Source organism: Dipodomys merriami, unplaced genomic scaffold, assembly GCF_024711535.1.
Source record: "Dipodomys merriami isolate MVZ:Mamm:240054 unplaced genomic scaffold, mDipMer1.0.p SCAF_154, whole genome shotgun sequence".
NCBI lineage: Eukaryota > Metazoa > Chordata > Mammalia > Rodentia > Heteromyidae > Dipodomys > Dipodomys merriami.
In genome coordinates, this window is record NW_027202871.1 from 272,615 (window position 1) to 560,972 (window position 288,358).

Here is a 288,358-nt window from a genome sequence, read left to right on the forward strand (position 1 = left end):
ATCTGATGGTGTCATTCTGTCTGAGGCCAAAGGCCTGAGAAGCCAGAGCAGGGATATGTCCCAATCCACCAGCAGAAGAAAAATCTGCATTGCAGCTTGACAAAGCAGGCAAAGAAGGCAGACTCTCCCTTCCTTCCTCTACTTATTTGATCCTTTTCAGGCCCTCCAGGTCCTGGGCAATGTCCAGGAGTAATGGAGAGTATTCTGTGCTAATACTAATTGCAAAAGGAAAGGCCCTCAGAGATCATCCAGAGACAGTGCTTCATCAAATATCTGGGCATCCTGTGGCCTAGTCAAGTTGATATACATAACTAATCATCACAGGTTTTTCTTCTCTAACTTTCAAATTTCCTATAATAAACATGTGTTGACCTTAGTTCTCACAGTGGTTTGGCTCTCTGGAAAGCTGAGATCTTTATTCAATTCATCTCACATGCTTTCCCTTATTTTTCTTAATGTATCCATCATTTTAAAAAATGAATTAAAAAATACTCCTTGAATTTTTGTGAGCCTGATTGTGTTCTTGGGGATAGTCTACATAAATTAGAAAATAAAATGGATCTGGTATTTATGGTATATAATTTCGAGAAGGAGATTAAAATACACACATGTGCACGTGCATGTGCGCGCGTGCGCACACACACATATATCAATTGCTATTACAAGCTCTTCCACAATGCAAACAGAATAGTTTGACTGCAGTATGCACTGAACATCTGCTAACCTAAATTAAAATGAATGAGAAACTAAATTAGAATTGCTTTTTCCATCTAACATATTATGAGCTAGAAATTCTCAGTGTTTTCAAGGCATTGTCTATTAGTGAGCTCAGTCAATTGGCGCAACAAATAAATCGTATCCTGGGGATCTAAGGAGTTAATGACTAAGGCTTCCTTGGCATTTAATTAACAGCTGGGTAAAGACACCAGGTAACACCAATTCAGAAATAACAACAAAGGTACAGATTTGTGTCGGGAGCCAAAAGTTGAGTCTCTCAACATAATAGGCTTGGCTATCTCACTGGAACATCTTGAGGCTGTTTACAGTATCCACCTTTTCACCATGCCCTAAGTAAACACCCTGCAGCTACTAACAACCACCTTTTCACCTTGCCCTAAGCAAGCGCCCTGCAGCTGCTTCGGCCAATGAAAAAGCTTCCTTATTCCAAGCATATAAATACCCCTGTGTGAAAAATAAAAATTGGCAGCTTGATCAGAATCCTTGTCTTGCTGTCATTCTTCGTGTCTCTTGTCCCTTCATTCCTTCTCGCTTAGGTTCATTGCCCTCGTTGAAGTCCTGCAGGTCGGGACAGATTTGTTCTCAATACTCAGCCAAATATTGGTCACACTCTTTCTCCGCCTCCCTCCCCCAAATTGGATCATTTTCTATCTTTGGCTTTAATTACCTTGCTATCAAATATATTATCTCAAATACAGAACTCTATGAAGACAGTGTGACTCTCATGTTTGCATTCTGGAGTCTAGCCTCTATATGAAGCAATTTTTAAAAACTGAACAAAAAGTGCATCATCAAAAATTTGAAATCCTGGCACAGAAAGAATAATTCAATGCCCATTTCTGGCACTTACGAGCTCTGAAAGTTGTGTCATCTAAGAGTCCCCTGGCCTGGAGGCCTTGGCATTGCTTTGGTGTTCCACAGCCATTCGAAGGCAAGCATCTCGAAGGCCAGAGCTTTTAGAAGCGTGGATGATGGGATTTCATGTCCTGGGGCGCCCTATTTGTCAAGCAAAATCTCCAGCCAGGGTAGGAAAGGTTTTCTGAACAGGGAGTGCTGAGGGTTAATGTTGCAAAAGTAGATGTCCCAGAGCACACAGGTACGGAGTGGACAGGTCATCATAATTGCTCTTCCTACTACTTATTGCAAAGATGAGGAATTTAGCCACTGCCGGCCCCAAGCACTAAGAAGGACTTGGTGAACATTCCAAGTGAAGAAGAGACAAAGCATTGGAAAGCTCCATCAACGTTGGTCCAGCTTCTGCTCTGAGGAGGTCTGGCAGCAAGTTCTTTGCTAGCCATGTATATCACAAGTTGCTGTAACTATTTTATTCAAGGACTTGGGGCTCATAGGTGGTGTTTGTCTTAGCTACTCTGCTTTCCAGGATGTTAGTGATGGATTACCTGTGTCCTTCAAAAAAGCACAAACCACAGCCATCCTCAGAGATGGAGCAAAAGCTAACGAACATGTATGAGAAGAGAAAGCAGAAAATTGAAAAAGGATCAAACACTTAGCACAGAATTTCTTGAGGCAACAGTCATACACATACATTGACTTAATTTTTATATATCTCTTAAATTCATGATGTTGAGAAGTAACCACTTATTTTGATCTGAAACAAACTGTGTCTTGCTTGTAGATTTCCACTCAGTCTAGGTTGTCTTTAGGATGAAGTTTTCATTCAGAAAATAAAGGCACTTCTCTATAAAAAGCTGAAGATGCAATTTAAGAATCCTACCATGGTATCAATTATTATTTAATTTTTGACCATCTGATGTAGAGCAGTAAGATTTGAGTACATTTACTTGATTATAAACTGTTTCCAAGTCTGAGATGAAAAATTATATTTCCCAAGATGTGCATTCCTGAGGTATTTAAAGTTACTTTAGGAAAAGGAGTTCTTGATATAATTTTTCTCAGTTTCACCGTGTGAAAAAAATGACCAGATTTCCTAAAGATGGGAATATTTCCCACACTCTGAAGAAATACATGTTTTAAGTATCTGTGACCTTTGAGAGGTACAGTCCAAAGTTTCCTCATAGTTTTTAGATTATATAGCTAATGAAAAGTACCATGTTTTAATGACAGTTTCTTTTCAGCACAAGATACATAGCATATACTACTAATTGAAGGTGTTCCCAGGCATCCACGATGCTTTTTTTTTTTTTCCCCTGAAGCTAGGACTTAAGTCGGTATCTGACTCTTTCACTAAGTGGCTTGTGTTCTGCCACCTGAGCATGCCTCCAACCCTATGTTTTCTATTTGTCCCTTGTTCAGAGATGCCTTGTGTTTCTTTTAAAGTTGATGTAGGTTGCATTTTACAAATTTGAATGATATATGAACTGTTGCATTTTCTGTTAGGAAATAGTTTTTTGTTGTCTAATGAAGGAAGCATCCTTGGGTGGAGATGCAGGGATGGCCTTTTGCACATCAGGAAGGAAATCCCTGGTAGATGGTACCTGGGTCATGACTCTGGCCTCTAGAACTATACATTTCTGTTGGAAACCACCCAGGTTATGATAGGTGTGTATATTCCATACTATAATATACACGTAATATAGGAAGTATGTAGATATAACATATGAAAGCTATTTCAAACAACTGAAAACACCTAAGAACACTTTATAAAATCTACTTGAACAAGCTAGGTGCTGTTGGCTCATGCCTGTGATCCTATATTCAGAAGGCTGAGTTCTGAGGATCTTGGTTTGAAGCCAGCTTGGGCAAGAAAGTCTGTGAGACTCTTATCTCCAATTAATCACCCAAAGCTGGAAGTGGTAGAGCACTAACTTTGAGCAAAAACATTCAGGGACAGTGTCCAGGTCCTGAGTTCAAGCCCCAGGATAACACACACACACACACACACACACACACACACACACACACACACACACACATCACACACATCTGCTGGATCATGAAATCTAGCCAACACAGAAATTAAGATTTTTTAACATGCAAAATTGGGGAAAAATAAGTGGTAAATAAATATTGATTCTATTTAAATATAAAAGTACGGATCCAATTTTATATTTTATGAAATAGAAAAGAAATATACATCTAAATATAAAATATGTGGTAAAATGCAATTAATAAACAATAAAGAATTACTGCAAACCTTTCCTTCTCATACTGTTTTGTTTAACTTTATTGGCTCTAAAGCACAATATGTTCTTACTGTGAAGATGATTTCCCCAAAGGCAACAATTGTTTTTAAGTTTAACTTTGTTGGAGTCTTCTTTCCTCCCTCTCTCCCTTCTCCCCTCCCTCCAGCTTTCCCTTCCTTCCTTCTTTCCTTTCTTTCTTTCTTCCTTCCTTCCTTCCTCTTTCTTTTTCTCTTTCTTCTCCCCTTCCCTTCCCTTTCATTCATTCCTTTCCTTCTTTCTCTTCCTTCCCTTTCTTTCTTTCCTTCTTTTTTCCTTCCTTCCTTCTCCCCTCCCTCCCCTCATCTCTCCTTTTTATCCCTTTCTCCTTCTCTTTTTACTTTCTTTTTTCTTTCTCTTTCTCTTTCCTTCCTTCTCTTTCTTTCCTTTCTTTCCTTCCTTCTTCCTTCTTTCCTTCCCTTTCCTTCCTTTTCCTTTCTTCTTCCCCCTCCCTCTTTCCATCTTTCCCTCCATGCCTCCTTCTCCTCTCTCCCTCCCTCCTTCCTTCCTTCCTTCTTTCCTTCCTTCCTTCCTCCCTTTTCCTTCTCTCTTTCTTTCCTTCTTTCTCTCTTTTCCCATTTATGAGTTTCTCTATAGCCACAGGAAAATTATTTGGCAGTCATTTGATTTTAAAAACTAATAATCAATTTAATTTATTCACTTAAAGCCATAAGGATTTAAGTTCAACTTGCAAATCTCATTATTCCGTGCTTAAGCTTAGTACATTTGAGCTGTCATTTTTTAATAGCCTTTAATTAATAGTTGGTTCCATTTTCAAAGTTAGTTAATTAAATCTTTTAAAGTGTTTTAAACTGGGTTTATAAATTTCATACATTTTCTTTTGTTAAAGTCTGTTAATTTTCTGAATGACAAATCTTTCCAAGTAATCAAATAATTTATATGTTGGATGAATTAATCTTAAAAATATGGTGAACTTTAAAGTCTATTAAACATTCTGGTACTATATATAAATTTAGTGACATTCTTACATAAATTCACCAGTATCAACCCATTACTCCATTTTCACATTTTAAGTTGGAAACAATCTAATAAGCCAAATTCTTATTAATGTTACAAAAATAAAATACTAAATATGCACAAGTTCTTATGCAAAATAAAATGTTAGTACGATACATTTGTTTCTCTTAAATACCTGTCATTAATTCTATCCATCTTCCGGGTATTAACTAAGACCTAGTATGAGTTCCACTCACTCACCTCCAATTATATGGTGCCGGAGACCTCTGTAAAACTTTTCCTAAAGCTGTCATTTGCTAGAGTTATTGCTTAACCACAAAGCCAATTGTCAGCTCATAACATATCGATTAAGGAATTTTGTAACAGACCTCCCTGTGGCTCAGATTTATCGTGAAGATAGATACTGATCTTTTACTTACCCCACCCAACTGCATTCCATTTTTTTTTTTTTTGTAAAATATTGTGTTACCAATATGTTGCAACCACTTCCTCGTTCATTTATAGTATATAAGCCTGCTTGTAAGTTCAATAAACAGACCTTGATCAGAGCCCTGTCTTGGTCTCCTTCCTTGTGTCTGGTTTGTCTCTCATTCAGGTCAGTTCCTCTTCGAGCCCTTGTTGACCGACCCCGCGGGCCGGGGCAATATGGGTAACTAACACAAGAGAAACCACACAGTTTAGGTGAAAAACAACCCAGATCTGGACTTTATTCTCAAATTACTTAAAAACACAAACAAATAAAAAAAAAACCTTATTTGTTTAAAATTCAGGCTAGTAACATTAGAACAAATCTTTTTTTTTTTTTTTTCTTTTTTGCCAGTCCTGGTTTTGAACTCAGGCCCTGAACTGCTTTTGTTCAAGACTAGCACTCTACTACTTGAGCCATAGGGCCATTTGCAGCTTTTTCTGAATAGCCTGGACTGGCTATGAACTGTGATCTTTAGATCTCAGCCTCCAAAGCAGCAAGGATTACAGGTGTAAGCCACCAGCACCTGGCTTAGAACTAGAAAACCTTGTGTTCAATTGTCCCACAACTATTTATTTTTATGTGTGCAAGTTCTGGGGCTTCATACCCTTGCTTAGCTTTTTCACTCAAAGATGGTGTTCTACCACTTGAGCCACACCTTTACTTCTGGCATTTTGCTAGTTAGTTGGAGATAAAGAGTTTCTCAGAGAGTTGTCTGCCTGGGGCTGGCCTTAAACTTCAGTGCTCAGAACCGAACCTCCTAAGTAGCTAGGATACATGTTGGAGCCACCAGCACACATCCTCAGCTTTTTTTTTTTTTTTTTGGTGGTGGGGCATGAACTCTAGGCCTGGGTGCTGTCCCTCAACACTTCAACTCTACCATTTGAGCCACAGAGCCACTTCCAGTTTTCCGGATGGTTTACTGGAGATAAGAGTCTCACAGTCTTTCCTGCTCAGGCTGGCTTTGAACTGTGATCCTCAGATCTCAGCCTCCTGAGTAGCTAGGATTATAGGTGTGAGCCAGTGCGCCCAGCCCTCAGCTATTTTTAATTTGAAAGTATTCTAGTCTTTTCAGCTCCAGCCTTCTACTTTTACTTATTTGCAATGTTAAATGACGTCCTACTTTGTAAATAGTTTCCAGAAGGTCACTGAGGAACCTAAGCAACTCCATTTCACTTAAGACCCCCATCTCAGTTCTGCAACTTAACCCTTGACCCACTTCAGCCGCAATGCCTGGAATTACCATATCTGAAACTCCAGAACAGCCCTTCCTAGGGTCTGGTGACCATTATCTAAACCAGACACCCGGCAGTTTGAGACTCCTCGGTGGTGCAAGCCAACCAGTTTAAAGTACATCAGCCTCCTTGATCTAACCAACAACTTGTTTCTGGTCCTTTCCCACTTTGTAGTGCGCCAATCATACTATAGAGTTGTTTTATGATTTTCCCTCGGTTTGTAGTCATTTGTTACAAAAAGTTATGATGTATGCAAAGCCCCTGCCTTCCCTAAAAAATGTATAAAAAGTGCTGTAACCCTGGGCTAGGGGCCTCTCAGCGTCATGGGCTGCTGCCATGTACTGGGGGGGTGGGGAGGTGGGGGAGTTGGGGCAAGCTTGAGCTTGCAATAAAGACTCCTTTGCTTTTACATTAGTGACGGTCTCTGGTGGTCTTTTGGGTAAGGATTTCCAAATTCGGCTTTATAGTCACTAATGCAGATCTTTTTCATATTTTCAAAAACAAAGAGATGAGATCCAGAGCAGTCAGGTGTGAAAGAATCAACAAGCAATGTGTTTTCTCCATGTTTTCATTTTTTTTTCCCCCTAAATTCTGTGTTTCAGAGAAAGGAAGGAGGGATACTGTGTTTGGTTTTGGATAAAAAGTGCTTCCGTGCATAACAATGGACAAATGTTTGGAAAGCATCCACCAAATAGCTTGTGGCTTGGTTATAAAGAAGTAGCTTATAGAGAAGGACAGCTCAAGGTGACACAGGCAGCTGGGGCAGGCCCAGCCCAGAGCAGACAGGGTGAGCAGACGGGCTGACAGGCTGAGGCTTTAGAGTTCCCCTCCCACAGAGGGAGGAAGAAATCAGTCCTGTGAATGGATAGAAAAAAAAAAGTCCTACTGATTTCACTAAACTGAATGTGTGTGTGTGTGTGTGTGTGTGTGTGTGTGTGTGTGTGTGTATTTAAGCCACTAACCTGAGTAATATGTACACAGTAGATCCTTAAAAAAAAAGTTAGCCCCTCCAACTTCATTGGTTTGATGGTCCCTGGGGATGTGTACCAGGGCTTTCAAATTAGCTAAGTGTCCTCTGAGAACACTCTCGGTGGCTGAGGACAGCCAATGACCACAGCCTATTGTTGTGGGAAAGGCCATCTATACGGCACACAAACCTCCCATTCTCTGTATATTGCTCTTTCTGGCATCCTCTTGAGTTCAATTCCCCCATCTTCCCCATCTCCTAGAAAATTGACACCCTGTTTTTTTATGGAAATCTCCAAATGCTGGTCCTTGGGACCTGTTTTCTTGTCAGCCTTTTACTATAGGACTCAGATGTATTCCTCCCATGATGCTCATGGCATGACATCTTGCTCCTCACACCGAGTCCACCACTCACAGGGCCCTTCCAGGCCCTTCCTTCCCCCCACCCCACCCCCACCTCATTCCTCCCCCACCCCAGACAGCAGGATCTTCTCTGACCTCCCACTTCCTGTCCACCATGAGGTGGGCAGCATTGACTTACCACATGCTCTCACCCCCGCGGTGTCCCACCTCACCACAGCTCCATAGCGATAGAACCAACCAACCAACTGGAAATGGAAAACTTGGGACACATAAGCCCAAATAAATCTCTCCTCTTTGTAAGTTGTTGATCTCAGATATTTGTCATGATGACAAGAAAGTTAACTAACCCCGCTCTGATGGATCACATACAAACAGCTAAGAGAACAGAGAAAGCAGAAGAAAGCAGACCATGGCAGAGGTATGACTCTATGGACTCATGGATTCTCTTAATCAGAGAGTAAAGGGAAACAGAAGGGGGCATGTGGATCAGAGAGAGGCAGAGAACAAAATGTCCTGCAGTTTTCCTGCTCCAATGAGACCTGTCTTCCTGCCAGAGCTTCTAGAAGATCTCTATGTATGACAGAAGCAAACAGGGCCATCATTCCCTGCACCTAAGGGATCCTTAATTAGCACAACCTAGCATTGTGCTTTGCTCCTGCAGTGCTTACTCAAGGACACTTTAAGCAATAAGAGACAGGAGTGAACTTGAATTGAATGTGGACGGAGCCAGTGCAAGGCAAGATGTTACCATCACATGTCTGATAGAAACCAGTCACTCCCACTCAGCCGATCCTCCAATACCCAGGAAAGAAGACAGTTCTGAAATATCTCACAAACTTTACATTTAAAAAAAAAGCCAGGCACAGGTGGCTCATGCCTAGAACCCTAGCTACGAAGTAGGCTGAGATTTGAGGATCATGGTTCAAAGCCAGCCCAGGCAAGAAAGTCCATGAGATTCATATCTCCAATTAACCACCAGAAAACTGAAAGTGACGCTGTGGCTCCAGCGGTAGAGCGCTTGCCTTGAGCTGAAGAGCTGAGGGACAGCAGCCAGGCCCAGAGTTCAAGTCCCAAAAAAAGAAAAAAAATCAAGAGTAATTTCCCCAGCAAAATACACGTTGATAACCTATGCTATTCAAAAATGAATGATTCCATGTTATATTTTTCTAGACTTTCAATAATCTTGGAGTTAACTTGCTATTGATCCTGGTAAGTTCCACATGGAATACTTACAAGCATAAACCTTTGGACTGAATTAGTCACAGGGGATTTGATTAAGATGTATGGAATTCTGTCTCTGCTGATCTTTATTAATAAGGCCAAAGTGCAGTTCCTATTATAACTGGATCTTGCATATAAGATCAGAATTGGCTTGCAAGACAATCTGACCATTATGTAAACATTTCCACTTTGAAACCTTTCCTGAGTTAAAATAAATAAATTGTAAACCAATCAGTGTTAACACAAGAAACATTTAAATAAGAAATCTAGTTTGTATATACTATAGAGGCTCTATTACTAGAAACAATTATTTTTTAATATGTTCAATAAAATGTTCATATGAACAGAAACACTTAGACATAATGCTATACCTGTGCTAGTCTTCTTACCACAATAAGAAATTGTTAGGGAATAGCTTAATTACGTATTGGATACAAGAGAAACATGGAAAATGTCCACTGTTTTCTCTACTTCATTTTGCCTCTGCTGGGAAAATGATTCAACTAAGAAAGTGCATATTGCTTCAGATTAAAAGAATGGTTAAATAGGAAATGAAGAAGGAATATTTGTCTCCCACAAGATTATATATTTCTAAATACATATACAGAAATATATGTATATATAGACATAGCCACATAAATAGAGAAATCATCTCCAAAAAGCAACCTGGGTAAGGTTGCATGGGCTCTCAAATGAGAAAGAAAACAACAATCAAAGAAGGAAAGGGCCCTGAGAAGGTGGCTCAGTGGTAGAGTGCTTGCCTCGCATGCATGAGGCTTTGGGTTGGATTCCTGAGCACCACATAAACGGAAAAAGCCAGAAGTGGCGCTGTGGCTCGAGTGGTAGAGCACTAGCCTTGAGATGAAGAGCTGAGAGACAGTGTCCAGGCCCAGAGTTCAAGCCCCAAACCGACAAAAAAAAAAGATAAGGCAGGAGTGATCATAAATCAATACACTGGTCTGGAGCTGGGATTAAGACAGCTGGCTATTCAGATATAACAGGATTAAAGGACAGGAATTAATAAAGGACAACATAAACTAAAGCTATATAAGCGGGTTTTACCCATGAGAACTGGGTCTCCCTGATGTTTTCTCTGTTGGGCTCCTGACCATCAGACTGAAGTTCATACTTCCAGCCTCAACCTTACAAGACCTGTGGCTCTGAGCTGCCGTGGGTGGAGAGGAGACAGAGGATGTGATAGACATGACTTCTGTGTTTGCTCGGCCACTTACTTGTAGCACCAAGCTGGAGACCAAGCCTTTAACATGTAGCCTTTGAAGTGCGTTTCAGATCCAAACCATAACACCATTCAAGCTACAATTGTAAATAAAAATGGTTTAAGGGTCTGGAAGAGGCTGAAAAGGTGGCTCAGCAGTACAGTGCTTGCCTTGTATGCATGAAGCCCTGGGTTCTATTCCTCAGTACCACATAAGTAGAAACAGCTGGAAGTGTTGCTATGGCTCAAGTGGTAGAGCATTAGCCTTACGCTGAAATGTTGAGGAGAAACAGTGCCCAGGCCCAGAGTTCAGGCACGATTGACCAAAAAAAAAAAAAAAAATCCAAAAAACAAGGAAAAACAGCTTAAGGGAACCCTACTGCATTGTTGGTGGGAGTGTAAACTTGTTCAACTACTTTGGAAAGTAGTATGGAGGTTCCTCAAAAGACTCCACACAGAGCTCCCCTATGACCCAGCAATCCCACTTTGGGGCATTTACCCAAATGATCACAAACAAGACCATACTAAAGCTACCAGCACGACTATGTTTATTGCAGCATTATTCACCATAGCTAAGATATGGAACCAACCCAGATGCCCAGATGAATAGATCAAGAAAATGTGATATATATATATATATATATATATATATGTATATATATATATAATTGAATTCTATGCCTCCATCAGAATGACATCGCCCCATTTACTAGGAAATGGGAAGACGGAAAAAATGATATTAAGTGAAGTAAGCCAGGCCCAAAGAAACATAGGTCCCATGATTTCCCTTATTTGCAATAACCAGTATATGTCTGGGACAAGTAGAAAAGGTCAAAAGCTATGTACATATGACCAATAAGATGATGTTAAGCGAAATGAATCTCAAGATAAGGACACAAGAAGTTTTATCTCTGTTGCAGTTGTTTTTAATGTACTTATGATGTACTATGTGATTTTTTGTCTTTTGTATGTTCTGCCCCCACAATATAACCCCTGTTTTCACTGTATTTGATGTCAGTGCCCTGCATCTTGTATGTACATTTTTCTAATTTGGGGAAGGGAAGGGAAATAACAAAATGCTGAAATAAGGATACAGGTTGACCCATTGTAACAATGAGATGTACAAGACATTATGTTAAAAAAGAACTTTACAACTTCAGCAGATGGTGGGGTAGGTGGGGGAATTGGGGAGGTGAGGAGGGAAGGGATGGTAGGGGAAAAACAAAGGAGGAGGTAACAATGCTCAATAGGAAATGTACTCATTATCTTTCTCATGTAAACGTAACCCCTCTGTGCAATATTTTTACAATAAAAACATATAAAAACAGCTTAAAAACAATCTCAAAAAGTTAGAAAATTCATATTATGATATTTTATCATTGACTACAGAAATAGTCATACCAAATTTCAAGTTTTTCAGAGGGACAAATGTAGAGAGCTGCGAGAGGCCGCACCTGGAAGATGGCGCCGGCTTCCACCCTCCGCCTTCCCGATGGCGAGTGCTCTCGTGGTAAACAACTCCTTATATGGCTAAGGCAAAGAATCTGGCTTACTTCCGCGCACCTGAACCTATTGGTGGTTCCCACATGGCGTATCAGGGTTGGCTACCCAGCGGGTACTTAAGGCTGTGGGGAATTCTCCCCGGGGTTGGGGTCAGAAGATTACTCAAAGGTCCTGAATAAACTGCAGAGAGAAGAGTCTGGTGTCACGTCTTCCTTGCTGGTCGAGGCGGGTAGCGACACGTGGTGGCCCGTACGGGGAACTCAGCCATAACCCCAACGAGGACTCAGAACTCTCTGCGGTCAGGGTGGTGCACCGGTAAGTTCCCAGGTAAAAGGGGAATCCGCGACAAAAGCGGGGGTAAGTCCCCAGGTAAAAGGGGAATCCGTGACAAGAGCGGGGGGGGGGGGGGGGGATTTTTGCTCTTCTCGGTAGATAAAGAGAGAGCGAGAACCCGGGGCTAGTCAATAGAGTAGCCAAAAGTGAAAGTAAAAGTTTGTTTACCAGCTTTAAATGTTTAAAACATGGGCGCTTCTTCTTCGCACCCAATGTTTTTGGCTCTCAATGAGCTACTGCACTCAAAAAAGTTAAAAATAAAAAAGAGTACTTTAGAGAGATTTTTGAATGAATGTGACATCGTTGCCCTGTGGTTCGCTGTCTCCGGAAGCCTCACGGTGGCCTCTTGGGAGAAACTAGGGAGGGACCTAGATTTTGCCTCTGAACAAGGAACGCTTAAGAGCGGAGTGAGACCAATATGGAAACTGATAAGAGGCTGTCTCGAGGACCAGCGTTGCAGTGAGGCGGTAGAGAATGGTCAGGCCGCCCTAGAAATGCTGCAGGAAGAAAGATCGGAAAGGGCAGACAGCGAAAAGGAGGAGAGCGGGGGGGGGGGGGGGGGGGGTTATACTCCGATTTTGCCGAACTAGAGACCTCTGAGTCTACACACTCAGAGGAACTACAATCACTCATAGAACAAATCGAAAAAACAAAGATAAGAAAGAGGAGGAAAGGGAAGGAGAGAGAGGACCCAGATAAAGACGAATGCACGCCCTCCGTGCACCGCCCCACACCTTCGGCCCCTCCGCTCTATGCGGAGGACCCCGGAAGTGGCAGCCCCGGCTGTTCTTTCAGCCCAGGCGTGTGGAAAGCGGTCAGAACCGAGTTACATCTAGCCTGTCCAATATTTCAGGATCCACAGGGACAGCGGTATCATGAACCCTTAGATTTTAAGGTTATAAAATCTTTAGCTGAGTCTGTGTGGACATACGGAATCACAGCCTCCTTTACTGTAGCCCAGGTGGAGGCCCTAAACAGACATTGCATGACACCCGGTGATTGGAGTGGGCTCGCACGAGCTTGTTTGAGCCCAGGTCAGTATTTAGATTGGAAGGCCTTTTTGATTGAATTTGCTAGTGAAGAGGCTGCAGCCAATCAGGCTGCGGGGAACCCAGCTTGGGACAGAGATATGCTGCTTGGACAGGGGAGATTCGCCAATCAGCAGATAGGCTACCCGGTTCAAGTTTATGAACAAATCAATAAAATTGGCATAAAGGCATGGAAGGCCTTACCAAATAAAGGCGAGGTGAGTGGCAATCTCACCAAAATCCTGCAGGGCTCTACGGAGCCGTTTTCGGACTTTGTTGCTCATATGGTTGAGGCTGCTGGCAGAATTTTTGGTGACCCAGACGCAGCCATGCCATTAATTAAACAGCTTGTTTACGAGCAGTGCACTAAGGAATGCAGAGCCGCCATAACCCCATATAAGAATAGGGGACTAGAAGCATGGATGAAAGTTTGCAGAGAGCTGGGCGGACCACTAACTAATGCTGGATTAGCTGCTGCTGTGGTACAATTAACCCAGAAGAATGGGGCTGGGAAGGTGGCTCAGTGGTAGAGTGCTTGCCTTGCATGCCTGAGGCCCTGGGTTCGATTCCCCAGCACCACATAAGCAAAAGAAAAAAGCCGAAAGTGGTGCTGTGGCTTAAGTGGTGGAGCGCTGGCCTTGAGCTGAAGAGCTGGGGGACAGTGCCCAGGCCCAGAGTTCAGGCCCAGGAAAAAAACCTATTCAAAAAACGCTGCAAATTTGTCTAAACAGTTGTCTAGTTATCTTTTAGGTAATTGAACTGGGGAGTTCGACAGCCTGATGGAACAGCTCAGGGTTGCCATCGTCATGGTGAACTCGACCCGAGTGGATGCCGGATTGGCGGAGGGGTTATCTTCTTGGATCTCCGCTGCTATGAATCATCTTAAGGAATGGGCAGGTTTAGGAGCCCTGACAGGCCTCCTGGTGTTAGCCTCCTTGGTATGTCTGTGGTGCATTTGCCAAATTAGAGGTTCTCAGCGTCGCAGTGCAGCCATGATTATCCAAGCCTTTACAGTCATTGGAGCAGGTCAGTCCCCCAAGCGTGGCTTGCCACCCTAAAACAATGAACACAGATTGCAAAGCCAAAGTACTGCAGTCGAGAGGCATGAGTTTTGCCCTCGAGGAGAGCATGTTTGATTGCACACGGGTTCGATTCGCCTTTTCCCGTCCTTGTGAAAAACGAATCAATGGACAGGCTGAGTCATCCCTAGAGAAGGTACCCTCTGGGAGAAGGCTTGTATGCAGTCCTTGCATTGCACAACAGGGATCAGACCTCTGTTCTCATCTGTGTTCTTTAAACAAAAAAGGGGGAACTGTAGAGAGCTGCGAGAGGCCGCACCTGGAAGATGGCGCCGGCTTCCGCCCTCCGCCTTCCCGATGGCGAGTGCTCTCGTGGTAAACAACTCCTTATATGGCTAAGGCAAAGAATCTGGCTTACTTCCGCGCGCCTGAACCTAGTGGTGGTTCCCACGTGGCGTATCAGGGTTGGCTACCCAGCGGGTACTTAAGGCTGTGGGGAATTCTCCCCGGGGTTGGGGTCAGAAGATTACTAAAAGGTCCTGAATAAACTGCAGAGAGAAGAGTCCGGTGTCGCGTCTTCCTTGCTGGTCGAGGCGGGTAGCGACAGACAAAGAAATGAACACTGAAAAATATCTACATGTTACATACAGACATAGATAGGTAGGTAGGTAGATAGATGATAAATAGATATAGGTGATAGGTATGTATTTATCTATACGCAATTTAATCTGATGACTGAAAACAATTATGTTTGTCATTGATTATGAATCACAGACAGAGAATTAATGCACCGTCTATAAAAAGAGCTAATTAAGGACAATATTTAATTTGAAACATTTGGCCTCAAATGCATTTGAATGGCATTTGTCATAACTGTTCCTTCTAGGAGTAATTTGTGCAAATTAATAACAAAATTGGGTCACCAATAATGCAAACATAAAAACAAAGTGTTTCAGTGATTATTCAGTGCACTACTTCTGTAAAATCCAAACCATATGCTGCAGCCTAGAACAGCATGACATGACACAAAGAGATACTGGAATTGAAGAAATTAGAAAAGACAGAGAAAGTGTGAAGCAAGCGGGGACTAGGAGGACAAGGTTCACTGGTTCTTGGGCCCCGAGCTCCCATACGCAAGCCTATGTATTCAGTTCAGTACAGGGGAGGCTAGCACAGGTATATGCAGAAAAAAAGCTATCAATCTATTTTGTGGTTACAACCATTCACATGAGACATAGTTTGTGTACACATTAATAACTGACTCCCTTATTTTAAGGCAGCAAAAGGAAGCAATGAACACTTATTAACTGTAACACAGTCATCTTAGTCCCAATGTGTCAAGCTTTATAGGGTCCAAACAACTCTAACTCAAGCATCACAGGGTCCAGTTCATAGTAACTTACACATTTGCTTTGCCTTGTCTGTTCCACCTTTTCCAGCATCTAGCTCTCAACCTTCTGACTACTGATTAGGCAGCATTCCAACCTCTTCACCCTGTCCTGGCCTCAAGCTCAACCTCAGAGTTCCCTATATTTCTATCAAGTAATATCTATCTAATAAATAGATATTAGGAACAAATAAGTGAGCAGATAATTGGCTAATCAGTAGATGTAATACTAAAGTAAGTGTAGCTTGGAAAGCAATAATGTTGTGTTAAAAGTTAGTGCAAGCTGGGTGCTGGTGGCTCACACCTGTAATCCTAGCTACTCAGGAGGCTGAGATCTGAGGATCGAGGTTCAAAGCCAGCATGGGCAGGAAAGCTGTGAGACTCATCACCAATAAACCACTCAGAAAACCGAAAGTGGTGCTGTGACTCAAGTGGTAGAGCGCTAGCCTTGAGCTAAAGAGCTGAGGGATAGCGCCCAAGCCGAGTTCAACTGACAAAAAACAAAAAGTGTAAATGAATCTTTCTGTGTAAATGATTAGGAAATAACATGAACTCACCGTTGGTATATGTTCCTTCATAGATCTCTCAGAGGTAAAGATGAAACATAGCTTTATCTAAGAAACAAGTGTATGAAAATAGCCATGAAGCTGACCCAAGGTGGTGCGTATATAAAGAGAACATTCTTCTTAGCCAGTGGGTGTTTCCTAACTTGATCTCTTCTAATCCTCTAATATTCTATTAGCATATAACTCCATCATGAGTTTGTCACCTGGGTGATGGATGTTTCCAAAGCCTCCATATTATCACAGCAATGGTTGTGCTGCTGTCACAGGATTTTCCCATAGTAGGAAGATTTCTGGACAAGAGGCAGGGAATGGAGGACTAAGTTGCTGAAGGAAAACTGTTATTTTGCAGCTGGGCACTAGTGGTTCACACCTGTAATCTTAACAATTCAGGAGGCTAAGACCCAGAGGATTGTGGTTCAAAGACAGCCTTAGCAGAAAAGTCTGTGTGACTCTATCTGCAACAAGCCAAGCAAAATGCTGGCCTAGAGGTACGGAAGTCCTTAGTTTTGTGAGTATAGTTCCTAAAACAGTGCTTCGAGGTCAACATAAGGGGGCAGGTTAGACCCTCTTTTGCTGGACAGCAGGGACTGCAATAGTCTAGGAGATTGGCAGCACAGTTCTGGAAGCTTCCAATAGAGGAGAAAGGCAGGTAGACTCAGTGAAGCAGATGGCTGTTGTAACACTCCAGCTCACAACTCTTTGTTTTCTTGGGAAACTTCTCTAGATACACAGCACTGGACATCTGGCAGTCATGGTCCTGCTGTATGACACCCTCCCCACCCCCCCACCCCCACCCCCTGGCCAGAACACACAACTGATCAAGTGATTGATACCTAGGTGCACTCTGCCAAACCAGAGGAATTGGAAATTTTTGGACTGAAGGTTGCCCCAAGTATGAGGTGCTGGAGTTGAGTGGCCTTCATGACAGTTCTAGAACGAGTCTCCTACTGTTTAAAGAACTTCTGTTCTTTAGAGAACTTAGGACCAGGAAAGCAGCAGGAAGCAGCCAGGCAGGGCAATCTTCCTGCCCCAGCTTCTACTTTGCTTGGCTCACTGAACCACCATTTCCCTCCTTTACCACACACTGGCTTCCTGATTTCTGTTGCACAAGATGGAAGGGAGTTACTGGCTTCTTCTTTCAGCCTCCTCTGTTCCCCACACCAGACAAATAAATTAAGGATTTCTTGATATAGACACTGAATGCTTGTGGAGGGATTCTGATTGGCCACTTGTTGACTGGCTACCATCTTTGTTGATTGGTCACCATCTTTGTTGATTGGCCACCATCTCTGTTGATTGGCTACCATCTTTGCCAGCAGTGACGTTGTCCTTGTACCCAAGTGCCGCATGGCCATACCCATGGTGCAGCATGTTGCGTTTGGACTGTTACGAGGAAGTACCACATACTAGGTGGATTGTACACAGAAACAATTTATTCCTGGGCTTTCTGGAAGCCCAGATCCCTCAGTACAGGTTCAGGCCTCCTTCTAGATTGCAAACCAACCACTTCCAATCATCTCTTCACTTGACAGAAAGAAGACTAAATGCTCTGTTGGACTCCTCTTATAAGGACATAATCCCATTCTTTTTTTTTTGTCAGTTATGGGGTCTGAACTCTGGGCCTGGGCACTGTCCCTCAGCTCTTCAGCTCAAGGCTAAAACCCTACCACTTGAGCCACAGTGCCATTTCCAGCTTTTTTATCTGCTTATATGGTGCTGAGGAATCAAACCCAGGGCCTCATGCATGTGAGGCAAGCACTCTACCACTGAGCCACCTTCCCAGCCCAACATAATCCCATTTCAAAGAGTGCCACTGTCATAACTGTAGCACTTCTCAAAGGAGTCATCAACAAATACCAGCGTAATAGGAATTAAGATTTCAAAATTGAAATGGCAGGGGAAAACAAACTTCACTTGAAGATGAAACGTGAGAGATGGGAAAAGTGGACAGAAGGGTCAGTTTCCTAGAATGAAAGGGAAGCAAACAGACAATGCAGGTATGGAAACCAGATTGCTGATTTTTATGACTGTGTCATAATACATAGGAAATCTGCCTGTAGCCCCTGGAGTAAGAAAGGCTGGTTCAAAGACCAGGAGAATGCATACACTTAACATCCTTTCACTCCATCTCCAGCCTTATTTTCTGCAATGAAACCAAGATTTTGAGACATAAAATTACTGCCTGGAGGACAAAGAGCTGCAAAAAGAAAATAAAACAAAAGCCAGAGCTGAGCGTTGCATTAAGAAGGATAGGTTTTCTGGGAGCCATTTCACTACTTTTTCCCCCCCAAGAAATTTTAGATTGTCTGGTAAACTGACATCGTGATAGTTATTCATCATAAGGGCTTCTGCAATATTGGGTGTAAATGAAGACTGAAGGTCAGCTACTGAATTTCCTATAAGTGAAATAAGTCAGGCAAAAAAGCCCTCTTTGGAAACAAGTACGTTTCCAAATAAGTTAGTGGCGCCACGTGGGAAAACTTGCTTCTTGGAAATAACTTTGGTTGGTGACAATGTAATTGGAATCAGTGTTGGGGAAGCTTGAATCCCAAAAGCTGTCCTTTCAGATCTTACGATCAGTATTCTGCCGACTATCCCTGAGATTTTTCTTATTTATTGTTTTACAACTTTTTCATTTTTAAAACAGAGCAATAAATCAGTGGTAGGCTTTGAAAACCAAATTATTTGACAATAAAAAAATCTCATATTTTTCATAAAATCTTCCTGGAAAATATCTACACAATTCATACATATAAATATCTACCAAAGGTAAAATTTCTAAACAGATATGAAGTTTAAAATAAAGGCACACATGGATTTATCTGGTTGGGAAAATACAGGTTTCCAGAGGTAGCTGGCATGGTGTTTGGATCACAGAACTGTACCACCTGGAGAATTAATTGTGTCTTCTTGTTTTTGATGACATTGGCATTTGCTTTACCTCAGGGACAAAGAATCCAGACTGGAAGAAAAGAAGTCCAGATTCTTCTTTCTTAGACATGCAAGCTCCAAACTCGGAGGTGCTTGATTTGCTGCGTGCACTCTGAGGGCCAGCTGGTAGATGGCAGATCCAGGAGGAATGGTCACAATTGTGAACCACAGTGACTCTTGGAGGCATCAAAAACATTAAAAAGTTAAAAATAAAAGTACAGCTTAGAAGCAACCTAACTTCAGAAATGTCTTCAAAGATAGGGATCATGTGAGGTGACACTTGAACATCAGAAAGCACTGGTCCATATGATCATCTGTGAGCAGATTGTAGGCAGATGAAATAGAATGGTTTTCATGTGTGTAATAGCCGGAAGGCCGGTGTGCTTGAGGTAAACAAACACCAAGGAGAGGAGAGGCCAGGGGAAGCAAAGTGCTGAGTCTGTTTCTGAGCCAGCCAACCGTGAAATCCTAGCTACTCAAGAGGCTGAGATCTGAGGATTGTGGTCCAAAGCCAGCCTGAGCAGGATAGTCTGTGAGACTCTTATCTCCATTAACCAGCAAAAGTCAGTAGAGCTATGGCTCAAGTGGAAGAACACCATCCTTGAGTGAAAAAGGTTGGGCACAGCACCCAAGCCCTAAGATCAAGCCCTAGTACTGGCAAAAAGAAAAACAAAGTCAAAATGAGATGATGTTCAAGAGTGTGTATGTATACATGTGCCTATTATCTACACATTTATAGTATGTGCATACATGGGTCTAGTATATATACACAAATATATAGAGTGTATATGCCTGAACAGGTCTATTATATACACATATAGTGTGCATACATGTCTATTATACATGTATAATGTGTATATGCATACATGTGCTTATTATATACACACACACATATAGTGTGTGCATACATGTGTCTATTTGTGTGTCATTCATTTTTTTGTCCATCTAAAAACTGCCAAAGGAACTACTTAACCACTACATTTCACAGATGCTGAGTATTATCATACACCTGCGAGTTAATTAAGGAAACGAGCACCTTTAGAACGCACAGCAACTCACCCCTGCACCTAGACTCATCCTGATGCCTCTCGCACACACTTCTACTGAACGGGAGTCAGAATTGGAGACTGTCTTGACCCTGATGCCCTTGACCTCTGCATCTGCCACTCGCTCAGCTCTAGAGACAACCCGCTGCCCCTGGGCACACAAAAGTCCAGTGCAGAACGCAGCCTCTGTTCTACTTACGCAGCTGAGCTTTGGTGCAGGTTGGAGTCTGTTAGGGGGAAAATCTTTTCCTTACTGCACAAAGTTATCACATGACTGGACTCTGGCCCATCCTCCAGCCCACCCTCTCATCTCTTCATTTTATACATGTTAGTTTTTTGGGGGGAAGGGTGGGAGTCATGGGGCTTGAACTCTGGACCTGGGCACTGTCCCTCACCTCTTCAGCTCAAGGCGAGCGCACTATCACTTGAGTCACAGCACCATGTCTGGTTTTCTGGTGGTTTATTGGAGAGAAGAGTCTCATGAATTTTCCTTCCTGGGCTGGCTTTGAACTGCCATCCTCAGATCTCAGCCTTTCTGAGCAGCTAGGATTATAGGTGTGAGCCACGGGTGCCTGGCATATGTTATTTTTTTTTTTTTTTTGATCAGTCCTGGGGCTTGAACTCTGGGACTGAGCACTGTCCCTCAGCTCTTCAGCTCAAGGCTAATGCTCTACCACTTGAGCTACAGCGCCACTTCCAGTTTTCTCGGTAGTTTATTGGAGATAATAGTTTCATGGACTTTCCTGCCCCGGCTGGCTTTGATCTCAACCTCCTGAATAGCTAGGATTACAGGCATGAGTCACCGTCGTCTGGCCACATATTAAATTTTTTAAAAATAATTTTTATAGATTTCAGAGGGCTTCTTGCCTTATTTTTTTGTTGCAGAAGGCAATCTTAGCACCTCCATTTTACACAGTGAATCAGGCCTCATGAAGCCCAGTGCGAGGGTGGAAGCTTTCCCACGGGCAGTAACAGAATCTCCAGCCACTGGGTTTAGTGTCTCATTTCCACCCATGGCTGAGAGTGACATTGGAGCCAGGAGAACGGCAGCATGGCTCGGCTGAGCCTCCAGGCCTGGTTCAACCAATACATGTAACTATTTTATTTAAAAAAAAAAATCCCAACTTGGGTGACGTCAGACCAACGGTTGTTTCTGCCGCGGACACGTGAAGGAGGCAGCAAGTTCATTTCCAAAGCATCTCTGAGCCTGCCGATTAGAAACCATGAGCAAAGCTCACCCTCCTGAGCTAAAAAAATTTATGGACAAGAAGCTATCATTGAAATTAAATGGTGGCAGACATGTCCAAGGAATATTGCAGGGATTTGATCCATTTATGAATCTGGTGATAGGTGAATGTGTGGAGATGGCTACTAGTGGGCAACAGAACAATATTGGAATGGTGGTTATACGAGGAAATAGTATCATCATGTTAGAAGCCTTGGAACGAGTTTAATAATGACGGCTCATCAGAGAAATCTGCATCTCTTCTCCAAAGGGACTTCTTTATTGTATAAATTTTGGTCATATACATTTTTATAGTTAACTTTTTTTTTCAATAAACTTTTACAATAATCAAAAAAAAATCCCAACTTGTTTCATTAGCACCTAGATTTATTTTATTTTTCACAGTTTTTATGCTAGAATGAAACTGTGTAAAAGCCATATAAAGATGACTTAGTAGGTCGTGATTTTATTCTCAGAAACAAATAGTCCTGATTCATATACTTGTTAAATTACTAGTATTTTTTTTGGAGCGGGGGAAATTGGTCATGGGGTTTGAACTCGGCCTGAGTGTTGTTCCTCAGCTCTTCAGCTCAAGGCTAGCGCTCTACCACTTGAGCCACAGCACCACTTTCGGTTTTCTGAGCGTGTTATTGGAAATAAGTGTCTCATGGACTTTCCTGCCCAGGCTGGCTTTGAACCTCGATCCTCAGATCTCAGCCTCTTAAGTAGCTAGGATTACAGGCGTGAGCCACCAGCACCCAGCTTAAGAGTACATAAAGTGATTCATTTCATTATATATAACATACACACAGAGGCATGTGATATAATCTGATAATTTATTCTTTTTGTCTCCCTCTTCCTTCCCCATCCACATCCCCGAGACCCATTTTTATTTTTACCTTCTTTTTTGCTTCTGATATTCCACATGTGAGAGAAAGCATGTGATTCTTGTCTTTTTAAAATTAATTTAAACTATAGAGGTGATGTACAGAGGCACTACAATTATAGACCACCAGCCATGAAGGAGAAAGTCCAGCAAGAGCACAAGTGTTCAAGCCCTGGTACATACACATACACACACACACACACACACACACACACACACACACACACACACAGAGAAAAATCCTCACCAGATTCAGTAACATAGCTTTATTTGTTCCACTGAAAAAATCATGGGAATATCATGATCACTGAAATTTCCTGTTATTACAAGAAGACACTTAAGAAAAACTGTATCTTGCAATGGAGATCACATACAGTGATGGAATAAGGCACTAGAACTTCTTATTAATGTAGTGTCTTCTTGATATAGGTAATTACTTTTATTTAGATGTAGCTGGAAATACTTACTTGGTTGGCATTGTTAACTAGGAGAGCAAAAGGTGAGAATTACATGGAGAATTTTCTTCATAAACTTTTTTAATGTGGAGATGACAGGGTCTTGATCTGTAGCCTAGGCTTACCTCAAATTCATTATTCTATTTTTTTAGCTTACCAAGTGCTTGGATTACAGATGTGTGCCACCATGCTCAGCTTTATAAACTAATTTTTTGTGTGTGTGTTTTTATTTTTTTATTGTAAAGATACTATACAGAGGGTTACAGTTATATGAGTGAGGTAATGAGTACACTTCCTCTTGAACATTGTTACCCCCTCCATTGTATAAATTAATTTTTGAGAAATCGTTTTTTTCCATATTCCTGAGACATAAAAATATGATTTTTTTCATTCATAGGTCCAAAGGCTCTTGGGGAGGAAAAATAGGAGCTATATTTTACACATAAGATAAAATGACAAAGCAATATCACATCTTTTGCATACTTAATATGTGCAGGATCTGTATGAAGCACTTTAATCCTGACACCTCTAGGCAAACGGCACGCTAATTGCCCATCTTCTGATGAAGATACTGTGATTAGGAGAGGTGGCTCAGTGGCTGCTGGTCAGGAAATAGGAGGTGGGTGATCTGAGACAGATGAGCAGTGGTACGAGTTCTTGATTCTTCCTCCTGCCCATGAGAAATGAGGCCTGTCTTGGGGAAGGTGAATGTTTGGCCTCAAGAACTGGAGCAGATTTTCCTGCCTGTGGACAGAAAGATAATATGAAATACATTAAATATACTCCAACTCCTGTTCTTTGGAGCGTTTGTCTTCTAAGACCTTGAATTGAGAATTGAGGTGTAGCGCCCCAGAGATGCCAGTAGAGAGCAGAGGCCAGCCCTGGTGTGCATGTAGCACCAGTTACAACGAAAGAGCCCTTGCGCATCAAAGAAGAAGTTGAATGTTAACTGGGTGCCAGTGGCTCATGCCTATAATCCTAGCTACTCAGGAGGCTGAGATCAGAGGATCATGGTTCAAAGCGAGCCTGGGCAGGAAAGTACATGGACCATATTAATCTAGTTATCCATATCTTGTTTTATAATTGAGAATCTAAGGGCCAGGGAAGAAATTGACTCATTCATAGATTTTCCACAATAAGGGCCCAGCAACTACCAAGTCTTCTGGCTGAGATGGATGTCAGGGTTAACAAGAGTACCAGTCCCACTCATGGCAAATAACCTATGGGTGAACAAAGGGGGTTGGAAACACAAAGAATATGCAACTGCTGGGTGGGGCTGAGGGTCAAAGCATATTTCATAGCAACACAAGAGGGAATCATTCATTCCTCAGCACACCCTGCCTGTGAACTTGTCACCCCTGAAAAGCCATGTGCAGTTAGAAAGGTCTGCACTTACAGCAAAAGGCTTACTTAAGATTGCCAATTCTGGCTAGACACATGTAGAAAGCTGAAATTAGATCCTTATGTATCACCCTGCGCCAGAACCAACTCCAAATGATACAAGGACCTCAGTGGAAGACCAGATACTGTGAAAATATTACAGGAAGGAATAAGGAAAACACTAGGGCTCCTTGGCACAGGTCAAAACTTGCTAAGTGAAGATCTAGAATCACAACAAATCAAAGAAAGATTGGACATGCAAATCATCCTGATCTGACCTTTCCACATGGCTTTCATGGGTTGAAATGACACTCTGGGCCCTATGAATATGTACATAGCCCCAATGACACTATATCAATTAAAAATTAAAATATATTGCTGGACACCAGTGGCTCCCGTCAGTAATTCTAGCTACTCAGGAGACTGAGATTTGAGAAGCCAGCAGGAAAGGCTCTTCTCTCCAATTAGCTACCAAAACACCAGAAGTAGAGTTATGGCTCATGTACTAGAACATCAGCTTTGAGCACAAAAGCTCAGGGACAAAATATATTTAGAAAGGGACAAATAAAAAATAAGAAAATTAGAGAACTTCTGAATTAGAGGGAATCCTACCAAGTCTTGAGGAAATTGGGCCTGTGGTGAGCCTGCTCGGGAAGGGGTGGTCTGTGGACACCTCCCTCAAAGGAGGAGGGAGAGGCTGCAGACCTGTGTGTCTGCCATTTCCTCAGATCTTGCCATGTGCACACTAAGATACACAATCTGTGTGTGTTGCCATCAGTTAAAATGGGAATCTGGAGAAGTAGTTTGTTGGTAGAGTACTTGCCTGGCAGAGGTAAAACCCTAAACTCAATCCTCAGCAACACACACACACACACACACACACACACACACACACACACACACAGAGTCAAGAACAAAGTTACATAGGAAAGCAACAAGCCTCCAGCACCCTGCTGATTGGGAAAGTCTAGAGCACCTGTCCTGAACCCTTGGGGGAAACATTGGACTCACATGTCTCTTTCACAGCACAGGGAGTTTCACTTCTGATTATCCACTTCCAGTACAAAGACCTGAACAATCTGAGGGCTGGGAAGGTGGCTCAGTGGTAGAGCGCTTGCCTTGCATGCCTGAGGCCCTGGGTTCGATTCCTGAGCACCACATAAGCAAAAAGAAAAAAGCCGGAAGTGGTGCTGTGGCGCAAGTGGTAGAGCGATAGCGTTGAGTTGAAGAGCTGAGGGACAGAGCCCAGGCCCAGAGTTCAGGCCCCATGACCGGACCCCCCCCCAAAAAAAAGACCTGAACAATCTGAACCCAATACACAAAAGACTCCTCCACCCTGTGACAGACACAGGCCAGGGGATTTGGCTTTGCCAAAATAATACCCCTTCTGGTACCAGAAACTGGATTGACATTGCAAATGGAAGCACTTGGCCTAGCTCCTCATTGGGATCAACCCTACACTAGCCTCTTGGGTTTCTTTCTTGGACAATTATTTTGTGTTCCTAAAGAAACGAGGGTCCCTAAACATCCTTACCAAAGACAAGAGGAGGGGGGTGTTTGTCCTTCACGGAAGGAAATCAATTTCTCTCGTTTGGCTATTTAGGCATGGGTGGATATCACCATACAATACACCCTGTGTGTGAGCATGCTACCTGGACTCTATTCTAATTACTGAGCTGGGTGTAGGGAGCTATGACACTATGAAGATCCTATTGCCTAACTGTCCCTCTGGGAAGTCTGTGAGACTCTTATCTCCAATGAACCACTAAAAAGCTAGAGACGGAGTTGTAGCTCAAATGGTAGAGCAACATTCTTGAGTTGAAAAAGCTAAGGGACAACCACCAACATAATACACGAATAGCAATTAGGTCATCTTATTTTTAAAAAATGTTTTGGGGTCCAGGCATGGGGCCTGAACTCTGGGCCTGGAGCTGTCCCTCAGCTCTTCAGCTCAGTGCTCTACGACTTGAGCCACAGCACCACTTGCGGCTTTTTTTTTTTTTTTTTGCTTATGTGGTGCTGAGGAATCGAACCCAGGGCCTCATGCATGCAAGGCAAGCACTCTACCACCTTCCCAGCCCTAGATCATCTTTTTGCAAACCTAATTACCTAAGACTCTATTGATTGGGGACATTTTGAATATGGTCTGGTCTATTAGGTAATATAATCAAGTGATTGTTTGTTAGATGGGAACATGTTATTGTGGTTGTGTAGGCTTTTGTGTATAAGTTTTTAGTGTTAGGAAATGCTGACTAGTGTGTTGACATAAGAAGGAAAGCAATTATGGCACATCATTCACAAGCTTGTTGAAACTTGGACATATGTGTATGGGTCAGCGACACTGAGGCTAAACTGTACACCGTCCCCAAAGCAAATGACATAAAATTATGTCATCTCCAGGGAAATGGATGGACCTGGGTGGGGGGAGGGGGATGTATTAAGAGAAGCTAGTCAGGCTCAGAGAGATGAGCGGCACATTTTCCTCTCATATGTGGACATTAGATTTAAAATACAAACATACATCACATTCAAGGTTGTATTCATGTTCTCACAAGCTTACTAAAAGAAGATGAAGGGTAGGACTCCTCTGACAACTACAAAACGAATACCAGGGAGACATGTTGGGGGGCAAAAGAGGGATACAGGAGAGGAGGGAGGGAGGGTTTATCAACACAGTTGAGAAAGATAGAAGGGGTGCCAGGGATCAGGAGGCACTGAACACTGTACAACCACCACCACCACGACTGACAGTGATGCAAGTGATGAGAAGCGATGCCACTCTTGCGCACAAGGGCAAGTGGGGTTTGTTGTTGGTGGTGGTGCTGGTCCTGGGGCTTGAACCCTGTGCACGCTGCCGCCCTGAGCTTGTGTGCAACTGCGGCTCCAGGGCCTGAAATCCGCCGCTTCCCCAGCAGCCAGGCGAGATGACGCCAATCCATGGGTGCCCGTGTCCAGGATGGACACCCTAGGCCCGGCCTCGCCCCGCGCATCTCCAGGCCCTGCAGGCCCGGGCGGTACCCCGCACCTGTCCACCCCGCGCGGAAAACCCGCTTCCGCGGGAGGAATGAGCCACCCCATCTCCCTTTTCCTCTCTCGAGTCGCCGGGGGGCGGAGGAAAGCCCCGTGGGCGCCCGAGTTCTGCATGTGCACAGCCGGGGGACCGCGCAGGGATCCTCTGGGGAGACCCAGGCCGCCTTGGATGCTGCGCCCGCGAGGCCCAGGCCGGGGCCGGGGCCGGGGCCGGGGCCGTCGGGGTCGCCTGCAACCAGATGCTGGCAAGGACCGAGCGCACGCGCCCGGGTGAGCGCGCCTGCGTCGGGGGTGAGCGCGCGTGCAGCCGGGCGGCTTGGCCGCGTGCGCCCGGGGGGAGCGCGCGTGGAGCTGGGGTGGCCGCGTGCGCGCGGGGCGGCGTGCGGCGGGGGTGAGCGCGCGTGCGGCGGGGCGGCTTGGCCGCGTGCGCCCGGGGTGAGAACGCGTGGGGTGGGGGGTGGCCGCGTGCGCGCGGGGCGGCGTGCGGCGGGGGTGAGCGCGCTCGCGCGCGTGCGCCCGGGGTGAGCGCGTGCGCGCGGGGCGGCGTGCGGCGGGGGTGAGCGCGTGTGGGGCGGGGGTGGCCGCGTGCGGCGGGGCGGCTTGGCCGCGTGCGCGCGGGCCGGACGATGCGCTCGGCGCGCGGAGGTGAGTGCGGTGGGCGGCGGCCCGAGGCGGCGGGGGCCGGGATCGGGTGGCGGGCGCGGGGCCCGGGTCGAGCCGCTCCCAGCAGCGATGGCGGCTCCCTGTGGGCCTCCGGAGCTCGGCGGTGGGGTCCGGGCCTGGCTGCCTGGCAACGGCCTGGGCCCCGCGTGCGCAGGACGGGACCACGGGCCGGGCGACGTGGGGGCGCAGCCCGACCCCCGCGCGGCCCCCGGCCCGCCGTCCGCATCTGGGGCTCGGGGCGGCAGAGCGATCGAAGCCAGGCTGGGGCGGACGTGGGCCTGGGGAGGCGGCGGGGGTGGGGGGGGAGCGGGGGACGCATTTATGCAGAAATCAGGGTGCCCGGAGCGGCCCTTGTGCCTCGAGGAAGACGTGGGGCCAGGGCTGGGGCCGCACCCGCCTCCCCTCTCCATCACTCTCTCCCTCCCTTCCTTCCTCCGCCTCCCCCCCCCCCCCCCGTGGGTTCGTGCAGGCCTGCATTGGGAGATCCATTGTTTCTCCTGTATTGCAAAGTGCCAGCTTCTCCCTCAGCTACTCCCAGGAAGAAATTGCCCAAGCATGTTGGCCATCCATCGATCCGACCATCCACCTGTCTGTCTATCTATCTCTATGTATGTATCTATGTATGTATGTATGTATCTATCTATCTATCTCTGTCTATCGATCTATCCTTCCATCTATCTTTCTGTTCTCAGAGGGGAGGATACTTTGAGTGTGTAGTGTTCCTCAGTGAGCTAGGGTGTGATTTAACCCTTCCCACTGCACACAAGGCGGGTGGAGATGGTGTACTGAGAAGGGTTGGCTCTTGGAGGAAAGACCACAGAAATAAACCTTAGGCCCGACTAAAAAAGGAAAATATTTAATACTAAAGGAGAAGACTATGATTATTATTATTTTTTTCCTTCTTAGACTGAAGGGTTTATTCCAAATGAATGGCTGCTGGGTAACTGTAGCCCTAAAGACAGTCCATTAGCAAATGCAGATATAATTTCAGAAGTGTTTTGAAGACAGGGAGGCAGAAGAAAGGATTGCGGCCTTTCCAAAAAGGAAGAAGGTCTTGGTTCATAACTTTCTCCTAGAGCAATTTGCCAGACATAGGGCACTAACAGTGTACTGATGTTCTTGTGCTAAGCTAATCTTTTTCTCTTGCATCCTGTAGTTCACAGAAAACCTGTCTGTTTCCATTAAGGCATGGGATACAGAAAACTCAGCTAGTGATTTAATCGCATCGGAAACTCTACAGGCAAGTTTACCTGGGTTTTCATTTTAAATTATCTATATTGTTTAAAAATACCCTTTAGATTTTAGCTTGTTATAGTATTTTTAGTCTGTTTTCCTCAGAGGGTTGGAGGCAGTGCAGGATTGAAACTCCCCTAAACCATCTTGAATGATACCTGTTTTTCTTAAAAATGAACTTATTAAGCCAGGTACCTGTGGCTCACACCTGTCATCCTAGCTACTTAGGAGGTTGAGATCGGAGGATCACAGTTCAAAGCCAGCCCGGGCAGGAAAGTCCGAGAGACTCTTATCTCCAATAAACCACCAGAAAACCAGATGTGGCGCTGTGGCTCAAGTGGTAGAGTGCTTGCCTTGAGCTGAAGAGGTGAGGGACGGCATCCAGGCCCAGAGTTCAAACCCCATGACGACCACCACCACCAACAAAAACTTACTATTGAAATACTATCCATAAAACGTAACCACACAAACTTTATGAGGAAGGTCATAGCCAACTTCCAATTCAGAGTCAACCCTCATCCCCTGAGAAAGTGCTCTGTTGGGTAAGAAAGTGCTCTGTTGGGTGCTCTCATGTGCTTCCTCTGGTGGAAGGTTTTTCTCTGCCCTGTGCCAGCCTCCAGCCTCTTTCTGCCCATCATCAGCTGAGACAGGCAGAATCTCACATTAGGAAATGCCTTCATCCCTCTCACAACTATGTTTTGTCCAGGTGCAGTGCACTCTCTGTTCCAGCTTTAGTAGCTGTAGGTAGGTCACGGTTGGCACAAAGCCACACCGCACAGCCTCCTGGGTGAGCTCAGCCCATGAGGTCAATCAGAATGCCCTTCAATGACCTTGATGGACAGGTGCATCCTAAAGTTGCCATTCTGCGGGCTTCCTAAGCAGCACCCCAAGAGTTGTAGGATGAAAGGCGTGTGTGCTCCAACCTCTGACAGAAAGGGATAAAACCCAGAAAACTAGAGCAGATCTGTTTCCCATACCATGTCTTTCTGACTGTGAACAAAGATAGTTAACGAGGAAGCCGAGGCCTTTTGCTCTTCCATTCCATCCACGGTACACGCAGCCCTGCCTGCCCTTCAGCTGCCATTTTATAGAAGGACTGTGAACCCAGTTGGGTGAGGCTTCTGGTTGAGTAGCACAGCCTTGTGGGTCAGGAGGTAACAAAGAAGAGAGATCTTTGGAGAGGTTATACATGTCCCAAGATAATGGCGTTTCAAGCGATCGGAAGAAGCATTTCCAGACTGGAACAGGTTTTTGGCATACGGTCTTCTCTTTGTGTCTATAGGTTCTCTATGCACAGATTCAACCAATCATAGCCTCAGAGTAGTCAAAAAACATTACATCTGTAGTAAAAATGAATGGGCTTTTTCTTGCGGATCTTCCCTAGACTCCATAGGATAACAACAATTTCCATGGCGCTCCCGTTGTCGTAGGTATTGGAAGTAGTGTAAAGATGACGAAGAGTATAGAGGAAAGTGTTTGTTGATTCCAAACCTGTGAGGTACAGGGGATCTGTACCTTTCGAAGAACACAAAGGCCCCACGTGTTCCCTACTGTTAGGAAAACAGAGGCAAGCAGGAAAAGAATAGAGCAAAGAATAGAACGGACTCCATTCTCCATAGGCTAGGATTGTTTATTGCCAGTGAGGGGCACAGACCTTCTCAGGGGTACCGGGGTTGTGCAAGGGGCTGGATTTGGGTCCCAATTCTATGGGTATTAACAGGGAAACAAAGGAGTGGGGGGTGGGGGTTAGGGATGGGCACTTAGGGTTAGGTCCAGAGTGGAATGTGGGGGGGGGGGCCTTTGGCTGAGCCCTCCCAGGTCACCCGTGGCCTGCCTGCGGGCAGGTAGGTGAGCATACCTGTTTTGCTTGACCTAGGGGAATAAGGCGTGTTCCGTCTTTAGATACATAAAAAGATCCAGCCCCGAGGGGAGAGGGAAATCCTTCCACTACTGACTGCAGCCCTGTTTTCTACAGAGGTAGAAATGGGATGCTGAGATAGAGTCCGCATAGTCTCCAAAGAAAATATTTGCCCCTTGGCCTTCTATGCAAAAGAAAAATTTTGCCCATACCTGGGCTAAAATACAGATTTCTGCCAAACACCCAAACATCCTGAACAGGATTCTTGAATAAAATGCACCATCCCTATGAAAATATTTCTTCCCAGCATGGTAGTGACGATTCAAGGGATGGCTTGGGTCTGCTTCAATTAAAGACTTTGATTTGGAATTTTAAAAAAATGTATATGTACATATATATCAGCCCAGCATTGGTGGCTCACACTTGTATTTTAGGTTTTTAAAAAGGTAGCCGAGTAAAGACTGCACCATGCACGTGGTATTCAGGTAAGGGGTAGGTTTATTCATCGTTCAGGCTGGCACCAGGCCATCTTGGTCCTCCACGCGGTGGGGAAAGGCCTGGGAGAGAGCTGGGAAAGAGAGAGAGCTGGGGAAAAGAGCTAAGAGAGAGCTAGAAAAAAGAGAAAATAGCTAGAAAAGAGTAGAGCTAGAAAAGAGCAGAGAGAGCGTCTGGGCCTGGGCTAGGCCTTATTTAGGGTATGGGCGGAGAAAGGTGTGGCCACAGCAAATTCAGATGTGACCTCAGCGGATGCAGATGTGACTTCTTCCAGGTGTCCCAGTTGCCTAGGTAACACAGGTACTGGGTGGAGACTTTGCTGTGAGGAGGGTGGAGTCTGCTAGCCATCCAGGAGCAGACCTTACACTGTAATCCTAGCTACTCAGGAGGCTGAGATATGAGGATTGTGGTTCAAAGCCAGCCTGGGCAGGAAAGTCTGTGAGACTCTTTTCTCCAATTAACCACCAGAAAACCAGAAATGTGGCTGTGGCTCAAGTGGTAGAGCGCTAGCCTTGAGCTGAAGAGCTGAGGGACAGCACCCAGGCCCAGAGTTCAAGCCCACGACTGGCAAATATATATATCTAAAGTGCTCTTTCATAGTATTAAAGAATTGCTTCACACTGACACAAACCCTCAACTCTATAGTCTTCACCATCCCTGAGTACCTACTCATTCAGAGAGAGTTGAGAAGTGCTGGATGTGCAGTTCTCCCCTTCATGTTCTCCATGAGGGCTTCACTGTTGGGGTCAATGAACATTTGCCTGGTGGACAAGAGTGGACAAGGTCTGGAATGTTCCTCATTTAAAACAGTGATGGATTGAAGTGTTACTAGAGCAGTTTCCCCAGCCCTTCTCAGGGTGGACAAAACTGTCACAAGCCTGGGGTTTGTACTTGGCTCTGGTTCCCTCTCTCTTCCCCCTTCCCCTCCCCCTCCACCTCTCTGGTTCTCCCCCCCCCCCCCCCACACCCAACCAGGCCCTCCTGCTGGGGTGTCTCTTGAGGCTTTCCTTCCTTTCTAACCTGCCGAGGTGTGTCCCCATTCCTCTGGCCTTCTCTTCCTGCCCCGCCCCAGAAGGTCCGGAGGCTGTGGTTGAGGTTTGAGGTACTGCCCCTGGCCGGCCCAAGAGGAGGAGACGCAGCTGGAAGTGGAGTTCCTTTCAGAGTGCTAGCTCCTGTGGGTTGCACAGGGCTCTGAAAAACAGCATTGGGAGAAACATCTGTTTTGTGGTGCTGCTAGGGAAGTGTGCTTTGTGAGCTGCCACGGAAGGGCCTGGACACTCGGGGACCCCAGAACCCACTTTGACTAAAAAAAAAAAAAAAGAGAGAAAGGGCAAGAGTTCATGCCCTGGCCGGCTGGCAAGGTAAGAGCGGGCTCTTGGGTGGTGGTGGAGGTTGGGTACAGGTGAGGACAGCACATTTCATCTAGATTTTCCTTCTTGGGTTTTCTTGCTTGTCATTGCTCTTCCCCCCCCCCCCCCCCTTCAACTCAAATAACTCTGCCTCGGCCCAACGCCCGAGTGTGTAAACTTTTAACAGTCCTTCCACAGGGAGTGTTCCCTATAAAGAAGCGTTTGGAGAACAACAGGTAATGGAATACCTTGAGACCTGCTGGGGCAAGCGTGGCAGTGGGAGGCTAGGTGCCTGCCGGAACAGTAGTGTGAGAAGGTGCTTGTAGGCACAGACTGCTGAAAATGAGCAGTGTGTTCTCTCTGGAGAACGAATACTTCAGATCCCTCTGGGGCTTGAACTCAGGGCTTGCACCCTCTTGCTTGGCTTTTTTTTTTTTTCCCTCAAGGGAAAGTGGAGCCAAGCTCCACCTTCAGTTTTTTGCGGGTTAATTGGTGGTAAGTGTCTCACAGACTTTCCTGTCTGGACTGGTTTTGAACTGCAATCATCAGGTCTCAGCCACCTGAGTAGCTAGGATTACAGGTATGACCCACAGTTAGCTTTCAGATTCATTCTTAAAAGGTGAATACTTTTTTAACCCGGGCGCCAGTGGCTCACGCCTGTAATCCTAGCTACTTAGGAGGCTGAGATCTGAGGATCACAGTTTGAAGCTAGCCAGGCAGAATAGTCAGTGAGACTCTTATCTCCAGTAAACTACTGTGAAAAAGCCGGAAGTGGTACCTGTGGCTCAAGTGGTAGAGCACTAGCCTTGAGGAAAAGAAGCTCAGGGATAGAGCCCAGGCCCTGAGTTCAATTTCCAGGACTGATCAAAAAAACAAAAAACTAAAAAGATGAATTTTTATTTATTTATTTATTTATTTATTGTCGGTAGTGGGGCTTGGATGCTGTCCCTGTGCTCTTCAGCTCAAGGGGAGCGCTCTACCGCTTGAGCCACAGCGCCACTTCCGGTTTTCTAGTGGTTTATTGGAGATAAGAGTCTCAAGGGGGACTGGGAAGGTGGCTCAATGGTAGAGTGCTTGCCTTGCATGCATGAGGCCCTGGGTTCAATTCCTCAGCACCACATAAGCAAAGAAAAAAGCCGGAAGTGTCACTGTGGCTCAAGTGGTAGAGTGCTGGCCTTGAGCTGAAGAGCTGAGGGACAGCGCCCAGGCCCAGAGTTAATGCCCCACGACCAGACCTCCCCCCACCCCCCCCCCCCAAAAAAAAAGTCTCACAGACTTTCCTGCCCGGGCTGGCTTTGAACTGCTATCCTCAGATCTGAGCCTCCTGAGTAGCTAGGATTACAGGCGTGAGCCACCGCGCCCGGCCAAGATGAATATTTTTAAAAAATCTTTTACCCAGAGGAAACCTGGCTGTGATTCATCAGCTAGTTGTGAAACCAGATAGCAGGTATTGCCTTCCATCATTCTGAAGCACCATTCTGTGCCCAGTTCTCCTCTGCGGCCCATCCTATTGTCTAAGGCTTCCTTTGGCTGGGAGGAACCCCACTGAAAACAGGGTAAGGCAGAGGCCTCCCACACCCACTGCTTTTGTATCCAAGAGTTGACTTGCATTTACAGGACCTTAGTGGCTTACTCGGGATTATTTAGGATATACATTCATGAACATTAACTCCATTGGGGTGGAGGTGGGGGGGGTGATTGAGGATTCCTAGGGGGCTGCAGGCTGCTCTGCACCTCTAAGGCCCGGGGTGCCACATTCGGGGCTCCGTGGCCAGAGCCACTTGGTAAGATTGAGTCATCGCACAAATGGAAATAGGAGGAAAGTACCTTCTGGGCAGGGACCACGCCAGGGCTGCCACTGAAATCGCTGAGGAAGCTCTTCAAGTCAAGCCTTCGTTTGCATTCATAGGTCAAGCACTTTGCATTCTTTTTTTTGGGGTCCGGTCGTGGGGCCTGAACTCTGGGCCTGGGCGCTGTCCCTCAGCTCTTCAGCTCAAGGCTAGCAGTCTACCACTTGAGCCACGGCACCACTTCCGGCTTTTTTCTTTTTGCTTATGTGGTGCTGAGGAATCGAACCCAGGGCTTCAGGCATGCAAGGCAAGCGGTCTACCACTGAGCCACCTTCCCAGCCCGCACTTTGCATTCTTAAGCAATGTTAAGTTTAAACAGAGCCGTTCATGTAGTCAGTAATGTCTCAGTCTCTGTGTATGTTCAGCTGCGCTCAGCAAAGGAAAGACACATGGTTCTTAAATAAAGTAGTAGCCAGGTGCCACACATATCCACTCATGTATTGGAAAAAGTTTATGCATTTTTAAAAAACTCTGCTGTAGTTGCTAGAAATGCCTAATGTGTGACTTTTCACAGTTCAAGTCGTGCCCCTGAGGGAAAAAAAGTTCAGCCTGGAGCTAGTAGTTTAGACCTGTAATCCTAGAGACTCAGGAGCCAGCCTGGGTCGGAAAGTCCGTGAGCCTCTTTATTTCCAGTTAACTAGTAGAAAGCTGATAGTGGAAGTGTGGCTTAAGTGGTAATCTTGAGTGAAAAAACCAAGTGAGAGTATGAGGCCGAGTTCAAACCCCAGCACTGGCATACACAGTCATGCTGGTCTCAGTGGAGCACACTTGTGACCCCTGCTCGGGAGGCTGTGATCCAAAGGATGTTTCAAAGCCAGCTGGGGCAGAAAGGTTTATGAGACTGCATCTCCACATACAGCCAGGAAAAAGCTGGGCTGAAGGCATGACTTACATGGTAAAGCATCAGCTTAGCAAGCACACTGCATGAGCAGGTGGCCCTGAGTTCAACAACACAGTACCTCTTGAAACAAGTGTTCTAAAAGGTTCTCTCCCATAATTCTGATCTGGTAAATGACTTCTGAGTTGGCCAGAATGAGAAATATGGGAAAGCTCATTCATTACCACCAAAAAAAAAAGGGTTTACAAAAATTAACCTTGTCGGTGCTGGGAAGGTGGCTCAGTGGTAGAGCGCTTGCCTTGCATGCATGAGGCCCTGGGTTTCGATTCCTCAGCACCACATAAGCAAAAAGAAAAAAGCTGGAAGTGGTGCTGTGGCTCAAGTGGTAGAGCACTAGCCTTGAGCTGAAGAGCTGAGGGACAACGCCCAGGCCCAGAGTTTAGGCTCCACGACTAGACCCCCCCCAAAAAAAATAAATAAAAAATAAATAAAATTAACCTTGTCATCTTGAAGCTTTTACTGTTTGGGGGGCTTTTTGTGCTTACTAATTTTTCTCTAGTGAATATATGTAAAAATTTGCAATTAGAAAAGGTTTCATATATTTTAAAAGAGTTAAATTAGCTTTCCTTCTGCAGAAACTATTCAACCTTGGTTCAGCCCAGGAAGGAATTACTTTGGTTTAAAAAAACTGTACCGTAGCTGGGCGCTGGTGGCTCACACCTGTCATCCTAGCTACTTTAGGAGGCAGAGCTCTGAGGATTGAGGTTCAAAGCCAGCCGGAGCAGGAAAGCCCATGAGACTCCTATCTCCAATAAACCACTCAGAAAACTGAAAGTGGTGCTGAATTGCTGAGGGACAGTGTTCAGGCCCAAAGTTCAAGCCCCATGACCGACAAAAAAAAAAAAAAATTGTGCCATTACAGTTTGGGCTTTTTGTTTGTGTTTATTTTGCTGGATCCTTTCCATGTGAACCACTGTCTCCTCATTTCATTTATTTTCTAGTGTCTTAGCATGCATGATTAGTTGTTATTGTGGGTAACTCAGGCTCTGAGCATGTGCGTGGTTAGGATTTGGTCCTGCTTTACTGCTTGTGTCAGGGTTTACTGGTCATAGAAATTGAAATCCAAATCTCAAGGTCCTGGATAAAAAGCCACAGCACCACTTACAGCTTTTTCTGAGTAGTTTATTGGAGATAGGAATCTCATAGACTTTACTGCCTGGGTTGACATCTCACTATGATCTTCAGATCTCAGCCTCCTGATTACAGGGTTTTACAGGCATGAGTCACCAACACCCTGTCGGATTCTTCTTTTAGTGAGTACTCCTTTGTCCCTTTTAAATGTCATTCATTTAAAACATCTGACATTAAAATTAATAATAGCAGCCTTCTTTCTGTCATTTTTTGATGTTTCTCAGTTTTAAACACTGAGTCCTGTTGTTTCAGAAATCACAAGCATTGTGTTCAACTGTCACACACTGCCTCTTGTTCACTGCGTGAAACCGAAGGTCTCACTGAGAACAACTCAAGAAGGTAAGAAAAGAGACAGGTTTATGACTTCAGTGTGTACTTTTCTTCAGGTAACAATAATTCATCAAACTTACTGTCAGGGCACTGGTGGCTCACACCTGTAAACCTAGCTACATAGGAGTCTGAGAGTTGAGAATCACAGTTCAAAGCATCCTGAACAGGAGAGTCTATAAGACTCTTAACAGCAAAAAGTCAGAAGTGGATGTCTGGCTCAAGTGGGAGAGCACCAGCCTTGGGGGTAAAAAGCTAAGGGATAGTGCCTAGGCCCTGAGTTCAAGCCCCGATACTGAGTAGCCAGAGAAATATGGAAGCTCAGTACCAAGGATGACCTTTAACTAAAGCACTGGTCACCCAGACTAGGAGTTGCGTTCACCCAGTGGGTTCCAAAAAAGGAGGACACTAAAATATGTGTCTACTGTGGACATCTAACTCTCAAGAGAAAGCCATTGAGCCAGGTGCTGGTGGCTCACACCTGTAATCCTAGCTATTCAAGAGGCTGAGATCTGAGGATCACAGTTCAAAGCCAGCCCGGGCAGGAAAGTCCATGAGATTCTTATCTCCAGTAAACCACTAGAAAACTGGAAGTGGTACTGTGGCTCAAGCGGTAGAGCGCTCACCTTGAGCTGAAGAGCGCAGGGACAGCACCCAAGCCCAAGTTTAAGCCCTACGACCAACCCCCCAAAAAAGAGACAGCCATTGGATTTATGTTTCAAAGATGTGCCCTGCAGTTGAACTGTCCACTTTTGTCTCCCACCAATGTTGTCAACATAAATGATTATTTCTCTTACTCTAGACCTGCTAGTCAGATCACACAGCCCAGAAAGATGCTGATTTCTTTGCACCCATTGCATTAAATCCTTCACTTCTTTTTTTCCCCCCATAGTCGCAGACAAGAATATCACAAATGGGCTTGATTGACTTTTTAAGCCCACCATTATCCCTTTCTGTCCTTCAAGGCATCTAGGAGAAAACATTCTGTAATGAACAATTACTTGTACAGCATAAATGAAAGGTAATGCTCTAGTCCTGACCTCCGTATTAAAAGCTACAAGGGATCTTTGGCATTGGTGTCCTTTGGCTGTGGTTCGGGGAGGGTACGTAGGATCCTATCAGGAGGTTTGGTTTGGGTTTAGCATTCTTGTTCTCCTAGGGTTCGTTCTCCTTGATAACCAGATGTCCACTGGACACGTATTTGAGGATGCAAGGCAGAATCCTAACCCTGTCTTTGACAAACCTCCCAGAACCCGGGCTTCCTGGCTGCTGTACATGGCCCCAGCTCTCCTTCCTGCCCTCCCCAGCAGGATGTCTCTGAGATCGCTCAAATGGAGCCTCCTGCTGCTGTCGCTGCTGAGCTTCCTGGTGATGTGGTACCTCAGCCTGCCCCACTACAATGTGATCGAGCGTGTGAACTGGATGTACTTCTACGAGTATGAGCCGCTCTACCGGCAGGACTTCCGCTTCACCCTTCGTGAGCACTCCAACTGCTCTCATCAGAGCCCGTTCCTGGTCATCCTGGTGACCTCTCACCCCGCAGACGTGAAGGCCAGACAGGCCATCCGGGTCACGTGGGGTGAGAAGAAGTCCTGGTGGGGTCATGAGGTGCTTACGTTCTTCCTGTTAGGTCAGCAGGCCGAAAAGGAAGACAAAATGTTCACGCTGTCCCTAGAGGATGAACACCTGCTCTACGGCGACATAATCCGGCAGGACTTCGTAGATACCTATAATAACCTGACGTTGAAAACCATCATGGCGTTCAGGTGGGTCACCGAGTTCTGCCCCACCGCCAGGTACGTCATGAAGACCGACACCGATGTGTTCATCAACACTGGCAATTTGGTGAAGTATCTCTTGAACTTGAACCAATCAGAGAAGTTCTTCACTGGCTATCCTCTGATCGACAATTACTCCTACAGGGGGTTTTACCAGAAGGCCCACATTTCATACCAGGAGTATCCGTTCAAGGTGTTCCCACCCTACTGCAGCGGGCTGGGTTACATAATGTCTAGGGATCTGGTGCCCCGGATCTACGAAATGATGAGCCACGTCAAACCCATCAAGTTTGAAGACGTGTACGTCGGCATCTGTTTGAATCTGCTGAAGGTGGACATTCACATTCCAGAAGACACAAATCTCTTCTTTCTGTACAGAATCCACTTGGATGTCTGTCAGCTCAGACGCGTGATCGCCGCCCACGGCTTCTCTTCCAAAGAAATCATCACGTTCTGGCAGGTGATGCTAAGGAACACCACGTGCCATTACTAATGGCCCTCGCCCCCAAGCCTAGAGGGCAGGATGTTTTGTCCTGGGAAGGGGTCAGGTTGGCGCCCCGTCCAGCTCAAGGGCAGGTCCAAGGCTGGCCTGGGCTGAGCTGAAACTCCTGATGAGGCAGTGGACCAGATGCTGGATGGCTCCCCTATATTGTGATGTGTTTGGACGCAGACCCGAGTTAGTCCTTTGCAGATAACAGTCGGAGGACTTCAGCACCTTCTAAAGCAATCAGAGGTTTTTGACGACCAAAGTAATAGGACCAAACAATCTGACCACATTTTTCCAGAGACTGTAATTTCTTAAAACTCTTCCTGAGCAGCAGGTTCACTAGTCCGTAACAACAAAGCTGTGTGGGGCTGTGTTTATTAAACATTAATGTGTATCTTACATGAATTATTATATAATGTGGATATTATATATAGTTCTGTGTGAAAAACTTGATTGGCGTTAGACTGAACACAACATTTGTCAATTTTGGGTCATTCAGGAAGTACTTGAAGATGTTGCAGTATTTCTACGTTACCTATTATTATTTAGTGTTACTTCGAACATTCGGGGTATTTTAAGTGTTACGGTGATTTCAGTGCTGTACAAACAGAATAGTGCATTATGTGTTCCCATCTGAACTCTGTTCTAGTTGCTTTGCCAGTCTATTGATTTCCAGCCATCCTGTGGATGTGCAATCCGGTCCCATTAGCTTTGTTTCACATTGAACTGTGGTAGTAATAGAGAAGGATTAAAGTGAGACAATATGAGTTATTGTCCTCTTTCTATAACCGCCGTTCCTAGTGTTGTTAGATGTTACTGCACCTGTCTCATTTTCCCACCTAGAACTTGGAATAATGTAGAATTCCACGCAGTATATTTCCTTTGGGAAAGGACTCTGAAGGTACAAAAGGCCAGGATGTTTGGAAAAGAGTGTCATGATCCAGTGTTTGAAGATCCAAGCTGCGCTGTAGATTTACCTTGTGCAATCTGTGTGTGTAAAGAGAGGGAAGGAGGGGGAAAAAATGGGGAGGGAGAGTGTGAAAAGGGGAGGGAGGGAGGGTAAAGGGGGAGGGAGGGAAAAAGGAGGAAGGGAAAGCCGCTGTCATTACCAGTTTTGTTATCAAGATGAAAAGCCTGAGGGGTAGTCTAAAGGCCAAATGAAGTCTCACATGCTTTACAGAAGGGTTTCACCTATCTGTCCTTTGTTGGTCTCCTGCTGGTAAGCAGGTATCCTTGTCTTACTCCCGGAATTCTGCTACTTGTTGTTGATGTGGGGCAAATAATTCCCTTTCTCATAATGGGGTGAGAGCAAGTGACCAAATTCTTGGCAAGAAGTCTTGAGAGTATATAGGCAGCTCATAGGTTTATATCTCTGTGGAACCGCACCGTAAATTCAATTCAAATGATCACAGTATCTCTGTAACAAGGCTGTTTCTATTTCCCCAAGATCAATGGAATGAAATACTCCGTCCCCTGCTGCTGTCCCTGTCCACACAGAAGTCAAGTTCCTCATGATTCACAGCGGTGGCAATGAGGATTAGGTTTGGTTAGTTTTGCAGAAGATGATGTTGATATTCCTGAAGTTGACTCCAGAGGTTTGTTTCGTTTTTTTTTTTTTTTTTTTTTTTTAGCACTGGGGATTGGATCCAGAACCTCATGCGTGCCAGACCAGCACTGCACTACTTGAATCACAGTGCCGGCTCACAGAGGGCTTGTCTGGTTTGGGCTGTAGTGGCCTTATGCTTGCAAGCGGCCCCCTACTACTTGGGCCGTGCCTCCAGCTCTGGATTTCCAAGGAGAACTTTCCCTCAGGGAACAGCCAGGAAAGCCATATCCAGAGTTGAAAAGATTCCTCCTTCCAAACCAATGAAGCCTTCTTAAGAGTCCTGAGAAGCAGTTCTGAAGAACATTTCAGTCCCATGTTTTTGCTTCTAGCTACATTTCCCTTTGGCTTCCAGGAGGTGTAAGTTGATGTTGTTAATGTGACCACCTCTGGCAGTTAGCCAAATGAAGAGTTTAATTCTGGAACCTATTCTCAGGCTAGGCCATCCCGCAGCCCAGCTGTTACACGGACTGACACACTCCCTGCCTCCCTCTTCATGCAGATTTGCACACTCCCTGCCTCCCTCTTCATGTAGATTTGCACACTCCCTGCCTCCCTCTTCATGTAGATTTGCACACTCCCTGCCTCCCTGGCCATGCAGATTTACACACTCGCTGCCTGCCTTGCCGTGCTTGTCTGTAGTCACCGCATTTATGGCCCCCAGCAGGTCACATTGCAGGAGCTCTCAGGTCCTAGAAGCTGGGGGACAGCCACGTGTCTTGCCACTGGCTGTCTGTTCCCTGCTCCTGTGTCTTCTCATTCCAGAGCACTGGCCGACAGGCAGCCCATCTGGAACAGATGGAAAGGGTAAAAAACAGCTAGTGGAAATACTATGCCATGTCATATACCTCCCCTGGTCCAAACAAACCCCACACCAAGCAGGGTGTCGTGGGAGTGGAGAACCAGAATCCTCACAGGAAGTACCTGCACCACATCCCGCAGCGTCGGGAAGGTCCCGTTTTCCTACAGAAATGAATAGATCGGTAGGTACAGGGCTCTCTCCGCTGCACCTGCTCTGTGGAAGGGAGATGGGACTTGGGCCTGTGCTTCTGGTATGGTTGGAAAGGTAAATGTTCTTCCCAAAGGTCTGTGTGCCAAAAAGTCACCAGCTTGTGGCACTACTGGGAGGTGATGGAACCTTCTGGAAGTGGGGCCTCGAGGAGGATAGTGGAACCTGAGCCCCTCCCTCGCTGCTTCCTGGCTGCCATGAGGTGGACAGTTTCCTCCACCATACTTTTCCATCATGAAGGGCAGGGCACCCAGAAACAGACAAACCACATACTGAACCCTCTGAAATTGTGAGCCAATGGCTCCTTTCCTCCTTTTAAGTTCCTTATCTCAAAGACTTTCTCACAGAGATGGGAAACAGTGACACAGGTTCTAGGACTGGCTTACGTAGAACAGAGTTTTGGTTTGGGGGCCTCCTCAGAACAGCTCTTCATGCTTTTCCTGCCTTCACCTAAATGGCGGCTGTCCTGGCTGTGTCCTAACGATTCCCAGTTGTGCAGCAGCCAGGCCTGAGCTGTGTGACAGAACCACTTGTGGATATGAAGACCTTTGTCCTGGAGTCCAGCAGGCATTTACTGCAGGGTGGAGGGAAGACCAGGAAGAGGCCAGCTCTGAGGAGAGAACAGGTAAACATGGAGAATGCAGCAAGTCCAGGCTGCCATCTTTGGGATTCTGACACCCTTTAAGGCCCTCGGACTTGGTCTTTCTTATGTGAAACCAACTCCTCTGGATTTTTTTATGAGCCAAAGACCAGCCCATTGAGATTCAAGTTCTCCCATCAGCTCCTGATTATCTCACGCTTGGTTAACACAGGACTAGACCTTGAAGGACTCCATCCAAATAAATAGCATATGATATTTGTTAAAAAAAAGTTTCTTTCTCACATGAGCCTAAATTCATTTTCAAAAATTGAGCAATAAATAAGACAACCTGGGTGGTGGTGGGCAGATGCTTCCAAATCCTTCATCCTCTCATCAAAATCCAAATTGTATTGTGGTTTGTAGCCTTACGCTCTGTCCTGCAGGAAGTCTACCTCACTGTGCTCAGGGGATTCAGGGATAGAGAAGTAGCCGTGATGCTGCGGTAGCCATGCCCTGTCTCCTCGTGACCTCTTGTGGCTGTGTCACTTCGCTTTTCACAAATAATGTCCTTGTTGTCTTTCTATAACTGCTTCACAGGGGGAAAATCATGTATTCTGAGCCAACCATGAATAACTATTAGATTCTAGCTCCTCTGACCTGTGTGTTACGCCACCGAAAAGCTCATGTGGCCTTTTATAGCCACTGAACCAAGGCCCTAAATCACTACATGAGCCAGAAATATGTGTGGACATTTGGCTGGAGGGCGTCAGCAGCAGGGAAATCTTTTGTATAGCCTTTACAGGTGCTCACATTCTTAGCCTAGCAATATGGCTGGAGAGCTTTACATAGTAGTCACAAAAGACATAGTCGGATACCGAAGTTGAGAGCAAACTGCTGTTAAAAGGAATGAGATTGCCCAAGGTCATGGCAAGGTCACAGACTGTGCCACAGTCTCCACAGCCACAGTGTTCTACTCTGCTGAGGTGGATCTGTCTTCATTGTAAACGTGGCCTCTTAAGAGCCCCTCAGCTTGCTTCCTTCCAGGGCCCTGCTAATGCAGTAGTTGGGGAACACAACTGGTGGTCTGAGAACTTCCCAGGGCAGCCCCCATGCCAGATCTGACCTTGCCACTCCTAGGTGCTTGCTGGCGCGGTTGTGCCTTGTGGTGGGCTCCAGAGGGCCTCAGGACCGTGAGCAGTCTCCCTCCAACCACCCAGGACCAGGACCACTGGCACCTCCCTTCCACCTCCACCCAGGACCAGGACTACAAGCACCTCCCCTCCACCCCACCCAGGACCAGAACCAGAAGCACCTCCCCTGCACCCTACCCAGGACCACGGGCACCTCCCTTCCACCCCACCCAGGACCAGGACCACAAGCACCTCCCCTCCACCTCCACCCAGGCCCAGGACACAAGCACCTCCCCTCCACCCTACCCAGGACCAGGTCCACAGGCACCTCCCCTCCACCCCACCCAGGACCACAGGGACCTCCCCTCCACCCCACCCAGGAACACGGGGACCTCCCCTCCGCCCCACCCAGGAACATGGGGACCTCCCCTCCAGAGCAGCTGAGCTGCCCGGCACCTCCTGGCCACCAGGGTCAAGAAGAGCCCCAGATGGGCACAGGCGTTGCCCGTTATCTCTTCTCAACCAGAACCGAGTTATTCCTGTTCCCGATGCAGCATGGAGGGCTCCATCTGATGTGTGGTTTCTCACCTGGTTAACGTCCTGTCCCCTGCCTATGAACTGTCTGCTTTCCAGATGACAGCTCAAGCTGACCCTCTCCTCCACCCCACAAAACCCCAACTGCAGAGCTGACCCTCTCCTCCACTACACAGCATCCAACTGCAAAGCAGACACCAGTATGGAAGTCATCTAGCTGAAGGAAAATACAGTCCAGGCGTCAAGTTTAACAACCTTAATGCTTTATTTTTTGCTTTAATCTTGTCATCAAGGGTGATGCTTTTAGCTGTTCATCATGTACACAGGGACGCAGAGTGAGTGCGTGTGTGAAGCCGCTCATCTCTACAGCACTGACTGGCTCAGGACACATACAGGGACCCAGCGACACTCTGGATGGCTGTGCAGGCCGCACATGGGAGCTGCACGCACTGCTCCTTAGCCAGCAACACCACAGACTTGTTTCAGATGCCTCTTAGGGACAAGCATGGAAGAGTAGGAACAGAAACGTTTGAAGAGGTCCCAGAATGAGCTTCTGGAGTTGTATAGATCGCAGATGCTTTTTAAGAACTTACCAGGTTGAGCCAACATTGTGACCTGCTATTTAAACCTGTTTTAATTAGTATGTACCACGTGAATATCCCTAAAATGCCAACAAAATACAGATCCCACTGCCTTTGGATAAACTATCTCTGTGGTCTTTCAAGTAGCAAGAAAATGCTGATTGGAAAAAAAAAGTCTTGTGAAAGTAAGTGTAAATAAAAGCTTATATAGCCAATGTTTCCAAGTTCCATCTATCTTATTAAATATATACTCAATGATGGTATTTTTTTTCTTCGTCTTTACCCTTTTTCTCCCTACCCCATCCTGTCCTACATTCCTTTTTTAATAAGGGGGTTCTTCCTATGGTCATCTCATAAATCACAAATTGATGTTACCTCAATCTGAAGCTCCTTTTATAAGTTCCTATGATTAAAAACACAACAAAAGCTGACTTCAAAACACACCCGAGTTTCACTTCTTACCATTCACTCCTGATTATATGTACAGAGAGAATTGTGAATCAGTAGGATTCTAATGGCTGTGGAAATGACCAGGTAGGCAAATGATTCATAAAAATAAAGTGATCTTTTTTTTTGTTTTGTTTTCTTTTTTTTTTTTTTTTTTTGGTCCGGTCGTGGGGCCTGAACTCTGGGCCTGGGCACTGTCCCTCAGCTCTTCAGCTCAAGGCTAGTGCTCTACCACTTGAGCCACAGCGCCACTTCCGGCTTTTTTCTTTTTGCTTATGTGGTGCTGAGGAATCGAACCCAGGGCCTCAGGCATGCAAGGCAAGCGCTCTACCACTGAGCCACCTTCCCAGCCCCCAAAATGATGTCTTTTGTGGTTAAAAAGTCTGAAAAAAAAGGTCTGATATTTTAGAGGTTCTCTCCAACCCTCCCCCCCCCCCCCCCCGCTACAGAAAACAGAGACTATTCTAATTGAAAATGAAAATTCCATGTGCAGATCTTTGGGGTATGTAATTAATGTATCCCCAATGCATGATTTTGAACGATCTGGCAGTTCCAATACACAGAACCAGATGATCGTTCTTTGTTCTTTTCTGGAAGGTCCGCCTCTTGTCAGACGCCTGCTGTCCTCTTGGCAGGTGGATTCTGTGCACTGTGTCAGCCCCACATTCTCTCCCCATGGGGCAAATCAGAAGTTCAATGTGTTATCATGCATTATCTGAAAATACTTCTATTTGAATTAGAAAATCCAGCTTCTAACATGTTCATGCAGAAACAAGTGGCGATAAGAGGCAGGAAGTTGTAGGTGGGGAACCCTTAGGATGGATGCACACTAAACAGGTAAAAAGGAGGTTGTCAGAAATTTAGATGGTCATACGTTACCACAGAGATCCTTCTGTTTCTTCACCGGGGCCCCTATCCCACCCAGGGTCCCCCAAATCTTCATCTCAGCTTGGAAAAGCTGACGAGGAACACTGAGCAACTGATGTGGTGTGCTTATGTGTGAAGGATGTTCTCAACTGCTGACCAATCTATCATATGTAGGAAAAAATGATCCTAATTGTCATATCCTTATAAATCTAAGCCCCAGGGAAGAAACTGAATTATGTCAATGGCAGAGTTCACCCTGAGCTCATTTAGAATTAACTCTCCAGTTCTGACTCAGAATAATCATTCCTCTCAACACCCTAAAATTTCTTATTTTTGTGCCCCCTTCCCCCCCACCCCCCGTGGCTTCCCAAGGGAATGCTGAGGTATAGATTTCCTATGATATCAAGTACTGTATGTTCTATAAATTAAGATTTACTTCAGTAATTGAATAAATTTGAAAGGCCATGTTACTGTTCCAACATTAATATATATTTCAGATATATTAAAAAGGGCAAACCATATTTTCTAGAGTACAGGCAATAGTTAAGCTTTTGCTACTGTTGTATCTATTATCCCACTTCTGAATATGTGTTGGAGATAAAAAAAAAATGACCGAGATGTTAAATACAGTTCCCACTGCCTGGTGTCTGTAATCCTATTTGAAAGGCTATTTACTTCTAGGATCTTTAAAGTTTCTAAAAAGGGCTATCTCCTCTTTGAAAATGTACAAATTCTACAGATTCATAATTAAACCATGTACAGGAATTGGAAAGTCAATAGAGCCCAGGGCGGCAGCAAGCTGAGACACGTGTTTGCACAGGGATATGGAACCGGAACTGTAATTTCACCAGTCTCATTAGTAAAAAAGCAAGCTTCCTTTCTAGTGTGTTGGTGAGCAGTAACAACTGTTCTCTGCTGATCTGTGGGTAGGAGTTAGAAATTGTATGTGGTAAACTCACATTTCAGAGAACCTCCATTCCCATGTTAATTCCTGGGTATCTTTGGAGGGGTGTGTTGGTGGGGTACATCTGGCCTGAAAAAGTCACTTGGTACATGGTAGCCTGGACAGATGTACTGCTGTGTGTCGTTTGCCACCCTCAGCCTTCCGCCGGTATTGATAGTTTCTGTACGGCTCATCATGTTATAAATATCCTGTATTGATCATTCTGCATGCTGCCATGTGATGTTATAAATATCCAGTGGCCCTTGGCAGGAAAAAGTTCCTTAACCCCTTGCCCACCGAATTCCTTGATTACATTACTTTGCTTTGGTATGAATACATTTTAAATGACTAATTAAAATACAAATATTTGGAATAATGCAAGCTAGTCCGTTTAGCTTCTGGATTGCACCAGGCAATGGGAGAATGTGCGGCGAATACAGTCTCTCAGCTGCCGAGGCCAGGGGCTCGGGCAGACCTCCTCAAGACCACCCAAACCGCACCCAGAGCTGCCCACAGCCTCCATCGTAATCCACTGTGCTGAGCTGGGGGTGTGGGTCCTTTGTTTTTGTTTTTCAAAATGACTAAATGGGCTGTGGTAAATGCTAGATAGGCTTTTGTGGTTAAAGTGGGCCAGGTGATAGGAGTTCTAGGATAAATAAAAACATGTCCCTAAATAGAATCTGTCCCTTGGCTTCCTGCTGCATGCTGGACAGAGAACATGGCTGTGATCATCTGTCACAATGAGCAGTTATGTGTTCTCCTCAAAGACCTGAACTGTGGTCAACTGAACAATGGGAAAGCATTAACACTACTAAGTCTGGGGGAAAATATACACGTTAAAACATAACACACGCCAATCGAAACTTCACAGTGCTGACAGCCCACTGACCCTTGTAACCCGCCAACTGGCCACAGGATTGTCCTTGTAGATGGCCGCCCTACTGTAGGTAACAGCCAGAGGATGGGTATATTCCTGTAGACATGTAATTTTAAACAAGTGCCCTTACCCCAAGTCATGCTGTAGCACACTGGATTATTTATAGGGCTATCTGCTATAATTTCCAAACACACTGGACCAGGCCTAGAGTGACTACCATCAAGCTTTACATTTTAGGCAAGAAATGACTTGCCAAACTGAATCAGAGAAGGTAGGCTGACAAGGGACAGGAATTTGAGGACGTATGAACTATACCTTCCAAATTATTTCATTGAATGTGGACAGAACAACAGGAAAGAGACTAAACAGATGTTAATAATCGTTTACATTTCTATTATTTTATAAGTTAATTAAAAATCTCAGTAAAGATTCAAAGGTGAATTAAAACCAAGTATTTTCCCCCCTGCTCTATTATTTTCTCTATGTACTTTACTATTACACTGTGATGAAATGCAGAAATATTTTGATTCAATCTGAAAAGCAGAAAAGCAATGGAAAACTCTTGGAACCGATCTGAGAACTGCTTAGCTGCAGGACAGCTCTTGCTTGTTATTTCCATAAAAGGAGAAAGATGATATTTATAGTCAAGGAAGACGGCTGAACGTCTGCTACCAACGTGAGCTACCAGCAGTCATAGTCTGAGTCTCTCTGCCAACCTCTCACGTGAGAGGACTAATAATTGTCAACTGTACTATTACTGCTTAAGGTCAACATGAATGAGGAAACTGGCTCTATTTTGATATACCAGGATTTCCCCAAAGCGATCCCACTGAATTGTACTTCCTGGGACTTTTCTTAGATATTACTCAACAAATTGTTCTGTGGTCCAAACAATCTGGAAAACACTGAACAGAAATAATATAGGTAGATGCTGTTTTTCCTTCACTTCCAGGACATTTAAATCCCTATGTGCCCTTTCTAAGAAAGTATGTGTTTTCCAGACTTCTCTGATTTGGAACTCCTATGCTGAGAAAAGCATCTTTGGAACTTGTGCTCTCGGAGCCACACAGGGAAACATGATTTCCACTACTCCTGCAGTGACTAGCTGAAGAGGCTACAGAACAGTGAGTTAACTGAGTGCATTTATTTTAATGCAGGTAAAGTCCACCGATCCAGTATGGCATCTAACAGTGATGTCATTTCTCCCGGGATTGGATCAGGAATGCTGGTGTGAAAATCCAAGGCAATTTTGGGGAAAACTATTCAGAAAAGATTAGTCTAATGGTAGGTCAAAGGGAGGAAAAAAATCATTGGAAAATAACAATTTTCAACAGAGGATGCATTCCTATACGATGTACAATGTAAGGTTGCCTTTTAGAGTACAAACCAGAACGTTAGATGTGCCAGGAATTCAGTGAGAAAAAAAAATAAGGTCTTCCTGGCAAAGGAAATGAGCTCACTCCCTTTATGAGCCCCTCATACAATTCCAGACTCCCCCTCCTGCCCCCCACCCCCCCAAGTGAGCCTTGCCATTGTGGAATGTAATTCCTAGAATCACTCAGATTAAGACTGGATGAAGCTACCACAGTGGTTGGGACCGAGCTCGCCATTGTGCAAAATGTCACAACCATCACACTTGGGTGGAATGGGGTGTTTTCAGTGACCTCGCCTGAAAATGTGCTTTACTGTAACACTTACTTGTAAAATACTCCCGACACACACACGGTCCAAGAGGCCAACACTGAATTCACAGCAAGGGTCAGCTGGCTACCGGTAGTGATTACATATGCAAACAGTCATGCTGTGTTTGAACAGACTCCAAGTTGATAGTCTTGAGCAAGTTCTTCATGGATTTTAAAAAAAAAATACAGGTGTCGGGAACTGAGAACTAGCTTGAAGATTTTCCTATTTAAGTATAGTTTTTATGATTACAGAACTACATATGTAGTTATTTCAAAAGACCCCATCCCCCCTCCCCATCTCTACTTGGGGGGGATTACAGTGCCAGTGAGCAGGCTCAGAGCGGTGACATACAAAGACCTGGACGTGGTGTCTTTCTTGCTGGGGGCTCCTAGGATGCACTCATTCTCAGCTTCAGTTCTGGAAGACAGTTTTTCTAAACCCATTCCGACATTTGGCACCAGGGGGACTATTGGCAATTGGAACTCAGGCTCTCTAAGGAGTGCAGCGAGCGGCCTCGGGCGGTCATTCCAAAGCTCTGGCAGTGCTGGTCTGGGAAACTCCGCAGGCAAATCTGTCACTTTCCCTCAGCTAGTCAACCTTCCTGAGCTTTTCCAAAGGGTGAGTAGCCAGAGCACCCCTGGGCAGCCCAGGGTGCTGCTGTAGATCCCTGCTGCTGGACGAGGCCGCAGGGGGACAGAGGACTCCAGGAGGACCCTCGGGAAGGGAATAAAGCATCTGATTTTATAACTTAACTATGCATCATGCTGCTACTATTTTTCTTAGAATTTCTAAAATTTGCTTAGAATTTCTTAAAAGTCTCCAAGTCATAGTGGGGGGGGGGAATGCAGAAAAGGAGGAGTATGAGACATACACTCGTTTGGTTAAAAATCCAAAACAAGCTAATTTCCCACATAAAAATGTGAAGATGTGGTGTGAACCTCAATTAGAAGGTTATAACCACTGCACCAGCATGATCTGATAAGAAATTTTCCTTGGTGAATAAACACCAATTTACTAGTTTAGTAGCATTTCTTTCGTCTTCAGCAAAATATTACTATTTCTATTCTAGACCTAAAAAAGGATGTAGAATTTTAAAATGTGTTTTCCTCGTTATTATGCATTATTGTTAGGCAAAAAATAAGGGTGAAACTGGGTGCTGGTGGTTCACACCTGTAATCCTAACAACTCAGGAGGCAGAGATCTGAGGATGCAGTGTGGAGACAGCCCAGCTGGAAAGTTTATGACTCTTATCTTCAATTAACCAGCAAAAAGTGGGGTTGTGGCTCAAGTGATAGAGTACTAGGCTTGAGCCCAAAAGCTAAGGAATAGTGTAGTGTCCACACCCTGAGTTCAAGTCCCAGTACCAACACACAGAAAACAATGAAGATAAATAAGGAAGGCGAGGTGGGTATGGATGATAAAATGCTAGTGCTTCAGTTAGAGAATGGACTATGTTAACGAACCCTCAGCAAACAGCCTGATTGCCCAACATCCTTGACTCGGTGGACTTGTCACACCGTCTCCCAGCCCACCCCCACCTGAACACGCACCCATGCATTCAGTGGCTTTCTACAGGATCTAAAAGGGGTGGTAGATATTTTGTACTAAAACCTTCTACAGTTAAGAAGCAATAACCAATATTCTAATTCTAAGGTTGGGAAATACAGTGTGTGTGTGTGTGTGTGTGTGTGTGTGTGTGTGTGTGTGTGTGTGTGTGTAAAAGTAAGCAAATCTCTTGGGAAATCATTAATAATCCTCAGTGCAGTCAAAGGAAGGTTAAGCTGTGGGAAGAGTCAAGGCAAAGGGCAGACCTCAGCAGCCCAAGTTCATCTTTCTTCTTCACAGGTCTTGACACAGAAGGGCTTCTTGGGGAGGCTCTGCAGCTGAAGGACGGAGGCAGGATACTGGGGAAGGAAGGCGCCGGTGAAGCGGGGCTGGATGGCTTCAGAAAGAACCAGACCCAGGTTCAGCCCGTACAGGTAGAAAGGCAACAAGACTCTTGTTTGGCTGCTTGAGTTGCCTCTATTTCTTTAGACAAAGAGGATAACCGAGATTTTCTCTAAGTTAACATAAAAAATACTAAGGCTAGGGGAAAAAAACAGGACTTTGGTGACAGGAAATGGAGAGCAGCAAACCAGGTCTCCAAATCCTTCTCCATACAGAGCCTTCCTTGAGGTGCAAACCAGCTTTGCAGGCCCTGGGCTGTCTTCCTCCAGGTGATGGGAGGCAGTTCACATTTGTCTAGGGAAGCCTCTTTGCATGGCTGATAAGAGAAGCATGTCCAAGAAGTTCCTCCAATTCTCAAGTGTGCAAATGGTGGTTGGAAACTGAGCTTCAAGGGACCCACACACATTTCTCGGCCGCTGCTTCTCTAATCTCTGCTTGACAGATACTCGAAAGTCAGTGTGCTGGGGGAGGAAAGCCAGCTTCATGGGAAGCAAAGCTTGCTGCACAGAAAGCAAAGCTAGCTGCAAGGGAAGCAAAGCTAGCTGCACAGGAAGCAGCACTTGGGCAGTGGTCTCTCCAGCTCTCTCCTTTCTCTCCCAGTTCAGACAGACTTCCAGGGGCACTGGGAGTTTCTCTCTCCTAACTCACTCTTAAAGATGGAAGGAATCAGACACTGTAGTTTGCTTTGTTGCTTCCCCTCATGTTGTATTGGTAAGAGGACAAATTGTGGGGTTTGGCAGCCAAACATCTGTCTGTCACAGATGCGAGCCAGAGACATAGTCATGCGCAATGGAGAGAATCGTACCAGGGTGGGCCAGGAGTCATCAACTAAGCGGGGAGTGAGGGCAGGGCCCATTCCTGCTGTGGAGGCCATGCCAGGATGCCAGGATGCCCTGCTATCTGGTGCTTGCCACTCCCTTCAGTCTCCATGAGCAAGCCACCAAGAACCCATTACAGATCTGCCTCAGGGCAGCTGCAGTCTCGGGAGGACAAAGCATTTTTGGACCACTGTCCTTAGGGAGAGGGTACTGGCATTCTGGCTCCCAACTGGCCAGGCAGCACAGTGCCCATCCCATGTGGCAGGGAAGGCATGTCCCTGCCCCTGGATGCAGAGCGGCCATGAAGGCTGAACCCTGGATGACTGTGATGGAGATCCTGAAAAGAACTGCTCCGAGCACACGGGCCATCCCCGGGTTTGTGCATCTACAGCTACCTACTTATATATTTTGACACTGATGAGAGAGTTGGGAAAGCATGAAGAAACCATTTTCCAGCCTTTCCACCACTTTGGCCAGGGCATCTCTGTTCATCTCTCCATTATCAATCTAAGACCACCAAGGGAGGGAGGGGGACGCTCAGAGTCTGGGGCGGATGATCCTAATTACAATTCCCACACCTTTTACTACATGAAAGAGACCAGTGTGTGAAAAGTCCTTGTCTAAGGCAGCGAAGACCCCTAGAGGGTTCACTGCTCTTCTGTTTTGCTGCTATTCCTGAACTTCACCACCATGACTGTAATATTGTCAGGGCAGCCTCTATAAAATGACTGTAAAACTATGCTCTTTGCCCCAAAGTGAGGTTCATCCAAGCGCTCCTTGATGAATCGAACGGCTTCTTCATTGCTGAAAGCATCCCACAGGCCATCAGAAGCCAAGATCATGAACTCCGGCTGGAGCTTGTCCAGGTCAAAGGTCAGGATGTCGGGGTCCGGGATGACCACATTGAGATTTTTCAGTGGATAATCTCCCAGGGATCGAGACATGGCCAGGATTCCCTGGACCCTCCACGAGCCATTGAAACTGATGAAACCACCTGGAAAGACAAGAGTGAGGGAGAGAGTGAGTTTGCCCAGTGGGTATCTCCCACAGTTGATACAGTCTGGGTAAGTGAGTGACAAGGCAGTCTACTCCATGTGAGCTGGGCCAAGTATGTCCCCTCTTCCTCATCACATCAGGATCCTGCTGCCTGGTTTGGGGATTGAAAACCTCGCTTGGGCCCCCATTCTTGGCATCTCTATGGATTTCAAGAATATTAAAGGGAAGAGATGATGAAGAAGGTGAATATATTTGCAGCTCTTTCTATGCATTTCTGAAAGCAGAATAAGGTAATCTATTGAAATCACTTCTTAAGAAGTGGGGAGTAAGCTGGGTACCACTGACTCACGCATTGTGATCCTAGCTACCCATAAGGCTGAGATCTGAGGATTGGGGTTCAAAACCAGCCAGGTAGAAATGTTCATGAGACTCTTACCTCTAACTAACCAGCCAAAAGTCAGAAGTGGAGGTGTAGATCAAAAGGTAGAGCATTAGCCTTAAGAAAAAAGCTGAGCAAGAGTTCAAGGCCCTGAGTTCAAGCCCCAGTACTGGTGCCAAAAAAAAAAAAAAGACAAAAATGAAGTGAGGAGCAGAAGGGAGGTACATTTATATGCATGCATGGAAGTATCACAATGAAACCCTACTGTACAATTAATATATGCTTATAAAAATGGAAAAAGAGCCAGGCAGAAGTGGCTCATGCCTGTAATCCTAGCCACTCAGCCAGCAGGCTGAGATCTGAGGATCATGGTTTGAAGCCAGCCTGAGCAGGAAAGTTCATGAGACTCTTATCTCCAATAAACTACTAAGAAAAAGCCAAAAGCAGCACTGTTGCTCAAATGGTAGAGTGCTAGTCTTGAGCACAAAGAGGCTCAGGGACAGCACCCAGGCCCTGAGTTCAAGTCCCACGATGCACCAAAAAAAAAAAAAAAAAAAAAAAAGGAAAAAGAAACCAAATAACCCAACATGTACAGTATTTTACTCAGATTGATTGGCTCTCATATTATAGTTTTGAGCAGGAAGGGAAGAGCTGTCCCGAAAGGAAGGCTGGTGTCAGAGGAAACATAAAGACAGTAAAACTAATCACTGTTCCTCAGGCCTTCCCATAAAATACACCACTGATGCAACTATGTAGAAGAACAGAATAAGATGGATTCACCTCCTTGGAGATGATGTCTGTATTTGCTTCTAGAAGGATCATTGCAGAGGAGGGGTGGATTGGTGGGTACAAGCAGGAAGAGGATGGGGGATAAATGGCAGTGATGTTTCAAAAAAGGGTGCTGGATGCCAGCATTCCAGGTGTAGTGTGTACACCTTGGCTTGTGCCGATACAAGCCCGGGCTAACTGCGTCTCAAGCACAGGCTCACAGCAGTCCCCGGGGGAGAGGCAGTCAGGTGGATGCTCCCAACTGCCTGCAGCTCAGCGAAGCTTGGCAGATGCTCTGAGATCATTGTTTGTTCCAGCTCATCGGCAGCGATTGTGACCGAAGCCTTCATTCTAAATGATTCGGGGTTATAATACAATTTCAATAACTTTTTGGCTCAACACGACAGCTTCCTACTGTGAAAATTCAAACATTCATTAGGTTCACTTCATTTACTCATTGGGCAGAAGCTGACCTGCAGAGACGGAGAGTCTCTCTGCAGATTAACAAGACAGCTGGGGCCCATGTGGGCCAGAGCTGTGTGTGTGTGTGTGTGCGCGCGCGTGTGCGCCTGTATGCATGCATCCCACTTCTCTACTCTGGCAGCCGGTCTGCGGCCTGGCATATCATGAGGATGCAGCTGTCAGGGAAGGGAAGGAATTCTTCCCTCAAGTGCTTTGTGTTCTCCTTATGACATACTACTATGTAACTTGTTTTCTTTTTTTTGTTAGTATTGGTGTATACTATCATCTTCCCCTATGTAACTTTTCAGGGGGAGGAGGTATGGTGGATAAATGAGTGAATACAAGACCTCTTTATTTTAAAATATTTACTTTTACCAGTTAGGTCCTGAGGCATGGAAATAAACAAGACCAAGTTCTTGCTTTCAAAAAGGTTAAGGTCAGGAAGGGATGGGCATGGGAGAGGGCCAGCTCTGCCAACGCTCAATGAGAGGAGACCTAAGGACATTCTTAGAGGATCCAGGCAAAGACAGAACTCAAGAGTGGGAGCGCTTGTGGCACACACCCTGGTTCTATCTGGTAGAGAACAAGCTATTTCCATCCACTCAGCAGTAATGGCATTTGCAAAGCCCAGATGAACCAGAAACAAGGATCACGTGAGAAATGATCAAATGTTTGGGGGGACTGGAAGGAAGCAGGATGTGGCAAGAGTCCTAGAAAGATACAAGAAGAAAGTACTCAAAGACATCATCAGCCCTTTTAAGCTGGAATAGGAAATCCTTGGTCCTACAGAGGCACAGCCAGTAGCTATTTATTTGATAGGAAACATTACAGAGCCACATTCCGGTACCCTCAGGAGCAGACTCTGCACTGACCAATGAACTGCAGGACAACAGGGCAGTTTATCTCACAAGCACTCCCCAAACAATTGCCTTAGCCACCAGACAACCTGGCAGACATTCCTTGGAGTTGGTCAAAACTCACCGGCTCTCTTGATCCTCTTTCTTTCCTTCAATTGGTAAGGTTTGTGGTCATGAGACAAAGGAATGGCGTTCCCATCTTTGTCACACAGAACTCCTCTTGAGTCACCTACATTGGCCACGGTGAGGTCTTTATCTGACAGTAGAGCAATCAAACACGTCGTGCCTACAAAACAGAAGAGAGAGGCAGTGATAGAGGTCAGCAGTGCATGGAAGTACAGTTGTTCTTGGTTACCAGATTCTTCTGTCATTAAAGCGGCTCCTGCTGGGTAACAGTTTTACTCCAGCTACTCTGGGAATGATCACTGCCACTTCAACAATACTGATCATGGCTGACAGTCCATTTTCTTAACCCTGTTAGTGTCACTGAAATAGGCTGGGCTAGCATTATCATTTCCCTCCATCACTTTGTTTCAGCTACCCTTAATTTAAAAACATTGTGTTCCACAGGATTAGGAGAGAATCCAAATCATTTTCAAGTCCCAGGTGACTGGTATGTGTTTTCAAGCTTCTCATTGGTGTGGAGGTTGTGAGAAGACTCAGTAAAAATGGGGAGGCTGTAAGGGGACTGGTATCCTTGGATCAGTGTGCTGAAGGGCAGCTGCTTAGCAGGTATATCCTACAGCCCCATGGTGGAATGGTTGGTGCCAGGAATCAGGGCAGCTCCAGGAGGGACGGAGAGGATGCACAGGCCAAGCAGGGGACCTGTGGTGACGTCAGAAAGGAGGTCGAGGTGGGCGTTGGGAGGGGACACAGTCAGAAGGGAAGCAAGGCATGCTTTATGGTTTGGAGCCCACACCAAGTCAACAAAAGGACAAGCGCTCCTCAGCCCTTTTAGAAATGAGAATGAATCAAAGCAAAGAGGTGAATCAGCTTTCTAGCTGGCACAGCCAGGGTCTGGCCTTCTCCTGTTTCCCATCCTTCTGAAGGTGTCACTAAGCAAATATCCACTGAAATGCACCCCCATTCATCCCACCTCTTGAACTAATAGATTCTTTATTTCTTAGTATTTATTAATTACTCTTCATGAACGGTTTCCCCTTATTAAGAACATCAGTTTCCATAGCAAGGACGTAAACTGCATCCAACGTAAACTGCATCCAAATAGTTTTTTAGTCTTTATAGAAGAAAAAAAATTTAACAAGTAAAGACACATGGATATCAAAAGCAGGGAGAACTAGAATTAGCATATTCAGTGACTACAGTTCAGTTTGAAGTGTTTATCTATTTTTGGTACAGGTCCTGGAGCTTGAACTCAGGGCCTAGGTGTTGTCTCTAAGCATTTTTTTTTTGCTCAAAGCTAGTGCTCTACTATTTGAGTCAGAGCTCCATTTCTGGCTTTTGGTGGTTCATTGGAGATAAGAGTCTCACAGACTTTCCTGCCCAGGCTAGCTTTGAAATGCAATTCTCTGGTCTCAGGCATGAGCTATAGGCACCCAGCTTTGGAAGCTCTATTCTTGTCTATTTGACTGCTTTGAGTAGAACAAGGTAGGGGTGACACTGATAAAGAAGCACTGTCTCACATTCTGACTTGTTGATTTGAAACTCCTCGTACAACTACTTAAATAGAAAAAAAAAATTAAAACTGCCTTGATTAGAAATGGAAGCACATGAAATGGTTAACTTAAGATTTCTTATAACACACACATAGACACACACACACGCACACACGCACACACACACACACACACACACGAGAGGACAGACAACCACAGAGGACTATCAAAGCAAATGTTTTACTTGTTTTTTAAAGCAGCCATAAAAAATAGAAATATAAATAGAAGGGCTGGGAAGGTGGCTCAGTGGGAGAGCGCTTGCCTTGCATGCTCAAGGCCCTGGGTTCGATTCCTCAGCACCACATAAGCAAAAAGAAAAAAGCCGGAAGTGGCGCTGTGGCTCAAGTGGTAGAGCGCTAGCCTTGAGCTGAAGAGTTGAGGGACAGCGCCCAGGCCCAGAGTTCAGGCCCCACGACTGGACCCCCCCCCAAAAAAAAAGAAATATAAATAGAAGCACAATTAAAAATAACTAGGAATCATTATTCCTAGGTGCTGTGTGTGTATGTATGTATGTGTGTGTGTGTGTGTGTGTGTGCACATACATGTGCATGTGCGTGTCATATTGGTCCTGGGGCTTGAATTCAGGGCCTGGGCAGTATGCCCAAGCTTTCAAGTTCAAGGCTAGCACGGGAGCCACAGTTCCCTTCTTGGCTTTGTGATGGTTAATTGGAGATAGGATTCTTACAGACCTTCCTGCCTGGGCTGCCTTGGAACCATGCTCCTCAGATCTCAGCCTCCTGAGTAGCTATGATTACAGGCCTGAACAACCAGTGCCTGGCTTACTCCCAGATTTTTACGTTGGCTACCTGTGATTCTATAACCATGTTTGCTTTGTCCTAGAGCATCTTTGTGGGGAAACCCATGAGATACCATCAGAGCATAAAATCTCCTACAAGGCACGTTCTTGGAGTCAGAGACATTGCTTTACGGGATGTCCAGGCTGTGGGCATTATACCAATGTGGCTCTTGAAGCCAAATATCACTGGCAGGCTGTCTGTGCTCTGGGTGAACATGTGTCTCATTTGGATTTCTACACCACTGAAGTCACTGCCATTAACTTGGTTGACACTCCTAAGATGCATGTTCTTGTCTAGCAGGCTTTTCTTTCTGGTACTATAGGGTCCAGGAAAGTACAGGGATCCACCTGGCTGAGATGTAGTCTCCCAACCCCATTTCAACCAGGGCATTTTCACACCCACTGGGCTGCGTAGTGAGTTTCTATGTCAGACCCTTTTACAGTCATTACTGCTCCTCTAAGAAAGAACTCTGAAATGGAATCGCATCTGTGAGTAACAATCACTCAAGGTATGTGTGTGTGTTGGGGGAGAACACTACTGGGAGGGAGCTGAGCTAATAAGGAGAATGAAGGAGGCTGACTGCTTTTAAACAGATTACTTGCAGCTATGAAACTAGAAAAAAAAATCACTCAAGGGCTTTTAAGTAGATAGCAACGTAACAGAATTTGTGTTTCCATCTTTCCAGTGGCAATAAGGAAGATAGCTAACCTTGAAGGAGTGAGAAGAAGTAGTTAGAGAGGATATAAATTGATGTGGCTGACATAAGGGTAGAATTATTATTATTATTATTATTATTATTATTATTATTATTATTATTATTATTATTATTATTATTATATTTTGTCAGTCATGGGGCTTGAACTCTGGGCCTGGGCGCTGTCCCTCAGCTCTTCAGCTCAAGGTTAGCACTCTACCACTTGAGCTACAGCACCACTTCTGGTTTCCTGGTGATTCATTGGAGATGAGTCTCACAGACTTTTCTGCCCAGGCTGGCTTTGAACTGTGATCCTCAGATCTCAGCCTCCTGAGTAGCTAGGATCACAGGCATGAGCCACCAGTGCTCCGCTATAGGCACAGAATTTTAAAACCAAAATGGGTAGGTCATGGAGAAGGAGGAGATTGAGGGAGAAAGGGAAGGCTCAGGACAATCTCTGTGTCTAAGTGACGGAACTCGGTGCTCCGTGGATAAGAACTCAAGTGGAAGTCAGCCAGGGGCTTCTGGAGAAGGCTTTGTCCTTTACTAAAAGACAGAACATAAAATGACTCATTATTCTGACTCAGTATTGACCCACACGTTTCCCAGATCCCTGTAGCCCGGAGGGGCTGTTCGGTGTCAGGGCAAGGAGTTGGGGTGGTAGGGCAGAGTGGTAAAGAGCCTGTGCCCTGGCAGGAAACTGCTGAGCCAGCTACTGCTGCCCTCCCTTGTTCTGTGAGACGATAAATGTCTTCTTTTTGAGGCTTTTGGAGTTGAATGTGCCTCTTGTTCCTTGTACTAGCCTGGCTGAGTGAGGGGGGCCATGATCTCTGCCTCAGGGGCTTGCTGATGGGAGGTTCAGAGTCCTGGACTCCCTCCCTCAGCTGTGGGCTACACTCAGGATTTATGAGCTGCTTTTGTCAACAACTCAATCCCATGGTTTGCACACAAAAATGGAGATCTACCTCATGATGCAGATTTCAGGAATGTACTACCTAGAAGAATCTGAGGTCTGGCTAAACTCACAACAAACAACAGACAGGTAGGCAGTGTTGGAGATAACAGACAGGTCTTTCTTCTCTCTGCAGAAAACCCTGTCTACACCTGGGTGGGCCCAGGATGTTCTGGAGAAATGATCAGGACGAAGCAGTGCAGCGTGCAAAGGTGGGAGGGAGAACCAGAAAAACTCAGAAACAAAGCAGATGCTTTACCATAGGGCCTCTTATTGTTTGCACTCTGCAGTCTTGGCCTAGGATTGTTAAGACATCTTATAATCTAATTTTATGTGACAAAACAAACTGCTCTGTTGTTGAGAAACTACACGAAAAAAAAACCACTGTGCCCAAGAGAAAATGGACAAATTACTTTTTATGCTTGAGGAAAATATTCTAGGTTCTAGTTTTGAAATGAATGCTTTATCCTTCATGATACTCGTGCTGAAAGAATCCCAGGACCCAAATATCATCCTTAGTTCTGAACCGTGTGGTGATGACATAATTTAATCTAGCTGAGAATTCAGTTCCGAATCTGGAAGAGATCCTGGAAGTGAATGCCATAGCACCATTTCACAGTTAAAAAAAAAATTCTGAAGGGGCTGGGAAGGTGGCTCAGTGGTAGAGCGCTTGCCTTGCATGCATGAGGCCCTGGGTTCAATTCCTCAGCACCACATAAGCAAAAAGAAAAAAGCTGGAAGTGGCGCTGTGGCTCAAGTGGTAGAGCGCTAGCCTTGAGCTGAAGAACTGAGGGACAGCGCCCAGTCCCAGAGTTCAGTCTCCATGACCGGACCCCCCCCCCCCCCCAAAAAAAAAATTCTGAAGAAGTGAATTGGTGTAGACTAGGTTTCAAGGTCCTCACTGACTGTGGTGTGGCTGGCTGACCTTTGACCTTCAGAAATGGCACCGTCATCCACTCAGTTGCTCAGCCAGACACGAGGAGTCACCCTTGGTCTCTCCTTCCCTCCTTTCTGACAGTCAGTACACCACGGAGTACTGTTACTTCTAAAACACATCTTCAACTCTTCCTGACCTCAGTCATATCAGTTGACACGTACACGTGTACATTATTAACCCAGGCAGACACACACACACACACACACACACACACACACACACACACACACACACACACACACACACACACACACACACACACAAAAAGATTCAAAGTGAATGGGTCACAACAGCCAAAGGACCATTTATCTTACACAACATAGGAGAATCCAACACACTTTTAGGATGAGGAGAAATAAAATAGGTTTATCTAGTGCAAGTCTGACAAGGAATGTTAGTTTAATAACACAATTTCAGGGCCTAGGATCCATTAAGGCCTGATAACAGAAGGAAATTACCTCGGCATGCAACAGTATTGGGTGAAGCCTGTCACTAATGAACACATCAGCCAGCAGTGATAAGATCACTGTCCACACGAGTTTCCAGCCTGACTCCTTTCTCCAGCCCATGCTGTGATCAGCTGTCTCAGAAAAGCAGATAAAGCACCATACGTCTCTCAGATAAGACTCCTGCCCCCTGGCCCGGCTGCATAATTCTCAAAGTCTGCTCAAGTCTGGCCTGCTTGGAGCTACTCACTGATTTTTCTGCTAATAATGATTTCCTTGACATGGGCACACTTTGCCAAGGATGAGATCTGAAGGAGAAGGAGACAGCCCAGTCTCTCTGTCTCTCATTGAATTTTTTTTTTTTCCATTTAACAAAGCAGTTTAAGAGACGTGAGGGCAGGGGAGGGGTGAAAGGGGACGGGTGAGAACGCTGAAAGGGGTAACATCCATCAGGAGGTACTGTATTCATAAACTCCTTTATACAGCTACCTAAAAGATAGGAAAAGATGACCATCAACATGTGAGTCTAACTTTGGGTTAGGGGACTATTAGATTTGTACTGATTAAACCAAACAATAGTTCCTCCAATGGATCTTGGTTGATGAGAAATTCTATTATTTTAAGCCGTAGCATTATAGAGTTTAACTCTACATGTGCTAGTTTTGTTCTCTCAACAGAGTCATCATTAAGTGGACTGCAAGAAGTGAAAACCAGTAGATGGATGAGTGCCAGCCAGAGCTTCCCCATAAAAGTGCACCCCTCTAAATGGGAAGTGGGGAGAGGGAGTCCGAGTTCATGATTCCAGTATTAAATATTCACACCTAATCACAATTAAAGAACAGATGTGCCAGTCTCATTCTCAACGACACTACTTTGAATCTGAAACGTTCTCTGATTACACGTTTCAATTGCATTGAGAGTAATGTTTATTTTCTCCTTGCCTGCAGGTCCTTCTGGTTCTTCCTTTTCAGTTTTATGAGCTTGTTAAAGAGGGACACTTCCTGTTCAAACTGATTCTCCAGTGAGAATCTTAGAAAATGATGGGAAGCCCTAGGGCTTTGGGGGCCTTCTGGACCCTCTAGACTCCACTATTTGGGGGTACATGTGTCGTGACATTCATTAACCTCCTTCTCATTACTATTGTTGGCATTTTGTTCAGATTATAGCATGCTATTGAAATTAATTTTTAATTGCACAAACACAACCTGAACTCTAAGTCCAGTGTCTTTTAATGGCAAATAAAACTAATTTCATGGTTGCTTTGATTTTCCTACACAAGCCAGAGTGGTGGCTGCAAGTTTTTTTTTTTTTAATCTTCATTTTATTTGAAAATTTCTCTATTGAAATGTTCTACTTCTCCTCAGGCTTTTCAGCTTCGAATCTCATCTCTGCTTCTTCAAGAATGCTATGGGAGTCAGGGTGTAAGAGGAACTTTTAAACATTGAGTTTAATTAAAAGGGGCCTTTGGCTTTTGATAACAAGCAGAGAGGACAAATGCTGAGAGGAAAGGGGAGGAAAAGGCTGGAATCAAGAGACATTGATTCATCTGGTGCTTAACAGAAAATTACATATACTTTCACTGACCTTTTTTTCTCTTAATGTGGAGCCAGTCCTCTTTCCTATCATTTCCATTAAAAACAAACATGGTCTCTGAGGTTATTATATTATCCTTCTTTAAGTGAACATATATTGATCATCACATACATGTGCATGTGTTGGTGGGATGGTGTGTGGAGATGACTCGAGGCCCCTATTCCTGACCATGTACCCAGCCCTTTTCTACTCAATTCGGGACATTCTTTATCCCAGGAAGACTCTGTTACTTCCGGAAAAAAAAAAGTTGTGCTTAGTTTCTCTTAAGGAGACTGTGGAAATACACAGACAGACCTCAAGAGAGAAATCCCAGTATCCATCAGCTAAAATTCCCAACTGTTAGGTAATTGAGGATGGAGTGAGCATTAAGTTTCCCTGCTCATGAGTCAACTCCTGGGACCTTTCAGACAGAGGTCGTGGAGACCCCGGGTCAAGCCAGAAGATTCCAGAATACTAACAGCATCCTGGCATCCTGACACTTACATGACCCTAGAGAAAAGGGCAACAAAACACAAACTTGGTATGTCTCATTTACATACAAAGTTCTGAAAAAAAAAATCAAAGGATTATGGAATATGGCTTGGAGAATTATGGAATATGGCTTGGAACAGATAAAACAAAACTTTCAATAGTCTGAAAAGTGAAGTTATGTGCACTCTGAAACTACGTTTTGGCAATGTGTGCATTATTTCATTATGTGTATTTGGTTTCCCTGGCCTAGACATTATGAAATTAATTTCTACAATTCTATAACAAGCACGTACAGTGTCAGACAAACAAACATACTTCTCAGACCACTGGGTAACTCAGCACAGACCGTAACTGAGAACCCATATGAAGGCAAATAGTTTCCAAATCTGCATCTGCCCTGGTGAACGTGCCACTGCAGGTTCTTGGGTTACACAGAAATCATTTCCAGATGATTTTTTTCTCCCCTAACGGAACACAGACTCTTAAACCCCATGTAAAGGAACATAATCAAGTCTGTGCAATTACATGCATTTAAGATAAATCAACCATAATCAGATTTGGAGGCAATTTAGTCTGGTAACTAAGAACCATCCATCTTGGTTTGGGCTTAGTGAATTATTAAAGTACCTGAAAGCTCTGTCTCCAGAAAGGTGCTGTCTATATGACTTGATGGAAATCCTGAATTTGACTCCATTACAGACCGAAAGTGATATATCCCATCTATATGGGAAAAAACACAACCTTGCTGTATCTTAATAATGGTCCTCTCTTACACCTATTTCTTTTTTTTCTTTTTGTCAGTCTTGGGGCCTGAACTCTGGGCCTGGGCGCTGTCCCTAAGCTCTTCAGCTCAAGGCTAGTGCTCTACCACGTGAGCCACAGAGCCACTTCTGGCTTTTTCTGCTTATGTGGTGCTGAGGAATCAAACTCAGGGCCTCATGCATGCAAGGCAAGAGCTCTACCACAGAGCCACCTTCCCGGCCCTCTTATACCCATTTCTAACAATAATACAGGACCCTGTATGGGTGAGCATGCACATGAACTGTCTAAATAGTTTTATGTCTTGTCCCTCCATACAATGCAAAGGCTTATAATAGAACAATGAAGACAAGTGAGATATGGTTCTTATTCTAATGGTGCTTGCCATCTAAGGTCAAAAAGAAAAAAAAGCAGACACTTAGATCGCACCATGGTAAATTGCTATAACACTGCTCAAAGCCTGTGGTATTGGCAGAGAGGGATACTTGCTCAGCTCCATCTAAAGGAAGGAGGTAGGTAAAGGGAGAACCATAAAAAGGACAGTTGGGAGGAAGTAAAAGCATAATTTACTCTTGTGAGGGTCACACAGGAAGGAATTCACATATCTAATCTGACTCATGGGACAGAGAGTAAGGTAAAGAAAGAGTATCTAGAATAAAAATATATCAAAGAGCAACCTTTAAAGGGGATTTCTTTGTATTTCATTTTCAAAACAAAGAATAGAATATGTACTTGTTTATCCTCAGGAAATTGAATTTGAGATATGAATCAGGTTTTGTATACAATGATGAACCCACTGAATTATTGAAAAGAGAAAAACAATGAAAAAAGGATGAGAGCATATAGGATGATTTAAAAAATCATTCTGAAATAAATATGAAACCTTACAGAGTAAATACAGTATTTCTGGAGAAAATACACTGTCACAGGAAAGTGCTCATGATATAGTAAGTGAAAAAGGAAACAAACACTATACCCATGTTTAGATATGAAATGCCTTCCAAAAAAGCGGGTATGCTGAAGGTGTGCCACCCTGCTGGTGATGTTGTTTACTAAGAGCTGATTGTACCAGAAGATGCCAATATGACCCTTGATGAGTTCACAGCTGAATTGGGTGGTTAGGAGGTGAGGTATGGTTAAAGGAAGAAGGTCAGCAGTGGGGGCGTGTCTTTGAAGGGTGAATCTTGTCCTGGCCTGGCTCTGCTGGTCTCTGAGATGCTACTTCCTGGCTGCCATGAGATGAGCAGCTCTATGCCACCATACCCTTTCCACCATGGTGTTTCTGCCTTGCCTCGGGCCTGAAAGCAAGGGATCCGACCTTGGACTCAAACCACTGGTATCATGAGCCAAAACAAACATTTCCTCCAGTAAAGCTGATTTTCTCATGTGTTTTGTCACTGTGATATTAAGCTGACAAACATGATAATATACAAACTAGATATTCTGAGAAGTGGTTTGAACTCCTTGTTCTTAACTGAACTTATTTGCTGATGTAGTACAGAGATACTACATAATTTTTTGTTGATTTTTTGGTGGTACTGTAGTAGTATGAGAGGAAGTTAATTTGTGGTGACTTCTGACTCATAAATAAGAGTCAAACAAGGCTGGAAGAGAGGAGGGCTTGCATGCAGTGGACGTATGAGTGGATAAACAAACGTCAGGGAACTGTTTCTGTCTTACAGACTTGAGATTTTTGTAGCTTATTTCAGCAATGATGATGTTTGGGACATCCAAGTTGACACCAGTCTAAATGCATGTCAAATCTCAATGTGGAAATTACTGACATGTTCTTGATTTGTAAATATTAATGGAGAGCAACATAATATGTAAGAAAATTGTGCTTAGAAAGATGGAAACTATTAAGCAATTTGTCTTGAAACTGCTCACATACAGGGGCTTTTCCTGCGATTACTTCATTAATAGTGAAGGTTCTGACCATACATTAGAGTGCTCAGTTAGGACACTGTAGAAAATAAATGACCATACTTGATTTTCCTTAACTCCATTTTTTAGCTCAAGTGTTTCATCTTATGGAGAAGTCAGGAACTATGTTGCTCTTACTTGCAAATTTAAGCTAATGTGCACTGGAAAATTCCCAGCTGTAAGGATCTTAAATTAAGAACACATGTCCTATCTGTCCCTTGATACAATGGCTGGAAAACATTCAGCTGAGGAGCTTTAAAAAAATGTGAGGGAGAATCTTGGTGCTACTTAAGAATTAAATCTCTAAGGCCCTAACTTAGAAATAATTATCAAACTATGTATTATACTTAATTTTTTAATTAAAATGCTTAAGTATCACTTCTTAATGCAAAGAAGCAAGCAAAGAGTTATCTAGAGATAAATGTGTTCTGTGAAGCACCAGAAATTGGCCAATGAATTACTTTTCAAACTATGATCATAAACTGTGATGAACTATGATCATAACCAAACTCAGCCAGATGTGGTGGCTCAACGCCTGCAATCCTAGCTACTCAGAAGGCAGAGATCTGAAGATCAAGGTTCAAAGCCAGTACGAGCAGAAAAGTCCATGAACCTCTTATCTCCAGCTAATCACCAAAGGCTGGAAGTAGAGCTGTGGCTCAAGTAGCAGAATGCTAGCCGTGAATGAAAAAGCCAAGCAAGAACTTGAAGCCCTAAGTTTAAGCCCAGTATTGATGCATGCAAACAAAGCATGACCCAATTCAGATCCAAACCTGGTAGATTTATACTCAGTCTCCAAAGGAGTAAATATTGTCTGAGTTCTAGGACCATTTTTAGAAGCCCACTGTTAAAGACTCAAAGGCTTGCAGAAATCAGATCTTAGGGTTGATACTGGAGAAGTTTATTTGATTCAGGCTCAAGTTCTATCAGCAAATAGCAAATTCATTCAATGCTTTCTACCTAAATTTTACAGATGACAGAAGTTATTTATTATATGATGAGGCATGAACTTCACAAAATTTTAAGAGAAATGACACCTTGGAGGTGCTAGTACAAGGTTCAGATTTAAAAAACAAAACTCTGCCTTCTTCTTTACTGTTCCTGCGAACACCAAGAGCCTTTATCATTGCTCTATAAGCAAAGCCTTTCTTTTTGTGCCAGTCCTGGGACTTGAATTTAGGGCCTGTACACTGTCCCTGAGCTTCTTTTGCTCAAGGCTAATGCTCTACCACTTGAGCTACCAAGCCACTTCCAGCTTTTTCTGAGTAGTTTATTAGAGATAAGTCTCATTTCTTTTCTTTTTTCTTTCTTTCTTTTTTTTTTTGGGTCCGGTTGTGAGGCCTGAACTCTGGGCCTGGACACTGTCCCTCAGCTCTTCAGCTCAAGGCTAGCGCTCTACCTCTTGAGCCACAGTGTCACTTCCGGCTTTTTTCTTTTTGCTTATGTGGTGCTGAGGAATCGAACCCAGGGCCTCAGGCATGCAAGGCAAGCGCTCTACCACTGAGCCATCCCCCCCAGCCCCGAGATAAGTCTAATTTCTGCCCCACCTGGCTTTGAACCATGATCCTTAGATCTCAGCCTCTTCAGGAACTAGGCTTACAGGTGTGAGCCACCATTGCCCAGCCCTTCAACTTCTTAATTTTTTCAGACTCAGAACCATTAAAGAAACTAGAAGAATTTTCATGCTAATTTCTAGACTGGTAGAGCTAGAGCACACTATATACAATGGAGTAGTGCTGACAATGAAGCATAGAAAAAAAACAGGATGCAGTTACTTTTGCTTTTTAGAGGAAAAAGTAAACTCTTCACTAACTCTCTACTTGCAAATGTGTGTGAGGCAATGGTATTTTGTCTTGCTAGAGAAATGGTCACAAGATAGGTTCATTCATGCTCACCTTGGTTTCAAACAACAGACATTTTTATTAGCTCCTACAGTTTCCGAGAGTCAAGACTGGTGAGCAGCTGAGCTGGGGGTCAGCTGTACCTCAGGGTCTCTCTTGTGGTCGCAGATAAGCTGGAGGTTATCTCAGAGCTACTGTGGCAGGCTCCCTTCCAAGCTCATTCATGTGGCCTTTGTAGGCCTCAGTTTCTCACGGGATGACATCATCACTGAATTCTCTCAGAACAAGCGATTCCATAGCTACAGACAAGCAAGAGAGCTCATGGAAGTTGGAAGCCAGTCACTACATCACTCAGTATCAGAGAGAACTTCCCACCCCTTCTGCCATATTGAAATTTCTTCTCATGGTGGTACTGGGGTTTGAACTCCAGGCTTTGTACTTGCTCAGTGGCTGCTCTACTAATGCCCTCAGCCTTTGAAATCTTAGTTTAAAAAAGAAACACATTATTTTTTGATCATGCTTAGTCCAAACTATATGTAATAAGTCCACAGATAAAGTGGGCTTATTGTATACTTTGTTTTTTCCTGGTGACAGCAATTGAACCCAAGGCCCTACGAAGTGCTCTACCATTTAGCAACATCCCAAGCTCAATAATAATACACTTTCAGACAGTATTTTGATGTCTCTTAATGTTTTCCGATACTCACTTCTGATTTTTATAGTAGAAATAAAAAATATCCTGCCTACCTGTAACTTTCTTTTTCTCCAAGTTTAAAGTGCTGTCACTTAGCACATTATTTATTTGGCTTTTTTTTTTGTTTAAGTTTTTTATTGTAAAAATACTGTATAGAGGAGGTAATGAGCAAGGTCATGATTTATTTGGCTTTTATGGCACATTTATAAAAGACGAGTTAATACTGCTTCCATGCAGGCATTTGGTGGAAACGGTGAGCTCATGAGTGAAAGGCTACTTACCTCCATACTTGAGCTTACCACTACATGTCCTAGCCCTACCCTTGAGGTCCATGACCTTCTAAGTTCTTAGCCTGTGAAACTCAGCTTCACATCTTCATTTGGTCACTACTTCAAAGGTCTCAAAAGGATAAAATACAATGTAGGCCACAACTCTTATCCAATGAATAATACTTCCTTATGAGCCAGCCACACTTTGGATCTATATCTACCCTTGCATGCATGAACAACCATCAGACCATAGACTTTGCTGTTTCTTACTGTTTGTGCATGAGCTGGTGCTGATACCAGGATTGGGCTAGGAAGCCAGTAAGCAAGATGATCACTATAAATGTTTAAGAATGCCAGGGGTGTAGTAAAACACTACCAGTCCATTACCGATGATGAATTAGTGTAGATGACCTTCCTTAATCCACACTGGCCACAAGTTCATCAAGATTAACGCTATTACGTTGAGCTGCATGTTAAGGAATATAATCTCACTAATTAAAATTTTATAGGGCATGCACACTAGCATTCTGTCAGCATCCTGATTAGCTTTTATTAATGGCTGTATCAGACTCAGGGCATCCTCTCCTAACATTCTGCCACCTGGGAAAGCCTTCAGGGTCAAGTTCACTGTTTATTCACATGGAAAGGATGTTAGGAGAAGGGATGGCAAGGGCATGGCTGATTCTTAGCTTTTGAGTCCCTGTTGAAGCTGACTTCAGCTGGTTTTGCATGGATTCCTAGCCTCCTTCTTTCTCTTTGGTCCTTTATCTGCCTCTACTCTATACCTGTTCTACAGCACACTCCTTGGTCTCCTTTCTTGTCTGTGTTGACATATATTAGCCTAGGATAGTCTCTCCACATCTACAGCCACACCCACCTGCACAGTCATGCCTACCAAGTCTACCAAACTTTACCTTAGTGTCAAACCTACAGGGCCTCTGCATTCCATTTTCTATAAGGTCCTCAAACTGAGTATGTAAAAAAAAAGTTCTTTGTTTCTTCATTTGGAACCAGAGAATGGCACGAACATTATCTAATTCAGAGATCTAGACATCAATATTAACACTTGTCTCCATGCTCATAGCTAATCACCCAGTGAGTCTCGCTGACTCTACCAATGCCTCTGCAGCTGTCCTTCCTGTTAGTCACTTTTCAATTATGAGATGAGCATAATGCTTAAAAATACAGGTTTTAGGCCCCATTCTTAGTTTGGCTACTTGCTCCATGTACAGCTGAGCTAGAACTCACCTCACTTCTTAGTGCAATCTCATTGCCGATGTTTGACTTTTGGAGCAGACAAACTCAAGCCAGAGCATTCATTTGAAGAGGACTTCCAGAACACTGGAGTAAGATCCTCCAGAACTTTGTTCCCCCATAAAGCAATGAAGAATACTGTCAACAATGGTCAAAATCAATGTTTTCAGAATTCTGGAAATTAGCCTAAGGCTCCCAACAATCCATAAGGGGGAAAATAAAAAAAGCTAAATCTTAGGAAACAGTGATCTTTGTGGTGTTTTAATCTCAGCCCATCATCCATTACTCTAGTCAGCTCTGTGGCAGCCTTAAAAACCAGCAGCCATACAGTGGTTTTGAGAATCCATATCCGAACAGCCAACTAGACAGAGCAGAGCAGTGTAGAAACTCCTGGAAAAGTGTGTAATTCTCTGATCTGATTGGGAGTGCTTGGGAAATGAGTGTAATTCTCTGATCTAATTAGGAGCTCTTTGGAAAATGTCTACTTTACAGGGCTTATTTGATTTGATTCCCTTTTTTCAAAAGTAAATAAACCCCCTCTTCTCAAGGCACTGGCTAAAAGGAATCCGTTTTGGGCAATTATGTTTACAGTGAAGATATGTGAAAGCCAAATAAAGAAGTAGTAATAATTTAGAATATCTAGGGAAGGAGATGTCCACAGTGGCTCACATCTATATAATCCTAGCTATTCAGGAGGCTGAGAAATGAGGATCATGGTTCCAAAGCAAACCAGGTAAGAAAGTCTATGAGACTCTTATCTTTAATTAACCAGCAAAATACCAGAACTGGAGGTGTGGTTCAAGTGGTAGAGTGCTACCTTAAACAAAAAAGCTCAGAAGCACAGCCCAAGTTCTGAGTTCAAGTTCCAGTACTGACACAAAAATAAATAAAGCTCCTACTAGTCTAGCAGATCTGGGGTACCACATACACATTTAGACTGTGCAGGCCCACCTGAAAAGGCTCTACTCTGTTTTCTCTAGTCTAACTTAATTGCTCCAGGACCCCTGGCTCCTCATAAGCAAGAAGTAAAATAATCATGAAATATACAAAGAAACAGGAGAGAAAGGTCCACAGACAGGTTCACTTGTCAATGGAAAGCAATAAATGGCAATGGTCCGTAATGAAGCCCAGATGTTGGGATTTCTAGGAAAAGATTTTAAATCCACTACGTTTAAAAAACTAAAAATATTTTATCTAAAGAATTACAGAATAGTAGGAGAAAAACGGACACTATCAATAAAAGTTGTAAAATTAGAAAAATTATCAAGTAGCAATTCTGGTTTCTCTTTACCTGATCAATGAAATTAAGAAAAATCAATAGAAGGATTTAATACCAGATTAAAAGAAGCATAAGAAAGAATCAGCAAACTTGAGGATAGTTCATTTGAGATGATCTAGTTTGAGGAACAGACAAACAAAAGTAAATCTATATATCCCAGCAGCTCAATGAACTCCTAGTAGGGTAAATTCAAAACAGCTATGCATACCAAGATATTTAATAATTTAAACAAAACAAAAGAACTTGCCACAAAGAAAAGTCAGGCTCAAGACTGATTCACTACATGGGAAGAATTTATAACAAATCTTTACTAATTGTCTCCCCAAAGAAAGAAAACTCCCAATTGATCCTATGCAACTAGCATTATCCAAAGACATCATAGAAAAGAAAAGAAAACCACAGACCAGAATCCCTTGTGAAACAGACATAAAATTCTTTCAAACCAAATATAGCCAGTATAAAACAGATTACAATTATCAAAATTGACAATTATCAAGGAATTCAAAGTCGTTACAACATATGAAAATAAAGCAATACTATAAAAAGAAAATAAAAGACACACACAGACACAAAAAACTACATGATCATCTAAATAGACTCAGAAAAAACAGTGACAGAACTCAACAGTCTTTCATAATAATGGCATTCAACAAACCCTGGAACAAAAGAACTTCTCTAGTTAGATAAGCAATCTACAACATCTGCGTACCAATGATGGCTCATGCCTATTATCCTAGCTACTCAGGGAGAATCAAGGTTTAGAGCCAGCCCAGGCAGACAGATCCTCAAGACTCTATTTCCAATTAACAAGCAAAAAGGCAAAATTGGAGGTCTGGTTCAAGTGGTAGATAGATAGAGCCCAGCTGTGAGTGAAAACACTGAGTGACAGCATGAGGCACTAAGTTTTGAGTTTAAGCCTCAGTACTAGAAAAAAACAAAGATTACTGTAAACACAATGGTAACATATTTAATGATGGTAGACAGAATGCTTCCTTTCTAATATGTGGAACAAGACAAGGTTGTCTGCTCTTGTCAGTTCCAGTCAACATTGTCTGGGTAATCAGCAATATAATGAAAAGGCAATGAAGATAGAAAGGCATCAGAGATGACACAACAGTACATACAGAATACCAAAAGAAATACAGACACTAGTAGAATGAATACAGATGCACTGAGTATGGCTATAGGAATGAAGATCAATACACTTCTACAGAAGTGGAGATGTGATTCAAGTGGTAAGAGTACACCCTTGAGTGAAAAGCCAGGCACGAGCACAGGCTCTAAGTTCAAGCCCCAGTACCAGAACACACACACACACACACACACACACACACACACACACACACACACACACACACACACACACACCAAGATGAAATAAAATTAATTATATATAATAGCATCAAAATCATTAGCAATAGATGTAACACAAAGTGCAAGGCTATACAGAGAAATCAAAGGATGCCAAAAGAAACTGAAACAAGTTCTAAATAAATGACAGTCTATACTCACAAAGAATATTCATCACCACCAAAATGGCCTTAGTCCCCAAACTGACTAAAAATTCAACTGAATCTGTCAAAGCCAGAGGTGTTTTTATGCAGAAATTGACGAACTGCTCCTACAATTCAGTTAATAATACTACAAGGGGACCCAGAGTAGTCAAGACTGTCTTAAACAATATACAAGATTGACCTTTCTATTTTCAAAAGTTATTACAATTAGTAAGTTTTGAAATTTTGATTACAGCAATAAAATTAATGTGATACTGGCATAAAGATGGACATAAAATCAATGGAATTGAATTGAGAGTTCAAAAATAAATGCTTACATTTTTGGTTTGGAACAAAGCATTTGAGCTAATTCACTGGGAAAAGAATAGACTTTTCAGCAAATGCAGAATATGATCATATGCAAAAGATGCATCTTTACCTCAGTCTATTTTCACTTGAAAATCTGAACACTGTAAAGAAATTCCTTTTGATGCCTGTAACTTCCTTTCATCAAACCTGTCTAATTTTGTCCCTGGCTAAAATGGTACAGGTATGCCATGCTATCTAGAGAACCTGTTATAAAATCATATTGTCAACCTTCTGTTGAGCAAGGCCATTTCTAGACAAGAGCTGAGATAAAGTATAAAATGCTCTAATTGGAAAATTCTGGAAGCATCAGCTACAGAAACAGCTGCAGACATTAGTGACGAATGATTGCTTTGTACTCCTGCCACTTTTGATGTTCCAAGATGATGTGTATGAAATCATATTCAACTATTAGGACAAATAAATGAACACTGCACTTAGGAAATAAAACACAGAAGGTGTTATCAATAGCCTGGCTTCAACTTGTAGGGACAGACAAACCTAAAAACCAAATCAGCTTTCCCTACTACTTGTTTTTTTTTCTTCTATATTATGCCTCATAAATTAGTAAAAAGAAACTTATCATTTCTGAATGGGAATTTAATGATTTAAACAGAGAATCCACTTCTACTGAAAAGATTTTATTTATACATGCATGCTGATGAGAGGATGGAGAGAGTGGGTGTGTGGTAACAGGCAGAGAAGATTCTCCGACATAATTACCTTCTCCCTCCCACCTTTTAGCTGCTTGTCCAAGAGCAGAGCAATTACCATATGGTAATGTGTTGCTACCATTAAATAGTGAGCTCCTAGGAGGAAAAGACTGCATTTTTCTCTCTGTCGATGTGTTCCACAGTACAGTGGCAGCTCAGTAAATGTAAGAGACTCTCACAAACTTGCTTCCTTTTCATTATGAAAGATGCTGTCATTAACAGCCAAGTCACAGGAACTGATAACTCTGGAGAAAAAACAAGGAAAAATAAGAAAGAAGAGGCCCAGTCCAGGCTGGCAGCCAGGGTGTTATACAGTGTTAGGGAGTGTACTCTTCCTACTGCTGTCTGACGGCTTACTACACAGTCAGTGGCTTCTCACCATCAACATGGCTTCCCTGGCTCTGAGCAGAACTTTCCTGGATCCTTTGCTCAATCTCCTAACGGTTTAATAGAAGTGTCAGCAAAGCTGGGGTTCTTATCTGGAGTTTGGGGTTGTCTTCTAAGCACATACAAGCTGTTGATTGACTTCGGTTCATGTTTTTGTGCTGGCTTTTGCTAGAAGGTCTCTTCCCTTGCCTAGAGGGCAAACTCTACCACTGTAGTCATACTGTCTGTCTTACAACGTGGTAGCTTCAAAGCCAACAGGAGCAAGACTTCTTGGCACAGGCAGGAGCAAAGTTCCAGGGGCTCAACAAAGCAAAGGAAGAATTGATGAATGGGACTGCATCAATCTAAGATATTTCTGCACAGCAAAGGACACAATTAGCAAGCTAAACATCCTATAGACTAGGAAAAGATCTTTGCTAGCTACACATCAGACAATGGCCTAATATCCAGAATATCCAAAGAACTTTTTTTTTCCCCCAGGACTGAGGACCAAACCAAGGGCCTGGCATGCGCCGGGCGGATGCCCTTCAGCTGGGCTAAACCCCCAGCCCCTATCCAAAGAACTTTTAAGGAACTAAATTCTCGAAGAATTATGTTTCCCTCAAACTGGGGATTCTGGGTGCTTCTCACTTTTTGAGGTTAAAGTATACCTTCACAAGAACACACAATTAAAAAAGGGAGAGTCTGATTGGCTAGAGGTAATTCACAATGCCCATCTGTTCTGATAACTAAGTATTTGGCATGAAGACTGCCTATCCACACACTGGGCAGGTTTTAATTAGCCAGCCCAAACAATTAGCTAGCTTGATGTATGATTAAGAGTTAAAGGAAACTCACAAGAGAACTACTGTGTCAAGTTGGACAAAAAACAATAACAACATCAACAACAAAAACCCTCAGAGTTAAAATATTTGTTCTGCCATGAAACAGAAGAGCCTAGACCTGGCTCAGCTGTGTTCCAGGAGAAAAGCCTTTGTCTGGAGGCGGGTCCCAGGTGGTAGGTGTCTGAGATAACTCAGGAGATTTAATTAGAGAATGCAGTTGAAGCGTATAAGTAATGACCAGTTGACAGATGAGGCTTCCACCTTCTGATCAACTCGGTTAGCACTAGCATTAACAGAAAACATCTGCTGGGAAATCCCCCTTAGGAGTTCAGATCACATTGGACAAATTGTTTTTAGCCTCAACTGGATTATCTCAAGGCCTGGGTAATGAGGTTTGATGTAGGACTTTGCACACATCAGTTGTACAATCATGCTTCAGTTTTCGGCTAACTTCACCGAGGTGCCCTATAAAAAAGGACTTAGCTTTTCAGTTGGTATGAAGGCTCTGAAGAAAGGATCACCAGCATTGTCTTATACACAAGAAGGGGTATGCAATAAGGTACCAGGTCAAACTTCCCAAACCAAGGAGAGGGAGCCTAACACAGTCCATACTTACTAGTTAAAAAGCAGAATATGTACAAATAAAATTTTATTTATGCTGCTAATATATGTGGGCAAGGCATTAGAGGATTCACTTAAAAAGGTTCCCATTCACTCTCCTTGCTATGTCTTCCCACCAACTTTTCTACACATATACTAGAGTACATACTATTTCCTGGGACTATACTGGGACCTTTCCCCGGGTAGCAGCTCCCATGTACTGAGGTGCTTGAGCGTAGTCCCAGAGACACTCGTTAGGCTGATTTTGCTACAGGAGTTGGTGGGATTTAATTGCTTGGAAGTGGCACGACATCACCCCAAACCTCAGGAATGGAAAGGTGAAGGTATGATCAGAGATACGGGGAGAGTTGGTGCTTATATTTGTTTTCACTACTATTAAAAACCTTGAGTTGAGGGCATGGAAGGTGGCTCAGTGGTAGAGCACTTGCATTGCATGCAGGAGGCCCTGGGTTTGATTCCTCAGCACCACATAGGCAAAAAGAAAAAATCCGGAAGTGGCGCTGTGGCTCAAGTGGTAGAGCGCTAGCCTTGAGCTGAAGAGCTGAGGGACAGCGCCCAGGCCCAGAGTTCAGGCCCCACGACTGGACCAAAAAAACAAAAAAAAATCCTTGAGTTGAGAAAGAAAGTGGTATTGGCTGTCTGACAGTGTCAATGTGGTTCTTGACTTGCAGAATAAAGGCATAAGAGCAACTAACCTGAAGAACACACTGGGGTGCCTGTCAGAGGCTCACATCTGGAGGCTGAGCCAGCACAGACAAATTAGAGACACTTTTCTCCAATTAACTTGCAAAAAGTTGGAAGTGTAAGTGTAGGTTAAGTGGTAGAGCACCAGCCCTGAGCCAAAGAAGCTAAAAGAGAGCCCCAGGCCCTGAGTTCAGCACACACACACACACACACACACACACACACACACACACACACACACACACACACACACACACACACACACACACCCCTCACCCACCCTCTGCACTGAATTTGAACATCTGCATTATAATTTTAGGAACAGATGAATCATGGTAAACATTGCCCCTAGCAGGGTACAGAGCCAGCCAAAATGTTCAGTTTTCAAGAACAAAGGATTTCAACAGTAGAACATCTATCTTGTAGTTGGTTCTGGGCTTTGCTTTTATCACCCTTCCCATGCACTTTCCAAAGCTTTTTGGAAGGAATAGAAAAGGACAGTCTATATATAGCCTTATTATCTCGGTACCTTTTCTAACTCAGACTAATTTGTGGTCAGAGGCAAGAAAGAGCTGTGTGGTAACAAGTGAAATCGATAGGTTTGCCTGAATTTTAAGAAGAGGCTGTAGAAAGGTTGCTATTGACTACTGACTGTGAATGATGAATGGAAGAGGAGTTAGGTCACAAATCCAGTAGGACTGAGATTCACAAACCAAGTAGGATTGAGACTTCAAAGCATTATTTTCACTGAGATAATATAGAATGTTGATCAGCATATTAAAAAGGAAATACTACCTCTCAAAAGAGTATGGGTAATAGGTGGCCATATATTTTTAGGTACATTATCTTAACTTTGCATATGTAAATATTTATAAGATCACCAGATCCATTCCAAAAAGGGGAAAAATACTGAAAACATCTATGGAGAAAAGAACTACATTTAGGCTTTTGTTCCTATCCTATTAATTTGTATATACTTTTCATTATTTAGCAAGTACATACTCTAGAAGCAATAATAAAAACATTAACAAGGCACAGATGTTAACTAATGAAGACCGATACTGGCTGAAAACAACTAAAATGTAGAGTCCCAGGTGAAAAATCAATTGTGTTATGCTTAAGTATGGCATTTATTTAATTTCAGTACAACTCTGGACATGTTCACTGTTGTTTTTAATGTGGATATTGGAATATGGAAATGTTTTCCAACAGAGAATTTTCCAAAATATGTTATTTGTTTTGAATGTAAAACTATGTTCAAAGAAATTTATATACTAGGGGCATTTAGATACATATTGCTTTCCTTCTATTACGCTTTCCAAATAGGTTCTGTGAAACTTTCTTCTGAGATTTTCCATCAAACCTATTTTCATGTGTACAGGACAGAATTGGATCCTGTAGGCATTATTCTTGGCTGTTCTAAGTCCTGATGATCCTTCAGGGCATACAAAATATTATCTTGAAATTTAGCAATAGGCTAATCTGGGGGGGGGGGAAGGAAACAATATATAACACTAGAGAAAACATATGCTTCGCTGAAACTTGCTTATCCAATGAGGACAAAATGAGACCCGGCTGCCAAGTCCTGGAGTTCTCAATCTTATTCAGGTCTATCTTAAGGTTGTCCTTAAGTTGACAACAACTTGGTCATTGGACCAGTACATTGGGTATCTGACAGTGTGACTTCCTGGAGTGGCCACAATCTCTTACAACATATTTTAATAGCCGTAAATGACTCCGGTTTCTCACATCACCATTCACTCTGCTGCCAACAGCATTACCGTTCACTTTTTACACTATTTATAGTCACAAGTTCCAAAGTCATCACCAGTGTATCTGTAACACCATCAGGAACTGTATCATCTTTTTAATAACTGGGAAGAGTCAGAAGCCACCTCCTGCTGCAGAAACTGAGAAGTCTCAAAGCTTGCTTTCCTAGCCTCCTTTGCCAGCAGGATGTGGTCTACAATTAGCTTAATCTGGTCAGCAGGGCCTAAATGCTGAGGCCAAAGAAAGAGTCTGAAAATTAAAAGGTTGAGAAAGAATTCTTTAAGGCAATGGCTATCTCAGTCAGTTTATAGAAGTGACAATGTCAGCAAGCAACTAACAACTAGTGTTGATAATCCAAGCAGAAGAAGCAATATTCTTGTTGGACTACTTTAGGGGTGAGCTTCTGCTGTGGCCTGTTTGTGGCCTCCTCTATCCACGTTTTTCAAACCTAGTTCTCACAGTCTCCCTCCCTCCCTCTCTCTCTCTCTCCTCTCCCTCCCTCCCTCCCCCCTCTCTCTATATAATACACACACATATATACATGTACATATATGAGAGGAGATTTTGAAAATACACATACCACAGTGGAAACAGCAGTCACCTTTACAGGATTATGGATTTAACCATTTTGTTGAGGGCTGTAGGCATTGCTCAAGTGGCAGAGTACTTGCTGATCAAGCATAAGGTTAAGGTGAAGCCCCATGATTACCAAGGGAAAAGAAAAATGAGCACAAATATTCTTTCAGTTGTCAAGAATTTTTTTTTTTTTTTGTCAGTTGTGGGGTCTGAACTCTGGGCCTGGGCACTGTCCCTCAGCTCTTCAGCTCAAGGCTAGCGCTCTACCACTTGAGCCACAGTGCCACTTCTGGCTTTTTTTTCTTTTTGCTTATGTGGTACTGAGGAATCAAGCCCAGGGCCTCATGCATGTAAGGCAAACGCTCTACCACTGAGCCACCTTCCCAGCCCCAAGAATTTTTTTGTTTTCTACAATAAGCATGTTATTTTGAAAACATTAAAAATTTGAACATTAAACAATAGCCCTCCAAATCTAAGATTATAGGAAAGTTATTGCACACTTTCTCTTTAATATTTAAAAATTCATTACAAATTTTGTTTACCTACTCTGCTTCCATTTCAACTTTGTATAAAGTTGAAATTCATTTAGGTCACCCTTATTAGAGCATTAGATTTTCCTGTTTCCCAGGTAATTTCTCTTTGAAACACTGACATTGTTCTATCTCATCCTAAATGGGTAGAGTTTTAGGTTATTATCAAGGTTTAGTGTGCTCCAATTATTCCTTCCTTATTCTTCAGTGTGTAGATTGTTTAATTTTTATGCTTTTGCAGTCGCTCACATGCTCTCTCACAGTTTCTGTTGGTAATCTCCTTTATGACATGATGAATGGAGCTCCCTTGACTAGTACAGCCACCCATCACTTCCTTGTTAAATATATTTGGAACAACTTGTCCTTAGAGGTTTAGTCATCCTGTAGACCCCACGGAGTACTCTTACCCAACAAAGATGGCTGTGATGTCACAGGGCATGCTTACGTAAACGAAGCTGCTGGCATACTCTCAGGAGACCCCTGTTATACAGTCTGTCAATGACCAAAATGTCCTTTGCCAGGGCATGAGCATGCTCCTGCACGGACAACTAAGGTGTTTTCCCTTGATCAATTTGTCAACCCACAGAATTCAAATCACTTTTGTTTTCATTTCTTTCTGTTCCCATCTCCATTTATTTATGAGTTTTGAGCTTGAAATTCTATAAACTATAGCTTTCTCAGGCATCAACATTCTCTCTCTTTTTTGGGGGGGGGAGGGTCCAGTCGTGGGGCCTTCATCTGGGCCTGGGCGTGTCCCTCAGCTCTTCAGCTCAAGGCTAGCACTCTACCACTTGAGCCACAGTGCCACTTCCGGCTTTTTTTCTTTTTTTTTGCCTATCTTGTGCTGAGGAATCAAACCCAGGGCCTCATGCATGCAAGGCAAGTGCTCTACCACTGAGCCACCTTCCCAGCCCTTCTCTCTTTCTTAACAATGGAAACTCACAACTATCCCTCATCACCTCTCTAACTGATATCCTCCTTTGTTTCTCTTGAAATGAGAAGTCAGGAGCCACAGACACAGAGAGTCCCTTGAGATTCTCAGGCTACCTATGAAGAATCTATAGATATTGGTGGTTAACTGCAATACTCTAAATTCTATCTGAGCAGAGGACGCAAGTTAGTAAAGAATAAATGGCAGCTTCCAGAAAAGCTATGGTTTTGAAAGACAGGCCATGCTATTCTATTCCAGGCCCAGAGAAGGTCACTTGACTTCCCCATAAATTAGTTTCCCCAAGCAGAAAGGAAGATGAGAAACCACGATTTCTTTTTTAGTGCTTGCTTTAGTAGTATACACACCAAAAGCAGAGTCACATTTTCCTTTGCTTGCTACCCCAGGATGCTCAGCTAAGCAAAGCAGATCAGTTAAGCAGCTTCAGTCACAGAGAAAAATATTTAATTCAGTGTAGTTAGTTAATGATTGAGACTAGCAGTTAAAAGCCGAGCAAATCCGATAGATCGCATCTGCTTCAAAAATAGGAATCTGGAAGCAGTTTGAAGTGGTTCTAGGATTCTTTAATTTTGCTCAAGGTCAGCCTGTGCCCATTTGAAGACCAAATTTGACTTTTTGACATCATTCCCTGCCTCCTTAACTTCAAGGTCTGCACATGCCACCTTCAGATGCACATAAACACCAATAACTCAGACATCATGACCTTGTGTTTCCACAGGTGGGCTTGTCACTCCATGCCATCTGCCTCCTCCTCCTCCTCCTCTCTCTCCCAAGTTTCCATCGCTCACAGAATACTCACTGCCCTCCACATTGTTATGGGACACAGTGACATGGTGCCATGCTGCGGTGCCAACACTCAAGATCCGTTTCTTTTCCAGATAAATTATTCTTTTCTATAAGGCCAGCCCTGCTCTGGAGTCTGGGACTTTTATGGCTGGAGCCCTGGTACACTAGCACACACAGGCATAGGAGTCTGACTGATGACCTTCTCTGACCTTAGCACTGAAGGTCAGGATGGCTGCCGGGTCAGTGAGTCAACGAACTTGACGTATGCCAGAGATAGTAAGGTTAAAAACCCTCACTGAAGACAAAGAAAATGGCCTTCTCCAAACTGAAGCTACAAGAGACGGAACAGAAAGGGTTTGTCTAGTTTGAATTTTCTTTTACTTAAAAAAAATGAAGACCAGAAAATACTTGACAAAGTTAAAAATGTAAGCAGCACAGTTGGCAAAAAAAGTATCTTTCCCTAGTTTCTCTTCCCAGAGTAACCACCACTAGGAATTTGCCTGTTGTAGATTATGCTTTGTTTCTATTTTTTTTAAATAACTGTGGAAATCCACTCCAAAGTGAAAGCTGTTTGTCATTGTGCTCTCAGATTAAAGATACTTGAATTAATGTTTCAAAAAAAAATGACCACACATCAGCTATTTTGACTTGTTGGGCTGCTAAATACGACAAAAATCTTTCTTTTTTCTCATCTTCTGTTTTATGTAAGATTTTCTATAAATTAGAGTATTCTCTATACTGGATATATCCACATGATATATGGTACACACAGACTGTGAAAAGGACAAATAATGGATCTACAACTTTGATAGTTACGAAAGCAAACAATGTCCATACAATGAACTTGTACAATTTGCTATGTGATGTTTTAGCATTTCATTTGGTGTGATGGTCCAGTGTACCATTATCCCCATTTTCCACCACATACTTTAGCCATTGGTGGAGGGAACAGGTAAAGTCTGACATGGCCTTGGTCCAAGTGATTTATCACGTGTTATACACACACACACACACACACACACACACACACACACACACACACACACACACACACACATCAGATGTACAGGGAAGCTGGTGGCAGTGGAGCTCCCTTGACCAGTGTGGGGATGGGACCAGGGCCAAATGGGTGTAGGATGTGATCCACAAACTTCAGAAGGCAGCCAGCTTATGCAGGAGCTGTCCTGAGGGGAGCTGGGCTCCAGGAGGTCCTCCCCCGGCTCTCACCACAGCTCCCTGGATCTCATTCCCAAATCAACCATCTGCTCTCAAGCCTTTAGTTTCAGGCTCTGCTTTTGGAGAACCCAGGCTAAGACATGCTCAGTGCCCTGTATATAAATAAGGGACTTCGTGATTAAGGTCTTCACAAGCCAAAAGAAAAGTCATCTCCATTTGAAAACAGGTCAGTTTTGCCTGCTGGATCACTGACAACTTCGGAACTTAAAAGGTTCCTCTTTTGGCTCTGGCTGTCATCAAGCTTAGGGGAAATGAGACGTGTATCACTTATACTCTACACTAAGCTGCAGTGTGGACAGCATATTGGCCTCTTTTTAATGGCTTTTATTTTGTATTTTATTGTAATATTATTTTTTAAAGTGTGGCAAGTCAAATTTTTAGAGGATGAGTAGATAATAAATAATAAAAATGCAATGTGTTACTTCTCTCTTTGAGTAAAACAGAGATCAGAGAATGAAGTGCTTACTTAGGTAGGGAAAAAGTGATCTTAGAAAATAGATTAACAAGCCAGGAACCCCTGGCTCACGCCTGTAATCCTAGCTATCAGGATGCTGAGATCTGAGGATCATGGTTCAAAGCCAGCCTAGCCAAGATTGTCCAGGAGACTCTCATCTCCAGTGAACAACCAGAAAACACAGCCTTGAGACTAGGACATTAACCAAGAATAAAATACAAAGGGAAGTCCTCTGAGCCATGGTAGAGGGCTTGAAAACAGTGCCTTTTGTGAGGCAACTTACCAAATGAAGTTCGAGTATCTAGCAGATCGCAAACACTGAACCTAACATCTTGCTAGATGCCATGAAACATCAGCCAGCTATCAAGGAGAGGACACATCTGGCTTACCCTTACCACTACAGGTGGACAGTCAATACAGTATAATGCTAGCACTTGAGGAATGATCTTATTTTTCTCTACGAATTCCAAGTCTATTACCTTGGATCTCATGAAAATTTACGATAAGCCTTCCAATCGGGCCTTGGTTACCGAAATCCCAATAGTACAGAGAAGAAAAGAAGCAGATAGCATTGGCGCCTTGTCTTTGCACAGCCAACATACTCTTAAATTGTGACCACCTGGAACAATTATTTTCTGGGAAGTGAACATATTTTCTTCAGTCCTTGTAATCAAATACTACTTCGGAGACAGGTAATATTACCTACCTCCATTGTGGCAAACAATGGCAACTTGATTAGAAAGCTAAACACAATTCTAGTTGAAGGTTTTTAATCATTAAAGGTGGCACTTCCTGATTCTAAATCTCAATGCTAGCTTCTAGTTTCCAGTACACTCAGCAAAGTCCTTTAAAATTTAAATTTTTATTTTGTTCACCAGAAAACTTAGATCAGTATATATTTACATATTTTTTCCCTCTTTCCCTCTTCCTCCTCCTCCTCTTCCTCCTCCTCCTCCTCTTCTTCTCCTTCCTCTTCCTCTTCTTTTTTTTTTTTTGGTTGGTTGTAGGGCCTAGGCACTGTCCCCCAGCTCTTCAGCTCAAGGCTAGTACTCTACCTTTTGAGCCACAGTGCACTTCTGGTTTTCTGGTGGTTTATTAGAAGAAAGAGTCTCAGGAACTTTCCTGTCTGGGCTGGCTTTGAATCATGATCCTGAGACCTCAGTCTCTTGAGTAGCTAGGATTACAGGCATGAACCACTGGTGCCTGGCTAGACTTTTTCTTTTTAATGTATGGTAAAGCCAGGCACCAGTGGCTCACACCTATAATCCCAGATATATGGAAGGCTAAAACCACGGAGATCACAGTACAAGGCCAGCCCAGGCACTAAAGCCTGTGACACTCTATCTCCATATAAACATCTGGGTGAGGCAGTAAATGTCTCTCATCCTTGCTACAACAGTAAGTCTACAGATAGGCTGAGGCTTATCAAAAATGGTGACTGTCCCCTATTTAACCAACAAAATACTGCTACCTTTAGGAATCACATTTGTGAGTAGTACATTTGTGCTGTACATTGTGCTGGTACATTTCAGTATTCTTTTTTTTTTTAAAGACATAAATTTGGACATAAATAACTAAAACTCAGCAAAGAAAAATTACTAGTTAAAAACACACCAAAGATGGTAACTATGTTCAGGTAGTAAAATTAGATATTATTCTTTCCTTTTTTCTACATTTTAAAAACATGCCAAATAGATTTATATTAATCTTCTAATAGCAAAATAAACAAAACAGAGTTTAATTGTTTAAAGAAAATTGGAAACTGGCACCCCAAGTTTCTTTTGGGACCCAGTTTTTCTTCTTCCTTCCAAATCCTCCAATTCTGGTCAGCAGGTCCATGGAGAGGGAAATCTTCCGAGCCTAGAATGGAGTCCTGACTGAGCTACAAAGCAACTTTAGTGTCATTTTGTCCCTCAGGACCCATCTGAGAAACAAACTGAGAAATTCACTATTTGTGAGAATGAAGACATTTCTTGAAAATACCTTTTGACTACATTTCTGGAATGTTCTTTGAAAACCTAGAAGGGCCCTAAAAAATTCACAGTGGTGTGGGTTTCTGGGTGTGTGGTGGATCTCCTGATAACAGGAAATGGTGGCCCTCCTGAGAGCACTGATTGCTATGACACTAATGGCTCAATTAAAACACAGTGGAACTTGCAGGTATCATCCATTTTGAAGAAGATAAAAGCAGCTCCACAGGGGGTAACCCTCAGCCACGTCCTAAAGTGCTAACACCATATCTCCCCATCCTTTTAAAAGCTCTTCTCCAAAGAGTGCAATACAGCACGTGTGTGTCGTCAAGGCGCCAAGGCCGAGCGCTACGCTTTGATTCAGCTTCCAGGAAATTTCTACTATTGAGCTGCATCAGATGATCACAAAGACTAAGAAATGAATGCTGCTCCTTCGTTCTCACTTGCTCTGGGGAAGCTGTATATGGCTTCTGGATGCTCTTCTATAGATGTGCAGGTCTCAGGGAGCATTAACGAACCCAAGAAACGGTCAGATGGGGGCCCCCCTTTCTTCATCTGCATTGTCTGGTTCCCTTTCAGCTTGTGAGCACTGTTTTTATATGCCTGCATGATGTGCTCCCTGGGAAGCTATAGGTGTGTTTAGTGAACAGAGAAGGCCAGAAATCAAACCCTTGCTGGTCTGAGAAGAGATCTGAGACGCAGAAGACCTAGACAGCAAGGTCAGAAAGTATCTCAGGTACTTACCGTGAGTGTTCAGCACACTTCAGGTACACTCGACCTCTCCCAAAGGGAAGAGTACACAGCTCTTTTGCTCATTTCTAGACTCTACTCTTCCTGTGGCTTAGAGCTCTGGAGTCTGACAGTGTCACTACCCTCAAATACATGGGTCTACCCTCAAATATATGGGTCTACTCGGTGCACAATTCTCTCCCATGCCAGGCATTACAGGCCAAATTACTTTGTCCTTTACAAGGGACAATGGAGGTTATTTATTTAATCCAAGCATTAAAAAAAATCAAAAACAGAGTTTGAGATTAGTTACAGAAACAGAAATAAGAACAGTAGAAAAAAGTGAACACCCTGCAGAAGGACTCTCCCCTGCACCCCAACAGTTCTACTTTGGCACACTATGGCAACAATGAATACTTTCATTAATGATGCCCTCTGAGACTGTTGAGAATTACTATGATTTCCTGTCAAATCACGCCACTACTTTTCTTAGAAAATTTTCCCAATTCAAATAAAAACACTCATAGAGAAAATATAAATAACCCTTTGAATTCCAGAAAACAAATCTTGCCTCTTTTTAAGTAGTTTTTTCCCAAGGTATTTTTCCCAGTGAGGATAGTCTTACTAAAACAAAAGCAAATCATCACTGTGTGGATATTAGGATATTGGCATTTGAAAGCAGGCAGTGCCCTCTGAATAGAATTAATGCCCTCATAATAAAGGCCCTGAGAGGTCCTTTGCCCCTTCTGCCATGTACGAGCCCAAGAAGAAGGCATCTGTCCACAGAAAGCAGACCCAAGAGAGACACTGAATCTTTTGGACCTTTGGTCTCTGGCTTTCCAGTCTTGAGTGCTGAGTGAAATAGTTCTATCGCTTGTAAACCACCCAGACTATGCTAGCTTGCTATAGCAGCCTGAATAAGACATTGGATTATACAATTCCCGTTTTTATAGAGTATAACAATGCCATTGAAACTTCTCACTGCGAATCACGAATCACTACTGTAAAGATGAATGATGTCAACTCTGTCAATATTGAGATGACTTCATGTATAGTGCACTGTTGGAGATCTGAGGAACTGCTTCTTCTGGATTTGCTCATTATTCCTGTGGCTTGCTTTTCTTAGTGTCATAACACCAAGTCTCATCCCCTTTTCCTGCCTTCTAATTCTAATCCTATAGAATTATACTCTTTATACTTCCTGAACTCTTTACTTCCTGAAGACAATTCTCTCTTGAACAATATGAAATGCACTCAAATGCATTTTTTGTATTATTCATAAAAGAAAAAATAAATGTTTGACATAGAATATTTAATGAATGGCAATTTCAAAAGGAAACCTTATGTTGACATGAAAAATATTTTCACACAAAGAAATTTCAGTAAAGTGAAATAATGATTTTTTTTTAAATAAAGGATTCAAAATAACAAGATCCTGTCACATTAAAAAAAATTTAGTTTTATGGGTGCTGGTGGTTTTGCTTTTAATCCCAGCTACTCAGGAGGCTGAGATCTAAGGATTGCGGTTCAAAGCCAGTCCAGGCAAGAAAGTCCATAAGAGATTCTTTTTTTTTTTTGGGGGGGGTCCGGTCATGGGGCCTGAACTCTGGGCCTGGGCACTGTCCCTCAGCTCTTCAGCTCAAGGCTAGCGCTCTACCACTTGAGCCACAGCGCCACTTCCGGCTTTTTTCTTTTTGCTTATATGGTGCTGAGGAATCGAACCCAGGGCCTCAGGCATGCAAGGCAAGCACTCTACCACTGAGCCAACTTCCCAGCCCATCCATAAGAGATTCTTATCTCTAATAAACTACTCAGAAAAAGCTGGAAGTGGCGAGCATAAAGAGGCTCAAGGACAGTGCTCAGGCCCTGAGTTTAAACCCCAGGACCAGCAAAAAATAAAAAAATAAAATAAAAAGTTTAATTTGACTGTAGAGGTCCTTCATCTCTTATAAGGTTTATATCTAAGCATTTTTTTTTCTTTCTTTTCATTTTCTTTGAAGCTATTGTGAATGGAATTGTTCTCCTAATTTCCCTTTTATCCTGCTATACAGGAAAACTACGACAATCCTGTTATATCAGAGAACTTATTCAAGGAGTCTGGAATAGATTTCTTTAGGTTTTTTTTTTTTGGGGGGGGGAGGGGCATGTATAGAATCATGTCATCTGCAAATAGGAACAATTCTACTTCTTTCCCTATTTGAATCCTTTTTTGTTTCATTGTCTTGTCTTATTGCTCTGGCTAGAAATTCTAGTACTATACTGAGTATGAGCAGAGAAAGTGGACATCTTTATCTTTTTTTGTTTTTTTTTTTGTGGGTCCCGGGGCTTGAATTCTGGGCCTGGGCGCTGTCCCTCAGCTCTACAGTTCAAGGCGAGCACTCTACCGCTTGAGCAGCAGCACCACTTCCCGTTTTCTAGTGGTTTATTGGAGATAAGAGTTTCATGGACTTTCCTGCCCGGGCTGGCTTTGAATTGTGATCCTCAGATCTCAGCCTCCTCAGTAGCTAGGAGTACAGGCGTGAGCCACTGGCGCCCAGCTTTATCTTGTTTCTGATGTTAGAGAAAATAGGTTTTTTTCTCTCATATAGTGTGAGGTTGGCTTTGTCATTTGTAGCTTTTTTTTTTTTTGAGGGGTCCGGTCGTGGGGCCTGAACTCTGGGCCTGGGTGCTGTCCCTCAGCTCTTCAGCTCAAGGCCAACGCTCTACCATTTGAGCCACAGTGCTACTTCCGGCTTTTTTCTTTATGTGGTGCTGAGGAATCGAACCCAGGGCCTCAGGCATGCAAGGCAAACACTCTACCACTGAGCCACCTTCCCAGCCCCTGTCATTTGTAGCTTTAATTATATTAAGGTTGCCACTGCTATTCTTAGTTTCTTCAGTTTTACTCATAAAAGGATGACACCAACAGGCTAGGATAGGAAAAACACTAGAATTTATGGGTGGAGGCAATATCTTCCTGAATAGAACTCCAGAAGCTGAGCAAATAGAAGCAAGGATTGACAAATGGGATTGCATCAAGCTGAAAAGCTTTTGCATGTAACCACCAGACTGAAAAGACAGCCAACAGAATGAGAAAAAATTTTGCCAGCTGACAAATAACTGGAATATGCAGGGAGCTCAAAAAATTAAACTCCCAAAGAATCAATAACCCAACTAGTAAATGGGCAAAATAGCTGAACAGACACTTAATGAAACTAGTACAATAGCCAATAAATACATCCCTGGCCACAAGGGAAATGCAAATCAAAATGACACTGAGACTGCTTTCATCTTACTCCAGTCACAATGGTTCATCATCAAGAACACATTCAACAACAAATGCTTGGGAGGACATGGGGAAAAGGAATCCTAATTCACTGATGGTGAGAATGTAAACTAGTGTGAACACCATGGAAGCCAATTTGGAGGTTCCTGAAAAATCCAAAGACAGAACCACTCTATGATCTAGTGATAACATGTGAGCACTTATCCACAGAAATATTGTTAGGATTCAATAGTAGCATCTGCACACTCATGTTCATTACAGCACTATTCACCATAGCCTAGGTATGGAAATAGTCCAGATGCCCTTCCCTACAACAAATAAATGGATCAAGAAAATCACACACACACATATGCAATGTTATTCAGAAGAATAAAAACATCATATTAAGCAAAGAAAACTAGGCTCAGAAAAAGAAGGTCACATGTTCTCTCTCATATGTGAATATGAGACCTAAAACAAACATATGCATGTATAACTACAGAAAGGATTGCACATGTGCAGCTTGTGTGTGTGTGTGTGTGTGTGTGTGTGTGTGTGTGTATAGAAATCATTCTAGTACGTGGAGCTGTGAGATACACCACGGTAAATAAAACCTCTTTGAACAATTAACATGCAGTTCAACAAAAAGATTATAAAATTTAAACACTTGGACAGAATAGACGAATGGAGAGGGGGAAGGATGGCAAATATAGCCATAATAATCTATGTTTATATGTGTGAAAATAAGCTACAGAAACTAGTTTGGGACGGAAGACGGGGAAGAGGGAGAATGATGGAAGATGTGAGTGATCAGGTGTACACTATATACACAAATGGACATGTTAAAATGAAACCCCCTTGTACAACTAACTGATGTTAATAAAAATGTACAAATGAATGCATGAATAAAACAAAATATCATATTGGAAAATACAATTGAACTAGTGAGAACTACATAAGGTAAAAATGTACAGAATCTAGATGAGAATGTTTCAGGGACTTGTCCACAAATTCTGTGATATGGTCTGAATGCACACATGACTCTGACTGCCCATGTTCTTTTGCTGGATTTTTAGGTTACTGGATGGTTGAACTATAGATGAGTAAAGTATTAAAGGTTGTATATATTTAAAGGAGAAGAAGGAACAGAGAGAGGGCAAACAGGGAGGTTTTAGACAACTGTCTAAGGACTTTTTCATTAATTAGGGTTTAGGAGTTTAGAAGCCACAGATGGTGATAACTTTCATTAAGTCACACAGGCTGATTTATCAATGGATGAACACAAAATACAAATTAACCTCTCTAGAGACCAAGATATTTTCTAACAATTAATTCCTTCCTAAAACTGAGAAAGTAAAGACCAGGATAGCTTAGAAAGAGCCTGAACACTGTAGGCAAATAAAGCTCTTACTATAGGATGTTAAATCTCACGGTACTGGATATTCTGCCCTGGTTCCTTAGTACCATGATAAAATAGTCTCTATTAAATAGCCACATTTTTCTTTTCTCCTCTCATTGTAATTTCATCATTAATAATTAGGTATAGAGGAGACAGTGACCACAGTGCCACTCACTCATCCATATGTACACACAGCCTCCATCAAATCTGTCATCCTGTATTAGCTCACACACAATGACCAAAGGCGAATGTAGCTCAGAGTGGGCGACTTAACAAATGGATGATGCTTCATATCCCAAGGCTTCTGAGGAACACCTTAAAAAATGTCTCTCTGTTTCTCAAACACAACATGCAAGGAAAGGACCCTAAGAAGCCTTAAAGTGATTGAGGGAGAAATGAGATCCAAGTCTGTTCTTACCCAGCTTTGGTGGCATTAACTAGCATTTGCAATATGATTTCTAAGGACCAAACATGATCTATTCTGTTATTATAACAGCTCTGTGAAGCATATCAAAATTAATATGAAGAAGAAGATTCTGAGAGATTGATGAGCTAAAGATCACATCACTATTAAGCTAGAGGGGAGGCCTGGAACTTAAGTCTTTCCCAGATTTATTGAGAGATTAATTCTGTGCCAAAGTATTTCCACAAGTACAAGTGTAATTCTGAAGATTAGTAGTTACTCAACAACAACATAGGAAGGCAGAGAATTAATCCTGTAGAAGAATTTTCATGATGGGAAATTATGGCTGCTGTTCATCTCCATTTTGGTGTCTATTTGTGCTACTCCACCAACTAGAACACTAACCTCGTCTCTTTGCAAATCCACTTTAGTGTTCATCCATCAGTTAAATTAATGTCCTCAACCTAAAAAAGTCCGCGCAAACCTTGAGCCACTTTTTCTAATTCTGGACCCCCCCCACCTTCATTTAACTCTAATACCTTGTGACTAATGCAGGGTACACATGCCTCCAATTCCTAGGGAGTTTTAAGAGAAGTCATATGGTTCAGCTCTCCAACTAGAGGTTAAGCATGATCCATGTTTTCTACATATCAAGTTGCATCCCATCTTTCTGTTTCCTTCCTTCCTTCCTTCCTTGCTTCCTTCCTTCCTCCTCTTCCATCCCTCTATCTTCCCTCCCTCACTCCCTCCCTTCCTTCTTTCCTTCCTTCCTTCCTTCCTTTTTTCTTCCTTGCTTCCTTCCTTTGAACCACCTAGTATATGGCTGATGCACTTAACTAAATGCACTATACTTGATTAATGCACACTAAGCAAACATGAAACTGCCTCATTGTGATGAATACAGAGCTTGATCAATAATTAGAGACTAGTTTCAACCCTCCAACAAAGTAACTGTTATTTCAGGCAAGTCTATGGATCTCGGAAAATTTTCCCCAGGAAGTGGGTATGGGGGCAAAGAGTGGGTGGAACATAAACTCCACAATAATAAAGGACTATGAGTATTTAAATATTATCATGACTGAGGCTAAACACCATTCTGTTTTCCATTAAGGGTAAGAGATGTAATGCTTGGTTTAATACTACCTGGGCTAAGGGGAAAGATGAGAGATAGACAGGGAGAAAGAGAGAGAAGGAGACAGAGACAGAGACAGACAGGGAGAGAACATTTAAAAGGCAGAAGAAAACTAGTACATCTAGAAAACTAACAAAATGGAAAGAGAGAAGAGATGTCTTGGGTAAGTTGAGAAGTGAGGCTCCTTGAGAGAGATATGAAGGAGTCACAGGGTAGAATATAGTGGGGACTCATAGCATTGAAATATTGAATTCATGGTTAGGCAAATGGAGCATAATGTTAGTATAGGGTTTTAAAAAATGTGCACTCAGGCTGGGAAGGTGGCTCAATGGTAGAACGCTTGCCTTGCATGCATGAGGCCCTGGGTTCAATTCCTCAGCACCACATAAGCAGAAAAACCCAGAAGTGGTGCTGTGGCTTACGTGATAGAGTGCTAGCCTTAAGCTGAAGAGCTGAGGGACAGTGCACAGGTGCAGAGTTCAGGCCCCATGACCAAAAAAAAAAAAAGAAAAAAAAGTGCACTCTGTGTGCTATTAAAGTTTCAAATCAGATGTTAAGAATCTCAGCACTGAGACTGCTTTACATTATGTTGAAAAAAGTAAGAGGCACTGTAAAAATATCCTTGTGAGGCTGGATGCCCATAGCTCATGCCTGTAATCCTAGCTACTTAGGAGGCTGAGATCTGAGGATCACATTTGAAGCCAGATCAGGCAAAAAAGAAGAAAATTTAAAAAAGCCTGTGTTAACCATCAAAAAGCTGGAAGAGGAACTATCGCTCAAGTGTCAGATCACTTGCCTTGAGAAAAAAACTCAGGGACAGTGCCCAGACCCTGAGTTCAAGTGGCAAAACTAACACGCACACACACATACAAAAAAATTCTTGTGAAAATAAAAGTGTAAGTTCCTGATGTTTAAAATATTGGCCTTCTGGTGGGAATGTAAATTAGTGTAACCACTATGGAAATCAGTATGGAGATTCCTCAAAAAAACTGAACATAGAGCTACTGGTGATCCAGTGATAGCACTTTTGAGCATTTATCTGAAATACTCCATGACAGGATCCAGCAAAAGAACCTGTATATCTATGCTCATTGCAGCAAATTTACAACAGCCAACGTATGGAAGCAGCCCACATGTTCTATAACAGAAGAAAGAAACACACACACACACACACACACACACACACACACACACACACACGGAACTTTACACAGCCATCAGGAAGAATGAAATTATGTCATTTGTAGAGTAATGGAAAGATCTGGAAAGCATCATACTGATGGGAGCCAGACCCAGAAAGCCGGGGGGGGGGGGCACGTTTTCTCTCATATGTAGATATGAGACCCAAAACATAACCTCCCATGTAAACACATGTACAGGTAGATGCTTGTATACATAAGCAAGCTAACTAAAATATTGTATATGCAGAAGTTAAACTCCATGGAGTAAACCTTTCGAACAACTGACAGTTTAATAAAATGATTATCAGGAAGCTGAAACAAGTTTGCCTGGGGGGGGGGGGGAGATAGTGGGAGAGGTGAATGAAAAAAAAAAAGGAACCAATACAGTCAGAATACTCAATGTACACATGTGATAAAGGAAGTAGGAAATGTAAAGTGAGGTTGTGGAAAGGGGCAGGGAGCATGAGGGACAATGATGGAAGGCATGATCATCAAGAAGCACTGGACAATTTAAGTGGGCATGTTCGATTGTAAACCCTTTGTAAAACCTGTGAAGTTGGAAAAAAAATTTAATGTTAACAATGGAAAAATAATCAACATTTGACCATCAGAAATTCATTTTCCTATATATTTTACTTTGTTGTTTCTTTGGTGAGGGAAAGTAGAGAAAATTTACTTGGGATATTCTGCTTTGTAAATTCAATTTAATATTTTAATAATTCTAATAGTACAATAGTTTCATTAAAATTGGACCTTAGCCCACAACCTAATATAAAAATGACATCCATGAAGGTATGTCTACAACTTCATGAATAAGAAGCCAGAATCTTAGATGTACTATTTAGGGAGTAGGTTTCATTTGGTGTGTAAAGAAAAAGAAAGCCAAATTCGTTTTCAAACTACAAGGGAAAAAATAGTCTCTCCTTAGAACAGAAAATGTGTAATACATTTAAAAAATATATTTGATTCAATTAATAGTACTTGGGTTTTCAGACATAAAAGTTTTCAGTGGATATCCAAAACCAAAGTGATACCTTAAAAGAGCAGATCAAGGGCTGGGAAGGTGGCGCAGTGGTAGAGCGCTTGCCTTGCACGCATGAGGCCCTGGGTTCGATTCCTCAGCACCACATAAGCAAAAAGAAAAAAGGCGGAAGTGGTGCTGTGGCTCAAGTGGTAAAGCGCTAGCCTTGAGCTGAAGAGCTGAGGGACAGTGCCCAGGCCCAGAGTTCAGGCCCCACGACCGGACTCCCCCCGCCCCCCCCCCCAAAAAAGCAGATCAATAGAAGGACACAGTTGATAAATGACCAGGACCATTCCATTTAAGAAAGAGCAAAAATTTAAAGGGATTTGATATTGAAGAGCCATTTGTAGAATCTCCTGAAAAAAACTTATGGCAGTCAAACTACAGAGAAGAAAGTTATTATTTGAATCTAGTTTGCCCTTAACCATCTACCTCAGAAAAAAGTCTACATTTAACCAAGGTCTACACAGAAATTCTGCGGAGGAGAAAAAAATTACACGTGTCTGTGTAGATTAAAAAAACAAACATACCTGCTTCGTCATAGGAAACAGTCAGTTTTTCTAGCATTTCCCGGTCAATTGATAGAATCTGCTGTTCAAGAATGGTCTGATAAGACAACACACTGTTTTCCTTGTCCTTCTCATAGTCCTGAAGATGCTGTTTGAGGGCTTCTGGGAGTCGAGATTTCACATATTCAGCTGCTGTCTGTAAAGAAAACAGAGAATCCCATAAGTACTTTGCATTTTAAGCATCACACGCTGTATGAAGAACTCAAAGCACATTGAACCAAGACACGCACATCCTTGTCACTTTGATCCTGACTCACTGCACCTAGGGAAGGTGTCCCAACAGACAGATTCACACAGACCTCTACAAGTTCTCTACCAGGCTTAAAGGTATAAAAGATGGTGAACTGGGTTTGATGGTCTCAGAGGTAGTACTCCGCCCTTTTAACTATTTCAGTAAAGTCCACAGGCCCCAGGATAATTTTGCTGGTACAAATCTGACTCACAGAAGACTATCTACCTCAGCAGCCACCTCCCTACTGTACCTGGCCGTTCCCCATTCACTAATGCTCATTCCAGCAACTCCTGCAAACTGGAAGGAAAACCATCTGCTGGGACTCACAGTGCAACAGTGGGATGAAGAAAAAAACAAAGAGATCTAAGGTACAGATAGCTGTAATCTGAAAAACTCAACAGTTACCACAGAATGCCTTAACCTTTATATTGATGTGTGTATTTTCTTAATTTGTTTTTGGTACCTTTTTTGGTTCACTTGTTTGTTTGTTGCTACTTGCACAATATACTCTCAACTCAACTAGCCATTTCTAGGTGATTGACAAGTAGGTACAATGCTCCCCTTGGACACTGGAAGACATTTATCCACACACATACATATACACACATTTGATATTGTTCAAGATAAAAAAAATTCAATGTTATTTATCAGTGGTATTTGTCTAAAAATAAAAATGAAAAGTATATGAGCTAAAATATACACTACCTGACTGATGTAACTGTAAGCCCTCTGCACATCACCTTTACAAACACAATTAAAAATATATACATACATAACCAGGTGCTGCTGATTCACACTTGTAGTCCTAGTTACTTAGGAAGCTGAGAGCTAAGGCTCAAGGTTCAAAACCAGCCCAAGATTCTCTTATCTCCAATTAATCAGAAAAAAAAAAAGCTGGAACTGGAGGTGTATCTCAAGAGATAGAGTATTGGCCTTTAGCAAAAAAGCCAAGCAAGAATAAAAGGCTATGAATTCAAGTCCTGTACTGGCACAGAAAGAGACGGAGAGACAGAGAAAGAGACATAGACAAAGAGACAGCGACTCATTCAGACAAATGTAACATACATATATATCTACATATTTCGTGCACATGAAAAAAGGTTGTGTTTTTTCACTGATAGAACAGTATGTTCTATAACCTTTGGAAATTATGGGATAGGAGTATATGTGTTAATCAGGGCATCATGATAAACTATTAATTATAAAACAAAGTACAAAGTACCAGGGATGGCATATCGTTTTAGCTAACGTACACACATGATAGGATGTGTTGTGTATCATCACATATGGAAGAGATATGGGAAGATATACTTCAGTTGCTGAAGAAAGGTTTTACTTTCTATACTTCAATATTGTTTTCCTGTTCTGATTACTGTAATTTTAAAAAATTACTTCTAAAATATATTTCCTTAACCTTCATAGCTTTCCTTGTAAATGTTAGCTCGATTTAAGATGCAAGAAACTTGCCAGAACAAATGACAAGTGACTTCTTAGAAAAGTACATGGAAAAGTGGTAGGAAAAAGTTGGTATCTCAGTCCTTGGAGTAGCTAAAGATAGCACTCAACATTTTCTATTCCCAGATTTATAATATTCAGATTCAATAAGTCAGATGCTGATGAAATTACAACATTAAAATATCACCAAATATTGCTCAATTTCTTTGCCAGCCAGCTAGTGCAGAACAAATAAAATTATTCCATAAAATGTAAATGGACTCAGTACATTAGCATAACATATTTAATTCTAGAGTTTAATAACAATTTTCTCCTCACACTGGAAAGCAATCTTCTGACACTGCTGAAGAACTGTTCTTAAACCTACACTACTTTGCAATTCAGTGTTACGTCTGTCTTTAACAATTTTCTTCCTTGAGATACCTGTGTGGTACAGGAAAGCAGTTCCATCTTTCATCACATTTTATAAATACTGATGTATTTTATATTATTGAAAGCTCATGACCTATTTCCTTCCAGTTGAGTCTACTGATGGTATTATTTGAGATATAATCATGACACTGATCTTGAGACAATTTCTCTATATTTGACTCCTGTGGACCTATATTTTGGCATTTCGTTTCCAGAGCAGTGTAACTTCCCCATATAGAGTTCTTGCTGCTGGGAAGAATCTTAAGGGAGACAAAAGAGAACAACTTGAGGTAAAGTATTAGTCTGTTAAGGTATTTATAAATACCGCTGTACTGACTAAGGGAATGCTCTAAATACGCTCAAATAGCAGTGCTACCTGAAATTCAAGCATGAGCTTTCATTCAAAAACATAACTGGAATACTCAAGACAATGCCTAGGAGCTGAGTTCAAGCCCCAGGACCAGTACAAAAAGAAAGAAGAAAGGGGCGGGGGGAAGGAGGAGAAAGGGAGGGAGGGAGAGAGGGAGGGAAGGAGGGAGGGAGAGAGGGAGGGAAGATTGATAAAGATACAGGGCATGTAAAAGTGTGTTTAAGAGATGCTAAATGTTTAACAATTCATCTTAAACAGAAATCCTGCCAGCCAGCCCAGCTCTAATTTATGAACTGTCTACCAAGTGAAGCATATTAAACTTGACACTGTTGGGAGAACAAGTTTCTACCATAAAGGAACCTGTGATCTTGATGTGCAAACAAAACACCCATGAAACACTGGGGAAAAGATACATTTTATAAAGCAATAAAAATAGGCAAGAATCTTGAGATATCTTAATATGCTTTTTCAATACAGGAGCCATGTTATATGTTGAGCAGCCTCTAGGGAAAGGAATGAAGATAGGAGAAAGGACATAGAGAAATACTCAGGAAATCAGCCTGGTGGAGTTTAAAGACCGATTCTGAGAGAAGAGGCATCTACTATTACAACTTATCCATACAATAGAATACAACACAGCTATTACACATCATGTTACGGAAGAACGCTAAATTGCTACATTTTAGGTGTGGATCAAGAGTAGGGCTTCAAAACCAGTAATGCCCCCCTCACCACCAAAAAAAAAAAAAATCAAAACAACAATAGAACAGATCACAAAGTAGTTTATGTATACTACATAACAAAGAAAAATTGGTTATTTTATATTAATGTGCATCAGTACTAATCTCAGTGATTTCTACATTTTCCTCTATGTGGTTTTCAAGGTTTGCTAGATTTTTATAGACCAAAAATAGTATTTCTCTGTGCTGACACTGTGTGTTAATGTTTTCCATGTGTTAGCTGATTTAATTCCTCTAACAACCCTAATAAGTCTTATACAGATGAGACTTCAAACCCCCGCTTTCACTTTATTTGATGTCAGTATAACATGTAGAGAAGATGGGGACAAACAAGTCGTTTAAGGATTCAGGTGGACCTGTTGCAACAAGGAGAATTACAAAATGTCATGTCAAAGCAAGCTTTACAATGTCGGTGTGGGGGGGGGAGGGGGGTATGATTGGGTGGGGGGGAGGGGGGAGGCTGGGAAGGGAGGTGAAGGGTAAACAAAGGAGGAGGCTGCAATGCTTGGTAAGAAATGTATGCATTATCCTGCCAATGTAATTGTAACCCCTCTGTACAGTATGTTCTCAAATAAAATAAAATAAAATTTTTTAAAAAAAGAGAGGTTCAAACTTACTCTTGGTTATGTAATGAGTAATGCACTAGGGGAAGAGGACATCAGTTTTTGAAAAGAAAAAGAAAATGCTTAGTGTACTCATTGTATTACAAGGTAAAGCAGCCCCAGGCTGGGATAAAGCCAGTGAGGAGAAAACAAGTGAACTCAAGAGCAAAGCCTGGTGACAGATGGGAAAGGAAAATATGTAAGCTGGATTCAATTTTCCTAAAGATGATGGTAGAGCCATTTAAAGTAATAGAAAAGCCAAGTAAAGTGAAAAAGTAAATTAGATTTGCTTTAGAACATTTAACTGTCAGCCTAAAACCTAATCAGCTCTCCATATTTCAAGAAATACTCACCTTTACCCAGCAAAAAGAAGCCTAGAGGAAAAGGTATTACACCTGTTACAGAATTCTGCAGAAACCTGTCAGGCCAATGATTAGATAACAGATTTCTAGGAAAGCAGACACTGTTTTCAAGAAAAGATGAAGGGATATGGAATTCAATTCTTAATAGAGCCTCCTTTAGGAAAAGATCACAGGCAAATGAGATGTATGTTCAAATTGCTTTTCTCCTGGAAAGCAAAGGTCAAGTTACTATTTATTTTGACCTTTTGTGGACTCAAAACAAAAAATAGATTTCTTCTGTCCTTAACTGAACCAAGAAACTATGTCTCTTTACTATCATTTTTATTTAATATTATATACAACATAGTTGTAGGATTAAGAAAATTTTACAACCTCTTTTTAAATGTATTATTTTATTAGCAATTCAAAGACATATATATATATATATATATAGACAGACAGATAGATAGATAGATATAGATAGATAGACAACAATTTTATAAAGTTTTAGGTACAGTATTCAAAAAAAGAATGTTCCCTATACTCAGTACACTCTTACTATTTTTAAAGCCAACAAATGGATTTTATCATTAGGTTTATCATGAGTTGTGTTGTAAATGTCAGTTCAACTTCAAGGTAACCTTGGAAAACTAATAGAGGAAGTTTTTAGATCTCAATGCCTAGCAAAAGCATGTGAAGAAGAAATACCTACTTTGGTCTTAAGGAAATTCTAGAAATTGCTTTGCAATATAAAAATGCCTAGAATTTTAATACTTTTCAAACACGATGACTTTGTAAATTACCCTTCTCCCTCCATTTCTGTTTCATCTTACACACTCTCTTTCTTTTTTTTTTTAGTAAGTTTTTTATTGTAAGAGGGGTTACAATTACATGAGCAAGGTAATGAGTACATTTTTTATCAAGCATTGCTGCCCCTTCCTTTGTTTTTACACACTCTTTCTCTCTTTCTCATTCTCTCATTCTCTCCTCTCTCTCTCTCCTCTCTCTCTCTCTCTCTCTCTCTCTCTCTCTCTCTCTCTCTCTTCTGAGAACTGGACCTAAAAGCAATCTCAGTGCCTGCCTATCTATCTACTATCTATCTATCTATCTATCTATCTATCTATCTATCTATCTATCTATCTATCCTCCCTCCTCTCTATATATACACATTGTGTGGGTGTGGGTGTGGGTGTGTGTGTGGGTGTGCACACCAGTCCTGGGGCTTGAACTTAGGGTCTGGGCACTGTCCTGGAGCATCTTTTGCTCAAGGCTAGCGTTCTACCACTTGGCCACAGCACCACTTTTGGCTTTTTCTGAGTAGTTTATTGAGTGTCATGGGCTCTTCTGCATAGGTTGACTTCAATCTGCAATCTTCAGATCTCAGTCTCAAGTAGCTAGTATTACAGGTGTAAGCCACCAGCACCCAGCTCCATTTATAGTTATACTCTATGTAATCCTAACTTGGAACCCACAGCTTCTGAATTGTGTGTTGACAGTGAGTGGGACACAAGCGTTTTGATCTGCCTACATCTGAAGAGACTAAAGCTGATCTCTGCACTGAGGTTAAGGTAAGTTTAACACTGCTCTCTCACAAATCTGGCTCTAAGAGCATTTGAGAAGATTTTGTCACGATGAAAACACCCGGGGAGATAAGACAGAAAATTAAATCTGAAAATACTGAATAGGAAAAGGGCTAGACTTGGAGAGGGTAACTTAAGGATGAGGGCTAAGTATTCATTCGCAGGAGCAACGTGGAGACCCTTGCCGAAGCAAGATGGAAGAGGCGTGGTTTCCTTGCACGCCAGGTTCCCCTGCCCTTGGGTGGGGGGAGCAAGTGGGAGTGCACAGGGACCACAATTCCATTAGATCCACCCTGATCCACCTCTGCTATGGTAACATATCATTAACTTTTTGCAGCTGTGCTTTGACTCCAAACACTTTGAAACAAATCCGAGTGAATGTCCTTGCCCACCAGGACAAGGACAGAAAGTTCCCGAGCTATTCCTCCCCTGTCATTTCTTGCCATTTCTACTCTTGGCCTCTTCTAACCTGGAAAGGTCATTTAAATAAGAAAAGCATCTTTGAGAAACCATCTTGTCCTCCTGAATCCATAATTCTACCTCAAGAAGACAAATCTGATTCATCTGAGAAGATGGCACAATGAGGGAAAAGTCCCAGTCATAAACTAGAAGCATATAAATGAAAGCTCCTGACTCTTAAGAGATCCAAGATTATTACCATGGAGAACCGAAGTGTTACAGATGTGTAAATGCTCACCAGTTAGTGTAGCCAATAGCAAGAGGCTGCAGCACTCCAGATGTGAAGGCTGAAATCACAGGCCCTAATTAATCCAGAGGCTGATTCAGTTACAGCTGATTCAAGAGAGGGCCCCGGGGATTCCACAGAGGATGGACCTTTAATAACCTTATGGGTCATGGAGCCATTTTTATTCTGAGTTTATAGTCACGTGGTAGTGCCAAGCATGTCTGAATGCGAAAATATAACTCAAATACCACTTGCTGTAGTCTAGCTTCCTCACCCCAGATGGCTGCTTTTAAATATAAAAACAATTACTTCCCTCTTCCAGATCCCTGCTTCCTAACTGAAGATATACTTAGCCAAGGTGTCAGATATGGTTGAGCCATGTGATCCACTCTTAATTTGATCAAAATCTACATTCAAACTCTTAAGACCTTAAAAAAATATCTGAGGGAAAGATAAGGTTTTCACACTACCCAATGATGATGAATAAATCCTTATATTTTAGGAAGAACTGAGGTTTTAGTAGAAAAGACTGAGTTAGTTTTCTATTCTTTCCTTCCTCCCTCCCTCCCTTCCTTCTGTGATACTAGCATTTGAACTCAGGGCCTCACACTTGCTAGGTAGGCTATCTACCACCTGAAGCCATGACCTCAGCCCTTTTGCTTTAGCTTTTTTGGGGGATAGGTTCTCACATTTTTCCTAGGCTGGCCTGGACTGCAATCCTCCTACTTATGCCTCTGGTGTAGATGAGATCACAAGTGTGCACTGCTATTTATTGGTCGAAGCTGGGGAGTTCCTCATTAATCTTGCTCTGGTCTGAAATCAATGTCTTAATCTCTGCCTCCCAAGTAGCTAGTATTACAAGAATGAGCCACCACACCCAGCCCATAATTCTTTCAATTTTGTTTATAATTCACATATACACATCTAAATTCTCCTAAGAAACATCAGCATAAAAATGGCCTACCAAGACTTTCTCATCAATCTGCTGTACTCCGCCCAACCAGTCTGGCTAAAGTTTTGTGCTGTGTGAGTTCCTATCTTTCCTGAAGTTATAGAAAGAATAAGCTGTATTATATTTGAAACACCTGAAATCTACAGAAGAAAAATGCAAAGTAGTACATATTCTTGGGGGAGGTAAGCTTCATATTTCAAAGAAAAATTTAGTTAATTACTTGGGCTAGAAAGCTCAGTGAAATACTGATTGCCTTAAGTGCTTTATTCAAATGTAGACTAGGAATTTCCATATGTAATTCTTAGTCATATGCCTTTGGAGATTCAAGAAGCCAAAGGGAAGGATACAAATGAATTATAAGATGGTAAGTTATTAATTAAAAAGACAGGAATTCTTTACTTTGACAGTAAAGCAGCCCACCTGGGAGATGGCCAAAAACACAGGTAAAAAATAGCTGACAACAGCTATTTATTCAGGAGCAATGCCAGATGTCTCCTATGGGGTCTTGCCTGGCATTTACCCCACAACCACCTGTCAAATTCTGTGCACCACCAGAAAACAGGGGTGGCCAGCATGGCAGGAAAGCTACAGACCAATGCCAATTGGTTCATGGCCCCTTCTGAAATGGCTGGAAGTAGTGCCTTCAAAAGCAGAGTTAGATACAGGCTATGTGCACTGGGGGTGTGAGGAAGAGTCAATGTTCTGCCCAGCAAGCTGGTAACTGACTTAAACTAACTTGACACAATCAAGTCTGAAAATCCTCAGCACCAAATCATATTCCCTTTCAGTTTTCTTTGAAGCTTGAATTTCTATATTGCAACTTCAATAGTTGATTCATAATAGCTATTCCCCTATCAAAAAGAAACTATTCTAGGGAAAAGTAATGAAGTAAGAATCTCCACCTGGACACATTGTGAGATTATTCATGAGAGGGAGGTAGAGTGAGAACTGTGGACCCCCAAGGAAACACCTAGGGAAAGGGTGTACAGGGCAGGAATGAAGATCAGGAAAGAAACACTTTCTACTTTGAAATTCAACTTTGTATAAAAGTGAACCCAAAGACCTGCATAGCTTACCAGTTTCAGTACCTCTTCTCCACCTGTGGTTCCCTCAGCCTCCCACAATGCATGTTTAAAGCGGACCTAGCAAAGCAAACTTGACTTGCTGCATCTCACGTGTGTCAAGGCAACTGTACTTTAAGGCTTCTTGGGTACTACTAAAGCCATCTCCTGGGTTGCAAAAGGAGTCTCTGAATGGTAGCCATGGTGTCCTCCCCTCTAGGACAGAACTGGCTCTTGGCTCTGGCCTCTTGTTCAAGTCTCACTCCCACATGTGTGGGTTTCCATATCACTCAATCCAGTGTTAACTCAACGGTGCTCTGAAATCAGGCTCAACATTCAACAAGTGGTTAACTCTCCAGGACCACAAAGAAAGGTAAGAGAAAAAGACCAGGCCAACTCTGTTTCTTCCCAGTCTCTTACACTATTTTCTACCTTGTCAGCACACATCTTATTTTTTTTTTAAGTAAAGCTATATATTATTCTATGAACAGCAAATACTTGAATGTTTTAACATGATTGAATTTTTTAATAGTATTAGTTTTGAAATCCTATTAAGTTATAGTTTTATACTTTTCTTCATGCTTTTCCCCTTTACTCTATTTTACCTCTTTCACTTTTATTCAGTTAATAAGATACAAACAGCACACATCTTAGTTAATACCACTGGAAAGCAATGGTAGGAACAGCCTGTGTAAATGGGACTTCTCATTCAGAGAATGCTTCTTTGTATTTTAAGATTAATTCTGTACGATAATGAACCTTAACCAAAGTTTTGTGAATAATATATCCTCTTTCCAGGAAAACACACACACACACACACACACACACACACACACATACACACACACAGACACACACACAACTATCACAAGCCCCAGTCCTGGAACCTGGGTAGCAAATTTATGAAAACACCCCATTTTTGCTCCATCCAGTTGTTTCTGGGTCAGCAGGGGGAAAGGGAGAGGATGATCTCTTTTAAAATGGACATGCAGGGCTTTGTGTTTAGTAAATATCTATCTGTTTTTGCAGTAAGACTCTGATCTGCTTCTTAAATTTTTATTATATATTTAAATATGCACTCTATTTTAACTAAAAGATGAAACACCAGTTACTACCCTCTATGGATTTTGATTTGATTCTGCTAGTCAACCCATTCACAATAACAGTCCTGTACATCTCCTAGGTCTTGAGTTTGGCCAATAAAGATCACCATCATCATCACTGGTAGTACTAGGTTTGAATTCAGAGCCTCACGCTTGTTCATATTGCTGCCTCACTTGGTTTCCCGCCACTTAAGCATTACCTCCAGCCCATCTTTTTGCTGGTTATTTTTGGATATGGAGGCTGGTGGATTGAGTAGCTAGCATTACAGATGTGAGTCCCCAGTCCCCAGACAGTAAATATATATATATATATATATATTTTTTTTTTTTTGGGGGGGTCTGGTCTTGGGGCCTGAACTCTGGGCCTGTGAGCTGTCCCTCAGCACTTCAACTCAAGGCTAGCGCTCTACCACTTGAGCCACAGCACCACTTCCGGCTTTTTTCTTTGCTTATGTGGTGCTGAGGAATCAAACCCATGGCCTCATGCATGCAAGGCAAGCGCTCTACCATTGAGCCATCTTCCCAGCCCCAGTAAATATTTTTTTAAGTCTTGTAATAACCTTGATTGTATGCAGCTTTACTACCATGGGCTTTTTTTTTTTTTTTTTTTAAATCTCTTAAAACTGTTAATGTGCTCAGCATCAGAAAGGCTGAGGCCTTTTCCTTGATACAGCTTTACTACCATGGGCTTTTTTTTTTTTTTTATCTCTTAAAACTGTTAATGTGCTTAGCATCAGAAAGGCTGAGGCCTTTTCCTAAAGCAAGAAGCCATACAAGCATTTCTGATGCCAGCAAGCACCTGGAGCCCATTCTCAGCAGCAGGTGGGGAATGAAGCCAGTCTCAACAAGCCGGGCAAGGGCCACAAAATGACCTCAGGAAAAGCAGCTTAGCCATGGCCAGGCCTGAAGAAAACACTGTTCAGATCTCTGCCAGAGGAAATGTGGATCCTGGAGAGCTGCAGCAAGACATAGCAGAAGAGAAAGCAACCTTGCCAGCAATATTGCATAACTTTGCATACAGAGTTAGAAAGGGTATCTTATTTTAGCAAGAGAAAAATAGGATACCTAATTGTTTGGGAAAGCTACAATTTCAGCAGTGAATGCACCTGCTTGCAGAAACACAAAGTGGCACATTTTAAAATGTGAATGGGCAAACAGTCCACAGATCTTACAAAGAAAGAAAAAAAAAGACTTTCCCCCAACAGCTACTTCAATCCCAAAACCTAACAGCTAGATGAGTAGGCACACAATCCTGTGCTGTAACTACATTCTTTTGCCTCATATTTACTGTTTTTTTATGTGCAAGGCAGTGTGCTAGCTGTTAGGGATAAATGGCGAGGAAAATCAGACATGTGCCTAGTCTCATGGTAAAAAGAAAGAAAACTAAATGATGATGGAAGGCACTAGCTTGTTTGAGGGGATATAACAATACAAGAATCTAAACAGCTTTGCTGTATGGGTGTGGGGTAGGGAGATGAGACTTCCTTGAAAGAATGACACCTGAGTGAAGGTCTAAGGAAAACAAAGAGGAAATAATGAATGAATGGGAAGAGTAAGACACATTCACACAGTCAGGACAGGCAGCATATTGTAATGAAGTAAAATTTCCAAAATGTGAATAAATCAGAGATATGGGTGAATAAAATTAATTATTTTATTTAATTTTTTTTGGGGGGGGGTCCGGTCATGGGGCCTGAACTCTGGGCCAGGGCACTACCCCTCAGCTCTTCAGCTCAAGGCTAGCGCTCTACCACTTGAGCCACAGCGCCACTTCTGGCTTTTTTCTTTTTGCTTATGTGGTGCTGTAGAATCAAACCCAGGGCCTCAGGCATGCAAGGCAAGCGCTCTACCACTGAGCCACCTTCCCAGCCCCATAAAATTAATAATTTTACAATCAAAAAGACCTTAAAATAGATTTATGCTCTGAGGTGTTGGGTATCAGCCATTGGGTCTGCTGAAGAACCTAAGGGTGGGAAGGATACAAGCTACACCTTCCCAAGTAAAACCAAGAATAACTATCTGTTATTGGGAAACAAAACAGTTCTGATTTTCTCCCATTAAAATGGGCTAATTACAAGAAGCCTAAGTTGAGAAAATGGATGGCTCCAAAAAGCTCTTGTCTTCCCATTTACTCCTTGTATATATATATATATTTTTTTCCTTTTCAGTTTTTCTCTCCTGTCTGCTTGTCTGCAGTGCAGGTGGACTGGGAGAGCCCTGGTCCTCCTTTCACATTTCTCTGAAGAGCCGAATTCACATCACTTTGACTTTTTACTATGACATGAGTTGGTGTCTTATAGAAGTCATATTCTACTCAGTCACAAAACTTGTTTTTTTTTTTTTCAAATGGGAACTGTAGGCTAGAATATCATCAAGTGATGTGTATTCAACAAGACTGAAATCGTTCATCTCCAGGTTTAAAATTCTTGTCCCTAAAGTCAGGTGAAAAGAATTAAAGTGAGCTATTTATCTTATCAGAAATTTATGGAGATTCTTCCAAGAGGCAGGAGAGTGGTGGTTTGAGAGCCTGGGAAAGAAGCCCATGGCCTCCCATTCCAAATCCCTCCATGTTGTCCTCCATGTGGAAAAATGGTCCCATTCCAAAACAGAGAGGTAGGAAAAAACGGACGAGGACTTGGGAGTTTCCACTTGGAAGGAACCAATTCTGAAAGCTATCTACAAACCCAGAAAGCATTCAAACCTACAGGGGTCTTCCCAACCTCCCCAGGAGGAAGGCTGGAAAGACCAGAAGGAACATAACTCACTCTTGTTAGGTGAGCTGGCCAGGGTCTCTCCAACAGGCTCATTTGTTGAGCATTTACTCTGTCCCAGATACTATATTATATACCATATTATAGTATATATAGCATATATATAGTATGGATATATAGTATATATGTAGTATATAGAGTATATATTATATTATATAGTATAGACCACTATATTATATAGTATATGCCACCCTGCAAGGTAGACTTGACAGCATTTATTTGCAGGTATGTCCTTGCATACATCCATATATTCTTTTCTGTGAAATCTATAGTTTCATTAATATTTAATGTAGGCAAATCTCAGGAAGTCAAGAATAAAAAGAATATAATAGTAAAATTGAGATGAAGCTGGGAATAAAGGTGAGAAATAAAGTATGTGTTTAAAAATTCATTTTGTTAGAGATCAATTAAAAATTGATTTCTTGGCACCCAACGGAAAGAAATAAAGACAACCATCTGCACAAGTTACAGAATTCTTGAAATAAATTATAAGAAGATAAAACAAAAGGTATGGCAGATGTTATTAACTAATCAAAGAATAATGTCACTGAACCAAATATAAAATATTATATATAAATATATATTATATATAACATGCCAAGGCAATGTCAATCAAGGTTATTACATGGTTCCTATTTATGAGCATTGTTATAAAGCCAAATCTAGAGGCAAAGAGCCATTTTTATAAAGTTTTATTGGTACACAGCCCTGTCAATTGGTTACATATGGTCTATGAATGATTATGCACTGCAATGGTTGAATTGAGCAGTTAAGACAGAGGCCGGATAGTATACAAAGTCCAAAATATTTACTACACAGTTCTTTACAGGAAAAACAGAAGAGCCTTGTATAGACAAGAGACTAAACTAAAAATTATCAGACAAGTATATATGTACATGATTGGTATTGTTGAGCTAGTATTTATTATGTGCTTTCATATATGGGGCGCTGTTCAGGCCTACAAATGTACAGAAGTAAGTTGAACTCAAACTTCACCTTGAAATAAGTCAATAGTCACAGAGATGATTATTTCAAAAAGTAATTGCAAAATGATTCTAACAATTCTAAACCATGAAAATGTACACTTTGATATGTGACCCCAACAAAATGTTTTTAAAATTCTAACACCCCAGGGATTTTCCTTAAATATTCTATTGCTTCTCACTGGGCCATACAAACTTAAAATTTTGAGGGAGTTATGATAATTTTGTTTGGATGTGATAGATGCACTACTTGATATAAGGTTAAACATGAAAAGGATACTAAGTACTTTTTGTTTGGAGGTACTAGAGTTTAAACTCAGGGCCTTATGCTTGCTCGGCAGGTGCTCTCCCAGTTGAGCCAGGCAAGTTAGCCCTTTCTGCTTTTGCTAGTTTTTGAATAGGATCTTACTTTTTGCCTAGGTCAGCCTGGACAAGGATCGTTCTAGTTATGCTTCCCATGTAGCAGGAATGGCAAGCATGTACCAGTGTACTCAGCTTTTTAACTGAGATACGGTCGTGTGGATCTTTTGCCTGGGCTATCCTTGAACCATGATCCTCCCAATCTCAGTTTTCTGAGTAGCTGCGATTACAGATGTGCACCACCATAACTGATTGGGTAATAAACATTCTTAAAAACAATTTGCAATTGGCAACACCCCATAAAAAAATGAACTTAACTTCAGATTCTCCAAACAGCTATTTGTCAGGGACCAAATAATCATGGGAAAATAAACAACGTATTTTTCTAAAGGACAGACTTACAAGAAAAATCGGGAGCACTGTAATAAACCCAAACATGAACAAAAAAAGACCAAGGGTAACTTTGTATCTGTGATATTTGTTATGTATATAAGTCAGTGAACAAAGAGAATTCTTATTAAAATCTAAATGGAATTAATATATTTTGTTTCTTATGTAAGTATTCATCATTTGGAGGAAGACTGGGACTCTTTTTGTTTTTGATGTAGTACTGGGGCTTGAACTTGGGGCCATGCATGCACTCTTGCTAGGCTTTCATTCTCTCACAGTGGGTGTTCTCTAGCCACACACCCAGTCTGGCATTTTCTTGGTCAATTGGAGATAAGTCTTGTGGACTTTTCTGCCCAAGCTGGCTTCAACCAGAATTCTCAGATCTCAACCTTCTCAGTAGCTATGGGTTACAGGCACAAGACACAGCTGCCCAACACATATTTTTTATTCTTTTTTACTCTGTACAAATGTCAATCATTCAGTAGGTATTCAATAAATGCTTGAATGAATGAATGAATATCAATTGAATGAATAACCACCCAAAGTCAATAGTCCTTGGGTTCCTATATTTTAATCAATTTGCATTAGATCACTTAAATTACTACTAATATTTATGATGCACCAACTTCCTAAAATATTAAGAAACTAATATGCAAAAATAAAGTAACAATTCACCAGAGGGTTTTTTTTTGAATATACTTCTGGAATCAACCCAGAAACAGTGAAAGGTTCTATATTAATGACTGGTAATAATCTTAACTAGGGTATGATTTTAAACACGCACCTGTCACTGTATTTTTGTCCAGCAGATGGCATCAATGTGCAGTGACTAACGTCTTTGGTTATTTAAGAGGGAAACTGAATAAAAATGGGTGGTTGTCCTCTTCTCTGCCAGACCAGCAATTGTTAAAATTCACAACTATGAAAAGCAGAAAACTGAAACACGGTCTAAAACAAACCTCACAGTTCATTCAAACATCCTCTATTTCAACTTGATTAGCATTTCTGATGACAAGAACTCAAAGGAGCCTTGCCCTCAAAGAGCTAGTGATTTAAGGAAGCAGATAATCTGTAAACATAGTACAAAGGAGTACATACCTTTTCTAACTGTGAGGCTGTGAAAATGTGTCTGAAGGAGTGTGTGAGCCAATCTTGAGGGATGAACAGTTTGCTAAGCACAACGATGCCGCTCTGTTATGGTTTGGATATGAAACAGTCTAAGCCCCCCGAAAAGGCTCATAAATTGAAGGTCCCCACTTGATGGACACAACATTAAGACGGAGTCAAGATGGCGCTAACTTCACCTATGAGCTAACTGGTGGATAAACCTGAAGCAGAATGGAGTATTGGGGATGGCAAGGACTGGGTGGAAGAAGTGGGTCTCATTCAGGCACGTCTTAGAAGAATGTACTTTGTCTTCCTTTTTTTTTTTTTTTGCTGGTCGTGGGGCCTGAACTCTGGGCCTGGGCGCTGTCCCTCAGCTCTTCAGCTCAAGGCTAGTGCTCTACCACTTGAGCTACAGCGCCACTTCCAGCTTTTTCTGCTTATGTGGTGTTGAGGAATTGAACCCAGGGCCTCATGCATGCAAGGCAAGCACTCTACCACTGAGTGACCTTCCCAGCCCGAACTTTGTCTTCTGTACCCGCCCCCCCCCATTTCCTGTTTCTCTCTGCTTCCTAGCCTCTGTGAGGTAAACAGCCTTCTCTGCCATTCACTCATCTTCTGCTTCTTCTCAGACCCAGTGATGGTCTAGGTCTAACCCTCCACGGAGTGAAACTGAAGCAGTATAAATCTGTTCTTGCTACAGTTGTTTATCTCAGATAGTTTGTCATAGAAAAAACAATCTGAGATTAACACAGCTGTATTGGAAGTAGGGAGCCCAATCCACACAAAGAAAGAGGCAAGAATAAAGCTTTGAGGCTAGAGTTGGGTAACAAAGCAGGATGGTTATAGAGCTAGAGACAAGTGTATGTGTGTGCGTATAGAGAGAAAAGTGGAGAAGATGGCAGAAGATAAACAACTAACAGTAGGTTATAACCTGAGGAATTTTAATTTTATGATAACTATTAATAGAAACAATGTTTACTGAAAATTTTTCTGTATGCTGAACATACTTAAGTGCTAGGATAAGCACTTAAGTATATCCTATTTATTCCGCGTTGTGACTCTTAAAATATGTACTATTCTGAGATCTACTTTTCAGAGTCCCACCATTTCCTAAATCCTTAGGTTCCTATCTTGCATCTGTGTTTTGATAACGAAGTGACTCTCCATCACATACTTGCTTTAAAAATCTTACGAGCGGGCTTGGCATATTTCCATTAGGGAGTTCATTTTGTTCCATGGTAATCATTGGGGCAGTAAAGTTGTGTGTTACTCCAGTTTTGAAGGAGTCCTGAGTAACACCAGGAAACCAACCTGGTGAGTTGTATAGCTGGGTGTGCTTGAAGACATTCCTTAACCATGTGGTGTCTGGTCTCATTTTGTGACACAGCTATCAGGAGAGTACTAGAGAAGGGGGTCTTCAAAATCTTCATTGTAAATTTTATCCTAGGAAACTTATGTACTGATTTTCTTCTACTATACTACTCAGTATTAGAATAGCTAGGATAATATTAAGACAGGCTACAAAGAATCCGTGAAATCTACATAATCTAGAAAGTCTGGAATTCAACCATAATACTGACAGATTTACTACAGAGGAAAAATAGTGGTTCAAAGGTCCTATATGACTGCTGTGCATCTTTCATATTAAGTGGTTAAATTGTATGAGTCTAGCTAACAGAAGGCATGTTGATTATCCAGAAGGCTAAAAATATGTTCGTATTTTTATGTATCATTGGAACAGAAGTTTCTCTGAAACCTCTCCATTAACTTTAGTGACTTAGAAGCCATCAGCTGGCAGTATGAAGCCATTACTGAATTAACCGAAGCGGCTAAGAAATCAGATGGCTCCAAATTCCTGCTGTCACATTAGTGACAATGAACAAATCCACTTATTAAATAACAGCAATGCTCTTGCTGAGCCTTAACTAACAGCAAAAACAAGACCAGTGTGGCTGATTTTCAACATTAGAGTTGTGATAACAGGCAGTCACAAAGGAGGAATGATTCTTGTATGAATTCTGGTCAAAAAAATTTTAAACAGAATTATTTTATGCCAAGCGCTCTTGATGTCAGTTTTTTCTAGGAGATTTAAATAACTTAAGCCACATACTCTTTAATTAAGCCTATAAAATATTGAGCACTAATTTAGATATTGAAATACACACATTTAAAATGTAGAAAGCTCCAAGAAACTATTTCCAATTAACCGAAGCTGAAACATGTATGAAGTGGTGGAGTGCAAGCCATGAGCTAAGAAACCGAGCAGGTGTGGGAGGTTCTGAGTTCAAGTTCTGGAAGAAAGAGGAGAGGGACGGAGGGAGGGAAGAAAAAAAGGAAAGGAGGAAGGAAGGAAGGAAGGAAGGAAGGGGAAACAAGAAGGAATCCTGAAGTTGTAGCATAACAGCTTCTACCATTCAGGGACTCTTTAGGCAAACTGATCCAATGTTGACACAAAACATTTGAGAGTTAATACAGAATAGAATCTGAGCTATATACATTAATACATATATACCTTTGGGTTAAATAATTCTGTGATACTATGTAAATGCTCAGAAATTTAATCATTTTAAGCAAAAATATGCTACTACTGCTAGGTGTAAAATAGTTGAACTACTTCAGTGATGATGATAAAAATGTTCTTAAGTGCTAACACTCATTGCCCATTTACTCCAGGCCAGACACTGAACCAAGAGCCATGCATGCATTAGCTCAAGCAAAAATAAGTAGAGGAAGGAAATTCACTTAGCCAGTACAAAATTGACCTACATTGTTTTCTTCAAGTAAAATTCATTGTACCTTATAGTTAATCTATCAAACACTGGATAACTATTAATACAGATGGAGTCCCAGCTGTGCAAAATGAAGAGAAACATAAGAAAGTAATTTAAAGGCCATGATCAATAACATCATTAGAATGGTGACAAATGAATTAAATTCCCCTAAAAAAGGAAATATCATATTAGATTTCTTAAGTCCATCTGGAAACCATAAATCTATTTCTAAAACCTGAAATATGAATATTTGAGGTTCTTCTGCCATTAACTAGCCTGTATGATTATACACAATGTATCTAGAACAGTAAGAAATAATCTTATTAAAGGCAAGACCATCTCATGACACATCCATCTAAATACAGGCACTGGAGAAACTGTATTCACTTCACTGTTTTTGAATAGATACTACAGAAATTCTTCTGGACTATTAAAATAATGTCCAGAAATCAATTAAAAACTCTTCCCAATTCTTTACACAATGCCTTAATTGTTATAGATGACATGGGGATTTGGGAAACCCAAAGAGACAGTTAAAACACTTAGATCAAGTACCCACTTCAAACCCTACTATACATTGGACCCAGGTCTTTTTGTGTGTGTGCTGGTACGGAGGCTTGAAGAACTCAGGGCCTGAGTGCCATCACATAGCTTTTTTGCCACCACCTGAACCACAGCTCTACTTCTGGCTTTTTGCTGGTTAACTGGAGATAAGGGTTTCACAGACTTTCCTGCCCAAGCTGGCACTGAAGTGTTACTTTTCAGATCTCAACCTCCTGAGTAGCTAGGATTACAGGCATGAGCATTAGCACTGGTTTACTACCAGATCTTTAAGTGTGTTTCTTCTTCGGAGTAGAGGCTTAGGAGCAATGATGACTGGAGACAGAGTAGCTGGCACCTCCAGTGGTCCTAGGTTGTGTAAATATTTTGCTCTTGAGAGAGAGAGAGAGAGAGAGAGAGAGAGAGAGAGAGAGAGAGAGAGAGGAAGAAAGAAAATAACAGTACCAAAAAAAAACCCCAAGAATCTTCCAAAGACAAATACATTCTTAAAGAGCAGACTCAGACCAAGAACTTGATGCCACTTCTAGCCACAAAGCAGCAGTGAGTAATTAAAAATCAAAGAGTTAAAGATCTGAGTGCCTCAATGAGCTTTGATTGGTACAGGATTCAAACTCTATCACGGAAGCCATTCTCCCTCAGCTTCCGAGGTACACAGCCTCAGGCCCCAGGACAAGTCAGCCTGGAGAAGGAAGCTGACTTGGAAAGCTGCAGCACACTATTTATGCAGCCCTAGTTGGGTGTTGGGTAAACATTCACCATCTCCCCCATTTTCCAGTGTCTCGGCAGCCCTGCAGTATCTCTGGTCCTAACACAAGCAAACTCTAATGCGCTGGATGACTGCTTCCTAAGCTACACAAACCAAACCACTTACATAAACATCCAGATGCCTGCACCAGCCACCCCCCCCCGCCCCCACACACATCCAGCTGCCTTCCAGGAGGTGTACACTGGCTCTAGTTAAGTATGTTATCTTTTTTTTTTTTTTTTTAAGATGGGGATGGAGTAGAGATTCCATTAATAGATCATTAGCTAAACTACATCTTACAGAAGGAGAGAATTTAATGATTGCCAATATAAAGTTCACAGGAGTCATTATTTATAATTAAAAGGAGTTGAACAGTCCTTGAAGGCTACCTGTTCTGATACCTTTCATGAAATAGGAAAAGGAAATGAAAAAGAAAACCTATGTTGATTCCCTTGTTCTCTCTGAGCAGTGGGAGCCGAGAGAGCCTCTTCCACGATGTTTCTCTAGGGCATGAGGCCCAGTGGAGGGAGGGCAGAAAGGGAAGTGTACACCTTTCCCAGGATCTTAAGGTTCTCTGCTTGGCCCAGTAGCTTGTCTTTGGTGAGCAACCTGCTAGCCTTCCCTGGTGCCTAGGATGTATGGATTGTGACTTATCTTCAGGGTTTGGGGGGCATGAAAGTTTTAAAGTTAGAACACTATGTTTTCTTCCTATCTAGGTACATCTATATCACAAGGAGAACATTATCAACCATTAAAAGGGAGGATGGAAGACAATGTTTACTAATGTAAAGAATTTACAGTAGACTGGAAAGAAGTTTACCAAGCTGTCCTATAGCATGAAGCCCACATCCATGTAAGACAAGGATAAATCCACACCTGTATTTCTATCTCTATCATCTATAGCTACATCTAATCTATCTTATCTATATGGCCCCATGCAAAACCACTGTCTACAATGGTTCTTACAGGGTGGAATAATTACCTGGTAACTTGTTTCTTGCCAAAGTTTTATATTTTTAGGATATCTACATATGACGTTTGAGCTAATATGTTTGACAGAAAAATGGGAAGAGTCAACAAGGAGAAAAAGAGTATCTAATGTTTACTGTAATTTTCTTCTAAATTAGCTGGTTAAATGTTAACTTTCTCTCCTTCCCAGTCTTTTGACTTTGGACACAGCAGAAAACCTACCCAAAAAAGTATCTGGGGAAGAGTAGCAAAGTCAAAAATGAAACACACAGCAAATCAAAGTCTAAAAATAATAGATACAGCAAATAACAGATACACAAATACCAGCACAGGAGACAGATGCTTTTTTGAACATAGCTTAATGGGTTCCATTTCTTGAGACATTGATCATCTAGATTTCTTATTTTTCATATCCTCAACTTGTCAACCTGCATTTAAAATGAGTAATGTGCTAACGTTGAAAACATTTGCTCTTGTTACCCTCTAGCTTTGAAAGGAGAAAAAAAAAAGACAGATTCCCTGTAGGAACAGGATTAATGACATATGGTAATTACACTATTAGGTTGAGCGAGCCATAATAGCATAAACCTCCATTAAACACATTCCTCAAGAGGCACTTTTATTAAAGAGAAATTCAGTCATTTTAAATTCATAAACAAAAATTCATGTATCAAAATCTTTTTTAATGTAATAAGGTTGTCGGGAGCCATTTGTTCCACCATTCCTGGCCCAGGAACATTTCAGCGCAAGACAGAAATGTAGATTACATCCTAGTCAAAAGACAACACATTTGTAGGAGCAAGGTTTGAGGCCTGGAATTCAGCAAAACTTGTCTGGGCAACAAAAAGAATGTTCAAAGCTGGGACCAGTGGCTCACACTTATAATCTTTACTACTCAGGAGGCTGAGATCTTAAAATCCCAGTTCAAAACTAGCCCAGGAAGATAAATCTGAGACTCTTATCTCCAGTTAACCAGAAAAAGCAAGAAACAGAGGCATGGCTCAAGGGGTAGAGTACCATCCTTGAGTGAAAAGACTAAGCAAGAATTCAAAGCTCCAAGTTCAAGCCCTAGTACCAGCAACACATACATACATACATACATACATACATATATACAAAAAGAATGTTCATTTGTATGATGCAAATTCTTTTTTTTTTTTTTTTTTTTGGTCCGGTCATGGGGCCTGAGCTCTGGGCCTGGGCACTGTCCCTCAGCTCTTCAGCTCAAGGCTAGTGCTCTACCAGCTGAGCCACAGCGCCACTTCCGGCTTTTTTCTTTTTGCTTATGTGGTGCTGAGGAATCGAACCCAGGGCCTCAGGCATGCAAGGCAAGCGCTCTACCACTGAGCCACCTTCCCAGCCCTGATGCAAATTCTTGATCAGCTCTTTTTCCACCAGTCTTGGTGTTTTCCCAAACACCCATGTCTCACAGGGTGTGGGGGTGGGGATGATAAGAGAAGGGAGTCACTCCAAGGGGAATCATGAAAAATAATGGGAGAGTGATAAATACAACACACAGAAGGAGAACTCTTGCTCTTCCCTTGGGGGTATTTTATACCACTTATCACCCAGTGTCTGAATATAGACATGAGCACTTTGATTTCAATTTCATTTTCAACTACCTTGTTTCCTACTGGGCTTAATTTTATAAATAATTTATTTTACCCTAAAAATAGGTAGATGAAAGTTCCACAATAAATATAAAAAAATCATTTAGCCAAGTTGTAGCATTTCAAAGTACAACACGATAAAAAAAAAAATAACAAATTGCTTCCTATAACAGTTCTATCAGAAATCATCTTGACTCAATTCTCTATAAAATGGTATAGGATACAAAGACTAGGATGCCTTAAAACATGTGTCATAAGGAAGGATGATATGCTTTGCTTTCTCAACAGTAGTAAATGGTATTCCCTCATAACCCTTCCAAAAAGAATAGTCATCTGTCTTATAAATAGTAGATTCCATTCACCCTGCTTTAAAAGGGTGAGAAGTAACACTAGTTAAGGCTAACATAACATCCAGATGTGGGGGTAACCATTTTCAGAATTTTCATCATGTTATTCTATTGGCCATTTTACAAATGAGGGAACTAAAAATTAGATACATAAATATGTATATGTATATAGATATAGATAGATAATCCTCCAAGATCATATAGCTAGTAATAAATTCAAACCCCCATCTCTCCTGCTTTTAAAAAAACATTTTGCTGATATGTGTGGTAGCATAGATATTTGCATTGGTTGGAGCCACGTCATAAAATGTTTACTCAGAGGCTGGGAAGGTGGCTCCGTGGTAGAGAGCTTGCCTTGCATGCCTGAGGCCCTGGGTTCAATTCCTCAGCATCACATAAGCAAAAAGAAAAAAGCCGGAAGTGGCGCTGTGGCTCAAGTGGTAGAGCACTAGCCTCGAGCTGAAGAGCTGAGGGACAGCACCCAGGCCCAGAGTTCAGGCCCATGACCGGACCAAAAAAAAAAAAAAAAAAGTTTACTCAGCCAGATGGTGACATCCAGACAAATAAAGTGTCACAAATCTTGGCCTAAGGATAAAAGACTTTGGGGAGAGTGGTTTTACAAGCTAAGATCAGTCACAAGTATCACCCCAAAAGAAATGGCAACAATCATTTAACAAATAAGGTTTTTATCATCTTGAAAAGTCTGAACTTTATAAGGTTACTTCATTTAACCCCTGGACAATCCTGAGCAGCCATAAAGAAGGCTTAACCTCCATCCTTATGTTATAGCTCAACAAACAAGCATAAAATGACTCACTAAAGAGAGACTCCTGATGGCAAAATGGTGCTTAGGACCCTGTCCAGTGCTACTTCTCTAATGTTATACAGTCTTTGGAAAATCATTTCTTATCAAAATGAACTTAAAAGCCATAGCTTGAAAGGGTGTCAAGCATTCCCAGTAGAATACACTTGAAACAGGTACTTTATCACGGTAGAAATGCACACCTATTTTTTTTCTCAATCCCATTGCAGTCAAGGTACTTTGAATTCATGATATGCTCATAACCCTATTGACTTTCTTGCTTTCCGGAAAAAAAAAAAAAAAAAAAACCCTTCAGTAATTTGCTTTGCAGAAAACATTCTTTGTAAGCTCTTTTTAGTGTTTAGGTTATTATTTCTAGAGAAATAGGTTTTGCTCTCTCCTTCTACTGTCTACCTCAGATCCCTGCTTGGAAATAGAGTATATCAACAAAGGAAATGACCTAAGAGAATGAGAAAGAACAGAAATGCTAAAAAGAATGACTTCCTTGAAGATTGCTTTGCGTGTAGATAACAAGAAGCTCTTAGAAAGAAAGCAGAATTGACCTCTTGGAGAAAATACTACACACAAAATTCTAGCTCAATAAACAGTGATGTTTCCCAAAGTAGACTTTTTACACAAATTCTAGGCTGGAGGGACATATATACCATTGATGAAGAAGACATGGTTTTGGTAAAGAATCAGCTATGGAAAATGATGTTTCTGTCCACAGTAAGCCCTCATTTAGATACTGACTTGATTAGGAATATATGTTGATGGCAACCTTGGACAAATGGTGGGACCAATGTTTTATTACTTCCACCTCCAAGAACAGCTTCCTCTCCTGCCTCAAACTATGTCAGGAGATCAGTGCTCTCTGCCATTTTGTTCTTCGTCTTTTTGTCACTTACCATAGCTCACACAACTGAGCATCTCTGAGCATCTGATGCCCCATGAGATTGGATAAAGAAAATGTGATGTGTGTGTGTGTGTGTGTGTGTGTGTGTGTGTGTGTGTGTGTGTGTGCTCATATACACTCACATAGACAATAGAATTTTACTCCTCTATCAGCAAGAATGGTATTATATAATTTGTAGAGAAATGGATGGATGGATGGATGGACAGATGGATGGATGGATGGATGGACCTGGAAAAATTATGTTAAGTGAAATAAGTCAGGCCCAGAGAGACAAGGACACATATTTTCTTTCACATGTAGAAATGAGATCTAAATTAAACATATACAGGGCCATACACATAGATACACAAATGTATTAACTAAAGTGTGGTATATGCAAAGGAGAATTCCAATGGTGTAACTCCTTTGGACAATTATCTTACCATTTAACAAAATGAATACTAGAAAGCTGGAACTTGAGGTGTAGGGATGAGGTTAGGGGAAGGGAAGAGACCAATGAAGAGAGGAAGTGGGGAGAACGCAGTCTTAATATTCAAGGTATTAATATGAAAATGGAACTAGGAAAAACTGAGGGCATGGGTGGGGTTGGGAAGATGGGAAGAACAATGGAGGAAGTAACAATAATCAAGATACATGTGTTCACAAACCGACAAGCTGAACTGAAACCCTTTTGTACAACTACTTATAGATAATAAAATAACTTTTTTAAAAAGCTTTATTTGCTTAGTCAGACAAATATCTGAAAAAGCCACTGACCTTGTGGCTAAGATAGTGACTGGGAAAAACAGGTAAATAATTTGCTAACTGAACTACTTGAATGAATGAAGACTTGCCCATTCCTGGAGACGAGTGTTGCTTCTCACTGAATTTCTCCTTTGTTGCTGTCAATTTCTCCAACTCTTGAGTGAAGGAAGGTAACAGGAGAGTCTACCAGTGTACGCACATGGTGGAGTACTACAACCAGAAAAACCAGAACTCTGAGCCTGGCACCAGTGGCTCACCCCTGTAATCTTAGCTATTCAGGAGGCTAAGATTTGAGGATTGAGGTTCGAACCCAGCCTCAGCAGGAAAGCCTATGAGACTCTTCTCTCCAATTAACCACTAGAAAACTGGAAGTGGCACTGTGGCTCAAAGTGGTAGAAGGCTAACTCCGAATGGAAAAGCTCAGGGACTGAGCACAGGCCCTGAGTTCAAGCTCCATGACAGATGCCCCCCCCCCCAAAAAAAACAAACAACAACAATAAAACAATTACTCTAACTGTGCAGAAATGTGTCTCCATATAAACGGCAGGATGCCTAAACCAAAAGGGAGAGACAGGCTGGATCCCCGGGCAATTCTCATTTTTCATCTCAAATGTTTGTCCCCTACTGTCTCAATTACTGCCATTTACACATTTAGTTAGGAGAACAGCACAAATTAGAAACTGTGTTATTAACTGTTCTACCTTAAATAAGTAATAAAGCATGAATTAACCAGACACAAAACAAAGGCATCTAGACTAGGCTACATAAATCTGCTGTGCTCTAGCCCTGCTTCCTGAAGTACAGCTACATTTTATGCTCTGTTCTCTCTCATTCAGTCCTTGTACCTCCTTCAGGACAAAAGACTTCATTACCTACATTTGTGTAATGTTTCACATTTACAAAGCACTTTTTCATAGCTTCATTAAACTGGAAATTTCCACTGAGGTACCAAGATCCAGTCACGAAATTCCAAGTTGAAGTTCTAAATTTATGTCAAACATTTTCCCACCCACCCACTACGTGATTCTAAAAGCCCTAACTCATATTTAAAATGTATGGAACCAAAAGTATTGCCTGGTGCTGGTGTCTCACCCCTGGACTCCTAGCTGAGCTAGGAGGATTACAATTCAAAGCCAGCCAGGTTAGGAAAACATGTGAGACTCTTAACTCCAGTGAGTCACCAATTATTGAAAGGAGAACTGAACTGTGGCTCAACTGGCAGCACATCAGCCTTGAAGGACAAAGTTAATGGACAATGCCCAGGTTCTGAGTTCAAGCCCAGTAGTGGAGAGATTTTAGGGTCACTGGCAATAAATAATGGAAAGAAATCTAGCACTGCCTAAGAACTCTGGACCTAAAGGTGGTACACACCTGACCCACCGGGTAGACCTTTTTTGGCAATAATTTAAGACCAAACCCCTCAGATAACATGGTACTTTGAAGTCTATTCTGAGCTCTTATTTCTCTTGGACCTAAGAATCTCTCAGTATATCAAAGGCTCTAAATTTAGGCTGTTAAACCACTGGAATAATTTTAAGGATGAGGGATTAAAGAGGAAAAGGTTCATTTTTCTTTGCACCATGACTTGGTCACAACTCCAAGCAGGAAGACTGAAAAGAATCATCTAAAATGGCACCCTAAATGACAATACCATTTCACAATTGGACTTATTTGGTGAAAAGCAGGGCAGATGAAGCGAGATCCCTTATGGCCAAAGCTTTATGGCACCAGACCAAGATAAAGAATGAAGGAAGGACGGCCGAACCTGAGTAGCATTTCCAACTCAGACTGAAGAAACATGTACTTGATGATCCCATTCTCAATACTCCGCCCCCAGGAAGAACAAAGAACATCTTCTGAAGTAAGTCAGTCCTCAAGGACTCCTCAGGGTCAAGAGGAAACTTCACGCTTAGCTGCCTACCCTGGCTCCTATACCCTCAACACCCACTTCCCATCTTCAAGGAATAGAATCAGCCCCAGCCCGAGTCCCTCCCAGTCTGCCCAAGACCAGAGGAACCTGTGATCACATGAGATTCCTCCTCCACATCCTTGAGCTCATAGTCTCTAGCCTCCCTTCCCTGAGTTACCTAACTGGTCCCAGGAAGAGTGGGGCTCACACTACAAGAGGTTTCAGCAGGTGATGGGAATGGGCCACCTCTAGGAATAAATGTCCTCTAGCTTTGGTTTGGAAATTTGCAATGAGAATGTAGGCATCCCTCAGAGAATTAATGTAGCCACTTCATTTAAATTTAATAAAATGAATTTAACCTTTGATCGGACCTGGAGAGCTATTCAAATCCTTCTCTCCCAGTGTGGCAAGCATAAAGGAAAAAGTAAATTTTTCTTGTTGTTAGAGGGATGCAGAATCCATGGCAACAGCATACAACAGGTTTTGGGGTAAAGCAGGCCCAGATTAATGATCCTAACTGGGACCATCAAGGGTTACAGGAAATGGGAGAAATAACGGTTACATGGACAGGAGAGGGGATAAAAAGATACACAAAGAGACCTGTTAATACTAACAAAGCTCCACGGGAGGGCAAGTCCAAATCAAGGCCATTTCCTCACAGGGAGCACCACCTGGGTGTCCTCATGTGGCAGACAGAAGTGACAGAAGAGCAGCAACCACCCAGCTAGCCCCCTCCCACACTCTCAGGACAGTAGTTCCACTCAGCAGGACTCCAGCCTCATGACATAACCCTGTGGCCTGTGGCGTCGAGGCTTAAGTCTTAACATGAATTCTGAAAAGGAAACAAATAATGAAAATAGCACTATTACTCTTGGTAGGTCATCTTATCCTTTCCAACCCAGGGAGTAGGAGACAGGGATTGATCACAAGAAGCAGATAGCTCAGACCCAGAATAGAGAAAAGGCTTTGTCAGTTTCTGTTAGCAGAGGAAGACTCTAATCGGCCTTGCTTCAACCACAGAACACATCCTGGACCAAACATTATTTGGAGGGGGTGGCCAAAATGTGTATATGCTCTGTCGCTACAAATGAAGAAAAGTGCCAGAGGAATTTTAATAGGCAAACCCTACAATTTTATATCCACTATCTCATTTTATTCTTGTAGAGGGAAGAAACTGAATAACATCTTAGACCATAAAGAAAGCAAACCATCAGATGACTATGATTTCCTGATCAGCTAATTGTGAGTCTTGTTATCCTTTTCAATATTCTGAATCATCACTGGGTGCTGGAGGCTCATGTCTGTAATCCTAGCTACTTAAATTTCATTTTAAATTAGAGATTGATATAGGTTGGTGATGAGACTGTTTTTTTATGTGATTTTTTTAGACCTTGCAACTTCTGATTTTCTGTCAACTCCATTGTTAATGATTAGAATGCCTATAAGAAAAACTATTTGTCTTTTCTTGTAGTTGGTCAAATGAAACTGGTCACTAATGGTTAGTTTAATTGATAACTGTGAATTTATTATAATAATTTTCCTACTGCCTTGAGAAGGGCCAGACAGTTGTGATGTGAGACTCTTATCTCCAACAAACCACCAGAAAACCAGAAGTGGTGCCGTGGCTCTACCAGTAGAGCGCTTGCTTTGAGCTGAAGTGCTCAGGGACAACACCCAGGCCCAGAGTTCAAGCCCCACACCTGACAAAGCAAAACCAAACAAACAAAAAACATTTTCTTGATCAAATAGGTCAAATTCACATCGTAGCTCCAGATTAAGTGACCTCTAACACCGCTTTTATTTCTAATATCCTTTTATGATGCTAATATTTTAGTGTCTTATTGTCACTAGATAGCTCTCTCAAGGCTTTATGGTATGATCTGGAGTCCTTCATTCCTCTACTTATTCAATTCATCTGCTCTATATTTACTGAGCTACCTACTGTGCACCACTGTGTGCCGGTAACTCTTGAAACATCAATCAACCCAGAAACCCAGAATCAAAAAAATTTACTGAACCACATCACAACTGTCTGGGCTTTCTCAAAACAGTAGAAAAATTAGTATAATAAATTTATATAGTCGCCATTAGACTAACTATTAGTGACTAGTTTCATTTGACCAACTATTAGAAAAGCCAAATCATTTTTCTTTTAGGCATTCTAATCACTAACAATGGAGATGACAGAAAATCAGAAATTGCATGGTCTAAAAATCCATAAAAAAAAGTCTCATCACCAACATATATCAATCTCTAATTTAAAATAAAAATTAATTAGCATCAGAATGCAAACAGATGTAAAAGAGGAAATAAAAATCATAGAGATTATTTTTTAGTCCTTAAATGTAGCTGCTCAAACAGTACCTTTATCTTATCACCTTATGATTACTTCCTGTTTTTAAAGTACCCACAGCATGTATTACACACCCATCCTATCACACCAGACAACTTCAAAGGCACAACTAGAAATTACTTTGCTTCTCCAACTGTACTTTTTGAGTGCTTCTGGTTCGAAGAGATAACATAGCTCAGCTTTGATTATGGGCCCTTGCTGATATTAGAGTATTAAAGTAACACAGGTTAGGGGTGTTTTATCATAACTGTAAGTCATGGAATGTTCCTTATACACACATCTTGCAGAGATACAGAAAAAAGACCCCCCGGTCCATCATCCTCCAGAGCTTCTGCTTATATACTATCAATTCATGAACCTTGGGTAGAAAACTTAAGAGCTTGGCTTTCTTGGTTCATCTGCAAAGCAGAAATGGTACATGCTGTGAGGCATCCTGGGACCATCAATGATTATTTAAGGGCTCTAAAAATCTCCTTGAATTCACTCAAAATAAAACAAGCACAAGTGCCTTGCCTCTTAAAGAAATCCAATTTAGGGTTCATATACTCAATAATCCAAGTGAGTCAGGAAGGTGCATAAGAATATTTTGTCACGACCATCTATTTGAGTCTGACCAAGTCAAAAACTAATAGGACCTTGATATTCTACCCACTTCTCATAGCCACTACGGACATTAAAAAACACAACCCATAAAGGATTTTCTTTTTGAGAGATCTCTTCCTACTTGGTTTGGCAACCTGCAGGATTCTTTTGCTCCCAAGTCAATTCAGTATGTACTTTGGTGACCCTGTGTAGATTCAGCACTGTTATGGCCATATTCTGGAGAGAGGTAAGAGGTTCCTGTCTTCAAAAGCATAAACTCTTAATGTGGAGAGCGAGCTAGTCAAACTTAAACAATAGAGGACAATCGCTCATGCAGAGAGAACTGAACAAGGAGCTCTGGTTCCAGGCCTGATTTATTATGATGATTTATTATTATTAGCTACTTCATCCAAACACAGCATTCTTCTCGCTCCTGTTAGTTTCAAACAAGAGCCTGGCTAGATGTCTGTAGCCTTCATTTCTCAAATTCCAGATTTTAATCAAGTCTTCAAATATGGTACAAACTATGAACGTTTCAGAAATCATGAAGAAAGAATACAAGTAGAGCCTTCCAGAAAGGGATGGTTTCAACTGAGTTAGGATATGAACTGGTCAAGAAAAGGAAACCAGAGCAAAGGAGAAAGGGAGAAGGGAGGAACAGGACCATGCTTCTTTCTGTCTGTGTCCACATTATGAGGCACTGAAGGGGACATAATAAATCAGAGCTCTTGTCTCAAAGTTCCCTTTCTCTTACCTTATTTCACTAAATGCTGCCTCCACTCTTGCTTTCAAAGGTATTCTCTAGTACTAGAATTCTCAATCTAGAGATTTTCCGCTGTGAGATGAACCTGCCTTAGGGCTAGACAATTAAGCTATTACATATTAATGATAAAACTATAAGGCCTTCAAACATCTGATTCTTTTTTTTGGGGGGGGGTCCAGTCGTGGGGCCGGAACTCTGGGCCTGGGCACTGTCCCTCAGCTCTTCAGCTCAAGGCTAGCGCTCTACCACTTAAACCATAGCGCCACTTCTGGCTTTTTCTTTTTGCTTATGTGGTGCTGAGGAATCGAACCCAGGGCCTCATGCATGCAAGGCAAGCGCTCTACCACTGAGCCACCTTCCCAGCCCAAACATCTTGATTCTTTAAAGAATGCCAGCCCTCTACTGGAGTACAGTGAGTAAAACTAAAAGGTAGTTTTGCAGTCTTCTCCCTGGTCCAACCCTTAAAATAAGCTCTGCAACTTTGAGCAGTTATTTTCTTCTGTGGATATCGTTTTCATCCTCCAAAATATTTGGTATATCTATAGTGGCAATTTCATTTGATGAAATTACATGACATATTAGGTGCAACCAAATGTTAGTGTCCTCTAAAAACATAAGGTATAGTTATTTTTATGCTTATTATTAACGGTACCAATGTGAAGGCTTATAGAAATGATAAATTAAATGAGTTCAGCATTTCATTTCCAGTAATGGTAGACACGTTTACAGTAAAATAAATAGTCCTTCTGAGAACACAAGAACTTGCTTGCTAAATAATTGATAGCTAGTACAGAAATTTAAGATCATAAATTTTGTTAATCACAACCAAATTAAAACAAACTCAATGGAATTGTCTTGATCCAAATGGCTAGTGTAAGATGAAACCATATCTTATTCTATCTGGTTACAGAGTCAGTAGCATACCACTACTAAATACATCTTTAATAATAAAAAAAAAAACTCCAAAAATTCATGATTCCTACTTTTGAAACTCACTGGCAGTATGAATTGGAATGAGAAGTTTAATTTTGCACATGTAAATGTGACACATAAATAGAGGTTAGGGTGACTGGTAAATCAGATTTGCAGAACAGTGGCTACTGCCAAGGATTATGGCCGTTTCTCATGTGATAGTAACATGTCACTTCCACATTCTGAATTCTAAAAGCTCACTTCAATGACTAGGAATGGCTTCTTGATTTTTCTGCTTTACATACTTGAGTCTGTTTGGACAGATACATTTTATTCTGAAAGAAAATAGAAAATAAATAGGAGCCAACAGTCATTTTACATATTTTTGTTGATGAGTTCGGTAAATATGAATCTCTAGCATTTCTACAATGAAGTCTGATGTCAGTAAAGAGCTGACAGAAGGACCACATATCTGAAAGGACATTTAAATGTGAATAATCACCAACCAACATCCTAAGTCAGGATTCCCCTCAGAATTCTAGACTCACTTTGCAATAGTACCTCAGCTGACCAATCTCAGTCCCCTGTGAAGAACTCATCCTCACCATTATACAACCATTCCCTCTGCCTTGGAGACTTTTCTTTCAGATAATCCCTGAAAGGCTATGTATTACAGACCAAGGAGGGCGTATGCGAGGCTCTCCCTCAAGCCTGGAAGTAACAAGTGTTTTCCAAGCACCAACTATACAAAGCATGGTGGATTTTTCTAACACATAAGCTTTATGGATTATAAAACTAGTTTATATTGTTCCAGAGAATGACAGGATATGGAACCTGTCCCCTTCATTATCAGATTGGAGTGGCTAGCTAGATTTGAAATGCCTTTTTATAGACCCTTCCAAAAGTAAAAATGATTTCCTTTATGGGCTAGACCTTTTTTTCGATTCTGAAATGTTCAGGATATAAAAACACAGAAAACAGTCAATAGTGTTTATCTTTTTTTTGTCATCCATTTTCTTCATCTTTGAAAAAACTGAAATACCTTCCATTTGTGCAGTGGAGCTTTTAATGTCCCTACCAAATAGAATGTTGAGCTCTTGCCAAAACTGCTTTTAAAACTCGGCAGAAGACTGGATTCCTCAATGCATCCAAAATATTTAGGCTCTAAACCTGTATGGCTTGGTTTTGCTCACAACCTATATCCAAGCTCGTGGGAACCAGCTGAGGTTTCCAAAGAGGGTAATTCTCTCTGGGGCAGAACTAGGGACTAAATACTGGCAGCCAGACACACACACTATCATTCATACTTTGGGAGAGAGGATAAAGCTAACCTTTTTTTCTAAAGGACAGAGATACCAAGTGAAGCAAATTTCTAGCTGAAGAAGACTTTTAATAAGATACTTGGAAACAAGTTTTTTTTAAGTTTGTTTAGCTAATGAAGCTTATTTTATCTTCTTGAAAATAGGTACGCAAATCATAGTTTAACTTGCTAAGAACAACAGAAGACAGCAGCAGAAGAAAACAAATCATCTTTCTAAGGTTCCAAGAGTCCCAGAGCCCAAGGAAGGAGATTGTCCAGAGACTCGATTACTTTCAGTAGTTCAAAGGCATGGTTTTTTACCCAGCAGAGAATCATTCTTGAGTCATATTGAATGTAATAGCATCCTACACCATCTAAAAATTCCAACTCAGCCTCAATACGCATTTAACAACAAGGGATGGCTGAAGAGGAAACTAGTATCTTCTCACAGTGCTTTTCCTCTTGATGTTCTAGCACTCATTTTAACAGTTTTTGATGCAATGCAAATTTGTGAGCAATGATGAATGAAGAATAAAGCAGTTTCCAAAGTGTTGCTATAAGTTGAGTTCATTTAAGAAATCAATTGCATATGTTATTCAATGACCTTAACGCTTGCTAAAAACAAAGCCATATTTTCTAGGTTATCTTAATGGAGTAGAACAACTCCTAGCCCCTTGGCTTACGAATCAGGAAATAAAACACAGTTTCCATAAATTTCTTTCAGAATGCTAAAATACTCATTCAGAAAATATTTTCAAATGGGTGCAGGCACAAAGATGACTCATGCGTGTAACATCAGCTACCTGGAAGGTGGAGATCCAGAGGATCTCAGACTGATTTCAGCCCAAGAAATAATATGAGACCCTATACCCTGCAAGAAGGGCTAGCAACATGGAGCAAGAGATAGAGTACCTGCTTAAGCAATTGAAGGCCTGAATTCAATCCCCAGTAACACAAAGAAAAAGGGAAAGAAGAAAGAGAAAGGAAAAGAGAAAGGAAAAAAGAAAGGAAAAGGGAAAGGGAAAGAAAAAGGAAAAGGAAAAGGAAAGGAAAGGAAAAAAAGAAAAGAAGAGAAGAGAAGAGAAAAGGAAAAGAGGAGAAAAGGAAAGGAAAGGAAAAGAAAAGAAAGAGAAAAGGGGGAGAGAGGGAAGGAAAGAGGGGGAGAGAGGGAAGGAAAGAGGGGAGAAAAAGGAGATCTTCAAATGGAAATAAAGAATCCTCTGATATCTCTAATGTATGAGTCATTCCGATTTGTTGATGAGTTTTAGGGAAGCTGTCCAAACTCTCATGCTCTAGCTTTATTGTGAAATGTATGTGAGGTCCTAAAAGGCAGAGTACCTTTGTTTTGAAATATACCTCATCAGTGGACAGGGAATAAACAGGTTGTTTTTAGAAGTGAATGTTTTTCTTCAGTCCATGAAATCACTGTTAATGTAATTGACACAAATCCTAGTTAATTTACTAGTAATAAACTCCAAGCTAATTTGATAGCACTTCCAACTGAATAGGCATTCATTACTCTCAGAAAAAGGGCAAATCTAGGACATTTATTTAGTGGTTTACTCACTGGCAGAAACTAATCCCAATATTTAGGTACCTGATCTGATAGTCCCACAATTTCATTATTCGGATATGGACAATCTCCCGTTATCATATGCTTTGTGATGCGAGAGTTCATGACTGTCTTAACTATGATTTTATTTCTTTTGCCTACATTACTACTTAATTTTACTTCCTAGGTGAGTATCTTTTCACTACTGTGGGAGTCATAATTTCATGAAAATAGATTGCACAGTAAATACCGAGATACCTAAGTTCAGTTTATCTTATTTTAGTCTTTGTTAGGGTTGTATGGTCCAAAGGACATAAAAAACAGAGAAATTCCCATCTAGTTCAAAAGACTTTATGCTTATATAAAGAACTACATGTTTATAACCTAGGAATCAAAAAGATGCAAGTGATGAAATTGATAGAGAATGCCGTAAGTAATCAGAAGAATCTCGGAATGTACAAATAAACTAAATCCAAGGAGAGAAGACATAAGAAACTCAGATGTCTATTTCAAAGTCCTTGAGGAAGTATTCGTACAAGCTGGGTTCTCTGAGTACCATCCAGGTAACCTGCAGTCTAAGGCATCAGTTGGGAAACTCTGGTCATTAGTAAATCCACACACTGAGAAATGGCCCAAAATTACTTCAGATGTGATGTTTCCTTAATGATGAAGTGTTAATGAGTTTTTGCAATTTGAAGGCACAGAAGGTATGTAAATTTCCTTAGTTAACAAAGATGTTGACTGCCTAACTTAAACAAAAAAAAAAGAAGTTAAATATTATTAAAGATTTTTAATAGAATATTGCCTTGTTTAGGAATTCCTTTTTTGGAATCTTACATGTTTGGAACTTTTAAGAACACTTAAGTTCTCTCTATTCATTGGATTTGAATAGCATATTTAACATCAACTGACATTTTAGGTCAGATAATATAAATAAGAAGAAAAAAAGAATATATTAAGTTTATAAGCACAGTATAAATTTTTAATTTTGCAAGTGAGACCAAACATTATTCAAAGGCCTTTTAAAATTAATACTAGACCCTGTCAAGTTATACACACAAAAAAAGAAGAATCTAGATTGGAGAACTAAACGTTAAGAAGTCTAAAGAAGTAGGAATTGTAACTTTTACAAATCAAGTTTTAAAATAGTAGTTTTTAAAGTCAAAATTAAGCTTCTGAGAATAGTCTTCATGTTATACAATAAAATCAACCCCACTAAAACAAAAAAAAAAACTCATATTCACCCCCACACACACACCAATTCCTTTAGCTCCATCATCCTATATTCCTCTATCTCCGTCATCCTAACTAACCTGCTGACTGCTCAGTCATAACCTCTGGAATTTATGTAGAAATGATTCTAAAGGGTAACCACAGGCTTTACCATAATTATGATAGGGAAGATTAAATATTACTTTATTGCTGCTTTTGTTTCTGGAAATTCTTCTTCTGATTAAATTTCAGGAGTTCTTGCGGGTTTTTGGCTGACGGGATCTGACCAGATTTTCTTGTCTTAGACAAAAGGTGAGTAAGCCAACAGGTTTGGGGTTTTGTTTTTTGCTTTTTTGTATATTTCTGATTTAGGTAAAGCAAAATAGGGTTGAAATGCTGAATAAGATATAAGGCAATGTTGTCACAGTTTCTTCAGTACAAGTGTAGCTACCTTAACAGGTAGATATGCATTCTAACCATATATTCTCAGCTGCCGGCAAGGACTCAATACACACATTTTCATACCATAATTGGATCATATTGTAGTCAGCTTCCAGTATATGAAGAAAGTCTGGAGGACACATGAAAACTTTATAACTATAGTCTTTTGAGGCAGAGATTCTCTCACCACCAAATCCTTCCACTGCTAAAAGGAATTGTCCAAAGTAAATATTCTTTGGTTTTTTCTTTAAAAAAAGAAAAAGAGCCAGGCGCCGGTGGTTCATGCCTGTAATCCTAGCTACTCAGGAGGCTGAGATCTGAGGATCCAGGTTCAAAGCCAACCCAGGCAGGAAAGTCCGTGAGACTCTTTTTTTGGGGAGGGTCCGGTCGTGAGGCCTGAACTCTGGGCCTGGGCACTGTCCTTCAGCTCTTCAGCTCAAGGCTAGCGCTCTACCACTTGAGCCACAGCGCCACTTCCGGCTTTTTTCCTTTTGCTTATGTGGTGCTGAGGAATTGAACCCAGGGCTTCATGTATGCAAGGCAAGCGCTCTACTGCTGGGCCACCTTCCCAGCCCAGAGAGACTCTTATCTCCAATAAACCACCAGTGCTCAGGCCCAGAGTTCAAGGCCTATGACCGACAAAAGACAGACAGAGAGAGAGAGAGAGAGAGAGAGAGAGAGAGAGAGAGAGAGAGAGAGAGAGAGAGAGTATGTGTGTGTATATCAGAAGGAGTAGGAAGAAAAAGAGATCAATCTTCGGCAAAGTCCCGGTGACAGCCACACAAATGCAATGTGTACAGGGTTCTGAATCTTCAAGCTGAACAGGATGTTATGACAGCCTGGCAAAAACTTGGAAAAAAAAAAAAAGCAGGTGACTGGGAATGTAATGTGGCAGTGGCAGGATATGGAAATTAAATGCATAAACCCAATTGCTGAGTTTCAGCTGTCTCAAGGAAATGTGCATTCCGTCCTTGGGTGACAGGAGAATTTATGGTAGATTGCGAACTAAAGCTAGGTCCTTCAGCACAGGAGACACGAACAGACCTTAGTGCTCCTCTAATTTCCTCCATTAAGAGCTTTCAGTAAAAATAAATAAATAAATAAAATAAAAAAGGCCAAGGGAAGGGCTTTCCATGGAGAAAAGGGACTGGAGTAATGAAGAGCCTGGGAAGGGAAGGAGCAGGCCGGGAGCACAGTAGGTTCTCAATTTGTAGGGCTTGGTCCTTAATGACAGAGTACTCATAGAGATTCAGACTTTTGAGCAGGATGCGATGCTGATGGGTAACAGCTGGTCCTGGAGCTTGCTGCCCATGGGTGGGATCTACCTGGAGGAACAAGGACTACTGGGAGACAAGTCTGAGAGCTACCCATCCTCAAGGAGAAGAGTGGCTTGTCCCCGTAGTTAGGTCCTGGGAGGACTGTGTGTATATTTATGTGTGTGCATGCAAGTGTGTGTGTGTGTGTATGTGTGTGTGTGTGTGTGTGTGTTCCCCCAACAATGACTGACAGTAGCTTCCTACCAATAAGAAAGGCTCAAAATTGATTTAATTCGAATGATAAAAGAAAGGCATATAAAGTTTCCTTATACCCAAGACTCACAGGCGAATTTAGGCAACTACCTGTTTGTTAACTTTCTTTTTTTCTTTTTTCTTTCTTTTTTTTTTTTTTTGGTGGTGGGGGTGGTCTGGTCATGGGGCCTAAACTCTGGGCCTGGGCGCTGTCCCTCAGCTCTTTAGCTCAAGGCTAACGCTCTAGCGCTTGAGCCACAGCGCCACTGCCGGCTTTTTTCTTTTTGCTTATGTGGTGCTGAGGAATCGAACCCAGGGCCTCATGCATGCAATGCAGGCGCTCTACCACTGAGCCACCTTCCCAGCCCCTGTTTGTTAACTTTCTATGACAAAACAAGGAGCAAGGTCGGGATGTTTCTGCTGCAGCTGTTTCTGACAAGGATTTTTTTCCCTCCAAGCAAAAACCAACTATTGAACTCTTAGCTGTGTGTAACAAACACTACTAACAGGAACCACAACATCCTCTCCATTCGCCAGAGCATTCCTCCATCAGGAGCCTACAAACTACTACTGGAGATAAGCTCCAAGCAGGCCTACAATGCCCACAAGTTTTATTTCTTTTTAAAATGCCTTTACCTTTCGGACAACACTGTCAAAAGGCTCGCAATCCACTAATCTATTTCAGAAGAAAGATCAGCTCTTCTGTGTCCCAACTATGAACAGACACTGATGCCATATGGAGGAGAACCCAAGAAGAAAATAGAAGCCTTCAGAAAACGTCTGTAGGGCAAAAGATTCTGGGAATTGGTCTTAAAAATAGATTTAATTTTATGTAGGATCTAGTGGACCTCACCAATTTTATTCTGAACCCCAAAAGAACTAATGGTTACAATCCTTACTCATACAAATAAGGAAATTCAGTCTTCTTAATCTGAAGAGATATCACAATCTTTTTCATTAAACATCTTGGTGTTTAATAACTTTTCTCTTTAATATATTTTCTGATCCTGATGCTGTACTATATAAATTCGGGTCTCTTTTCATTTATATACATCACTGAGCTTCCAAGTCTAATAACCTGAATACATTTTGAAATTTAATCCTATTGCCAAATATTATTCATTACCATCTAAAATTCTGATCGTTAGCAAGCTTGTCGTTAGCAAGCTTTGTCTCCTTTCTAGATTAAAATGATTCCAGGTAATAAATACTATTTTATGTTACTAGACCCATGAGATAACACATTTCTTATTGTTATGTTTCAGAAATATCATAGTGATTATTCCTAAAGTATCATATTCCAAAGTTATTTGCTAATTATAGAGTCTAATTTTACAATTTGCTGTGGATATGTTATATCAAATAGAAACTTAAGAAAGGATACATTTAATATATTACTTTTTAGATTCAGGGTTGTTATGGTTATTTTTTCCCCCACATCTTAAAAGACATTCTTGACCCTTCTCTGAACCCTTAATTTCCAAATAGATTATAGCATAAATTTTCAAGAAAATTTTGGCATACTATTTTCTGAAGTACTATACATACAATTCTTTCCAGCCTTGGAGTTACTCCAGTTTTATTCAACCAGTAAGTCTCCACTCTACTTATTAAACCAGGCACTCTGATGCCAAGCACTAGGCATACGCAGCAGTGAATACAACAGAGTTCTTGGCCTCAAACAGTTTTCAGTCTAGAGGGAAAGATGAACAAGCAAATAGACAATCATAAAAAGCAGATGTGAGTACTGTGCCAGACAAGCAACGGAAGAGCCACTAGGCCTAACAAGAACACCCTTGGCAGGTGAGTCCTAGGGGTGCAAAGAGTTAGTATGCACGTGTGCACACTCAAAGAGGAGGAGAGGAAAGGGTTATGAAAGTGTACATGCACAAAGGCCAGAACAAAGGCTAATGGGTAACTTTTCCAAATGGTCCAAAGGGGCAAGGCCATAAATCTCAATGAAGAACAACTTCTCTTCAATTAATAGTTTTAGTTTGAAGTCGATTTAAAATGTTGCTGCTATTGTTGGGTCAATACTAGACCTTAAACTCAAGGTCTCTCTCTGTCTCTCTGTCTCTGTCTCTGTCTCTCTCTCTTTCCTTTTTCTTTCTCCTCTCTCTCTCCTCCCTCCCTCCCTCTCTTAGCAGGTGCTCTACCACTAGAGCCACCTCCAGGTCTAGCTTTTGGCTGGTTAATTGGAGGTAAGACTCTCTAGAATTTGTATTCTTGGCTGCCTCTGAATCATGATCCTCAGATCTGAGCCTCCTAAGTAGCTAGGATTATAGCCATGAGTCACAGGCACCCTGCTATCTAGAATTTTATTTCTAAGAAACACTGACGTTGAGGTAATACCTTCTTTATAACTCAGGACTATAACCACCTTTGAAGGCTCTATTGCTTGTGGTGCCTTACCTATATTAAATGGACTCAAATTGGCTTTCTGCTGAAATCATGTCTTTTTTAATATAGTGGACTCCATCTTACTGTCAACTGCACATAAGACTGTTTTTGCACACGGGACTGTTTCTGCACAATAGGACTCCTGCCCTTTTGCTTTTAATAGCTATGAACATAAAGAGCAAATAATCAGGCTCCTGGAAATCATGCTATATCAAGAATACATAAACATAGAGTGGGGCTGGAGGAATTCTCCTGTGCCTAAAGCACGAGAGGAAGGAAAGACCTTCGGATATCTATTTTAGTCATCCAGAGATCATGTTTGCTTACTGCTCAATTGGTTTCTTTTTTATATTAAAAGTAATTAAGGCCAGAAACACAAGGTTCAGCTAGAAAGGTCAAGGATTTCTAAAAGTGGAAAGACATTTACTGCCATCGTTTTATAGCTTGTGTAACAATGGAGGAACAGGTAAACCATACAACTAGCTAGAATAGGCTATTCATAAGAGACTAGAAGATTCCTTTAATTCTTTCAATACCTTTGTGCAATAATAGCACAACTGTGAAACCAAATTTGTTCCATTAATTCATTTGGAAAGTACCTACTCAATGTCACAGGGACAGAAAGGGAGAAAAGGAGAGGAGAGAAAAATAGAGAAAGGGAAAGAAGGAAAAAGGAAGGAATGAAGACTGACTTTGAAAATAACAGCTTGCCGGGCGCTGGTGGCTCACACCTGTAATCCTAGCTACTCAGGAGGCTGAGATCTGAGGATCGCGGTTCAAAGCCAGCCCGGGCAGGAAAGACCGCAAGACTCCTATCTCCAATAAACCACCAGAAAACCGGAAGTGGCGCTGTAGCTCAAATGGTAGAGCGCTCACCTTGAGCTGAAGAGCTGAGGGACAGCACCCAGGCCCAGAGTTCAAGCCCCACGACCGACAACAAAAAAAGAAAAGAAAAGAAAATAACAGCTTTTTATTTAACCAAAAAAAAAAAAAAAAAAGAGAAAAAGAACATCAAAGCCACGAAATTACACTAGAAAGTTTAAATTTTAAAATATATTGCAAAATTGATAAACCATAATGATACACATGATCATTCTTCCCGCATGCTCAATGTTTGTTGTTACTATTTGGGATTTGTGTTGTGGTTTTTTTGTGTGTTGGCGATCAAACCCAGGACTTTGTGGATTCTAAGCAAGTTTTCTGCCACTAAACTATTGCATTGTTTTACATTCAGGGTTTAACCAGTCAGCCACGCTCTTCTTTCAGTCTTGTGTACTGTTACTGGGGCTTGAATTCATGGTCTGGGCACTGTCCCTTAGCTTTTTCGATCAAAGCTGTCACTATTACAATCTAAGCCACACCTCCACTTCCGGCTTTTGGGTGGTTAGTTGGAAATGAGAGTCTAGACTTTCCTGTCTAGGCCAGCTTCAAACTACAATCCTGAAAAGCTAGGATTACAGATGTCAGCCACCAAACCAACACCTGGCTGCTTTTCTCACTCCTGACTTGAAGTGGCTAGTGCTTACTTACTCCTGGCCAAATCTGATACAACAAAGCAAGACATTATCATAGGAAGAAAGAGATTGCACAGCTGCAGCGCCCTCTCTTCCCGAAAGGGATGGTGCTTTTACCTGGACTCTAGGAATCATCTTCACATTTTCTACAGACCCAGAGTTATTCCTGCAAATGCCAAAAGCTCCCTCAACCCAACCACAAAGGCAGAAGTTAAAATTCCTTGTGGGGGGGGGAAAGGACTAATTTATAAGTTGCTATAAACACAGCTCTCACGTTGCTTAAACACAGACCCACTGTTGACTTGAAACATTTCCCCTTCCCTTGGCTTCTATGACGACAACAGGCTGCCTCTCCTCTCTGCTCTTTGATCTGGCCTTCTCGGGCATCTTTATGGCTCTTTGTCCAACTTCTCCTTAGATGGTCCTCTTTAGACCCCTTTTCACCCTGAACCCTGCGTAGGAGAGAGGTTTAAAAATTACCTTTTGGCAGAGTGTGCAGTTACTGTAACAGTAGCTCCCATCCTGTCCCCTCTTCGAATTGGCCTAAGGAACTTTCCAGAAGCCCCTTCACCATGTTTACGTGCGCCTGATCTTCCCAACTCAAGCTCTAGGTAGTTAAGTGCAGTGACTTTGAGAAACCCGAGGGTAGCGTGGCCATGACTTACAATGACCAAGCATCCTCTATCTGCACCAACCTGCAAAACCAGGAGTATAGACTGACCCCTGTGAGGGCCAAACTCAAGTACCTAGGCCACCAAAAATCCACATCTCAAAGAAGTGGGACTCTCCCAAGTTAGGTTTATTTGTGTTGGTCCTGGGGCTTGAACTAAGGGCTAGCACTCTACCACCTGAGCCACAGCACCACTTCTGACTTTTTTTTTAGTAGTTTAGTGGAAATAAAGAGACTCAGAGACTTTCTGCCCAGGCTAGCTTCAAACCTCAATCCTCAGCTCTTAACCTCCTAAGTAGTTGGGATGACAGGCATGAGCTACCAATGCCCAGGTTTTATGTGGATGAGCTTCAAGTCATAGTGGCTGAAAAGTAACCCGCCCCAGGTGGCTGTGAGGTCAGTAACATCCCACTCTCAATCCCTTGGACAGGTGGGAGGCCCTCAACTCCTGAAGGCTCCACTGGACTGCCACTTCCCCGATGACACCCCAGTAAATCCCGCTTCCAGTCTAAAAAGAAATTACCTTCAAGTTCATAGTACCTGATTTTTATCTTGAATCTAGGCAACTTCTTGTCTCTGACCAACATTTCTAGTAAGTCTAAAGAGATGTTCACCTTTGAATAAATCTCTAATACCTCCTATCCTACAAATTTAAAATTGAACTTTTAAGCAGAACTACGAGACTCAGCCAGGTGGAGACAGGACACAGGAGAGGAGAGGAAGAATGACGGAGGAGGTGACACTCACCAGGATGCACTGTGCACATAGCTTGACATGTTAAATTGCAAACCCCATTGTACAACTATATGAATAAAAAAATAAGTAAATACAATTGAATTTTTTAACTCTCTTCCAGAGCCAGATCTTCCTCTTCTATTACCTGTTAGTGAACACTATCACCATCTCTCAATTAACATCCTCAAGAAAATCACAACTGTTATATCTATTACCAGCAGCTGTGGTGTCTCTTACTATAGTCTCCATTTCATTCCCTGCTACAGCCTTCAAGCAAACTTCCCACATCTCAGAGAAATTCCTCTGCATCCCTCCCACAGCACTGTCCATAACCTCTTTGTATCATCTTCAATCTCTACTTGATCTCTTACACTTCAACCAGTATTTTTCTCCCTTTCCAAAGCACCCTTGTAGCTTATGTAGAAAAAAAGTTAAGTTCTTAGCAAAACACTAAGGAACCTTAACCAGCCTTGATATCTCTCCTCTCTCTCTCTCTCTCTCTCTCTCTCTCTCTCTCTCTCTCTCTCTCTCTCTCTCTCTCTCTCTCTCTCAATCTCCCTCTCTCTCTTTCTCTCATTTTTTTTTGGGGGGGGTCGGTCATGGGGCTTGAACTCTGGGCCTGGGCGCTGTCTCTCAGTTCTTCAGCTCAAGACTAGTGATCTACCTACCACTTGAGCCACAGCACCACTTCCAGTTTTCTGAGTGGTTTACTGGAATTAAGAGTCTCAAGGACTTTCCTGGATGGGCTGGCTTTGAATCATGATCCTCAGATCTCAGCCTCCTGAGTAACTAGGATTACAGGTGTGAGCCACCGGCAACCAGCCTTGTTCTCTTGAGCCAGCCCAGGCCTCTACCACACCTTTTTTTGACACATTTCACCTTTACTATTGCCTGTATGTGTAGGAGTTCACCAAGGTTCTATTACTAATGACTCTGTAGTTCATTATTGTATTTCTATTCAGTTGTACCTTATTCATACTGTTCCTCAAGCCCAGCATGATGCCCCTTGTCCTTATTCACAGTGTTGTAATCAAAAGTCAAGGTTCAGCTCAAGCATTAACTGTTCTGAGCTCATTCTCTACACTCCTATTCTGCAGCCTGTACCCCTAGGAGAGTATGTTATAGTTAGTTGTTTTTGCATTAACTGCTCTGCTTAGGGATGAACTTTACGAGCAAGGTCTCTGTCTTGGTAATCATCATAGGTCTGTACTACTTATTTTTGTGCACTCACATTAAGTAGATAAGCCTCCATAAATATTTAGGAAATCAATTTCAAAAATCCTCTTTTTTCTGTGCTATAATGTTTCTAGATATAAGATACACTTTAAAAAAGAGAAAGAGGGAGTAGTGATAAGTAGTGATAGCCCCAACTTAATATAAAAGTAATGCATACATACATTAGAAAACTTCTAAAATCCACAAACATATAAATCAGTCAATCAAAACCAACTATAACCCCCTGTTCCTGAAAACAGCTACTATGAAATTATCCTTTCAGTCTTTCAATACCAGTAAGGACTGTACCAAGTAACACTTTTCCATTCATTTTTTTCCCCTAGATTAAAAAAAAATTTATGAGTATCGAGTATTCTTTGTTTTTTTTTTTTTTTTTTTGGTTGGTCGTGGGGCTTGAACTCTGGGCCTGAATGCTGTCCCTCAGCTCTTCAGCTCAAGGCGAGCAATCAATCTACCACTTGAGTCACAGCGCCACTTCCCGAGTATTCTTTTTCAAAGTTGCTTCACCGAAGTCTTTAACTCCCTTTCCCTGCAGGGGAAACAGGAAATAAATTTCTCTCTTTCTCTCTACTTTATACTAAAATAAATCCCTAGTATCTAGAAAAGCATCACAAATCCAACAGAGGAATCAAGCTTCAGCTGGGGTCCACACAAGAAAATTACTTCATTCATTCATTGCTCCAAAGAGCATCTTAGCAGCCTGGCCCAATCATGGTAAAAGTTAGAAGTTTGTTCCTGCAATGATTCCAATGAATATTACCCAAGACAACATTTCTCTTCCCTTTATTTGTGACAGACATGAAAGGAAAGATTGGATGGATGGATGAAATCTTATGAAAATAAATATAAGTATAGATTTAAATATATACAAAACAATATATTCACAAACACCTAGTAGGGATGCTGGCACACAGTAAGTATTCCTAAATGGATGTATTAGGGGCCCTCTTACGATGCCTCAATTTTAGGTCTTCAGTAATGTCTATTAAACAGTACTAGTTCCTGTCATAATCTCACTTGGGAGCCCAGTATGGTGATAACACACCTTCATCCCAGCATTCAGCTGGCTGATGGAAGAAAATCACAAGTTCAAGCCCAGTGTGGGCTACCTAAGAGACCCTGTCTCAAAAATCTCAAAGAAAGTAAGCTCAAAAATCTCAAAGAAAGCAATCTCATATAAGGCTGTCTTGCTAGGTAATTTGTTAGGCATCCTTTTATGAAGTTAGGTTATTAAAATCTGAAACCCAAGTGGGGCATGGTGGCTCACAGCTATAATCCCAGCTACATGGGAGGCAGAGATCAAGGTCAGCCTAGGCTGACTGAATCTCAAAAAAAGCTTTGCCTAGTGTTTTACACCTGTTTTCCAGATATATGGAGGTGTCGGTAGGATGATATTGGTTCAAACAAACCCAAGCAAAAAAAAAAAAATGAGATTCTATCTAAAAAATAATTAACACCAAGGCAGCTGGTACATGACTCCTGGTAGAGCCTTGTCCTGGCAAGAACAAGGCTCTGAGCTCAAACCCAGTATTACCAAAAAATTAAAATCTGAAACTAGAGCAATCTCTAGGAGAGCCTAAGCAAGCTTCACTTCTGATCCATAAGTTAAATTCCTCAACAACAGACAGACAGATATTTATTAGGTTTCCTTCTAACCCCTCTAGTCTTAAGATACCCCTCTGAATAATAGCTATGTAGAAGCTATTATTTTGGTGTTCACTTCACAGCTATCTTCGAGAGTAAGCCATTCTTGCCTACTTTATTTTTCAAAATGACCCTTCATTTAATGTGTCATTCTGCATTTTATGCTTAAGAATGCATGCGGTTCTGCATGCTAAGCAAGGAGCAAGTATGAAGAGAATCATAACCTGGCATATTATTCTTTACTGGACATCTTTTGGCCTCCATTAAATAAGGATGAGTAATTTTTTTTTTCTTCCTTAAAAGTCAAAGCTAAAGCTCATTCATTTGATTGCTCAAATACTAGGAACATTAAAGGTAGGCTCCATGTACTAAAGTATCACTGTTACCCTACTTTGTTGGTACTAATGGATTTCATTAAATTGCACAGTTATAAAATCAAAACGGGAAGAAAGGTTCTTGGCTCAGTGAGTGATTGGGGGAAGGTAAGATGTAAAAATAATGTTATTAAAATATGCAAACAGGAAGTTCACCAGGAGCAGTGTAGATAGGAGCTTTTAGCTTTGCCACCACCCTGCATCCAGCTGTCAATCTATCTAATTATTGTAGCGCTGTTCAGGCAGATGAATTTTCATGGATTATAGAAGCAGAGTCAGAGATCTCTTTGAGATTACCTAATTGAATGCCCATCTTACAAACTGGGAAAATGAAATCTGGAGAGAAGTTACTTGCTCCAAGTCTTAAAGCTTGTTAACTGCCAGAGGCAGTGCCAGCATTATTCTCTACCCCATTTCCAATTCCTTTATATTAGAATTAAGAGTAGGGAGCAGTCAATGTATCACTTGTGCCAGAGAGAGGTGCAAGAAGGGTCATGAGAACCTTGGAAAAGTCCGGGGGGGGGGGGGGGGGAGGGCGCCTGGTCAGAAACTTCACCAGCACTGGCATCATCTGCGAATAAACCTTCATACAGGTTGGTAATAATAGAAATGTCAGTCATTCACTGTGACTAGTCACTAGTCATCATTTCTTACCTATAAAAAGTGTAAATAGTCAAATGGAATGTGCAGACTAAATTTACACTTGGAGCACCGGAGTTTAAAATACACACAAAACAAAATACTATTTCTAACTAGTTAAAGAACTAGCTTATTATCTAAACTGTTCAGATGATTTTCTTATCGAACTACATAAGAACATAATGAAATGGTTCCCATTAAATGTCGACTCTGCCCAAATTTCCATCATAATTCTATGAAAAGCTTTCAGACCCCAAGCCTCCCAGGCAGTAAATACCTTTCCTTTTTTTACTATAACATTCTCAAGAATGATTTTTTTTTAATATTCGAACAACAGAAAATTAAATATGAACCATCACTGCTCACAATGGCTTCTTCATTTACCTTCTAAAGATGGGGGAAAAGCACTGGTGACTATTTTGATCATGTCCTATGACCTCAGTCCTTTTTATTCTGGCCTTTTTAATACATGATTATCAGTTTTACAAGAGGGTTTTATTTTGTATGCATCTATATATCTATATATAGATATATATGGTATATATATATATATATATACGTATATACATGTATATACGTATATATATATATGGTATATATATACGTATATACATGTATATACGTATATATATACCATATATATCTATATATAGATATATCTATATCTATATATAACATAACCACCCTCCCTATCTGCATTCAGGTATGTCCATTTACATATATGCTATACCATATGCTATACCCCTCTATCATTGGCCCTCATCCCCCTTCCCAACTCAATGTCACAAGCTTCACTATTTCATTTTCACACGTGTCTGTGTTTACCCTCTCCATTCACCCTCCTTCTTTCCACTCTTACCCACTCTGTGAACTGGACTAGTTTTACATTCCTGTCATCCACTGTTCAGTGGATGTTTCTTGTTCAAGGGGTCAAGCAGCGGCAGTACACAGAGCATGTATAGCATTTAATCAGCCTCACCCCCTCACTTGGCATCTAACTTTAAGATGACATGTTTTGCAATGAATAAGTTGAAATACACTTCCCTTAAAACATAAATTAATTCTGAAGAATTACTTGAAGAATTACTCTGCACTTAAATTATTTAATTAATCTTATTTTCTTTGTATATCTAAGATTAATTAAATTAATTAAAATAAGATTAAAATATAAGCTGGGTGCTAGTGGTTCATGCCTGTAATCCTAGCTACTCAGGAGGCTGAAATGTGAAGACTGTGGTTGAAGTCAATATGTGCAGGAAAGTCCATGAGAACCTTATCTCCAATTAAGCAGCAAAAAGCCAGAATTGGAGGGATGGCTCAAGTGGTAGATCACCAGCCTTAGAGAAAAAGCCAAGTGAGAGCAGGATGCCACACAAAAATAATAATAAATTATAAAAGTAAATTAATATAATTCAGCTAAAATGGCCACTCAATATAAAGGTTTCATTGTTTTTGTTGTTTTTAAACTACAGTGAAGGATGAACCTGATTTATAAAGTCATGGGCTCTAGTTTGTACTTTGGGTATATGGACTGATATATCGGAGCATAAGGAATCTTACTGTATTTGACTTATAGAACTCTTGATACAAAAACAGTATCATTTACTTTCACCTTCATATCTTGACATCTGGAGACCAGTTTGAGGAATCAGGAAAATGACAGATGAAACTGAACGGGAAATGCTATTTGGTTCATGTCCCAGGGATATTATTTTTTTTAAGTGCTGACTGAGCAATTCCTAGGCTCAGCTGGCAAAAAGGCATTATTGTGTGCTATTTATGATTCTCTTAGAAGGATCTCAGGAGGCAGAAAGTGTAGTATCTTATACACATTCCTTTAAGCATTTCCATATATTGGTTCCTTGTCTCCTGTAGAGGGAAAATGTTTGTCCGTCACAAAAATTAAGAAAGATGTTATTTCTAACAGGAAATATATGTATTTTGAGAAGAATATAAGGTTCTCAATGAAGAAATGGACACCTCATGCTTCTGAGAATTGGTATAAAGCATCTTCTCTGCTATAATACATTTAATATGCAATGAATATTATAATATCTATTGTAGTAGCACATAAAGACACAGGTATGACATATGTGCCATTCTATCTTCACTATTAGGAAATTAACAGGGAGATATCTATTTTAATATTGAACCCATTTTTAAAAGAGCTGGGGATGTGCTTCCATGGCAGTCAGCTTGTCTGACGACATAAGACTTTGGTTTAATCCCCAGTACCACCAAAAAAATTTTAAAAGTTAGATTTTAAAAAGAAATAATTTGGGGCTGGGAAGGTGGCTCAGTGGTAGAGTGCTTGCCTTGCATGCATGAGGCCCTGGGTTCGATTCCTCAGCACCACATAAGCAAAAAGAAAAAAGCCGGAAATGGCGCTGTGGCTCTAATGGTAGAGCGCTAGCCTTGAGCTGAAGAGCTGAGGGACAGCGTCCAGGCCCAGAGTTCAGGCCCCACGACTGGACCCCCCCCCCAAAAAAAAAGAAATCATTTTATGACCAAAAGAACAATGAGTTCTACCCCCTATAATCAATGAGTTCCGGAAATCTAATAACTAATTGAAATCTTCCTCACTCCCAGAAATAATAATCAATAGTTAAAATTTGAACTTCAGACAGGCACAGGTGGCACAATCTGTAGCCCTCTTTACTCAAGAAACCAAAACTGGGGCGGGCGGGGGGGGAGGGAGGAGAATGGTTTGAAGCCAACCTGGGCAGAAAAGTCAGTGAGATTTTATCTCCAAAATCACCAGCAAAAATCCAGGCTTGAGGTGTGGCTCAAGTTGTAGATTATCTCAAGAAACAGGTCAAGCAAGTGAGAAACCCAGAATCTAAGACATAGGAAGGAAAGGGGGGGGTGGAAAAGAAAAGAAAAGAAGAAAGAAAAAATTGAATCTACCTTCTTTCTGGTCTCTTAAAAAGTGCTACAACTCTGAGAAATAGAAGGAAAAGAAGGAAGGAAGAAAAAAGAAAAAACAAAACACACAAGAAGAAACAATATCGATTGCAGAGCACGTCTTTGCTAAGTCTAAGGTAAATTATTGATTTATAACCTACATTGTCTTTGATGACATATTTGTGTTTATATTTTCTTTGAAGCTTTTTTAAAAAGATTATCATAGAAAAAATTAGCAGTTAGAGATTAGAAGACTGGGCCTTAACTATTCACTCAATTAATAGGATCATCTCTAGTGCCTAAGGTCAGGACAAGGACAGAGTGGGGATAGGAAATGGGGCTGGAGGAGAGGGGCAGAGCCTTCTGTAAATTCTGAAGATCACTGGAATTGCTAGAGAGTCTATGTTACTCCTGACCCACCAAAAGACAGAATGTTAGAAGGGGATGAGGATAAGGAAAGGAAGCATAGAATCTGCCTTGTGGACAAGCTCTACAAGTAATGACAACACCGAACTCAATCATGGGGAGACAACATCTTTGGGGAAGTATTGCATGAGGTCTAGAAAGCTCAAAAAGTATATCTACATTCCTCTCTATGAGATTTGGACTATTTACCAGGACAGTAAACTCTCTGAGAAGTTAACAAGTAAAGAAACCTGCTTTCACTTTATTTGATAGTGTTCAAATCTTATCCATCCATTAAGATTTCCCTCTACTCTCTTGGGGAGATAATTAGAAATCCTCAAATATTTATAAAAACAACCCTTTTCTACTGTATGAAGTCCATATGCCAGTTTTAAATATGCATGCCAACACCTCAGAACTATAATGAGTTTGTTAAGGAACATCCAGTAAAAGCTGAACTCGATTCCATTCAAGGATGTTTACTGGGTAATGTTTCACACTGATTATGATTATTAAATATATTAGTCACTCAAAAGTTACCATCAGCAGTGCTAAAATTATCATTAGCACTGCGTCCCCCAAAGGACACAGGACACAAAGTTTAAACAGCTGCTTAATCTACTGTCTCTAGAGAAATAAAGACACTTGATTATTCATTACATATCTTTCCTTTCTACCTTCCATTCCTTTCCATAGCTCCTTTCTCTACCTGAAATGCGTTCCTCACTATCTAACATGTGTAGACCCACCTAGCGCCGGCTCCTTCTCGAAGCCTTTGCTGACAGTCCACAGCTGACCACCTCTCCTCCTGTATATCTCTGAACAATCATATTCTCTTTATATAGCCACTGGTCTTCTAATCTCATTGTCTTCCACTTGCATGGTAAATTTGTTAGGGATATAAGTTGTGCATTATATATTTAAACAAAGAAATGTAGGCATAGAAAAGGTAGCACCTGGTCTAAGGTCAAACTAGTAAGAGACAGGACTGGGACTCACATTACATGGGTTATGAAACCCCCAATCACAGGCTCTTTCTTTCCCCCTAACTCCTATCGCCTTTGCTTTTTAGACATCAAGTTAGTGGTTCCTGTGGCAACAAAGCAACAAAAGTCACTTCTTATCAGAGATTAGCAACAGAAGATTCTATTTTTCTCTCCCAAATCAATGCTTGGCTTCTGAAGTTCTAACTCTGCCTTCAACTTCTAATGACAGCTTAATAGCAGAGTGTGTAACTGTCAATCTTCAGCATAGTCTAGGAAACAATAGCAAGGTGCGATATAATTTTTTTAATGTATGGGAAACAAAAATACAAGCAGCTTACTATGTCAGGACTTCTCAAAATATTTAATATGTGACTCTGCAACATATTTTTTTTCATTTTTAGAAGGCACAAAGTATTAACACTTTTGCTAAACATCATGAAACACAACTATCCTTCACATTTTTCATGTAATTCAATAAAGGAATGTCTTGTAACAAAGAGCTCTGTCTTAACATCATGGTTTCCACTACAACAAATACAACAAATAACAAACTGACTTTGAAACTATTTAAAACACGCATTTAAGTAGGAAATCTCAATCCAAGGCTGTAGGATTTCTTATTACTAGAATTTAAAACTCGCTACAATCTTCTGTGTGCCATCAAGTGAGTGATTAAGTGCTACCCACACACTGTCTGGCATTTAATGAGGGAGTCACATGAATGTAAAATATGTTTCACAAAGATTAATATAGGTTCACTATATTTAGTTTCTACTTGAACATTTCACCTTTTTTTTTTTCTGTCCCTGAACCCAGCTGAGGACACGGAATAAATTTAAAGACTAAAAACCAGAAAGTTGTGATGAATGAAAGAGACATGGATGGGATGAGAATCCCTTCACCACATCATTTTGAAGTTTGTTGTTGTTATTTAAAATGAACCAAAATAACATCTGTAACCTCTGAGGAGGACAATTAGGTGATTTACAAATAGCAATCAGAAGGAATCTTTTCCATTTATACACCTTTATCTTTGTAATGACAGAACTATATTCCCCAACCCACCCTCAAAAGACATGTTCAGGTCCTCAGAGCCATACTTGTGATGTAACCTTATTTGGAAATTGTGTCTGACTCTGAAGAAGAAATGTAGATGAGGTCATAGGAGATTGTCATAGGTACATTTAGGACAACCTCAGGAAACTAATATAATACTTTAAAATGTTTAAACAATTACAGCATCTATTAAAAAAATTAATCAGGACACAAAGATCAGCAGATCATGGTCAGAGGCAAGTTCGGGTAAAAGCTTGAGATCCTATCTGATCAACAAAACTTCCCCCCCGAAAAGGAAAGAAAGAAAGAAAGAAAGAAAGAAATAAAGAAATAAAGAGAGAAAGAGAGAAAGAGAGAAAGAGAGAAAGAGAGAAAGAAAGAAAGAAAGAAAGAAAGAAAGAAAGAAAGAAAGAAAGAAAGAAAGAAAGAAAGAAAGAAGGAAGGAAGGAAGGAAGGAAGGAAGGAAGGAAGGAAGGAAGGGAGAAAGAGAGAAAGAGAGGGAGAGAGGGAGAGAGGGAGAGAGGGAGGGAGGGAGGGAGAGAAAGAGAAAGAAAAAAAGAAAGAGAGAAAGAGAGAGAAAGAAAGAGAAAAAGGACCAAGAAGCACAACTCAAGGAGCAAAGCACTTGCCTAGCAAGCACAAGACCATGAGCTCAACCCAAAATACTGCAGGCAAAAAAAAAAAAAATCGTAAGATTAAAATTTAAACAAATCTATATTATATTTTAGTAACCATCTTGAGCCTAAGACTAAAGTACACACCTTCAGGCTGGGAAGGTGTCTTAGTTGGTAGAGTGCTTGCCTAGCATGCATGATGTCCTGGGTTCAATTTCTTAGAAAAAAACAGAAGTGGCACTGTGGCTCAAGTGGTAGAGTGGTATAGAGCTGTAGCCTTGAGCAAAAGAAGCTCAGGGACTGTGCCCAGGCCCTGAATTCAAGCCCCAGGACTGGCAAAACAAAACAACAACAACAACAAAAACCCACATCCTTCCTCCTTTGCTCATTTGTTCCTTCACTGCACCTCAACTAAGTGCTTGCTTGGTGCCAAATATAGTAGCCTAAAAAGGGATCCAAAGAATCCAGATACTTCCTATCCTTCAGGTTGATACCTTCTCTAATAAACAGCAGACTGCATCAACCAGTAGGAATAATTCTTGGTCTCTGGGAATGAAAACTGCATTTTAAAGTGGTATTCAACCATGGAAATGAGACAGATGCTCTGCTTCCTTCCCTCTACTCAGAAGGTTCAAGATACGGAATTTATATGTATCACTTGATTCCAAGAGCATCTTGAGAGAGAATACACAAACTATAAGCAAGAGGAGTCACTGGATATGTATCATGGCATGAACATTTTAGGAAGAATTCTGAAAAGGAAGAGAAATAGTGTTTTTTTTAAAATGACAAAAGCACAAGGCAGAAGAATGGAAAGCAGAAGTAGATTTTGAAGTCTCTTAAAAATCTAGTATTAAGAAAACGAAAACAGGAGAGGAATGAATGAGTCACACTATAGGATACCACTATCTTAAAAAAGAAAGAGGAGAGATATCTTAAAATAATCTGGAAAGATACTAAGTAAGAAGAATATTAGGTATAAATCAAGCTCCAAACAATTCTTTCCACTGTCCTTCCTTCAAACTCTTCTGTTTCTAGTTGAATCAATATATATAGATATATAGATATAGATAGATATCCCAAGTTTCCAGAAATTGACAATATAATTCAGTCATTTCTCCATCTGAAGATTTTTCTTTAATAAAGGGGGAGAAATGCCCTATCTTGGAACAGATACCGTGTAACATGCATTTTCACATCCAAAAGCATTGCTTGTCCAATCCCTGTACATAAAATCTTTGAGGCAGAATAGTATGCATCCATATTTTTCAAGATAAAAACATTACCTCAGGAAAACTGTATTTTCTAGTGCTGTTAAAAGTGGGAAAAACAATATTCTGTCCTCTACATCAAGAATTACACCAATTAAGCATTTTCAAAATTATCATAAAGTAAACAAAGACCTACTGTCTCATAAGATAAAGTTTCCCTATCTTCCAAAATCCAAATGTCACAAAAGGAGGTTGAATACTGCAAAACTTGAGATGGGGCTAAGAGTGAGGATTATAAGACAATGATAACTTCTCCTTTTCTCAAAATCAACTTAATTATGTCAACATTAATATTGGCAGATTAGGAGCTGGTTTCAGCCATGGATAGAGATACTTTAGGGCAAGTTCTTATTGTGTTCATACTGGTATTTGATAGAAACATTATATAACATGAGTTCATGTAAAGGCTCCTTGCTTTAAAACACACACCACACACACACACCACACACCACACACACACACACACACACACACACACACACACACACACACACACACACACACACACACACACACACACACACACACACACACACACAAAGCATTATGACAAAGCCCAGTCCAAAGGATGAAAAAATGAGACTCCATTTCTTTTCAAGAAATGTATGTATTCAATCACAAAGTGCTTCTCTCAATGGGACCAAATAATCCCTTCCTAACAAGCTTATTTTCTGAACTCTTCATTCTTCATAATTTCCACATTTTTCTTCTCTCCCTTTCCCTAATTTAACTTTAATCGGTGTAAGTCTCAAAATGTATTTCCTATTTGCGCCTGGCTTCAGAGAAAGTTCCCGAAGTACATCCCAGAATATAGGAGTGATAGTTGGATGGATGCCAAAAGATAACAGTGTTCTCACGAAAGTCAGAACACGGATCCTCTCCTGTTTCCAACAAGATGGTACACATTTTCTCTTTGTGGAGAACTACCTAATTATAAAAAAAAAAAAGCAGATTATCTGCCCTTTATATCAAAATAGGTGTTTTCCAAAGAGGGTCAGAAAAGAGAAGTGTAGCCTAAGTGCAACAGGAGGTGATGACGAAGGCACCATCTCCACAAAGGCGACCTGACCTTCACCATCTTCTCGCCTATTCTCCGCTCTCCTCAGCAATAGTTCCTAAATTCTGGAATCATGCTTTCCAGAACAACAACATTTGGAAGCAAATAATTAGTTCCTACCCCAGACTTTCAGAATCAGAAATCTCAGTGGTGGGACTTGGGAATCTCGGAAACAGCCCAGATGCCCTACAACTGATGAATGGATCAAGAAAAAATTATATACAGACATAATGTACATGTTAATATTACATATATTAATTATATACACATACATCTATAAAGAAAATTGAAATTGTCATTTGCAGTGAAATAGATGGATCTGGAAATATATTAAGCAAATTAAGTCAGGCTTAGGAGGACAAAAGTTACATGTTCTCTCTTATATGTGGATGTTAGACCTAAAATACAAACTTATATGCAGACAGAATCGTGTGTGTGTGTGTGTGTGTGTGTGTGTGTGTGTGTGTGTGTGTGTGTGTAGAGAGAGAGAGAGAGAGAGAGAGAGAGAGAGAGAGAAAGGTATAATGGACCTGACAAAAACATGGTATTTGCAGGTGTGAGATACCACAGCAAAGCCTCTTTGAATCATCAACATGTAATTTAACAAAAAGAATATGATGAGGGGGCTGGGAAGGTGGCTCAGTGGTAGAGCGTTTGCCTTGCATACCTGAGGCCCTGGGTTCAATTCCTCAGCACCACATAAGCAAAAAGAAAAAAGCCGGAAATGGCACTGGGCTCAAGTGGCAGAGCGTTGGCCTTGAGCTGAAGAGCTGAGGGACAATGCCCAGGCCCAGAGTTCAAGCCCCATGACCGGACCAAAAAAAAAAGAATATGATGAAACCAATTCATGTCTGTGGAGGAATGTAGGTATTAGAAAAAGAAGGCAGATAAATGGAGAGGAGGACAATGGGTAAACACAGTCCTAATAATCTATGTGCATGTGTGGAAATGGAACAAGGAAACTTAATGAGACTAATTTGAAGGAAGGAGGAAGAAAGGAAGGAAATAATGGGGTGCTGACTGAAAGCTAGATGCACTGTATATGAAAATGGATGTTCAAATGAAACTTCCTTGTACAACTAATTGGTACTAATAAGTAAAAAGAAGTCCATGGGATTCTGATTTGATTGATGGATATCCTAGACAAATGTACTGTCTGCCCACTGATTCTGGATTTAATCATATGCTGCCTTATTTCTTGCTAAACATTTCCATGGGTATACATTTTCCAACTCAATTATGAAATCTCTGGGGGCAGGAATGTTCTCTCTTCTGTTGCCTTCTGTACCCTCTTGCCTGTTCTCTTTCCCTTACCCACTAGTACCTACACAGAACTAATAAGCAAAGGGAATTCACGCAGAATCAGAAAGTGGGGAGGTGAGTCTCACTTTTTGAATACCTGATGTTTACAGTCCCTCTAATTATGTTCTAGGAGTCAAAGGAGTTAGTCCTCTAATTCACAGCCTCAAGGGAGGAGTCGTTCATTCACTCCTGGTATGGAATTTCCCAGCTTCAATATTTAAGTAATGCAAAAGCTGCATAAACTATTTACCCCAAAGGCATGAGAGACAGTGCTTGAGAGGAACTATTATGAATGGAATCTTTGTGTCCCCAAATTATTTATATGGGGAAACCTTCACCACAATGAAATGGCATTCTGAAAGGGGGTCTCTGGAAAGTAACTAGATTCAGATGAGGTCAGGAGGAAAGAACCCTCATGATAAGATCAGTGGCCTTAAAAGAAAAGATACTGGGCTAGTCATAGTGGCTAGTCATAGTGGCGTATGTCTGTAATCACAGCTAAGTACTTAGGTAGCAGAGATTGGAGGATCACAGTCTGAGGCCACTGTGAATCAAAAGTGTAACAAAAAAGAAAAAAAAGCAAGACTATCTGAAAAACTAAAAGCAAAAGGATTGGAGGCATGGCTCAAGTGGTAGAACATTTGCCTCAAAAGTTTGGGGCTCTGAATTCAACCAAGTACTGACAAAACAAAACAAAACAAAATGGCTACATCAGAAATTGTTCTCTCCTACTTCCTCTCCCCTTCTCTCCCTCTACCTCTTTCCCTGGCTCTCCTTCTTTCTCCCCCATCTTTTCCTCCTTCCCATTCTTCCTCCCCTGTCTCCCTTTCTTCCTTTCTTCTTTTTTCTTCTCTCTCCTCTCTCCCTACTCCACATGTGAGGGCATAGAAGATGACGTTGGCAAGTCAAAGGGAGGGACTACAGCAGGAAATGGACCTGCCAGCATCTTGATCTTCAATTTCTGCCCTACAGAATTATGAGAAATAAGTGCGTGCTATTGTTTAAACTGCTCAGGCTGTTGTATTTTGTTTGTGACAGTGCAAGCAGACAAATGCTGGTACACACCCTGACCTCCTCCATGCCCTCACTAGAACTCTAAGCCCAAATCCTTGTTGAAGGTTTTGTTTGCATGTGTCGATGCATGTGTGAACTGAACTGTCTGTAGGAAGTCTAGATGAGGCAAAATGTGGTGGCCTCCAGAGGAAACACCCAAAGGCCTGGCACCCAGTGCCAAGAAAACAAAATTACTTCTATGGGCCAGACGGAACCTGAAGATCAGAGATGCTCCCGCTGAAGTCAAAGATGTCTCAGCTGAGACAATGCCAGCCATACTTCCAAGAAGCTGGGGATGTGAAGAACTCTGAAGATCACAATCATTAAATTGCTCTGCAGCCTGGCAGGAAGGGAGAAGATTTTCTGCTGCAAATTAAGCTATCCAAAAAAAATCTTTTGATTGTGAATAGTTCTTACAGATTTGAGGGTGAAGACATATTTATACCTATGACCCACATGGCTAATGATAAGCAGCCTTTGGAAGAATATTCAAATTAAATCTAGGTCTCTGCAGTAAAGTACCAGTGAAAATATTAGAGTTGGGAAGGGAGGGCAGAGAAACAAAGCTTTGCCTTTGACTAGATTCCTGCAAACCTAGGCCCTTCTAGAATGTGGTAATGCTCCTTCTTTCTGGCTAATTAGTAAGATTGTCCTCTTTCTCCAGTTGAGGTTTTTCAGCCTATAATTGGTTGCCTAGGTACAGAAGTCATTCCCAATGGACATAAAAATAGCAAAGGCCTTTTGTCACATGCTAGGCTGAGGCTTCTGTATGCAATACTCAATAACAACATAGTCTTTTTCATCTCTTGTGTGTCATTACAGAAAATGGAACCCTCCCTCCCAACATGGCACTTCAGCCACTGTAGTTGTGCCCACACAGAACCTCTACATTAGAAGAACTTCCAGAGTAGCTTGATGCAGCACATACAGAATTGCCAAGTTTCCAGGCCTGCTGTTCTTCAGGAAATCAATCCAGATAAATATAAAATTCAGTGGTATCAGCATATAGGACCAGCATAGGGCCACAGGAGCATTTTCACGAAGAGCTCTGGGCTTTGGTAGGAAGCAAAGAGATGGATTTCTTGTAACATTTCGTTTGCCAATTTTCCTTCTCCTATCACTCACCCACGCTCATGAAATGAGGCATCACACACACACACACACACACACACACACACACATACACACACACACACACACACACACACACACAATTAGTCAGGATCTTACTAGGCATTATAATTTTCCATGTTCTCCTTCAATAGTTTGGTATTGCTCTGTACTAGCAAGCCAGGCAGGGAAAACACACACACACACACACACACACACACACACACACACACACACACACACACACACACACACACACACACACACACACACACACACACACACAGAATGGCTCCCAAGTTCTTCCCTCAGAATCCTTCAATCCTTTGATTTACAGTCATAAAAATTCATTTAAATATGAAGTATTCATTAATCAAGAAACACTGTCTTCATAAACTGCTTTGCTGAATGGTAACTCCTTTGTACAACTACCTAAAGACAATAAAAATATTTTAATGGGAAAAATATGAAGTATTGCAGGTAGGAACTTCTACTTTGAAGTGACTAATGGATGTCATTATGAAAGATAAATCATTTTCTTATATACTTTCTGCATAAAGTAAGCATGATCATAAGAGTTGACAGGAATAAGATGCCACCAAGACTATCAAAGTCCCATAAAGCTCATTTCCAGATTTTTCCTAGTAGAGCAAAGGGGTATCCTTGAAAAACCCCTTCAAAAGTAGCACCCAGAACAAACAGAGATGTGAAAAGAGCATTCTTGCCTAACTGTGAAAGGGACATGAGAGAGGAGGAAGAGGCTGTGCGTGTGGCTCTATCAAGACTGTGCAGAGCCCTCAGGACAAGGAAGAGGAAGGTGGGTGCAAAACACTGACACATCACTGGCCTACCAACATACTGGCCTGGAGTAGTTTGTAGTCTTGGATTCGAATCTCAGCTAGTAGCGATATAACCTGAGCAGGTTTTACTTAACCTAATTGTCTTCCTTCATCTATAAGAAGTGAAGAGTATTAAAATGTGCCTCATAAAACTTTTAGGATGATTAGTTAAGAAAATGTATAGTAAATCTTCTCTAACTTTCAGCTACTTTTATTTAATTTCTAAAACTTCCTCTAAGTCTTTATTAGCTATGATATTGAACTCAAAAGAAAAGCAGCATTTCTGTCTTCCTTCTTGAAGGAAGTGACTTAAGAGAGGAAAGGGATTTGCACTGAGAGCCATACTAGCTTGGGGGCTTCCAAGGACAAATTGCTTTGGTCTTAATGGAATCAATGTCAGTCTGCCAGAAGTATTCCAAAAAATAGTGCTTTTTATTAGTCTTTTAAAATAGTATTTCTAGCATTCTACTATGCTAAATACAAAACAAAACCTAGATGCTTTGTAAACAACAATAATGCTCTTTAATATTATTCTGAAAAACTAAGTCTATAAAAGACCAAGTACCATGAACTTACAAAATGGACAAGGGAAAAACTAGATCAGTAAGTTCATTCCATATCAATAATCCTCTCCTAATAAACTGAAGTCATGATCCTATGCTAGAGATTTCAATTTAGGTGTTCTACTTTAAATATTTACAATAGCCATCATTCTGGATACATAATGCTACACAATAAAGCAGCTTAAAATGATAGCAATATTTATTTTGTTGATGAATCTGCAATCTGGATAAGGATTCAAGATAGTTTATTTCTATTCTACTCAGAGTCAGCTGGGCCAGCTCAACAGCTGGGGGCTAAGAGATTGTCTGACAGCTGGTTTGTTCTCATATCTGTCCTGTCACCTAAACCAGGAAAACTCAAACAGCTGGGGGGCTTGAACAGCTGGGATTTCTCTGGCATTCCCATCAAACTCTTTGTTGTCTTTAGATATGATCTCTCCAGCACGCTGAAGCTCAGGGCTTCTGTATTACTCAGCTTTCCACTGCTATAAAAAGTACCTGACACAGATCAACTTAAAAGGGAAAGAAAATTTTGGCTCACAGTTTTATAGATTTCAATCCATGGTCATTTGACCTACTACTCTGGGCCTGTGATAGGCAGTACATAATGGCAGGGACATATTTGGAAGCTATTCACTTCATGGCAGCCAAGAAACAAAGAAATCCAGAAAAGGGCAAAGGGATATGGTTGCGATATCCTCTTCCAAGAGTATGCCGCCCATGACCTGATTTCTACCCACTAGACTTAATTCTTAAAGGTTCTACCACTTCCCAATAAGTGCCACAGGCTGGCAACAAAGCCTTTTATGTGCAGGCTTCGGAGAAACACATAAAAACCTGAACATATGTCAGGAAAAAATAACGTATGCTAGGAGGAAGTGGTAAAATCTTTTATGGTAGCCTAGCCTAGAAACTAAATCATTTCCAATTCCACCACATCTGACTAATCTACTGGAAACATAGACCCCTACTTCTCAGTGGAGGAGTATGAAATCCCCTGTTGAAGAAAAGCATGTAAGATAGACAGAATATCTATGCACGGAACTAACTTTGGAAAGTATAATTTGACACAGTTCTCTTAATCTTCACCTAGTGCATCTTGGTTACATACCATACAAATCAATTTTGGGAAACATAGGGGAAAAACTCATTTAAAGGATATTGAGAACTCTTAAGATTTGAAAGAAAAGCTGGAAACCTGACTTGAAAATGAGGCAGAGTTGAGTTGGGGCTGGGAAGGTAGCTCAGTGGTAGAGCGTATGCCTTGCATGCCAGAGGCCCTGGGTTCGATTCCTCAGCACCACATAAGCAAAAAGAAAAAAGCCGGAAGTGGCGCTGTGGCTCAAGTGGTAGAGCGCTAGCCTTGAGCTGAAGAGCTGAGGGACAGCACCCAGGCCCAGAGTCCAGGCCCCATGACCAGACCCAAAAGAAAAAAAAAAATGAAGCAGAGTTGAGAGAGGCAGAAGGGAGGCTGAGAAACAAGAGAAGCAGCTACAGAAGAATGGTTTCTCTACTGCTGTGACTTCTCCGGAGAACGACCTTCCTGGAACAGAGATCCCACCGATGCTAACAACAAGAAACCATCTCTGCATCTTCAAGTCACGCCTTTGAAGTCAACGCTCTGGATGGCTGATTCTGCCTGGCTTCACCTAAGCACACATGGAGGCCCAGCTTCCAGAGGCAAGATCTGATCCCTTCACGGGGAGAAATTCTGCCTCTCACAAAAGCTCACAGCAAAGACTTCACTGCATGTAAGAACAGAGGTTCAGATGCTTGGTGGCCAACATCAGCAAATGTCTTAGATATACAGAAAACCAACAACCTATTATCATTTTGATATGAAAGATCATACCATGACATACCATGTTCTGGTGACAAAAAGACAACATTAGAGCCTGGTTACTAACCAGATTTTAATCTGAAATCAAGGGCAGATCCTCAATCCATGATGCCAGTTCCTTTCTTCAGGGTGATATTTACCAATTCTATCACTATAGATATCTCACAAACACAAATGTACTTCTTTTCTTCAGAGAATGCTGGGTTTCCATAGAAGGATAGGTAATCTTTCAATGTTTATTTTCAGCTGTATTGAATTTAGCACAAAATTTTCCAAGCAATGATTAAACTGGCAGTTAGTATTTAAACTTACAAATCAGTTAAAAATTTATACAGCTGACCCTAGCCAGCAATATTGTCTATGAGATATAAGCAGTACTTACGGCTTTTAAGCAGGAAGGATGCCCACATGCTCATTAGAACCTAGGGCACTTTGTGTTGGTCTTGGCAACAAAAAGACTTGCCTTGCCTTGGCTTTACTTGGTAGGAGGAAGGCAAGTAATCTGTAGCAAAGACTCATGGACTGAAGCTACTCATGTGAGAGGCAAGTTCACACTGATTGTGTGTGTGTGTGTGTGTGTGTGTGTGTGTGTGTGTGTGTGTGTGTGTGTGTGTGTGTGTTTACACCAGTACTGAGGCTTAAACTCAATGCCTGGGTGCGGCCCCCTTGCTTTTTCACTCAAGGCTAGCACTCTATCATTTGAGTCACAGCCAACGCTTTCAGCTTTTTGCTAGTTACTTGGAGATAATCTCATGGACTTTTCTGCCCAGGCTGGCTGTGAACAGCATTCCTTATCTCAATCTCTTGAGTAGCTAGGATTAGTGATTTTTTAAGAAATGATCATCCAATAAAGAATCATCCTAGACACTATTTAAACTTCAGGATAAAGAAAGGATCTAAATCTTTCATAAAATTTTCAATGTGGACATTGATAAACTATAACTAATTTTCCCCAAGTCCTAAACAGTACCATTAATACTTACTTCTATATACATTTCAAATGTGTAAACCCATCTGACAGTGAATTAAAAGGCAGCCAAAATCTTTGTGATGTGCTCCTTCTGAACACTCACTCTGCTTTTCTGTCATTCAAGTGAGCACAAGAGGGTGGAGGCAGCCTACATGAAGACAGGAGACCCCACTTGTGTGTTATGTTCCCTGCTCTGTCCCCCATTTCTAGTATGAAATATACGGCAAGAGCCCAGTAAATAATAGTTATTGCTGCTGAAGTTTTAAAGGATGCAAAGGGTGAGCAAGAAGAAGAAAGAAAAATTTCCAAAAAAGATATCTGAATCAATGATATACAGGGATTTTTTCATTCATTTCTTCTAGACAGCTGCATGCTATAAATATACCCCTAAGTCCTTCTGTAAAATTTAGATGATTCACTTCTGCCCCCAAAGCTAACAACAAATAATGAACAGATACTTCTTAAACTCCTGAGCGATTGCTAGCTATTAACTTCAGTGAACACTAAAAGCCCCATCACCTTTCAGTGCTGCAGGAGCCTCTAGCTGTGGACAAAGACGATTTCTCTAGAAAAGACTGTACTGAGAATGATAAGAAAATATCTGGTGGTCTCTAATACATTTGCAGTGTTTGAGGACTGCTGAAAAAATAAATATTGAGGGGAAAGGATGCTTTAATAAAAAGCCAAAAGTAGACAATGAGAATGTTCTAATTATGCTATCTAAAACATAAGCAGCACACAAAAAAGGAACTCAGGCTTCATAAGTCCTAGGCAGGCACTCTACCACTGACACCACAACTCCAGCTCTGACTTTCTTCATTCAGCCACCAAGTATTTTTTCCTCAACGATTCCTTCTTTAACCTTACCCTCTTCATGTTTCAATTTCCTTTTATTTTGCCCTTAGCAAAGAGGAAGAACAGCTAATCCCCAGTTTAGAACAGAACACTTCATGTGTATGAAGACCTTTTTGAAAATATATCATCTTTCTACTCTTACTCCTCTGAAATAGATGAGATATGTCCCCTTTAATCTCCTTTTGTTTTGGTTTTTAGATCTCATGTTATATGACTCCAGTCTCTTCCAAACTAGCTTCCTTTCGCACTCAAGTTCAAATCTCTATCCCAAAAATGGATTTTGAAAAGTGCCTATTATAAGAAAATCATTCAGAGAAGTATAACAGCAGACTCTGAAAATTTTATATATATATGAGTGGAGAGGGAATAAAAATTTCTAAGCATCCCAAAATAGATCCATGGATTCCAAGCCAATTACTTTGAAGTTACCTATTTAAATTTCCATGTTTGAATCCAATCAAAAGGTCATGCTATTTAATTTCTGAGAAATTACAAAGGTGTGCTCAGTAGACTCTTGGCAGGTGTCATGTCAACTAAGATTTTAAAATAACTACTTTTGTTGCGCTGTGGTGGCACATGCCTATAATCCTAACTACTCAAAAGGCTAGGTAGATTTGTAGGATCACAGTTCAATGCCAACCTAGGAAGAAATGTCCACAAGACTCCAGCTGCAACTCAACAGCAAAAAACCAGGCTGGAGGTATGACTCAAAGGTAGTATGCCAGCTAAGCAAGCAAACTGAGTGAGTACAAAGTTCTGAGTTCAAGCCACAGTACCTGTAAAAAAATAAAATATACAAAATAACTTCTCTTTCCACAGCCACTTTCACTTTTTAAAATTATTTTTTAGGATTTATCAATGGCTCAAACCATGTTAACATGTTTAAATGAAATATTACAGAAGAGAAATTTTAAATAATTCTGTTTTCATAAAATGTGCATAAAGACCTGTCATATGTGGAAGAACCTAATTACTAGCTTCAGAAAAACTAGTTACAATTTTAAAGCTTCATATTCATTGCTTTTAAAGTGATCATTTGCTGGCAAAGCCAAGAAATGGCTATGACTCATGTAGCTCACTATTTATTATGGAGATTCAGTAATGGGGCTACAGGCATCCATTAAATTTCTGCCATGTCTATATTGTAGGTCTAAGATTACTGTGACATCATCCACTAATGACTTACTAGTGACTATCATGCCCCATGCCAGAGTGATTACCTTTATTTTATTGTAAGATATGATAAATGAAAACACATTTTAAGACATCTGAATACTTCTGATGGCTTCACTCCCAAATAAACAATCTATACCATGTTCTCAGAGTCCTGTAGATAGATACTTGAGGAAAACCATTGCTTCTTGGCCCTAGGCCAATGTTTAGCCTTTTCTGAAAATGATGGGAAGATGACTTCTTAGAGATGGGGCTACTACTATGTCACTCTACCTTGAGAACCTTTACCTGGCATTTTAGCCTTCTACTTTGGGGTCTGCTTTATAGGACAAGACTTCTTACCAGTCTCCCATAGTCAGGGTCTGGAAGGAAAAGTAGCAGGTGCTGGAAAAATAATAATAATACTAAGCCCTTTTCTCAAGAAGTGTGCTATACTATTCTGAGTTGTGTTATCACTGAGATGTGTGGTTAGGAGGGACTGAGAACTGTGGAAAGCACGTGGGCAGCATGCTATTCTAGCACCAAAGGAGAAGCCAAGACTAAGCATCCCATAGTAATACCAGAAGTCATAAATGTCATGAAGAGGGCAGCTACATTCTTCCTGGAGGTTCCTTGGCTGGAAAGAACACTCCTATATATCCAGTCATACCTGCAATAACACCTTCTTTTGAGGTTCGCAAAATAAGCCCATTTATGTAATCGTGTATACACACACACAGATACACACACACACACACACACACACACAAAATGTCAAGAGTATGAACTATAAGAAAACTACATAAAAAAACAAAGAATTGTAAGAAAAGACTGACATTCTATCCCATTGAACTTAAGACTTCCCATTTTGTCATCTTTGAAATAAATAAACATATGTCATATATTTGATGGACCATTAGATTTAAAGGAAAACAATAGAATCAATTTGATAACATGAAAACAAAATCCAAAACTTGAATATAGCAGAAAGCACCATGTATACTGTTTAAAAGGCCAGGCTGAAAAATGCTTATGTATGTATAAACATAAGGTTGGAATCCTTTCTAACTAGGAGCGTTTACAAACAAAAAGCAAAATATGTTAACAGGAAACTTATGAAAGAGAAGAATTACTCTGTGTAATTATGTTATTATTATTATAATCATATACAATCAGTGCTATCTCTACCCCAATACTCCTGTAAATCCAATTACTAATTTAATGTGATTAAAAGGGAAAAAGGATGCTGGTGGCTCACACCTGGAATCCTAGCTACTCAGATGGCTGAGATCTGAGGATCGTGGTTTAAAACCAACTCAAGCAGGAAAGTCCATGAGACTCTTACCTTCAATTAACTCCCGATCCCCCCCTCCCACACACAGAGCAAGAAGTGGAACATTAGCTCAAGAAGTAGAGCACTAGCCTTGAGCACAAAAAAGCTTAGGGACAACACCCAGGACCAGCAAAAAATAAAAAAGGGAAAAAAAGAATCTTCTCTGTCCCAGACCCTAAATCTCTACATCTCACAAACATGAGCTCATTAAAGGCTTACAACAACCCTTCCATATCACATAGATGAACAAAGTGAGGATTAGGGAAACTGAATGAGCCAATTCTCAGAGTAGGTAAGAGAAAGCTGGTATTTATACAGTATGTAGCTTCTAATGAAAACACAGCTCTGGACACCACTTAGGTGAAAGGCACTCAGGGAGCAGAAGAGCCCCAGCCTCCAGATGTGAACACAATCCAGGAATTATTACAGGTAGGGACAGTAGTGCCACTTTCTGTGAATCACCAATGTTTGTCTCGATCTTCACAGGAGATTCCTTAACATTCTGCTCATGATTTTCTCCATGTAATTTGTACACTTTACTAAAATACGGTACTTGCATAGAAAAAAAAAAGTAAATCTTCATTCCTCAGAATGAGTTTTAGGTAGAAATAACCCAATGAAAAAGCCCACCTTTTTATTGAAACGTATCCAAGGGCCAGGCCCCTTCTCCCAGGAGGAGAGGGCTGCAAAGTAACTGGCCTGAGAAAGGTGTCAATAAATAGCTAGGTTGCACAGGGGAGACCTTGAAATGGAACTTAATCCTCTGGCTTGCCTAACCGTGAGGACTTGGCAGGGTGTCCTGAAGATAAAGCACAGAACAGGAGGCTCCAAGACTGTATCTGCTGCCAGCCACCTGTATCTCAAGGGGAAAACCTCTCTGGGGCAAGGATAGTAGAGGAGACCAGCAACAGGCATCACTTACATATCTGTACAGAGACAAACAGGCCCTTTTACCCTTTGTAAGAGTATCAGGTATTAACAGTGCTTGGTTTGACGCATGTGGCTGGGTTACACAAGATTAAAACAGGATGCCTCCAATTCCTCAGTCTTAGAAGCCATTCTACAGTGTCAGACTACAGCCTACATCACACTTCCCAATTCCCATCAAAAGTTACTATTCCTTTATGGCCTTTTCACTGATCACCCTTTTGTTTTTCTCCCTACTAGTAATGGGGCTTGAACCTAGGACCTGAGCATTATTCCTTAGCTTTTTTGCTCAAGGCTAGTGCTCTACCACTTGAGCCACAAGGCCACGTCTAGCTTTTTGATGGTTAAGTGGAGGTAAGAGTGTTAAAGACCTTCCAGACCAGGCTGGTTTCAAACCATGATCATTATATCTCAGTTTCCTGCATAGCTAAGAACGATGATAATCATGAACTACCAATGCCTCACCTCAATCTACTCCTTAAAAAAATTTTTTTCTTCTCTCCAACCCAAATGCAATTTAGGACAATGTCAAATGATTTAGGTTACTTAAGACTGAATTCTGATAATTTTTGCGAATGTGTTAAATACATTAAAGTGTCATAGACAGTCTGGTCTTGGAACTCAGCTTCCAAATTAAAAAGGCTAAACCAAAATGACTCTTTCCAACGCAGCTGTTTGCAATGACAGCCCGTTGCCAACTGTACAGTGTCAGCTGCCTCTCACCAGCCATTCATCAAAGCAGTGCTGCTGCTTTCTATCCACCACAAGAAAGGAGAAAATGAATCCTGTTTTCAACTACCTCATCAACAAAAATGAGGTTTACAATGGGCTGTTTGCAGTATCAACTGAAAAATATTCCAGACACAATTTTCTTCTAGATTTCAACACTGGGAAAAGAAAAACAGGGAGGGGCAGACACAAGAAATATGTGACAAAGAAAGTTACCCATAAACTAACAAAAATTTAGTAGCATTTTAACAAATGTAGTAACATCGTAACAGGTTGGGGTAGAAAATCCAGAGGAGCACTTACACTCAAGTGTGTGTCCTTAAACTCTGAGAAAAAGGAAACCAATTTTACAAGCTTTTTTGCCTTAATGCAAAAAATAAAAAATAAACTAAATATAAAATAAAATAAGAACTGATATTAGGCCAGTATATTAAATAGGAAATGCCTTTAAGATTCCTATTAAATCAATTAAGGAGATAGGTACTTTTAGAAGTTCATTAAAAATTCAAAAACAAGTTATTTCTAGCAACTGCATATTATTTGCTGCTTATCTCTCCTCTTAGTTCTTTTCAAAGTTGAAGATAAATTGATTCTGAGCATATAAAAAGGTAATGAAAGTAAGCTTTTGTTTGCATCCAAAAATTACTCTGGGAGATTATAAATCAGAAAAATAAGAAGTAATCAGATGTTCTATTAATTGCTCAAAATACCTCATGAATAAAGATAACCCACCTAAAATATAAAGAGGGATGAGCTACTTTCTTTAAAGAGATGGTTTATTATTATCATACCTTAGTATAGTGTCATGGAAATCACATTCAATTTTTAAGAGATCTATTAAAGTGATTCTAAGCTGATAAAAATCTTAACACTCAAAGACATTCAGTGCTTCTGTGATGATACATATCATTAGTTTAGTATTATCTTCACCATCTAAAGTAGTACGAATTATGTACTAAATGTTGAATATTTCTAAGGGAAATGCAAATATGTCATAAAAATGCATTGAATTTGAATTTTTCCAACAAAACAAAATGAAATTGTAAAATTCATCATATTTCTATAGACCTGAGCCTCAGTAGCTTGAGCTTATGGGAAAATCTAACAAACAGCTCAGGCAACCTTTATAATTTACAAAACTAATGAGCTGAACTATCCCACTGATATTAAAAACCCAAAGAGTACATCTGTGTGACCATTGTAAATAGTGCTAAATGCAAATCAAATACTTTCTAAGTAGGAAGATTGGTTCTCTTGAACTCTTTGTGAAAATGGAGAGAAAAATCAAATTAAAACCATCTAATGGAGTCAGGCTCGGGTGGCTCACACCTGTAATCTAAGCTACTCAAGAGGCTGAGATCTGAAGGTTGTGATTTGAAGCCAGCCTGGGCAGGAAACCCTAGAAGATTCTTATCTCCAATAAACTACTCAAAAATGCCAGAAGTGATGCTGTGGCAAGAGGTAGAGCGCTTGCCTTGAATAAAAGAAGCTCATGGACAGTGCCCAAGACCAAGTTTGAGCCCCAGGATTGGCAAAAACAAAACAAAACAAAAAAGCATCTAATGGGGGTCTACGGGTTTGGGGGTTGGCCATTCTCCTGCTCAAGGTGCAATTGGTTCAGTAAGGGCAATTGGCAACTTGGTACTTGATCTCTGGCAGAAAGACCAAAACAGATTTTGAGGGAAAACAACATAATTGTCCTCCTTTAACTGCTTATGTTAAGCAATACACAATTAATATTACCTATTCTTTAACAATTATAAACCTGCCATCCAGCCGGGTGCTGGTGGCTCACGCCTGTAATCCTAGCTACTCAGGAGGCTGAGATCTGAGGATCGCAGTTCAAAGCCAGCCCGGGCAGGAGAGACCGTGAGACTCCTATCTCCAATAAACCACCAGAAAATCGGAAGTGGCGCTGTAGCTCAAGTGGTAGAGTGCTCGCCTTGAGCTGAAGAGCTGAGGAACAGCACCCAGGCCCAGAGTTCAAGCCCCACTACCGACAAAAAAATAAATAAATAAAAATAAATAAACCTGCCATCCACTACTTAATGGGTTTTAGAAGTAGGTGTTAATTTAATAAATCCACCTCACTCACGAAAATAAAGAATTAATGGCCTGATCAGGCTATATCCCTCACTGAAATCAAGAATTTTCTTGCCTCTGAAAATCTGACCAAACAGCCATTCAGCTTATAACTAAATTTGAAAAAGGTTAATACAATTTTGTAACCAATCCACAGGTATAATCTTGACATTAAGGCCAACAATAAATTACAATACCTGTGACCTTCTATGTACCATAATGCTCTATTTAAGGTTTTAAGTGTTAGGATTTGATGCTTAAGTACCTAATTCCTCAATTCACTTCTTTTATAATGTTATAAAGCCAAACCATGTCCCTGGCGAGACTGTTTTTTTGGAAAGTCTGTCTTCTGAGTTGTCATTCCTACCGAAGCTACCTCAGAATCACAATTATGGACTCCTCTAGCACACCTTTGCTCTCTACTATTTGATATTTGGCATCAAAACAAATTATCCTTTTCACAAAGATAGAATTTTTAAAAATTATTTTCTTAAAACCTTTCTTACTTAGCTGGTTTTTAGGGGAATGAACTTTATTCATGGATTGTCTTCATCTACATCAATCACTTGATAAATTATAGTGTTGAATTTTTACCTCAGGTTTAGACACCTGGTAGATACAAGCCCCTGTTACTATAAATATAATTAGATTTCTACAATGTTCATTTCTTTATACTTGCAACTCTGAGATATAAACTTCCTAATCAGGCCCTGGAAGATACCTATATTAATCAAGTCTAGTAGTACACACCTATCATCCCAGGACTTGAAAGGCTGAGATAGATGGATTACAAATTTGAGGCCAAGTTGGGTTATACTGTGAGACAGTGTTTAAAAAAAATTCCTAGAAAAATCAAGGTTAATACTTTAGAAATGTATATGCACTTCTCTGCTTTAATTCCTGTTGTAAGTAAAACATACTAACACACCATGAAGATTGGGCATTGTTCTTTCTTTAAAGAACAAGAAGAATCAATGACTCTACATTAGACATTTCTATTCATCCATCTATATCTATCTAGCACCTGGCAAATAGCCGATGCTAAAACACATACTTGCTGAAAGCAATAAGAGCAAGCCGGGTGCCAATTGCTCACACCTGTAATCTTACTAGTCAGAAGACTGAGCACTGAGGATTATGGCCGAAAGCCAGCCTAGGCAGAAAAGCCTTCAAGAGTCAGTCTCTAATAAAGTAGCAAAAAGCCAGGCTGGATATGTAGGCAAGTGCCAGCTATATGCAAGAGAATTCAACCCTTGTACTAGTACATGCGGAGAGAGACAGACAGACACGTGGGGGGGGGGGGGGGGAAGGTGGATTTAAAACCTTTAAAACCAACTATGCCGAATGAAGAAAGACAAATTAGGATAGCATTCTAGTTTTAATTTCCAGTCCTCTCATGTGTCCGCTCTGAGACAGAAGTGAATAGAGGTGGTCAGCAAAGACAAGGGAGAGTGGGAGTCCACGCTGACCTTGGGACATGACTTTTTAAGGAGAGGCAAGTGGACCCCTACAGTTCAACAGAGGGTGGTAGCCAATCTCAGCAAGTATTCTGAGTAAGGGAAATGGAGGTTTTTCAGGGGCTGCTAAGACCTGCTTCTTCATCTACCCAAACCACTCCATCTACCTGTCCCTAGCTGCTTTTCCATCCCCAACACTCAGCGAGTTAACTCACCCCCCAGAATGAGTGTTCTTACCCACATCCTTAGACCAGAGAGCACTTGAAGGGAACTCTGAACTGCATGTTTGACACTGGGAAGAAAAGAGTGTCCACGAACAATGGGGAGTGAAAATTTGGGGCAGAATTAATAGATTATTTGAAGAATTAAACTTACTGTGTGATCACTGGCAACAAATTAAGAAAAACCAAACTTCAGAAGCTGAGCATTTAGAGCTCTTGTCTAACATGTGCACAATCTTGGGTTCAATCCTCAGCACCACCATACACACACACAAACACACACACACACAACACAACACACGTCAAAAACTCCAGCAACACACTTGCTATCCATCCAACACATATATGACCCTTATTTACAGGTCACTGGTACTGGATACTTTTTAAAACAGCTCATGAAATAATTAAGCTTAAAATGAAAAATCTAGACTTTCACTACAAATATCAACTTGCTTTACCACCAGATAAGAGTTAAACTTTGTTCCACTAGCAAAAATGATGAAGTTTTTGTTCTCTAAGGAAAGGATCATGCAATAACCAAAGGCACTGAGTACGGGGAGATAAACATACACATTCAAAGCAGAGAAGACAGAACTTAGCTGGCTAGCAGACAGTACTGCACTTCCCAGGAGAAGAGAAAGGAGACTAGAATGCTAAGGTAGAACTGAGAACTGAGAACTCCTATTGGTGATCAAATGCTTTTGATGTGGCCTCTGGTTTGTTGTTTTTTAATTCTCCTACTCCAATTTCAAATCACTGTTTTAATGCGTGGCATTTTATTTAAAGTAAAATAATTCTAATTTATACTTGTCATAAACTGACAAAACACTGCCAATAGAAGAGTGTGTCTGTGGAAAGTCTGGGAAAATAAAAGCAACATGGGTACTGTTTGAAAAGGCCAGTAAATAACTACACTGAAAAGCTGTAAAATTAGCACAGTCTCCTCCTACTGTTAACTATTAGTCTCATGTGCATTTTTAAAGAAAATGACAGACTCAGCTTTCTATTTCTCCTCAGCAGACTTATCACTTGTAATAAATTAGAAGGAATATTAATGCAAGAGGTAATGTTTTTTGAAAAGCTGATAAGACATTTATTTCTCTGGTTACTCCCTTTTGTTTTGTTTGCTTAACCTGAATGTGACCATGTTCATCCAGACTATCATGAAGAATTAAGACCTTTATGTGAATTTTGGTAGTATTAGGGTTTCATAATTGTGTGTGTGTGTGTGTGTGTGTGTGTGTGTGTGTGTGTGTGTGTGTGTGTGTGTGCATGGTCATCTATGTGTACAGTATCTGAAAAGGAACTTTCTGTACATCTTTTGTGAGCATCTTTTGTGTAATACTGCCCACTTACCAGCACCCAAGCCAAAGAATTTCAAGCATGAATGCTGATTCTCTGCTATAAGCAACCCTTTATCTTATTCTAAATCAAAACCTACCTTTCCTCTTTCACACATCCCCAGCTCCTCACTTAATATTCCTGAGTCACTTCCACTACACTATTGGTTTCTTTCCAGAAAACATGAGTACATTTTGCTAGCCTTTCAATGCCTAAAAGAAAAGGAACGGATGTAAACATCCTTTGTGAAGGAAGTCACTTTCAACTGGTCAAAGGAAGCTTTCACCAAATCAATGTAATCCCCTGAGGTTAGCCTCATAGACGGTTTAGGATAGAACTTATTTTCTTTGATAAAATTCTGAATGTACTTTCACAAGCAAGTAAAGGATCAGTCATAGCTATTCAGCCTCATCATATTCCCGAGCATCATAATTATCAGGTTGGCAAATAATGTCCCCAAAGACCTCCATTTACTAATCCCTGACACTGGAAAATACAATTCTTGACAAAGCAAACAGGACTTTGTAGATGTAATGAAGCTAAGGATCTTTAGATGAGAATATAATCTTGATAATCCAGATGGGCATAAGGATCATTATATGACAAAGGCAAAGAGTCATTATCACAAGAACTGGGACAAAGGAAGGAAAAGTTGGAGTATAACACTGCTAGAAAGGGGCTGTGAGCCAAGGAATGCATGCAACCGTTAAAAGCCTTGACTTTATGGCAAGGAGTGTATTCTCCCCTAAAGCCTCCAAAGTTGTCAACTGGGCTGACACTTGGATTAGCCCACCCAATAATATCCATTTTTAGAAGTCAGACCTTTAAAACTGTAAATAATAAAACGTGTTGCTTTAAACCACTATTACAGTAGCAGTAGGAAACTGAAATTACTATCAATACATACAACAATATTGTAAGAGTAGTTCAAACACATTCAGCATAGTGTGGTGTTTGATTCCTACAATTGCAATACTCAAGAGGCTGAGGTAAGAGGACCATGAATTCAAAAACAGCTTGGCTACATAATGAGGTATTTTGTCAAAAAGAAAATTCAAGAAAGTAAAGAAAGAAGTAAATGGGAGAGAAGAAAGCAGAATGTGCACAGAAGGAGAAGGAAGGGGAGGAAGAGGAGCGAAAAGGTATTCAGATGTTGAGAAGGTAGCTGAAGTAATAGAACATCTGTCTAGTAAGTATGAAGCCCTGATTTGAAAATCCTAGTACCAAAGTAAAAAAGAGAGGGAAGGAGGGAAAACTACCATAAACCACAGTCTAAAAGCCTGCATTGTTCAAATACCTGGAAAGGCAATAATAGATCCATGAAGATAGCAGGTCAGACTTCCTATGTAGCCTGTCTCTATAGTTATGTCCATGTGAAGGTTTCCTAGAATTCTAGCTTTTAATTCCACTTAGGAACCTTCTAGAGAATAAGGTTCTTTTCTTTAATAGCTCTAGACAGAATCCAGAAGAAGTTGACTTCTTTCTGACTGTGGCCAGTGTAGGCAGTTATCTATTGACATGGATGATTCAGGAAAGGGGGGGGGGGGGGCGCGAGAGGAGGGAGAGGGAGAGGGAGAGAGACTGGGCCAGGTTGAACCTACTTGAACAGATAGGACCAAAAATGGGAAAGCAGTAATTCTCTCAGGAGAGAGAAATGGAAAATGAGCAGACATACCAATTTTTTATCATGAATGAGGAAACAGAGGTGGTCCAAGGGCAGAGAATTAGGACCATATCTCAGTTTAACAGTAATTCACTTGGAATTTAGACACACAAAGCAACGCTAGATAATAGATAAAAGCAACATAGATAATCTTGGGTTTTATTTACCTGTGTTTCATTGTTCCGTAAATATCCGCTTAAACTCAAAATAAAGTAAGAGAAAAACATTTCTCCAATTTTAAGAGTAATTTTATCCCTTTCCATTAAAAAAAAAAAAGATGAGACTTTACTATATGATTCATTACCTCTGAAGCTTCTGTGTGTGTGTGTGTGTGTGTGTGTGCATATATATTGGGGGGGGGGGAGGCTAGTCCTGGAGCTTGAATTCAGGCTTGGGCGCTGTCCCTGAGCCTCTTTATGTTCAAGGCTAGCACTTTACCATCTCAGGCACAGTGCCACTTCTGGCTTTTTCTAGTCATTTATTGGAAATAAGAGTCTCACAAACTTTCCTGCCCAGACTGGCTTCAAACCGCAATCCTCACATCTCAGCCTCCAGAGTAGCTATGATTATAGATGTGAGCTACTGGCACCTGACCTTAATATCATTTATTTTTAAATGGAGGTAATGCTTTCCTTTTTGTACACACACACATGCATACATAAAAATACACACCTACACACATAAACACCCCTTATTCCATATTTTTAAAATGTTCCACCCTATATACTATGAATAATTTTCCTTTTAGAGAATCTGCCATTTTAAATATCCTAAAGGTTTCACACATAATGAGACATTATTTTTCTCTCTGCTAACATTTAAAGGCAAAACTGCCAAATGAATCAGGAAAAAGGCTCTACAAAAAGCTTTCACTCCCAAAACAGGGAAGCCTGGAGCAGAAAAGTGTAAGCAAGCCGTATGTAAGTGCATGTATCTATAAAGAGGTTTCCAGACAAGAAAAAGAATAGGAAAGAAAATAATCAGTTGGAGAAGGAGGGCTAGAGAGTTTAAGCCACAAGGAGGGCAAACTTTGTCTTCCTATTACAATAGCCTTTATTACTTTAAGCTCTCTAGTGGTTTGTTATCTGCCTGCCTCTCTCAGAAGCCTTTAACCTCTTTCAGGTCAGGCACTAGCCTTTGCAAGTCTGTATTCATAGACTAGCATAGATACCCCACCATGAAAGAAAGAATACACACTACAAAGGAAATGAATAGCATCTACACAGAAAAGAACACTTACACATACAAAGTTAAGAAAAGCACAGGGTCCCAGCTGAAAGACAAAAAAGAGAGGAAATGACTGTTAGATACATTATACTTTAAGGCGGCCATCTTAATTACACCTCTTAGTCACAGAATCTGACCTTGATGGTTCAACCAGAAGCACATCCAAAACAATTTTCATTGTATACCAAAGCAGGAACTCTGGGTTTTTATTCTAAGCCTATAGTTGTTCTGAATAATGGTTTGAGTTCTGAATTCTGCTTGGGCTACAGAGAAAATTTTATAAAAAGCACATTTAAGAATTCGTATGGTATTATGTTCAGGGCCCATACTATCAGAACTTCAGAGAATGTAATTAGAAAGAAGAAACCATGACCTTTTAGAAATAAAATTTCCATATTTTTAGCTGGCAACAAAAGGCACTTTTTAAATATATTTATTGTAAAGGTGATGAACGGGGGTTACAGTTACATAAGTAAGGTAATGAGTACATGTCTAATAAAAGGCATTTTTAAAAGGACATCTAACTTTAGGAATATTAACCACTTTCTTTTAAAATGCAGAAAGTTAAAATATTAAACCTAAGTTTTCCTTGTGGCTTTTGGCTAAGAAAAAGATTGGAAATTCAGAACCAAAAATGTCAAATGCACTTTTGGAAAGGAGCTTGAGGAATCTGAAACTATAGAAAGGGAAGCATTGGTAAACAATCGACCACAGAAATGAGCCAAGTGCGTTGCCATTAAAGATAAAGTAAGTTAAAAGAAAAAGACTGAATGAGAAAGAGTCAGTGAACAAAGAAACCCCAAACTCCAAGTCATTCGTGATTGGATTCAATGAGTCACGTTCATATTTCACTGTCCCCACAATATCCTTAAAGGAAGCCAGACAGGAATGTCCCACAAACCCCTTACCTTGCACTTTTACCTGTCTTCAGAAGAAATGGAAAACACTACCCAGTCAAGACTCTAAGACAATGTCCTAGAAACATACCACTAGCCTCTAATTCCTTTAGTGTTAGGATGAATTCTCTGCATTTGGAGTAAACCTGGGCAAGAAGGAAAGCCCCAGGCTACAGGTTTCACTTTTAAACTAAACATATAATGGAGGCTTACACATAAAAAAACCTTTCCAAGGTCTACAGACCGAGTGAGGGCCCTCCAAAAACCACAGCACCACCAAAGCACGCCAAGACCACCAGAAAACCCAGTAAATCCCCACAGGTCAGTTCATCTAACTAACACTGACCCATAGGTCAGTACATCACCTAACACTACTGTCAGCACTGGAAGGCAAGGATTTGTAATTATAATAAGACTGATGTATGTAAAGAATATGCAGAGAAAGATTAACTCAATTCAACAATACGTGTTCACGTCTCTCTGAATACTACGAAAAAAAGAAACACTTGGCTGGCCTCAATAAAAATGAATTAAATTGGAAACAAACTCAAATAGGTTGCTATCTTTAGCTTCATAAATATTTTGTGTCAAAACATTTGCTCATAAGGTGTATGCCTTATGGATTATTTCATTGACAATATTACCATCCCAAATAAATTACTTTCATTTATTTCAAAGATTTTTTTTCAGTTATTTTCCAACATCTATTCATCATCATTAAATGTCTCCCTTATCACTCAATACTTTCCAGGTGTACACATATGGTGAAAAAAAATTTTAATAGTTTAGTGATTCAATATTTTCAGACTTTAGTGATTAACTTTCACAAATGACACTGGGATTAGGTTCCCTTTTCTGGTTTTTAGTTGATGGATGGTACAGTTCGTAGTATGAATAAAGTAAGATGCATTTTTAAGAAAGCAAAGGTTTATCATTTTACTTCCATCTGAATCTACTTAGGATTTTAGAACAACATATTGTTAATGCAGACAGAATACAGACATAAAACATGCCAACACTTATGAGCCAATAAAAATGTTTAAAGTCCTAGTAGTAAACTGGATCGTTCCCTCCAAAACATCTGTGCAGGACCTGCTTGTGAATATTGTTATCTATTTTGACTATATACATGAATGAGCGAGTACAGTGAGCATCCCAAGAAGGAGAATTTGCCCTGGGTTATCCTGCTGGACCCTACATGCAATCAAGATTTTTTTCAGACAAAAGAAGAGGTGGCAATGTGAGAAGATGGAGTCATGCAGCCCAAAACCAGGAAATGTCAGGAGCCACCAGAAGCTGGAAGAGTGACGTTTGGCCTGCAGAACTATGAGAAAATAAATTTCTATTGTTTTAAGAAATGAAGTTTATGGCAGTGTGTGTGTGTGTGTGTGTGTGTGTGTGTGTGTGTGCGCGCGCGCGTGCGCGCATGCGCGCACACGCATGTACCAATCCTGGAGTGTGAACTCCGACCCCAGGCACTGTCCCTGAGCTTTCTTACTAAAGACTAGCTCTCTACCACTTGAGCCAACTCCACCAGACACTCTACATATGTACGTACATCCACGCATACGTAGGCAACACAGGTTCTGCAGTGGAAGAGCCTTACTTTTTGCATTTGAATTATGTCTTTCTCTGTATGAATGAGGTCAAGATAAAATTACCAACCCACTCTATCCTAAATCAATAGATTATTCAACTGTAAGGACTTAATTTGAGGGGAAGGTAGAAAACATGAATGGAGGAAAATTCACTGCAATTCCCTTTTGGGGAACTATATCAGGAAGTGACATGGTTCATTACAATAAATTACTGCTTTGAATGAGTAAATATTTTTCCTTCTTGGTTTTCAGAGAGGGTCTATGCAGGGGAAAAAAAATGGTTATGTGGCTTTCTTGTAAGACAAAAGAGAGAACAAGACTTTAGTTGTTGAGCCAGGTGCCGGTGGCTCACACCTGTAATCCTAGCTACTCAGGAGGCTGAGATCTGATGGTCACGGTTCAAAGCCAGCCCAGGCAGGAAAGTCCTTGAGACTCTTATCTCCAATTAACCACTAGAAAACCAGAAGTGGCGCTGTGACTCAAGTGGTAGAGCGCTCAGCTTGAGCTGAAGAGTGCAGGGACAGCACCTAAGCCCAGAGTTCATGCCCCACGGCCAAAAAAAAAAAAAGGCTTCAGTTGTTTTGGTTGCTTACTGCCCCAGCTTCTACAGCTGCTATTATCACCATAAATCTTACTTCTCAAAATGGTTCCTTACCAACAATTTCCTTCAGAGTAGAGCTAAGAGTTGGCTTCCTCCTTTATAAAACATTGGTCATAAACATTAAGTTCTCTACGTTTAATACATTGAAATCTCTCATTTTCCCTGAAGACTGAAGCTGAATTACACTTGAGGGTTCAGAAAATGATTTTATCTATCAAACAGAACATAGGACCTTTTTTTTTTTCATTAAGGAATTCTAATTATCTGTCCCTTAAGGGGAAGCAAGCAACATGATTTCCAAAACAACAATGAACTCATTTTCTAGGAAGAGCAAAACCAGGACTTAGTTTTGAAAAAAGAATGGAAGGTCTTGGCTCAGAGAATACAGATTCTGCCAAGGCTTACCCTAAGGAATAAAAGCAGAGTGTCTTGGGTAACTTTCCCCTCTTCTTCCTTCTTCCCTTTTCTGGATTTCTCTCTCTTCATATCTTTCTAGCTAACTATGGTTTCCTACTAAGCATTTTACCCAAGAACATTATCTTTTTGAGAAGTCTTACTTCCTAAAATTTATCTTTACTTCCCACACCAAAAATTTCTTGTTAACAAATGTTAACAATTTCATGTTAACAAATGAGATGCATTCAATATTTTAATAAGCTAGTCTTCTTAAAGATAAAATGTTTACTTCTTCCACAAGGGTCTAACTTAATAAAAGGAATAGTTTGTCTCAATCTGAAAAGTATTAAATGGAGCTAACTGCCTGGGCCAAACAGTCACAGAATCCATTGACAAAGGCACTTTTTAAAATCTCCATTTAAATTATTTATTTTTACATATTTGGCTGCAGACTTCAACTCTTTTTTTTTTTTTGGTCCGGTCGTGGGGCCTGAACTCTGGGCCTAGACGCTGTCCCTCAGCTCTTCAGCTCAAGGTTAGTGCCCTACCACATGAGCCACAGCGCCACTTCCAGTTTTTTTTTTCTTTTTTGCTTATGTGATGCTGAGAAATTGAACCCAGGGCCTCATGCATGCAAGGCAAGCACTCTCCCACTGAGCCACCTTCCCAGCCCAGACCTCAACTCTTCTAAAAGAATAGAATCAGGGCTGGGAACATGGCTCAGTGGGAGAATGCTTGCCTAGCATGCATGAAGCCCTGGGTTTGATTCCTCATTACCACATACACAGAAAAAGCTGGGAGTGGTGCTATGGCTCAAGTGGTAGAGTGCTAGCCTTGAGCAGAAGAAGCTCAGTGATAGTGCCCAAGCCCTGAGTTCAAGACCTAGGACTGACAAAAAAAAAAAAAAAAAGGGAGGAGGAGGAGGAGGAAGAAGATCATCATCATTGCTTTAATGCTCTTTTCTTAACCCCAGTGATAGACAATAAAAAAGTTATCTCTTCCATTTGGTTATTCTTGAGTTACAATCTTTATAATAAAAAAGTGAACATAAATAAAATGTTTTCCCGAGCTCTGTGAGTCACTCTAGCAAATGATGATGTGAGAAGGGGATCATGGGAGCCTATGATTTATAGCCTAACAGTCTGAGCACAGTTGAAAACCTGGTGTTGGGGTTTGTGGGGCTGAAAGTTTAATCCATGCAATCTCGAGCTCTTTCCAGGAAGACAGCATTTGAAGTGGGTTCAATAAACAACTACATATTCTGATGACCAGAAGAAATGATCAGTGTTCAGAGTGTGTGTGTGTGTGTGTGTGTGTGTGTGTGTGTGTGTGTGTGTGTGTGTGTGTGTGTGTGCGCACGCACGCTGTATACAGCAGAAAGTTTGTTTTTTCCTTACTACAGTCTAAGGTCAATTCTGAGACTAGAGAATTCTGGTTCCCTAAACATAGAGCCCTCAGCTTGCTACTCAGATGCAGGATACGTGGAATAAGAAGGAAGGGCTGAAGAAGAGTCCCTGATGTGGCTTGGGAAGACACAAATCACTCTTTGATTTGGGGTATGTTGTTCTTTTGGAGTAGGTTTGGTGCATATTTGGGCTTCAACTCAGGGCCTTGAGTGCTATGCTGTCCCTGAGCTTTTTCACTCAAGGCTGCTACTGGACCACTTGAGCCCCATCTCTACCTGCAGCATTTTGGATGGTTAATTGGAGAGAAGAGTCTTCAGGGACTTTTCTGCCTAGGCTGGCTTCAAACTGAAATCTTCAGATCTCAGCCTCATAAGTATCTAGGATTGCAGGCATAAGTCACTGGCACTTGGCAAGACTTAAATCTTTCTAGTAAGCTCATGCAAAGAATTCTTGGGTAGACCAGGCCAATAAAGAAACTAAAAGGCATGAACCTAAAGTCAGAGATATTTAATGTTGGATATACACCTAAATAACAAATACAGCCTCAATTATCCTGAGGCTCAAAATGAGATGACTAGCCTTCATAGCCTCATTTCTCCACTCCTTGCTCACTCTGCAGCAGGACTGGAAAAAAGAAGGAAAGGAGTTTAGAATAATGAAGTAAAACTGCTATCTTGAAGGAAACAAAACGAGAGGTCATGCTGGTAAATTTGACAGCAAAAGTAAGGAAGGAAGATTCTGGAGGACTGCTAGATTTCTGGCTTCAGTAATTGAGTAAATAGTATGATTTTGTCAAATGAGAAAGACTACAGAAAAAAATAGTTGATGGGTATGAAGGGGAAGTTCATATTTATAGTTTATGGAGCTTTGAATGAATTCCAGGGCTGATGCCAAGGAGACAACTGCTCAGAGACCAACTTCAGGCCCAACCTTGGGATTCTGGTCAGAGGACAAAACAGAAAGAGTGACTGAGGTGTCCCAGAGAAAAGGTAAAGACAGGGCCTAGGGACACCAATACTTAGATGTAACCAAGGAAGAAGAGCCTATGGAGGGAAAGGGGATGGATGGTACAAGATGCAGAAGCTCACTGCTCCACAAATATAAGTGACTGAAGAGCTTCTACAAGCGACTGAAGAGCTTCAAAAGTACAAATGCTACAGTACAGTCAACTGCAGCAAAAAGCTAGAGAAATGGCCCACTGGATTTGGAAACTGGGTCATTGTTAATCCAGCAAGAGCAATTTGAGGACACTGATGGGTGTTAGAAGCCTTACTGCAGTGTTCTAAAAAAGGAATAAGAACTACAACAACAACAACAAAAAATCTATACTGGAATACGTGTGTGTGTGTGTGTGTGTGTGTGTGTGTGTGTGTGTGTTTACTAAGCACAAATAAACGAAACTATATAGCAAATTCTATATTCTACAAATCACCATCCAGAATTCATCCATGTATTCAAGAGAAACAAAAAATTTTAAACATTTAGTCTGGTTCAGAACAATGTACCAGGAATGTAAAGATGAATAAAAAGGTGGGCTTCTCAGGGATTTCTCTTTCATTTTTCTTTTTATTAATTATTATTGTTGTTGATATTATAAAGGGGATGTAGAGGAGCCCTGCTTGCTGAGGAGTTGATGTTTATGGAGAAATATACACCCATGGCCCTCTCTCTCTCCACCCTTCTAGACGCCATGGTATTTACAGCAAAAGAGGCAGGAAAATGTTTCTGGGGAGCATGGGGGGAAAAATTCTACATAAGCTGAGACTGACGAAAGAGAATCTGAGAGGCCACCAGTATGGAAAAGGAGGGCTTGTAAAGGGCCCAAATTCAGATTTACATGGGTTTTTTGTTTGGTTTGGGTTGGGTTGGTTTTTGTCAGTCGTAGGGCCTGAACTCTGGGCCTCCGCACTGTCCCTCAGCTCTTCAGCTCAAGGCTAGTGCTCTACCACTTCAGCCACAGCACCACTTCCGGCTTTTTCTGCTTACGTGGTGCTGAGAAATCGAACCCAGGGCCTCATGCATGCAAGGTAAGCACTCTACCACTGAGCCACCTTCCCAGCCCAAGATTTACATGTTTTACCTAACAGCAATATTAAGTCGTGTGGTGTGTGTGTGTGTGTGTGTGTGTGTGTGTGTGTGTGTGTGTGTGTGTGTGTGTGTGTGTGTGTGTGTGTGTGTGTGTGTGTGTGTGTGTGTGTGTGTGTGTACATATATGCCAGCCCATTTATACTGAGATGTTACAATATAAAGTACCACAAATCTGGTTTTTTTTTAATTGTGAAAATACTGTACAGAGGGGTAACAATTACATGGGCAAGATAATGAATACATTTCTTATCAAGCATTGTAGCCTCCTCCACAAATCTATTTTTGAAATAAGCTAGGCACATAAATATAATAAAAATAAACATAAAGGACTAACATATAATCAATACTATAATATTCTGAAATTAGATGATTTGGGTAGTTGCACAACTGTGAACACACTAGAAACAATGTTTTAGAAACAATTACTACAGGTGCTGGTGGCTCATGCCTATAATTCTAGCTACTCAGGAAGCTGAGGATTATAGTTCAAATCCAGCCTAGGAAGGAAAGTCCATGGGAATTTAATCTCTAATTTAACCACCAAAAAGCCAGAAGTGCTCAAGAACACTGGCCAGATCCTGAGTTCAAGTCCTAGGACTGGCATGCCCATGCACACATGTACACAAATACACATATACACACTACAGCATAAGTGTGAATTACAAAATTATATGTTAAATTTAAAAACATGAAAAGCATCACAAGGAACAATATATAACTAAACAATTAATTTAACTGGCAGGCCAGCTACAAAGAAACAAGTTACTCAACTATTCTGCCTAACAGGAATTGTTACATTTGTTTTTCTTTCTATTTTTTAAATTGTTACATAATAATTTATATACATTTACATGGTATAATGTAATACTTTGATAAATGTGTAAATAATCATTTTTGAAATATATCTTTCAAATTTAGTAGCTTAATGGTAGAAATCTTAAAGGAACAAGATGAAATATAAATATGAGTGTAAAACCTAAGAGAATACATAATGCAAAATAAATATGAACTATCTGTAAAGATTTCCCAAGACAGTACAAACTTATAAAACAGAAGTTGTCTTAAAGTAAAATAATTGCAAAGAGGAAACAAAACCACATGGAAATTTTCTATTCTATTAATGAGGTGTGACTTCCCCAAATGTCTGCCAAATGTCTATAAGTAACTCAATAAAAGACACAAATAAGCAAAGTTCCAGAAAAAAAAAAAGTCTTCAATTATGAAAAAAAAAAACAAGTCTTTCTTTAAATTGTGGTTCCTCACTTTAGCTTGAAAAACTACAGAACTTTTAAGAAATATGTTTTTAAGAAGAAACCCCCTTTCTATCTTACCCATTGGAAAGTAATCTTGTTAGAAACTGTTCTATATGCAAGATTTCATGTGTCATTCTAAGGTACCTTTATGGAAAGAGTTTTTTATTCTTCTGGTGCTCAAGACTGAACCCCAGAGCCTCAAATGGATATGCCCGTGGCATGCATCTGCATGTCTTTTCTCACTGAGCTACACCTTAGAAGTCAATTGCTATACTGTGAAATTTGGGAAATTATGTAATCACTTAATCACAATTAAAAAAAAAAAAAACACCAGAAAACTAGAAGTGGCACTTTGGCTCAAGTGGTAGAGCATGAGCCTTGAGCTGAATTGTTCAGGGACAGCTCCCAGGCCTAGAACTCAAGCCCCACGACTGACAAAAGAGAGAGAGAGAGAGAGAGAGAGAGAGAGAGAGAGAGAGAGAGAGAGAGAGATCTTTCATGCGATTCTTTCTAACATATTTATAAGATTATGTCTTTGTTGCCTTGTATGTCCCTCCCCCATAGTACAACCCCTGTTTTCACTATATATGATGTTGGTATATGTGGAGGGGAAGGGAAAAAACAAATTGTTAAAACAGGGATACAGGAGGACCCATTGCAACAATGAGATGTACAAGTCGTTATGTCGAAAAAGGAACTTTACAACTTTGGGGGGGGAGGGGGAGGGGGAGGATACGAAGGGATGGGAAGGGGAAACAAAGCAGGAGGCTACAATGCTTGATAAGAAATGTGCTCATTATCTTACCCTTGTAATTGTAACCCCTCTGTACAGTATTTTCACAATAAAGAATATATTTTTAAAAAAGAAGTCAATTGCTATTTCTGATTTTAATAGGCACATTTTTACTTTCATAAGAAGTATTAGCAGCTTTTTGTAGTTGAAAAAACACCACACACATTTCTTGTTTTGCTATTACAATTTCTATTTTGTTTTCTTCTTTAAAGACTACCAAAGAGCTAGGTGCTAATGATTCATGCCTATAATCTTACCTACTCAGGAAGCTGAGATCTGAGGATCAGAGTTCAAAGTCAGCCCTGGCAGGAAAGGCCATGAGACTCTTAAAGTCCAATTAACCACCAGAAAACCAGAAGTAGAACTAGGGCTCAAAGTGGTAGAGCCTTAGCTCAGGAACAGCACCCAGGCCCAGAGTTCAAGCCCCAGGACCTGCACCAAAGGAAAACAAAAAACAAACAAAAAAAACTAACCAAGTAGGAGCTTCCTTCTCAAACCTAATTCGGGGGGGGGGGCACGGGGGAGCTTGAAGTCTGACTACTATTTGGCATATGCAGTTTTTTTTGTGTTTTTTTTTTTGGCCGGTCATGGGGCCTGAACTCTGGGTCTAGGCACTGTCCCTCAGCTCTTCAGCTCAAGGCTAGCTCTCTGCCACTGGAGCCACAGCGCCACTTCCGGCTTTTTCTGTTTATGTGGTGCTGAGGAATCGAACCCAGGGCCTCATGCTTGGAAGGCATGCACTCTACCGCTGAGCTATCTTCCCAACCCCCGGCATATGCAGTTTTACCAGAAAATTCAATGTAAGTTAAATTACTGGCACAACTGACACATCCTTAGTGATACCCCAAAACATTAAAAGAAAAATTAGTAGGTAGATAAACTTAGACATCACTGAAATTAAAATTTGTTGTGAGACAAATATTACTATCAAAATAATAAAAAGACATCCCAAAGAATAGACAAAAATATTTGAAAAGAATATAGTTAATAGAAGATTTGTAGCCAGAATCTACTTTAAATCTCCTACTACTCAATGATAGCAAGATTAAGGTTTAATTTCAAAATGGGCAAAGTAACCAAATGGGCAGGTCTCTACAGAACATATACTGTATTTTGGGTACCAGTAAATTTATAGAAAAATATGTCTACACGAAGCCTCACCACAGCAGCATTAGTCACAACCAAAAAGGAACAAGAGTCCAAATATTCATAAACAAAGCATGGCAAGGAAATGTTGGGTTTACTTCAATAGAGAAGAATGGAGTACTGATGCATGCAACAACATGGATGGGTTTTGAAAACATTATACAAGTGAGAGCAGGCAATTACAAGAGACCACATATTATATGATTCTATTTACATAAAAGTCCAGACCTGATATGACCAGATAAGATGATGTTAAGTGAAATGAACCCCAAGATAGGGACACAAGTGGTTTTTTTCTTTCTTGATATTGTTTGTAAGGTATTTATAATGTACCATGTGATTTTTTTGTTGCTTTGTATGTTCCTCCCCCCATGGTATAACTCCTGTTTTCAGTGTATTTGATGTCGGTCTAATTTGGGGAGGGGAAGGGAAAAATCAAAATGTTTAAATAGGGAAACAGGTTGACCCATTGTAACAAAGAGATGTACAAGATACTATGTTGAAAAATGAACTTTACAATTTAGGTATGGGGGGGGGGGCAGCGGGGCCGACAGGGATGGTACGGAAAAACAAAGGAGGAGGCAACAATGCTTGATAGGAAATATACACATTACCTGGTTCATGTAACTGTAACCTCTCTGTACAGTATTTTTACAATAAAAAAACTTATATAAAAAAGAGGTTAACAACAATAACCAATAATGGTATATGTAGTTATATAATAAAATACTATGATAGAAGTCATTTGAAAACATTAAAAAAAAAAATCCAGACCTGGCATCTATACAGGCTGAACACAGACTCATGATTGCTTAGAAAGGGAGCAGTGACAAATGCCTTCTTTTTGAGGTGATAAAAATGTTCTAAAATTGAATAAGGTTCCAGATCACCTTTGTGAACATAAAAACTATTCAATGTACATTTATATGGGTCAGTTATATGGTGTTTTAATTATTTAAAAATCATGAAGTTTTTTATCTTCACAATCTTGGCAAAGAATTCTTAAACTTAACTGAAGGGAGAAAGGAAGGAGGGAGAGAATCCATGGATATAAGCATATACAGAATATTTAAGATGATTATACATCCTTGTGAAAACATGATTATACATCTCATTTCTGTTGGAAAAGTGGCCTAGATATAGAGGAATATTGAATGATTGGGCAGAGAGAATCAGATTTTTCTAGATCTGATTTTCCTCTCTATAATAATGGTAGAGAGTTAAGTCAACCTTGTTTGTAATTCAGTTTTAGCCAACGTATAAGCATCATATAGTGGTTACTAGGTTTAAGGCAATTCTGATCCCTATGACGTATATATGGTAATTTGTTTTCTCTCTGTCCTAAATCAAGAATCTTGGGCTCTGAACATATCCCCAATATCTACTGCAGCAGCAAAGGAAATATACCCAAAGACAGAGCACAGCACAGCAAAGACAAGAAAGCTATCTAAATCCTATGACCTAGAAGTAGCAGCTACAATTTGACTGGGTACCTAGTAATGTAGACCTGGAATTGTGCTTGATTTCAACATTTACCTTCATAACAACTCTAAAAGGTAAATACTATTCATTATTTTTAAAATAAAGAAGCAGACACTCAGAGAAGATCAGAGCCTAGAACCTGAGTAGCCATAGCTCTCTCATTTTTGCCCAGAGACATTCTCCAATTCCTTTTAGGACACAGAAGATTTGGCAGGGAAGGGATACTATTAAGAGTTGCTGGTAGTTCATCCATACTCTGCTACCATAAGTCTCAGATTTAAAGCTCACCTATGCAGAAAGAACATAACAAGTAGTCACCCAATAAGTAAAAGGGTAGAAGGAGAATCTGAAACCAAGTTTTCCTGCCTCTAAAGCTTCCTTATCATGTACTTCCCCAGAGCCACAACTGCTACAATTAATATGGAAACTTCTTTAGAATTTAGTTTCAGATGTTTATATGTCTAAGTAGTAGCAAAACCCTTATACTTCTAAAAAATAACTTTATTTCGATAATTTATAAGTTAAAGGAGGAAAGTTTGAACTTTAAAACAAATAAAAAAAATATATGACCTAGGGCTGGGAAGGTGGTTCAGTGGTAGAGCGCTTGCCTTGCATGCCCGAGGCCCTGGGTTCGATTCCTCAGCACCACATAAGCAAAAAGGAAAAAGCCGGAAGTGGCATTGTGGCTCAAGTGGTAGAGCACTAGCCTTGAGCTGAAGAGCTGAGGACAGCGCCCAGGCCCAGAGTTCAGGCCCCACGACCGGACCAAAAAAAAAAAATATATATATATATATATGACCTAGTATCTTTAAAAAAAATTCCTTTTTCTAAGGGGAGCACAGAAACGGTGGGACCAAGGGTTGAACCAATTCAGTGGTGATATTCACTAGACACTATGCTGGAAATGAGCTATTCAACTTGGAAGCAGGAAGTGGGAGTGAGTAACAGTGTTCAAAAAGAAATGTACTCATTATCTGACTAATGTAACTGTAATCCCTCTGTACTTCACCTGTACAATAAATTTTTTTAATTCCTTCTTTTTAAGTATAGCTAAAGTAAAAAAAAAAATCCTCTAGGAAACATGAAGGGGTGGTAAGAAATCTACATATTCTGAGCTCTGAGTTATATGCCTTTGGGGTTAAAACAGCCAGACAAATATTTAAGCCAAGAAGAAAAATACATATACTTTTAGCTAAGCGGTGAATTAGAACTAGGCCACATCTCATTTTTTTGTCCCTAAGTGCTTAATTTAGAATCCGATTTTAAAAACAATCCTCCATAGGCCAGGTCTGGCCCTTCCAGTTGGCAATCGGACATCAAACTTTTGTGACAATCTGGAACAACTGAAAATAGCTGGGGGTATTCAAGTTATCACATGGTAAGAAAGGTCAAATTTGAATTAATGTTCTTTAAGATAGAAAAAAAGAAAAAAGGATTTTATATAAGACTTAGAAAAGATGGGCTGGGAAGGTGGCTCAGGGCTGGGAAGGTGGCTCAGTGGTAGAGCACTTGCCTTGCATGCTCAAGGCCCTGGGTTCAATTCCTCAGCACCACATAAGCAAAAAGAAAAAATCCAGAAGTGGTGCTGTGGCTCAAGTGGTAGAGTGCCAGCCTTGAGCTGAAGAGCTGAGGGACAGTGCCCAGGCCCAGAGTTCAGGCTCCACGACGGGACCCCCCCCCCCAAAAAAAAGAAAAAGAATAAAAGTAAAGAATGACCATCAGTAAACCAACCTACTTCCCCTTCCACAGTGAAGAAAGAATTCATGTCTGTCTTGAATCCTATCCCATGTCCTACATGATTCTTTCTGCCCTTGCCTTGCAAACAAAAGCACTGGGCTGGCACTGGTGGCTTACGCCTGTAATCCTAGATTCGCAGGAGGCTGAGATCTGAGGACCACAGTTTGAAGCCAGTCTGGCCAGTCAGGAAGACTCTTATCTCCAAATAATCATCAAAAAAACTGGAAGTGGAACTGTGGCACAAGTGGTAGGGCACCAACTTTAAGTGAAAAAAAGCTAAGGGGCAGTGCCCAGGCCCTGAATTCAAGCCCCAGTACCAACACAAAAAAATTAAAATAAAGGGAGTTGGGAAGGTGGCTCAGTGATAGAGTGCTTGCCTTGCATGCATGAAGCTCTGGGTTCGATTCCTCAGCACCACATCAGCAGAAAAAGCCAGAAGTGGTGCTGTGGCTCAAGTGGTAGAGCACTCGCCTTGAGTTGAAGAGCTGAGGGACAGTGCCCAGGCCCAGAGTTCAGGCCCCACGACCAGAAAAAATAAAAATAATAATAATATAAAGCACTTAGGGGCTGAGCTTTGCACTGCTTCTGGCTAACTAGACTGACTGTAAAGCTATTAATTAATCTACTTATTCTTTTCCAAAAAACCTTCACTGCTAATCCACTCTCTACAGAAAAAAAGTCTAAATTCCTTTACTTGACATTCAAGGCCCTTTCCCTTTTTATGTTCCATCATTCATTTTCCCTTTCATTATGCTTCTACTGCAATCAAAGCAGTCTCACTTTGAAGGTGCAAGCATCTTTTAGCCTGGCCCCTCTGCTAAGGCCTTTCACAGCACACCACCACACATACTCCTTCTCCACTAAATCCACCTTCTCCCCAGGAACCATTCAAGTTCTAGAACCCAAATGAGTCCTTCCCAACTGCCTCAAAATGCATAAAAGGTTTCTCCCTCTAAAGTACTGTTCCACTTAACATAATATTCTAAGCCACTCATTTGGATTTCACTAGAATCCCGCCCATCCATATTTAACTTATTTTCACGTTTTTATGAAAATAGATACATTCCCTAAGGCTAGGACCACAGTCTCATTTATCTATATATTTTATAAAACATATAACCAGGGACAATTTGTTTTAGTTGGTCATGAGGCTGTCCCTGAGCTCTTTTGCTCAAGGCTGGGGGCTCTACCACTTTAAGCCAAAGCACCACTTCCAGTTTTCTGGTGATTAATTGGAGATAAGAGTCTCACAGGAAAAAAAAAAAAAAAGAGTCTCACAGGGACTTTTTGCCCTGGCTGGCTTGAAACCAGGATCTTTAGATCTCAGCTTCCGGAGCAGCTAGGATTATAGACATGAGCCACCAACACCCAACCAACCAGGGACAAATTAATGTTACCTGAACTTCAGCTACCAGGATGTTAAAGCACTCATGCAAGGATGCTAAACAAATAATCTATCTGTATGTCAGAAAAATGTCAGTATTTCCACATTTCCTATAAGACAATCGTCTTTTTAGTGTCTTTAATCAAAGTAAAACAAAAGAAGATCTACAGTGTTATCAAGTTAGGAAATGGTAAATACTGAAGACAAAGCTATTTACACCTGCTGAAAAGGCAGCAATAAGTTTAATCCCAGCAAGAAGCTTTCTCTGCTTGACTCTACATAAAATATGCCTGTGCTGTATCCTGCAGTCTGGGAAAGAAAAGGATTATAAGAAAACCCATTCAAAGATTAATCAATGTTTGGGCAGAAAAAAAAATACTGCTGTTTTAAAAATACTAATCAATTTTCTTCTCAATGTTGTCATTACACATTGAGAATACAAAATTGGGTCCTACAGACAAACACCATTTCACATATGGAAATGCAATTCTACATGTATTCTTCTTATTCTAGAATCAAACAAAATGATAGAAAGGCCTATGAAATCATATTACCCTATAATCTGATCTTTGATCTTCTGGGGGAAAAAATCTCTTTAGAGATTTAACTACTGTATTCATTGAGTTCTACCTAGAACAGAACAGAATTCTGCCTTAATAAGCAACTTCCCAAGCTCCTTCTCTGTTTTCTCGTTTGTTTTGTTATGTTGTGTTCTGCTTTGTTTTGCTGTAAGACAGGGTAGTTCTCACCATGTAGCTTATGTCATCCTGGAACTCAGGACCCCTTGCCTCAGCCTGCTGAGTGTTGGATTATAGACATGCACCACTCTACCCAGCTTATAAATTCCCTCTTAAGAAATCAGCCATCAGAAGAAGAAATAACCAGATAAAGGAAATCCTGGTCCCTGGAAACCCCAATCTTAAACTCTGGCTGACTCCTAGTACGTATATGCAAATTACTAAAATGAAATTCTCCAGTTTCATTTCTTCTGTGGGGCTTACTCTTTCACAATTCAAGATTCAGGGTGCATAGTGATGAATTGTTGGTATCAACCTGACTGAATTAAGAGAAGATGCCCAGGTGGCAGATAAAAATATTATTTCTGAATAAGTGTGTGAGGATGCTTGGAAAATGGTATGTGAATCAAGGAAATGAGTAAAGGCAATCTGTCTCACCCTGAAGGTATGAGCACCATATGATGGGCTAAGGCCAGACCGAACACAAATGCAAAGGAAAGGTGAGTTCCCTCTCTCTATTCTGGAGCTGGGTCATTTGTGTTCTTCTGTCCAAGACAACAGAACTCCAAGCTCTCCTGCCTGTGGACTACTCTTGGGCTTGAACTAGCATCACCTCCTACTCACCCCACCCCGCAGACTGAGCGTGGAAGCAATGTCATTCACTTCTCAGGTTCTAGAGTCTTTGGACCTGAGCAAAGCCATGCAGTTGATGTTTCTAGTTCTCCAACTGGAGAATTCTGATTAAAATCCAGTGAGCAAAAAGTCATAAGGCTTTCTTATGTATTCAAGAACACACAGGTGTTCTCTGCAAACCAGAGTTCAACACACTGACTAGACCTGAAATACCTCAATTCATTACATTCTTTAGACCATGCTTTGCAAGTGTTTCACCAGGTTTTCCAAAAGCCCTGCAAGGGGACCAGGCTGAAGGTCCCATCCCCAGATAAAGCTGAGCCATTGCTTACCATGGGTTCCTATTGGATCCATCATTAGACAAGTAGAAAAGTCCTCTCATAAACAAATCAGTTTGCCTCCACCTAAACCAGTTTTCCCTAGCTTATCTGGAACTTTTAATATTCTCACAAGCTATCCTCCATCCAATATACATCTCTCATCTCTACTACTAAAGAAAAGAGCTGGGGTGTGGTAGTGCACACCTATAATCCTACCTATGAAGATTGAGGTAGGAAAAAGGCGGTTTAAGGCCAAACCACGAAAAGTAACATGAGACCTAATCTGGGAAAAAAAAAAAAAAGAAGAAGAAGAAGAAGAAGAAATGACTGGGGATGTGACTCAAGTAGTTGAGTATTTCTAGCAAGCGAAGAGCCCAAAGTTCAATTCCCTGTTCTGAAAAAAGGAATAAAAATATATTCAAAAGGCACAAGCATTCAAAATATATCTTGAAGTCACCTATTCATGACTTTAACTGATTTGCTGTAACATCTGGCCCTGAGCTGCAAATTTCAAAGCTATACAAAGAGATTTCCAATTTCACTGGGAGATTCACAAAAACCTATTTCGCAATAGTCAACAGTCCTGACTCTGGCTTGGCAATCTGAGTCTGATCGTACTTGCTTGCTCCTGACCTGTTTTCCCTTCCAGCGACAAGGACAAGCATTTATTTCCCTGACTCAACCGAAGACAGGCCTTCTTGTCAAGATCCACAGCACAGCATTTACATCTTCCTGGTCTTCTGACCCCAGCAGTAGTCAATGAAGCAAGAGTCATAAAAAAGAAAGCCATGCAATTATTTAACACCGGGACAGAATGTCATGTTCTCAGCTTTCCTGCTTTACATGGAAAACTTCACCTTGACAACAGCAAGAGCTTCAAGTCAAGGAAACTCATTAATTTGTCTTTACAAACACATGTTACATTCTCATTATTACCCATATCACAGTGTCATTTTGCTTAGCTCTTTTTTGGAGGAATGTTTCCCAAAGGATAGTACATACATTAGAAGTATTGAAGCCAGAAACTGGTAGCTCATGCCTGTAATCCTAGCTACTCAGAAAGCTGAGATCTAAGGGTTGTGGTTTGAAATCAGCCTGAACAAGAAAGTCCATGAGACTTTTATCTCCAATTAACCACCAAAAAGCTGAAAGTGAAGTTGTGGCTCAAGTGGTAGGAAGCTAGCCTTGAAAAAAAAAAAAAAATGCTAAGGAACAGAAGCTAGGCCCTGAGTTGAAGTCCTAGTACCATTATAGAAGGGAAGGAAGGAGGGAGGGAGGGAGGGAGGGAGGAGGAAAAAAAGAAATGGAAGGATAATAAAATACCTTAAGTATATTATGTAAATTCAATTCTATTCAAATTAGACCATGATACTGGGACATTACAAAATATTACTGATAAAAAGAAAACAGAAAGGAGGAAAGCCTTTATTGCCACCAAACTCATTTTCAAACTACATCAAATACTCCCCTGTTCCCAACTCATCACTGGTTTTAATTAAAAAGTTAATCCAGATGACACATAATTGATTTTTAATCATATGGCCATGAATGAAAACCTGGGTTATCGCTGGCAACGCATGAAGCATGCTGAAAAAGAACATTCCCACATGAGTGCCAATGGCTCACATCTATAATCCTACTCAGAAGGCTGAGATGTGAGGATCACAGTTCAAAGCCAGCTGGTATAGAAAACTCCATGAGACTCTTATCTCTAACTAACTTGAGCTGTGGCTCAATGGTAAATACCAACCTTGAGGGGAAAAAAAGCCAAGCAAGAACAAAAGACCCTGAGTTCAAGCCAAAGAACTTAACACACACACACACACACACACACACACACACACACACACACACACACACACACACACACACACACACACACACACAAAATCATCCCACATTAAACCTTCTGCGGTGCTGTCCAAGGTAGGTACCACTGCAATCACTACTATTCAACCGAGTTCCATCCTCAGCAGTTAACAGTATTCCTAGCATGGAAGGAATTCAGCAAATGCTAAATTATAATTCGTGCAAAAGTGGGCAATTAGAAAGCTCCTTTAATTAGTTTTTAAATACTCCATAGGTCTACTATTGCTATAATCATGCACGCTTACAAGTAGCAGACTTAAAAGCTATTTTTAAACGATTTAAATTAGTCTTAAAAATGCAGGAGAAAATAAAACTTCAAGAGTCACAGGGTTGGGAGGGATGGAGGAGGAACATGAAAGGTGTGATATCAATCAAGATGTACCATACATGTTGAATGGTAACCCATGCATACAACTACTTAAAGACAATTTTTAAATCACCAACCAAAATATTTTTTAAGGAAATAAAAAGTTTTGAATACAGTTTCTAGGTCTTAATGTTTCCTTCTATAACACAAACTATAGACTAATGACAAATTGATAAACTGATACCTACATGGTTTCATATAAATAACCAAAATATTAACCATTATAATTGAAGTCCTTAGAATCTGATGTTTAAAGCAACAAAGTATAATTATGATTTCACTTGTTTCTCTTCTGTGTGTATCCCAATTCTCTGAACCATAGACGACTACAAACTATATCCTTAGGGTCAGGTTTAAATACTCCAGTTTACAAATGACTTCTCTTCATTGTATTCCTCTACCTCAAAGCTTATGCCTCTACTAAGAAAATGTATATCATTTTTCTTTATGATGTAGTAGTAAACCAGACAGTTAAAAACTTAGGGTCAACCCTTCTTTGTGCAATTATTAGGTGGTTAAATGAGCTAACACATGAGGCATAAAGACTCTGGCTCAGAGTTGGCATTTAGTAACAGCAGCTGTGATGGGACTTTATAGATGTTGAAAATGATGATGACAACAACAGAACATTCTTTGGTTTTGTTTTAAACCAAGCTAAAAATCACTGTACCAAAATAAATGCCTAAGCAGAGAACAAAGCAGCTCACAAAGCCAAGATTTACCATGCCAGGCTTTAGAGATCTCTGCTTGTTTTCTCAACAGCACTGAGGAGTCCAGGCCTGTTTATGCGACAGGCCAGGCCTGAGGTGCACCGAGTGTGAAGGACACACTAATGCGGTGGGGGACAGAGTAGGAAAGGCATGCCAGTGGACCGAAACTAGGCATTTTGCTCTCTGGAATGAACTGGAAAATATCTATATATTCATCCTCCACCACTGATAAACCAAAGCTGCTACTCTCTTAATAACTCTGCTTCCCCAACTCCTCCTAGACTCAACCATCTCTCTGCCGGCTGACAAGAAGAACTGACAGTTTACAAATGAAATCCTGTTCCATTCTGTCTACCTGCAGAGTGAGAAGGGAGTTAGTGAGGCAGGAAGGAAACAGAAGGCTCCAGAAAGGGAAAACTAAGCCTTTTTTTTAAGAAGATGGAAAAAAAGTAAACTGTATCTGATGTCTGCTCATGAGAGAAAAAAACCTCCCTTTGGTAGAGATTGTCTACAAGCTTACTTAACCGAAGTTTTGCTTTGTTTTTACTCAAAGGAATATGAAGTGCTGGTGGTTCACACTTGTAATCCTAGGTACTCAGGAGGCTGAGCTATGAGGATTGTGGTTCAAAGTCAGCCTAGCAGAAAAGTCCATGAGACTTGGTTCTAATTAACCACCATAAAGCCAAAAGTGGAGGTGTGGCTTCAGTGGTAGACCACAAGCCTTGAGTAAAAAAGCTAAGAGACAGCACCTAGGATCTGAATTTAAACAGAAGAGAAATAGGGGGAAGAGAAGAAAGAGGAGGCGGGGGACGAAGAGAAGGAGGGAGGAGGAGGGGGAGGAGGAGGAAGAGGATATCAGAAGGATTATTATTAATCTATCTGAAGAAGCCTCTTTAAACATTAAAAAAAAAAGTTGGAAGCCACCCAATGACATGAATAAACGGAAAAAGGAATGGTGGACGAATACAATCCCAAGTACTCACTGTAGATAGGTGAAGATGGGAGGAGAAGGAAGAAAAGAATGACACTATTAAGATGTACTGTACCCATAGATGGATACCTTCAACTGAAACCCATTTTCCCAATTATTTGAAAATAATAATAGTAAAAGAGGAAAGTTTAAGCTGGAAACTGATTTGGAGAAGCTGGCCATATATTTTATATGTAAAATTCTATTACTTCCCTAATAATCTCAACCACATCTCCTCCTAAATGAGAAAGGAAATCAGCCCAGAACAAAGGATTTCAGAAAGAACAATGGATTCCTAGTGAGAAAACAGGTTAGGCCTGCACTGAAACTTACTTTATTACTCACAAATCCATCATTGTTCCTTTATATTTCCTTTTCCTTTTCTTTTCCCTTTCTTTTCTCTCCTTGGCTCTATTCACTACTAATGTCAGCACATGTAAGTTTTTTAAAACCATGATGTATTTGTTCAATTATCTGTAGACCTACAGCCTCTTCATCAAATTAGCTGTTCGCTATTTATAGCTGATACTCTGTACAGACGATCTAATGAAAATTCCTGGGAGTGATAAAACTAAGTCACATTTTCCAGTGCTGTTTCCCATCTAAGGATTGTTGCAATTATCCAATAAACCTGTTTCAATAAGTGTTGTAAATATACATTATCTTTTTTAAAGATTACTAGAAATAATTTTTTAATACCCAGACTGAGTGGTGTGAGAAGATAACATTTCCACAATTTGTTTCCCAACTCTTCCCAATACTACATTACCTGAAAAAAAAGATTAACTCTAAGACACAATAAATTTAAACAGACTTTGAATAATGATTGTATCAGAGTAGGAATTCATACCTCAGAAGTATATCACACCAAGTGTGCTGATATTTTTTTAGCAATTAATATGCAAAACTGCCAGAGAAATTTCATCCGTAACGCAATACTCAAGTGTAACTTCTCTGTTGATATTAATACATCTTCATATGCATGAATTATACAAAACAGCAGTTCATTTATTATACTCAATTTGCCAATAGTTTTGATGGCCTCAAGATATTAAAAAATATAATAAAAAAGAAAAGTAAAACAAATAGTATCATTAAAGCAGGTCTAGAAAAGACATCAAACTATACTCTGAGCCATGATCTAAATCGTATGTTAAAACCAAGCTACGATTCATCATGTTCTTTTAACAATTAATATCTGAATACCCAAATGCCAGTGGATTCAAAAGAGAATGCATTCAAATGAGGGAAGAGAGGCCAACTAAGAGGGCAATACTAACTAGCATCCTCTTGCAGGAAGTGCCACAGATCTAGGCAGAAAGTGGTCCAACTGAGGGGTACCAGTGACTCACCCCTGTAATCCTACTACTCAGGAGGCTGAGATCTGAGGATCACAGTTTGAAGCCAGCCCAACAGAAAAGTCAGTTAGATTCCTACAACTAATTAGCCAGCAAAAAGACAGAAGTGGAGATATAGCTCAGCACCCAGGTCCTGAGTGCCCTAATACTGGCACCAAAAACAAACAAACCACACACACACACACACACACACACACACACACACACACACACACACACACACACAAATCAAAGCAGAAAGGCAAGTTCTCACCTACAAAACTGAAGGTTGGTCTCCTCTACCCATTAAAAAGAATGAAAAGGAATGATAATTCCAATTCTTATTGTAGGAGCTGGCTACATCTACCCTAAAGTAGTTTCTGGGCATGGATGTTCAGTGTTCACGCATATCAACCAAAGCCTTTATGCATTTCTCTCCAGAGGGTAAAATGACTCCACACCACTAATGGCTGCAAAGGAGCATCAGATCTGACACTCAACAGTCAAGTACTCTTATCTTCCTTCTCATCTTGTATTCTATTGACTCAATACAAGGCAAATAACCAAGACAGTTAAACCTTAGGTAAGAGTGCTACTCTAGGAGTCTTGGGACAGATTACTTTCTTCTTTAATGGATCCTATAGCATACCATATGGGGAAAGTAACAGTACTTGCCTGGTAAGGTCAGAAGATGCAAGCTGTGTGAGCTAACTTGGCAAAGTCCCACATATGGTAAGCAATCAATACAAGCTAATGTTACTGTTGCCAGAATTTTAGGTTGTGCTATAAAAGAAAATTACTAAATACTGACAATTTTATATGGTTCAACCTAAAATTTCTTTCAATCATCTTCTTGAACAATTAATTCCAACAGTTTTTTTGGGGGGGAGGGTCCAGTCGTGGAGCCTGAACTCTGGCCTGGGCACTGTCCCTCAGCTCTTCAGCACAAGGCTAGTGCTCTACCACTTGAGCCACAGCGCCACTTCTGGCTTTTTTCTTTTTGCTTATGTGGTGCTGAGGAATCAAACCCAGGGCCTCATGCATGCAAGGCAAGCACTCTACCACTGAGCCACCTTCCCAGCCCATCCAACAGTTTTAGTAAGAATATTATGCCAGGGACCAGTGGCATCTGCCTGTAATTCTGACTACTTGGGAAGCTGACACCCACAGGATTCCAACCCATGACCTTTCATTACACTCATAAAGGAATTTCTTGCCCTAATCAGCACTAACAGCACCAAAACATCAACCTCATGATTTAGTACTCTAAGAAATAGTCAATCTTCGTTTGGACTATAACAAAGTATCATAGAACTACTGGCTTATAACAATGGAAATGTATTTCTCCTAGTTCTAGAGAATAGAAGATTAAGGGTAGGATACAAGCAAGGTAGATTTAGTTAGATCCTCTTCTGGGTTTCAGACTGTCAATATCTCATTGTCCTCATACCTGGCAGAAAGAAAGCTAAGTAGACTCAGACTTTATCTGAAAAGGCATTGATTCTATTCATGGAGGTATCACCTTCAGTACCTACCTACCTACCAAAGGCCCAACCTCCAAATCTCATTGCATTAGCAATCAAAATATAATCAGTTGATGGAGGGAGGAAGGGTGAGAAAATACAGTCATTATATTCAATGTACAGTATGTGAAACTTGAACTACCTGAGGGGAAGGATGGGACAGGGAAAGATGGGGAAGAATGATGGAAAGGCTGATATGGATTCAAGAGGCTTTGTATTTATTTATTTATTTATGCTCTTAATATATATATATTTTTTAATGTAAAGATGCTTTGTATTTATAACATGACTTTTGGAACTGAAACTCTTTGGTATAACCACTGAATAATTTTTTTTAAAATATGATCATTTTCATGTTGCACTAGTATACTACAAATCAACTCTGTGTGTGTGTGTGTGTGTGTGTGTGTGTGTGTGTGTGTGTGTGTGTGTGTGTGTGTGTGTGTGTGTGTGTGTGTGTACACAAGTACTGGGGCTTGAACTCAGGACCCTGTGCATTCAATCAGCTTTTTTGCACATATCTAGAGCCACACCTCCAGTTCCAGATTATTGCTAGCTAATTGAAGGTAAGAGCCTTGAGGATGTATCTGCTCTAGGATGGCTTTGAACCTCAATCCTAAGATCTCTCCTCCTGAGTGGCTAGGATTTTAGGCATGACCCACTGACACCCAGTTACCTATAAACTATATTGGAAAAATTCTCACTACTCTGTCTATAATGAAGGAGAACATTAAGAAAACTGAAAAGTAGGTAAGTAGAGAAAGTGAACAACATTAACCAATTTCATGTAAATGAGAAAGTCTCTGAATTTCATCTTCATCTTACTAGCAATCTTCCAGGAGTCCAGTCAGTGCCTTTACAAATTATGCACACTAATTTATGTAAAGCAAGCATCTCTCCTTTTTCTCTTGAGATAACAGAAGAGCATTCCATCCTATTTTTGAATTGTGACTTCCTTTACTTTGTTTCCTGATTGACTTTTTATATTCCTTTGTCTCACAGTTTTTGTACATTTTCCTCTTTTGATTTCAATTTATTTCCATTAACTCTAACCCTTTTTTAAAAAAATCTTCCTTTTAAACAGTTTTATTCAACTTTCCTTAGTTTTCTTTTTGTGTGTGTGCTGGTTTGAACCTAGGGTTTCATGTTTTCCCTTATATTTTTCCACTAAAGGCTAGCATTCTACTGCATGAACCACACCTCCACTTCTGGTTTTTTGGTGGTTAACTGGATAAGAGACACATGGACTTTTGTTTGGGCTGGCTTCAAACTTTGACCCTCAGATCTCAGCTTCCCATGTAGCTAGGATCACAGGCATGAGCCACTAACACCTTGCTCAGAATTTGACTATTTTTTAACATTAGAATTCTCATTTTCTAGGCTCCTACAAAGTACAAAGCATAGAGTCTCAGCCATCCTGAGAAAGCTGAGGCCTGGAGAAAGTCACAGATCAATCCCCACCCTTTCCACTCCACCCCTTGCTCTCGTCACAAAGGGAACAATTTAGAATGCTGAAACTCACAGAGAAAAAAAAATGAAAGATTTCATTCCTAATAAATTAGAACAGGAGTTGGCAAATGTTTCTGTCAAGAACCAGATAGTGAATATTCTGGATGTTTTTGTTGCCAGTCCTGGAGCTTGAACTCAGGGCCAGGGTGCTGTCCCTGAGGTCTTTGTGCTCAAGGCTAGCACTCTATTACTTAAGCCACAGTGTCACTTCCAGAGTCTCACAGACTTTCTTGCCAGGGCTGGCTTTGAACCACAATCCTCAGATCTCAGCCTCCTTAGTAGCTAGGATTACAAGCGTGAGCCACTGGCACCCAGCTTATTCTGGAATTTTTTTTTTTTTTTGGGTCCGGTTGTGGGGCCTGAACTTTGGGCCTGGGCGCTGTCCCTCAGCTCTTCAGCTCAAAGCTAGCACTCTACCACTTGAGCCACAGCGCCACTTCCAGCTTTTTTCTTTTTTGCTTATGTGGTGCTGAGGAATCGAACCCAGGGCCTCAGGCATGCAAGGCAAGCGCTCTACCACTGAGCCATCTTCCCAGCCCTATTCTGGAATTTTTAAGTCATCTAAATTTCTGTTGAACATTTTTTTCCTTCATTTTTTTCTTACCCTTTAAATACATACAAATTGTTCTTAGCACATAAAGCTGTACAAAACCTGGCCATTGGCCATAGTTTTCTGACACCTGTGTTAGAAAACACAGCCCAAATGAGGCTCAAGGATTCTTATTTGATGAAGCCAGATATTGGTGGCTCACGCCTATAATACTAGCTACTCAGGAGGCTGAGATCTGGTACCATGGTTCAAAACCAGTAAGGCAGGAAAGTCTATGAGACTCTTATCTCCAACTAACCACCAAAAAGCTAGAAATGGATCTGTGACTCAAGTGATAGGGCACCAGACTTCAAAAAAAAAAAAAAATCAAAGCATGAGGCCTTGAGTTCAGTACCAGCACCAAAAATAAAAAAATAAAAAGGATTCTGATTTGATGAGAACTGTAGTGCTGATTCAATGTTTTGATTTACTAAAAACAAACAAACAAAACTTTCCATTTCAGGACTGGAAGGACAGAAAGCAAGTGAAAAGGACCAAAATTCCACTAGCCACCTCATGTGCATTCCATTATTAAGGGTAAGGAACAGTAGCGCCTAAATCAGACCCCTTAATTAGAACAGATTTAGAAGCCATCAGACATTATATTTCATGTATTTCCTCTATTTCCATCCTTTGCAAATGCCAACTTCAGCAATAATCTGTCACTGAAAATCAACGCTTTCCTCAATCTAATCAAAACTGACTATTTCAGAGGGCAATAGCACACCAAACAGAAACCAGGAGAGATTTAAGCTGACCAAATGCCTCTGGGGTTCTATTATTTGAAATTATAGAAAATATTTTCCATTTACTTTATAAAACTTGTAAAACAGGCTGTGTGTTTATGTGGGTGTGGGTGTGCACACCAGTATCGGACCCTGCCCTCAGGGCGTGAAGCTGTCCCTTAGCTTGTTTGGTCAAGGCTGGTGCTTTCCTACGTCCTGCTTTTTGGTACTTAAGTGCAAATGGAAGTCTTATGGACTTTCTCCTGTCTGGGCTGGCTTTGAACCACGATCTTCATATCTCAGCCTCCACAGTAGCCACGATAACAGGGGTAGGCCCCCACAGCTGGCCTAAAACAGGCTTTGAACACGCTCTGAAACTTAGGACTATCAAGTCAACCTAACAGATGTTACATACTGGATGTAGTTCATCCACTCTATAGTGCATAATGGGATATATTTTAAATGACATTCAGATTTTGTTCTACAAGGCAAAATGATCTACAATATATGATCATCTTAGTTTCCTCTTTAGATGTTATGTCATGGACAGCCATGTCAATTGGCTGACTAATTTCTCTCTGCCTTAGCCGAGGTAAAGCCAGTTCTAAGTGTCTCCGGTTAAAATATTTTCAACTGTGCTGATTCATGCTGAGCTGTTTGGTACCTACAGAGTGGAAAAAGAAAATGGCCTCTAGGGAGCAATTTAATAGTGACAAATGCTATTTTCATTGCTGGGCGAAATAAATTGGAAACAGCAGAAGGTAGATGCCAAAGGCCGGCTACACATGGAATCAAATGACCCATGTAGGTCAATACATGGGGACTTATTGTATTCACAACAACATGGAGAAAAGGGACAGACTAAGAACAATAAAAGCAGCTCCAAGTCAGGCATCGGTGGCTCACACCTGTAATCCTAGCTACTCAGGAGGCTAAGAACTGAGGGTCATGGTTGGATGCCACCAGAAGTGGCACTGTGGCTCAAGTGGTAGAGCATTAGCCTTGAGCAAAAAAAAAAAAAAAACTCAGGGACAGGGCCCAGGCCCTAAGTTCAAGCCCCAGGACTGACCAAAAAAAAAAAAAAAAAGCAGCTCCATTTTTAGTCATCACCCCTGTGTCCAATGTTATAATCCCTTTTGAGGAAATTCTAGACAGTCAAGAAGCCCTGGCCCAAGACCTACTATACATCAAAGAGAGTGGATTAAGTGACCCAAAGCAAAACCAATTACAGAGATATGGTCTAAGCAAGGAAAAGTGCCTTCCTGTGTAAGAAGGGCATGGCTATTTCAGTCCTGATATCACATGCCAAGCAGACAAGGCAGAAGAGCTCTACAATCCTAGATACTCGGGAGGCTGAGACTTGAGGACCGAGGGTCAAAGCTAGCTTAGCCAGATAACCTGAGATTCTTTTTTTGGTCCAGTCATGGGGCCTGAACTCTGGGCCTAGGCGCTGTCCCTCAGCTCTTCAGCTCAAAGCTAGCGCTCTACCACTTGAGCCACAGCGCTACTTCTGGCTTTTTGCTTTTTGCTTATGTGGTGCTGAGGAATCAAACCCAGGGCAAGAGCTCTACCACTGAGCCACCTTCCCAGCCCCAACCTGAGATTCTTATTTCCAATTAAGCAGCAGAAAGCAGAAAGAGAGGGTAGAGAGAGGAAGGAAGGAAGGAAGGAAGGAAGGAAGGCAGGTGCTGGTGGCTCATGCTGTAATCCTAGCTACTCAGGAGGCTGAGATCTGAGGATTGCAGTTCAAAGCCAGCAGAAGCAGGAAAGTCTATGAGACTCTTATCTCCAATTAACCCACCAGAAAACTGGAAGTGGTACTGTGGCTCAAGTGGTAGAGTGCTTGTCTTGAGCTGAAGAGCTGAAGGACAGTGCTCAGGCCCAGAATTCAAGCCCCATGATCAACAAAAAAAAAGGGGGGTGGGGGAGGGAGAAAGAAGGAAGGGAGAAAGGAAGATAGAAGAACAAAAAGACATGAATTTCTACTCAGGGCCTGGAAACTAGAGATTTTACATATGGTATATCTGTAATCATTACAAACTTATAAGATGTGAAATAGCACACCCACTTTACAGGTGAAAAAATAAGGCTCAGAGAAAAACTTTGCCAAAATCACACGAACAAGAAGTACCAGAGTAGCATGTGAATTTGGTCTGCTTTGAATCAAACCTGCCTTTCACTCCACCTCAGACTTATTCTCCAAAGAAGAAGCACCAATATACAGCACAGAGCAGCCAACATTCAGGAGTGGGAGAGGCAGAAAGGCTCTCAGCTGAACGCCAGGACACTATACTAGCCCCCTGGAAAGTACAAGCCAGAACTCAGGTGTCAGCTTCTCAGGAGCAACCATCGTCCCAAAGTCCACTTCAAGATCAATAATACAATGCTAGAAAAACAATGCTAAAAACTAGGGCATAAGGTAGGGGCCAGGGAGAGCTAAGATAACCACAAAAGAGTCTAAGAGGTTACCTGTCTGGAAAGGTAACTTGGACTCTACCAGATAAAGGGCTGAAGCTGTTTACTTTTGTCCAGATTGGCCCAGGAACTGAAGTTGAGCCAGCTTCCTTCCGGGTGAGAAACGCAAATTGGGAAAGGAGAGAATAAAGGCAGAAGCTTGAGACAGGGACCAGACATTTTCACTTCAAGGCCATGGAAAAGACACCCAACGTTTCCTTGTCATTTCTTCAACCAAACTGTCATCATGTAATGCCAATGACCTTCACAGAAGGTCAAGTCTCCACAATCAAAAGAACAGACAGAATCAGAATAATATTCCAAGTAATTCAAGGAGAAGAAGAAGAAAAGTAGTTTCCCAGAATTAGATCAGAACTTTTTATTTCCAAACAGGAGTCTCAAGCTGGCAGATCTGAGCCTGGGAGAAGATTCTGGGAGGAGCATGGGTGCCAGGCATGCTGACATTAGCAGCTGCCATCCTTCTATCTCTTCCTGCCAGCACTCTCAACCCCTTCTTTACTCTAGTCATCTGATCAAATGTATGAAGCCAACTTCCTGATCACGTAAGAGGGAAGGGAAGGAGGCCTGCAGCGGGAGCCAGGAGCAGAAAAGCAGATGTCCAGGAAGGTAGAATGGCGCACTGACATCCTCCAGAAAGGAGCTTTTTGACAGATAGGAAGAGAAAGGGGAGCCAGAATTCAAGGTCCAACCTCTGATTCACCCAGCTGTAAAGACAGAGCCAGCTGAGTGCATTCAGCCGACTGATTAATGGAGTCCCTTCCACATTCAGTGATGGAAGCCACTGTTTCCAGGCACATAATTATCGTGGATGTTCTCAGGTACCTGAAAAGGTGACAGCAAGGACTGGTACAGGTTCAGATCTGGTTCTTCTGGGCTGACTAGTTCTCCCTCCAGATTAAGTGTGCCACCATTCCAAGCCAGATAATGAACTAACTAGCCATTGGCTCGTCTGCCATGTTAATGACATTCCTCCAGCTCTCCAGCTTGCTCCGCATCCCCCTTTTCCTACCGGAAGCAGAATCCTGGTGACAGAATTTTGGAACCAGAGGCTTTCCTCCTAAGCCTCTCATAGCTCTAGAAGCAAACAAAGTTGAGTAAGCAGGAAAGTTGAAGAAAATCAAAATGACTACTCCAAAATACTATTAGCAGATTCATAAATGGACCAACTCTATCAGTAAGAGAAACAGGCAGTACAAAAAAGATCATTTGCTCCCCATACAAAAGATGTATTAAAAGAGATTTCCAATCATACAGATGAAAGAAAGCTCAAGTGGTTTCCTGGCCAGTCAGACTTCCTTCCAAAACTCTCCTGGAAGACAGATCACAGTTAATACTTTAAATCCAATAGCCATTATCAAGGAGAAATGAGATAGAAAGCACTTGAAAGCAAGTTTAAATTGCTACACCTCATTCTCAACTCAACCAAAATAAAGGTACCATCTGTCACAAATAAATAAATAAATAAATAAATAAATAAATGCGGGGACCTGCATAGAAATTCTTTATATCCATCTATTATTCTCCAAAGTAAAGAGATCACAACTCACAAATCCATCTTAAGCTCTTGTATTATTTTTCTCCAACCAGTCATATCCTGAGCTCAGGAGTGATCGTTTAATTATGAAACATCTCAACTGATGATGGCTTTCACCAAGTTCCAATAGCTTTTTTTCCCCAAGAGTATGTTCCAGTGAATGCTCTGGTTTGGGCTGTCATTCCAGCTAGCCGTCTCCATGTAAAACAAGAAAGAATGCTAAGAAAAAACAAAGTCAGAAGTGATTAATGCTGGAAAGTCAATAAATGTCTTGTGGAGTGCCTGGAAAATATTCCACTCGAAATTTAAATCAAAAATGTAGCATAGGTAGAAAGAAAATGACACGTGGCTGAATCACATCAACTACCAAAAATAACAAAAATCATTAATGGACTGTACATGTCATTGCTGATTAGCTATGGATCACCAAGGCAGCCAGCAGAATTGTTTGCCTGCTGTGGGGGATGGAAAGTGATTGTTTGATGGTGTGTCCTTGCTTGCTAAATGCACAGGTGCTCCCAAGAGTAAGTAAAAATGTTATCCCAAGTAGATGTCCCCAAAAGCATCACCAAATGACTTAATCCCAGCTGAATTCGTGGTAAACTGCTTTACTTTGGATTATTCTATTAAATACTATAGCCCAGTGACTCTCAACCCTGGCTGCACATGAACTCTCCAGAGATTTATTTTTTAACTCTAATCTTTTTAAATTGTCTATATTGTTATTATCTTTAAGTAGTTGTGCATAAGGGTATCAACCTATCAAGTAATGAATGCAGTGCCTCTTGATTGGGGTCACCCCTTCCATCGTTCTCCCCCATCTTTCCCAACCCTACCCATCCTCTCAAATTACCTGGCTCCCTTTTCACATATGCACATTGGATACTATGGCTGTCATATGCCCACCCTTCCCCTCTCTATTTATCTGCTCCCCTTTCCCTTGAGTCCTACAATCATCACCACCACCACCACCACCACCAACACCACTGACAAAACATGTTTTCGCTTCCTGGTATTCATTAACTTGACAGTTAATCGTTCAGAGGAGTTACACCACTAAGATCCTGCCTTGCATATACCATACTTTAGTCGACTTGTTTGTGTATGTATATATGCTTATGGCTTTGTATATGTCTTCACACAAGTTTATGATTTAGATCTAATTAAAGGGGAAGCATATACCTTTAGTCTCTCCGAGCCTCACTTGACACGCAGGTCCCACGTCAAGAGATCCAGCCTAGGCCTGGATTCTGAGACTATGCAAAGTGGTTTAGGTGATTATAATGTACCTCTAAGGCACAGAGAGAATCACTGCCTCGATAACATTAAAATATAGCAATAAAAATAATGGAGTACAGCTTACTGTATGCCAAGTAATCTATCTGAATAAGTAAGAGGGTAGGGCAGACTGCCCTCAAAGCCTTCTGTGTCAGAGGGAAATGGACATATAAGTGAACGGTTAACATCCTGCATGCTCAGAGCTGTAGAAAACTACTGAGGGAGACCAGCAGAGGAGCCTCCAACACAACCAGTGTTAGAGAAGGTGGGTGACAAGATTCCCTGAGACCGGGATCAAGCCTGGTCTCCTCAGCTACATGATAGGCCATGAGGAGCGGATGAGGAAAGGAATTTCAAGAAGAGTAAGTCCAGAGGCTGCCGATCTTGATCGCCTCTTGAGGCTCTGCAAGCTGTTCTTTCCAGGTGAGGTCTGGGCTGGATATAAAGACAAGAGGGAAAAAGGCTGGGGAAGTTTTCTAGGGTGTCTAAAGTGCCAAGATTGGTAAATGGGCCAAGCCGGCTGAGTTAAGTCGGCAGTTGGCATGGCTGACTGCCCAAACCAAGGCAGGGGGAGGGGGAGGAGTGTGCTGTTGCTTTTTTAGCTCCAGCCAACACAAGAATAAGGCTCAATATTGACACATTCTCCAGATTTCCAAGCAATGCTGAGAATCTGTTACTTATGTGAAATTTGCAGGTTTTTTTAAGTGCTGACAAAGACAAATAAATGAGTCTGCTGGTCAATATTCTGCCTATGAGCTAAAGGTATGGGCTATATTTTTCACTGTCTTATATTAAATCAATGAAGGATTTTAAAGGGAAAGTAGGTGGTGTCCAATTTAGATTCAAATACAATTTTTGTGCCAGTATTGAAGCTTAAACTAGGACTCCAGCCCTAGCTTTTTCCACTCAAGGATGGTGCTCTACCCCTTGAGCCACATCTCCACTTCCAGTTTTTTGGTGGTTAACCGGAAATAAGAGTCTCACAGACTTTTCTGTGTGGGCTGGCTTCAAACCATTATCCTTAGATCTAAGCTTCCTGAGTAGCATGAACCACTGGTGCCCAGCTCAAATACATGTTTTAGACGTGAAATAAAACTATGGTGTTGCAGACAGCATTTGGACAAGCACAATAGTGAAAAGCTCTCCCCACCCAGTAATGCTAGTCAAGGTATGGCTATTTTAAATTAGTACCCTATTTTTCCATTCCTCAGGTTCAAGACATTCTTACCGTAGAACTATAGTAAAAATGGCAAAATATTAACATTAAGATATAAGTAAAGATCTCAGTTATGTCTATATGTGTTATATCTTATATGTGTGTATCTTATATATATCTGTTATACATAATACATATATATTCATCTCTAATGTATATATGCCAGTAGAATGTATGCAGTATAGATAGCAATCAAAAATCAGATGATCTTCCAAGCAACCAAGGAGGGCCAGAGCTCTATATCTAGGCCACAACCCTGTGTCATGAAAACACAACCAGCTGCCCACAAAGGACTTCCTGACAGGAGGAGGAGAACCTACGTACCCAGAGAAGGTCGTCTTGTCCTCAACAAGGACCTGGTTTCCTCCATTTGGGTCCTGCCCCAATCTCTTCCCTAAGATCAATTTCCCACATGTGAAAGAGTCAGATCTCTTACATGGTGATGATCAGCTATCAGATACTCTGGGAGCCAATGGCAAACATGAATCCTCCTCATACTCCATTATTCTGAGTATAATCCTAGCTACACAGGAGGCTGAGATCTGAGGAGCATGGTTCAAAACCAGCCTGGGCAGAAAAAAATCTATGAGACTTGTGTCTAATTAACCAGTAAAAATCTGGCAGTGGAGCTGGGAAGGTGGCTCAGTGGTAGAGTGCTTGCCTTGCATGCATGAGGCCCTGGGTTGGATTCCTCAGCACCACATAAGCAGAAAAAGCCAGAAGTGGTGCTATGGCTCAAGTGGTAGAGCGCTAGCTTTGAGCTAAAGAGCTGAGGGACAGCATCCTGCCCAGAGTTCAAGCCCCACAACTGAAAAAAAAAAAAAAAAACACAACAACAACAATAAAAAATTGGCAGTGAAGCTGTAGCTCAAGTGTAAGAGTGCCAGCTTTGAATGAAAAAGCCACACCAGAGCAAGAGACCCTAAGTTCAAGCCCCAATACCACACATACACACACACACACACACACACACACACACACACACACACACACACACACACACACACACACACACACACACACACACACACACACACACACGGAGTAGTTGGATTAGGGGAAAAAAAAAGAATGGATGGGAAAATGAGTCCCATTTATTTACTAAGCCCATCAAAAATAGACAGTGTATTGCCCATGTAATTGTAACCCCTCTGTACAGTATTTTCATAATTAAAAAAAATAGTGTAAAAACACATTATAGATGCATGGCTATAAGTGATTCTCCAGTCAAATAAATGGACAAAAATAATGTCCAGAGAAAAACAGAATGTTTATTTAATAAAGAAGTGACTGCCTGATTTTTTTTCTTCAGGTTTTCTCTGAAAGAAAAAAACATATAATTACCACATCTGGTAGAACGCCTGTAGATTCAGCATGTCATTTCTAATTTTAGATATGGAAATGGGATTTTCTCAGGCATCCTGACTTTAAAGGATGGACTGCTGAACTCTGAGATAGTGAAATTATGAACATTTATAATACAACAAACACAACAGATCTTTAACAAGCCAAGGGCTTCTTAAAAATGAAATTACACTTTAAAATCTCTATGCTAGGGTCTTTCAAATAATTTTAACATGTTAAATATTATATAAACTCAAGAAGATCTCTTAAGGCAGAGAAAGGAAAATAGATTTGAATATGAAGGCTGAAAACCTGACTTAAAAAAATGTTCTCCATCTACCAGTTGCATTCATCAATAGCAAAATAAAGGAGTAACAATAACAAAAATCACTAGAAGGTTTTGTTTTTCAGCAGGGAATATAGTCACCTTAAAAACTCATGTGTGCACGCACACACATGTACATACACACATGCACTCTGTGTATTTGGATATGTAGATCTATATGTATATATACTTATATACATATATACTTATATATGTACATACATATCAGAATGTACCAATAACAAACATTTTTCATTAACCTTCATCTAAATTTGTGTGACATCTGATCATTTTTTTTCTTTTAATCAGTTTAGGAGGGAAGGATACAAACAGGTTCTCACTATCGAACTCACACTGATCTCCAGCTCTCAATCCTACCAACTCAGCTCTCGAGAAGCTGTGATTACAGATGTAGCATCATGCCTGACTATATTTGTGCAAAAATTATCAGTGGTTTCTTTAAGGGAAGAGATAAGCGCTTCATTTAAGTCCTTTTTCAAAGAAAATTCAATTTTGAATAAACTATCAACCACTGAAATAAGGTGTGAGTATAAGATTTTTCTTTTTCATTAAAAAACAAACAAAATTTAACCATGTGGGGCAGTATGTGACTGGAATCCCTGCATTCAGCAGGCTGAGCCAAGAGTTTAAGGTCAGTCTGGGCTACATAGCACAGCCCTAAATGGAAAAAAATAATAATTATGCCTTATAATTTCTTTTATGTGTATTCACTTCTTTAAAAATAAAACTTTTAAAAAGGCATCTCTGCCTGTCACTCATTTGCTTTACTACAGGAGTGTTCTGAGAGCTCAATATAATTAAAGACTATGAGGATAAAGTGGCTAGCACAGGGCTCAGTAAACACCAGTACTCTTCCAGGCAACCATATAAGACCTGTTGTACACCCTTTAAAAATGAAAGCATTCTAATGGCAGTAACCTGAAGTCTCTGTTCTGAACTCTGGTTTGTAGGTTCTACCACTTGCTCAGATGGTATCTCACAAACTAGCGATAGAAGGAGTACACTTCTCCCCCTAAAACTAAGAATAGGCACTGTCACAGATCCCAGAGAACATCTGATTGTAGGTAAGGCACGGGATGGGGGAGACAGGATGAGAAAACAATGAGGGTAAACCGATGGAAAACCACAGCATTCTGAAACACTGTAGAACCAAAAGGCTAAGATGAGCTTTTCAGGAAGAACCCTTTAGAGTGAATTCTAGGACGAGGTATCTAAGGAAGGAGCACTAGCACTTCTAAAGCTATGGGCTCAGGAAGAAGGGATGCTTCCTTTGCCAGTGACCAAGGCAGTGGACAGAAATAGCTCTAGCCTAGATTAGACAGTGGCTAACAGGAAGGAGAAACTGACAGGAAATCTAGAAATGACTATACAAGTTCAAACTATGTGTAAAACTGACACAGTCAGGATTGAGCAATGTGGATCTGTAAATCATAATTCATCTGCAAATAATATAATTGCTTAAAAAATGCCCTTACAATATGCCAACTACCTCAGGCTGAGCCCCTGCAAAGGAACTACCACAGAAGCAGCACACAGCTCAGAAGGAAAGAGCAAGACAAAAAGACTCACAGAAGGCTCCTGAGTAAAGTTCAGGGAGGGAAAGAAGTAAAGAAGGAAAGGAAGAAAGGGAGGGAGGGAGGGAGGGAGGGAGGGAGGGAGGGAGGGAGGGAAACAATCTAAGTATTCATCAACTGGTGATTAAAGAGAATGTAGTTTCATGTACACATATGATGGGAATAATATTCATGAGAATGAAATCCTGCCATTTGTAGTTATATAAGTATTAAGTGGAGATTGGACTAAGAACAAGGCAGGAACAGAAAGACAAGTAAAACTACTTTCCTCAGATGTGAAATCCAGTAAGACTTGATCTCATGTAAGTTAAGAGTAGAATCATAGTTACTAGAAAATGGGGGTTAGGGTTAAGGTTTATCAATGGGTACTAAGTTATAGTCACATAGAAATAAGAAGTTATCGGGCTGGGAAGTTGGCTCAGTGGTAGAGCACTTGCCTTGCATGCATGAGGCCCTGGGTTCGATTCCTCAGCACCACATAAGCAGAAAAAAAAAGCCAGAAGTGGCGCTGTGGCTCAAGTGGTATTGTGCTAGCCTTGAGCTGAAGAGCTAAGGGACAGCGCCCAGGCCCAGAAAAGTTCAGGCCCCACGACCGGACCGAAAAAAGAAAAAAAAATAAGAAGTTATGGTGTGCTATTTCAGCAGAGCTTTAAATAATAATTAAGCACTGAACAGTTCATAAAGCTAGAAGATACTATAACTAAAATAGTTTTACTCTCATCGTAAAATGACAAATTTTGAGGAAATAAGTGTGTTTAACCTGATTGAAACATAATACAAGATATACATGTATCAAAACATGGGATTAAGATGTATAATTTTTATTATGTTTTATGTATCTATTGCAAGATTCATCTAAAGAAAAGAAACTGGCTAGGGGTTGGTGGCTCACGCTTGTAATCCTAGTTATACTGGAGGTTGAGATCTGAGGATCACAATTCGGCCTAGGCAAGAAAGTCCATGAGACTCTTATCTCAATTAAACACCAAAAGCAGGTAGTTAAGCTATGACTTGAGTGGTAGAGTGCCAGCCAGCTTTGAGCAAAAAAAAAAAAAAAAAAAGCTCAGGATTGGCACCCAAGCCTTGAGTTAAAGCCCCAAGACCAGCAAAAAAGAGAAGAAAAGAAACTGGTGCAGCCCAAGTGGTAAAGTGTTTGCCTAAAAAGTACAAAGCCCTGAATTCAAACACCAATACTGCAAATAAATAAATACATAAATAAATAATACATTTTGTTAAAAAGGAAGAAATGAAACATAAATATGTATATAATCACACAATAGCCAAGAGAAAAAGGCATATAGAATTAAATCTTAGAAAAAAGGCTGAGTTTTGCCATAAAATAGATTAAACTCTTAGGTTATAAAAAAAATTACCTTATGAATATCAGTAAATACTTAGTAAATCTCAAACCATTCTCACAGTGAAAACCAGACCTATTTACATGCCGGTGTTTCATTAAATAAATTCTGAAAGCTTCCTGATCTCAGGGCATAAACTCTCTGAACAGGCTTTATACATAGTAATAAAGAGAAAAACAAAAAGTTTATTTACTCTTATTTTAAAAAAATACACACATGTAACATGTGAACTGGCTCATATCTTCTAAAAACAACTGTCGTACTGAAGTTTACAACGTTCTTTAAAGATCGTGAACCACTGTTTCCCTACCAAAAGAAAAAATCGCGACACAGAAAAGATGTGAAAGGTATAGAACATAAAGTTCCAGGCCTTCCTTCTTGATTGGTACCTCATTAACACCTAACTAACCCCAGGAAATGTAGCTGCAGAATGAGGGGTGAAGGACCATGCAGGGCAGGCTAATAAGCAAGGCTAATAAGCAAGACTAATTATTCTCAAAATTGCTAAAATAAAAATGACCATAAGCCAGTGGCTCACACCTATAATCCTAGCTACTCAGGAGGCTGAGACCTGAGGATCATGGTTCAAAGCCAGCCTGGGCAGGAAAGTCCATGAGACTCTTTTTTTTGTTGTTGTTGTTGGTCATGGGGCTTGAACTCTGGGCCTGGGCGCTGTCGCTCAGCTCTTCAGCTCAAGGCGAACGCTCTACCACTTGAGCTACAGCGCCACTTCCGGTTTTCTGGTGGTTTATTGGAGATAGGAGTCTCACGGTCTCTCCTACCCTGGCTGGCTTTGAACCGCGATCCTCAGATCTCAGCCTCCTGAGTAGCTAGGATTACAGGCGTGAGCCACCAGCGCCCGGCTCCATGAGACTCTTATCTCCAATAAACCACCAGAAATACTGAAGAGGTGCTGTGGCTAAAGTGGCAGAACACTCACCTTGAGCTGAAGAGCCGAGGGACAGTGCCCAGGCCCACAGCTCAAGTCCCATGACTGACCAAAAAAAAAAAAAAAAAAAAAAAAAGACAACACCAACTATTTAGATAGCAAATGATATTGTCTCAAAAAAATTTTTAAAGTAAAACATTAAGATTTTTCCATACCAGCCAACTGATACTAGAGCTTGAACTTGGGGCCTCAAGCTCCTACCTGGCTCATAGTTGGTATTCTAGCACTTGAACCAGGCCTCTAATCTGGTGGGGGGGGTTGCTAGTTCATTGGAGATGAAGGACTATTTGGGGTGGCTTCAAACTAAGATTGTCCGATCTCAGTTTCTAGCTAGGATTATATATGGCATTATTATATGGCACCAATGACTGAAAGAACCTACCTCAATCTACCATCTATTTACAATTTTCCCCAGGTATAATGAAGTTCTAAAGGTTTCAATAATCAGCTGAAGGTCGTGAAGTATTGATATAAATAGAACACAGTCTCTGCTTTCCCAGTCTGCTACACAACAGTGACCTACAGACAGGAATGTTAATGATGCAATTAAAAGTTCTCTAAAATTAAAACTGTATAAAGAAAAAGAGCCTCAGAAGAAAGCATATTTGAACATAAAACACTCAGGACCAAATGTGGTCACCTACAAATAGAGAAATATTTTGAGACAATGATTATGAGACAATTAACTTATTTTTTAATCAGTGTACACACACACACAGACACACACACACACACACACACATCTCTTCCTCCAAAAACTCAAGGAAAATGTGGCCTGAGTAGAAAATCATATTCATTTATTCATGCATTCAATAAATGTTTATTGGGTACTGAATGCAGGCCAAGTACTATCCTGGGCATTGAAGATGTACTAATTAACAAAGAGCCCCTGACCTCATGAGTCTCAGAAGCCATGAAGGGAAAAGGACAAATAAATAATAGGCCAGCAGATGCTGAGTGTCACAGGGAAAATACAGCAAAATAAGGGGAATGAGAAGGACAGGGAATCAGAGGGCAAGTCCTGTGATTCACAGTGTTCTGACAGAAGCAAGCACATGGATGTCTGGGGGGCACCTGTTCTGTACAACAGGCATTTGCAAGTATAAAGGCGCTGGTGCACAAATGCACTCAGAATAGAAAAGACAGAGTGAAAATGGAGATCAAGTCAACCTATTTATCCTGTTATCATCCAAGGTATTTAGAATTAATTCACTTTAGGTGAAGGGTAAAAAAAAGGACATTATCTCATTTAATCCATACTTCTATCAACTGGGTGTAGCTAGACCTTTCTGTCAGATGAGACCAAGTTAGTTAAAGAAGCAGAACCAAATTTGAGTGTAGATCCTTCCAATACTTTAGTCATGTTGCTCTGCTTCCCTGCCATGCCAGGAAATACCAACTATGACAGGGAGACCAATTCCATACTGAAATCCAAGAGAAGGCCATAGCAGCAAGAGACGTTTGAAGATTTTCTTTCATGTTACCTCATTTTCCCATAAAGGAATTCAAACAAACATCATATACCTTTTGTCTACCATGGACACAATGTGGTAAAGACATTTCTTAGCTGGATGCCAATGGCTCATGATTGTAATCCTAGCTACTCAGTAGGCTAAGATCTGAGAATTTTGGTTCAAAGCCAGGCTGTATAGGAAAGTTTATGATACTCTTACCTGCAATTAATCACCACAAAGCCAGAAGTAGGGTTGTGGCTCAAGTGGTAGAGCACAAGCCTTAAGCAGAAAAGCTAAACAACAGCACCCAGGCCTCGAGTTTAAGTTCCAGTATTGGCACAGAGAAAGAGGGAGAGAAGGAAAAAAAAAAAACATCAAGAGAGGACTGGGAAGTTGGTTCAGTGGTAGAGTGCTTGCCTTGCAAGCATAAGACCCTGGGTTCAATTCCTCAGCACCACATAAGCAGAAAAAGCTGGAAGTGGTGCTGTGGTTCTACTGGTAGAGCACTAGCCTTGAGCTGAAGAGCTGAGGGACAGCGCCCAGGCCCAGAGTTCACGCCCCAGGACCAACCAAAAAAAAAAAAAAAAATCAAAAGAAAGAGAGGGGGAGAGAGAAAAGGGGGAGAGAGAAGGAGAGAGGGAAGGAGAGGGAGAGAGAGACTGATTTCGTTCTTTAGGCATTTCCAACTAAGGATTTTCCTAGACTCCCCATTTTAAATTAAGGGGAAGGGTTGACAGAAGTTCCCAGCTAATGCCTGTTTTCCCTGCTTAAATATATAAATATATATATATATTCTTACATATTTATATATATATATATATATATATATATATATATATATATATTTCCTTTCTCCACCTAAAGTTCAGGTTTAGAGAATTTGATTTCCCTGAGATCAGTCATATCAGGCCTTCCTCTGGGGAAATAACTAACTCAAATCAGCAGCCCTGGGCACTGGGGAGGAAAGCAGCTCTGAGATCAAAGAATTGCAGACAAAAACTGCTGAGGGAGTCCTGGGGGGGCTTGGGCAAAGAGAGGCAGTGAGGACATTTGCATTTTTCCTGAAAGGAAAAAGATAAGCAAGAATAAAATTAAGTGACTGAAGACAGTTTAAATTCACTTGGGGAAATGACTTTAACTTATAAATATAATTTGGACGATTTTAACATGGCTTAATATTGGGTTGAGATGAATTCACCATATAAAGTCACTTTGGGTTTTATTTGAGGGGGGAATGTTTGCTTACCAAGAGAGATTTATTTTAGGTCATAGCTTTGCAAGTTCTAGTCTACAATTAATTGGCTCCATCATTTTGGGCCTGTGGTAGGCCAGCATATCATGGTGGGAGCATGTGGCAAAGAGATACATGTGGCTAAGATGCAAGAATCCCTTTTTTTGTTTGCTTGTTTTTTGGTCAGTCATGGGTCTTGAACACTGAGCCTGGGTGCTGACCCTGAGCTCTTCAGCTCAAGGCTAGCGCTCTACCACTTGAGCCACAGCGCCACTTCCAGCTTTTGCTATTGATGTGGTGATGAGGAATCGAACCCAGGGCGTCATGCATGCTAGGCAAGCACTCTACCACTGAGCCACCTTCTAAGCCCCCAGAATCCCTTTCTAGGGCTTTCAATGACTGTCAGGCTCTCTCCTAAGGGCCTGCCTGCCGCTTACAGTCCCACCATTCCCACTATCCACCCTGGGACACACAGATTTCTAGAGGACATTTTCCTAAACCACAGAGATTCTCCACCAAAGCATCATGGACACTTGATGGTGAATAACTGATGAAAGTTATGGTTAGTGTTTTTTTTTCTTCTAAACTACATCTAGAAACATGACTTAATAGGCTCAAATAATGTCCTCTGTTTTACAGCCAGAGAAAATGATACATGGCAATGCTACATCACAGCTCCTCACAGCTTGCAGTGTAAACTGAGCTCTGAAGGCTGCTTTGCTAATCTGGGAGCAGTGATCTTCACCCATGACAATTCTGCCTTCCACAAAATTATCTGAAGATCTTGTGATAAAGGTTTGCATGACCTGAGGGCTAGGGATCTCTACAGCAAGACACAGGACAGCATCCTTAACAATAGTTTTCCAGCCAGGGCTGGGGATCAGTGGTAGAGTACTCAAGACCCTGGGTTCATTCCCTGCAAGCTGAGACCCTGGGTTCATTCCCCAGAAACTAAACAACAACAACAACAATTCGGCCCGTAACACCAATAGTGTTGAAGTTGCAAAAACTCATAATAAAGTTGGGGAAATTACTAGCAAAATAAAAACACATTTATTGGTGGATAAAAATTTTGAAGAATAGGGAAGCCAGTAAGTCACACAGTCTGCCCTCTAGGTAAGACTTTTCCATTTTCATCTGATTTTCCAGTCCACTAGTAATATTTCTTTCTCGTAGAAGTCTTTTCTCCTTGCACAGGGATGAGGTTCACTGGCTAATGCTGAAGATAGTTTTCATTTTCTTGAGCAAATATGGATCCAGTCAGGCCAACCCAGGTGATCTTCTGGATTCAGGTACTGCCTTAAATCAGGTGTTTTCACCATTATATCCCGGGGTCTCTTCTTTCCATAAAATGAAGACAACATTGTTCTCACAGTGTGTTGTTTGGGTTCCTTAGTCCATTAAGAACTCCACGCTTCCTAATGAGGACAAAATGGGGCTGTGTTTTCAGATGTTACAAGTGATACCTGCTTGATGCACAGAGCACTTGAAGGAAAAATACAATAAGTACAAATCAAACTACCAGGTGAACATAGTTTCCCCTCTTACCACCTGCTTTTCAGTGAGTAGTTGGACAAAAAGTTTCATGTTATCTGCAGATGACAAGAACCTAAGTTTTTTATAATAAACTGAGCTGTTAGAGATGGAGTCAGAGTCACAGCAAAGCTACTAGAGAATACTTTTCCCCGCTCACCCAAACACTAAATTTAACAGATTGATCATCTGTGTCTAAGTAGTACTACAAGCAATCTGATGACCCAGATCATAGACATATTGACACAATCATGCCATTAGCCAAAAGTTCGATCTCCTCTAGAACAAAGAACAATAATAATTTTTTTTTAAAAAAAAAAACCTCTTAAAGTTCAACTTCTAAATGTCAAAATGCATGGAAGAAATTTTGTTGTGGGGGAGGAAAAAAACAACATGCATAGCATTTTTCAGAGCTGAAATTAAATATGCATGCCCTTTCCAAATGAAGGAGCAATTCCTACCAAGTTTCCTAACCCAAAACACATTAGAAACCCTAGAGGAAAGGCTTTTTGTCCAATAAGGTTACCATAGATCTCCTCACAAGGCACAGATACAAAGGTGTTGATGCCGCTCTCTAACCCTCGGTCCCTCTCTCCAATAGTGAACTCTATGTGCCTCTAACTACCTGGCCCTCCAAATCTGCACACATATGAAGAAAAGCCCCATCCTTCTCAATTCCATTGTCTAATACTTGAAATTTTCAAATATCTGATTCCATTTTTCTAGCAGATTCCTAATGACCTACAAATCTCAAATTGTTTCTTTTTCTCCCTATCAAAAATGCCTTTTTCGACCAGGCGCTGGTGGCTCCTGCCTGTAATCCTAAGTATTCAAGAGGCTAAAATCTGAAGGATCATAGTTTGAAGACAGCCCAGGCAGAAGTTTATAAAACTCTTATCTCCAATTAACCAGCAAAAATCCAGAAGTGGAAGTGTGGCTCAAGTGACAACAGCATGGTAGCCTTGAGTAAAAAGCTCTGAGTTCAAGCCCCAGTACCCCACACACACACACACACACACACACACACACACACACACACACACACACACACACACACACACACACACACACACACACACACACACACACACACACACACACACACACACACACACACACACACACAATATCTTTTTTTTTTTTTTTTGGGTCCGGTCGTGGGGCCTGAACTCTGGGCCTGGGCACTGTCCCTCAGCTCTTCAGCTCAAGGCTAGTGCTCTACCACTTGAGCCACAGCGCCACTTCCGGCTTTTTTCTTTTTGCTTATGTGATGCTGAGGAATCGAACCCAGGGCCTTGAGCATGCAAGGCAAGTGCTCTACCACTGAGCCACCTTCCCAGACCACATACACACACGCATCTTTATCTATCCATACACACACACACACACACACACACACACGCATCTTTATCTATCCATCCTCCAGAAGGCAGCATAACCCTCCAGTCCTTAAAAGCATGAACAGGGTGGTTTCCTTTCAGGGGTGGGGACTTCACTTGGCACATTTACATTTTAGATACTTGAGCAATCTCACAGTTGGCTGCCCAAAATTGTCAGCCTGTATTGACCATTTGGAATGGCCCACAAATAATGGTACAAATATCCAAATGACCCCAGGCAGAAAAAAAGGTCACCCACATCTGCCAAGGGTGATCCTTTACGTCAGCCAAATGATCAAGGTTAACAACAGCAGTCCTAAGTCACACTGGTAAAGTACTACAGCAGGATGTGATAAGAAAAGCACTTTACCCCCTGTGACCTTCTCCCTAAGCACCACACTCTGCCCAGTGGGCTGCCCAGTGCACAGCCATGTATGGGGAAGGGGACATACCCTGAGGACACAGAAGTTTCACATTTGAGACTCACCCAGACTCAGTCTATGCATCTCCTCATTGGCTAGTCCTGACTTACCTTCTTTTTTTTTTCTTTTTTTTGCCAATCCTGGGACTTGAACTTAGGGCCTGGGCTCTGTCCCTGAGCTTCTTTTGCTCAAAGCTAGCACTCTACATGTGAGCCACAGCCCCACTTCTGGCTTTTTCTGTGTATATGGTACTGAGGAATCAAACCCAGGGTTTCATGCATGCTAGACCAGCACTCTACCACTAAGCCACCTTCCCAGCCCGACTTTATATAAAACTATAATTAGCTGGGCACTAGTGGTAGATGCCTGTAATTCTAGCTACTTGAGAAGCTGAGATTTGAGAACTGCTGTTTAAAGTTAGCCTGGGAAGGAAAGTTAGTGAGATTCTTATCACAATTAAGTGCCCAAAAGCTGGAAGTGGATTTTTTTCAACTACACACATTTTCTTTTTTGGTAGTGGAATTTTGAAGTGTTACTGTGATTTAAGTGGTAGAGCACTAGCCTAAGCAAAAAAAAGCTAAGGGACAGTGCTCAGGCCTTGAGTTCAAGCCCCAGTACCAACACAAGAGGGAAAGAGGAGGTGGGGGGGGGGGTGAAGAGGAGGAGAAGGAAATCCTATCATCTTAAGTATAGCAACTTCCTACTTCCTGAGTCTTTACCAAATCAAAAGTTTAGCCGAAATCTGTCAGAAACAGGGGGAGTCTGGGAATCCCAAGAGTTTGCCACTGGTGTCTGAAATGAGAATCATCTTTTGGAGGATGAGGCCCTTACCTGTGACGCCCATATTAACAAGGCAAGCACGGACTTCAATTAATAATAGAGTACTAACCAGTTTGTTAACTTCACAAATCCACCACGCTAATGTAAGACAATAAAGAAAACTGGATGACAGCACATGGAAACTCTGTACCAGGTGTGTCTCTAAACATCTAAAACTATTCTAACCAAGAATTTCTTTTTTGGGGGGGGTCTGGTCGTGGGGCCTGAACTCCGGGCCTGGGCGCTGTCCCTCAGCTCTTCAGCTCAAAGCTAGCACTCTACCACTTGAGCCACAGCGCCATTTCCAGCTTTTTTCTTTTTGCTTATGTGGTGCTGAGGAATCGAACCCAGGGCCTCATGCATGCAAGGCAAGCGCTCTACCACTGAGCCACCTTCCCAGCCCAAGAATTTCTTTTTAAAAATCTATTTTTAATTCTAAGCTTGAGTGGTATTCAGTACAAATTTGTTACTGGGTTATAACTGGACATATTATGTTACAATATCTAAAGAATTATCATAAACTAAACGACACTAAGAAAAAATAATTAAAAGCTAATTATGCCAGGCACCAGTGGTTCAAGCCTGTAATCCTAGCTACTCAGGAGGTTGAGATCTGAAAATCACAGTTCGAAGCCAGCCCAGGCAGAAAAGTCCCTGTGAGACTCTTATCTCCAATTCATCATTCAAAACCTGGAAGTGGCACCTTGAGCGGCGGGGGGGGGGGGGGGGGGGGGGGGGGGACAAAGGAAAACACATGCACGCATGCACACGCACTCACACACCAAAAAATAACCAACCATGAATAATTTGCAACTATTTCCTTCCCAAGGCAAAAACACAGTTTGAAGCTAACATAGATGAGAAGAGACAAAAGTTGTATATATGTGCATATATAAATATACACAGAGAGAAATATACAGATATCTGTGTGTGTGTGTATATATATATATACAGAGAGAGAAATATATAGATATATATGCCATAGAGGTTAGATATAGCAATAGATAGATACAGATATAATCTAAATGCTGACCATTAAGTGGCCTAGATATGGCCAGTATCCCAATGCATCTGTCATTCCTCTAGGATGTCCCTGCAGCTTTACTCTGTCACTTTGTCCCAGCTCCACAAAGCAACACAATGGCAGAGAGCACTAGGGTAATAGAGCACTCAGCAAGCTTTCACGATGGTAAGAGCTCCCAACCTCACAGCACTTCCTCTACATTGCACAATCTCTCCTTCTATGTTTTCCAAGTCTATGCTCCCAAAGGTGACCCTTGACTCTAGCAGAGCCCCCTCAAAAATGTTGCTAAGCTCCTGGCTTTGTTGCTTCTGCCTGACCAGCTTATCTACCCTAACTTATTTCTGCTTCATACACATTAACCAAGAACTGGGCTACATTTTACCTTGATAAAAACACTTTTATACATTACAATTAAGAAAGCATGCCTAATTTCTAATATGCTAAATGGAATGAGAGTATTGGGAAAACTTCAAATATAAAAAATGATTATCTAAGTTTACACAAACAATATTAGTATCAAACATACATATATCATGCCATTTGTTATATAAATTTCATCAATAGGTAAATAATAGCTCATGTAATTTAAAAAAAAGTCAAAGCCTTAGACAACACTAGATCTAAAAAGTTATAGGTAAATTCTCCTTTGTAGAAATTCATCTTTGTAGAAATGCACAATTCTAATCATTTTTTAATGTTCAGGAATAATGAAGTACAGAAGCATTATTTAATAATAGCAGCAATAGCAGATTGCCTGTTGCTTCTACCAGGTGCATGAAAAGCATTAAATAGCAAAGTCTGTATTTAAATAGACCTTACACAAAATAATTTATTATATATTATCACTATACTTCAAAGGATAGAAAAACTAGACTGTCACATTAAACTGGAAAAATAAAAAGAAATTTCTACCTTGCTTCTCATATTTCTGATAGATCAAAGGCAAAAATAGTGAATTCCTTAATATACTGTAGAAAATAATAATCTTCATTATATCTTACTGTAAAAAGGCTTCTAAGACACAAAATTCCAAAATGGAAATAAATGCTAAGTTTAAGGCATAAGATTTTTTCCAATCTTCAAAGACAAAAATGTCATGCGTCAAAAGATACATAGCAAACTACAAAAATATACTAACAACACATAAGACAGAGGGCAAATTTTTTCATATGTAAAGAATTCTTACAATTTGATCAAAAAAGAAAACGAGGCGACAGAAATATGGTTTGCACACTGTTCACAAAGGAAAAATACTAACAAATTACTTTTACTCCATGAGATATTTGAGAGCAATTAATTAACTTCTAAAGTATATGAAGTGAAATAGAGCAAGGCACCGAGGATTTACACAGTAGGCTCTTATTTATATGAAAAGGGAGCTAGAATCACAGAACATTTGCACATAGCTTTGCACATGCTTAAGCATTTGAACATGCTAAAATTATTCAAAAAATAAAAGGGAAACATCATGGTTCCCTCTGGAATAAGGAATTTAGAGATCTGGGGTAGAAGGAAAATGTAATTTTGCTATTGAGCATTCATGGTTTGAAATTTCTAGTTTGAACATTTTAATGATAGAAGCTTGTACTTCATTATCAGACATGTAATACTAAAAAAATTACAAACTTTTATTTTAATATAATTAATTTTTCTTTTAGATAAGTAATTTATTATTTCTTGTATACTAAAATTATTTAGGGGCTGGGAAGGTGGCTCAGTGGTAGAGCGCTTGCCTTGCATGCCTGAGCCCTGGGTTCGATTCCCCAGCACCACATAAGCAAAAAGAAAGAAGGCCGGAAGTGGCACTGTGGCTCAAGTGGTAGAGCACTAGCCTTGAACTGAAGAGCTGAGGGACAGCACCCAGGCCCAGAGTTCAGGCCCCACGACCGGACCCAAAAAAATAAAAATAAAATTATTTAGAATCTTCCAAATGTTCCAGGAAGCACACTTCAAAAAACTCTCCTCTGCCGGGTTCACACCTATAATCCTAGCTACTCAGGAGGCTGAGATCTGAGGATCATGGTTCAAAGCCAGCCTGGGCAGGAAAGTCCATGAGACTCTTATCTCCAGTTAACCACCAGAAAACTGGAAGTGGCACTGTGGCTCAAGTGGTAGAGCGCTAGCCTTGAACTAAAGAGCTGAGGGACAGTGCCCAGGCCCAGAGTTCAGTCCCCACGACCGGACCCAAAAAAAAAAAAAAAAAAAAAAAAAAAAGAAGAACTTTCTGCCAGTGGTGCCAGAAACTCAAGATGTTTCCAGCAACCAGCACAGATCCAGATATGCTGGTCAAAGTAGTCTCCTAGCAGATTCATTCCCAGACAATCAGTACTTTTGTCTTTCCAGTGAGTTGATCAACCCGTCTTTCCTTCCCTCTCCCAAGGTTTTCCTTAGGAAAAGGTTCTCTAGGGCCAATAAAAAGAAGCATTTGGACGTGGTTCTATGGCTCAAAGTGATAGGTAGAACACTGGCTTTGAGCAAAAAAAAGCTCAAGGACAGCACCCATGCCCTGAGTTCAAGCCCCACAATCACAAAGAAAAGCATTTGACATTCAACTAACCAGCTCAAAATTCAGTGCTTACTACATTGTTAGCAGCACAATAAGAATTTAGATAAATTAATGTCTCATCAAAGTAACATAAAGAAATGAACTTGCCTTTAAGAGAAATAGCATGTGGAGAGAAAAACAAAGTTTGTTTTTTTTAAAAAAATCCTCATGTGGGGCTGGGAATGTGGCTTAGTAGTAGAGTGCTTGACTAGCGTGCATGAAGCCCTGGGTTTGATTCCTCAATACCACATAAACAGAAAAGGCCAGAAGTGGCACTGTGGCTCAAGTAGTAGAGTGCTAGGCTTGAGCAAAACGTAGCTCAGGGACAGTGCCCAGCCCCTGAGTTAAAAAAAAAAAAAAAAAAAAAATCCTCATGTAATTCTATTCTGGGTTTCTGAAAGGTCAGTTTCAGAGTCTACAAACCTTTGTTTTATACTGTGTGTATGGGGCACCTTTTTCTAGTTTCTTTTTCAATAGTGACTGTTACCTAATACCCATTAAAGCTCCCATGTTTCCTGCAAGATACTTATTCCTGATTAACTATTCACACAGTCAAAGATGGCTTGCTTGGGCTCTTTGAAACTTTATCCAGTCCATTATCAATATCAATTCATAGTCTAATACCCACATAACTCCAGTATATGGCAGTATACGTAAACAGAACAACATGGTAGACAAGCAGAATATTAAGACTGGGAAGGAGTACAGTGGCAAATTAGGGAAGAAGCTCAGTAGTGGGACACCTGCAAAGCACACATGAGGCCCTGCTCAATTCTCAGCACCAAAAAGAAAAGAAAACACAGTAGAAATACAGTCACATATAGCTATCTGTAGTGTGATCTATAGAAAAGTAGAGAGATAGCTATCATTAAGTATTCTGAAAATATGAACATGCTACAAGCTAAACTAGCAAAATGAAATATTATATTTCAATTTTTAAGCACATTAAAGGCATTATTAGGTTTAGGCAATAAGCTCAAACCCCTTAGAAGTTCATATACTTTATGGTCTTCCTATATACTTCTGACCCAAACTTTAGGATTCTGTTCCAAATCCTTTTTAGGATCTTTAAAAGTTACTACTGCTAGGTCTGGGGGCTCATGCCACTCATCTAGCTACTCAGGAGGTTAAGATATGAGAATCACAGTTCAAAGTCAGCCCAGGTAAAAATGTTTGTGAGACTCTGATTACCAATTAACCAGTAAAAAGCCAAAGTGGAGCTATGATTGAAGTGGTAGAGCACTAACCTTGAGCAAAAAATTCCAAACAAGAGTACAAGGCCCTGAGTTCAAGCTCCAGTATTGGCACACACACCAAAAAACAAAAACAAAAATGTTCCTGCTCCACCTCTTCTCTCTACAAAATATTTCTTCAATCAATATCTGACTGTAAGAATGTACAGTTCTGTACATTCACAAAAAAAGCATTTGTGAAATTCTAAGAGAGGGTACAGAAAACTAGGATTCAAGACAAAAATGAACTATGGCATGTGATTTTCACAGAAGGAGACAGATGACTTAATTCTGTTAGTGAACAACCACAGACTTGTTTTTACATCCACAGACCTTTGATGTCTTTATGCCTTCACTTCTATACATAAAACACAATAAAGGCCACTTTCTTCCTGAGAATTATTTTAAAAACGGATGAATACAAGTGAACTGCAGGCAGTATCACCGAGACGACATAGGCCTGAGAAGATGCAGATGTAAATTTGGGGGTCACTGGAGCCTTCCTGTACAAAAGCTGCTCTGAGCACAGAGGCCTCTAAAGGTTCTGGACACAGGTGACTTTTGATCAACAGACCCAGGTCTTTCAGTATGAACGTTTCTATAGCTGCTCAGAAGTTCCATTGGCCCATAAAGAGACTAAAGCAATTTTTGAGAAAGATTACTAGCTAAGCTTAACCAAGACCATTCAAAGCAAAATGTTCCAAGATTCTTTTATCAACTGACAAATTACACAATAATAAATTCAATAAAAAAGCATTTCTAAAGTATATTTTAAAATTAAGCCAGGATGCTGGTGGCTCATGTCTGTAATCCTAGTTAATCAGAAGGCTGAGATCTGAGGATGGCAGTTCAAAGCCAGCCCAGGCAGAAAAGTCCATGAGATACTCATCTCCAATTAGTCACCAGAAAACTGGAAGTGGAACTATGGCTCAAAGTGGTAAAGTGTTAGACTTGAAGCTCAAAGACAGTGCCCAGGCCCTGAGTTCAACTACAACCAACACACACACACACACACACACACACACACACACACACACACACACACATTAAACGTTCAACTACAACCAACACACACACACACACACACACACACACACACACACACACACACACACACACACACACACACACACACACACACACACATTAAACTTGAAGCTCAAAGACAGTGCCCAGGCCCTGAGTTCAACTACAACCAACCAACCAACCCACACACACACACACACACACACACACACACACACACACACAAATTAAGTACATTATTAAGCAAGTTATAGAATTTGGCATAAAAATACTTAAAGCATGACTATAAAGTTAGAGGTAAGAAGACAATGAACCTTTTTTTTAACCTGATGATTCTTCTAAGCTCCACCTGCTTAATTTTGTTTAAAGGTACAAAACACCTTTGAAATATGAAAGGACAAGTTCAAAACCTTTTGAAAATCTACATGAAGCTTTTTTTTACATTTTTTATTATTTTTAAATAGTTGAACAAAGGTATTTCGATCCAAAAAGTCAATATATTAATACAATCAATGGAAATAAAGGTATTTTGATCCAAAAAGTCAATATATTAATACAATCAATGGAAATAAAGTTGTTTTTTTGGATTTTGGGAGTTTTTTTTGTTTGGGGGGGGTTTGGTTTGTTTTGGTTTGGTTTGGGGGGGGGTTGGTTTTGGTTTTTTTTTGCAAAAGTTGTGGGGCTTGAACACTGTACCTGAGTTCATGCTCAAGGCTAGCACTCTACCACTTTGAGCCATACCTCTACTTCTTGTTTTGTGAGTGGTTAGAGTCCCATGGGGCCTTTTCTGACCAGGCTGGCTTCAAACAAGGATCCTTAGATCTCAGCTTCCTGAGTAGCTAGGATTACAGGCATGAGCCATTGACATTTGGTGAAAATAAAGCTTTTTTTTGGGGGGGAGGGGGGTTTCTGGTCGTGGGCCTGAACTCTGGGCCTGGGCACTGTCCCTCAGCTCTTCAGCTCAAGGCTAGCACTCTACCACTTGAACCACAGCGTCACTTCCGGCTTTTTTTTTCCTGCTTATGTAGCGCTGAGGAATCGAACCCAGGGCCTCATGCATGCAAGGCAAACGCTCTACCACTGAGCCAACTTCCCAGCCCAAAAATAAAGCTTTTTAAAAGGAAGTTAATCCTGGAAGTGGCGCTGTGGCTCAAGTGATAGAGCGCTTCGCCTTGAGCTGAAGAGCTGTGGGATAGCACCCAGGCCCAGAGCTCAGGCCCATGACCAACAAAAAATAAAAAAGGAAAACAGGTGATATGGAAAAGTCCAGAGCACAGGGTAGGGCCCTTCCTGCATCTTCAAAGTTCCTATTGCATGTTTTGTTTTGTTTTGTTTTAACTTTTCCTCTTTTAAAACATCTTCAGATTATAATGCTTCAGTAAAACAAAAATGACTAAAGAACTGTGAGCATCCAAAGATTAAACTGCATCTGCTCTGTCCTGAGGGAGGAAAAAAAGGAAGTTAATCACATTAGTTTAGAAACAAATCTACTTCTTGAAATCAACAAGTATAAATATACATTCATTATGTGCATTTTTCAAATCTACATGCATGCATAAATTAATAGAAACCTTTTCCCAGAAACCAGAAGAACTGACTTCTCAACCATGATTTTTTTTAATTTTTATCAGCATATATTTGCTGCGCAAGATTTCATTGTGCCATTGCCACACATGCATTAATTAACCACTGAATATTTCAAGCACAGACCAGCTATGATTTTAACATGGTCAGACATCCTTCTCTGTGATCAGTTTTGCACAAAACACACTGTCATACAGATGCACGGTAAATCTGATAAGTGATTGTGACTTTCATGTCCTGTAATGGTGCCCCTCAACCTGGTATTTACGATAATTCTGGAATAAAGACTTCTCTGAAGCAGAGATAACAATGACAACATTTATTTGACAAAACTACACAAAAAGAACAAGGAAATGTTAATGGGTACATGATTTATACTTGGGGTGAAGAAAGTTGCTCTAAAATAACTACTGGTGATGATTGAGTAGCCTTATAAATATACTAAAATACAGTATGTCGTACACTTTAGTAGGAGGAATTTTATGTTATGTGCACTGTACTATAAAAAAAAAAACAATAGTCAAAACTGAGTAATGAGCCAGGCACTTGGCAGCTCATGCCTGTAATCATAGCTACACAGGAGGCTAAGATCTGAGGACTGCAGTTCGAAGCCAGCCCAGGCAGGAAAAGTCAGTGAGACTCTTATCTCCAATTAGCCATCAGGAAACCAGAAGTGGAGCTGTGGCTCAAAAAGGTAAAAGTGCTAGCCTTGAGCAAAAAAGAAAAAGAAAAGGCTCAGGGGCAGCATCCAGACCCTGATGTTCAAGCCCCATGACCAACCCACACACAAAACCTGAGTAATGGCATTCTATAATGTGCGCTCTGTATTTTAACTCAGCCATAGCTGGACATAGGAAACTAGACAACACACACAAGATCAGGCTAGTTGGGGAGAGGGGGTGGGGGTGGGGAGGAGAAAGGAGGGAAAAGAATCAGCATCAATGTGTTCTTTGCTTTGATTTCAAAAAGAAACTATATAAAAGGCCTCAAATTCAAGCCCCAAGTCTTTATTCGTCCTCTGAGAAGCTTCCTTATGGAAAAATTACCCCTGGCTTTTTAAACATGCCTAGACAGAAACAGGGTAAACACACCCTGTTCTATTACTTCTAATCAGGTGCTTAGAAGCTGGGTCCCAGGAGACCAGGGAGACCAGGGCACCCAGCACCAGGTAGCCTTCCTCCACCCCAGGATTCCTTTCATGTATCCTGAGCTCTTGTGAATGAGGAATGCTTCCCAGAGAGGGCATCTCAGAAGTCTGGGCAGCTGAGCCATGTCCTTTTCTTTCAGTACAATGGACACTTTTTCTTCAACGGATTTCTATACTAAGGATAAATCAAAGCCAGAAATACAGGAAAAAACCTATAAGATCACTCAGTCTTTCTATGTCCAAATTTAACAACCTTCAGGACTGACATCTCTTTCCAAAAAGCATACTTTGTAAAGCAATTGAAAATAAAACCATATAACAAGGCATTCCTAAGGCTGCATTGGTCAGCCAGAGCTATTAAAAGTTTACATGACACTAAAGGAAAAGACTTTTTCCCCCCTTTAAAAAAAAAAATCAAGGACAATGACCAGAAAGGAACAATGATCAAAGCTCCTGTGGGACAGGTAACATTCTACATCTTGAGTTGAATGTTGGTTACATATGTTCTATTTGTACAAATGCATTAAACTGTATAATTTTGAAATGTACTTCCATAAAAAGTAAGTAAATAATAAAGTTGCTGAATGAAATGGGAACATTTCATACACTAATTTGTTCACTAAACCAAAACATCAAGTTTAAGAGTAATAATGAGGCTGGGTGCCGGTGGCTCATACCTAGCTACTCAGGAGGCTGAGATGGGAGGATCATAATTCAAAACCAGCCAGGGCAGCAAAGTCCATGAGAGTCTTATCTCCTTAATGACCAGAAAACCAGAAGTGGCACTGTGGCTCAAGTGGTAGAGCACTGGTCTTGAGCTGAAGAGCTGAGGGACAGCTCCCAGACTCTGAGTTCAAGCTCCACAACTGCCAAAAAATAAAAAAAAAGTTTAAAAGGAAATAATAATTTGATGACAACACTTAAAAATTTTAAAAAGCACTATGCTACCAAGTTCTATGCTAAACCCTTTGCATATACTTTATCTTTTTTTTTACCTAGTTGACAAAGAGGTTTCAATACACTGACAAGGCAAGTTTAATATTTTTTAAAAAATGGTCACATTTTCAACCTATGGGACCCTCTACCTAAAAAGTTTTGTGTCCATCTTTCTCTAGATAATTGTGTGACTGGGTGGAAAAAGTCACAAAGCAACTTCTATTTCCCACACTGGGGGAGATAAGGAAGAGACAGGTATAGACATGTTAACAATTGAGTTATAAGATTGTTGAATGGATTCACAAAACACTCAGAAGTAGAAAATGTCCATTTTCCTCCTGCTGAATATTTTCTAAAATGCTATTTCCTTTAACTGATGTGTGTGCATACTTACACACACAAGCATAGATGTGTTTGTATACAGAGAGAGTAGGTAAAAATTGATTATTTTTAATCTCCTTTAAAGTATTTCTATCATATCAATAGGCTGTTTTCTGTTCTGTAATGTATGAGATGATCCACCAGGTATTTACTCAGGATATATGGAAATATATACCCTTAAAGACTTACATATGGCAGCCAAAAATGCAACCAAAGAAAAAACAAAAACAAAAAAAAATTCAAGTACTTAAAAATAACTAGAGTAACAAAATTTGACATATACAGTTTAGTAATAAAAATGGATGAACTATAAGATAGACCATTATTTTTTTAATGAGTTATTGATAGGTGAAATAATATAGATCCCAAACTGGCTGTGCTGAGTATGGAAAAAAAGATAGAAATGCTACACACTATTTATTTCTATGCATATAAAATTTTACAAAATGCAAACTAATCTATAACTACAGAAACAAACTAGCCTAAGGGGTCCCTAGATTGCCTAGGAATGGAGAAGGGCCAAGGGAAGGACAGAGAGGAATTACCAGGATGCACAAAGAAACTTTGCAGAGTGATGAGTAGGTCCATTATCTTAACTGCATTGGTGGTTTCAAAGGACTATATAAAACTGATCTGATCACATACATCCAACGTGTGTAGTTCGGTATGGCAAAGTGGCTCACACCTGCAGCTATCCAGGAAGTGGAGGTCAGGAGGACTGTGGATAGAGGCCAGCCAAGGCACAAGATAAAAACAAATATGAAGGGCTGGAGAGGTGGCTCAGTGGTAGAGTGTTGGCCTTGCATGCCTAAGGCCCTGTGTTCGATTCCTTAGTACTACATAGGCAGAAAAAGCCAGAAGGGGCACTGTGGCTCTAGTGGTAGAGTGCTAGCCTTGAGCTGAAGAACTGAGGGACAGTGCCCAAGCCCAGAGTTCAGGCCCCACGACTGACAAAAAATATATATATATATATATGATACCATTACAATCAATAAGCCAGGCCTGTGGCACCCACTGTGAGCCCCTATGAGGGAGACAGAAGTAGGACAATCATGGTCATGGGCTGGCCCAGACACTGTCTGAAAAACAACTAATAAGAAAAAGTGCTGGGGCTATTGATAAAGTAATATAGTACCTGCCTAACAAAGTATGAGGCCTTGATTTCAAACCCAGTACCACCAAAAAATAGATATACATGTATGTATACATACATGTCTGTCATAGCTCAGCAAAGTGAATTTTAAAAAGAACAATTGTGACCATGGGAAAAATCTGAATATGGACTTTCTATGAGAAAATAGTATCTTGTGAATCTGTTTTTGATTTTTGTTTTTTGAGTCAGTCCTAGGGCTTGAACTCATGTCTCATGGTCTCACATGGCTTTTTTAGATCATGCCTGGTGCTCCATGCCTCCACTTCCCTCAATCAAATTTTTATAAAGCAGGAAGGTAAGTTATCTTCATCTCCATAACACAATGCCACCAGGGAAGATCCAGAGACAGGCACTCCTATACGCCCATTTTTATCCTGTCTACTCATCAAAGAATTGCCTCTTAAGCACCATTTCCAAAATACATGCCTGCCTGCCCTCTTTCATGTCTAAATCTGTTCATATTAAATAATCCTTTGGGGATAAACAATTTCTGTCTCCATGTAGCTCTATGAACCAGAGGAAGGCCTGTGACTCTAAGGTGAAATGCCACTGTTAGCATCCTAGTTCTTTACCCGCAAGGAGTTATCTAGCAGTTACTTGGATCAATTCCATGTTTTAAAAAATGAGTTTCATTTCCAAGAATTATTTGCTGCTTTGTATCACTCTTAGACAAACCCAAGACTAGACTAGACTAAGTTAGGCCCAAGCATAATATCTTAGACGCCAGGAATAATCAGATACCCAGGTAATATATAAGAGTTGTCAGGAAAGTGGGAGGAAGGTCAGAATGCCCATCTGGTTTCTCCTCTGAAATCACTGGAGGAAAAAAAAAAAAAAACCCAGGGCCTCAAGGCAAGAAAGAAACAGCGAATGTAAAGTGTTTTGATGTATTTATGAGTCTGAATTATCAGGCCAAGTACCCGGCTCTATATTCCCATCTGGTACCAAAGCTATGACTGGCGCTTAGATTAAAAATAACACATTCAATATGGCATTGTAATTATCTTCCTAAAACTGACTGCTTAAATAATCACATTAAATTAATCTTACTCTTAAAAACTTAGAGCTTATCTTGTTTCAAAGTAATGGCATGCAGAAATATGTATGTTCTTTAAAAATATGCCTACAACAGAAGAATCTCTAAATTTTTCTCAATTACTTACTCTATTAGCACGGAGAACATACAATGAAATGATACCATTCTCAAGTCTGTACAAATTTAATATAATTTTATAACATTTTAAACATTATAAAACTATATTCTGAATAGATATACTTTGATCATCACTATTCACTTCTTCAGATATTATACATTTATAACCACATATTAGGTGTAAAATCAAGTTCATTTCTGGGCAAGGCAAAAGATCTTCCAAGGTAAACTGGGATGAAGAGGTATACTGGGGCTTGAGCTCATAGCCTCAAGCTCCCTTAACTCAAAGCTTAATGTTCTACCACGTCAGCCATCCCACTTCCAGATTCTTGCTGGTTAACTGGAGATAAAAGTCTCCTAGGTTTGTCTGTCCTACCTGGCTTTGAACTGTGATCCTCAGATCTCAGAATCCTGAGTAGCTAGAACTACAGGGGTGAGCCACCAGTGCCCAACCCAAAAGAACTTTGACTAGACATGACTTTGTCTTCAGGACCCAGGCCCACTTAGTATGAGACATTTCAGTAAGTAGACACGCTCTCCTTACACAAGAAGTATAGAAATTAGAACAGGGATTCTACACATAAGAAATCCTAGATGAAATGATGACAACCGAGCTGGGGTGATAATTCAGCAGTAGAGTAGTTGCCTAGCATGCACAAATGCCCAGCACCGCAACCTTCAGCAAAATTGACACATGTGCCAGGGCAAGACAGCTCCTAAGCTCCCCCTCCAGACACGCCTCCCTCAAGGCCTCGAACTGTGGCCAGAGCTTCGTGAGGATGGCCTCCTCCAAAATCTGAAACTCCCTCTTTGGCTTGGTCTAGATTAGGGTATTACAAAACACTGCAGTTTACAAAAGCTGTCAAATTCTCAGCAGGATGAAAATCTTACTGAATTTGACACTAATTCACTGTCTAAAACAGGAGCTAAGAAAAAAGATGGACAGTGAACAGACCTTCTTTAGTGATTCCATATTCATCAGTAGCTTAACTCGAATCAACAGTCATGTATTACAGAGAAAAATCACCTTGCTGATCTCATATCCTCCTTGTTATTAGTTTATACAGAACAGAGAGAAACCTGAGTTAGAAAGTTAGCTTTCTTTTTTTTTTTTTTTTTTTGGGGGGGGGGTCTGGTCATGGGGCCTGAACTCTGGGCCTGGGCACTCCTCAGCTCTTCAGCTCAAGGCTAGCGCTCTACCACTTGAGCCACAGCACCACTTCCGGCTTTTTTCTTTTTGCTTATGTGGTGCTGAGGAATCGAACTCAGGGCCTCAGGTATGCAAGGCAAGCGCTCTACCACTGAGCCACCTTCCCAGCCCTGAAAGTTACCTTTCATGTGTGGGCATGGTAGCACATATGTGTGATCCCAGCATTCACAAGGCTGGAGCAGAAAGATTGTGAGTTTGAGCCAGCGTGGACAATAAAATGATTATCAGGAAGGAAGGAAGGAAGGAAGGGGAGGGAGGGAGGGAGGGAGGGAGGGAGGGAGGGAGGGAGGGAGGGAGGGAGGGAAGACCATAAAATATGAAATTCATATCTCAGTACCTAGGCAAGTCTATTTGCAACCCATCTGAAAGTAAGATGCTAAGTTGAAGCTCCTTCACGTCAATATATAACACACATATGTTATAGTACTGTTATCCAATAAGGTGGCTAATGTCTAGAACAAGGAATATTTCAGGCCACCTTCTCCAAACCCGTCTCAACTGTGTGTCCCACTCAACAGATACAATTTTAGTCTCGCTCGCATTTCTAGGTTGTGCGTTTCAGAACTGCTGGGCTCCTACCCAAAGTGAATTCGGATACGTCAGAGTTAATCACAGTGGTCATATTTGAGGCCACATTATTGGTTTAAGCATGGATGTGGGCCATAACTGTGGCCTGCAAGCTTTGAGGATGGTCTTCCTCCAGCTGAAAGAAGGCAGCAGGGCAGAGAGCTGCTTTTTCACATCCCTGGAAGTAGCTGCACAAAGACCACAGGACAGAGGTAGCCACAGAAGCTCTAAGCACCACCTTTGCATCTATGAAGGAATTTCTAAGATACTGACCTAGACATCTCAAGACACCAAGCTGCTAAATCAAAACCTACTTGTGCATTCTTACTTAACTTTTGTGTTTTTTTGGTTTTTTGGTCGGTTGTGGGCCTCAGCGCTGTCTCTGAGCATCTCTGTTCTCAAGGCTAACATTCTACTACTTATGCCACAGCACCACTTCTGACTTCTGAGTGGTTAATTGGAAATACAAGTCTCAAAGGGGGGCTGGGAAGGTGGCTCGGTGGTAGAGTGCTTGCCTTGCATGCATGAGGCCCTGGGTTCGATTCTTCAGCACCACATAAGCAGAAAAAGCCAGAAGTGGCTGTGACTCAAGTGGCAAAGTGCTAGTCTTGAGCTGAAGAGCTGAGCGACAGTGCCCTGGCCCAGAGTTCGGGCTCAGCGACAGACAAACAAAAACAGTAAAGTGGGCTGGGAAGGTGGCTCAGTGGTAGAGTGCTTGCCTTACATGCATGAGGCCCTGGGTTCGATTCTTCAGCACCACATAAGCAGAAAAGGCCAGAAGTGGTGCTGTGGCTCAAGTGGTAGAGTGCTAGCCTTGAGCTGAAGAGCTGAGGGACAGCACCCAGGCCCAGAGCTCAGGCCCCATGATTGGCAAAAAAAAAAAAAAAAAAAAACAGTAAAAGTCTCACAGGGACTTTTCTGCCCAGGCTTACTTCAAATCATGATCCTCAAATCTCAGCCTCCTGAGTAGCTGGTATTACAAGCATGAGCCACCAGTGCCCGGCTACTTTAGTGTTCGTAAATCTGCTTGCACTTATCACCTGTGGTCAAATTGTGAAAATGATACACCATCTAGATTCTAGATAGACAGCTAGAACTTCCTCTACCTGTAGACAATCAATTTGAGAGGAAAAAAAAAAAACCAATCTGTAAAACTGGAAGGGAATATTTCCTTGGTTGGCAAACTAGTGCTTTGTAAGGATGAGCTGCTATTGATCCCTGGAAACTTCTCTCTTTGGTAAAAATTACTTTGTATCTTTTTTTAATACAAATTGGATTATGTAGTTAATATGACCAGAGGAATGTTTTAATTATAGGACATAAAAATGGCAACAGTTTAATCTTAATTTATCTCTCACTGTTGAAGCCAGGCTGGGAGAAATAGCCTCAAACCAAAGAAACTTACTTCACATATGAAGATGAATTTCCTGAAGGAATCACGAGAAAAAACCAATTCTCCCAGGACAATGTGGAATTTCCTTGATGAAAATCTTTAAAAAAAAAAAAAAAAAAAAGATATTTCCTGTAGCTGAAGGCTTAAGCACTATATTTGGATTACTTGGATTACATGACAACTCAAAATCCCAGCCAGGCCACCTATGCAGAGAGAAAATTCTTCATTCTACACAGAAATTTAGAAAAAAAGTTAAGCCTTAAGATGAAAGTAAGCCAGGCACTAGTGGCTCATGCCTGTAATCCTAGCTACTCAGGAGGCTGAGATATGAGGACTGAAGTTCAAAGCCAGCCCAGTCCATGAGAGTCTTATCTCTAATTAACTACTCAGGAAAAGCTGGAAGTTGTGCTGTGACTCAAGTGGTAGAGCCCCAGCCTTGAGCACAAAGAAGCTCAGGAACAGTGCTCAGGCCCTGATTTCAAGCCCCAGGACTGGTATTAAAAAAAAAAAATACTATGTCTCAATTCTTACAAAATTATTTGGCCTGAAAATGTCCAATGACTGACTGCAAGTTAATTTATTTAATCAAAAGGATAAATGAAAGCACTTACTACATCAAAAAGAAGTTGTACATACTTATCGGAATAAAAATCGTTTCAGCCCAATGGCAATTCCATAACTTAAGACTTTTTTTTTCAAAAACCATGTTTTAGATTAACAACTTTGCTGGCTAAGGGTAGAATGTAGAAAATACAGTTTGAAATATTAAGACGTACTGCGCCAGAGTATAAAACCCCCTCTAGAGGGAGTCCTAATTTATAATGAACAAAATCCAGAATGTTAATTCAGAATATTAACATTGAAAAGCAAATGCAGTAAGTGTTCATTTCTCCAGGGAAGTCATAGGGTTTGTTGACTTGCTGTGCAATGGAAAATGGGTCTTTGATTTAGGAACTAAAACACACACATCACCTGTAAGCTACTTACAGAAGGACAGGACAAGAGAGGCAGTGGTGTGGCTGGCATAGGAGAGCTACACCTCTAGTGGTAGAGCGCTAGCCTTGAGCTCAGGGACAGTGCCCAGGCCCTGAGTTCAAGCCCAGGATCAGAAGAAGAAAGAAAAAAGAAGAAAGAAGAAAGAAAGGAGGAGGAGGAGGAGGAGGAGGAGGAGGAGGAGGAGGAGGAGGAGGAGGAGGAGGAGGAGGAGAAGAAGAAGAAGAAGAAGAAGAAGAAGAAGAAGAAGAAGAAGAAGAAGAAGAAGAAGAAGAAGAAGAAGAAGAAGAAGAGGAAGAGGAAGAAATAATAGACTAGATAGGATAGGAAAAAGATAGACAGACAGATAGATTGATTGATTTAGATAGGCAGACAGACAGACATCCAATGCATCAGCCTGCATGAGCTTTGCTGGGGCTGGACAAATGAAGTGTCCACTTCCACCATGCATCCAAAGGAGTGAGTAGCACCATGCATCCAAAGGAGTGAGTAGCATCATGGATGCTGAGCAGTGTCCAGTCAGAGGGAGCTGAATAGTCCTTAGCATCCCAGGAAGAGTGGAGAAAGGAGTCCTTGCTGGGCCAGGAAACAGCAAGGCCCCTTCCCTCAAACATCCTGCTGTCCCCACCCCTGGTAATAGCATACCTGGCAAACAGGAGGAGGGGAAGGGAAGAAGAAAGAGAGGAAGGGAGGGGAGAGGAGCAGTCTCATTCTTTTTTTTTTTTTTTTTTTTTTTTTTTTTTTTGGGTCCGGACGTGGGGCCTGAACTCTGGGCCTGAGCGCTGTCCCTCAACTCTTCAGCTCAAGGCTAGCGCTCTACCACTTGAGCCACAGCGCCACTTCCGGCTTTTTTCTTTTTGCTTATGTGGTGCTGAGGAATCGAACCCAGGGCCTTGAGCATGCAAGGCAAGCGCTCTACCACTGAGCCACCTTCCCAGCCCCGCAGTCTCATTCTTAACGGACTCAACTATCAGATGTCCTTTCACTTTAGAAAAGGTTTTAGCTAATGTTTCATTAAATTGAGTCCCATTCCCAAAAAACAGACAAAGATGGGGGGGGGGAGGATAGATACAAAGATAAAACATTTTCAGAGGAAGTAAGTAATCCAGTCTCATAGATTTCTACTTTATGGGAAAGCTATTCCTTTATCTGCATGTATAACTTTTATCTACACAAACATTTACTGATCGATTATAGATAGATTATAGAGTCTCAGAATCTATAATTCTAAAAGAAAGTGCCAATTGGCATTATAGTTCTATAAGTATTTAAAAAATGATAGCCTCCTTTGTTTATTTAAACTTGGACTTTGAAGATATATATTAAAAAGATTATAATCAACCATCACCAAAGCCTAGGCTTGACTCAAGTTGGTAGAGATAATAATATATTAAATAGCCTTCTGGAGTTGAAATACAAGATTGGCATCTAATCAAACAACACACCAACTCAGCAGTATAAACAAATCACATGTGTTAGGAAATGGTCTTGGTCATCAAAAATTTAATAAATAAACTGTCAGTGCTTCAGACTAAAGAAAAACTCTGCAAACATTTATACTCCTACCTGCTGTCCTGACGTCAAGCCTTTGGTACTTCCAAGTAAATATCAATCAGTATATTATATGATTGCTTATGCCAGGTTAACTATGGCACTCTAACCATACAAACTTTTTATAAGCCAATAGCCATAATTAGAAGGGAGTTTCTTTTGTAAATGAAGGGTCTGCTAGCAAAGAAGCAGGGTAGATGAGAACACTTTGAAGAGACATTATCTGCTATTTACAAACTAATTCTAGCTTCTACATATGACAGAAAACATGTAACCTATGTCTCTCTGGACCTGACTTACTTAACATGAGTTTCCCCAGGTCCTTCCATTTATTTGCAAATTATATACTATCATTCTTTCTAATGGATGAGTAAAATTCTATATGTATTACCACATTTTCTTGATCCATTCATCCACTAGGGGCATCTGGTCTGATTCCACACCTTGACCATGGTGAACAGTGCTGCAATGAACACAGTTGTGCCCATGGCTTTACTAGATCCTAGTTTGTAATCCTTTTGATAAATGTACAAGAATGGAATTACTGGATCATAAGGTAGTTCTATGTTTAGTTTTCTGAGGAATCTCCATACCATTTTCCACAAAGTTTACATTTCCACCAAGTTTACATTCCCACCAACAGTATACCGTATACGGTATACCAGTATACCGTGCCAGCATGTATTACTCTTTGTATTCTAAATGATGGGCCTTAATTTCCTCATCTACCAAATGAGAATGACACAGTAACTATCTCACAAAAAATTAAGAGGAAATAACATACATAAAATACTTGTAACATTGCCAACTGGATCATACTCTACTCTTGTTATTGTTACCACCAGTAATAATGGTTTCTTTCTCCTTTGATCCCAAAACCCCAACTGTCAAATTCTAAAGAAATTATACAAACTACAGTAGTAGCACAGAATTATTTACTTCAGCTAAGCACTGGTGGCTCACACCTGTAATCCTCATGACTCAGGAAGCTGTGATCTGAGAATCATGATTCAAAGCCCAGGAAAGTTCATGAGACTCAATTCTAATTAACCACCAAACAGGTAAAGATGGAGCTGAAGCCCAAGTGATAAAAGCACCACCTTAAAGAAAAATCTAAGGAACAAACCCCAAATCCTGAGTTCAAACCCCAATACCAGCACAAAATGTGATGTGTATGTCCATCCTTATAGAGGGCATGGTTGTGGTTTCCACACATTCTCAAAGGAAAAGCATGAGCCAAGAAAAGTTAAGAACCACTGGTCTTGATCTAAAGAATCCAACTGTGCGTCCTTTAGACAATTGTCCACATTCACTTTCCCTTCAGGGCTTCTAGGAAGTGTTGAGCTTCAGGACCGCAACCCCCAAACAGGTACCTGAAATTCAGCTTTTCTCTGATGTGAAATGGGTTTTCAAGCTGTGTCAAGTGTCAGTAACACCCATACTCATATGAAGCACATAAATCATCCACTTTTCTACACGCATTTCGCTATGAATACTGACAAAGCTGTCTCAAAAGATTGATGGTATTTCTTCCAGGTAGTATTAAACACATAGACACACAGACACACACACAGACACACACACAGACACACACACACACACACACACACACACACTTCGCCTATAGATAAAAATTGCAGGTGAGCCCAATACCAATCATTTTCCTAGCTACACATCACTTGTGAATTTTAAAAAATAATAATTTTCCTCTATCTAATTGATGGAATCTGGAAATTTTTTTGTCTTATTGTTTTAATCATGTGTTATAAAAGAAAATCCCTGCCACAGCTGAGATACATACACAATCAACCCTCCTCTCCTTAGAATGGTGGTTAAAATGTCACAAAACCCTACGAGCATAAAATTAGGACAGTTGCCTACAATGCCATGGAAACATAGCTCTGTAAAAAATTGCATGCATCAAGGTTGGTGCTGATGGCTGGCACCTGTAACTCTAGCTACTCAGGACGCTGAGATCTGAGGATTGTGGCTCAAAGCCAGCCTATGTTAAAAAAAAAATCTAATAGAATATATCCAATTAACTAGCAAAAAGCCTGAAGTAGAGCTGTGGCTCAAGTGGTAGGATGCCAGCCTTCAGCCCAAACAAATGAAAGGCACTGAATTCAAGTCCCAGTACTGGTACAAAAGAAGAAGAAGAAGAAAAAAAAAAAAAAAAAAACTCATGCATCTAAACAAAGTCACAGACTCAGAATCTAGTCTTCAAATTGGGTACTGTGGCTAATGCCTGAAATCCTAGCTACTCAGGAGGCTAAGATCTGAGGACAACAGTTCAAAGCCAGCCCAGGCAGAAAAGTTCATGAGACTCATATTTCCAATTAACCACCAGAAAACCAGAATTGAAGCTGTGGCTAAAAGTGGTCAAACACTAGCAAATGATCTCAGTGATAGCTCCCAGACCCTGAGTTCAAGCTCCACAAATCAAAAAAAAAAAAAAAAAAAAAAAAAAAAAAAAAAAAAAAAAATCTAGCCTTCAGCAGAACAAAACCAAAGACATAATTTTTGTCAAACAATCAAATGTTGAATAGGCTCAGAGCACTAGCATAGCTAGTGCTAGTGCTACTTCCTAAGAGACTAAGATATAAGACAGAATGCTGATTTATTAATTAAGCATAGAGAATATATTCCTTTCCACTAATCAGAAAATTTAAACTTGATGCCTGGGTGCTGCTTTCTCAACGTCCATAGAAATAGAATCCTGAATTAATAATCAGAAGTTCTTTGAAAGTTACACAAAGGGAGATAGAAAGGCTTTGTTAAGTCTGGTCTGGAGAGGGCCTAACATACATCTTAACAGCGGGTCTACACAGGTAATCTCTCTCTTTTGGATACTACTTCCTGAACAGAAGACTTTTCTTTGTCCCAGAGTTTTCCTCTTCCCCACCCTTCTCTCCATTAAAATACTTCCCTAACAAGGCACAAAACTGTGAAGAAGGGCACGCTTTCTCAGTGTTATTATCCTCTTTTTTAGATAGGAAACTTCCAGGTAAGACTGCTTAAACAATTAGCCAAGGTCAAGTATAAGCAGAGCAGAGGCAAAGCCATATCTCAAAACCTAAGCAGTAGCCCCGCAGAGTGCAATACACCTGTAATCTCGGTACTCAAGAGCCTAAAGCAATACAACTTTCATTTGAGGTCAATGAATGTAAGCTATTTAGTCAAGGCCAGACTGGACGACATTGAGAAATCCTATCAAAAAGAGAAAGGAAGGAAGGAAGGAAGGAAGGAAGGAAGGAAGGAAGGAAGGAAGGAAGGAAGGAACTTAGTTCCCAATTTAATCTTGGAACAAATGATGCCTTCATAATATTTTTCCCTTAGCTTTCTGCCATTAGTCTGATGTAAACATCCCTCCTCTGTGGTCTCATAACAAACAGCATAAGCATGCCATGATTTTTGGTAAGAGATAGATCTCTCTCACTACAATGAAATCGCCTGAGTTCTATTCTAAAAGTCACTTTGTATCCCTAGAGCACTATTAATCTAGGTGAATAGGCAAAGCAGTGTGCCGAGTAGTTCAACATACAGATCAACAAATCAAAGGTCCCAAATTAGCCTTGTAACCGTAAGATGGTCACAAGTCCTCAGTCCTCAGCATCTCATCTAAAAAATTAGGATGAAATGGATGTAATTGGATATACAAGGTTCCTTCTGGATCTAAAAATCACTACAACGGTAGATAGACTTGGAAATTTTTTTATGAATTACCTCAGCAGCATGAAGTATAATAAAATGAAATTCTACATTTATCCTCAAAACTCTCTAGCTACAGAAAATGTATAAAAATAATAGAGAGTTCAGTACCGGCTTCTTGTTTTCTGAAAGTCTATAACAGTCATCTGTACTAAAATCAGTGGCACCCTCCTCTGGTGAATGCAAAAGGATCTGAACAACATCAGAACTACCTGCTGGGCTTTGCTTCCAATGATACAGAAAGAAAAAACAAAAGGGAAATAGCACAAAAGTACTTAATGTCACTCCTCTAGCAACTCAGTAACACTTTTTATAGAAGCTTCCTACCTTCCCCTAAAACAAAGCCAAAAATGATGAACTAATGACACAAGGTTATACAGAAAATAGATATATTTTTTCAAAGGTATTAATAATATTATTTTGCAAGCAAACGTGAGCTACAGCAACAAGCATTTCATAGTTTAGCTAAAGATGACCATCTTTTTATTTTTAAAAAAGTTTAAATGAAAATCCAAATATATGTAAAATTCTTTTCGTTAAATAAAAGCATCTACCAAAAATTTTTCAACTTGAAACTTGATTAGGTCTGCGAGTTTCTGATTTTAGCAAATCAACTTAAAAAACATTGTTTTAGTCATCTAATTACACATACAGACTCAAAATATGCCAATGTATCATACCAGACAACCACAACCCAAAGTTTTATGATGTTATTGTTACATCATACTGCCAATTACAAGTTAAAATTTTAATCCAAATTTTAAAGTAAAAGTGTGCTTTCTAAGACCAGAATCAGATTCCCATCCACCAACTACTTTCAAATCAAAGTCTATTAAGCTCAATAAGTGACTTACAAATGAGAAAATGAATGCTTCCTTTCACCCCAGAGAATCCAGAAACAAAAAAATGAAAACACAGACATTCTGAATCCAGCCAACAAAACACATCAGTCATTACACTTGCTGGCAACCTTGTCACTCAGGTGTGTCTTTATCCGGGTACGTAGTGTCTCTACCTCCAATTAACTTCTCATTTTCCATCTACCTGTGGTCAAGGGGAGGGCTCACTCCCACGCCACACAGGCCACAGAGAACGTTACAAAATGACAACTACTGGGAAACATTCATTCCGAAAGAAAATAAAAGACTAGATGGAAAACTGCTTTCAGTGAGCTTCTGTTTTGTTTTTAATGGGAGTGGGGTTTAAATTCGGGGCCTACAACTTGCTAAGCAGGTGATCTACCACTGAGCCACACCTCCAGACCCAACTCAGCCCACAAAACAAAACAAAACAAAATAAAGGCTTGATTTAAAGTTTTTCCTGTTTGTCAACCTCGGTAAAGTGGGTTCTGCAACGCAGGAGAATTAACGGAAAGATTCGCAGATGGTGGGTGGAGAATGCAGATAAGATAACCAATTAAAAGCCTTCCTCGTGTTTACCCCTAACCAAGGCCAAGGAACCAGCAAACGTCAGAGAGACGGTGTAGTTTCCTACAGCTCCCCATAGTCCTGGGGGTGGTGAGGGGCCGGGCAAGTTGGATGGAAGATGGTGAAAAAAGAAAAAGAGGAGGTGCGGGTTACAGAAGAATAAGGCCAATTAAAAACCCAAAAAAAATAAAAAAATAAATAAATAAAGGAAGGAATCTTAAGTATGGAAGCAATGGATCTTGGTTCCACACTGGCCAGCTGAGGAAGGTGGGGCGCCCGGCCTGCCCCCTCCGGAGCGCCGGCGGGGCCACTTGTAACACACCCCTGTCCCGGCCTCGGGGCTGGGAGCCAGGACCCCCCTGACCTCCAGGCAGCTGAACTCCCGCGGGCCATCAGGGGGGAGACGTGTGGGAGAGAGGTGCAGACGGGCCTCCCGCCCCATCTTCCGATCCCAGACGAACCCCACACGAGAGAGCCAAGAAGCCAGAAGGCCCGGGCCACCCTCGATCGGCGGGGGCGCCGGGGTGGGCCGGGGCCCCGCCAAGGCCGCGGGGGCTCCTCCGTCCCGTCGCCGCGCTCCTCACACCCGCGGCCGGAGAGGCGCCCGGGATGCCGGCCGAGCTGGTGGGGAGGCGCGCGGGGCCGCCCGCGGGGTTCGTCCCCGGGGCGCAGGCGATCGCCGGGCGCCCCTCGGCCGTCCCGCCCCGGCCGGCAGACGAAGGGTCTTTTCCTTGGGAGGGCGTCCGACAGAACTCTTCCTTGGTGGCTAATTCGGACTCTATTCTGAGAACAGGGGCGCTGAGACCCGGGGCGGGGGGGGGGGGACCAAGGGGGCGGGGATCCGGGCAAGGGCAAAGTTCACTGGAAATGTCAAGACCGGCACAATCACACTGGCCAGGTCACCGACTGTCTGTCCCAGCTTGGGTCTCCCCGCTGTGGGGGACCCCGGACCCCAAAGAGCTCTGCGTCAAGAGGTGTTTGGGGGCCAACTTCGGGGCATCGCCACGCCCCTCTCACATGCGCCGTCCAGACAGACAGACAGACAGACAGACACGCTGCCAACCCCTACCTCGCCGCCGTGCCCGTCGAAGATCCCGAAGATGGACGGGTGCGTCTTGTTGGCCAGGTCCGTGAGAACCTGGAAGCGGTCCTCCATGTGGTCCCGGCGGCCCTGGATGGAGTAGACGGCCACGTTGTGGCTCTTGAACTCCCAGGTCTTGGAGAACTCGGCCTCGAGCACGTCCAGCCCGCCCAGGCGGTCGTTCTGCATGATCTCGGCCACCTTGCCCTTCACCATCTTCACGGCGTCGCGGCTGGACTTGACGATGGTCTTCACCTCGTCCGTGTGGAAGAAGTAGCTCCACAGGGCCAGGCTGACGCACAGCAGGAACAGCGTCTCGGGTCTCAGCAAGAAGTAGCGCATGATGCGACCCAGCAGAGACAGCAGAGTCATCGTATCCTCTATCATTTAGCACCGCCGGGGCCCCGCCGCCGGCAGCCGCGCGCCCCGAGGGCTCGCGGGGTGCGGGGCGCGGCAAGGGCGGCCCGCGGGGACCGAAAGTCGGGGTGCGGGGCGCGGGGCGCGCGGGGCCCGGCGGGTCGGCGGGCGGGGACCCGCGCGGCCGGCGAGGCGCCTTCCCCTTTTGTCTCCCGCCCGGCGGCCCGCAGGCCCGCGCCGCCCGTCCGCCCTCCCGCCGCCTCCCGCCGCTCTTTGTGAGCCCGCAACGACGCCGGCGGCGGTGGCGGCGGCGGCGGCGGCGGCGGCGGCCGCGGGTCCCGGTCCGGCGAGAGGCACCGAGTGGAGTTGCGCCGGGCGGGCGGCGAGCCCGAGAGTTCGGGGCGCACGCGCGGCCCCCGCGGAGTTCCCCCGCCGGTTCCCGGGAGCGATCGGCAGGTGAGGCGGCGCGGGGCGCGGGAGCCTGGCGGGCCGGGGATGCGCGCTGCTCGGTCTCCGCGGCCGGGAATCGCGGCGGCGGTCGAGCGCTCCGGCCCCCTCACACACTCGGGGTGCCCAAGAGAATAAAAGTTTTCCGCGGGAGCCCGGGCAAAGGCGGGGAGACGCGGAGCCCGGCGACGCGGCGAAATCGGAGCGGAGCCGCAGGCGGCCGGCCCGGCTGTGCCAGCCTCTCCCCGTACCCCGCGCTCGGCTCGGCTCCGCTCGGCCTCGCTCGCGCGCTCCCACCCGGACTCCGGGCTCCGCCCGCTCGGCCCCGCCCCCAGTCAAGGCTCCTCCCCTCTAGGCCCCGCCTCCACTCGGGGCCACGCCCCTACGCGTTCCCTAGCCCAGAACCCAAGACGTGAGGAGGTGCGGGCGCGCGCGGGTGGTCAGGGCGGACCGGCCCAACTGCGGCGGGCGGAGGCGGGGAGAGCAGGGCGCACGTCCTTCGCTGGGCCCTCGCATAGGGTTTCCCTCGTCTTTCGAGCGGGCTCCCGTGACGGCACGTGGTAGTCGTGGAAGGCCGAGCGTTGGGCTTCGGGGCGCTTCAGCCGCCGTTGGCGGGGTAGAGGGTGCGCGAGCGCGTCACCCCCTCCGAGGCCGCGCGATGGTGCGGTCCGCCGGGAGAGCGGAGGGCGAGCGAAGAGGGACGCACTTCCTCGGGCTCCGAGGCCGCACTTAGCGCACCTGCGCCCGCCTGCCGCCCGCGGCCTTCGGGACCCCGCAAGGGCCAAGAACGCACTTATGCACTGGGGGTGGGAGTGAGGAGGCTCCTGGAAACTTCCATACAATAGAAGGGGGAGCCTGGAGACGAGTGCGCCCTGATGCGTCCCCAGGGGTCCCGGCCGTTCGCGGGGACCGGGCGGCCTGGCCCTAGCCCTGCCCGGCTGACCGCCCTCGGGTTTGGGGGTCCCTGGCTGGCACGGCTTCCCCGGTCCCCGCAGGGGAAGACGAAGGGGGCGGGAGAGTCGAGAACGAACCGCGCGCCCACGGGCCGGGAACGCGGGATCGGTGCGGGGAGGGCCGCGGGCGCGGGAGGGAGGCGATCGCGCCGGGCCGGGCCGGGGACACCGGTGCTGCCCGGCGCCTGCAGCCCTGCCCGGGACGTCCTGACCCCGCCTCCCTGCTTTACAAATAAGAAGAGCTAGAGGAAGATGCACCACGGTGGCCCAGGGGTTGTTAGAGTCGTCTGCTCGGCTCTCAGCATTGCCCCCGTGGCTTGGTCCGCTAACCACCCTCCCCGCCGGGGATCTCCCCAAAATTCTCCAGCCCAGTCTTCATCGAAATGTGAAATTCCACTTCCTCGTCGCCAGGTGACAGGTGCCTGAATTCCTAGAAGCAGATGCGGCTGGGGACTTAAAGCAGTAGGTTCCCGCACCTGACAGACCTGCACCATAAACTCTGAACCCTCCGTCTCCCCGTGACCCTAGCCATGACCCTGCTGAATCCCCCCCACCCTGCTACCACGTCGCGCCTCCTGTCTCTAAACTCTCCTCTGGTCACCATGGCGGCCCTCTTCAATGCTCCAATAATGCTCTGGTCTGTTGAGATTGTTTGCTGCTCTTTCTTTAATACCCTCGTGACTCCGTTTTCCTAGGACTTTTTTCCGTTTCTAGGACTTTGCCAACATTTCTACAAAAGGCAATGTTTCCATCATCACTAGAAGAAAAGAAAGGAAGAACATTTGAGCATTTATATGACAAACTATGATCCCCAAAATATAAGTGTGCATAAAAAAATAAATCTACACTAAGTTAAATAGTCAATTGTTCAATAGTCAAGAGGTTCCAAAATCAGATAAATTAAAAAACGTTTAGGAACTATAAAATAAAGGTAATGAGCCAGTCACCATGGCTCATGCCTGTACTTCTAGCTACTCAAGAGTCTAAGATCTGCAGATAATGGCTCAAAGCCAGCACAGAAAGGAAGGTCTGTAAGACTTATCTCTAATTAACTCCCCCTCCCCAAAGAAAGAGCCAGAAGTAGAGCTGTTGCTCAAGTGGTAGAGTGCTAACTTTTTTTTTTGGGGGGGGGGGGGTAGGGAGAATGTTCAGGAGCAGTGCCCAGGCGTTTGAGCCTTAGGACTGGCAGGCATCCATGATAAAAAGGTAATAAATCATGAAGATGAGTTAACATTACTCATTGTAAATTAGTAAATCACTCTGGGTGCATTATTACTCATGAAACTGTTTGCAACAAAAGAAATGTAAGCGAGCATTGGTGGCTCATGCCTGTAATCCTAGCCCCTGAGGAAGCTGAAGTCAGAATCATGGTTGGAAAACTGTATGGGCAGGAAAGTCCATCTCCAATTTACCACCTAAAAACAGTAAGTAGAGCTGTGGCTCAAAGTGATAGAGCACTAGTCTTGAGCATAAAAGCTTAGGGACAGTGCCCAGTCCCTGAGTTCAAGCCCTACAACCAACAAAAGAAAATAAATTTGTAACAAGCTAGTTTTTTTGTTTTTGTTTTGTTTTTATTTTTTGCTAATTCCAGAACAAACTACAAGTCAGAGTAGGCCCTAGCATAACAGAGACTCACTCAGATTCCTATCACCTCTCCAGCACTCCTGTAGTCATAAAAGATGTGATTTCTGTTTTTCCCATACCTAAGTGAAAATGACATTACCATACCAGCCTCTCTAGAGGTTAATTAGCAAGGGTTGACTTGATGAATTAATTAATAAACCTAGATATCCTGCAGAGTCTAGAGACATGCTTTGACATTCACATTAAGTAGTTCATCTGTGTGAAAAATCAATAAAATCCTTTTTCACACCCACCCTGTGGGTACTTTTCTATTTCTATTAAATCATGTCATTTACTTGGCAGTTTTCTTAAATACCTAGATGACTTTGTAGTATACTGTAAGTTTTAGAACAATAGGTAAAAAATGACTTTGCTCTAGTAGCAAACATTTTTCAGGTGTAACAATTCTATTTTCATTCCATTTTCATAACAATCCTCTGAGGAAGACAGGAGCTCTTTTCTCATATAAAAAAGAAACTGAAAACCTGACACCAGTGGCTCATGCTTATGATCCTAGCATCTCAGGAGGCTGAGACCTGAGGATTGCAGTTTGAAGCCACCCAGAGCAGGAAAGTCTATGAGACTCTTACCTCCACTGAAGTGCTCAGAAAAAGCAGGAAGTAGTGCTGTGGCTCAAGTGGTAGAGTGCTAACCTTGAGCAAAAGAAGCTCAGGGACAGTGCCCCAGCCCTGAATTCAAGCCCCAGGACCTGCAAAGAAAAAAGAAAAACAGCAAGAAGAAAGTGAGTAACAAAAGATGTAAAATGAATATTATAATACAAAAAATTAACTCAAACTCATTTCTTCAGATTAATGGTTCACGACTCTTAGCATCCATTGGTTGACCAGTGATCCTGAGATGATTAGGCTAATAGTTATACCTCTCTAGTCACAAAATTTTCAGGCCGGGTGCCCATGGCTCACACTTGTAATCCTAGCCCCTCTGAAGGCTGAGATCTGAGGATCAAAGTTTAAAGCTAGCCAACGTTTTAAAGGCAAGTTGGCAAATTCTTACAATTCTATAATTACAGGCATGAACCACCAGCACCTTGTGTGGCTTGGTTTTTGAGCTTTATAAAAATAACTTACTGTTTATTGTCTTTCAGTACTTATCTTTTTACTTGCTGTTGTTTATTACTTAGTTCTTCATTTATTGATGTATTTGAGAACAGGTCTTGCCCAACAACTGGTCCTCCTGCTTTCGTCTCCCAAGTGCTGGGATTAAATGATGCCCAACTTACTTGCTATTGCATTTCTAGATCCTTCCATGCTGTTAGCTAGAGCTGTAGTTCAATCATTTCTACTGCCAGGTTATGTTCCAGTATGTGGCTATTCCATAATTCATGTAATCATCTTCCCTAAATGTGTATTGATCTTCCAAATATTTTCTTTTATAATCAATGACTCCATGATTATTTTAATATTCTCTGAAATATGAAGCAAGGAGTGAAGTTATGATATGGAGGATGTAAAGATGGAATATGATATTTGACTTGGATTGTGTAAAATGGATAATGAATGATTTTAAGGTATAAATGTAAGTGTGCTATGAATAAGACTTTCCTGGTAACTCATTACTTTAGCTAGTAACTGTAATTGTAACTCTGTAACTCCATAACCCTGTAACTCTAATTCTGCTATTTTCTGAGCAGTGGGAGCCCTAACCCAGTGGATCATCACCACCCTTTGTTCTATTCCCCTGCTTCCCACAAGCAAAACCTTGGTGGGACATTTAAACTTAAGGTGTGTATTTCTTGTAACAATCATTGGCTAAAACCAATACCCAGACTCCCCTTTTCCCTGCCCTAGCCCAAAATGCTTAAAAGCCCATATAGGCTGGCCCTCAGGGCCGTTTCCTGGGATCCCAACTCCAGGTGCGGTCCTGGCGCATAAGCACTTTTCGCTCAATAAGATCTTTTACATTTTTACTGCGAACTGAGTGGTCTCACTGCCCTTCCCCACTACAGTTACTGGATGGTAGAGAATGAAAGTATTCAATTTTAACATTCATGGCCTAGTTATTTTTGAACATGATACTCCTATTTATACTCAAGCCAACAATGTAACCAAGGTTCCTTACTATAGACTGATTTCTGCCAGGTGCCAGTGGCTCACGCCTGTAATCATAGCTACTCAGGAGGCTGAGATCTGAGGATTGTGGTTCAAAGCCAGACCAGGCAAGGAAAGTCCATGAGATTCTTATTTCCAATGAACCACTAGAAAACCAGAAGTAGTGCCATGGCTCAGGTGGTAGAGTGCTAGCCTTGAGCTGAAAACCTCAGGGACAGCGCCCAAGCCCAGAGTTCAAGCCCCACAACCAACCTACCACCCAAAAAAAGGTGACTTCTAACCTAAATGTGATTTTCAGTAAATTCCAAAACATGGTCATGACTATTAAACCATATTGAAACTCCAGTGATTCTTATAAAACATTCCCAAGTGTAAAATTCAATAGTAAAATTCCCTTAGAAACAAAACAATTCAATAATTTTCTTTTGTGTTTTGTGTTGGTCCCTGAACTCAGGGCCTGGGCATGATCACTGAACTTTTTTGCTCAAGGCTAGTGCTCTACCACTTGGGCCACAGCTCCACTTGCACCTTTTTGGTGGTCAATTAGAGATGAGAGTCTCATGAAGGTTTCTGCCTGGGCTGGCTTTGAACTGTGATCCTCAGATCTCAGCCTCCTGAGTAGCTAGGATTATAGGCATGAGCCACTGACATCTAGAAGATTTTCAAGTTTGAATGAACTTTTAGTGAAAGTGAGGGCTTTAGTGCAGTCTAAAAAATTAATTTAGGGGCTGGGAAGGTGGCTCAGTGGTAGAGCACTTGCCTTGCATGCATGAGGCCCTGGGTTCTATTCCTCAGCACCACATAAGCAAAAAGAAAAAAGCCGGAAGTGGTGCTGTGACTCAAGTGGTAGAGCGCTAGCCTTGAGCTGAAGAGCTGAGGGACAGCACCCAGGCCCAGAGTCAGGTCCCATGACTGGACCCCAAAAAAAAATTAATTTAGCCCAGCGGGGGTGGCTCACATCTGTAATCTCAGTTCTGAAGCCATCCTGGGCAGGAAAGTCCATGAGACTCTTACCCCCAATAAGCTACTCAGAAAAAGACAGAAGTGGCTCGGTGGCTCAAGTGATAGAGTGCTAGCCTTGAGCAAAATAGGCTCCGAGATGGAGTTCAAGCCCCAGGATCAGCAGGGGGAAAAATTAATTTGTCATTTAAAATTAGTTTAATAGTAGACCAATTTGGACTTTTTTTTAATATCCCAAATGTCTGTCAAACGAAGAACAAGGGCTGGGAAGGTGGCTCAATGATAGAGTGCTTACTTGCATGCATGAGGCCCTGGGTTCAATTCCTTAGCACCACATAAGCAGAAAAAGCTGGAAGTGGGGCTATTGCTGAAGTGGCAGAGCACTAGCCTTGAACTGAAGAGCTGAGGAACAGCACCCAGGCCCAGAGTTCAGGCCCCCCACCACCGACAAAAAAAAAAGTGAAAACACTAGTGTCCGGGCACAATAGATTTTATTTCACTGGACTCCAAAAGCATAGTGATATTTTCTGTAATCTAAGATTTTATATTAACTACAGAGATATCAGGAATACTTTTTGCTAACTACAATTTATATCATTGTGCCAAATCTATTTATATAAACCATACTTACCCTAAGAAGCCTTCATTTAATTCCCTTAGGTTTCCCTCTAACACGCTTCAAAAAAAGCTTCCTAAGGGGCTGGGAAGGTGGCACAGTGGTAAAAGTGCTTACCTTGGATTCATGAGTCCCTAGGTCTGATTCCTCAGTACGATATAAACAGAAAAAGCCAGAAGTGGCACTGTGGCTCAAGTGGTAGAGTGCTAGCCTTAAGTTGAAGAGCTGAAGGATGCACCCAGGCCCAGAGTTCCAGCTTCCTAAATGTTAATGTTAATCTAAAGAACATCTTAAATTTTGTATTGTAATAAACACATTGCTAAAATTCTATCCAATTTATTGTGTGAATAAGTGACTAATTGTTTTGTAAAACCAATGATGACAAGAAATAACAGCATATGTGAACAGATAAACTTTGTTTTTCTCCCTACAGTAGGTTGGGTTTTCTTTTAAAAGGTAAAACAGTTTTAAGAAATAACACCTAGCTGGGTGCTGGTGGCTCAAGCCTGTAATCCTAGCTACTCAGGAGGCTGAGATCTGAGGATCACGGTTCAAACCCAGCCCAGGCAGGAAACTCTGTGAGACGCTTATCTCCAATAAACTACTAGAAAACCGGAAGTGGCGCTGTGGCTCAAGAGGTAGAGCACTTACCTTGAGCTGAAGAGCTGAGGGACAGTAGCCAGGCCCAGAGTTCAAGCCTCACGACCAACAAAAAGAAAAAGAAAAAGAAAAGAAATAACATCCTCAGAGCTGGGAATGTGGCTTAGTGGTAGAGAGCTTGCCTAGCATGCATGAAGCCCTGGGTTCTATTCCTCAGTACCAAATACAGAGAAAAAGCTGGAAGTGGCACTGTGGCTCAAGTGGTAGAACACTAGCTTTGTGCAAAAGAAGCTCAAGGACAATGCCCAGGCCCTGAGTTCAAGCCCCAGGACTGGCAAAGAAAGAAAAGAAGGGAAGGGAAGGGATGGTAAAAGAAAGGGCACCCTCCAGAGCACAACTAACTGGTAGTGTAGTAGAATAAGAATATGGCTCTGAAGAAATGCTGGGGACTGGCTGAGGATGTCACTCTGTGTGGAGCAACACTGGGTTGCTTTCCTGCCCCACAAACAGGAGGACTGTCAGAGCTTAAACTATATATATGCCAGCAGAGGCTAATGTTAATATCTCTTTCTATTTCTTTTTTCAGCTGAAAATATTGCAAACTCTGCCATATTCCATTCTTTTATCCAGATTCTTCTGGAGGTTTCTGTGTACACACCGAGAATAGCTATATTCCCTTTGATTTTCATATGTTCCCTCAATAGCTCCCATTGAAAATATTTATATTATGTTGGGCCACTACATTTGGGGATCTAATTTAAATAAAAGAATAAGATGAGCACCGGTGGTTGTGATCCTAACTACTCAGAGGCTGAGCTTTGAGGATCGTGGTTCAAAGACAGCCCAGGCAGAAAAGTCTGTGAGACTTATCTCCAGTTACTCACCAGAAAACCAGAAGTGGTACTATGGCTCAAAGTGGTAGAGCACCATCCTTGAGCAAAAGAGCTCAGGGACAGGGCTCAGGCCCTAAGTTCAAGCCCTATGGCCAACAAAAAAAGTTAAAGAATATTTGAGCCAGGTGCCAGTGACTCATGTCTGTAATCCTAGCTACTCAGGAGGCTGAGATCTGAGGATCATGGTTCAAAGCCAGCCTAGGCAGAAAAGTCTGTGAGACTCTATCTCCAATAAACCACCAGAAAACCAGAAGTGGTGCTGTGGCTCAAGTGGTAGAGCGCTTGCCTTGAGCTGAAGAGCTGAGGGATAGCGCCCAGGCCCAAATTCAAGCCCCATGACTGACAAAAAAAAAAAAAAATTATAAAAATCTTTCTGGTTTTTACTTTTGAATAGATACATCCTATCTCTGCTTCTCTTTCACACCCAAAATAAATCTTAGCCACATTTGATACTACTTGTGGTTGACTGAAAAAATGGTCATGTGATCTAAGGTTACATAGAAGTAAAGCTGGGACATAGCTCCCATATGGTCCCATGTCCATTAATATTAATCATAATAAATGGGTCAGGTGTTGGTGGCTCACTCCTCCAATCCTAGCTACTCGGGATGCTGAGATCTGAGGGTTGTGGTTCTAAGCTTATCTCCAACTAACCACAGAAGATGGAAGTGGCACTGGCTCAAGTGGTAGAACACTCGCCTTGAACAAAAGAGCTCAGGACAGAAGTGGAGCTGTAGTTCAAGTGGTAGAACACTAACCTTGAGCACAGAGAGGCTCAGGGACAGTGCCCAGGCCCTGAGTTCAAGCCCCATGACCACCCAAAAAAACACATCTTCATGAAAGTTTTTTCTTAACCACAAAAAAATTTTAAGACAGTTTTCCAAAGAAGTACAAAGAGCTACTAAATATAAAAGGAAAATTTCAAACTCCTTAGCCATAAAGGAAACGCAAATCCAAAGTTGCTGAACTTCTGTCTCAACCCAGCCAGAATGGCAATCACTAAGAAAACAAAAACAACAAATGCTGGTGAGCACAGGGGCAGTGGAGAGGTGGAGCCTGTACACAGTTGGTGGGAATGTAAACCAATGCAGCCACTGTGGAAGGCAGTATGGAGAGTCCTCAAGAACCTAAAACAGAATTACCATGTGATGCTGCTCTACCATTCCTGAGCACATGAGTATATAACCAAAAGAAGGTAAGTCAAAGTACAATAAAGGTAATGACAAACTCATGTTTACAGCAGTGCTATTTACAATAGTCAAGCTATGGAATCTGCCTGAGTTCCCAACGGCTTGATCAATTGATCAAGGAAAAGTAGTACATGTACACAGTGCAGTCCTATTCAGCAACAAAGAAGAATGAAATTATGTTGTTTTCAAGAACACTGGTAAAACTGGAGGTCATCATGCTGACTAAGATGAGCCAGGTTCAGAAAGAGAAATAGCACATATATTTTTTGCTCATGTGTAGAATGTAGATCTGATCATAATAATTTGCCATAAATATTAAACATGAACTCTTTGGGAGGGAGAAATGGAAGGAGGGGAAAAGAGACCAACGGGTAAATATGAAGATACAAAGAGTGTGTGTTTATGTATGTGTGTGTGTGTGTGTGTGTGTGTTTGAAAATAGCATAATGAACTTCACTAGAAACTGTTAAAAAGGACAGAGCTAGAGGGGGCGATTAAGAAGGTAGTACAGCCAAGCATCTGTGGCTCATGTCTGTAATACTAGCTAATCAGGAGGCTGAGATCTGAGGATTGCAATTTGAAGCCAGCCCAGGCAGAAAAGTCCCCATGAGACTCTTATCACTAATTAAACACTGAAAAACCAGGAGTGGTGCTGTGGCTCAAAATGGTAGAGCTTTGAGTGAAAGAGCTTAGGGACAGAGCCCAGGCCCTGCGTTCAAGCCCCATGACTGACAGAGAAAGAAAGGATAGATGGGATGAATTTTATCAAAAGATATGTGAATACATATAAATATCATAATGAACCCTCTTTATACAATTACATTAATGTTTTTAAAGTTTGCTATTGAAAGAAGGCTTGTTTCTGAACAACTCATGTAAGTTTTCTCTTTTAGGTGAATAAACATCTGTGGTGTATTTTTCCACTTATTTCCTTAGGCTTGTTCCTTTCTGTTCTCTGTATCTGCTAAGAGGTCTGTTTATTCTAAGTCATTAGCATCTGTGTCATATGATGACAGATGCTGAGGAACATCTCACAATGTCTAGAGACTAGCAGAATCTCTGAAGCAAGGTAACAATGTTAAGATGTCTTGCATCTCAGCTTGCAGATTAAGTTACTAGTTTATTTCATTTTCACAAGTAGAATCAACCCTAAGCAAATAAGAGCCAAAGATAATTTACTGAACTATCTTAACTCAAAATGAATGTCCTAATTTTGAAGGAGCGCTTACCTCAAAGAGAAAAATACAGTCCCTGGAGGTGTGGAAGAATTGCACTTAAATAACAAATGTGAGGGCTGGGAAGGTGGCTCCGTGGTAGAGCGCTTGCCTTGCATGCCTGAGGCCCTGGGTTCGATTCCTCAGCACCACATAAGCAAAAAGAAAAAAGCCAGAAGTGGCGCTGTGGCACAAGTGGTGGAGCGCTAGCCTTGAGCTGAAGAGCTGAGGGACAGCGCCCAGGCCCAGAGTTCAGGCCCCACAACTGGACCTCCCCCCTCCCCCGCCCCAGAAAAATAACAAATATGGAAAATTTTGACAGAAATTAGCAGAAGTATGAGAATAGTTGTCTTCACCTTATGTGTGGTATATTCAAGTGTACATTCAGAAGGAGGAGGGTACAGAACCCAAGGGGAAAAGGATGGGAACGTGCAGCAGTGGAGCTCACTGGACACTGATGAGAGTGAATTATACAACTCATGGATAGAGACAGGAGGGAGGGACTGGGAGAGAGTGAGGGAACAGAAGACATTGTACAAAAGGAAATGTACTTGTTACCTGACTCATGAAATTGTAATCCCTCTGCACATCACTCTATAATGCCAGTAAAGGAAATTAATAATAAAGTATGAGAATAAGAAGTAACACATTGTGATGTTAGCACAAAAGGAAGTAGAAAAGACATCCAAGAATACTCACAAGACAATATATTGGAAATGAACTTTACAACTTGTGGGGGGATGGAGTGGGAAAAAATGAGGGAGAGGGTAACAATGTTCAACAAGAAATGTACTGCTTATCTCGTGTATGGAACTAACTCCTCTTGTACATCACCTTGACAAGTAAATATTTTAAAGACATCCAAGAAGGAAGGAAAGAAAAACTGATTTCTAATAACTTATATTTCTTCTTCATCTTCATCTTTTGGTGCTGGGCCTAGGCATTGTCCCTTAATTTTCCACTACAGGTTGGCAATCTACCTTTGAGCCACAGCTCCACTTCTGCCTTTTTACTGGTTAATTGGAGATACAGAGTCTTAAGGACTTTCCTGCCTCAACTGGCTTCAAACCTGAGGCTGAGATAGCTCAGCCTCCTGAGTAGCTAGGATTACAGGCATGAGCTAGTCACTAACACCAAGCTAAGGACATGATATTCAAACCATAACAGATATTAAGTCATTTTACAACAAATCTTAACAAGCCATTTATGAAGATTTTCCCTAACAATGCACCAATGAATAAATATAAAGTCAGAAGGTATTTTTCATCTTGCTTGCCAATACTGTCTCAGCTTTTTCACTCAAGGCTGGTACTCTACCGCTCGATCCATGCCTTCACTTTAGGTTTTTGTTGCTTAGTTGGAGATTAGGCCCATACACTTTTCAGCTCAGGCTGCCTTTGAAACACAATCCTTAGATCTCCGCCTCCTGAGTAGTAGGGATTACACTCATGAGCCACTGTGGCTGTCATCAGAAGATACCTTTCTGTTTCCAGTCATTACCACCTTCTCTGAGCCCATAGTATGCTCACTGATAGATTGCCACCTGTCTCTGGTTCTCTGGGCAGGCCAGTGCTCCCAGCAGTAGGCCAACATGGATGCCCTTGACATCTTGAGTTGGGGTAAAAAATGCAAGAGTCTGCTTTCTAAGTCATCTCCTACTGCTCCGTGTCTGGGAGACTGAGCCTGTCTCCCTGAAAGGCCAGCACAGTTGGCGGAGAGCCTCCACTGCGGTCCAGCTCTGGGTGTGTACAGCCACCATGCTTCCCACGGGCAGTTCCCAGCCACTAGCCGAGTGCCTGTCCCAGGAGACAAAGGACTTCTCTGACACATGGCTTTGGCTCCAGGACTCCCTGTCAACATGGCAGGACTTCCCGAAACTTCTCGGGGCCTGGACTGTTCCCACCTCACCTTCCTTCCCTGTCTTCTCCCTTCAGCCTCAGGCTAGCACAGGGGTGCCAGGCTCTCCCAGCCTGTCTGCCTGCCTGCCTCTCCTGCAGGTGTTTCCCTAATAAAAATCCTTTCACATTGAATCCGTTTTAGCAGCTGAGTCTCCCAGGGCCCAAAATAACACACTTTCTAAGTTAAGAATGACTGGCTTAGATTTGCTTTGCTCAGAATGCTTGGCAGTGCCTCCGAAATAGAAAGCTTATAAAAATACTCTGCGGTGGGCGTCTTTCAGTGCACTCCCTGCTCCATGAGGTGCCCGGCCTAGCCAGCTAGCTCTGTCTTCTGAGGTGTACCCTCCACACAAGGACTGGCACCCTAGTCTTTCAAATCTATTTTATATATGTGTATGCGTGTGTGCTGGTACTAGGCCTTGAACTCAGGGCCTGAGCACTGTCCCTAAGCATTTTCACTCAAGGCTGGCACTCTGTCACTTGAGCCCACAGCTCCACTTCCTTGGTAGCTATTTGGAGACAAGACTCTCACCAACTGTCCTACCCAGGCTGACACCAAACTGCAGCCCTCAGATCTCAGCCTCCTGGTAGTATGACAGACAGGAGGCACTGATACAAGGCAAAACTAGTCCTTATGTAATATCCTAAATTGTTTTTAACTAACAGTATGCAATTTGACTTCATATGGCAGCTCAACACCTCTCCGGAGCAAGCCCTTTGTCCACAAAAAGTGATTTCAAAGTTATCAGGATTATGATCAAACTTTCTTCATAAACATATTTACTGATTATACCTAATGCTGTGTCAGTTGTGCATACTTATCTAAATGCTGTCCATTGGCTAATTCATTTAATCTGCCAATAGTCCTATGACAGGCATTATTTGTACCACGTTACAGATGAAGAAGGCAGGTCACAAAGATTGTAAATTTAGCCAACATCACACTGTTAACAAATATAAGCGCCACGATGCAGGCCAACTGGCCTTGATCCAAACTCATAACAACTACCCTGACAACCATTCTAGCACATAAAAGAAGAAAGCTGGAGTTTCTAGTTGGAGGAAATATCGATGTTTTCCATTACTGACATTTCTACTTAGAGTGTGAACATAACACTGCTGTAGTTATTTAAAGTGTCCAAGTTGTCCTTTCTAAAATTTGAGAACAAAATAAAAGGTTAATTGCTTAAACCACAGAGTCTCATAAACAGTCTAGAAACTCTAGCAAGGAATTACCATTGGCTGTCTCCTTTCTCTTCCTCCTAAGCAGCTGTTTATACACACAGTGCAGCACACTGAATTTTCAAAAATCACCCTTGCAGTTCAGCTGGGGAATGCATTTCCATAATAAGAGCAATTAACTTGCACAATGGTTTTCTAGGAGAAAGTCACACACTTTACACCTTGGGCCCTGGGAAGGCTCACCTGACCAGGATTAATTCACAGAGGGAAATTCAGGACAAGCATGCCCAGCTCTGCAGGAATTACCCCTAGCTTGCTCTGCTCTGGTCAAAGTGACCAGTTCCCCTGAGGCACACATCCACTTCTGAAGTTAACATTTAGGCTAGAGGGGGGAAGATAAGGAGACACAGAGCAGGCAAGGCCCCAGCCTCTGTGGGACTCCAGGGAAGCAGAGGACCAGGTAGAAATAACACCTTTTCCTCTTCCTAAAGGCCCCCTCTTCTCTTCCCTCTCCTTCTCTCTCTCCTCTTCCTCTAGTCCTTCTCCTTCTCTCCCCCTTCCGTCTCTCCCCTTCCTCCTCCTTTTCCTCTTCCTCTTCCCCAGCTTCACTCTCCTCATCTCCCCTCTCCTCTCCCCATCTTCCTTCTCCTCCTCTTTCTCTGCCTCTCCTCCTCTTCTTCCTCTTTCTCCTCTCCCTCTCCCTCTCTCCTCCTTTCTCCTCTTCCCCTCCCCCTCTCCTTCCCCTTCCTCCCCTCTTCCTCCTCCTCCTCCTTACCTAGGAAGCCAGGAGACCTCATAAGGCATAAGATGCCCCCCACCCCACCCCCAGTTTAGAGGGTATATATCAACCCACTGCTAGCTATCTTATTCTTACCATCAAATAAACTTTGCCTCTGCTCCCACTTCTCCTGCTTCATAACTTTTTTGTTCTTGGGTGGAGAGAAAGAACCCAAGACTTGTGGACAAGTCTTTTGACTGATTCCAATTACCAAATGAGTCTGAAGGGGTGAATTTTGCCTGATTTTCACGTTGCGCAGTGCTCTGGAATGTCTGCCAACTCTATCAGGGAAGACAACTTGGCAAGATCACCACATCTCAAAAAAGCAGGTGTGAAATAAATGTAAGGTTTATAGGCTGATGAGAGGCAGAGCCGAGCTCGCCGCTGGCCGCTGCTTGTCCCCGAGCAGCCTGTGCCAAGAATCTGTGTGCACAGAGGCTGTGGTTTCCACAGCCTCTGCGAAGAGCTCGCTGGGTTTCTGCCAATTTGGCTTCATCTTCTGGTGCAAATGGCAGCTGTGCCAGTTAAGTGTTCGTGGATTTGACTGAATTGCCTTGCCTGCTTTGTTGTTGTTGTTGTTGTTGTTGTTGTTTGCACTAGTAATTTTGGATTTCGGAAAAGTGAACATGTTGAAAATGAGTGCACAGATTTTTGAGATTTCTCATGAATATTTTTAAAGAGCAAGGAGGTTGACATCCCTCAGGGAACACCAGCTCGAATTCACTTGACATCAAGCTCTGGAAATAAACAGAAGTCTCACGTCACAAAGGCTGGAACGCAACTTAGCAATGGTGCTCACATAACCGAGCCATTCCTTCACTTCCTAAAAGCAAGCCAAATCTTAGTGTGTGTGTGGGGGGGGGGGGAGGTAATTAGTTGATTTATGTGTGTGTGTGCACGCACACATACGCGTGCATGTACTGGAGTTTGAACTCAGGGCTTCATACTCTCACTTGGATTTTTTGTTCAAGGCTGACCTTTGGCCACTTGAACCACACTTTTACTTTCTACTTTTTGCTGGCTAGTTGGAGGATAAAAGTCTTAGGTTTGTCTGCCCAAGCTAGCTTAGAACCTGGATCCTCCCTCAGATATCAGCCTCCCAAGTAGCTAGGGATTGCAGGTGTGAGCCACCAGTGCTCAGCTCAGATAATTGGCGTGATCGGTAGTGTATGCCCCTGAGTGTGGTTATTTCATCTCACTTTCTCTTTACAGTCAATACATAGAAAATTAATAACAAGCAGCTTCTTAAATAGTCACTTTCCAAATAAGATGATGTCATTTGCAGGGGAATGGATGGAGCTAGAACAAGTCACGCTAAGCAAGGTAAGCCAAACTCAGAGAGACAGACGGCACAGGTTTTTCCTCCTATGTGGCAGCTAGATCTAAAATAGAACAACATGATAACTTATACAGGACTCTAGGCATCCACACACAGTCCAGCTAAGGGAGGATACTCTTGAGGAAAGAACATTTAAAACATTACTCACTGAAATAAACTACAAAAATGCAAACATGGGGTTTTGTTGTTATTGTTTATGGTAGTGTTTGGTTTTGCTTTGGTTTTTTTTCCCCCTTTGGATTTTCTTTTTCTTTTGGGGGAGTCAAAGGGGACACAGAAGGGTGGAGGAAGAGTGAACAAATGCAGTCATACTTTTCAGTATATGCTATGTGGAAAACGAGCTATTACACCTTGGGGGCAGGTGGGGGACAAGCGAAGGAAGGGGTAACATTGTCCAGAAAAAAAATCTATTCATTGCCTGACTTGTGAAATGACAACCCCTTTGTCCAACATCTTAATAGTAACAACATTATTTTTTTAAGTCACTTTCCATGGTAATTCTCAACCCATCATGAGTGGACACATGACAGTTGGTTCTAGCATTTTACTTCTCTTTTCTCTAGGGAACCCTGAACTTCCAGGAAATCCAGGTGTGTGCCTGTCCCTGGGAATGCCCATTGGATTGAGGCAGAGCCAATCAGAGTCAACTAGAGCCAATCAGAGCATGCTAACTCCCTAGCTGTTTGATGAGAGGGGCTTGGAAAACACACCCCAAGTAGCTGGAGTTGAGGAAGCCACAGAAGGAAAAAGCCAGACTTTTAATGCCTTCAAAACTTCAGGATCAAACCACCTGAAGCTCCCTCTGGACGTCTCCAAGAATTCCCTTTTAATTTAGGTATCAGACATGGCTGCTGTTTCTTGTCATTTGAAAACTATCTAATAATAGTTCTTTGCAAGGGGTCAATAACAGGGGCATTTCCTTAATGTTGGGACCATGGCTGTCCTGTTTTTCTGAAGTAGGATGTTTCTGACAGCAAACAGTAGAAAAATCTGTCCTAACTAGCTTCAAGGATAATAATATCCAAGACCGATGGGAGGCACAACACGAATGGGTCTCCCCAGAGTTCATTGTTCAGGGGTCTTGACCACTGAACTATTTATAATGCCAGAGGACAACATGGTTATAATAGTGGTGATAATATTTATGATGCCATAGAACAACATGTTGGAAATACATGTACTCACACACACTGTTGTTTTGTTTATTTGTTTTTCTTTTCTTTTCTTTTTTTTTTGGGGGGGGGGGGCCTGTAGTAGGGCTTGAACTCTGAGCCTGGATGCTCCACAGCTCCACTTCTGCAGAGTCTCAGAGTTTTCTCCCAGGGCTGGCTTCAAATCTCGATCTTCAAGTCTCCTTCCTCCTGAGAAGAGACTTGTACCACCATCCCTAGCCAAAGGCAGTCTTGATTTGGAGTTGGTTCAACATGATCACTAAAGACCTAAGTTGTTGCGTCTTTTCACTCTCGTGTTCTCAAAGGTCTGTCTGGTCTCTCGTAGCTGGAAGATGCCTGGTAGGAAGGTAATGGTTCTGGGAAATGTCTCACCGACTCTGCCTCACATTTCAGTGATCAGACTAGTCACCTGCCTGCACAAAAACAGTGAATAGATTGGAGTAAACCTTAGGACTCAGGACCCGGCCTTCATTGTATTTGTTGCCATATGATGGATGGAATCTGAACAAAACTGGAGTTGTCCTGGCAATGAAAATATTTGCCATATCCACTAAGTTGATCATGAAAATACTATTATAACCTGTTTATATTTTACTTTAAGAGAAGTTAATCTATTAAAATTTCAAAATGAAATATTAGAGTGGAAAGAAGATATTAAGCTTCATTTGTTTTTATGTTCAAGTCACTCTACGTCAATTACACATAGGTAGAGCCGTGAAATTATTCTGATTATGATTTGTACTGGCATCATAACTGTTGGGCCTGATTCAGTGTTCTGATATTAAAACACAAATTCCGGGATTTAGATGAATTCAGCAGCAAGGTTATTAAACAAGTGAATGTTCAATTAAGCTCTTGTTGGAGCAAGACATGTCAGATGTGGGAAGTTCATGTGGTTTCTTTTCAGAAAAAGAGGTTAGGACCCAGAGACACTAAAATATTAATTTTATATACTGATAACTCAAGATGTATAAATCCACAATATGGCAACACTTTTTTTTTTTTTTTTTTTTGCCAGTCCTGGGGCTTGAATTTAGGGTCTGGGCTTTGTCCCTGAGCCTCTCTGTGCTCAAGACTAGTGCTCTACAACTTCAGCCGGGCCATTTCCATCTTTATCTGAGTAGTTATTGAAGAGTCTTATGGACTTTCCTGTCTGGACTGGCAAACCGTGATTAGCTAGGATTACAGGCATGAGCCACCGGTACCCAGCAAGTGGCAACACTTCTAAGACCAGAACCAAAGTTTAACTGACAATAATTTAAAATGACAAATAGAAGAAATAGAAAAGTTAGATGTAGAAGAAAAATAAGTTCAAGAAAGGAAGAACTAGAGAAGAATAATTCTTTTTCAAAAATTGTGCTTTGCTATCATAAAAAATCATCCTCCAAGAGGTATTTATGTTCAGTGATATGACTATTCATATTTTTATTTCTTTTGAGTGTTTATATATCTAGAAACAGACGTTGCACCTTGTTTACTCTACAATGAATTGCTCTGGCAATATTCACAGATATACTCTGCACATCTGAGAAGGTTCTGGTACACAGTTTTGTGGGGGGTTTTGTCAATTCCATTATTTTGATTCGTTGATAAGTTTCCTGCTACCTCAGAATGGATTTTACTAATGGAGAACTTGGCTTTAGCTTAATATTTAATGTTTTGACTTTCCTAATAACATATTCTTAGGTCCCAATTACCTCAACGTACGGCTCCTGCCTTTCCATTGTTGCTTTGTTGCTTATAATGACAACTGAACAAATTCTGTGTGGGGAAAAATAGGTTGCCTATAAAGAAATTTCTGCTTGTCTTTATTATGATAAATAGCATAACCATTCACATGATTAGGAGAATTATTAATCCTTATTGTTATCGATCTGTTATGATAGAATAACTGGCTTCTCTTTGATAACAGCCTATATTCACTAATGAAAAGTTTAATAACAATATATTACAACTAGTATCACATGCTCTTTCTGTCTCTGTCTTTATCTCACCCTATATATTTCTCTCTCCCCTCCCTCTCCCTCTCTCTCTCTCTTCTCCTCCTCTCCCTCCCTCCCTCTCTCCTTTCACCAGTGCTGGAGTTGAAATGGAATGCCAAACCGTTTACATGCTAGGAAAGTGCTCTACCACTGAGCAACATCATTCTTAAGTCCATATTTTTTTTAAAGGTTTGCTTATATTGTCTAAAACATTAAATGGGTTTATTTTATATATGATTCTTACCTAGTTAATCCCAAATCTGAGCAGCAACATTGGAGTCCACTGTTTTTTATGATATTCCTTTCCTTTTTTCTTTTTCTTTCTTTCTTTTCTTCCTTCCTTCCTTTCTTCCTTCCTTCCTTCCTTTCTTTCTTTCTTTTTGCCAGGCCTGGGCTTGAACCCAAGGTTTGGGCACTATCTCTGAGCTTCTCTTGCTCAAGGCTAGCACTCTACCACTTGAGCCATGCACCATTTCTGGCATTTTCTGTATATGTGGTCCTGAGGAATCGAACCCAGGGCTTCATGCACGTTAGGCAAGCACTCTACCACTGAGCCATATTCCAGCCCCTGATTCTCCTTTTTTTCTTTTTTTCTTTTTTTTTTGGGGGGGGGTCCGGTTGTGGGGCCTGAACTCTGCGCCTGGACGCTGTCCCTCAGCTCTTCAGCTCAAGGCTAGCACTCTACCACTTGAGTCACAGCGCCACTTCCGGCTTTTTTTTCTTTTTGCTTATGTGGTGCTGAGGAATCGAACTCAGGGCCTCATGCATGCAAGGCAAGCGCTCTACCACTGAGCCACCTTCCCAGCCCATGATTCTCCTTTTCTTATAAATAAGAAATGTTTTCAGCTACATATTATACTCCATTGTAAATTAACTAATTAGAAATAGCATTTTGATTTATTATCCTTTTATAATTTGATATAATGTTGGTGAACTAATTATGTTGGATCTACATCATTTAAATCTTAATTGTTTTTAGTAATGTCATACTACTAAATGTGTTCAGGAGTCTGTATGCTGTTACTTGAAGTATGGCACACATACATATTTTATCTTTTGGTGATACTGGTGTGGATTCAGAGCCTTGCACTTGTTGGGCTGGTATTGTACTACTTATCCATGCTCCACCTCTGATTTTTGCTGGTTATTTTTTTGTTTGTTAGTTTTTGCACTAGTCTTGGGGCTTGAACTCAGGGCATGGGTGCTATCTCTGAGCTTTTGTATTCAAGGTTAGCTCTCTACTACATGAACCACTTCCAGCTTTTTTGATGCTTAATTGGAGATAAGAGTCTCACAAACTTTCCTGTTTCAGCTGGCTTCAAACCATGATCCTCAGATCTCGGCCTCCTGAGTGGCTAGGATTACAGGCGTGAGCCACCAGTGCCCAGTTTGCTGGTTATTTTTAAGATAAGGTCTTACCCTGGCTTCACACTTTTAGTGTCCAGAACTGTGAGAAAATGAATTCTTGTAGCTTGCAATAATGTATTACATCAGCCCTAGGACACACCGCCTCCCCATGAAGAGGGTGAATATCTCAGGGACTCTGCCTATTACTGACTTTACTAAGACTCAAGTCAGCTCAGCTAAAGCAGCATTCATTACCTGCGCATTGAATGCCTGTCACTGCACATACACATTGCCATGTTTTTTTTACAATAGTGAAAAAAGACAGACACGGCCAGCCTTTGACCCCATTGATCTCTGTGTCTGGAGAGAAAAGGGCTGAAAGTTAAACAAGGAATGACAAGAAAAAAAAAAAAAAAAAAAAACTGGGCACAGCAGCTCAAGCCTGTAATCAAGCTACTTGGGAGGTGGAGATCAGGGGAACATAGTTTAAGGCCAGCCTGGGGCGGGGAGGAGGGGAATAGGGAGAGTCTGTGAGACTCCATTTGAACTGATGGCTGAGCACAATGATGTGCCTGTTATCTCAGCCACGTGTCACAAACAGGAGGATCAAATTCCAGGCTGGCCCAGGCCTAATGCGAGAAAGTGATTCAAAGATGGCCAACACAAAAAGAGCTGCCACAGTGCCTCTAGTGGTAGAGCTCTGCCTAGCAAGTACAAAATCCTAAATTCAACCCCGGAGAAAGAAGGGGGGGGGGGGGGGGGAGGACGGGGAGGGAGGGGAGGCAGGAAATTACAAGAACTAAAGAGAAGGATTTCATGCCCTTCCAATGCTAAGACATTATCTAATGGGCCTGTCATGGATTATTTTTTTTAATTCCTTAGAAAAACATACCTTTGTTCAGCTTCGCCTTGGACTATTAGATTTGACTATTGTAGATTTCTATCCAGTAGACTTATCATATTTGATACCAAATATTATGAGTATGTTGTGTACACAGAACAGTAACATTTGAAAATGCCTTTCTTAGAGGACTGAATAAGCTCCTGTTCCTTACATGCTTTTGGTTACCACCTGCACCTCTTAAGGTCTTCCTTCATCCATTAACTAATTCAATACATTTTCTGACATGTTCATTCTGTTTTGGGGTGTGAGTCATATTTTTTTGACTCTTTGAGTATTGTACTTAGATATAGAGTGGTATATCTACTTCTGCATTATATTTCTACAACATAGTAAATATATTGTTCAATTTTTCTCTTTCATATTCTGTTTCAATATAGTACTTTTTGTTTTGTTTTGTTTTACTAATAGATGTATTCTGTTTGTGAGACTTTCCATGAGAATTACCTGAATTCCAGGCTGAAGAAAACTTGGGCCAGGGGATTGCTGCCACCTTGTGGAAGAGTGGGAGACATTCAAGGTTCTGATCCCTCCAGGAACTCTGGAGGCCTCTGCTTCTCTAACTTGGCATATTGCTCATCCAACATCACAGAAATGAAGGCTTCTGTGCAAAGCACCAGGTATCTCCCAGAAGTAGGGCACCCATGAAATTAATTGTTCAAGCTGAGACTTGAGTGTGAAGAGGAGTACTGTGAACATTTTCTGACCAGGTAGGGCAGTATGAAATGCCATGTGACCTTGGAGTCTCAGAAAACCATTTCCCACAGCGAAGGCCCAGGAGCAGTGTCCTTTCGAAATTGTCCTGTCCTCCTGTCTCCTGAGCCTTCTCTCCACACCATGCAAGGCACACGCTGGAATTTCTCTTCCCCGAGGTGATTCGAGAAACCAGACACTGTTTCTATCCCCCTTCACAAGCCATCCAGGCTAGAATGACATTCTCTGCCTGTCTTTCTGTTTAGGAAGCGGGCATCAAGAAATTCTTCAAACCACCTTGTCTGACAGATCATATGACACCATTCCAGAAGAGACTTTGCCCCAAAGTCAAGAGGAAGGAGGAGAGTACAGAGAGGCTCTGGGTGGACAGAACTTGCTGGACTGGCCTACTTGTTGTCCATGATGACACTGACTACGCATCATCAAAGCTGATTCTAAAAATGGAGAGTTCACTCTGAGCCTGGGCGTTCAATGTCGTGTAACACTACAATCAAGTACCTGTGTGGTACTCTTCTCTTCTTTGTGTCTTTCGGTATCTGTGATAATGGCAAGATAGAGACCATCTCCTTTTCTGCTCTTTTGAGTTCCTACCTTGAGTTGGACCAGCTCTGTTCATGGACTTGGCTCTTTGCCATTATCCCTTAGAGATCAAGAAAATATTGAGGCCAGGTGCTGGCGGCTCATACCTATAAACCTAGCTTCTCAGGGGGCTGAGATCTGAGGATTGAGGTTGAAAGCCAGACTGGGCAGGAATGTATGTGAGATTCTTATCTCCAATGAACCACCAGAAAACCGGAAATGGTGTTGTGGCTCAAGTGATAGAGCATTAACCTTGAGCCAAATTGCTCAGGGACAGCACCCAAGCATAGAATTCAAGACCCACTACCAACAAAAAAAAAAAAAAAAAAAAAAAAGGAAGAAAGAAAACATTGAGAGGCTTTGCATTCCTCAGAAAATCCATGCTTTTATCTAATTTAGCAGGCCAGATCAGTCTCTTTTGTGTTAACAATATCTAAATAGCATAAGGTGTAGATTAGGAAGTCTTGATTTTCAATCTATACTCTATGTTGCAATATGAACAACATCTTTGACATTGTTTACCACGAGGCCTTCTTTAGCAAGTAGTTTGGAAATGCCATAGAACCATGTAGCCAAAGCAGAAAAGAATTCCAAGGGAGGAAATGGGAATCTTGTAAACAGTGATTTTTCAGCTTTACCCAATGATGCACTTCCTTTTTTAAAAATTATTAAGTCCAATTTAAAGAAAGCTTTTCATTTCAGCCTCTGATACTCTTGGATGATAGCTGGAGGGGAATGTGCACTCACGGAATGACCTGTGATCTTCAATGTTCTAGAAGTCCCATGTCACCAGGAGTCAGTTCTTACTGCGCAGCTGGGAACTAGCAACTTTTTAATTCCGTCATCCTCTCTACACCTTTCTGCAGAAAAGTTTTTCTTTGCTCCGACCTCAAGCATTTTATTTCCTCTGCCTCTTATTTTGTTACTAACTATATCCATGGACGTAGGGTTGTGTTTTAATTTGTCCAATGTGTTCTAACCCACTACCTTATTTCTCGACGGATGCTGGAATTGTCTCAGGCTTGCCCATTGCAAGTCACTTTTAGTTGTCTCCTTAACCTTTTGCACCTGTTTCCAATGGCTTTTGTTCTCTGGCAAAAGAAAAAAAAACAAAAAGAGCTATTTCAGGCTCACCTTTCTGAGGCTTTCCATGCCCCAGATTTGAATTGCCATTTCTTTAAGGAGCTCAAGTTCCTTGCCCGGGAGAAGAATGCTTTGAAGCCAAGATCTGACCTGTGGTTCCCGTAGGTATATTGCTTCTTGGCCCTTTTCATTTCCCTTCAACAGATCTCCCCTTTCATTCTTCCGTTTGGCTAGGTGGCATTTCACAATCATCTCAGGAGCAATGTTTTGCTATTACAGATAACTCCAGGTTACTTTTCAGTCTCTGGTTGTGTATTCTCAGGGTCAGTTCCCTCAAATGAGATAGTTAGATTAAAAGCTAAAGGCAAATGTGTTTTCTTTTGTTTTGTTTTGTTCCTGAGCTTGAACTCTGGGCCTGGGTGCTGCCCCTGAGTTCCCTTTGCTCCAAGCTAGAGCTCTACCACTTGAGTCACAAATCTGCTTCCAGCTTTTTTCTGTGATCAGTGGGAGATAAAAAAAAAAAAAGTCTCATGGACTTTGCTGCCCAGGCTGGCTTCAAACTGTGATCCTCAAATCTCAGCCTCCAGACAGGCTAGGATTATAGGTGTGAGCCACAATTTGTGCCCAGCACATATGTGGTTTTGTTATATTTTACCTGCTTCCTTTCCTGAGGAGACACAGGAGATTGTGTAAGAGATCTATCATAGTACAGAATGGCTGTACTTTATAGTACTCGGTAATATACTTGAAAATCACTGAGACTAGTTTGCATGTTTGTTTGTGTGCCTGTCTTGGGGGTTGAACTCAGAGCCTTATGATTGTCCCTGAGCTTTTTTTGCTCAAGATGAATGCAATACAACTTGAGCCATAGCTCCCCTTCCAGCTTTTTGGTGGATAATTAGAGATGACCAATTAACCATTTCCTGCCCAGGCTGGCTTTGAACCACGATCCTCAGATCTCAACCTCCCAAGTAGCTAGGATTACAAGTGTGAGCCACCAGCTTCTGGTTTTTAAGCGTCTTCAACACAAGAAATAAGAATGTGAGATAATGCATATATTGGGTCACTCAGCCATTCCACATGTATGTATATTCAAAGCATATTCTACATCATAAATATTTATCATTTTAAGTTTCAAGATATAATTATTAATTACAAAATAAAAAATTTGAATGATTTATTGACTTCTAGGCTTCCTGGTATATAGCACACCTTGGAGGCTGGGTGAGGAGGACTGGAAATTGGAAGTCAGTCTGGAATACAAAGTTTCAGGTCAGCTTGAGCTACTTGAAGAGACACTGTCTTAACCTCCCCTACACAAAAAGATATATTGACTATAAATACACATGAAGAAAAAAAATAAAGACTGCAAGAAAAAGTAGAAAATTCTAATAGAGTTGCATTTCCCTACTTTCTAACTTTGATACATTTCTGTCAAAAAATATCCTGAATTTTATTAAATATGTCTTCTCTGTTTCATAGTTAGACTTTTGTATAGCATTAGAGTGTTTAATAATGGAAAGTACACCATAGCTTAAAGATACAGCTGAAACTATGTAGAGGTGTGATACAGAATTTCCACCAAACAGCTAAGAGTTGGTACTTAAACTTTATAAGCAGACAGAGAATTCCTTTCATGATTGTAGGCAGCTGGAGGGATGGAGTCTCAGATTTCTTCCCTGCAAATGGTGATAATGTTACTACCTTACAGAGTTGTGTGAGGAGTAAGTGAGATAATATATATGAATATTTAGACACTAGCCTGCAGTGTAGTGTTAGCATGTCTTAGCTGTTCTGGTTTGGGGGTTTTGTTGTTAGTGTTAAACCTTGGTTACAGCGCCCTCTTCTGTCCATATGTTACAGTACTTCTTATCTTTGAGAGGTTTTATTAATACTTTAATGCATTTGAAATGCCTTTTCCACTCAGAAGCAAAAATGATTAAATCTTTTTAAGTCACGTGTTCTGTTCCTGAATATAAAAGCTATATAAGGGGCTGGTAAGGTAGCTCAGTGGTAGAGTACTTACCTTGCATGCATGAGGCCCTGGGTTCAATTCCTCAGTACCACATTAGCAATTCCTCAGCACCACATTAGTAAGGGGGGGAAAAAAGCTGGAAGCGGCGCTGTGGCTCAAGTGGTAGAGCACTAGCCTTGAGCTGAAGAGCTGAGGGACAGTGCCCAGACCCAGAGTTCAGGCCCCACGACCGACAAAAAAAAAATTTAATTTTAAAAAGCTATATATAAACCCACTATATAAGATTTAGAGAATATTGACAGGTACAGAAAACTCTAGTCACATACAATAAATGCTTTGTGGGGCTGGGAAGGTGGCTCAGTGGTAGAGCACTTGCCTTTTATGCTCGAGGCCCTGGGTTCGATTCCTTAGCACCATGTAAGCAAAAAGAAAAAAGCCGGAAGTGGCGCTGTGGCTCAAGTGGTAGAGCGCTAGCCTTGAGCTGAAGAGCTAAGGGACAGTGCCCAGGCCCAGAGTTCAGGCCCCACTACCGGACCCAAAAAAATAAATAAAAATAAAAATAAATAAAAAAATGCTTTGTGTGTGTGTGTGTGTGTGTGTGTGTGTGTGTGTGTGTGTGTGTGTGTGTGTGCCAATCCTGAGGCTTGAACTCAAGACCTGGGCACTGTTCCTGAGCTTCTTTGGCTCAAGGTTATTGCTCTACCACTCAAGCCACAGTGCTACTTCTGGCCTTTACTGAGTAGTTTATTGGAGATAAGAGTCTTAAGGACTTTCCTACCCAGGCTGACTTTGAACCTCAATCCTTAGATCTTATCCTCCTGAGTAGCTAGGATTACAGGAGTGAACCACCAGTGTCCAGGTCAATGTATTTTAATCACATGTCATTTTACATAAATATCCAGGTTGGGTAAAAGTGGGGTTGGAGGCTAAGCTGGGGAATGATGCAATACAATTTTCATTTTTAGATCCTTTGGGTCAAATTCTTTTTGTTGTTGTTGTTGTTGGTCGTGGGTCTTGAACTCTGGGCTTGGGCGCTATCCCTCAGCTCTTCAGCTCAAGGCTAACACTCTACCACTTGAGCCATAGCGCCACTTCCAATTTTCTGGTGGTTTATTGGAGATAAGAGTCTTACAGACTTTCCTGCCTAGGCTGGCTTTGAATCATGATCCTTAGATCTCAGTTTCCTAAGTAGCTAGGATTACAGGCATGAACCACCAGCTCCGGGCTATTTGGGCCAAATCCTTACAGAGAATTCTGTCAGTGTCCTTGTGACACTAGTAGGATGACAAGCAGACAGAAGGATATACACAGACAGGCAGACATCAACACAGATTTTATTTTTGGGTAGCTGTACAGGGATTTGAACTTGGAGCCTTGTGCTTGCTGGGCAGGTACTTCAGCCATATCCTCAGCTGGTTTTGCTTTCATTATGTTTGAAATAGGATTTTGCTTTTTATTTATTTTATTTTATTTATTTATTTCTGTCCAAGACTGGGACTTGAACTCAGTATCTAATGCTTTTGTTCATTGGCTGGCGCTTTACCACCCGAACCACTCCTCTAAGCTGGAGTTTTGCTTTTTGAAGAAAGACTTAAGACTCTTTGCTGATGGAGGTGGAGCTTGAAGGAAAAAAGACATTATCTTCTAAATTTGGCACCAAAGAAACACCTTGTCCCATATTTACATTCAATCCTTAGAAACAAGATTTGATGGTAAAATCTCTATCGGTCACATTATTGCCTACTTCATTGTGTGAGTGAGTGTGTGTGTGTGTGTGTGTGTGTGTGTGTGCACGCACACATGTGTCTATTTAATCTAGGTTGGGTAAAGCTTAGTTTCCTTATATTCTTCAAATAAGGCTGAAAAATCGTTTTTGACCCCAACATGATTTCTGAGGGAACAAAACTAGAGTAACTGTGAAAACACTACTCCCATGCTTGAGTCATCTAATCACCATCCTCCACATTAGTGTATTTTTTCATAGGTGAAAGCATTTAATCTGCTAATAGGACTATAGTAAATATCTGGTGGACCGGAACCTTCTGGCATTCTTAGGTTATATTAAAATGTGAAGGTGCCCAGTAGCACTGCCAAAGGAGAAGTCTGTCTGTCTGTCTCTGACTCAATCTTGGGAGAAAGTTTGCCAAACAAGAGCAGACTGGCACTAAAGTCTGCACAGTGGAGCTCGGAGGGTACTCGTTGCTTGGGGCACATTTCCACGCGTCCTGCACACCTCAGTGATCAGTGGCTTCTGACATGGCTCCTTTGAGCTGGCCAATTCCTGCTCCTTCTTTGGTTTAACAAAACACATGTGTATCATCAGAAGACTCCAACCTTCAGTTTCTATTTTTATTGTTTAACACTGGATTTACTCTTATTTTTATTCAATATTTCATTGTTAAGATTAAGGTGGTGTACAGAGGGGTCACAGTTACGTGTCAGATAGAGAGAGGGTACATTTCTCTTTTAGGTGACTTCACCCCTTCCCTTGCTCTCACCCACTTTTTCCCTCCCATCCCCACCCACAAATTGTATAGCTCATTTTCTAGAATCACTGCTGCATTTGTTCACCCTTTGTCCCTCCATTTTTGTGCCTTCCTTTCCTCCCAAAGACAGATAAATGAACAAATAAGACAAAATGAAAAGGAAAAAAAACTTGTTTCCATTTCCTGGAGTTCATTTAGATAAATAGTATTTTATATGATCAAAGGCCTTTGTGTTCCTCTCTTAAGGATGTCCTCTTTATGTCTTGCTGTGTGTGTGAATATTGAGAGTCCTGTATAAGTTTAAAACTGAAACATTAATATGCCAGTCTCTGAAGTGGCTCAGTGGTAGAGTGCTTGCCTAGCATGCATGAAGCCCTGGGTTCAATTCCTCAGTACCACATACATAGAAAAAACCAGAAGTGGTGCTGAGGCTCAAGTGGTAGAGTTCTATCTTTGAGCAAAAGAATCTCAGGGAAAAATTAAACCCCCCAACAACAAATCCTCAAAGAAACAACTGCCCAATAAATAAGTGGGTGAAAGACTTAAAGAGAAACTTCTCTGAAGAAGAAAGAAGGATGGCCAATAGACACATGAAGAAATGCTCAACATCCCTAGCCATAAAAGAAATGCAAATCAAAACAACATTGAGATATCACCTCACCCCAGTTAGAACGGCAAAAATCAAGAACTCTAACAACAACAGATGCTGGAGGGGATGTGGACAGAAAGGAACCTTACTTCATTGTTGGTGGGAATGTAAACTTGTTCAACCACTTTGGAAAGCAGTATGGAGGTTCCTCAAAAGACTTCACATAGATCACCCCTATGACCCAGCAATCCCACTTTTGGGCATTTACCCAAATGTTTACAAACAAGACCACACTAAAGCTACCAGCACAACTATGTTTATTGCAGCATTATTTACCATAGCTAAGATATGGAACCAACCTAGATGTCCCTCAGTAGATGAATGGATCAAGAAAATGTGGTATATATACACAATGGAATTCTATGCCTCCATCAGAAAGAATGACATTGCCCCATTTGTTAGGAAATGGAAAAACTTGGAAAAAATTATATTAAGTGAAGTAAGCCAGGCCCAAAGAAACATAGGTCCCATGGTTTCCCTTATTTGCAATATCTAGTATATGTATGAGACAAGCGGAAAAGGTCAGATAATGTGAGGTCAGGAAAATAAACCCTTAGATATGTATTTTAATGTTTTTTTCTTTCATGCATGTGTTTCTAACGCATTTATAAGATTATCTCTTTGTTGCTTTGTATGTCCCTCCCCCACAGTATAACCCCTGCTTTCACTATATTTGATGTCAGTATAACTTGTGGAGGAGATGGGGAAAAACCAGTTGTTTAAGGATACAGGTGGACCTGTTGCAACAATGAGAAGTACAAGTTGTCATGTCCAAAACGAGCTTTACAACGTCGGTGGGGGGGGGGGGGAAGGGGGGGAAGGAGAAGGATTGGGATTGGGGGGAGGGGGGAGGCTGGGAAGGGATGTGAAGGGTAAACCAAAGGAGGAGGCTGCAATGCTTGGTAAGAAATGTACGCATTATCCTGCCCATGTAATTGTAACCCCTCTGTACAGTATGTTCACAAATAAAATAAAATTAAATTAAATTAAAAAAAAAAAAGAATCTCAGGGACAGTGCCTAAGCCCTGAGTTCAAGTCCCAGGACTGGCACACAAAGAAAAAAATGAAAAAAAAAAACATAGAATATTTAACTTGTGTTTAGCTTTCAGAACATGTAAGAGATGCTTATCTCAATCTTAAAGATTGAGATTTGCTTCTAAAATCAAATTCATAGCAGTATAAAACTTTTGCAGCTAGGTGCCACTGGCTCATGCCTGTAATCCTAGCTACTCAGGAGGCTGAGATCTGAGGATCACAGTTCAAAGCCAGCCTCGGCAGGAAAATCTGTAAGACTCTTATCTCTAATGAACCACCAGAAAACCACAAGTGGTGCTGTGGCTCAAGTGGTAGAGTGGTAACCCTGAGCTGAAGAACTGAGAGACAGCACCTAGGCCCAGAGTTCAAGCCCCACAACCGACAAAAAAAAAAATGCAGAAAAGGTACAGAATAAAACTGTGTAGTATTTAGGACTTGTTAAATAAAGTGAGATGATAGATAATTTGCTATACATACAATTATTAAATTGTCTATATGCATTAATTGTCTATATGTATTGTAGCCTCCTCCTTTGTTTCCCCTTCCCATCCCTTCCCATCCTCCCCTCCCCCCCAGCATACTTCTTTACCTCTGCTGTTGCGCTTAATTTATTCTGATCAGCTTCTTTTTCTTTTTTTTTTTTTGAGGGGGGTGTCAGGTCGTGGGGCCTGAACTCTGGGTCTGGGCACTGTCCCTCAGCTCTTCAGCTCAAGGCGAGCTCTCTACCACTTGAGCCTCAGCGCCACTTCCAGCTTTTTTCTTTTTCTGCTTATGTGGTGCTAAGGAATCGAACCCAGGGCCTCATGCATGCACGGCAAGCACTCTACCACCTTCCCAGCCCTGATCAGCTTATTTTTCTTTTTTTTTTTCATTTTATTTTATTTGATTTTTTTTTGTGAACATACTGTACAGAAGGGTTACAATTACATGGGCAGGATAATGCATACATTTCTTATCAAGCATTGCACCCTCCTCCTTTGTTTACCCTTCACATCCCTTCCCAGCCTCCCCCACCCACCCAATCCTCCTCCCTCCCCCCCCTCCCCCGCACCAACGTTTTAAAGCTCGTTTTGGACATGACAACTTGTACTTCTCATTGTTGCAACAGGTCCACCTGTATCCTTAAACAACTGGTTTTTCCCCATCTCCTCCACAAGTTATACTGACATCAAATATAGTGAAAGCAGGGGTTATACTGTGGGGGAGGGACATACAAAGCAACAAAGAGATAATCTTATAAATGCGTTAGAAACAAATGCATGAAAGAGAAAAACATTAAAATACATATCTAAGGGTTCATTTTCCTAGCATCACATTATCTGACCTTTTCCGCTTGACTCATACATATACTAGATATTGCAAATAAGGGAAACCATGGGACCTATGTTTCTTCGGGCCTAGCTTACTTCACTTAATATAATTTTTTCCAAGTTTTTCCATTTCCTAACAGATGGGGCAATGTCATTCTTTCTGATGGAGGCATAGAATTCCATTGTGTATATATACCACATTTTCTTGATCCATTCATCTACTGAGGGACATCTGGGTTGGTTCCATATCTTAGCTATGGTAAATAATTGATCAGCTTATTTTTCTATGAACGTTTTTGTTATAAAAGTAATATTTGTTGGCCTGAACTTTTGGTGTTTTCTTCAGTGGTGAGGATCTAACCCAGAGCCTCCTACCTGCTAGGCAAGAGCAATCACACACAGACTCACCCCAACCCTGTTCTGGCCTGTTGGAAGCTCACCAAGGAAAGATTATATCTTTTTTTTTTTTTTTTGGTGGTCATGGGGCTTGAACTCTGGGCCTGAGCGCTGTCCCTCAGCTCTTCAGCTCAAGGCAAGCGCTCTACCACCTGAGCCACAGTGCCACTTCCAGCTTTTTCTGCTGGAATCAAACCCAGGGCCTCATGCATGTGAGGCAAGCATTCTAGCCACCTTCCCAGCCCCAAGAGATTACATAAGATGACTTATGTAAATGTAGCCACTCTGGACATTACCTTTATAATAACAATTAAAACTTTTTTAAAAGAAAGAAAGAAAGAAAATAACCTTTTGCAGTCTGGAGGGCTGCCTCAGAGACTTAAGTTCAGCGTCCAGCCCAAATGAGATGAGGCGGAGTGGGAAGAAAGACTCTGATCACATCATGACTTTTCTGCAGTTCTAGGCCTGGGAATCTGCATTCCAATGTAGTCCTCTCCAGCTGTACCTGGATCTTAAAAGGCCAGAGGCGTCTCCTAGTGAAGGAACTTTCCCTGACTCACCTGCTGGGGTCCAAGTCTGTGGGAGTGAGCTAGGCCAGTAGACAGCACCACCTCCTCCTCTGTGGCATTTCCTGCTCCCCAGGTCAGAGTCCTGCCACTAGTGTGGTGATTGCCCTAATCTAGTTCCTAGCTTTGTATTGCTTCCCCACCCCTCATAAACAAAGAGTGCGCTGCTGCCTGCTTGATCAGATGAGATGGTGCCAGGTAGTACATGGAGATTCCACAGATTCCCACTGAGATGGGTCTAGGGGCTGCAGCTGGGAGCTGAGCCCTGGGGTCAGATGCTCCATGACCCGCCCCCACCAAGGCCCTCCCTTAAGCCCAGACTTTGTCAATTGCCCAATGCTTTCCCCTCCCCACAGGACACAGCTCCTGGGCCATTAACCTGGTTTATTGTTTTAAGACTTTGCGTTGAAGGAGGATTTCCAAAAGTCGGAAGGAATCCAGACAAAAACAAAACAAAACGAAAAACTAAGGATTTGAGAAAGGATGTTAGCATCCAAGTTTTTCCTCTCTAGAATTTACAGTTTATTGTTCGTAGCACTCAGCGGTTTAGGGAGAAGTGTGAGCGAAATTCGATACCTGTGTGAGGGACAGATGATTCAAAGGACTTCTGACCCAACTAGCAGGTGGCTTTCAAATCAATAATTATTCCCAGGGTTCCAAACCAGTCTTGGGGGAATCATCTGACCTGTGCAAACGTTCACAGAGTATTCGAAACGCTTCTTTCTCAGTGATCGTGGAGCACGCAGGAGGCTAAAGGCTCCTGCTGGGAAATAAACATTTGCTAGAGTTGGTGAACTGACCAAATCACAGCCACCTTCAGCCACTCACTTTATTTTCTCACATCCCAATGGAGATCAAACAGGAAGGGTGACTATCTCATACTGCACCATCATCTCTCTCTCTCTGCATCTGCCTGCAGTCTCATTTTTGCTTGAAGAAGGCCAGGGTGTCTCTGGACTTGCGGTGGCTCTTGAGGAAGGAGGTCAGCTTGGCGAAGGCCTCGGCCAGGCCCTTGCCGGTGAGCGCACAGCAGGGCTGCACGTACCAGCTGCGGCTGCTGCACAGCTTGTGCACTTTAAACATCCTGGTGATGTCTTCTGCGTTCAAGGCCCCGGGCGCATCTTGTTTGTTGGCTAAGATGAGGACAGGCACGTTTTTGAGGTGTTCGTTGCTCAGGATGTGTTTGAACTCTTTGCAGGAATCTTTGAGCCTCCGTTGGTCTGTGCTGTCCACCACATACACCAGGCCATCAGCCTCCTCGCAGTGCAGGCTCCATGTGGGCCTCATTTTTTCCTGTCCTCCAATGTCCCAGACCGTGATCGGGGGTCCATCTTCCACCTCGATCATCTCCACGTTGAATCCGATGGTTGGGAGGGTGGTGAAATCCTGGGCATGCTTGAGTTTGTAGAGAAGCGTGGACTTCCCAGCCCAGTCCAGGCCCAGGAGCAGGACGTGGACTTGCTTGACATTCCGATTTCTACAGCTCAGCTGACATGTGCCCGAGATTCTCTGTCTTCTCCCAAGACCTTTGTCTTCAGGCAGCAAAGTCTCTCTCTCTCTCTCTCTCTCTCTCTCTCTCTCTCTCTCTCTCTCTCTCTCTCTCTCTCTCTCTCTCTCTCTCTCTCTCTCTCTCTTTCTCTCTCTGTCTCCTCTGAGAATGTCTAGGAGAGGGAGTTCCGAGTGAAAAGGAACCTGGGTAGCCTTATCAACTGGATTATAGGCAAACAATCCTATTTGCAGTGGCAGCCAGTCCTGAGGGAGCCGGAGGACGCCGGCAGCCAATGACACAGTGACTCAAAGGGGACATTCTTAGAGAGTGAGTCCCACTGGGAGTGGCTGAGTGGCTGAGTTTATTCCCCCAGGTGCGGGGTCTGAAGGGGCCCGAGGGTACATCACAGACAGAGACCCAGCAAAAACAACTTTTCCTTTTAACTGCCCAAACTACCTACTCAACATCTTTCTGAAGAATTGGATGGTTTATCTAATCCCAAGTGTAAATAAGTAACCAGGCTTCTTACATCTCTCTTTTCTCTCCTTCCCACGCCACTATCTTAAGTACCTTTCCCACATCCAGAATGCTCTGCAGGAAAAGTTAAACCACCCTGGAGCACCATTGCTTGCATATTTCGAGTAGAAAATGAAGGGAAGGGCTGGAGGTATGGTTCAACCAAAGGCTTGAGTTCAAACCACAGGACTAACAAAAAATAAGAATGCACGGAATTAGTAAACAAAAAGTCTAAGGATAATAATACAATTCTTGGTCAGGTACTAGTGGTTAATGCCTGTAATCTCAGGTATTACTGAAGATCTGAGATTCATGGTTCAAATCTCCAATTAACCAGCAAAAAGCTGGAAGTGGAGGTGTGGCTCAAGTGGTGGAGCACCTGTGTTGAGGGGGAAATGAAAGGGTGTTGAGAAAAGAAAAAAGCCAAACAAAAGCATGAATCCTGGAGTTCAGGCCCCAGGATCAGCACAGGAAAGAAGGAAGGAAAGAAGGAAGGAAGGAAGGAAGAAGGGAGGGATGGAGGGAAGAAAAAAAGAAAAGAAACTAAGAGAGATTTGTTTGGGTGTTTTGTGTTTTTTTTGGTTGTTTGGTTTTGGTGATACTGGGGCTTGAACTCAGTGCCTTGGGTTTATTCGGCTTGCTTGTTCACGACCAATACTCTACCATGCTTTCAGCCTACTAAGGGGGATTTGTAACCTAAGTATTTTTTAGCTAAGCAGACGGTCTGGTTATAGGTAGCAAGCTGAATTCATATATATATATCCTTTCCTTCCCAAGGCACCATTACGATGGTGGAATAAGAGGAACATCCCAAGCCCACAGAAAGAAAAGCAAGGGTGGAGATTGCAGCCAGGCTCTGGCAGTGACGAGAGATGACTGATTACCACAGCCTAGAGCCCAGGCTGGGAGCCAAGGCCCTGCAGAGACAAACACGCGAATGGTAGAGAGGAGGCAGGAAATATAGGACTCACAACAGGGAAATAACATCTGAACAAGGAACAGAAAGGACACACCCAGACACACATGGATGACAGACAGACAGACAGACAGACACACACACACACACACACACACACACACACACACACACACACACACACACAGAGCTGCTGGTGACCACTCATCCTCCAGATGTTTAGTCCCAGGCCAAACAAACACACCAACCAAAAAACTGAAGGCTTCTTTTCTACACAAATCTCAGAGGGCTGAGTGGTAAAATATTTACCCAGCAGGCTAGGCACTGGGTTTGATCCGCAGCAGAGAGAGAGAGAAAGAGAGAGAGAGAGAGAGAGAGAGAGAGAGAGAGAGAGAGAGAGAGAGAGAGAGAGAGAGAGAGAGAGAGAGAGAGGCCTACTGTGTGACCCAGCAAGTGCTCTATGTCAAGTTGCAAAGACTTTGACCAAAGTTATTCAAACCCCCCATAAGGACAATAAACAAAGCCAAAAGGGGTTGAAGAAGTGCTTGAGTCTGAAAGCACTAATCTAGCATGTGTGAGGTCCTGGGTTTAATCCCAATATAAAGGGGGAGAAAAAAGGAAAGAGAAGAAGAAATGAGAAACACTAAGGCATTTGGAGACATTTGAATATAAACTATTCATCAAGAGGCATGGTGGTAGGGAGTGGTGATGTACACCTATAATCCTGGCACTCAGAAGTCAAGAGACAGGACGATGGCAAGTTCTGGACAAGCAGAAAGAAAACAAAAGGCATGTTTATCAGAAAGAAACAAAGCTCTCCTGTGGGCCATATTGTTATGGTGGTTAGGAGGGAGGGTGCCCCAGTTTGAGGAAATCCTGGCTAAAAGGACAATTGCTTGTAACGCATTAATTTCACTTGGCTCAAGCAAATGCAAGCACAGGACAGGTGTGTAGCAAGCATGCAGGGGGGAGGAGTTGGAGAACAGGGAAACAGGGAGCCATAGGAGGAGCCGGGAGGGGGCTTGATGCTGAGCTTTTGTCTTGAGTTCTTGGTGCTATTTCAGGACTTCCTTCTACATTTTGAAAGTTTTCCAACTCACATGTCAGAAAGATAAGTAAGGCAAACGAATCAAATTAAGCTGCTGTTCATAGTAATAGAGAATAAACCAGGTTTTATATGTGCTTAGAGTGTAGTTCCAAAGTGAACTTAGAGACTCTATGGCCTATCAAGGCTCTTTCCCAATCCTGTAGACAGGCCTAATTTTTCATTTTCTATTTTATTTTAAGCAAAATGGTACAGCCCTCAATCTAGTTTTCAGATTATACTCTGGTATGAACAAGTCAGTCTTTGTCCTAGTTGAGATTCTTTTTTATTTGGCCCTTCGTGGGACTTGAACTCAGGGCCTGAACACTGTCCCTGAGCTGTTTTGCTAAAGGCTAGTGCTCCACCACTGTGAGCCACAGCTCCACTTCCAGTTTTCTGGTGGTTAATTGGAGATAAGTGTCTCACAGACTTTCCTACCCAGACTGGCTTTGAACCATGATCCTCGGATCTCAGCCTCTGGACTAGCTAGGATTATAGGCGTGAGCCACCAGCACCTGGCCTAACTGAGATTCTTGACACTAAGAAAAATGAGGAACACCAGTTGATGATACTGGGCCATTTCCTCCAGACAGACCCCAAACTATCACTTATGCTCCCAAAGGTGGAAAGCTCTTTTCTTTCCCTTGGTAGAATGCTGGATCTGAATTCAAATTTCTATTCTTATACTCACTAAGCATCAAATGATGGCTGGCAGGCCTTCTCTCTCCTTGTCCTCATAAATGTATTTTTTGTTGTTGCTGTTGTTGGTCATGGGGCTTGAACTCTGGGCCTGGGCGCTGTCCCTGCGCTCTTCAGCTCAAGGCGAGCTCTCTACCACTTGAGCCATAGCGCCACTTCTGGCTTTCTGGTGGTTTATTAGAGATAACAGTCTCACTGACTTTTCTGCCTGGGCTGGCTTTGAACTGCACTCCTCAGATCTCAGCCTCCTGAGTAAGGATTACAGGCTTGAGCCACTAGCACTTGGCTTTTTTTTTTACATTTTCAAACGCCTGTGATTGTAGCTAGTTGTGGTAGTGTACACATGTAATCTCAGCCATGGGCAGGATAGGGCAAGAAGATCACATCTGAGAGGATCCTGGACTACATTGTAAGATATTATTTCAAAAAAAGAAGAAGTTGGGTTAGTGGCTCATGCCTGTAATCTTAGCTACTCAGGAGACTGAGATCTGAGAATGGAGGTTCAAATCCAGCCCAGGAAGGAAAGTTCATGAGACTCTATCTCCTATTGACCATCAGAAACCCAGAAGAGGCCCTGTAGCTCAAGTGGCAAAGTGTTAGCCTTGAGCACAAAGCTCAGGAACAGTGCCCAGGCACAGAGTTCAAGCACAAGGTCTGACAAAAAAAAAAAAAAAGAAGAACCAACTGAAAATGTACTCTTTAGCTGACTTATGTAACTGTAACCCATCTGTGCATCACCTTATAATAACAATAAGAATTAGAAAAGAAGCCACTGACCATTGAGCCATTTGAAACTTTTTTTTTTGGGGGGGGGTCCGGTCGTGGGGCCTGAACTCTGGGCCTGGACGCTATCCCTCAGCTCTTCAGCTCAAAGCTAGCACTCTACCACTTGAGCCACAGCCCTACTTCCGGCTTTTTTCTTTTTGCTTATGTGGTACTGAGGAATCGAAGCCAGGACCTCACGCATGCAAGCCACATGCTCTACCACTGAGCCATCTTCCCAGCCCCTTGAAACTTCTTTTTTAAAAAAGTACTTTCCAATCATTCTAGTTTAGAAAAAGAACATTTTTATCACAAAACAACTTTAAAGGGGCTGGGAAGGTGGTTCAGGGGTAGAGCGCTTGCCTTGCATGCATGAGGCCCTGGGTTCAATTCCTCAGCACCACATAAGCAGAAAAAACCAGAAGTGGTAGAGTGTTAGCCTTGAGCTGAAGAGCTGAGGGACAGCGCCCAGGCCCAGAATTCAGGCCCTATGACTGGCAAAAAAAAAAAAAAAAAATCTTTAAAATGTAAAACATCTTTTAAAAATGTAAACCCTACTGTGATTGTGGAATTCACTTTAGTCTATTTTCTTTTCCTGCTCAAACACACATACGGTTTTTGCAGGCCTCAAGCTTGTAGTGAGCACATAATGTTTATACATAATGCAAGACACTGGTGGTATGAATATAATCCACACTCTCCAGTTCAAGGAACTGAGAATCTAACTGAGGAGACAGACAGCAGCTTGCATAAATACTTCTATAAATAAGACTTCCAGGAAGCATCACAGTCACACAAATGAAGGGTAAAATGGCAGGTGTGCCCAGGAGCAAAGTGCTTCCCTCACTCTGGGGGCGGGGGTAGAAGTGGGGGTGGGGCAGGGAGACAGAGGAAGGAAGAGTGGAGGAGGTGGCAGGGCCCCATGGAGCAAGTGTGGCCCATCATGTGTAGTTTGCACAGTAGAGGTGTGCTAACACTGACACGAGAGGGCGCCCAGGCCCGACCTGGGGAATTAGGCTGTGGGTTTAGACCAGTGTCACCCGAGTGAGCTTGGTCTAGCCCCACAAGAGGAAGCCTGGGCTGGTTCCAGGATGAAAGGCAAGCTATTAGTCAAATACATCCACTGCCATTCTTCCTCTTAGGCTTCCTAGAGGACGCACAAGACACTGGAGTGGTCACAATGAGAAAACTGGCCGATGAGAGAAGCGGCTGAGTGCAGTCTCCAGGAGAATGCACAGCCCCGGAGAGAGCTGGTTAAGATCAAGGTCAAGGTCATCTCACTGGCTTCTCTTCTGGTTCCTATCAACTCCTTGCTATTCTCCTTTTTTCCTTCCCACTTCTAACTTAGTCCTTTTCCTTCTTTTCTTTCTGCCTGGATTGGGTCACTGGTGACCTGGAACATTCGCTGCTATGGTTTTAAGCACTGGATTATCATGCTGTATTACAAGCCAAAAACAAAAAAACGCTTCTCACTTCACAAGTCGGGTTTTGTGTTTGTTTTACCTTCTTATTTCCTACAACCTGAGGCAGCAGTGAATTCTTGATGGAGAGCAATCCAGTTCCTTTCCACCAATCTCTGCTGACTCTACTCCCAGCTAAAGGACAAGCATGTGGAATAAAAGCATTCCTCTTGCTGTTCACATTGCTCTTTTTAAAAAGGAAACCAAGTCTGTCCAGATTTGCAACATGCTTCACAACATAGACAGAGTTGAGACAACTGAATTTCAAAGCTCCATGCTGACGTATAATGGTTATTTATACGGTTGTAATGGAAAAGTTCATCTTCTGCCATTTTAAGTGTATTATAATTAGGTTAAAATGAGGTTAGTTAAAAGTATTAACTGAAAGCAATTAGAGTTGAGTGAAAGCTAGAACTGACAAACAGCAAAATTATGTTTCTCTCTTCTTTCTTATCATTAAAAAAATTCCTTATGCGTTAGGAATGTGGTTCAGTGGTAGAGTGCTTGCCTAGCATGCATGAAACCCTGGGTTTGATTCTTCAGGACCACATACACAGAAAAAGCTGGAAGTGGCACTATGGCTCAAGTGGTAGAGTACTTGCCTTGAGCTGAAGAGCTCAGGGACAGCTCCCAGGCCCAGAGTTCAAGCCCAGGACTGGGAAAAAAGAAAAAAGAAAGAGAGAAAGAAAGAGAAAAAGAGGGAAAGAGAGGAAGGAAGGAAGGAAGGAAGGAAGGAAGAAAGGAAGGATATCCTTACTATAATAAGCCTGAAAGGAAAAAATAATGATTTTAAAAAGAAATTGATAAGATTAATGTGAGTTAGTCCTCCTTGCATAAAGCATATGACAAAGTGCATGACCACGTTAAATGCTTGTGTGAGCAAGTGTCCAGGTACTGAGACAATCAGGTAACCATTTTTGATAAGGAAATTCAAAGGAAATTTTGTAATAACCAGAGATGAAAGAAATGAGAGGGTGAGAGGAGAGAGCTGGTGGATGCAGGATGCTCAGGCTGCCAGAGAGTCAAATGAGACTTTTTATTTTGCCTGTCCTGGGGCTTGAACTCAGATCCTGGATACCATCCTTGAGCTTTGTTTTGCTCCAGGCGAAGACTCTACCACTTGTGTTCCACTTCTGGCTTTTTGAGACAATTAGTTTCATCAAAGATTCTGATCTTGCGGGGCACTGGGTGGCTCACGCGTTATCCTAGCTACTCAGGAAGCTGAGATCTGAGGATCCAGGTTAGAAGCCAGCCTAAGCAGACCAGTCCCTGTGAGACTCTTATCTCCAGTTAACTACTCAGAAACCGGAAGTGGCCCTGTGGCGGAAGTGGTGCTGCCGCTTAAGGCCCTGGAACACAAAGAGGCTCAGGGACAGTGCTCAGGCCCTGAGTTCAAGCCCCACACCACACACACACACACACACACACACACACACACACACACACACACACACACACACACACACACACAATTCTGCTCTTGCACGTTGCCTCTCACTGGTGGAGCTCCCTACCCGAATGCATGCACCCATGGCACACAAGGAGATCTAGAGAATAGCCGGATTTGACAAAAGCAGGAGAAATTTCCGAGTACAGATCAGATACTTTGGAAGTGACCCAGAGTCTCAACTTTAGTTTGGCTTAAACTTGAAGCATGAAACATCCCAGGTTTAGTCAAGCACAGAATCTGACTGTCAAGGCTGTCACGTTTCCTTTCTGTATCCACGGGACACTATATGAACCTCCTCCCTCAATTCCTTCAGCTGCAAATGGGGAAATAACATCATTTACCTCCCAGGGTTGTGATAAGGAATAAGTGACATATGTAACGACCAAAGTTAGGACACATTAGGGTCTCAGTAATGGCCACTGTTATTTTAGCATTCATTGGTCAGAGGATTTGTATTTGCTGATTGGATTTACTGTTATCCTGTTTTGAGATGGAGTCTAAAGTTATCTTAGCTCCATAGAATGCACTGTGATATCTGTTGGGAGTCGAGGGAGCCAAATTTGCTCAGTATCAGACATAACATGATGGAATCATGTAACGCATCTTCTCCACAGTCAAGTTCTTGAGATTCTTCACCTCCCACCCTCCCTCCCTCCCTTCTCTATCTTCTCTCCTTCCTTCCTTCCTTCTTTCCCCTCCCTCCTTTCTTCCCTCTGTCCCTTCCCTACTTTCTCTCCCTCTCTCCCTCCCTTCTTCCCTCCCTCCTTTCCTTTCCTCCCTCCCTTTTTTCCTTCCTTCCTTCCTTCCCTTCCCTCCCTCCCTTCCTTACTTCTTTCCTCCCTCCCTCCCTCCTTACCTCCCTCCCTCCCTTCCTTCCTTGCTTGCTTGCTTGCTTTCTTCCCTCCCTCCTTCCTTCCTTCCTTCTTTCCCCTCCCTCCTTTCTTCCCTCCCTCCCTTCCCTACTTTCTCTCCCTCTCTCCCTCCCTTCTTCCCTCCCTTCCTCCTTCCTTTCCTCCCTCCCTTTTTTCCTTCCTTCCTTCCTTCCATTTCCTCCCTCCCTTCCTTACTTCTTTCCTCCCTCCCTCCCTCCCTCCCTCCCTCCCTCCCTTCCTTCCTTCCTTCCTTCCATGTCAGAGCTTGAATCTGAGGCTTGCACTTGCTCAGATTGCTTGTTGAGCTGACACTCTTCTTGAGCCATGCTTGCAGCCCAGTGTTTTGCTGGTTAATTGGGGATGGAGTCTTGTGGGGTTTTCTGACCTCAAACCTTGGTCCTCTAGATCTCATCCTCCTGGATAGCTAGGATTGGAAGTGAGGAGCCATGGCTGACCAGCTTTGCTGGGCAGTATATAAATATATCTATACATATATACATATACACACACATATATATACATACACACACTATAAATATAGTCTCAATCTTAACAACAAGCACTTAAACAGCTCTAATTCTCATGACCCAACACCGCCATCCTAAGGAGGAATCCAGTCAGAAGCTGGCTTCCTGGGCAGCTCACTTTGTCTCCAGAGTCCTAACTCTAAGGCTAAGGTCTCCTGCTTGCTAACCTAGTACTTTCACACTGAGCTACTTCCCCAGCCCCGGCATCCTAATATTTAAGAACTGAACTATTGCCTTGTGTTGTTCTTGTTGCTTTTTGGAATGCAGTCCCTCCCACTAACTGCTCTGGGGATTAGGTTTCTTGTACTCCTGTCCTTTCCTAAAATAGGTATCCTGACTCCTATTGGCCATAGCAGCCTGACCCTCATAAATCTAACACTCAGGATAAGCCCTTGTGAACCATTGTACACATCTTGGTCTTTTGAGTACGGGCTCATCATGGTCCCCTCCAGGGTCTCCATCAGCATTCTGTAAAACCAGCATCTTCATTGATGGTTACCAAGTAAAAAGCAGACACATAAATACATGGAGATATTCACAGAAGTCTTAGTATAAAGTATACATATTTAGCAAGATAATATCATGAGACTTTCTTTCAACTTCATTATCAAAAACTTCCATTTTAAAAATTCTACCCACAGAGGCAGGTGGCGGGGGGCGGGGGAGAGGGGGTGCCCCACCGAGGCTGCAATGCACACCTTCTGGAAGAATCATATCTCCATCCCAGGTCAAATCCTGACTTCCCAGGGAAGCAGCATTGGCGCGGTAGGTGAGGCCCGTGAACTGTGCTGATGAGGAGACAGGGGCAGCTCACTACCACAGCATTATTCCAACCTTTGTCAGACTATGGAGGCTCTTTGTGGAGGCCTCACTCTGCCCTGAGATTAGTTCCTCTAAGAATTGCTGCTTCCCAAATAAAAATGGCAAAGAAACACATGAGGAAATGTTCATCATCCCTGGTGGTGAAGGAAATGCAAATAAAGACAACCCTGAGATACCACCTTACCCCAGTCAGAATGTCCCACATCCACAAATCAGCCAACGACAAATGCTGGAGGGGATGTGGAGAACGAGGAACGCTATTACACTGCTGGTGGGAATGTACACTCATACAACCACTTTGGAAAGCAGTCTGGAGGGTCCTTAGAAAGCTAAAGATTGACCTCCCTTACGACCCAGTCATACCACTTCTAGGCATCTACCCTGAACAACAGGAACCAATATACAAGGACACGTGCACCTCCATGTTTATTGCAGCACTGTTCGCAATAGCTAGGATATGGAAACAACCTAGATGCCCCATCACAGATGAATGGATCCAAAAATTGTGGTATCTATACACAATGGAATATTATGCAGCCATTAGAAATGACAAAATAATGGCATTTGCAGGGAAATGGATGGAGCTAGAAGGAATCATGTTGAGCGAGGTACGCCAAGAACGAAGAGACAAACAGTACATGGTCTCCCTGATAAGTGGATGATAAATCCAAAATGTTAGGTGATATGACAAAACTAACAGGACTTAAGAAACAGAGAACTCCCACTCATCTGGTTGAACCACTACCAAATATCCCCATGCTGCTGATCACATGTATGGTGTATAACATGTGAGCACCGTTATATATTACAGACTGTGATAGACAATTTGCTCCAGGAAAGTTAGAATGAACTTGTGACTTTAAATGAGCATCATTATTCCACAATACTGTGAATTTCCGGAAATTAAGTAATCACTTAATCACAATCAAAAAAAAAAAAAAAAAAAAAAGAACCTCGGGGAAGGGAGGAAGGGAGGGGATGGTAGGGGGAAAACAATGGAGGGGGTAACAATGCTCAAGAGGAAGTGTACTCATTACCTCACTCATGTAACTGTAACCCTCTGTATAGTATCTTTACAATAAAAAAATAAAAAAAAAAAAAGAATTGCTGCTTCCCAGGGGAGAAGAGAACCCCGGTGGGGTGGGATCACATCCATTCTGGTTCAGCTGCAGAGATCCCATCGCTGGTCGGAGACTCTCCTCCATCCCTAAGGATATGGGGGGTGCAGTGCTAACTGGCCATCATCATCATCATCACCAGCAGCAGCAGCATTGATGACTTAAACAGCTTCTCCCCTCAGGTGTTTTGCTTTTCTGTCCACGTGCAAATGGTCTCTAGAATTCTACTAGTTCATGCTTCTAACAGCTGGATGTCTGAAGATTAAAATAGCAGATTAAGCCAGGTGCTGGTGGCTCAGGCCTATAATCCTGGCTGCTCAGGAGGCTGAAGATTGAAGTTTGAAGCCAGCCTGGGCAGGAAAGCTGTGAGACTCTTATCTCCAATGAACCTCCAGAAAACTGGAAGTGGTGCTGTAGCTCAAGTGGTAGAGTGCTTACCTTGAGCTGAAGAGTGCAGGGCCAGCACCCAGGGCTAGTGTTCAAGCCCTATGATAAAAAAAAAAAAAAAAAAAAAGAGAGAGAGAGAGAGATTAAAACAGCCTATTGAAATAGCAGATCAAAATGTCACTATGAAAAGAGAAGAGACTTACCCCTTCTGCCATAATTCAAAACATCAAACAAAGTTGGGAAGTTTTATAGGACAAGAGCTTAAGAGTACCCAAGGCAGAGAGGAAGACAAGAAAGCTTCGAGGTGACACAAAGAGCTAGCTAGAAAAGCCACCATGGGATGACAGGCTAAGAATGCACAAGGCTGCCAATCCAAGATCCATCTACAAAGATAAGCAACATCACTCTTGATCAGCAGAAGTGAGAAAGATCCCATAGTGATTTTCAAGAACTGGAAGACATACAGACATACGCTTGATAAAATAGGCACAGAATCGATGTGAAGAAAGTGACAAATCTGTGTACCTCTTCTTTGGAATATGGGAACTCTTCTTTGGTTACAGGAAGAGATGTAGCACTGCACCAACACCAGCCCACTCCTAATTTAATCTGATGCACAATTACATCCCAACCAAAGACAATTGCTAAGAAAGACTTGCAGAGCATATAGTCATGAGTCAAACTCCTGAGTTTTAGTGGACATGTCGGTGAACAGCAAAGAGAGGACTCCTGCTATCAAAGTCAGGGCAGGAAGCAGGAGGAGAAGTATACACACAAATAAAGATCCTATCAGGTAATCATAAATGCTCAGAGGAAAAATCACCGCTGGAGACTGGGAAGGCACCCTATGTGAACCAGGGCCCCCAGAAAAGCCTCCCAGGGGAGGTGACACGTAAAGAGAACCTGGATTATGAAAAGCAACAAGAGGGGGCTGGGAAGTTGGTTCAGTGGTAGAGTGCTTGCCTCGCATGCCTGAGGCCCTGGGTTCGATTCCTCAGCACCACATAAGCAAAAAGAAAAAAAGCTGGAAGTGGTGCTGTGGCTCAAGTGGTAGAGCGCTAGCCTTGAGCTGAAGAGCTGAGGGACAGCACCCAGGCCCAGAGTTCAGGCCCTACGACTGGACCCAAAAAAAAAAAAAAAAGAAAAAGCCAGAATTGGCTCTGTGGCTCAAGTGGTAGGGTGTAAGCCTTTAGCTGATGAGCTGAGGGTCAGCACCCAGCCCCAGAGTTCAAGCCCCATGACCGACAAAAAAAAAAAAAAGAGAGAGAGAAAGAGAGAGAAAAGCAACAAGAGGAGCAAAAGGCAATGCTCTGAGTTCATCATGATCATGGCCAGCTAAGGGACGGGTAGTTGAAACTTACTTGAAGAGAGAGAATTGAGGAAGGTAACACGGAGACAAAGCAAGGCCAGTCACAGAGGGATTATGAGTCAGCGGGAGGAGCTTGAGTTTCATTCCAGATTCCCCTAGAAAGCCACTGGGCACTTGTAAGCAGAGAAGTAGCATTTGGGCTGCTAGTTGGCAAATAAGAAGGTAGAGGAATAGCTGGGCGCAGGTGGCTCACACCTATAATCCTAGCTACTCAGGAGGCTGAGATCTGAGGATCACGGTTCTAAGCCAGCCTGGGCAGGAAAGTCCATGAGACTCTTATCTCCAATTAACTACTCGAAAACCGGAAGTGGCGCTGTGGCTCAGAGTGCTCACCTTGAGATGAAGAGTGCAGGGAGAGTGCCCAAGCCCAGAGTTCAAGCCCCATGACCGACAAAAAAAAAGAAAGAAGAAGAAGAAAGAAGAAGAAAGAAGAAGAAGAAGAAGAAGAAGAAGAAGAAGAAGAAGAAGAAGAAGAAGAAGAAGAAGAAGAAGAAGAAGAAGAAGAAGAAGAAGAAGAAGAAGAAGAAGAAGAAGAAGAAGAAGAAGAAGAAGAAGAAGAAGAAGAAGAAGAAGAAGAAGAAGAAAGAAGAAGAAAGAAGAAGGAAGAAGAAGGAAGAAGAAGAAGAAGAAGATTGTCCTAACCGGAAACAACAGCAGGGTAGAAGAAGAAGAAAGAAGAAGAAAGAAGAAGAAAGAAGAAGGAAGAAGAAGAAGAAGAAGATTGTCCTAACCGGAAACAACAGCAGGGTAGACTCCGGTCATGAAGGAGGAAGTGAGAAGAAGTGACCAGATTCGAGGAGTCATTTGGAGAAGTCATGACCAGGGACTTTCTAGATGTGGAGAGAGAGAGAGCCTCCAAGAAGCATCTGGATTGTAGGAACTTCTTTTTTTGGTTTTATAACCAACAACTGGCAGGATGGTGATTCCACTTACTGACAAGAGTAAGCACAGAGCTTGAAAGAGAAAACTGACATTGAAACGTCACTTCTTTAATAATACTTGACAAGCCGATGGAAATCTAATACTGAAGAGGAGATCAAACCAAACACAATGCAATAAAATAATAAAGCAAAATAGCAAGCTGGATAGGATGGGGCCCATCTATAAGCCTGGCACTGGGGAGACTAAGCCAGAAGGGTCACGAGTTCAAAGCCAGCATGGGTCCCATAAGCAGAACCTGTCCATAAAAGAAGCAGATTAGGAAGTATGTTTTAATAAGCACTTATGCACATATCTTTGCATGAAAACATATTTACAGGAATCTTAGAGGAGCATTGGACATACACACACAAGCACATTTATTGACAATAACAATATAGTCTTTAAAAGACTCCTTCCTTGAGAACTCTCCTTCATACATGCAGATCTCTGCACACCAGGCCCAGCCAGCCTCTTGCCTTGCTGCTCAGTTCTCTATCACACTGCACAGCAAATTAAAGAAGAGTCTAATCAGCCGGGCGCTGGTGGCTCACGCCTGTAATCCTAGCTACTCAGGAGGCTGAGATCTGAGGATTGCGGTTCAAAGCCAGCCCGGGCAGGAGAGACCGTGAGACTCCTATCTCCAATAAAACCACCAGAAAACCGGAAGTGTCGCTGTAGCTCAAGTGGTAGAGCGCTCGCCTTGAGCTGAAGAGCTAAGGGACAACGCCCAGGCCCAGAGTTCAAGCCCCACGACTGACAAAAAAAAAAAAAAAAAAGAAGAGTCTAATCATTTACTCCTCATCATTGCATTCATTTGTTCATGTATGTATATTTCCTTACATATTTATTGAAGTACTGGGATTTGAACCCAGGACCTTGTGCTTGCTAGTCAAATACTCCACCACTGACATTTTATATAAATTAGTTGATCTACAATTCTTCTTTTGCTTTACAATTGTCTTTCTAATAAAACTTGCTAGCATTGTGTTTTAGTTTAGATTTAGTTTTCCCTTTAGAATATTACTTCAATATGTATTCACCTGACTATTAATGAATATTTAGCACATTTTCAGACTTTTGTTGTTATGAATAATGATATTATGAAGGAATATTCTCGTTCATGTGACCTGCTGAACATTTTCAAGTTTTGTTTTTTTTTTTTACTGTTGCGACACTCAAGAATAGATACAGAGAGGAAAGGCATATACTCTGTGTGTGTGTGTGTGTGTGTGTGTGTGTGTGCGTGTGCGTGTGTGTGTGTGTGTGCGTGTGTGTGTGTGTGTGTGTGTGTGTGTGTGTGTGTGTGTGTGTGTGTTGTGGGGCTTGAACTCAGGGCCTGGGCACTGTTCCTCAGGCTAGCGCTCTACCACAGCCCCACAGGTCCACTTCCAGTTTCCTGGTGGTTAATTGGAGATAGGAGTCTCACAGACTTTCTTACCTGGCTAGCTTTGAACTGCAATCCTCTGATCTCAGTCTTCTGAGTAGTTGGGATTACAGGAGTGAACCACTGGCACCCAGCTTACTTATTCCATTTTCTTAGATATTCGGTTAATTTTTACGTCTCTAAACACTAACACTTTTATCAGCCTCAACAGTAAGGTGGATTTCTTCTTGATGGTATAGAGTTGGACCTTTTATGGGTGTTTATATGCTGGTACTGGGGCTTGAACTCAGGGTCTCACACACTCGCTTGACTCTACAACTTGAGCCACAGCTCCATTCTGGCTTTTTGGTGGTTAAATGGAGATAAAAATGCCTGGTTGCCTTTGAACTCAGTCCTCAGATCGCAGCCTCTTGAGTAGCTGGAATTACAGATATGAGTCACCAACACTTGGCAGTTATCTTTATTTTTCACAGATAAAGAAGAACAAATCCAGATGTAGTTCTATAACCTGCAGACTTACAATATTCCAGTGTGTGTGTGTGTGTGTGTGTGTGTGTGTGTGTGTGTGTGTGTGTGTTGTTTTTTGTTTTATTTCTTAGGTCTAGATTCTGTATAGGGAAAGAACATACAAGCATTTTCATCTTTCTCAGTCTAGTTTTATTATCTTTCCATGAAAAGGGATCTGCACTCAAAAGAGACAGGCATCTGTGAGAGAAGATAGTTCTTACAAAGACACAGTTTTCCTCATCAAGGTAACATCTTTGTGGCATTAGCACCCCAATGACAAGGCTCTCCTCCTTAGCTGGGGAACTCCACCCATAGGGCAGGTGGCCATCTTGAGATCTGTCACCCTGGACTTGGCTGATCACTACTCTTCTTGATACAACCAAGATGACAGACATTAACGACATTCGTAATGACATTTCTTTTCTCATGTGATTATTGGAGGCAACTTCCTCTATTCACTGTGTCCTCCGCATGCTTCAAAATATGCAGACATGTAGATAAATCCTTGATATGTGGTGCAAAGGTATGGGGATTGGGAGAGCTTGGGAGGGTGCCAGACATTTGGCTCTGCCATGGGAGAGACTGTCATGTAGCAAAGACCATTAATGTCTGGCTTATGGTCATATAATTTACAATTCTCCCTTGGACCAAACTATCTACAGTCGTCTGTCCTCCTGACCTAGTACCAGTTATAGGATCTGTATGTTTTACAAATAAACCAGTGTAAGTGTGGTCCCCGTGGCTCATGCTTGTAGTCCTAGCTACTCAGGAAGCTGAAGTCTGAGGATCTGAGTTCCAAGCCAGCCAGCACAGAAAAAGGCCATGAGACTCTTGTCTCCAATGAACCAGCAAAAAGCCAGACATGCAATGTGGCTTAAGAGGTAAAGTGCCAGCCTTGAGCAGAAAAAGCCAAACAAGACAGAGAGGCTCTGAGTTCGAGCCCCAGTACCAGCATACCAGCACAAATGAATATACAACCAACAAATACATGAGCGCTATCATTTCAACACGTCAGCCAGATGAAAGGTGTTGGTCTTTTACCACATTTTCTTCCTGGTAAGTCTTTGAAACTGGTT

At 41.7% G+C, this 288,358-nt stretch overlaps 3 protein-coding genes and 1 pseudogene across 8 annotated transcripts; 2 read left to right on the forward strand and 2 right to left on the reverse strand.

Moving 5' to 3' along the window:
• The first annotated feature begins 21,310 nt into the window (after window positions 1-21,310).
• LOC138827318 (small nuclear ribonucleoprotein G pseudogene) lies at window positions 21,311-21,679 on the forward strand (annotated as a pseudogene).
• A 5,685-nt stretch (window positions 21,680-27,364) lies between these two features.
• On the forward strand, window positions 27,365-40,181 carry B3galnt1 (beta-1,3-N-acetylgalactosaminyltransferase 1 (Globoside blood group)). 6 transcript variants are annotated; one of them, XM_070022837.1, is made up of 4 exons: window positions 27,365-27,382; window positions 28,932-29,015; window positions 36,842-36,928; window positions 38,167-40,181. In XM_070022837.1, the coding sequence occupies exon 4, from the start codon at window positions 38,192-38,194 to the stop codon at window positions 39,185-39,187; it is 996 nt and encodes a 331-aa protein (XP_069878938.1). In that variant the 5' UTR covers window positions 27,365-27,382; window positions 28,932-29,015; window positions 36,842-36,928; window positions 38,167-38,191; the 3' UTR covers window positions 39,188-40,181. The 6 variants fall into 6 exon arrangements, with proteins under 6 accessions (XP_069878938.1, XP_069878935.1, XP_069878939.1 ...); XM_070022834.1 differs by lacking the exon at window positions 27,365-27,382 and adding an exon at window positions 27,681-27,757; XM_070022838.1 differs by lacking the exon at window positions 27,365-27,382 and adding an exon at window positions 27,681-27,757 and having other exon boundaries at window positions 38,224-40,181.
• Window positions 40,182-50,643: 10,462 nt separating this feature from the next.
• Window positions 50,644-239,155, reverse strand: Ppm1l (protein phosphatase, Mg2+/Mn2+ dependent 1L). Its single transcript, XM_070022841.1, has 4 exons — window positions 238,674-239,155; window positions 94,246-94,420; window positions 55,787-55,948; window positions 50,644-53,194 (listed from the first exon to the last, which is right to left on the reverse strand). Exons 1-4 carry the CDS (start codon window positions 239,070-239,072, stop codon window positions 52,848-52,850), a joined length of 1,083 nt encoding a protein of 360 aa, XP_069878942.1. The 5' UTR covers window positions 239,073-239,155; the 3' UTR covers window positions 50,644-52,847.
• A 32,213-nt stretch (window positions 239,156-271,368) lies between these two features.
• Window positions 271,369-272,437, reverse strand: Arl14 (ARF like GTPase 14). The gene has a single exon (XM_070022819.1). The coding sequence runs from the start codon at window positions 272,344-272,346 to the stop codon at window positions 271,921-271,923; it is 426 nt and encodes a 141-aa protein (XP_069878920.1). The 5' UTR covers window positions 272,347-272,437; the 3' UTR covers window positions 271,369-271,920.
• Between the last annotated feature and the right edge of the window lie 15,921 nt (window positions 272,438-288,358).

Bases quoted from the DNA above. Each gene is read 5' to 3' on its own strand.
- B3galnt1 (XM_070022837.1), top strand. From the start codon at position 38,192: ATGGCCCCAGCTCTCCTTCCTGCCCTCCCCAGCAGGATGTCTCTGAGA.
- Ppm1l (XM_070022841.1), bottom strand. From the start codon at position 239,072: ATGATAGAGGATACGATGACTCTGCTGTCTCTGCTGGGTCGCATCATG. The intron at 94,421-238,673 runs GTAGGGGTTGGC...TTTTCTTTACAG, and splicing joins TCGACGGGCACGGCGGCGAG to ACAGCAGCTGAATATGTGAA. The intron at 55,949-94,245 runs GTATGTTTGTTT...TCTGTTTTGTAG, and splicing joins TGTTTCCTATGACGAAGCAG to GCACGACGTGTTTGATTGCT.
- Arl14 (XM_070022819.1), bottom strand. From the start codon at position 272,346: ATGATCGAGGTGGAAGATGGACCCCCGATCACGGTCTGGGACATTGGA.